Source organism: Lycorma delicatula, chromosome 12 (assembly GCF_047948215.1).
Source record: "Lycorma delicatula isolate Av1 chromosome 12, ASM4794821v1, whole genome shotgun sequence".
Lineage (NCBI taxonomy): Eukaryota > Metazoa > Arthropoda > Insecta > Hemiptera > Fulgoridae > Lycorma > Lycorma delicatula.
In genome coordinates this window covers 37,201-270,985 of record NC_134466.1, presented here as the reverse complement: position 1 = coordinate 270,985, position 233,785 = coordinate 37,201, and the positions used below count along the sequence as shown (strand labels likewise).

The 233,785-nt window shown below is 33.8% G+C and overlaps 1 protein-coding gene across 3 annotated transcripts; it reads left to right on the top strand.

Annotated features, from left to right (window-relative positions):
* Positions 1–18,073: 18,073 nt before the first annotated feature.
* Positions 18,074–220,871, top strand: LOC142332858 (ras-like GTP-binding protein RhoL). 3 transcript variants are annotated; one of them, XM_075379532.1, is made up of 6 exons: positions 18,074–18,154; positions 131,660–131,747; positions 200,242–200,426; positions 208,383–208,497; positions 213,085–213,202; positions 215,599–220,871. In XM_075379532.1, exons 3-6 carry the CDS (start codon positions 200,248–200,250, stop codon positions 215,802–215,804), a joined length of 618 nt encoding a protein of 205 aa, XP_075235647.1. In that variant the 5' UTR covers positions 18,074–18,154; positions 131,660–131,747; positions 200,242–200,247; the 3' UTR covers positions 215,805–220,871. The 3 variants fall into 3 exon arrangements, with proteins under 3 accessions (XP_075235647.1, XP_075235646.1, XP_075235648.1); XM_075379531.1 differs by having other exon boundaries at positions 18,110–18,442; XM_075379533.1 differs by lacking the exon at positions 131,660–131,747 and having other exon boundaries at positions 18,110–18,442.
* The last annotated feature ends 12,914 nt before the right edge of the window (positions 220,872–233,785 follow it).

The window sequence follows — 233,785 nt, the reverse complement described above, 5'->3', positions numbered from 1 at the left end:
CCGTAAGATGACATAACACACCACACGGTCGCTTTCTGGCTGTGCGACGGACGCTGGTGTAGCTACATAGGATTTTATTGTGCCCGGTATCTGAAATTTGCTTGTTAACAAATCCGCCGAGGTGGAAATGCGCTTCGTCTGACATCCACAGTTCGTGAACAAACTCTTCGTTATCGTTTATCTTCTGAAGCGTTACGTTACAGAATTGTGCTCGCACAACTGCATCGTTCGGTTTCAGTTCCTGGACGATCTGCAACTTGTACGGATGGTATTGCAAGTCCTTCACTAACATTCTTCGAACGCTTGAACTATGCGATCGTAAAGATGCTGAGAGACGACGGATCGACCGATGTGACTTCGTGTGACAGCATCTTGTAAAGCTTAAACGTTCTGTGGTGTACGGACGGTTCGCTCACGGCTTGGAGGTTTCTTTTTCATCGCCGAACCGGTTTCCTCAAAATTAGATATCCGTGTTTTAATTGCACGTGCTGATGGAACACGGTCTTGTCGTCCCGGATTAAAATGACGGCGAAATTCTCTATGCGCTCCCTCCACACTGTCATTGTTTTTATAAAACGCTTTGATAGCAAATGCACGTTGCGCACCACTCCCAGGATCCATGACAACTAAATGGCAGGTTAGGTTAGAGAGGCTGGCGCCACTTATGAAGTGGTACCAATCGCCCACGGCTACACAACTTTCAAAATTTCCCGTTTCTTTGAATCATCCTGTTTTTTTTTTTTGTCTTCAGTCATTTGACTGGTTTGATGCAGCTCTCCAAGATTCCCTATCTAGTGCTAGTCGTTTCATTTCAGTATACCCTCTACATCCTACATCCCCAACAATTTGTTTTACATACTCCAAACGTGGCCTGCCTACACAATTTTTCCCTTCTACCTGTCCTTCCAATATTAAAGCGATTATTCCAGGATGCCTTAGTATGTGGCCTATAAATCTGTCTCTTCTTTTAACTATATTTTTCCAAATGCTTCTTTCTTCATCTATTTACCGCAATACCTCTTCATTTGTCACTTTATCCACCCATCTGATTTTTAACATTCTCCTATAGCACCACATTTCAAAAGCTTCTTATCTTTTCTTCTCAGATACTCCGATCGTCGAAGTTTCACTTCCATATAAAGCGACACTCCAAACATACACTTTCAAAAATCTTTTCCTGACATTTAAATTAATTTTTGATGTAAACAAATTATATTTCTTACTGAAGGCTCGTTTAGCTTGTGCTATTCGGCATTTTATATCGCTCCTGCTTCGTCCATCTTTAGTAATTTTACTTCCCAAATAACAAAATTCTTCTACCTCCATAATCTTTTCTCCTCCTATTTTCACATTCAGCGGTCCATCTTTGTTATTTCTACTACATTTCATTACTTTTGTTTTCTTCTTGTTTATTTTCATGCGATAGTTCTTGCGTAGGACTTCATCTATGCCGTTCATTGTTTCTTCTAAATCCTTTTTACTCTCGGCTAGAATTACTATATCATCGGCAAATCGTAGCATCTTTATCTTTTCACCTTGTACTGTTACTCCGAATCTAAATTGTTCTTTAACATCATTAACCGCTAGTTCCATGTAAAGATTAAAAAGTAACGGCGATAGGGAACATCCTTGTCGGACTCCCTTTCTTATTAGGGCTTCTTTCTTATGTTCTTCAATTGTTATTGTTGCTGTTTGGTTTCTGTACATGTTGGCAATTGTTCTTCTATCTCTGTATTTGAACCCTATTTTTTTTAAAATGCTGAACATTTTATTCCAGTCTACGTTATCGAATGCCTTTTCTAGGTCTATAAACGCCAAGTATGTCGGTTTGTTTTTCTTTAATCTTCCTTCTACTATTAATCTGAGGCCTAAAATTGCTTCCCTTGTCCCTATACTTTTCCTGAAACCAAATCGGTCTTCTCCTAACACTTCTTCCACTCTCCTCTCAATTCTTCTGTATAAAATTCTAGTTACGATTTTTGATGCATGACTAGTTAAACTAATTGTTCTATATTCTTCACATTTATCTGCCCCTGCTTTCTTTGGAATCATAACTATAACACTTTTTTTGAAGTCTGACGGAAATTCCCCTTTTTCATAAATATTACACACCAGTTTGTATAATCTATCAATCGCTTCCTCACCTGCACTGCGCAGTAATTCTACAGGTATTCCGTCTATTCCAGGAGCCTTTCTGCCATTTAAATCTTTTAATGCTCTCTTAAATTCAGATCTCAGTATTGTTTCTCCCATTTCATCCTCTTCAACTTCCTCTTCTTCCTCTATAACACCATTTTCTAATTCATTTTCTCCGTATAACTCTTCAATATATTCCACCCATCTATCGACTTTACCTTTCGTATTATATATTGGTGTACCATCTTTGTTTAACACATTATTAGATTTTAATTTATGTACCCCAAAATTTTCCTTAACTTTCCTGTAGAATCATCCTGAATCATCCTGTAGAAAAGCTATATTAAAGAGAATAGTGTGGTGACCGTGTTAAAAATTAGTGATATCCGGATCTTTTACTAATGAAAATCAGTGACGTTCTGCAATTCTTTATAAGTGTGATACCGTCTATAGACAGTTCGATTCGCTTCTGAAAATTTGCTTGGTAAATCCAATTTTTATCTTACTGTTTTAACTTCCGCGATTGAATTTAAATCGGTTTTACATTTACAAGAAATAAACATTTTAGCGTACTGTTCTTACACGATACACGTTTCAAGCGGAGCTGACATTTTTAAATAAATAAAACAGGTTATGATGGACGGCAAACTTAAATTATTCAGCGCATTTTAGACGTAAATAAAAAATGAACAAAGCAGTGTAGAGTGCATAGATTTATTTTAAACGTAAATCTAGGTATTAGTTACCGATGACCTTGAATGAAAACTCCGACGCGATGTAACATGGAAGGGCGGAACGTCAGTTTAGTAATGGCTAACGTGCAGAAAAAAAAATTTGTCTGCTATGGCTTCGTGAAAACGGATCGGTTATTGCTGTTTTTAGTACGGCTGTGATTCTCTAAATAAATACGCCTATTAAACTTATACTTTATTTTAATACGTAAAAAGGTGCCGGCAGATCTCCAAGGAAGTTGTGGATCGTATAAGACATTGATTCTCAAACATTTTCGCCCACCGCCCACATTGAGAATCAAACATTTTCTAGCGCCCCCAAAATTTTTTAAAACTTACCATCTGTTAAAAATAATTTTAACTGCTGTTTTTAAGATGCGCTCTTAAAGACAGCAATTGCAATTATTGTTTTTAAACGTGGCATATCCTATTTCTTAGTTGAATCTTACATCTTACTTTAGATTTTAGTTTAAAATATCAGGAAAACATAATTTTTACCTTTTTTTTTCTTTTTTAATCAGCCATCGCCTTCCTAGTCCTCCTGAACGCCCCCAATTTTCTGTGGGCCTTCTACCGCCCCCCCTGAAGCCCTCCAGCGCCCGCAAGGAAGCGTTATCGTCGACTTTGAGAACTAACGGTATAAGAGAGACTTTTCAGAGAAACCCTCCTTTTCCTTTTTCCTGTTTAGCCTCCGGTAACTACCGTTTAGATAATTCTTCAGAGGATGATATGTATGAGTGTAAATGAAGTGTAGTCTTGTACATTCTCAGTTCGACCATACCTGAGATGTGTGGTTAATTGAAACCCAACCGCCAAAGAACACCGGTATCCACGATCTAGTATTCAAATCCGTGTAAAAATAAGTGGCTTTACTAGGACTTGAACGCTGGAATTCTCGACTTCCAAATCGGCTGATTTTGGAAGACACGTTCACCACTAGACCAACCCGGTGGGTCAGAGAAACCCTGGTAAATCGAAACCTCGTACAACTTTAGAACTGAGCGTATCACATTCGAGAATCGTGAAAGTTCTACGTAAAGTCATAAAACTTTACGCGTACAAAGTGTAGTCATCTACACTTTGTACGCGTAATCTACACGCGTCATCTACACAGTACAAAGTGAAGATGACTACACTTTGACGTTTATCGTGAAGATGACGATAAACGATGCCGTTAAAATTTTTCCATGGATATTCTTACATAAAAAATACGACACGGGTTTACATGTTTAAAACAACCTACATGAACAACTTCTTAGATGCTCCAGTAATGGACTGATTTCCTAACCACCTCGATCCTGTGACGTTACAGTATCTGATTTCTTTCTTTGAAGTTTTGTTAAATACAGGATAAACGCAACGAAAGTTAGCAACATCGATGAACAAAAATGAAAAATCTAAGGTGTTTTATTAATAGAATAACTTCGCATATTCTTCGTAATGTTTGACGTGAAATTGAATATTGTACAGACATTTTATGCGCCATAAAAGGTGGCCTTGTGCAACTTATTTGAAGTTAATAAACAGAGTTGTAAACAAAACTATTTGAAACGTCTTGTTGAACAATAAAATATATATTTAAGTACATCGTTTTGTTATTTTTTTATTAACGCCTAGAATGCGCTGAATAATTTTGATCACATAAAAGCTTCAGTATATTTTATTAAATATTTTTTCTTCTATTCACATTTATCTCTCTAATTATTGACCATCAAATGCAAAAACATAGAAAAAATTTTGTACTTCTTTATACGAAGTAAAGGAAGTATTTTGATCGCAAAAAATTGCGGTTTTCAGATTTTAACGGAAATATCCATTTTCACCATCCCTGAATCCATTTTGACTAGTTCGGCGTGTCCTCAGTACGTATGTATCTCGTATAAAAAACTGGATTTTTGACTTTTTCTTAACTGAAATAATAAGCCCTCATCGAGAGCTTTTAAACGATACATCATAAGTGGTACGTATTTTCATCGGTTCCAGAGTTATTTCCAAATAAAATTTTAATTATTGAAATATTTGGATTTTACAAGACGACGGTTCGAATCAGGCTTTATCTCTTTTTTTTAACTTTTGTTTTAATTTAAATACGATGATCGATCCAGAAATAAGGTTCCCAAAGAGCTCCAACCGTACGGAAAGGTGCGAGGCGAAATCCGGCAACACCGCTGTGCACGGCTGTTTCACCACTTTCGATTCTGCTCGGTTGCGCTTCGCTGCGCCGCTCAGTCTTGGCTCAGCAGCCCTCCGAGATGGAGGTTTCACTTGTTGATCCTGTCATGCGCGAGATTCGTTCCGTAATTCGCTTTTTGCACGCCAAAGGGATTCCACCCGTAGATATTCATCGTCAGTTGACAGAGGTGTATGGTGACAAGTGGACATCCGTTCAACAAGTCCGAAAGAGGTGCAGGGAGTACACTTTAGTGCCGATCGGAAGGAAGTCCACGATGAAGAACGGAGTGGAAGACCGTCAGTTTCGGAGGCGGTTATCGAAATGGTCCAACGCGAAGCGCTTCAAAACAGGAGGATCACCGTCCGTGAAGGATTCCAAGGAGTTCTAACGGTACAGTGGAAAGAGCTTTCACTGAAAAACTGGGGTATCACAAATGTTGTGCTCTATGGGTACGGCGGCTATTGACATCAGAACACAAGGGAAAACGCCTTGACTGTGCTCGCCAGTTTCTTCAAAACTGTCAAGAAGATAAGGAAGGATGTTGGACTCCATTGTTACGGGAGACGAAACGTGTGTGTTTCATTTCACTCCCGAAACGAAACAAAAATCCAAACAGTGGCGTCACTCAGGGTCATCAGTCGCGATCGTGGCCAGTGTTTTTTGGGATCGTAAGGGGATACTGCTGATCGATTTCACGGAACCTGGGACAACAATCGACTCAAAACAGTTATTGTGCAACACTAAGAAAACTCAGGCGAGCTATCCAGAACTGCCGGTGTAACGCTGCTTCGCGACAACGCCCGACCTCACGTCTCCCGTCAAACCCAGGAACTTTTGACACACTTTGGGTGGACTGTCATGCCCCATCCTTACAGTCCGGACCTCGCACCTAGTGACTATCATTTGTTCTCCAAGTTAAAGGAACACTTGAGTGACCAACGCTTCCGGAGCGACGATGAAGTCAAAGAAAAGGTGAAACGCTTCCTCAACGGGTTGGCGGCGGAGTTCTACGACATTGGGATACAAAAATTGGAGCACCGTTTATAAAAATGCGTAGAAAAAGATGGGGATTACGTAGAAAAATAAAGCAAAGTTTCTTCTTTCCAACGATGTAAATTTCTATGAGATAAACAATGTTGTTTATTTGTAAAATTGATGGGAATCTTATTTCTGGATCTACCCTCGTATATTGATTTATTAACAATTATTAACCTCTGATTGTAAAAAAAAAAATTACGATAAATTATAATTCAATAATAACAAAAAAAAAAAGTTATTAATGAAATAAAAATTTATGTACTTTTCATTAAAAAAAAAAAATGTGTATATGTAATTTAATAGACGTACAAAGTCATATGTCTATATCAGATTTTTTTAATATTGATAACGAGGCAGGTGATTTAATTTTGTAAATAAAGAACACAAAACATTGAATATAGAATATCATACAGAGTGATTTTTTAGTCCTGTTACGCAATTGTTAATGTCTGGTAATTTTTTTCTAAGAAAGGGAAATTTTGTTTTGTGACACGAAGTTGGTAGCTCTACTTAACCGGTATAGATACGACAGTGTCAGTTGATTCTCCTTGAGCTGTGTAAACTTTTGTGTCGTTTCCGGCCGTGTTAAGAACAGAATGTCTTTCACTATAGATCAACGAGTTTTCATTCTTGAACAATATTTTGCTACGAAATCGTACGCGAGTGTAAAAGAATCATTTCAAATTAAATTTGTCGGTGTTCCTCCGCCAGAAAAAATGTCAATTTCTAGGCTAGCAAATCGATTTCGAGAGACAGATAGTATTTACGACAGAAAACGTAGCGGTCGACTCGCTTAACAGATTACGTTTTAGAGAATGTGAAAACAAGATTGCTCGATTCCCCACGGAAATTTTTACGAAAACTTTCCACGCAAAACGGTTTGTCATATTGAAGTGTTCAGAAAGCGGGTAAAAAATTTAAATCGTATCCGTATCGCGTACGATTAGTCCAAGAGCTTCAGCCTCCAGATTTAAACAAGCGATTGCAATATTGCCGTCGGTTTAGGTCTAACGTAAACGATAACGGAATCGAATTTTTAAACACGGTGTTCTTTAGCGATGAAGCTGGGATTCATCTCGACGGTTATGCGAACAGTCAAAACTGTCGAATTTGGGCGGTTGAAAAGTCTAACCTTTTACAAGACAAATCTTTGCATCCTGAAAAAATCGGTGTGTGGTATGCGATATCTCGTCATCGTATAGTCGGACCCGTATTCTTCGAACAGACAGTAAACGGTGAAGTTTACAGGAATATTGTGCGCCGATTTGTGTCCCTCCTGAAACCTCAACCTGGTTTTAGCAAGACGGCGCTACATGCCACACGTCTCGAGAAACCGTGGATTTTCTCCACAAGAGTTGTTTGATGATCGAATAATAAGCAACGGCTTATGGCCTCCAAGGACCCCAGACCTCACATCTCCTGACTAGTTTTTGTGGGGCTATATTACGTCCGAGGCCTTCAAAAACAATCCTTACACTATTGATGAACTTAATATTACGCACTTAATCGCGAATATTTCCATATTAGTAGGTTTCTACTAATATGCTGAAAACAGTCCGTGCGTGTATAACCGCAAGAAGTGGGCATTTTGAGCATATTCTTTAACAATTATGTACGTAATAGCTTTTTATTAAATCTCTTCTGTAAGTAACAAATACATTTTTTATTCCACCTAAATTTCCCTTTCTTAAATTACATTTAAAATCGGGTAACAGGATAAAAAATCACTCTGTAGTATTAATAAGATTTCTTCTCGTGATCAATAACAGAAATTTTTTAATTACAGTGGAATAATGTTAAACATTAATTTCAATTTACTTCTGTTTAGTGAATTAAAATAATTATTTTTTTATTTGTCACACAATTAGAAGATTATTAAATATAAATTTATTAATACTTCCTTGAAGAATCTAAAACGTTTTTAATCTGTTATATTTTGGTGTTGTTTCTATTTTTTTTTTTCTTAAATGTAAATGGACAAAGGCCGGAAGAGGGTATATAAAGGGTACAATTGAGTCTGTAAAGGAAGTAGTAGTGTAGAAAGAGAGGAAACGAGAGAGCGGGAATATGAAGGAAAGAGGAACTGACAGCGCCACGTCTACAGACTATTATAAATTATTAAGCTGATTTGCTGTACTGATAGACAATAATGCGTGCCTACTGTAAACATATACACGCGTCCATTGTTAACTCCTAGAGATTTTTACTATGTTGTTTATTATTATTACTATACAAAAAAGGCAGTTTTTTTTTAAACAGACTTCAGTAAAAAAAAAAAGGGAAGGTTGTCGGTTAAACCCTTTCGGCTTATTTTATGATATGTTTAAACCTTTTTTTTTATCTGATGGAAATTCTGATTTCGATGTTTTTTTTATGTTGTAGAAAAAATTCTCTCTTGTTATAAGTAACTATTTTAAACAACGTAAATAATTGTTTTTCTGTTCTTTTAATATTAAGTACGTTTTACTCGGTTAGTGACAGAAGTGGAAAAATAAGCACAAAATTTTCAGACTGCGAAAACCCGGAAAAAATTGATTATCAATTCATTCCCGGAAAATATCATTCAAAAATCTAGACTGATTTTATTTCAATAATTTCTCCCGTATTTCAACTTTTTATAAATCGATTTGAACAAATGAGGTATCATTTTGTTCAAAATAAAAGGCTTAATTTTTTATTTAACAAAATATAATTTGATAAAACTAATACAGAATGTTCAAAAAGTGACGCTTATGGAAGAATTTTTCCTTCTTTTGTTACATGTATAATTAAGGAAAAACGGGTTATATAATGCAACACAACGGGATGGTCTAGCGGTGAACGCGTCTTCACAAATCATCTGATTTCGAAGTCGAGAGTTCCAACGTTCAAATCCTAGTAAAGGCCGTTACTTTTATACGGATTTGAATACTACATCGTGGATACGTTTCTTTCTTTTTCCTGTTTAGCCTCCGGTAACTACCGTTTAGATAATTCTTCAGAGGATGATATGTATGAGTGTAAATGAAGTGTTAGTTTTGTACATTCTCAGTTCGACCGTTCCTGAGATGTGTGGTTAATTGAAACCCGACCACCAAAGAACACCGGTATCCACGATCTAGTATTCAAATCCGTGTAAAAATATCTGGCTTTACTTGGACTTGAACGCTGTAACTCTCGACTTCCAAATCAGCTGATTTGGGAAGACGCGTTCACGAATAGACCAACCCGGTGTGTAGATCGTGGATACCGGTGTTCTTTGGTGGTCGGGTTTCAATTAACCACACATCTCAGATATACAAGACTACATTTTACTTACACTCATACATATCATCCTCTGAAGTAATACCTGACGGTGCTTCCCCCTCGGTTGACTGATTTATTATCTCCTTCTGACCTTTTCTAGTGGAGATACCTTAAGAATGCCGCTTTCAATACATCCTCACACCATTCCCAAATTGTAGAGCAAAATTGAACGATGTGTCGTCCTAATTTCTCAACAAAAATTTGTTTAAGAGCATGCAATGTCGTATTTAATTACGTGAATCGCATAACGAAGGCTACTTTCAATAACTATTGTAACTTACTCATTTTCCTATAAAGTTGGGCATTTTTTTTAACACTGTATTTCCGGAGTTATCAACGATAAAAATATTTAATCGGTTATCAAAGAAGGGAATATTTTCAAAGTTATATATTTTTTAGAAGATATGTCAATCCTCGTAATACATTTTTTTTTGCAGGGTATATTTACACCAAATTTCATTAAAATATCAAAATCTTAGGATGTAGAATTTTATTTAAAAAATAAAAACACAAAATGGTGGTCAGAGGAAAAATGAAACGAGGTAAGGGATTTACCCATGTTTTCTTCATTTTGTTTTACCGGATTAATATTTTAAATTTGGCTCACACCTTCCGGGATATTTTGTAATATTAAGGTAGGTGTGTGAATTGTTCCAAATTAATGAGCTATAACTGACCAAAATAAATAACAAAATTAAATTTCAATAAAATATCTCAAACAATGTTTAAGATATACATTTCTCTTTTTAAAATATAAAATGGCAGACAGATAGAAAATGAAGTGAAATAGGATATTTTGTTTATATGAAATTTTTTGTTTATTTTTATGTCATTAATCGATCCCCTAAGGCTGGCATTCTGTATGTTTATTTTTCTTCTCTTAGCGTTGTATTATTACAATTCGATTACTAGAGACCGGATTATATGCATTTCCATATTTAAGCCCATTCTCACCGGTTATTGCATATTTTCCGTAAAATCTAGTGATGATGCATATATTCGCTATATTTACAATTAAATTGCCGAATAGCACAAGCTAAACGAGCCTTCAGTAAGAAATATAATTTGTTTACATCGAAAATTAATTTAAACGTCAGGAAAAGATTTTTGAAAGTGTATGTTTGGAGTGTCGCTTTATATGGAAGTGAAACTTGGACGATCGGAGTATCTGAGAAGAAAAGATTAGAAGCTTTTGAAATGCGATGCTATAGGAGAATGTTAAAAATCAGACGGTTGGATAAAGTGACAAATGAAGAGGTATTGCGGCAAATAGATGAAGAAAGAAACATTTGGAAAAATATAGTTAAAAGAAGAGACAGACTTATAGGCCACATACTAAGGCATTCTGGAATAGTCGCTTTAATATTGGAAGGACAGTAGCACTAGATAGGGAATCTTGGAGAGCTGCATCAAACCAGTCAAATGACTGAAGACAAAAAAAAATTAAAAAAAAAAAATTTACAATATTTTTCGGTAGGGTACCTTGTTAATAAATGAAATCTTACGTTGTAGTCGGCCAAACCTATTAGCTGCACGGTTCTTAGAGCGCACTTAGCAGCCGGAACGGATCGCAAAAATGGCGGGAGTTTCAATATTTCTCCCTACAGATCGTAGAGCCTGGACAATGTCCCTTGCTGCTGTATCTTTCTATTATCGGGCGGATTTCATCGGTTATAAATTTTAAGTTTTATTTAAGGACGGATTTGGTAATTTGCGTTCCTATCCGTATGGACCACGGTGTAATTTATTTACCGGTTCTGACCGTGATAGACTAAGCTTTTGAGCCTAGTAATCCCGGCGTGATTCCCCTTCAGTCCATCCGCTGAAGTCCTTTCGGTATCACCACCTGTGGGCTAGAAGGAGTGCGCCTACCGCAGCCCTAGTTATTTGAAGGGAGAAATGCGCCCCGTTCTCCGAAGGGAGTCGTATATGCTGACTAAATGAAATTGCGGTCTCTTTGTGGGACGGTGTGGGGTATGTCTAGCTTTTTATAGTTTTAACAAAATTTAATTGCGAAAACGGTCACTTTCGCGGCCGGAATTTTTGTGCGGTTTCCATTTATAGGTTACTCATACGCAATATAGAGGCTCCTAAGCCTGGTTTGTGATTTTTTGACTCTCGTACCGCCTCTTCACCGTCGTTCGTTTAATACGGCATGAGGCCGGTTTCTTATACCCGTGGAGTACGGTCCTCTCCGCAGATGTCCCGGAGATGGCCGTGTTCGGACACGGCCGCAGTCTGCGTGCCTGCCCTACCCCCACCTCGGATACGGTGTGTACTTCCTCATCGTAGCGAATAGTGACGTTTCTGACGAACCACGGTGCTCCAAATATCGTCCGCAACGCTATGTTTTGGACGGCTTCTAATTTTTTTTTGAAGCGTGGAGTTCAACAAAGCTTCCCGTGCCGGGTAAGCATATGTTAGAATCGGCAGGACGTGTAGCCAAAAAATGAGCAATTTGGTCGCCAGTGGATACGGGACGGCACTGTTCAGTACCGGGTATAGTGAGGCCCTGACGGCCTTTGCTCTTTTGGTCACATATTTAACATGTTCTCCTAAGGTAAGCCGTTTATCTAGGACTACTCCCAGGTACTTGACTGTTTTCCCAAAGGGGATTTTCTCTCCTGAGATTTCCAGCCGCCTGGCTGGAGAACGTGTCTTGTATGTGAACATCACTGCCACCGATTTTTCACCGTTGACCTTGGTTCTCTACGTATCGAGCCACGGCTCTGCTAGATCCAATTGCCGTTGGAGTCTCTCGATCGCGTAATTTACACTTCCGGATTCATAATAATATGCCGTATCGTCTGCTTATAGAGCTGTTTTGACTCCTTCCGACAGCGGCATATCGTTGATGTAGGCCGTGTACAAGAACGGCGAAAGCACTGTTCCTTGGGAGACTCCAGCGGCTACGTCTCTGTTGGAGGAGATTGTTCGCCCTCCTTAGCAGCCGTGGAACAGTACCTCTCATTATTTATGTTTCAAAAATAATAAAATGTTAAATAATTGTTAATTATCAAATTTATCGATATGATATTCAACTACTTACTAATTGTATGCTGATTTTGAAATAAAACTAAAATTTACTATTTAAAGTTGCATATTTTTACACTTTTCATGCATATTTTAAGCATTTTTCATACGTATTTCAAGATTTTATTTGTTGCATATAATCCGGTCTCTATTGAATATCTATCTAAGATAAACAGTAATTAGGTCTTCAGAACAGACTTCGAAAAGAAATTCTGATACTTCCCGCTGTTTAATGGAGTAAAAATAATTGCAGAGCTGTTAGATCTAATCAACAATAAAGGTATTTAAAAAAGAAGATAGAAATTTGGTAACAGGAGTACGGTAAATATAAAAAAGAGAAGAAAATATCATACCATATTAGAGAAAATACTTTGATCAGGAGAATAAAAATAAGAACGGGCAGGGTATTAGGCTAGACCCACCTGGTTGGTCTAGCGGTGAACGCGCCTTCGTAAATCAGCCGATTAGGAAGTCGAGAGTTCTAGCGTTCAAGTCCTAGTAAAGTCAGTTATTTTTACACGGATTTGAATACTAGATCGTGGATACCGGTGTTCTTTGGCGGTCGGGTTTCAATTAACCACACATCTTAGGAACGGTCGAACTGCCAAGACTACACCTTATTTACACTCATACATATCATCGTCTGAAGTATTATTTGAACGGCAATTACCGGAGGCTAAACAGGAAAAAGAAGAGAGGTTATATTAGGCTAGAATGAAAAAGCCGGAAATTAATTGATTGATTGATTGTTACACGTGTGTGACACATGCGATTCCAATTCTTTCATATCAAATTTTAAATTTTATATGAATTTTTCAAAAACTTTTCAAGAAAACACCGAAACTTACATGTACCAGAACAAAATTTTGTAACGTAACAAAAAGGTCAATACCGTCCTGCTTTAATAACTCTCTAACTATTAGTCTCATGCGGTGTCATTTTGTAACTTACTTGGTCAACTCGCCTTTGAGTTAGTGTCACTGGCGAGCGGATTGGCGGGGAGGAGACAGCGCAGATCGGCCAAAACTGGCGTAACACTAACGGAGTCCGTGTTCAATCACCGGCAGCGGGAAACCTAAGCGGCCCAGGTCCGCTTAGGACCTGGGCCTAGTCCAAGTTGGACAGGGCTGTCCCAACCCAGGTTTTCCCCAAAACACAGGAAAAGCACCTCATTATTTGGTCTTCGTCTTACAACCCCCGAAAATTACAAAGGGTACATATGGCCTCCGTTAGGAAATATTTACGTAGATGCCGGATACGCTTCGGTTTGAAAGTAATTAATATCACTTTTTTTATAATTCGTCTAGGCGGTATACGTTTTGGGTTGGACGTTTTTTTTATATATGATCCCTAATTTTTGCTTTACTGCCCCGAAATATCATCAGATATGTTTTTATCGTTATGCGCCGGTTGATAAAATGAGCTTCAATTGTTTTTTAAACAAATGTAAAAAAAATGGTAAAACTATCCATTTTTTTCTCCTGTTTCCCAAGATAACTGTTCGTTTTACCGAAAAGATCGACTGATGAAAAATGTTCGTTATTAAATTTTACACACAATATGATCGGTTTCAAATTGAAAAATATGTTATTATTGATGCAAAAATAACAATAACTGTAAAAATAACAAAACAAAGAAAGATGATTTTTTGGGGAATTTTTTTGAGAACTTATATTATTCGCAGGACCTTCAGATTTTGTTTCAAAGAACTTTTTGATACGATAAAGCAACGCATCAAATTTCAACAAAATTCAAAAACTGCTTTTAAAAAAATTGAATATGTTCACGAATTTTTATTTAAATTAATTTCAAAAAATAACAGCTTAAAATTATTTGGAAAGACTCGTCTAAAAAAAAAGTTTTGATTCTTTAATCATCCCTGGAGAAATTACCGATCAAAATTGACCCCCACGTGCAACTTTTGGAATAAATTATTATCGATTAGTTAACAGATCGATATTTAGTAATAATTCGCGTATGCCAGTATGATATTTAAACTTTTTAGCTTACAAGATATCGATTTAAAAAGAAAAAAAACAATAATTTTGTTTTATAAAATTGCAAGTAAGTTTGGAAAAAATTCCCTAGGCTCTTCTAATTTTTTTTTTGTCTCAGACATTTGACTGGTTTGATGCAGCTCTCCAAGATTCCCTATCTAGTGCTAGTCGTTTCATTTCAGTATACCCTCTACATCCTACATCCCTAACAATTTGTTTTACATATTCCAAACGTGGCCTGCCTACACAATTTATCCCTTCTACCTGTCCTTCCAATATTAAAGCGACTATTCCGGGATGCCTTAGTATGTGGCCTATAAGTCTTTCTCTTCTTTTAACTATATTTTTCCAAATGCTTCTTTCTTCATCTATTTGCCGCAATACCTCTTCATTTGCCACTTTATCCACCCATCTGATTTTTAACATTCTCCTATAGCACCGCATTTCAAAAGCTTCTAATCTTTTCTTCTCAGATACTCCGATCGTCCAAGTTTCACTTCCATATAAAGCGACACTCCAAACGTACATTTTCAAAAATCTTTTCCTGACATTTAATTTGTTTACATTTTTGATGTAAACAAATTATATTTCTTACTGAAGGCTCGTTTCGCTTGTGCTATTCGGCATTTTATATCGCTCCTGCTTCGTCCATCTTTAGTAATTGTACTTCCCAAATAACAAAATTCTTCTACCTCCATAATCTTTTCTCCTCCTATTTTCACATTCAGTGGTCCATCTTTGTTATTTCTACTACATTTCATTACTTTTGTTTTATTCTTGTTTATTTTCACGGGATAGTTCTTGCGTAGGACTTCATGTATGCCGTTGATTGTTTTTTCTAAATCCTTTTTACTCTCGACTAGAATTACTAGGACTTGAACGCTGGAACTCTCGACTTCCAAATCAGCTGATTTGGGAAGACGCGTTCACCACTGTACCAACCCCGTGGGTTTCATATATAAAACTATCGAGAAATATCTACAATTCTTTTATATTATAGACTCCGGACCATTTGTTTTTTCTATTTAATCTCCGGAATAAGGTATTACTTCAGCGGATGATATGTATGTAAACGGACACTTGAACAATCTCAGGTTGACCATACCTTAGATATGTGGTTAATTGAAACGCAACCACCACCTTTGGTGGTGGTTGCGTTTCAATTAACGTGGATACCGGTGTCCTTACACCGGTATCCACGATCTAGTATTCAAATCGGTGTAAAAATAACTGGCTTTACTAGGACTTGAACGCTGGAACTCTCGACTTCCAAATCAGCTGATTTGGGAAGACGAGTTCCCTAGAATAATCCGGTAGGTTGGACCTGCAATGCAGAAAAGTATATTTTGAAAGATTTATTTATTTATTTTTTTGTCTTCAGTCATTTGACTGGTTTGATGCAGCTCTCCAAGATTCCTTTTTACTCTCGGCTAGAATTACTATATCATCCGGGGCATTAAAGAAAAAAATTAGCGATAATATAGTAGAAGTCAGAATATTTCCATTTTAAAACGGATACCGGCTAGACTACAAGATTTATTATGAAACTAACTGACCTGGAAATGCTTCACCATTGCTAGATTTCAGTTTATATATAATCTATATATATAGATACATCTATCTATCTATATAGATATATATATATACTTTATCTATCTATCGATCTATCTATATATAGAGATTAAATGAACATATGAAAATGAAAATTCGATAAAACTTACCAACATTACGGAATTAAATTCAATCTTTCACTTTATCCCATCTTCCCTTTTCCCTTTTTCCCCTTCTTGTCTTTTTTCCTTTTCCCCTTCTTTCCTTCCTTTTTTCCCTTTAACCCCTTTTACCTATTTCTCTTTTTCGCAAATATAATTTTTTTTCACGTAACTAATATATATTCTGAATATGAGTCAAATCGGATCATAAATACATTTTTCGAAATACAGGGTGTCCCATATAAAACGCAACCCATCAATCACTCATCCATGAAATTTCAAAAGTCAAGCTTACTCCCCTACTCGTTACTGAAATGGACTCGTCCAACATCTGAACATCGCGGCGAGGCAGTAGAACACTACCGATTGAATGCAATCATAACGTTCAGTGTATTGCTAGAGACAAGATGGTGTTACCGTTAGATGAACGTGTTTTCATTGTCCAGTAGTACTTCAGTACGAAATCGGCGGTTGCACTGCAAGATTTGTTTCGCTATAAGTACCCAAATAAACCGGCTCGAGGCTTGTGGCCACCAAGATCTCCAGATTTGACTGCGGCGGATTTTTTTCTACGGGGTTACCTCAAAGAAAAAGTCTACGGCGACAAACCGCGAACACTTGAACGATTGAAAGTCGATATTGAACAAGCTGTACTAAATATCCGGCCACAAATTTTGAAAAAAGTTGCAAGAAACGCTGTAAAAAGAATTGAAGCTTGTATTCAAGAAGATGGCGGCCACTTCCAACATTTACTCTAAATGTAAGGTAATGGATGGTAATAATAAAAATTACATTTACATTTACACATGCCTTTTTATTATTTAATACCTACCAATATAAGGTTGGGTTGTGTTTTACATGGGTATTTCACCCCAGCGCCACCTAGCGTGTTCATTTTCTGCAAAAAATATTTCTTTTCACGTAACTAATATACTGAATGATTCAGGAGGATAAGGCAATACTTTAACAACTCATTCTAGAGGACAAACATAGGTCCGAAAACGTTTCGTTAGCGAGTTATACACATATATCATCCTCTGAAGAATTATCTAAACGGTAGTTACCGGAGGCTAAACAGGAAAAAGAAAGAAAAGCGAGTTGTACAGGGTGAAAGATTTCGCCCGAGTTTCAGTTCCTCCGGGTAAATTAAGGCTTTCTGAAATTCTGGGAAGGTCAATTAAGGGGAAAATTCAATTGTTTCTCGTGGTCTTTAAGGTGGGGGAAAAAATAGGTTCCAGAAATGTATCTCTGTTAGTTTCTAAGATATCCCGTGTAAAACGCCAAAAATAGCGTAAAAAAACACATTTTTTTTTTTTACGTTTGACGTACAATAACGTTGTTAAATTGGCGATAAATGATACATTTTTTAAACGTAAATCGTAGAGAATTTAATTATAAGAATATTGATGTAAATAATGTCAACAAAAAAGAAATAAAATTTTAAACATGTCGACTCTTATTAACAACAAAATCGACGAAAACTTAGAAGAAAATGTTGTTTATTTTAAATATGAACAAAATCGGACCCTAAATACAATTTTTCGAAATTTTCGATCCCGGCGCCACATGGCGGATGAAAACTAATTCAGAAATCTTCGCGGGCGTGCGCACAATTCATCAAAGTTTAATCGCATTCTGTTGAGTACTAAAGGTACGCATACGGGACAAAAAAAACAAACCAAAAAACATAAAATTATTGCGTTCTGAATTCAGGTGAATAATTTCGTTTGAGAAATAGTAATTATTAATTTTTATTTAGAATTTATAACCAATCAAAATTATAATTGGCTACTATTAAACTACATCGTTTTATAAATGTATTCCATAATTTTTTTTTATTGTAGTGTTGTCGGGAAGTTAACACGTTTCTGAATAGATATACGTGTTCCCCAATTGCTGTAAACAACAACGATGACATCATATATTCCCCCCACTATTACTAACTAACACTGTTACTTGCTGTCTCCGCAACGAACGGCTGCAAGCAGTAGTATTAATCACAAATTTACACGATACGGTTGTTGTACTTCTTTCTTTAATTCTTTTCAAGTAAGTGTAATACTAAATTTGTGTTGTTTTTTTTTGTTATTAAACTGTGTTTTATTGTAAAAATAATTGATGTTTGACTTCGTAACTATTCGGTTATTTAATTATTTGTGAATTATTATAACTTTTAATTAATTTATACAGATTTTGAAGTGCGCCCGCCTATTTTATTGTTACATGTGATTACAACCTGACGGATTTTGTTTGAAATTGGATTTTAATAATTATTAGAACTGTGTTGTAAAACGTGTAATGTGTTAATTTTATTTTGAAGACAAGCCTAATATAGCGGTAATGAATATTTATGTATTACTTAATCTTAATTATAGATTTTTATTTAATATGTTCGTTAACTGATAATATTATATGAGAACTGTTTTCAAGTTGTGTTAAATACTTGTTTTAGCATTACTTACAATATATATATATATACACGCATGCGCAAAATACAACTTAACATTCTGTTATATAAAATATATTTATTGCGGTTCGTGTTTATCAGGGTTTTTTTAAAACTATTTTTACTTATCGTTTTATTTTTATGATTATTATAATAATTATTATTACATAAAGTGTCATACCGGATAAATCCTAGTATTACTCCAATAATATATCTATATAATTATCTATTTAAAAGAAAAAAAATTATTTATTCTAGAAACAAGAAGCCTCCTCTTAATAAAAATTTCTTGATGTTACATTGGATTTTTAGCATATGATAATATGCTAAATCTAAACAGGAATTCCAACTCTGAATCTTTTACGTGAATGATCAATATCGCTACCACTCTACCATGTTAAAGAAATAATTTTTTTTTTAATATAAATAATTATTAACTGATATCATTGGTTAATCATTTCTACTTGTTTTGGAAGTTCTTTTTCTTTGGTCTTCCACCATCTCTACTGCTCGCTTATAACTTTTTTTTATCAGCAGGGGCAATCGATTTCCAGAAATATTTTGATGCTAGTCATTCCGTTTCAACTGTATGATTTTATTTGGTCATTAAGGGGAGAACAATTAGAAATTAAGTTGGAATATTTTCATTTAGTAATTTTTCCCGATTTCATGTAATTTTTCATAAATGATATTTTTATCTTCCTTTTTGCTCATCCGTGCTTCAATTCTGTACATTAAGACTGGTTAATTGTTTTTATAAGGTTTTTATGTATTTTTTTTAATTGCCATTTTTGACCGCGTTATGATTTTTATTACATATTGTGTTGTTTTTACTTCGTAAATTTATTTGTACGAGTTTTATTCTTTTTTTTTTTTTGCTTGAAAATCTGTTATTGTATTTTTCCCCCTTAAAAATTTCTCTATACTGAATTTCCTTACCAAAAATTTATATTTTTTCCTAACTCTTTCCTGAGAAACAAGTTAATCCAGTTTTTAAAGAAATCGAATATTTTCTTTATCAACTTTTTTGTCCATTTTTGAAATACTTCTGGAAAATATATTTTCTTTCCTATCAAATTAATTTTTTCTTTGATTATTTTCTGTTCATGAGATTTCGTTATTTAAAGTCTTAAAATTCTTTGGAAAATTTTATCTAATTTTCTCTTAAAATTATTTATGTTTTAATATTCCAATACGTAAAGCCTTTCGGGTTTAATTGCCGTATTATAAAATGTCTTATTTTGGCGTTTATGGAACGGTTTTTTTTTTGTTGTAAATTCCTTAGGGTATTCCGTACGCTTTTTACATATTCCTGATTTACGCATCACCATTTTATCGGATTGTTTTATCTGTATATTAAAATTTTTCTTTTACTTCCAAATTTGAGTTGTAACGAATTCTTTGCTTTTTAAAAATATTTATTTTGAATTTAGGGTATTTGTTTTATGGAAATTTATAATTCGGGTTTTTTTTTTTAGAAAATTGTTTCTGCTGATTTGACGTTTTTTATTAGAAAAGTGTCTGATCATCCGAGAAAGCTAAACGGTTGATTTTGATTTATATTGTTTTTGTTCTTAGAATTATGGGATGGCTTTCTAATTGGAGATTCTAAAATTTAATTTTTTCTAAAACCGTGTGGAAAAGATCTGGTTATAATTTGTTTCCGGTTTTGATCAGAAAGATTTCGAAAATATTTTGACAGTGAACTTTTTTAAGGATTTTTTGTGGGTCCTAAAAAATGTTTCTAATTCTTCTATTTAGGTTCAAACATTCTGATGCGTAAAGAATTAATTTCAATTTAGTTACTTTATAACTTATCATTTTTACGTTTTTTGGAACTAATTTTTTGTTTTTTTTTTCTTTTTTTTTTGTCTTCAGTCATTTGACTGGTTTGATGCAACTCTCCAACATTCCCTATCTAGTGCTACTCGTTTCATTTCAGTATACCCTCTACATCCTACATCCCTAACAATTTGTTTTACATATTCCAAACGTGGCCTGCCTACACAATTTTTCCCTTCTACCTGTCCTTCCAATATTAAAGCGACTATTCCAGGATGCCTTAGTAAGTGGCCTATAAGTCTGTCTCTTCTTTTAACTATATTTTTCCAAACGCTGCTTTCTTCATCTATTTGCCGCAATACCTCTTCATTTTTCGCTTTATCCATCCATCTGATTTTTAACATTCTGCTATAGCACCGCAAGCTTCTAATCTTTTCTTCTCAGATACTCCGATCGTCCAAGTTTCACTTCCATATAAAGCGACACTCCAAACATACACTTTCAAAAATCTTTTCCTGACATTTAAATTAATTTTTGATGTGAACAAAATATATTTCTTACTGAAGGCTCGTTTAGCTTGTGCTATTCGGCATTTTATATCGCTCCTGCTTCGTCCATCTTTAGTAATTCTACTTCCCAAATAACAAAATTCTTCTACCTCCATAATCTTTTCTCCTCCTATTTTCACATTCAGTGGTCCATCTTTGTTATTTCTAATCTTTCTTTGTTTTTTGTTTTATATATATTTTTTTATTATTCATTTATAGAAAATTACTTTTATTTATTTTATAACTTCAGGCTAACTTCAATCGTAGATAATTATGAAAACTGAATTTTGTACCGCACGAAAAATATCAAGCTTGATGAATTATATTTGAACCTAGAACCTTTAAGATGAAAGGTAGAGGCACTATTATTTCGCCATGAAAATCAACAATTTACATGCCGTAAATAAAAGGAATAATTTGGAAAATAATAAAGAGGTATCTTCTTTTTTAAGAAGTCTTAAAAGACTCCTGTTTGTTTTTAAATTACATCTTTACTATCCAATTCTCGTGTGATTTCAGCCCCTCGAGTATGGACTCGGTTGAATTTATAAAATGTTTTTAGTGTAATTGACCGTTAAACAGGATCCAGCTAGATTCGTGTACACTTGACGCTCGTCTGCCATTATTGTTTTACCGGAAACCGCCGATCGATCTTTAATATTTCCACATAAAAAGGTTTTTTTTTATTTCCTAGGATTATACCCTAAACGCATATGCTGTGAGAAAACATATCCCTTATGATTATTTATTTATCGCTAACTTATGCGGAAATTTCATGATTATCGACAGGGTTTGTAGTTAAAAATCCATTCTCCGGTTGGATTTAACTATTTCATTTTAAATATGGATATAACTTGTGCTTCTCAGATACATCTGGGTAAAATTCCCATTAATAATAACTTGTGAAATTTCTGGTTGTCTTATTAGATAACAGATTTCTCTTTAGATGATCGAACAGGAAAAGAATAGAATTCTTGTTTAATCAATAACACAATACTTCAGCTGATGAGAAAGGTCTTTTATAACTTCAATTATTTAAAAAAAAAAAAAAAAATGGAGTTATTTTGCATTCCGTTAAACATGTACTTAAATATATACTAAAAATAATGTTTTTCATTAACGCTTTGTGAATTGTGATTTTTTGTAGTAATTATATACTGGTCCGATTTTTATATGAAATTTGGAGTACACCTTATTTAGTATGTCCCCTACGTATGCTACTCAATATCCTCAGCAAAAATTTCGTAATTCAGCACTGAATAAGTGTAATCTATAGAATATTTCAAAATGAATATCGGGGTTGTAAAGTTATCCTAATATTTATTAGGATAATATAATAAAACCCACCGGGTTGGTCTAGTGGTGAACGCGTCTTCCCAAATCAGCTGATTTGGAAGTCGAGAGTTGCAGCGTTCAAGTCCTAGTAAAGTCAGTTATTTTTATACGGATTTGAATACTAGATTGTGGGTACTGGTATTCTTTGGTGGTCGGGTTTCAATTAACCACACATCTCAGGAACGGTCGAACAGAGAATTTATAAGACTACACTTCATTTACACTCATACATATCATCCTTTGAAGTATTATCTGAAAGGTAATTACAGGTGGCTAAACGGGGAAAAAAGAAAGGATTATAATTAGGATAATATAATATTTATTAAGTCTTACTTACATTGATAAATTATATATGAAATGAAAGAGCAACGCAAACATTCTTTCCTATAAGTCTTCAATATAAGCACCGTTCGTCACACGACGCACATCCAGTCGATGAAGAATTCATTCCATATTTTAATCAACAAGTCTGGAGTAATGGATGCAACAGCTGTTTCAATCTGCCTCAAGTCGGGTCGGTCAGCTGGTAACTGTGGCTAATACACTTGATGGTTTATAAACTCGCACGGAATCAGATCGAACGTGGAGGCCACGGCAAACGAGACCTGTCATTAGGTCCCCGGCGACAAATCTAGCGTTTCGGGGAGAATTTCATTCGACCGATCACGTACAGCCAATGAGGAGGCGCACCATTTTGTTGTCAAATATAGTTCGTGTTGAGGTTGAGGAAAGAGCTCTATAGTTGTAGCATATCAAGATAGCATTCCAGACACGCTTTTTTTTCTCTTTTTCATCTCCACTCCCCTGAGCAGGGCATACAATCAAATAAAGCTCAGTCGAGGAGAGTGTCCTTTAACTCAAATGAACCCCCCTCGCTTTACCGGCAGTTCGGCTCACCGGTTGGATCGCCTGCCTCAAATCCCCAGGGAGAGTTAACCAGACCCGACTATGTCGTTCCTAGGCCCACCTCAGGGACCGGGACTCGATCGGTCCTGCCTCTAACCGCCAGGAGGGGGAATTGGGTCCGACTATGTAGTTCCCGGGCTCCCACCCAACGACCGGGACTCGGTCTTTAAATTTAACTCCGACCTGATTCCAACTTCTTCCTCGAAAAAGAACGGCTCACTCGATTGTCCTGTACTCTTCCCCCTTTAGTAATGCAGCCGGTAGTTTCATATTGTTTATAGCGTCTACAAATGTTATTGTACTCGGGGGATTACAAGGGAACGCACGTTCAACAATAATTACACTTTGCAAACTGCAAAACACAGAACGCTTTCTGTCGGGGAGATCGCCATCTTTGCTATTAGCGTTTTCAAGCGGATGATACAGAAAACAGTTATGAGTTTACATACAGCTAAAACTGTTTGAATTGCTTTTTCATTTATCGTACAGTTAATCAATGTAACTTGAGAAATATTACGTAGCTTTATAACTCCGATATTCATTTTGAAACATACGGTACATATTCTCGGATTAAATTTGGTTTCGGTGAAATTTAAGTTAATGTTGAGATTAGATTCACCGACGACTAAATTAAGTTAAGTTAAACTTAAGATGTGGGTTTTAGTAAATGTGCATTATACATTATTTACGTCATAAATAACTTTGTGAAATTTAATTAATTAGGTTTAGATCAAGGTTAGGTTAGGTTGGATTGTAAGTAATCTACTTGACTTACCTTAAGCAAATTTGACCTTATTTTTAACTTAATTTAACTGAACTCAAATTATTTACTCAAATAATGTATGTATATTACACTTTTATAGTACAAAATAATAAAATTTTGGTTGTGAGTATTTTGTAACTTACTTGGGTGAAAGGCGTTTCCGACGAATAATTTCGATTGTAATGAATGAGTTAACATCATAAATAAGTTGTATTCCAAATCTCATAAAAATCAGAGGTGAGTTCGTAACTTCTGTGTAATTATTTTAATTTTATTATTAATTATATTCTCACATAGCGTTTATATTTTTAATAATTAATTTGAATTTCAATCTAATCTTCTTTTTGTTAATTTTATAATTTAAAAAAAAGTATATTTTGTAATACCGATTAAGGTTTTACCTCAGTTTCCCTTGATCCATCCAGTCAAATGCTGAGACAGCTCTTTATTTTTATGGATTGAATAGATTTACCCCACTCCTGACGTTATCAGATTAATGTATTATTATGTACTGATCAGAATAAAAGATTTATTTTCTGATAAGTTGTTTGAATATTTAAAATTAAATCGACTATTATTTCAATTAGCCTATAAATAAATACAATCATACGTGGAACTGCACCCAGCTTTCTTTTCCTATTAAGATCTATGCGAACCGGTTCATTGAACGTGGCTTTGGTTGTTGGCATTTGACCTTCATCAGTGTTGTATAATATAGTTTCATAGGTTAATAATTGAATTGTTTTCTAATCTTTACCTTATGTTATTGATCGATAGACATCGTCCAGAAAATCTCTTTACCTGTACCGAGGATCTTTGTTTAAATTACATTTCTTGGATTCAAATGGTTCCTCACTTTATCACGAATTGCTGTTTCTTCTACCATTTTTTTTTCTTTTTTCATATCCTATAGAAATATACTAAAATAAAACGAACAAAATAGTTTTATTTTCCTCAAGGAAAACTTCATATGTTTTTCAGGGGAATTTTTTTGTTAGCTGTTTGAAAATCAAATTTTTCCCCGCATGTTATTTGAGTTAATCAATTGATCTGTCATTAATTGTTTAAAAATGTCCAATCTCTTGATGAATTTTAGACGGGGGATGTCCATTATCCTAAATTTATCCATTTTGTTACTTGTTTTATGGTTTCACTGACTTATTTCATTTTGCGAGTTGCACGGCAGCGCATTTTTACCTTTGAGGTGGACGGTTTGGAATCGAATTCCGGTAATATTTTTCATAATTCGCAAAATACTTTATTATAATAAAAATCTGATGTAAACACCACATATTTTACTTGTACGCCTATTAAATTACTTATACACATTTTTTTTTTTTTTAAATAAAAGTTACATAAAATTTTATTTCATTAATAAGTTCTGATATTTTTTCATATTTTTTTTTTAATATTATTATTGTGTTATTATTTATCGTAATTTTTTTTACAATCAGAGATTAGGTTAATAATTATTAATAAATCATTTTATTTAAATTAAAAATAAAAAAAATAAAAAAAAAAGGAGATGAAGCCTGATTCGAACCGATGCAGGAAAACAATTCTTATAAGATCCAAATATTTCATTAATTAAAATATGATTTGGCTATAACTCTGGAACCTGTGAAAATAAGTACTACTACTTATGATATATCGTTGAAAATCTCTCAACGGGCTTATTTCTGCACTTAAGAAAAAGTTAAAAATCCAAATTTTTTTTGGAATTTGGGTTTTTTTTTGGACACTTGTCCAGTCGATTGCAATCAAACTGGGAGGTGCACAACTAGATGTTACAATAGTCTTAAATCCAAAATTTCATTATCCTACGGCTAATCGTTTTTGAATTATGCGAGATGCGTACGTACAGACTTCACACCGAAACTGGTGAAAATGGATTCAGGGATGGTCAAAATGGGTATTTCCGATGAAATCTGAAAACCGAAATTTTTCGCGATCACAATACTTCCTTTACTTCGTACAAGGAAGTAAAAAGTCACTATTACAAAAGACAATTTTACTTTCTCGGGTAATATAATTAAATTAATTAAAGGGAAAGTATGGTAATCATGTTAAAAATGGGGTATCGGATTTTTTTTAACTATATAGTTGAAAAGCTCTCAATGAGGGCTTATTACTGCAGTTAAGAAAAACTAAACATTTTTTTTGGACACTTTTGGTTCAGTCGATTGCAATCAAAAGGGAAGGTGCACAAATAGATGTTAGAACAGTCCTAAATCCAAAATTTCATTATCATACGGCCAATCGTTTTTGAGTTATGTGAGTTACATACAAACGTCACGCCAAAACTAGTCAGAATGGATATTTCCGTTGAACCGAAATTTTTTGCTATCACAATATTTCTTTTACTTTGTACAAGAAGGTAAAACAAGAGTAGGTATCTGTAATTGAATGTCAGTTTTTTGTTCACATAATAATTGTTAATCTTCAAATGCATCCAAATACAAAAAAAAATAAATAATGTAAATTTTTACTCTAATAACACGTAAGAAATTAAAAAAAAATCGTCTAGAATAAAACTAGAGAAATTTGAACCTAAAAAAAATTTTTTTAAAGTATTTGGAGAACAATTAGTTTAACTAGTCATGCATCAAAAGTCTTAACTAGAATTCTATACAGAAGAATCGAGAGGAGAGTGGAAGAAGTGTTAGGAGAAGACCGATTTGGTTTCAGGAAAAGTATAGGGACAAGGGAAGCAATTTTAGGCCTCAGATTAATAGTAGAAGGAAGATTAAAGAAAAACAAACCGACATACTTGGCGTTTATAGATCTAGAAAAGGCATTCGATAACGTAGACTGGAATAAAATGTTCAGCATTTTAAAAAATTAGGGTTCAATTACATAGATAGAAGAACAATTGCTAACATAGTAACGGCGATAGGGAACATCCTTGTCGGACTCCCTTTCTTATTAGGGCTTGTTTCTTATGTTCTTCAATTGTTATTGTTGCTGTTTGGTTCCTGTACATGTTAGCAATTGTTCTTCTATCTCTGTATTTGAACCCTAATTTTTTTAAAATGCTGAACATTTTATTCCAGTCTACGTTATCGAAAGCCTTTTCTAGGTCTATAAACGCCAAGCATGTCGGTTTGTTTTTCTTTAATCTTCCTTCTACTTTTAATCTGAGGCCTAAAATTGCTTCCCTTGTCCCTATACTTTTCCTGAAACCAAATCGGTCTTCTCCTAACACTTCTTCCACTCGCCTCTCAATTCTTCTGTATAAAATTCTAGTTAAGATTTTTGATGCACGACTAGTTAAACTAATTGTTCTGTATTCTTCACATTTATCTGCCCCTGCTTTCTTTGGTATCATAACTATAACACTTTTTTTGAAGTCTGATGGAAATTTCCCATTTTCATAAATATTACACACCAGTTTGTATAATCTATCAATCGCTTCCTCACCTGCACTGCGCAGTAATTCTACAGGTATTCCGTCTATTCCAGGAGCCTTTCTGCCATTTAAATCTTTTAATGCTCTCTTAAATTCAGATCTCAGTATTGTTTCTCCCATTTCATCCTCTTCAACTTCCTCTTCTTCCTCTATAACACCATTTTCTAATTTATTTCCTCCGTATAACTCTTCAATATATTCCACCCATCTATCGACTTTACCTTTCGTATTATATATTTGGTATATATTTCGTATTATATACCTTTCGTGTACCATCTTTGTTTAACACTATTAGATTTTAATTTATGTACCCCAAAATTTTCCTTAACTTTCCTGTATGCTCCGTCTATTTTACTAATGTTCATTTCTCTTTCCACTTTTGAACACTTTTCTTTAATCCACTCTTCTTTCGCCAGTTTGCACTTCCTGTTTATAGCATTTCTTAATTGCCGATAGTTCCTTTTACTTTCTTCATCACTAGCATTCTTATATTTTCTACGTTCATCCATCAGCTGCAATATATCGTCTGAATATTCTCGATATAAATCTTATATATAGAAGTATTTTAATCACATTTGAAGAAAATCAGTACAGTCAGTCCTGATATATAAGGTCAGAAGCAGTGCGATATACGTAATCGCCTAAATTTCTTTTTTTCTTTAATTTAGATGAACTAATTTGACTCTAAAACGTAAAGATTTGAAAAAAAATCCTTGCTCCATTTTGAACATCATCATCATACATCCCCTTTAATTTATTCTAACTATATTAGCCGAGAAAGTAAAATTGTCTACACCGATTTTACTTCCTTGTAAAGTGAAGGAAGTATTATGATCGCGAAAAACTTCGGTTTCCATATTTCAACGGAAATATCCATTTGGACCATCCGTGAATCCATTTTGACTAGTGCCGGCCTGATGTCTGTACGTACGTATGTATGTATCTAGTATAATTCAAAAACGATTAGCCGTAGGATGTTTAAATTTTGGATTTAGGACTGTTGTAACACCTAGTTGTGCACCTCCCTTTTTTATTGCAATCGAGTGAACCAAAAGTGTAAAAAAAACCTAAAATTAAAAAAATGCCTGCATTTTTTACTTTTATTAACGGCAGTAATAAGCTCTCATTGAGAGCTTTTCAACGATATATCATAAGTGGTTCTTATTTTCATCGGTTCCAGAGTTATAGCCAAGTAAAGTTTTATTTAATTAAATATTTGAATCTTACAAGAGGAAGGCTCATCGGTTCGAATCAGACTTCATCTCATTTTTTTTAAATGTATGTAGTATAATTCAAAAACGATTAGCCGTAGGATGTTTAAATTTTGGATTTAGGACTGTTGTAACACCTAGTTGTGCACCTCCCTTTTTTATTGCAATCGAGTGAACCAAAAGTGTAAAAAAAAAACCTAAAATTAAAAAAAAAGCCTGCATTTTTTACTTTTGTTAACGGCAGTAATAAGCCCTCATTGTGAGCTTTTCAACGATATATCATAAGTGGTTCTTATTTTCATCGGTTCCAGAGTTATAGCCAAAAAAAATGTCAATTAATGAAATATTTGGATCTTACAAAGGCACATCGATTAGAATTAAGACTTCATCTCCTATTTTAACTTTTTTTTAATTTAATATATTGATTTATTAATATTTATTAACCTGTGATTGTAAAAACATTTTTACGATAAAGAATTATTCAATAATAACAATAAAATAAAATATTCGAAGTTATTAATGAAATAAAGTTTTACGTACTTTTCATTTAAAAAAATTGTGTATATGTAATTTAATAGGCGTTCAAGGAAGTCATATGTTGTCCACATCAGCTTTTTTTTGTAAGAAATACTTTTCTGGATCTGTTTTATTAAATCTTTCGTATGCAACTATCAAATTTATCACTATGGATTAATTTTATGTAGAAATCAGGGCGAATTTTTTTGCAAACCATTAATTATAAAAATGAAGGGTTTCTGTACCCATTTTTATATAAAAGATTTTATTTATTTTCACTTGTGTAATACGTCCTGAAAATCCTTAATTTGATATCCTTTTCATATATAAATTTATTATTATTTTTTTAATACTAGGCATATAATGGAAATAATAGAGTGAAGTGGTTTCCCGTTATCATTTTCTCTGAACTAAACGTTACGTGTGCTAAATGCTTGGGTGGTTCTGACGTACATTCGAATAAGTTAAATGCATCGTGGCTTAGATGTACGTGTCATATCCTGTACCGATAACAGAATTAAACTTTATATTACTAATACGGTAGGTTATATCGAATGTTGCCTTGCCATATTGATAGATAAATAACTATGAAATTTTATTATATACTTTCCCGGTTGTTTTTTCCCCGTAGATTGCAATTTTGGATAGGCGTAAACGTTTTCATTAAAAGCTTAATTAAAAATTATGATTCTTTTTGTTATTTAACTTGAAAAATAATATTCTTGTAATTTTTATTTTTTATGCAAATATCTGGTGGTAATATAATGAAAAATAACATTTTAAAAAATCGAGGAAGAGTCCATAACTTTGACAGTTTTTCTTGATGTTTATTTTGCGTTCCTTTTACGGAACAGAATCTTTGTATATGAATGAAGGATAATGGAAGACAAGGGATTTAAACTTTAAATCGTTGTCTAGTTTATTAATTGTACAGTCTTGTCTCTTAGTAACAATAAAATTTGTGACTTAAAATTAGTTTATTCTCTCCCCCACAATAAAAATTAAATGGTAAGATAAGGCCGGGGTTGTAACCAATTATCAAAATATCAAATTTTTTTAAAAATCCGGTTAATCCTAAAGCAAAACGATAACTGAAAAAAAAACAGGAAAAATAAAAATCTGATATGGAGACCACATGAGTTCCTTGAACGCCTATTAAGTTAAATATACACATTTAAAAAAAAATGAAAAGTACGTAAAATTTTATTTCATTTATAACTTCTAATTTAGATTCGGAGTAACAGTACAAGGTGAAAATATAAAGATGCTACGATTTGCTGATGATATAGTAATTCTAGGCGAGAGTAAAAAGGATTTAGAAGAAACAATGAACGGCATAGATGAAGTCCTACGCAAAAACTATCGCGTGAAAATAAACAAGAACAAAACAAAAGTAATGAAATTTAGTAGAAATAACAAAGATGGACCGCTGAATGTGAAAATAGGAGGAGAAAACATTATGGAGGTAGAAGAATTTTGTTATTTGGGAAGTAAAATTACTAAAGATGGACGAAGCAGGAGCGATATAAAATGCCGAATAGCACAAGCTAAACGAGCCTTCAGTAAGAAATATAATTTGTTCACATCAAAAATTAATTTAAATGTCAGGAAAAGATTTTTGAAAGTGTATGTTTGGAGTGTCGCTTTATATGGAAGTGAAACTTGGACGATCGGAGTATCTGAGAAGAAAAGATTAGAAGCTTTTGAAATGTGGTGCTATAGGAGAATGTTAAAAATCAGATGGGTGGATAAAGTGACAAATGAAGAGGTATTGCGGCAAATAGATGAAGAAAGAAGCGTTTGGAAAAATATAGTTAAAAGAAGAGACAGACTTATAGGCCACATACTAAGGCATCCTGGAATAGTCGCTTTAATATTGGAAGGACAGGTAGAACGGAAAAATTGTGTAGGCAGGCCACGTTTGGAGTATGTAAAACAAATTGTTGGGGATGTAGGATGTAGAGGGTATACTGAAATGAAACGACTAGCAGTAGATAGGGAATCTTGGAGAGCTGCATCAAACCAGTCAAATGACTGAAGACAAAAAAAATAAAAATAACTTCTGATATTTTTTAATTTTGTTATTATCGATTTATTATTTATCGTAATTTTTTTTTACACTCGGAGGTTAATAATTATTAATAAATCAATATAATTAAAAAAACGTTAAAAAAGGAGATGAAGTCTTAATTCTAATAGATGTGCCTTTGTAAGATCCAAATATTTCATTAATTGACATTTCTTTTGTCTATAACTCTGGAACCAATGAAAATAAGTACGATTTATGACAATTGTTGAAATGCTCTCAATGAGGGCTTATTACTAAAATTAAGAAAAAGTCTAAAATCCATATTTTTGGGGGATTTTGGGCTTTTTTTTGGACACTTTTGGTTCAGTCGATTGCAATCAAAAAGGTAGGATCACAACTATATGTTACAACAGTCCTAAATTCAAAATTTCAACATCCTAATCGTTTTTGAGTTATGCGAGATACATACGTACAGATGTAACGCCAAAAATAGTCAAAATAAATTCAAGGATGGTCAAAATGAATATTTCCGTTGAAATATGAAAACCGAAATTTTTCTCGATCACAATACTTCCTTTATTTCGTGTAAGGAAATACAAATAGGTGTATCCCTGAATGAAATTGCTCAAACACGTAACCAAAGCGATATATCAGTGTAATACAAGATATTCTTGTTCAAGAATGTGACTTTGAATGCAGAAAGTACAAAAAAAAAAAGAAAAAACAATTTTTTGCCCCTACTATTTTATGAGGTTTTAAATAAAACAAAATGCTATCAGAACAACTCTTTACTGTCTAAGGGGGTTATTAAATTATGTGAATATTTATACCTATACTTAAAAATACGATTTTGTGATCGGATCCATAAGATCTATATTTCCATTATAGATCTTTTCAATTATGATTTCATCAGTGCACTATATACAAAGAAATCATCTTGACAAATTTCATCGGAATCGGTTCATCCAGTCCGAAAATACTAAGCAAAAAACAGGGTGAGATACGTACGGACCTATATTTATATCCTACCTAAAATTTTCATCGCTGGTTTTCCCACCAATTTTTCGAAGAAAAATATGGTATTAATTTGGGTCGTCTGGTGGAAGTGGGACGAGATGAAAATGAATTTATATTTTTAGGTATGAGCAGAACAAAAAAATACCAGTCACTTAATTGGGGGTTTCCTTTTATATTTATTTACAGGACTATGTATAAAATTTTGTGGCTCGAAAATCTTCAAAACTATTCAATCGATTTCATTGAAATTTAGTTATGTTGTAGCAGTATATCAGAAGTTAAGCGTGTAATAATTTTATGAAGATTGGTTCTTTAGTTGCTATCAATTTAAGACTCAAATTTTGTGGCTTAAAAATCTCCAAAAGTACTGGATCAATTTGATTGAAATTTAGAATACGCTGTAGTAGTGTGCCTCAAGTTGTGCGTGTGAAAATTTTATGAAGATTGGTCCAGTAGTTATTGAGTTACGCTCAATTTAAGGTCTAAAAAATTTGAGCGGGGTAAGTTAGAAGCGTGGTTCGTTATAGATGATGCAAGTTGGACGGTTCTGGCACGCATGACGGTGGGATATGTGTGGGACATATCCGGACCCTGAGTAGGATAGGACTGGGAAGAGGTAGCCGTCCTGGGAAGGGGTATCTCGGGTTTCCAGAAGGGACGGTCGGGATACTCTTATGATCCAGTAGGGACCCCGATGTGAGGGCCCGTTAGGGCTCTAAGCTAGGGGGCGCTTCAACGTCAAGACGCACGGGAACGTTCGGGGCAACGTCTTTTTAGGTGATTACCGGTCGTTGCCGTAGTGTTAAAAACGATTAAAATAAAGTTGGGTCGTTGACGTTTTTTTATGTGGAGTACCTTTTTTTTAGAAATATTGTTCGGCATTTACAGTTAGCGTTACGTTTGAGGGTCATGATGATTGAATAGGTGTTTTTTGTTTTTTTTTATTTAAGGGTTATTTTGACTGTGGTGGTGTATTTTTAATACGCGCTTATGCAGTAAGTCACAGGCGGTGAAGGAGTTGATGCTTGTTGCTGGCGTGTAAGGTGTACTAGTTAATTGAACACTGAAATCGGTGCGTTTCCGACTGAAATAGTGAGGCCGTTTGAATTATTAACCTACTACTAATTTTTTTGTTACATTATATTACAATTACTTTTTTTATTATTAATGTTTGATTCTTTACTCAATTCCGTTTCTTATTTATTTTTTAATTCCTTTTCTTTGTAAAATTTTAGATTAGAATGAGTTATAATGTTTCAAAAGGAAACAAAATAACGTAAAGTCGGTCTTGCACAGAACCGGGCAACCTTTTTTTTTCTCAAAAAATTCTCTACATGAATTTGGTCCGAATATCGTACATTCATTTCCTTATTTAGTTATCTATATGTTTTTAATTGTCCCATAATGTGTGTTCTCCTTCTGTAATAATTAACTTTTGCATTTCGACTATGCGTCGAAGAACAGTTATTTGGACTCATAGTTGACTTAAAACATCGTGTTTGTGCCGAAGAGGGTCAAATGAATTATCTTTAAATACAAGTCCAGCAATGTACTTTTTTATTCCGCATTCTTAAAGTATATGGCTGAATGCCATGCATACACACACACACACACACACACACACACACATATATATACTTTACAGAATACATTTATTATTATATTTGTTGAGTTAAATACCATATACAGGGTATCTCATGAAGAAAGATAATTGTACGAATTTCAGCATAATTGTACGAATGAAAATAAAGAAAAAAGTTCATATAAAAATAACGTTCGAAAATGCTTAGTTTTTTATTTCCTTTCGAAAAATTTCCCCTTCAAAGATAAAATGAAGTCATCGAAACTTATATTAAGGTATTTCCAATAAAATCAAAAACGAATCTGTTATGTTTTTAGAAATAATAAAATTTATAAAACAGCACATCGATGTCGCAAAATAATTTTTTTAAATTTATTTTTTATTTCCTTGCACGAAGTAGTATTGCGATTATGAAAAATTTCGGTTTTCCGATTTCAAAGGAAATATCCATTTTGACTAGTTACGGCGTGATGTCTGTACGCATGTATCTCGCGTAACTCAAAAACGATTAGGATGTTGAAATTTTGGATTTAGGACTAATGTAACAACATTTGTGAACCGTCCCTTCGACTAAATTGCAATCGACTAAACCAAAAGTGTTCAAAAAAGCCCAAAATAAAAAAAAAAAATTTTTCATTTTTTCAAAATTTTTCCAAATTAATGCCATTAATTTCCAAAATTAATGAAATATTTGGATCTTACAAGGGCATATCGATTAGAATTCATCTCCTTGACGGAGACGGACGGAGGGGGTGGCGTGAACCGGAATCGTGACAAGGCGGGGGTAAGATCGTGTTAGTAGGATATATTTTTACTCGGGCTATTCCTTGGAAGATAACCAATATATCCGACGCGGTTTCCCTTCGTTCCATTCACAGAAGGCCTTTCGGTCTAGGAGAAACGCACCTGATTGGCACCCTAGTTTTGCGGAGGGTCCGATCCATTTGGTGTAGGGTAGGCGGTCGCCTGACTAATTATTGTAAGATGGCCAACACTTCCTGAGACACTCTGTATCTTTAAATGTAGCGTTTTTAATTGTAATTAAAATACAAGGAAGCAGTTCTTAATGAATAAGTGTTGTTAATGTTTAAGTAGCAAACGGTAAGTTATTAACGAATGGAATTTATTATAATTATTACGAACCTCTACCTCACCCTCCTGACAACCACATTATTCCTAACAATTTTATATATATATATATATATATATACACACACACACGTCATATTTAATTCAGTTGTTCAAGTTATTTTTGTTATTATATTATCGTATATGGTTGACTAATTTCTGCAGTACTTGTCATTCGGTAGATACCTAATTTAATGACTCATCCGCATGATTCATGTATATATATATATATATATATATATATATATATATACAATGTACAGGTGTAGTAGAAATAAACACATATTTCTATGAAATTCCTTCAATAGATCAAACTAGTTCTCTTATTTATTCATTTTTTTGATTTAATTATTTTTATTAAATTTAACAAAACGAGTGAAATTAAATTAAAATAAAGTTAATATTAAAACGAAATAAAATGGATCATCGTTTGTTTATTTTATGATAATTATATAAAGTTAAAAATAACCTCAAGTAAAAGGTAGTTGGTGGTACACCGGAAATCAGCGACTAATGATTTTTATCGACGAGGGTCTTGCACTACATAAAAGTTTTTATTTATTTGTGAATAAGAAAATAATAAAAAAAATAAGCATATTTAAACAAACGTAACATTATGTATTTAATATTTATAGTGTACTGATACGATGGTACACACACACACACACTTAAAATATTCCTTTATTAATTTCTTGGGTTAACCAGTCAACTATACAAACTTATAAATTAAATACACAACGTTTAACTTAGAATTCTGTATGCATCCTCAGGTGACATTCATGCACACATACAAAATTCTCTTACATACTAAGAAATAACCGGTCTACTCATCCTAGATAACAGTATTTACTATTTATATAGCCGGATTAAGCAATATATGTGTTAATTTAATTTAATTTAAAAAATCATATTTATATTGTAAATTAAGTTTTAAGGAAAATAATATTTAACGTTTATAATTTTTGAGAAAAATAGTTTCGTTGTAAAGATTTCAATAAACAGGAAACGGCAATCAGGCTATAAAATTAAGAGATAATTATCTAAAGATAAGATGAGCCGGGTATTAGTAGGGGAATATATTATTATAACAAGGGTGGAGATAAAATATTGTTATCTAGGACGGATATACCGGTTAATTTCTTATACGTAAGAGAATTTTGTACGTTATTTTTTATGAATGTGTATTGTCATCGGGGATATACCGAAATGAAACGACTGGCACTAGATAGGGAATCTTGGACATCTGTATCAAACTAGTCAAATGAATGAAGACAAAAGAATTATTTTTTTAAAGCTTTTAAAACAATTAAAGCTTCATATTTCTGTTCGATTGACTTAAAATCTTAGTATTATAAATGAACTCAAATATATATATATACATACACAATAACAAGACATATTTTACTTAAAAATATTATCTTTATTAATCTCGGGGTTAACCAGTCAACTATACATACTTATAAATTAAATTCACTACGTTTCACGTACAATTTTGTAATAGGTGATGTTTTCAACATTTTCTCATTTTGTAAAATAAGACGCTAGTCTTAAATTTGCCAAATTTAATTCAAAGTAGATTTACCCGTTCCTGAGAAACTATTTTTTTTGTTGAAAATCACAAATTGCGTCCAAAAGGAAAACAAAAGCAAAAAAGGACTTATGTTGATATGAACTTTTTTTTTATTGTTCATTTTGGGTTTCCTGAAGTTCGGCGAATACGTCTCGAAACACTGAGTATATAGTAGTGACACACACACACACACAGAGAGAGAGAGAATTAGAGAGTGTGAGTGAGTATGAGGGAGGGATGAATGGTGGGCGGGAGTGTGTGTGAGAGAGCGAGACAGGGAGTGTTCCATAATGATGGGATCGATTTTAAATACAAATATCTGGAGTTGCAATAATGCAACTCCAGATATGACATACAGGAGTTTTGTACACTACATTAAGTTGAAAATCACGTCCTTAAGGTGAACGAGAACTTTCTTGGGCTCTTTAACCTGCAGAATGGTAGTGCGGTGAAGCGTGTCAACTGTACGTCTCTAATTTACATTTGATTTCTTCTTTTAGGGTATCAGTTGTTCGTGGTGTGTTGGTTTATACTCTCTCCCTCAGGTAACCCAAGAGGAAGTAGTCTGCCGGTGATCTATTTAGCTGGCCGATTGATATCACCAAATCGTGAAACGAAGCGCCGTGGGAAGTGTTGGCGGAGAGTTGCCATAGGCTGTCGTGCTGTGTGACAGGTAGCGCCGTCCTGTTGCATCCGCATTTCTGACAGACCACAATGTTCTAATTTATGAATAAGAAACGTATTGAGCATGTGGTTATAGCTTTCACTATTAACGTTAGAACCATGTCTGTCCTCAAAAAAGTACGGACCGATGACACGTGCATGAGTCACGGCATACCAAACGGTTACTTTGACTCGTTTTTTTTTTGTCTTCAGTCATTTGACTGGTTTGATGCAGCTCTCCAAGATTCCCTATACAGTGCTAGTCGTTTCATTTCAGTATACCCTCTACATCCTACATCCCTAACAATTTGTTTTACATATTGCAAACGTGGCCTGCCTACACAATTTTTCCCTTCTACCTGTCCTTCCAATATTAAAGCGAATATTCCAGGATGCCTTAGTATGGCCTAAATAACAAAATTCTTCTACCTCCATAATATTTTCTCCTCCTATTTTCACATTCAGCGGTCCATCTTTGTTATTTCTACTACATTTCATTACTTTTGTTTTGTTCTTGTTTATTTTCACGCGATAGTTCTTGCGTAGGACTTCATCTATGCCGTTCATTGTTTCTTCTAAATCCTTTTTACTCTCGGCTAGAATTACTATATCATCGGCAAATCGTAGCATCTTTATCTTTTCACCTTGTACTGTTACTCCGAATCTAAATTGTTCTTTAACATCATTAACCGCTAGTTCCATGTAAAGATTAAAAAGTAACGGAGATAGGGAACATCCTTGTCGGACTCCCTTTCTTATTACGGCTTCTTTCTTACCGGGAGCTCTCTTACCGGGATGGTGTCTTTAACTTGCAATTCCTCATATAATGTGTTTGATGCGTGTTAAAACGACTCTTTTATTTCAAAATTGTAGAACAAACACACCGATAGATGTCACAATGTTTACGACTGAGGTTAGCATAAGTCTGAAAACTAGTACTGTAATATGGCAGGCAGTATTGAAAATCTAGGGTTTTAAATAGTTTTTTTTTTGTCTTCAGTCATTTGACTGGTTTGATGCAGCTCTCCAAGACTCCCTATCTAGTGCTAGTCGTTTCATTTCAGTATACCCTCTACATCCTACATCCCTAACAATTTGTTTTAAATACTCCAAACGTGGCCTGCCTACACAATTTTTCCCTTCTACCTGTCCTTCCAATATTAAAGCGACTATTCCATGATGCCTTAGTATGTGGCCTATAAGTCTGTCTCTTCTTTTAACTATATTTTTCCAAATGCTTCTTTCTTCTTCTATTTGGCGCAATACCTCTTCGTTTGTCACTTTATCCACCCGTCTGATTTTTATCATTCTCCTATAGCACCGCATTTCAAAAGCTTCTAATCTTTTCTTCTCAGATACTCCGATCGTCCAAGTTTCACTTCCATATAAAGCGACGCTCCAAACATACACTTTCAAAAATCTTTTCCTGACGTTTAAATTAATTTTTGATGTAAACAAATTATATTTCTTACTGAAGGCTCGTTTAGCTTGTGCTATTCGGCATTTTATATCGCTCCTGCTTCGTCCATCTTTAGTAATTCTACTTCCCAAATAACAAAATTCTTCTACCTCCATAATCTTTTCTCCTCCTATTTTCACATTCAGCGGTCCATCTTTGTTATTTCTACTACATTTCATTACTTTTGTTTTGTTCTTGTTTATTTTCACGCGATAGTTCTTGCGTAGGACTTCATCTATGCCGTTCATTGTTTCTTCTAAATCCTTTTTACTCTCGGCTAGAATTACTATATCATCAGCAAATCGTAGCATCTTTATCTTTTCACCTTGTACTGTTACTCCGAATCTAAATTGTTCTTTAATATCATTAACCGCTAGCTCCATGTAAAGATTAAAAAGTAACGGAGACAGGGAGCATCCTTGTCGGACTCCCTTTCATTACGGCTTCTTTCTTATGTTCTTCAATTGTTACTGCTGCCGTTTGGTTCCTGTACATGTTAGCAATTGTTCTTCTATATCTGTATTTGAACCCTATTTTTTAAAATGCTGAACATTTTATTCCAGTCTACGTTATCGAATGCCTTTTCTAGGTCTATAAACCCCAAGTATGTCGGTTTGTTTTTCTTTAATCTTCCTTCTATATATGAAGTATAAACTTCATTCAAAAAATAGTTGAAAATGTTTTAATCGAAAGGAGATAGAGGGAATGAAAAAAGTATATATTAAGCATATAACCCGTCCTCAATGTTAAGAGGCAAAAATGTGGCCCACTAACTTTTCTCTAAAATTCCTCCGAAGAAAATGGGGATCTTTTCTGTTTTTCCCCCACCATGGTTTTTTTGTACGTTACGTATTAATAATTGATCGTGTTTATAATCAGAAAAAAGCTAAAATTTGGTTTTTAGATATAAATATGAAGAATATACACACCAAAAATCAAATTGCTATCTTTATTTGTTACTGAGAAATTAAAAAAAAAAAAATATCCGGGTTCAAACAACACTCAAAAATTCATTTTAACCTTTAAATTCGTAATTTCAAAAAATTCTATCCAATTTCTAGAAGAAATTTGATTTTAGACATACACATTAGGATTATACGTAACAAAAATCAAATTATCCCCATTTGTTACAGAGGAAAAAAGAAGATTATTTTTTTGACCTCAGAACGCTATATAAAATAAGTATATTTTTATATAAAATAAGTACATTCTTATATATGAATAAGTGCATAAACGATCCAGTTGCCTAGCAACAAAATAAACATCTGTTACATTATCTTACCAGATTAAGAAAGGAAGATAATGTGTTTGACCTTGAAACGGCATTGTAACCCAAAAACAGATTTACCGGTTTTAATAATATACAATAAACATTATAAAAACTACCAAATTATTATTTTAAATTAGTTTTTAAAAAAAATCCTATATTTATTACCATTCTATAGAATTTCGCCGCATTATTTTCATCTTTCTTTTTTTATCTAATAATTATTTTTTGCGATTAATATATTTATTTATATAAACATTAGTAATAAATAAAATATTTTTTAGAAAACAATAGTAATTAATAAAGATAAATATGTAAATACATTGAAAGCCAGAACAGAATTACATATGTGAATTTAAAAAAAAAAACATTCGATTCCGAAGACAGAGTAACACTGACACAAACTATGAAAGAATACGGGGTAGATAACAAAACAACCAAATACATAACTAACCTCACAAATACAATACCAAAAGTTAAATTCAGAGAACATCTATGCGCTCCTTTCGAAATTTAAACAGGACTAAGGGAAGGAGTAGGATTATTTCCCCGGCTTTTCAACCTCATCCTGGACAAAATACTAAAAACCTTTTGGAAAAACAACGAAAAAGGAATAAGGATACGGCCAACAAAAAAACAGGAATTCAGATTTGACCTTTACAGATGACCTGCATTTGTAGCAGAAACAGATAGCTCTAAAACAGCTGACTGAGAAAGCAGGCCTACAGATATCCTTTGAAAAATCAGAAATGTCCTATCAAAAATTACCAAAAAAAGAATATTAACGTGTAATATAAAAACCTTAAAGTAATGTCTAGTTTCAAATATCTAAGGGGAAACAATAAAACACAAGTACGGATAAAGCTAGAAAAGAGAAGAAACAAATCGGATAAATTACGTTTACCGGTCTAAGATATCTACAATATAAAGACTTCTCAAAAAGGGCCAAACTTGGACATTATGCCAAAGCAATGAGACTGTGGTACTATACCAAAGTGTATCGTTAAAGAATATTGAGAACGATCCTAAACAACAAGAAAACAACAGAAGGATACAGTATTAAATCTAACCGAGAATTGTGTGAAGAAATAGAAGGTAATCGAAAAAGCTATAAGAAGACTGAGATTCCTTTGTTACGCATACAGAATTGACGAATAGAGAATAAATAAAAATATTCATTAAACTCTGAGAGCGATCGTGGATATACACAAGTGAAGAAAGAATTATAGAACCAAGGCATCCTTTTTTTTTTGTCTTCAGTCATTTGACTGAAGCTCTCCAAGATTCCCTATCTAGTGCTAGTCGTTTCATTTCAGTATACCCTCTACATCCTACATCCCTAACAATTTAGGCATCCAAGAACAGGAAATGACAGATAGAAAGCTATTCAGATAAAAAATAAACGAAGTTGAGTTTTAAACGGTGAAGAAGGAAAAAGAATCAGACCAAAGTGAAACAGTCGGACGATAGAAAGACTAAACCCCTGAAAAAATATTGGGAGAAAAGAGAAAGAAACCAGATAAAATTAAATTTCCCTGGTCCACAGTTGGCCTAACCGCAAAAAAAGACTACCTTAGAAGAAAACTATATATAAATATATATATATATATATATATATATATATATGTGTATAGTTTCTTAAATTTGTAATTTGGAAGGACATAAGTAATCTTACATAATTGTACGTTAATGTTCTTGAAAGGTAATACATCTGAGTTTTTTTGTCATTATTTGTGGTAGGTGTCTAATTCTTAATGATATCGTGGACCCCAAAAGAAATTGCGTACGTTTTAAGGCGTACTTTGCTTTTTAAGACTCGATCATCGCAGCAGAAAGGAAATTCAGACAACACTACAATGAACACGATGGACCATCCCGAGCAGTGATTCTCGTTGCAATAAGGAACTTTCGAGAAACAGGAATGCCAACAAAAAAAAAATTCCCCTACGCAGCCTTGACAGTCTCTAATGACACAATTCAACGTGTTGCAAAAGCCATGCGACAAACTCCAAATAAGTCTACCCGTCGATCGTCTCAGCAAATGAATTTTTTCCGTAGCAGCAACCACAGGATTATGAAATAAGACCTGCATCTGTATCTACATAGAATACAGGTAGCCGGATAGGCTTAGTCGAAAAATGTTGTGCGATACGCTCTTAGATAAGCGCAACCAGGACGAAACATTTCTTAAGCACTTAATCTCGTCAGAAGAGGTCCATTTCTACTTATCTGGTTACGTTAATAAGCAAAACTGTAAGTTTTAAGGATCGAGAAAACTCTTGCAATATGCGCGAAACACATTTACATAGAGTCAAACTGCTCCTGGAATAGACGGACTGTAGAATTACTGCGCAGTGCAGGTGAGGAGGCGATTGATAGATTATACAAACCGGTGTGTAATATTTATGAAAAAGGGGAATTTCCGTCAGACTTAAAAAAAAAGTGTTATAGTCATGATACCAAAGAAAGCAGGGGTAGATAAATGTGAAGAATACAGAAGAATTCCCAGTCCTTGTAGTAACGCTGGAAGGCTTCAACCGGTAGGGCTTTTAACTGGTCGGTCACAGTCTTTTGAATATTCTTCAGAGTTCCAAAATGACGTCCTTTTAAGACACGTTTCAATTTCGGGAAAAGGAAAAAGTCATAAGGACTCAAATCAAAGATGAAGATTTAATTTTGATTTAATTTCTCCCTTCACCAACTGGGACGCTTGGATATCATACAGAAAAATAAATCAACCCACCGGGTTGGTCTAGTGGTGAACGGGTCTTCCCAAATCAGCTGATTTAGAAGTTGAGAGTTCCAGCGTTCCAAGTCGTAGTAAAGTCAGTTACTTTTGTACGGATTTGAATACTAGATCGTGGATACCGGTGTTCTTTGGTGGTCGGGAGTCAATTAACAACACATCTCAGGAATGGTCGAACTGAGACTGTACAAGACTACACATCATTTACACTCATACATATCCTCTGAAGTAATACTTGAACGGTAATTCCCGAGGGTAAACAGGAAAAAGGGAAAAATATAAATCACAAAAATAAAAACGCGTTGTTCTTGCGTAAAAGACATTGTTTCTCGGACTTAACTGCTTGGTACCACGCCCATTGTTGCCCAAAAGCGTTTGATCTAACAGTTCTGTCGCACAAAAAATTACCCTAATATATGTTTTACAAATTTAACCGTCATTCCTACAAAGCAAAAAAAGTTGGGTTTCGAGATTTTACGATAATCTATCTGTACATTAGTCAGAAATAGGTGATACGTTTTTTTAATGTAGTTCATTATCATCTGATTTGTGTGTGTGTGTGCGCGCGCGCGCGCGTGTAAGTGTAAATAGGCCAACATTAGAGAACGCTTAATGGCTTGTACAAAGGAAATTAATTTACCCCAACAAATTCCTTCTATAAAATCTAATCTCATTTCTAGTTTCTTCTTCTTTCGTCATCAAAATAGGCTGTATTTGAAAATCCTTATCTACCGACTGATCTTTTGTCCATGGTTAGGGGTGATGAGGGAAGCTTAACTTCAGATTTTTAACATCCCCCTCCCATAGATTTTTGAAAAACTCGAATAACTAAAAAAGTTTTTGAAATGCGTTTTTCTTTTTAATGCATTTTAGAGAAAAGTTTTACAAACAAAAAATGTAGAGGACATTCACCTCTACAATTAATTTCTTTGAAGTTAAGCCGTATAATTTGAAATTGAAATACTAGGTGGCGCGGAAGTTGTAAAAAACGTTGTAAACGAGTAGACCGGTTTCGAACACGTGCCTAATTCACAACATTTTCACACTTTCACAAGCTACAGCTCCAAAACGGTAAGTCGTACAAGAAAATTGTTTAAATAAAAGTCATCTGTTTTTTTTGAGATTAACAACTTTTCCAAATGCAATACAGAAGAAAAACAATTTTTCCGGTGAAAGAACCGAAAAACACGTTTTTTACAACTTCAGCGCCACCTAGTATTTCAATTTCAAATTATACGGCTTAATTTCAAAGAAATTAATCGTAAAGGAGAATGTCAACTACATTTTTTTTTTTGAAAAACTTTTCTCTACAATGCATAGATTCAGAGAAAAATGTATATCAAAACCTTTTTGAGATTTTCAAAAATCTATGGGAGGGGATGTTAAAAATCTGGAGTTATGCTTCCCTCATCACCCCTAACATATGGTAAAAACATCAATCAGTAGGTAAGGATTTTCAAATAAAAATACAAATTGACTGTACTGTAAGTTTATTTTCGTACCATATTAATTTCATTTTATTATATCTTACTCCTAGTTTAGTATAATTAATTAGAAAATAATTCATTTACTATTTGTCATATTATAATTTATAATAGAAAGGATGTCAATAATAGAGAAAACATTCATTTACGAATTATAAATTAAATACATACAATAACTAATAAATATAATTAAAATTATTATCGATGATTTGTGACGTAATGACGTAATGTCCGAATTATGAACATTTCCACGCTACCCAGCAGAGACATATGTTACAGGAAATACGTAACAATAGTTAATGTTAAGAATCGTGCCTAATTAGAATGACATTCATTGCTATTTAAGGTAGTTATTACTAAGCCAGGATTTATTTATTTAAAGTCATTCTATAACTGAGTAGTGGAAAATTTTGAATGAATTCATAATAATTTTTTTTAAATATATTTATTTATTAGTTAAAAAGAACCTACTTTTTCAAAATACTCTTTTTTCAGAATAGTAGATAATCTATACAAAAAAATGTTTTAAAACATATAAGTTAAATTATGAATTAAAAAAAAAGAAGTATAAATACTTATGAATTTGTAAGTACTCATAATTGTATAAAAAAATATCCTGGAAAGAATTTCTTCGTATTTTAATGCAAAATTAAAGTAAAGTTGCTTTATTTTTTCGGCATAGCTGTAAAGCAGCGTTTTTCATCCCGGGGGATGCAGTAATATGAAGGGGGGTTCATAAACAATGAAATAACACTTGAAACAGAAAATAACTTTTTATTACTACTAAATTGTAACATCTAACATAAAAAATCTGGTGTAGACACCACATGATTTTCTTGTACCGCTATTAAATTATATATATACAGATTTTTTGCTGCACTTCATTTAAAATTATTTCATATGAAAGTGAGATACGATCCAACAATTTTTTAATAAAGAGTACAGTTACACAATTGCTGAAACTAGAGAACTTGTACGTAAATTAAGATTGAAAGAATTATATCGAATCAAAGATCGATTAAATAAATGATCGGCAACAAAAAACAAATAAACGAAATGATAATCAACTTCGGTTTACGGAGAATATTGGCCGAAAATTTCAGAGGGTTAGTGAACTAAAAAATACGAATTTTTTGGAATTTATTAAAGATCGGGCTTGTATGCCTCAGTATATATGTTGTGAGGGTATATTTTTCAGTCGCTCCGTAGTTAATTTTAATTCAGATAAAATTAAACAGAAATTCAAGAATAATTAAATAAAATTAAACGGAAATTTTAACTAGTAAATCCAAAAATGATATGGTTCTAAAATATACTTTTTAATTAATATTAAATAATCAGGTGTTTCACCAAATTTATTAGATGTACACATATGTATGTAATAATGCCTGTTAAATTACACATACGCATATTTAAAAGTACATAAAATTTTATTTCACTAATAACTTTTGATATTTTTATATTTTTTTTTGTTATTGAATTATTAGTTATTGTAAAATTGTTTTTACAAAGATGGGAGTAAAATTGAGATCTGAATTTAAGAGAGCATTAAAAGATTTAAATGGCAGAAAGGCTCCTGGAATAGACGGAATACCTGTAGAATTACTGCGCAGTGCAGGGGAGGAGGCGATTGATAGATTATACAAACTGGTGTGTAATATTTATGAAAAAGGGGAATTTCCGTCAGACTTCAAAAAAAGTGTTATAGTAATGATACCAAAGAAATCAGGGGCAGATAAATGTGAAGAATACAGAACAATTAGTTTAACTAGTCATGCATCAAAAATCTTAACTAGAATTCTATACAGAAGAATTGAGAGGAGAGTGGAGGAAGTGTTAGGAGAAGACCAATTTGGTTTCAGGAAAAGTATAGGGACAAGGGAAGCAATTTTAGGCCTCAGATTAATAGTAGAAGGAAGATTAAAGAAAAACAAACCAACATACTTGGCGTTTATAGACCTAGAAAAGGCATTCGATAACGTAGACTGGAATAAAATGTTCAGCATTTAAAAAAAATTAGGGTTCAAATACAGAGATAGAAGAACAATTGCTAAAATGTACAGGAACCAAACAGCAACAGTAGCAATTGAAGAACATAAGAAAGAAGCCATAATAAGAAAGGGAGTCCGACAAAGATGTTCCCTATCTCCGTTACTTTTTAATCTTTACATGGAAGTAGCAGTTAATGATGTTAAAGAACAATTTAGATTCGGAGTAACAGTACAAGGTGAAAAGATAAAGACGCTACGATTTGCTGATGATATAGTAATTCTAGCCGAGAATAAAAAGGATTTAGAAGAAACAATGAACGGCATAGATGAAGTCCTACGCAAGCACTATCGCATGAAAATAAACAAGAACAAAACAAAAGTAATGAAATGTAGTAGAAATAACAAAGATGGACCACAGAATGTGAAAATAGGAGGAGAAAAGATTATGGAGGTAGAAGAATTATGTTATTTGGGAAGTAGAATTACTAAAGATGGACGAAGCAGGAGCGATATAAAATGCCGAATAGCACAAGCTAAACGAGCCTTCAGTAAGAAATATAAGTTGTTTACATCAAAAATTAATTTAAATGTCAGGAAAAGATTTTTGAAAGTGTATGTTTGGAGTGTCGCTTTATATGGAAGTGAAACTTGGACAATCGGAGTATCTGAGAAGAAAAGGTTAGAAGCTTTTGAAATGCGGTGCTATAGGAGAATGTTAAAAATCAGATGGGTGGATAAAGTGCCAAATGAGGAGGTATTGCGGCAAATAGATGAAGAAAGAAGCATTTGGAAAAATATAGTTAAAAGAAGAGACAGACTTATAGGCCACATACTAAGGCACCCTGGAATAGTCGCTTTAATATTGGAAGGACAGGTAGAAGGGAAAAATTGTGTAGGCAGGCCACGTTTGGAATATGTAAAATAAATTGTTAGGGATGTAGGATGTAGAGGGTATACTGAAATGAAACGACTAGCACTAGATAGGGAATCTTGGAGAGCTGCATCAAACCAGTCAAATGACTGACGACAAAAAAAAAAGGGAGTAAAATTATTAATAAATCGATGCATTTAAATTTAAAAAAAACAAAGTTAAAAAAAAAGATATAAAGTCTGATTCGAACCCAAAAGCCTTCCCTTGTAAAATTCAAATACGAGGGTTATTTTATTTTCAAGGTCCGATCGGTCTCGAAATAAAAACCCGCGCAAAAATCTGATGAATCTTTGCGCATATGTGTTGCGTAGCGTCTTTAGTACGGTCTTCAATCACGCTGTGTCGCTTCGTTTAGTTCTGAATACGCAGCTAGCATGTAACATGTCTACAACAATAGCATCTCCCGCCAAGTGTGAAGTGCGTGCGTGGTAATTAGATTTCTTCAGGCTGAGGGGTGTAATGCGGCTGAAATTCATCGACGAATAAGTAATGTGTACGGTGAAACTTCAACGAGTGGCAGCAAAGTGCGACAATGGTGCAGGAACTTTAAAGCAGGACGTGCAGATGTTCATGATGCAGGCGGTCAGGGAAGGAAGCGAGTGTCAACCGATGATCTCGTTGAGCGAGTGGATGAGTCGATTCGAGAAAATTGTCGGATAAACAATTTCTGTATCCAGCGATTCGTTTCCTGAAATTTCAATGTCAGCTCTCTACACCGTTGCGAGTAAGAGACTTCAGTACCACAAACTGTGTGCGAGATGGGTTCCCAAGATGCTGTCCGACCGTCACAAAACAATGAGAACGGACGCCTCCCTAAAGTTTCTCCAGCGATACCACAATGAAGAAGATTTTTTGAACAAAATTGTCACAGAGGACGAGACACGGGTCCATTTCGAAAGTGAAGAAACAAAAGAACAATCCAAACAGCGGATGCATTCTCATTCTCCCAGTAAACCGAAGAAGTTCAAGCGAACCTTGTCCAACACAAAGCGTACGGCTATTGTGTTCTGGGACCGGAATGGAATTCTCTTGGTGGAATTCATGGAACGTGGCACGACCATCACTGTAGCCTCATACTGCGTGACTCTTCAACGTCTACGAAGGGCGATTCAGAATAAGCGGAGAGGAATGTTGGCTTCAGGCATTGTCTTTCTCCACGACACTGCTCGGCCGCACACTGCAGCTGTAACAAAGAAGCTCCTGCAGCGTTTTCATCGGGATGTGTTTGATCATCCACCATACAGCCCGGACTTGGCTACATCCAATTTTCACCTATTTTCTCACGCTGGCTTGGAGGACAACATTTTGGCACGGACATCGAGCTCCAGACCGGCGTAGAAACATGGCTGAAAACACAGGCGGCTCCGTTCTATGACGAGGGTATTGGAAAGTTGGTACCACGCTACGACAAATGTCTAAATCGGAGTGGCGGCTATGTAGAGAAATAGCGTAACTACGTAAGTACTTAATACAAATAAAAAATTTTTTATTTTCACTATGGTTTTAATTTCGTGACTTATGATATATCGTTGAGAAGCTCTCAATAAGGGCTTATTATTGAAGATAAGAAAATGTCCAAAATCCATTTTTTTTTGGATTTTGGGCTTTTTTGGTTCAGTTGATTGCAATCAAAAGGAGATAGGGTGACGCCGTAATATCTCGGCAATTGCTCGTTCATTATTCACAATTCACACGGCGTATGTATCAGCGGGTCGAGCACTAACTATTTAACGCATCGGGTACGCTCTTGATCGACCGGATCGTGGTTATCCGGAAATTAAAGTTTAGTCATATGTTTCGATTGCACTCATCCCCTGTAAAACGTATCGATATTATGTTTCGCTAAGTACGCTCAAACCTGCTATAAATTATAAACTTCAAAACGTAGAAAATAAAAAATAAAATAAATTTTAAATAACACTTATATTAAATGCACTAAAATAATAGAAAATAAAAAAAATATGTAAAAATAATTATTAAACACCACTTAAATTAAACGCACGAGAAGGTAACAATTTGATGGTTATATGTAACATTATGTGAAAGTCATAGCTTCAAATTAAAAATTTGATGTTTTTGCCAATTTTTTTCATATGCGTGTTGAATGGATGAATGAGTGGTGTAGGATGGGGGTAGAAAGAACATCTAATTTGAAGCTATGACTTTCATGTAATCTTACATATCCCCGTCAAAGCTTGTTTTTTTTTTTTGTCTTCAGTCATTTGACTGGTTTGATGCAGCTCTCCAAGATTCCCTATCTAGTGCTAGTCGTTTCATTTCAGTATACCCTCTACATCCTACATCCCTAACAATTTGTTTTACATATTCCAAACGTGGCCTGCCTACACAATTTTTCCCTTCTACCTGTCCTTCCAATATTAAAGCGACTATTCCAGAATGCCTTAGTATGTGGCCTATAACTCTGTCTCTTCTTTTAACTATATTTTTCCAAATGCTACTTTCTTCATCTATTTGCCGCAATAACTCTTCATTTGTCACTTTATCCACCCGTCTGATTTTTAACATTCTCCTATAGCACCGGATTTCAAAAGCTTCTAATCTTTTCTTCTCAGATACTCCGATCGTCCAAGTTTCACTTCCATATAAAGCGACACTCCAAACATACACTTTCAAAAATCTTTTCCTGACATTTAAATTCATTTTTGATGTAAAAAAATTATATTTCTTACTGCAGGCTCGTTTAGCTTTTGCTATTCGGCATTTTATATCGCTCCTGCTTCGTCCATCTTTAGTAATTTTACTTCCCAAATAACAAAGTTCTTCTACCTCCATAATCTTTTCTCCTCCTATTTTCACATTCTGTGGTCCATCTTTGTTATTTCTACTACATTTCATTATTTTTGTTCTGTTCTTGTTTATTTTCATGCGATATTTTTTGCGTAGGACTTCATCTATGCCGTTCATTGTTTCTTCTAAATCCTTTTTACTCTCGGCTAGAATTACTATATCATCAGCAAATCGTAGCATCTTTATCTTTTCACCTTGTACTGTTACTCCGAATCTAAATTGTTCTTTAACATCATTAACTGCTAGTTCCATGTAAAGATTAAAAAGTAACGGCGATAGGGAACATCCTTGTCGGACTCCCTTTCTTATTAGGGCTTCTTTCTTATGTTCTTCAATTGTTATTGTTGCTGTTTGGTTCCTGTACATGTTAGCAATTGTTCTTCTATCTCTGAATTTGAACCCTAATTTTTTTAAAATTCTGAACATTTTATTCCAGTCTACGTTATCGAAAGCCTTTTCTAGGTCTATAAACGCCAAGTATGTGGGTTTGTTTTTCTTTAATCTTCTTTTTCTTTTTCTTTAAAGCTTGTTTAAATATGTAAAAAAATTTTTTACATATTTGTTTTATTTTATGTTGTAATGTTTTTATTTTTATTATTTGTATAGAAATTAGGTGAAATTTTTCGTAAGTTATACCTACCTTTATTCCACCTTTTTTCTTTATATTCGCTTGTAGAACATATTCTGAAATTTTTTCCTTCATGAGGTACCCTATTAATAGTAACTTGGTATTGTTATACAGGTTTATTTATACAACAGTACCTCGTGTGTAATGAATTCTTGGAATCTTACGTAAGATTTGATCGAATTCAGCGTATAGTAGTCAGAAGTAATTTAAAGGTCAGCTACCCGGTATGTGTCTTCATAGTAGGCTAATGTAAAACTCTTTTATAACATAATATTACTGTTATTTTTCAGCTATAGTTTTAACGCTGGAAAAACAATTTCAGCTTTAATGATTTTTAAGCTTATATATTTATAGTTATAAAAGCTAAGGCTATAACGGGAAATTACACAGATCGATCGATAAAGAAATAATTTTTTTTAAAGTTTTGTGCCTAAAAGCAGCGTTTCACAATTTTTCAGTATTTAGGACCCAATTTTCAATCGTAATTTTCATCATGCCCCCGCCTTTCATGCGATAATAATGTATTTTGATGCTAAAGCTACACTACGATCTTAATTACAAACCTTACAAATTATCAAGAATAAATAAATATCTTGATATTTGACAAAATCGATCCGCTGCATTGACAAAACTAGAATCGATGTCACTCTAATGCTGTCGATTTTACGTCTACCATATCGGACATTCTCGCGGCTTCGCGATTTCTCTCGAACAATCTGGAACGTCTGCCAACGTGTATAAATTACACGACGTTCGATTGTACAGTCTCAGGTCGACCATTTCTGACCCATCGGGTTGGTCTAGTGGTTAACACGTCTTCCCAAATCAGCTGATTTGGAAAGTCGAGAGTTACAGCGTTCAAGTCCTAGTAAAGCCAGTTATTTTTACACGGATTTGAATACTGGATCGTGGATACCGGTGTTTTTTGGTGGTTGGGTTTCAATTAACCACACATCTAAGGAACGGTCGAACTGAGAATGTACATGACTACACTTCATTTACACTCAAACATATCATCCTCATTCATCCTCTGAAGAATTATCTAAACGGTAGTTACCGGAGGCTAAACAGGAAAAAGAGAGAGAGGTCGACCATTTCTAAGATGTGTGGTTAATTGAAACCCGACTACCGAAGAACACTGGTATCCACGATCTAGTATTCAAATTCGTATAAAAGTAACTGGCTTTACTAGGATTTGAATGTGCGAACTCTCGACTTCAAAATCAGCTGATTTGCGAAAACGTATTCACGACTAGACCAACCCGGTGGGATCAAATTATAATTCTTTCTTTTTCCTGTTTAGCCTCCGGTAACTACTGTTTAGATAATATTTCAGAGGATGATATGTCTAAGTGTAAATGAAATGTAGTCTTGTACATTCTGAGTTCGACCGTACCTGAGATGTGTGGTTAATTGAAACCCAACCACCAAAGAACACCGGTATCCACGATCTAGTATTCAAATTCGTATAAAAGTAACTGGCTTTACTAGGATTTGAATGTGCGAACTCTCGACTTCAAAATCAGCTGATTTGCGAAAACGTATTCACGACTAGACCAACCCGGTGGGATCAAATTATAATTCTTTCTTTTTCCTGTTTAGCCTCCGGTAACTACTGTTTAGATAATATTTCAGAGGATGAATGAGGATGATATGTATGAGTGTGAATGAAGTGTAGTCTTGTACATTCTCAGTTCGACCGTATCTGAGATGTGTGGTTAATTGAAACCCAACCACCAAAGAACACCGGTATCCATGATCTAGTATTCAAATCTGTATACAAATAACTGACTTTACTAGGACTTGAACGCTGGAACTCTCGACTTCGAAATCAACTGATTTGAGAAGACGCATTCACCACTAGACCAACCTGGTGGGATCAAATTATTATTAAATTTATCTTAATGTACGGGTCCGAAACATTGACTGTGGCAAGAGACATGCAAGGTTGATGCTCAGGAATATATTTGGCCCGTTTAGGAAAGGAGATGACTAGAAAATTTGGAAGAATCGAGAGTTGGATTTGATGTTTGGTAGGTCAGACGTAGTGCAGATTAAAATTCGACGTTTGGGATGGTTTGGACATATGAGAAGGATAATGAAGACAGTGATTTCGGGTGGAATTGATGTAACCAGACTGTTGGGAAGAGCTGATTTGCAAATCGAAAGTTCTAGCGTTCAAGTCCTATTAAAGGCAGTTTTATATGAATTTGAATACTAGATTGTGGATACCGGTGTTCTTTGGTGGTCGGGTTTCAATTAACCACACATCTTCAGGAATGGTCGAACTGCCAAGACTACACTTCATTTACACTCATACATATCATCCTCTAAAGTAATACCTGAACGGTAATTTCCGGAGGCTGAACAGAATAAAAAAAGAAAAGACCGTTGGGAAGACCCAAGAAAAGATGGTCTTCCAATCTAAAGAGAACTTGGACCGCTTGGGGTATGGGAAGGAGGTGGCGGTACAGTTGACAAGATGAAGGCAGTTGACGCGTAAGTTTATGAATCAACTACATTAAGTAAAAGAGAAAACGGTGATAAAATAAAAACAGAGGAAATACATTTGGTGAAAATTGCCGTTTAGTGTTTAATATCAAAGTTTAATGGAATATGTACAACTAATTTAAAATAATTCTAGTATTAACTGATAAATTTCTTATCTAAAGAAGCTTTATTACATTTCACTTGCTCGATAAACTTATTACGAATGATTCATTAAACTAAAAATTGTCGTTTATCGTTGTTTAAGAAAATTATTACTCATTTTCATATGTTATAAATTGTTTTAAATTTGTATTTGCATCAGTTGAATTTAATTAAAATAGATAAAATTAACGGTTTAAGACCGCTATAATAATGGCCAATGATGTTTTTCTTTTATATATTTAGTTTTTACTCATTTTTGTAAAAATATTTATTTATAATTTTATGATAAAAATTTATCGATTTTTTTTAAATTAAATTTTGGAGCTCCACCTTCAGAAAAATTTGAAATTACGATAAAAAACTTTTTTATTTATTTTGAGAGGGTCCCATACTCAATGGGAAGCATTAGGGTAAATTTAATCTAAGGAAATTCTAAGTGGTGATAAGAAATTTAAAAAAAAAATGTTTAAAAAATAAATATACATCCGTAATTCCAAATAAATAAAATTGTAATTTTCTAGAAAGCGGTTTAAACTTTTTGGTTAATTTTTTTTCTCCAAGAAATACTAAAGTAAGGGCTATCAAATATTCAGATTTTTACATTATAAATGTAACGGGTAACTTGCGATATGGATTTAAATAATTTTTTTTTTAGATTAATATTTTATGTTACTTCAGACCTCCTCTATGAATCATAATACCTTCCTCTTGGTGAGGGGGCTTGAGTGCTCAGGGATACAAAGTAGCTGGACCGAAGGTGCAACTATATCGGAGAGGTATCTGTTGAGAACCAGACTAAGGAATGATTCCTGAAAGAGGGCAGCAGCTCTTTCAGTAGTTGTTAGGGTCGTGAGTCACAATGACTTAAACGGCCATATCAACATCACTCAGTCCTCTGAGTACTGCGCAGCTTAAAGCAATGGAAAACTACAGCTGTTTTTTTTTCCAAGAAAATGTGGCTCTCTGCATTTTTACTTAACAATAATGGAGGCGCCTTCCTTGGTAAAATATTCCGGAGGTAAAATAGTCCCCCGTTCGGATCTCCGGGTGGGGACTACTAAGGAAGGGGTCACCAGAAAAGTAAAAAATAACATTCTACGAGTCGGGAGCGTAGAATGTTAGAAGCTTAAAAAAGGTTGGTAGGATAGAAAATTTAAAAAGGGAAATGGATAGGGTAAAGGTGGATATAGTAGGAATTAGTGAGGTTCAGTTGGAAGAGGAAGGCGACTTTTGGGCAGGTGACTTTAGAGTAATTAACTCAGCGTCAAATAATGGGCAGGGAGGAGTAGGTTTCGTGATGAACAAGAAGATAGGGAGGAGAGTGGAGTATTTCAAGACGCATAGCGATAAATGAAGAGGTATTGCGGCAAATAAATGAAGAAAGAAGCATTTTGAAAAATATAGTTAAAAGAAGAGACACAGACTTATAGGCCACATACTAAGGCATCCTGGAATAGTCGCTTTAATATTGGAAGGACAGGTAGAAGGGAAAAATTGTGTAGGCAGGCCACGTTTGGAATATGTAAAACAAATTGTTGGGGATGTAAGATGTAGAGGGTATACTGAAATGAAACGACTAGCACTAGATAGGGAATCTTGGAGAGCTGCATCAAACCAGTCAAATGACTGAAGACAAAAAAAAAGAAAAAAAAGTTACTTCAGACCACTGAACTGGGATTGGCATAACAATTTTATAGTGGTTTGAAGTTTTACTGATGTAGAAAATATAGATGTAAAAACCTTTCATTAATTCCATTGTAACACAATTTATATATATACGAGGTGTGGCTATTAAATAACGAGATTAATACTGCAAAATATTTTATTTTAAATTTATACATTTAGTGATTATCCCGTTTAATATACACCTCTCCTCTATTCCATTGTTCGTAACAGTGCTGGAAGTCTTTTTCTATCAGCTCTTTCGTGACGCGTGCCGCTTTTTCTTTCACAACTTCAACGATCTGAAATCTTGTTCCTTTTAATGGAGATGTGACCTTGGAAAATAGATAAAAGTCTAACACTGGGATGTTATACGTGGCTAGAAACGTCTTGACCGGCAATGCAGTGTGAGCCGGTGCATTGTCCTGATGAAGAACCCGTGACTTGTTCTTCCACAATTCGGGTCGCTTATTTTTTCACGGAGTCGAGCAAGAACCTTGAATAAAGACAAGAATAATTAACCGACGGTCAGATTACCAATTTTTAAAAAATATTTTTATCCGTTTTTGATGTAGAAGGGCGACCCGGATGAACATCATCTTCAACGTCTTTTCGGTCATCTTGGAAACCCTTAAACCACTCAAAAACCCGCGCACGTGGTAAACATTCATTGCCACATATTTGTTTTTTTTTTTTTAATTAAAGATAAAGACGGGAGTGGCGACCGAAGCAAGCTCTGCTGATGTCCAAGGCTCCGATCCACTGGAAATGCCGGGATGCCGAAAAAAGCGAGTTCTGCAGCCTTGGTTCCGAGGGGCTCCTGGATTGGCTTTGGGGGTTGCCTGGGCCGGCCGGTTTTTTTTATACTTTGAAGTAAGAAGCCAAAATCAGAATTTATTTAATAACTTGTAAAGTAACAGCTAATTTAGTATTGTAAATTTATAATACATATTTTGAAATTAATTAAACTTTTTCAAAATTTATTGAGTTAATTAAGGATCGTAAACATTTAACTAGAGGGTGTCCCATATAAAACGCAACCCAACCTTATATTGATAGGTATTGAAATACTAAAAAGGCATGTGCAAATGTAAATGTAATTTTTATTATTACCATCCATTACCTTACATTTAGAGTAAATGTTGGAAGTGGCCGCCATCTTCTTGAATACAAGCTTCAATTCTTTTTACAGCGTTTCTTGCAACTTTTTTCAAAGTTTGTGGCCGGATATTTAATACAGCTTGTTCAATATCGACTTTCAATCGTTCAAGTGTTCGTGGTTTGTAGGCTTTTTCTTTGAGGTAATCCCGTAGAAAAAATTCCGCCGCAGTCAAATCAGGAGATCTTGGCGGCCACAAGCCTCGACCGATAACACGATTACCAAAGAATTCCTCGACGAAATCAGAAGTTGAACCTGCGTAATGCGATGTCGCACCGTCATGTTGTAGCCGGCAGCGTCTGTCTTCCTCTTCCAAGAGTGCGATGAACCGAAATAAAATATCCTGATATCGTTCTGCATTAATGGTATACTCGAAAAAAATAGGACCGATTATTTTCTTCCGCGATATCGCGCACCACACGCCCGACTTCTGCGGGTGTAATTGTTTTTCGTGATAAACGTGGGGATTTTCAGCGCTCCAAATTCTACTGTTTTGGCTGTTTACGTAGCCGTCCGAATGAAACCGTGCTTCATCTGTGAAAAATAATGAATCCATAACATTAATTCCCTCGCGCAGAAATCGACGGAACCGTCGACAATAGTAGCCGTTTTTCTTTGTCGGGCTCAAGATGTCGATGAATCGTTTGAACGCGATAAGGTCGTAATTGTAATCGTTTGGTCGCCCGATGAGCAGTCGATTTAGACAAATTAATTTCAGCAGACAAACGTCTGATCGATTTATTTGTCGAGGCGAGTAATCGGTCTTTGATTTCAGCGACTGTATCTGTATTCAACACCGACGCAGATCTTTTGTGTGCCTTGTTATTAACAGAACCGGTCTCTCTAAATTTCACGACTGACCTTAATACTGATGTTTTGTTAGGAGCCGGTTTATTTGGGTACTTATGGCGAAACAAATCTTGTACTGCAACTAGTGATTTTGTACTGAAGTACGACTCGACAATGAAAACACGTTCGTCTAGCGAAAACACCATCTTGTCTCTAGCGATACACTGAACGTTATGATTGCATTGTTACTGTCGGTAGTGATCTACTGCGTCGCCGCGGTGTTCAGATGTTGGACGAGTCCGTTTCAGTAACGAGTAGGAGAGTAAGCTTGACTTTTGAAATTTTATGGATGAGTGATTGATGGGTTGAGTTTTATATGGGACACTCTGTACATTTCAAATTAAATATTGTGGTAATTAAATAAAATATCTGTTAACCTAGCCATTTAGTTTTGTGATAGTGTTGGACATTATTAATTGTTGTAAATTATTTATTTTTGTGAAGGCTGTTATTATCACGTATTAATGTTGGGCTATTATTTTCAATGTAAACTTTTTATAGTTTGTTTTTTGTTTTTGTCTTCAGTCATTTGACTGGTTTGATGCAGCTCTCCAACATTCCCTATCTAGTGCTAGTCGTTTCATTTCAGTATACCCTCTACATCCTACATCCCCAACAATTTGTTTTACATACTCCAAACGTGGCCTGCCTACACAATTTTTTCCTTCTACCTGTCCTTCCAATATTAAAGCGACTATTCCAGGATGCCTTAGTATGTGGCCTATAAGTCTGTCTCTTCTTTTAACTATATTTTTCCAAACGCTTCTTTCTTCATCAATTTGCCGCAATACCTCTTCATTTGTCACTTTAACCACCCGTCTGATTTTTAACATTCTCCTATAGCACCGCATTTCAAAAGCTTCTAATCTTTTCTTCTCAGATACTCCGATCGTCCAAGTTTCACTTCCATATAAAGCGACACTCCAAACATATAATTTCAAAAATCTTTTCCTGACATTTAAATTAATTTTTGATGTAAACAAATTATATTTCTTACTGAAGGCTCGTTTAGCTTGTGCTATTCGGCATTTTATATCGCTCCTGCTTCGTCCATCTTTAGTAATTCTACTTCCCAAATAACAAAATTCTTCTACCTCCATAATCTTTTCTCCTCCTATTTTCACATTCAGCGGTCCATCTTTGTTATTTCTACTACATTTCATTACTTTTGTTTTGTTCTTGTTTATTTTCACGCGATAGTTCTTGCGTAGGACTTCATCTATGCCGTTCATTGTTTCTTCTAAATCCTTTTTACTCTCGGCTAGAATTACTATATCATCAGCAAATCGTAGCAACTTTATCTTTTCACCTTGTACTGTTACTCCGAATCTAAATCGTTCTTTAACATCATTAACTGCTAGTTCGATGTAAAGATTAAAAAGTAACGGAGATAGGGAACATCCTTGTTGGACTCCCTTTCTTATTAGGGCTTCTTTCTTATGTTCTTCAATTGTTATTGTTGCTGTTTGGTTCCTGTACATGTTAGCAATTGTTCTTCTATCTGTGTATTTGAACCCTAATTTTTTTAAAATGCTGAACATTTTATTCCAGTCTACGTTATCAAAAGCCTTTTCTAGGTCAATAAACGCCAAGTATGTCAGTTTGTTTTTCTTTAATCTTCCTTGTACTACTATTAATCTGAGGCCTAAAATTGCTTCCCTTGTCCCTATACCTTTCCTGAAACCAAATTGGTCTTCTCCTAACACTTCTTCCACTCTCCTCTCAATTCTTCTGTATAAAATTCTAGTTAAGATTTTTGATGCGTGACTAGTTAAACTAATTGTTCTGTATTCTTCACATTTATCTGCCCCTGCTCTCTTTGGTATCATTACTATAACACTTTTTTTGAAGTCTGATGGAAATTCCCCTTTTTCATTAATATTACACACCGGTTTGTATAATCTATCAATCGCTTCCTCACCTGCACTGCGCAGTAATTCTACAGGTATTCCGTCTATTCCAGGAGCCTTTCTGCTATTTAAATCTTTTAATGCTCTCTTAAATTTCGATCTCAGTATTGTTTCTCCCATTTCATCCTCCTCAACTTCCTCTTCTTCCTCTATAACACCATTTTCTAATTCATTTCCTCCGTATAACTCTTCAATATATTCCACCCATCTATCGACTTTACCTTTCGTATTATATATTGGTATACCATCTATAGTTTGTTATTGGATTTAATTCTGCAGGTAATACGTAATATAAAAAAGAAAAAGTTATTATAGGGCGTTTTACCTCGTTTTATTATTACCGCGATATTTCGATTTCTGTAAATTTAATTGCTTATACATCGAAAATAAAGGTGTTGATCAAGAAAATTATTTTTCCACCGTTTTTCTCTTAAAAGAAATTTTCTCGTAATATAATGATTTTACATTAAAATCATGTATCACATGTCCAACTTGCTATTTATAAAAAAAAAATTGGTTTAATGTGACGGTCAGAAATTTTAAAACACATCATAAAGTAATAATTTTGTAACTATGTATATTCGCATTTGTTTCTTTTTCCTGTTTAGTCTCCGGTAATTACTTTCAGATAGTACTTGAAAGGTTGAATTAGGATGGTATGTATGAAGTGTAGTCTTGTACAGTCTCTTGTGTGGTTAATTAAAACCCAACTACTAAAGAACACCGGTATCCACGATCTAGTATTCAAATCCGTGTAAAAATAACTGAATTTACTTGGTATTTGTTTCTTCTACCTCGTACTAAGCATACCATTTTCCGAATTTTTATTTACGTTATATTTATTGCTGGAAAAATTTCGCCGTTGCTTTTCTTTTTGTTCTCCTTTTTATTTTAAATGTTATTTAAATATTTTATTTTTATAATGAACGGTAAAAAACTGTAGTTTTATTGTTGTATGATATTAGCATATTGTTACTAGCATAATAATCGCATTGTTATATATGAATAGCAAGAGCTGTTTATTGTAGATTATATACTATTAAACATAATTATTGGAATATATTACTCGTAGCGGTAATGAAATGTAATTGTTTATGTTTATTTATTCCAATTGAATGCGGTGTATTTGTATATAAATGGCAACATTTCTCTGCGTGTGTGTGTGAAAGTGTTTCCTTATCACAGTGGCAGTGAATGAGTCATATGTTTTGTACCACCACATATCTTGAGTTAATAATCATTGCGTTTCATATATTATCCTGTTCAGAAAGTTTGTGTGCGCGCGCGACCCCCCCCCCCCCACACACATAGAGAGAGAGAGAGAGAGAGTGAGAGAGTGATAGACATAGAGCGGGGGAGATTCTTGGAAAGTGTTGACCGAATTTAAGGGCCCTTGTTTCAGGTCATCAGTATTAATAAAAATGTTCTGAAGAAATTCCTTATCTCATAATAATTTAAACCTTAAGAATGGGAGGAGATATTTTAATGAAATTTGTTATACATATACCCGAGAACATCTACGACACTGATTCTCAAACTTTTTCGCCCACCGCCCACATTGAGAATCAAAAATATTATAGCGGCTCCAACATTTTTTAACTTACCAGCTGTTAAAAATAATAATTACCATTGTAGAGTATTCAAACGTCAACTTTTTTACGTCTCTCTAAACCTGTTGGTTGCAAAGTTAAAGTAGTTTTAATAAAATCATTTTTTACCGTAAAATATAGCAGACATATTTTGTACTAGTGTAGTAGGTATTTAATTTTCGTTTGAAATATCAGGAAAACATAATTTTTGCCTTCTTTTTTTAAACAGCCATCGCCTGAACGCCCCCAATTTTTTGTGGGCTTTCTACCGTCCCCCCTGACTGCTTCCAGCGCCCACAAAGGAGCGCTATCGCCCACTTTAAGAACGAATGTTCTACAAAATATATAAGTTTGAAAATTGTACCGATAACAAAAAGAAATATGGCGGTCATTTAAATATTTAGCCCAACGGGCTGGTCTTTCCTGATTGTGACTAGGTAATGCCGCGTGAGATTCCATAATGGGACCGCGTAGGGGTGCAGGATTTGTCCCCGGCTCATCCACGGACCGGAATGAGGCTACGTTCCTCTTGTTAGGTGACTTAAATTTGGTCGACTTATTTTGGTGTAGGTCTGAATTTTAACTTTCAACTCGTTCGTTTTATGAGGCATTCACAGTCACGAACGGTGCTGTCAAATTTGGACTAGGCGCGGTTGCGGTCAGTTAGTTTGAGGGAATCATGTTAGGTTGGATGTGAAAATGTCCGTTTGAGGCCTACGTGAAGGCAAAATTTAATTTGTATTTTACCGATGCAAATGTCTGCCGAGGCATTTACATCGGTGGCATCCCACCGAGGCCTGGCTGATGACTGAGAGATGTAATCAGTTAGGGTCTAAAGACGACCTTCGGTAAAGCACCTCAGGGCTTGGAACGGAGAGTAGGTGTGCCGACCGGTAACGTCACAAGAGTGGATAAAGTGACAAATGAAGAGGTATTGCGGCAAATAGATGAAGAAAGAAGCATTTTGAAAAATATAGTTAAAAGAAGAGAAAGACTTATAGGCCACATACTAAGGCATCCTGGAATAGTCGCTTTAATATTGGAAGGACAGGTAGAAGGGAAAAATTGTGTAGGCAGGCCACGTTTGGAATATGTAAAACAAATTGTTAGGGATGTAGGATGTAGAGGGTATACCGAAATGAAACGACTGGCACTAGATAGGGAATCTTGGAGAGCTGCATCAAACCAGTCAAATGACTAAAGACAAAAAAAAACAAAAAAAAAAAACGAGAAATTAATTATTTTTTTCTTTCGTTATTCACGAATGCAGGACTCTGTAATATCAAATTTATTTTTATCAAATTTTTATTTTTTTCAGTTTTGGAAAACTGAAAAAAATAAAATTATTGTTCCTTTTTATATTTTATTAATAATACTAAAGAAGATTGAATTATAAAAATATTTATTATTTGGGTAATATCAGTAAATCAGTCGATACTCTGAATGTTTGAAAGTACATTAATTATAGTAAATTTAGCTTAATTCCTGCCATCGGTACTCAAGTTTCCGTCATCTGTAGAATTGCTAATATCTTAGTAATCACTTTTTTCTCCCCCTATACCCTTGGACCGGATCTGCAGTCAAGCACGACTCGGTCCAGGGACGTGTCTTTGGGACAGCAACGGGCCTACCCGCCTGCCGGCAATAGGTCCGGCATGGCAGGTCGGCCCGCCGGTTCTGGATCTTCGTATTTTAATTTGCCTGTCTATAACGTCAGAGAGGGGGCACCAGGCCCGGCTATGCCGTCCCGGGACCTCGCCCCGTTCGACGGGACCCTCTTTTTTCTCCAATTTTTTTTTGACTCGCTGAGTTGGAAGTCCCCGTACCTCCTCACTGCCGCCCATCCGTGCAAGTACAGATGAACGGCAGCTCAGCAGGGGGCTGTCCTTCACGCGGGCTTCAGTCTGCCTCTCATTTTCTGAAATCCTTTTCCTTTCTCGTTAGGATGGCTCCGATCAACTTCTCCATATTTTAGCCATTTAAACCCTTTAACATATACGGAACAGCGGTTTCAGGTGTCTCACATTCGGGATTACAATTTAACTTCGCCACATCCGACCGAGGACATTCAAAGAAGATATGGTACGGGGGTATCCTGCTGCTCGCAACATATGAAATTCCGGAATATCCTTCTACCAAATCGGTAGAGATATTCCCCAAATTCGTCGTGACCGGAGAGGAACTGTGCGATATGATATCCAGCCTTTCCAAGTCCATTAAGGAATTACTTCAGCGGATGATATGTATGAATGTAAATGAAGAGAAGTCTTGTACGGTCTCAGGTCGACCGTACTTGAGATATGTGGTTAATTGAAACACAACCGCCAAAGAACACCGGTATTCACGATCTAGTATTCAAATCCGTATAAAAGTAACTGACTTTACTAGGATTTGAACGCTGGAACTCTCGACTTCCAAATCAGCTGATTTGAGAAGACGCATTCACCACTAGACCAACCCGGTGGGTACGGCTCAAACCTGGGTACGAGTCTGCGCGTCCAGGCGCTATTCCTCGCCATGTCCCATGCTTCCTGCCATTATTGAGGTAGTAGTGCCATCTCATCTTTGGTCATTCCCTCTTATTGCCTTTTTCTTTGCGAAGCTCTGAGACGAACCGTTGTTATTGATTACCGTACCGGGTCGATTACGAACCGTATTCATTTAACCACAAATAATCGCCCTCATTTCCATCGACAGCGTTCGAAATTCAAAGTTTTTTCTTTTAAACGATTTTTTAAAATCAAATCACACGGTATTTTTTGCCAAACTGCGATTATCCGCTCGCAATTCTATATCAAAGACGGTTTTTAATTTTAACAGTTGATCAAATTTTTGTGTGTCTCGTATTGGCCATCCGATTTGTATTATGTTTACGAAGTTTGGTTGTAAACGGTCGGTTTAGGCAGATATCTGAAGTTTGAAGAATAGATTTCATTCCACCGGAAATAATAACCCGATCACATCTTACCGCTTTTCATTATTGGTCGTGGTGCTCCTATAAACCTGTGGAAGGTCTTTTTATAAAGCGTCTAGTCGACACTCCAGACGCATATAATCCGGTCCAGTTTATTTATTATTCATTCATCCCTTCTTTTGTGCACGTACGACAATATCGGGTGAAGATTTTTCACCTTACGGTAGATGTCTTTTTTTTTTAAATCGTATACGGGGTTAAACCTTTTCGGTACGAAAGTATTATCAACATCACCGAAGAAGCAACATCGTTTTCTTTCATAATCAGCAGTTAGTATCTGAACACTCTTTGCGCACACACCATTCGGTTGTTATCGTATGACATTTCGAAAGTCACCGGTATCTGATCCGCATTTCGAATATGGCTGGGGAATAACTGTGCCTTTTTCGTAAATTTATGACATCTTTTAAACTCGGTCAGTTTATCTTCGGATCCTTCTAATTGTCATCCTTCCTATAGATAAATTATATCGGCCAAGAAATCAACGTAACCGGTTAAGTGTTTAATATCATTTTTACCAACTTATGTTTAATTCATTAGCTGTTTTCAGGGCGTTTAACCGACATATTCCTGCAGAAATCGCATATCCAAACCGACGTAAATTCCATATACGCGCTAAAAGTGTTTCTTCTATTTCGCGTTTTCCGCGGAAATGCCCTTTTGTTTTTATTGGATACACGAAGCAGGAGCGATATAAAATGCCGAATAGCACAAGCTAAACGAGCCCTCAGTTAGAAATATAATTTGTTTACATCAAAAATTAATTTAAATGTCAGGAAAAGATTTTTGAAAGTATATGTTTGGAGTGTCGCTTTATATAGAAGTGAAACTTGGACGATCGGAATATCTGAGAAGAAAAGATTAGAAGCTTTTGAAATGTGGTGCTATAGGAGAATGTTAAAAATCAGACGGGTGGATAAAGTGACAAATGAAGAGGTATTGCGGCAAATAGATGAAGAAAGAAGCGTTTTGAAAAATATAGTTAAAAGAAGAGAAAGACTTATAGGCCACATACTAAGGCATCCTGGAATAGTCGCTTTAATATTTGAAGGACAGGTAGAAGGGAAAAATTGTGTAGGCAGGCCACGTTTGGAATATGTAAAACAAATTGTTAGGGATGTAGGATGTAGAGGGTATACCGAAATGAAACGACTGGCACTAGATAGGGAATCTTGGAGAGCTGCATCAAACCAGTCAAATGACTGAAGACCAAAAAAACAAAAAAAACGAGAAATTAATTATTTTTTTCTTTCTTTATTCACGAATGCAGGACTGTAATATCAAATTTTTTACCTGTAGCATGAATTCTATGCTCCTTTGTGTAAACAAAAACGCTTTAACTTTTTTGTAACGATGAATGAACGCAATGTCTTTTCTGTCCTCACGTGTAGGGTGTTTTGGTCTACCCATACGCAAGAGTGGGTGGATCGGAGCTCTCCGATGATGATACGAGGGACCCTTAAGGTGTGAGGGGCGTCGCCATAGCAGCAAGCGAGTGGAACACTCGTCTGTTGCTGATAGGTTATGGAGGGGAGGGTAGCCTTTCAGCGGAGGGCGTGTCGGCCATCCGGAAGAGGAGGTCGATGCGTTCCCAGCAGCCCGTGGATACCCCAATATGTGGGGTAGACAGGAAGGGCGGAGACTGGTGACACGGCACCCTATGGTGATTGCGAATGCTTAAATGCTGAACCGGTTACCATGAGGGGGCTTATAATAATAATAATAAAACTTCTGCTGTACACGTTACTTATACACATTGAACGTTCGTCAACAATAGAAATCGATCATAAAATGGCTGCAAAATGATTGATAAATTATTTTCGCATGAAATAAGAGTATTATATCGGTAAGAGAAATGTGAAGGACAGTTTCCGATAAGACTGGCGCCACGTCGTAGATAATAGGCTAAGTTTTTAAGACCGGTATTACTCATAACAAAGTATTCTTGTTTTATCTAAATCATTTATTTCACTGGATGCTGGTTCGTTGTCAAAATAAAGCTTCTATTACAATTCTCTACAGATTGTTTAATGTAATTGTGTAAGTTTAATGATTACATCATCATTAATGTGAAACCGTAAAATCCATGTACGACTGCTAGGCTGTTTTTGCGACCGTCTTACCGAACAAAATGGATGTGTATACGATATTAGTTTTATCACATTATTTTTTGTTAAATAAATTATTTGAGATTTTATTGTGAACAAATGATGGTTAAAAGTGGATCGTAAAAATTATATTTATTCTTGAAAATTATTTGCCTGTTTTCATTTCCTTCACAAATTAATACCATATAATAATAAATTCTATTAGTATTATGTAACAGCCATAAAATTATAAGAATCCGTCAATTTGGCGATCCAATTCTAACAATATCAGTTATATCTCAGCTGTTTATCAACACACACACACGCGCGCGCGCGTAGAGAGAGAGAGAGCGAGAGAGAGATATTATATATATAAAGACGAAAAGGTTTTGTTTGTTCAGTATAAACAAAACAACTACTCGATCAATCGCAACCAAATTTTTACTCATGTTTCTTGACATAACTGAGAAGGTTTTAAGATATATTTCAACTCGAAACATCTCAAAGAACCAGCTGCTCGATCGATTTCAAATTGTTTGGATGATTTCGTATTATACCGTGGACGTTTTTAAGCCACATCCGAGGCCCTAGCTCCCTTGAAAGGTTAAAATATTACAAATATTCATTATATCTTCACCCCCAAGGACGGTGAAGATGTAATTTAAGGATATTCTTTAAGGAAAAAAATTATCCTTTTACTTCATTAATATATTTCTCCCTCTTTCGCAGAAAATAAGTTATGAATTTTTCGTCGACAAAGATATGTGTACTTTATTTATCGTAATTACTATTATTCTATCTATTGTAATTTAGTTTCTTTTTCAGGTTTCTAAAAAGCCTGAATACTTTAATTATTTATCAGTATTATTCTAACAATCATGAGGATAACGAACAGTACGGGTGTCCAGGGGGCGGAACCCTCTGGGTAGACGGGAATGGCGATCGATGCGAGCTCTGCGGGTGTGCAAGGCGCCGTCCCCCTGCAACGCGGGATTGGCGAGCTCTGCGGCCCTGGCGTAGGCCCCTTCGTTTTTCCTGTTTAGCCTCCGGGATTCATCGTCAGGCAACACTTCAAAGGATGTTATATATGAGTGTAAATGAAGTGTAGTCTTGTACAGTCTCAGGTCTACCATTTGTGAGATGTGTGGTTAATTGAAACCCAGCCAACAAAGAACATCGGTACCCATGATCTAGTATTAAAATCTGTATAAAGGTAAAGCGATTTCGAAACGCGACTTTGAAATCACCTGATTTGCGAAGAAGTATTCACCACTAGACCAACCCGGTGGGTTGGAGTAGGCCCTGAGTCCGCTCCAGGGTTCGGCTGGAGCCTAAGAGTCCAGGTTGTGGCTGGACTATTTCATACTATTTCATTTAAATAATAAATTTACATTAAAATTAAGAAAATATATTACGCATTTTTCACCACAAATATATCATCAACGAAACGAAAAATAATTCCGTAGCCTGTTTTTGTTGATTTTAAAATTACAAAATTGTGTAATGTTATCGAATAAAGGTAATTGATGTCAATTCTACTTCACTTATTAATGTATGCTTATAAAAATTCTAACGATTGTGAAAGCTCTTTTTTGAATATATATATATTTTTTTGTCTTCAGTCATTTGCCTGGTTTGATGCAACTCTCCAAGATTCCCTATCTACTGCTAGTCGTTTCATTTCGGTATACCCCTTACATCCTACATCCCTAACAATTTGTTTTACATGTTCCAAATGTGGCCTGCCTACACAATTTTTTCCTTCTACCTGTCCTTCCAATATTAAAGCGACTATTCCAGGATGCCTTAATATGTGGCCTATAAGTCTGTTTCTTCTTTTAACTATATTTTTCAAAATGCTTCTTTCTTCATCTATTTGCCGCAATATCTCTTCATTTGTCCCTTTATCCACCCGTCTGATTTTTAATATTCTCCTACAGCACCGCATTTCAAAAGCTTCTAATCTTTTCTTCTCAGATATTCCGATCGTCCAAGTTTCACTTCCATATAAAGCGACACTCCAAACATATACTTTCAAAAATCTTTTCCTGACGTTTAAATTAATTTTTGATGTAAACAAATTATATTTCTTACTGAAGGCTCGTTTCGCCTGTGCTATTCGGCATTTTATATCGCTTTTGCTTCGTCCATCTTTAGTAATTCTACTTCCCAAATAACAAAATTCTTCTACCTCCATAATCTTATCTCCTCCTATTTTCACATTTTCATCTTCGTTATTTCTACTACATTTCAGTACTTTTGGTTTGTTCTTGTTTATTTTCACGCGATAGTTCTTGCGTAGGACTTCATCTATGCCGTTCATTGTTTCTTCTAAATCCTTTTTACTCTCGGCTAGAATTACTATATCATCAGCAAATCGTAGCATCTTTATCTTTTCACCTTGTACTGTTACTCCGAATCTAAATTGTTCTTTAACATCATTAACCGCTAGCTCCATGTAAAGATTAAAAAGTAACGGAGACAGGGAACATCCTTGTCGGACTCCCTTTCTTATTACGGCTTCTTTCTTATGTTCTTCGATTGTTACTGTTGCTGTTTGGTTCCTGTACATGTTAGCAATTGTTCTTCTATCTCTGTATTTGAACCCTAATTTTTTAAAATGCTGAACATTTTATTCCAGTTTACGTTATCGAATGCCTTTTCTAGGTCTATAAACGCGAATGCTAGATCGTGGATACCGGTGTTCTTTGGTGGTTGGGTTTCAATTAACCACACATCTCAGGATTGGTCGAACTGAGAATGTACAAGACCACACTTCATTTACACTCATACATATCATCCTCACTCATCCTCTGAAGTATTATCTAAAAACGGTAGTTACCGGAGGCTAAACAGGAAAAAAAAAAAAAAAAAAAAAAAAGGTCTATAAACGCGAAGTATGTGGGTTTGTTTTTCTTTAATCTTCCTTCTACTATTAATCTGAGGCCTAAAATTGCTTCCCTTGTCCCTATACTTTTCCTGAAACCAAATCGGTCTTCTCCTAACACTTCTTCCACTGTCCTCTCAATTCTTCTGTATAGAATTCTAGTTAAGATTTTTGATGCACGACTAGTTAAGCTAATTGTTCTATATTCTTCACATTTATCTGCTACTGCTATCTTTGGTATCATTACCATAATCTTGGAGAGCTGCATCAAACCAGTCAAATGATTGAAGACAAAAAAAAAAATTAATTTTTTCCAATATGGATTAGAGGTATCCGATCCATCCGTGAAAACAACTATTTTTTTAAAAATTTATTCTGTTTTCTTTCCTAAAATTATGGTACGTATTTGTAATTCTAATTTTCAAGATTTCAAAATCGAATTATTATTTTTTTTTTCAAAAACCACGATGAAAAGATCCGTTACAGTTCATATTCGGTTTTGATTAGAAAGGGTTCGAATATTTAGTTTTTTATTTTTTTTGTTGTTGTTGTTTTTGATGATTCGGAGAAGTACCATTTTCGCACCCCTCCCCCCATAAATGAGGAAGTGTCACTCACATGGGTTTGGCAAGATGTTATTAAGAGCCTATTTGTACTCATACCCTACCTAGTAAAACTCTTATCTCACCGTATCTCCCCCTGCGGGGCCGGTCCTGCAGTAAAGCATTGCGCGACCCCAGGAGGTGCCCTTAGGGTAACGAATATTTAGCTTGGAAGAATTCAAAGTTTCTCGAATTTTAATTTGCTTGTTTTAAGATCGATTTCAAATATTTCTAAAATATTAAAATAAAGTTTGTCCTTTTTTATTTATCGAATCGTAATTTCATTAAAATTCATTAGGAATATTTTATTACATAATTACTTTTATTTCCTGCAGTAAAAATTAAATTAAAATTTTATTTTTGTTTAAAATTGTGTAATAGTTTAAATAAAGGTTTCTATATTGTTTTTTTTTTAAAAAAAAAAAACGTTCATAAGAACAAAAAAACAAATGAATATATGTTTTAATAAAAATAAAAAAATGCGAAGCGGAGAGTTAAGAATGAAAGAATGAACTAATTCCCTCTGGAATGCAATTATATGTAATTATTATTATTTAACCCAAAATTTTATAACTAATTATCAAGGTCAATCATTAATTACTCTATTATAGTCCAGGCGGTATCTGTTTGAAAATATTTTTTTTTTTACGTGATCGCTAATTGTTGCTTTAATGACTCCGGAATATCATGAGAAATGATTATTTCGTTATGCCACATTTAAAAAAAAGGTGTGCTTAAATTTTTATTAAGCCGGCCTCCGTGGTCCGAGTGGTAGCATCTCTCGGCCTTTCATCCGGACGTCCCAGGTTCGAATCGTGGTCAGGCATGATATTGTTACACGCTAATTCATCTCATCTTCTGAAGAAATACCTAAAGGTGGTCTCGGAGGTAAATAAAAAGGAAAAAAGAAAGTTATTATTAAACAAAACGTAAAAATAGCCATTTTTTTCTCATTTTTCCTAGATCATTCGATAACTGTTGATTTTAGAGAAAAACGGAAAAGAGAAAAAGTTTTTTTTTTGTCTTCAGTCATTTGACTGGTTTGATGCAGCTCTCCAAGATTCCCTATCTAGTACTAGTCGTTTCTTTTCAGTATACCCTCTACATCCTACATTACATCCCTAACAATTTGTTTTACATATTCCAAACGTCCTACACAATTTTTTCCTTCTACCTGTCCTTCCAATATTAAAGCGACTATTCCAGGATGCCTTAGTATGTGGCCTATAAGTCTGTCTCTCTTTTAACTATATTTTTCCAAATGCTTCTTTCTTCATCTATTTGCCGCAATACCTCTTCATTTGTCGCTTTATCCACCCGTCTGATTTTTAACATTCTCCTATAGCACCGCATTTCAAAAGCTTCTAATCTTTTCTTCTCAGATACTCCGATCGTCCAAGTTTCACTTCCATATAAAGCGACGCTCCAAACATATACTTTCAAAAATCTTTTCCTGACCTTTAAATTAATTTTTGATGTAAACAAATTATACTTCTTACTGAAGGCTCGTTTCGCTTGTGCTATTCGGCATTTTATATCGCTCCTGGTTCGTCCATCTTTAGTAATTCTACTTCCCAAATAACAAAATTCTTCTACCTCCATAATCTTTTCTCCTCCTATTTTCACATTCAGCGGTCCATCTTTGTTATTTCTACTACATTTCATTACTTTTGTTTTGTTCTTGTTTATTTTCACGCGATAGTTCTTGCGTAGGACTTCATCTATGTCGTTCATTGTTTCTTTTAAATCCTTTTTACTCTCGGCTAGAATTACTATATCATCGGCAAATCGTAGCATCTTTATCATTTCACCTTGTACTGTTACTCCGAATCTAAATTGTTCTTTAACATCATTAACTGCTAGATCCATGTAAATATTAAAAAGTAACGGAGATAGGGAGATTAATGTCAATAGATACTAGAAAATTTAATCGCATATAAAAGAGCACTCAAACTTTTAAATAAATTTAAAATAAATTAAACGGGTTAGTTAGGAGATTTAAGGGAATTTTTTAAACGTACTTGTAATTTTTTTGCTTTTAAACAAATTGAATATCTTCACGAATTTTTATTTGAATTAATTTTTAAAAACACAGCTTAAAAGTACTCGGAAAGACACTTTAAAAAAAAAAAAGTTTCGTTAATTATCTCCGGAGATATAACCGATCAAAGTTGAACGTCATTGTGTGCTACTTTTAACAATAAATTATTATCGATTAAATTAATAGACCGATATTTAGCAATAATTGGTGTTTGACAGTATGATAAGCTTAGAAAAAATCGATTTAAAAATAAAAAAATAATTTCGTTTGTTAAAATTTCACGTTTGAATAATTCCCTAGGCTGTCCTAATTAACCGAAGGTTACTATTATTCTATCTTTTATAATTTATTTTCTTTTTCTGTTTTTTTATAAAGCTTGAGTAGTATAATTATTATTTATCAGTATTATTCTTGCCATCATGAGGATAACGTACAGTGCAGGGGTCCAGGAGGTGGAGCCCTCTGTGTAGATGAGAATGGCGACCCAAAGTAAGCTCTGCGGGTATCCACGGAGCCGGTCTGTCTGGTAAAACGGGAAAGTCGAACGAAGTGAGCCCCGAGGGTTCAGGTTCTAGCTAGACGGATCGGATTATGTGTTACGGTAGATCAACTGTTCTCAACTTTTATTTTTTATTTTTTTATTTTTTATAAAATAAAATTGTTTTCCTTTTCCGTAACTGCAGGAAATTAGATGTGTACAGCAATCAGCATACCGTTTATTCGGCTAGTAAGAATAAACACGTAACGTTCTTACATGCGAAACCATACTTTTTATCCGTTTTTTTTTTGTCTTCAGTCATTTGACTGGTTTGATGCAACTCTCCAAGATTCCCTATCTAGTGCTAGCCGTTTCATTTCAGTATACCCTCTACATCCTACATCCCTAACAATTTGTTTTACATATTCCAAACGTGGTCTGCCTACACAATTTTTCCCTTCTACCTGTCCTTCCAATATTAAAACGACTATTCCAGGATGCCTTAGTATGTGGCCTATAAGTCTGTCTCTTCTTTTAACTATATTTTTCCAAATGCTTCTTTCTTCATCTATTTGCCGCAATACCTCTTCGTTTGTCGCTTTATCCACCCGTCTGATTTTTAACATTTTCCTATAGCACCGCATTTCAAAAGCTTCTAATCTTTTCTTCTCAGATACTCCGATCGTCCAAGTTTCACTTCCATATAAAGCGACACTCCAAACATACACTTTCAAAAATCTTTTCCTGACATTTAAATTAATTTTTGATGTAAACAAATTATATTTCTTACTGAAAGCTCGTTTAGCTTGTGCTATTCGGCATTTTATATCGCTCCTGCTTCGTCCATCTTTAGTAATTCTACTTCCCAAATAACAAAATTCTTCTACCTCCGTAATCTTTTCTCCTCCTATTTTCACATTCAGCGATCCATCTTTGTTATTTCTACTACATTTCATTACTTTTGTTTTCTTCTTGTTTATTTTAATGCGATAGTTCTTGCGTAGGACTTCATCTATGCCGTTCATTGTTTCTTCTAAATCCTTTTTACTCTCGCCTAGAATTACTATATCATCGGCAAATCGTAGCGTCTTTATCTTTTCACCTTGTACTGTTACTCCGAATCTAAATTGTTCTTTAACAGAACATTTTTTATCCTATCAATGAAGATTTTCTTCAATGTTTAACAAATTTCAAAAATTTTTGTTACTACACAAAATTGAAATTCATGATAATTTCATCAGTAATATAATGCCCCTCCGTTTAACGCTCTCTTAAACTTCACAAGAAGATTATTTTGAATTCCTACGGGTTCGAAATCCTTTCATACTTGATGTAATTCCTGGAACTTTAATTAACAACGAAACTTTAATTGAAGTGCCTTATGATGGAATTTTGAAAATGGAATTTATTAAATTTGGGAATTTTAGGGGAAAATTAATAAATAATAATGAATATCCAATGTTCAGAAAAGCGGTGTTATTTTTACTTCTATTTTCTACCGCGCTATATCTTTGCGCTATAATGACACTAAAAAATAAATTTCGTAATAAAGTTAACCTCGACATAGATTTCCGCTTAAAATTAAGTTCAATTGAACCAAATATCTATATTTTTTCAACCGTGTAGCATCATCTTTCTCGTTGAATATTTAATCAGTAATGTAACATTTCTTTTGTGAAATAAATAAACGATTTTTTTTTTTAATAAAAAATAAATCGATACTAGAAAAAAGATTGTAACTTTGTGTTTCATTACCATTCTGAGATGTAATGACATGTTATATATATAAACGGTTGAATAGTTTAAGGGGACATAAAAAAAGGTTGAGAACTGTTGCTGTACACGAGACGTTTCTAATTCTGTTCTGTGATTGTCGTTGTTACACGCACCGTACAGAGAAAGAGAGAGTGAGAGAGCGGTCGAAGGGGGGAGAGAAAGAAATAAAAACTTTTGTTCTTTAACCTTACTGGAATGATTAGGTCAATTGAGTTTTGTTGCCGCCCACATCGTTTAGTTTTCAGGCGGTAGTCGTGTAATTTCTAGGTCAATATCGGAAGGGGAAGCGATTTACTTAAGAAGCTATGTTGTACATTTTGTCATGTCTTCTACGATCAATTTTAAGCTTTATTAAATACGTAAAGTAGTTTTCGGTGAGTCATTTATTTTATATATATATATACAACTTTAAATACTTTTAGTGCCTTGATTCGTAACCTAATGTTAACAGTTAAAAAGCGTACAGTTTAAATTGTAATTAATTTGCCGATTTACGTGGCAGAGTGTTTCTAGGCTTGGGAGTCCCGGGTCGTGCACGGTATTTTTTATAAGCTAAAAAATTGCATTTCCGTATTTCTATAAACAAGCTTGAAAAAACTCTTGTGTAAATTAATTCATTACAATTATCTAGCTGTTATTCGAGGGTAAAATTTTTTTTTTATGTAAATGGATCCCTGAGTCTAAGAAAAATAAGAAAAATCAATGAAAATCTAGTAAGACTTTCTCGAACGTACATTCTCATTATTATTATTGTACTCTCAATCATTAATTCATTTCTAGCATTATCTATGACTTCTATTTAACTCAGATTATTACAAATTACATGTTTGTGTAATATATCTGACTGTTGTCGTTTGATTTAATACGGTTGCTATTTATAGATTTATATGGTATATCTGAGTGTGTATGTGTGTCTAACATGTTTAATTAAAACGTTTTTTTTTTTTTTGTCTTCAGTCACTTGACTGGTTTGATGCAGCTCTCCAAGATTCCCTATCTAGTGCTAGTCGTTTCATTTCAGTATACCCTCTACATCCTACATCCCTAACAATTTGTTTTACATATTCCAAACGTGGCCTGCCTACACAATTTTTCCCTTCTACCTGTCCTTCCAAAATTAAAGCGACTATTCCAGGATGCCTTAGTATGTGGCCTATAAGTCTGTCTCTTCTTTTAACTATATTTTTCCAAATGCTTCTTTCTTCATCTATTTGCCGCAATACCTCCTCATTTGTCACTTTATCCACCCACCTGATTTTTAACATTCTCCTATAGCACCACATTTCAAAAGCTTCTAATCTTTTCTTCTCAGATACTCCGATCGTCCAAGTTTCACTTCCATATAAAGCGACACTCCAAACATACACTTTCAAAAATCTTTTCCTGACATTTAAATTAATTTTTGATGTAAACAACTTATATTTCTTACTGAAGGCTCGTTTAGCTTGTGCTATTCGGCATTTTATATCGCTCCTGCTTCGTCCATCTTTAGTAATTTTACTTCCCAAATAACAAAATTCTTCTACCTCCATAATCTTTTCTCCTCCTATTTTCACATTCAGCGGTCCATCTTTGTTATTTCTACTACATTTCATTACAACGTTACGTATTAGTAATTACTCGTGCTATAATTATATGCTTATAAATTATAATTTAACCAAACTTAACACGCGCTCATTTCGCTCGCCGATCTTGAATAGCAAACAAATTTCTTTTTTATCCCCAAAATAAAAAAAAATATATAAAAATCACGTCGTCTATCACTAAGAGCAAAGTGGCAAGGTGACTGGACGGCAACTGTAAATAATAAACTCCGGCAGATTAAAAATTCTGTGTTGCCATGGGACTCCTCATGTAGAAAATCTCGGCGTGAGGAAGTAATCCTCTGTCGGTTGCGGATAGGACACACACGGGCACCTGATGACAAGAGAACAAGCACCCCTATGCACACGATGCAACTGCCGCATGACTCTGCACCACATACTCGTGGACTGCATATGTTATGTGGCGTTGCGTCGTAAGTTTAAATTACCCAGAAACATTCGTTGGTGTGTTATGCAACGACAATGAAGTTTTAAACCGGATGTTCCTTTTTCTGCGTAGTGTAGGGTTAACCCAACAAATTTAACGTTGTCGGGTGTATAACTTATTCTAGAAAAGTTTTTAATAGATTTGATTTTGTTAACCGAGGAGGGAGACTTTTACACTCCCTATCCGAATCTGTTAAATTTTATTTATTATTTTAGCTTTTATGTTTTAATGACTCGGTCTGTGATATTAGTTTTAAGTTTTATTTAATTACTTTATTTTAGTTTTAACCTAGTTCTAAGTTTTATGTTTGCGTCTTATTTTTGTATCATTTTTGTGCTCTTGTTATCCGAGAATGGGCCTTTTACACCCATCTCGGACTTTGTTTAATTGTTTTGCTTTTATTTTTTTATTATTATTATAAGTTTTAGATTTACGTACTAGATTTAATTACTTTTATTTATTTTTTTCATAAACAGAAAATTAACCGGGCAATGATAACGTACAGACGTTTGCGCCAATGGCAGCTAAAATAAAAATTTGACAACAACGCGCCATCCTTATTTACTTCCTTGTACGAAGTAAAGGAAGTATTGCGTTCACAAAAAATTTCGGTTTCCAAATTTCAACGGAAATATCTATTTTGATCATCCCTGAATCTATTTCGAATAGCTTCGGCGTGACGTATTGTACGTACGTATGAATATCGCATAACTCAAAATCGATTAGCAGTAGGGTTTTGAAATTTTGGATTTTGGAAATTTTCTTAACTACAGTAATAAGCCCTCATTGAGAGCTTTTCAACGATATATCTTAAGTGGTACTTATTTTCATCGGTTCAAGAATTATAGCCAAATAAAATTTTAATTAATAAAATATTTGGATCTCAGGGGAAAGTACATCGGTTCGAAACAGACTTCAACTCCTTTTTTTAACTTTTTTTTAAATTTATATATATTGATTTATTAATAATTAATTCGTGATTGTATAAAATCTCTTATGATAAAAAATTATTTAATAATAACAATAAACAAAAATCAGATGTTATTAATGACGATGACAGATGTTATTAATGAAACGTGAAGAATACAGAACAATTAGTTTAACTAGTCGTGCATCAAAAATCTTAACTAGAATTCTATACAGAAGAATTGAGAGGAGAGTGGAAGAAGTGTTAGGAGAAGACCAATTTGGTTTCAGGAAATGTATAGGGACAAGGGAAGCAATTTTAGGCCTCAGATTAATAGTAGAAGGAAGATTAAAGAAAAACAAACCGACATACTTGGCGTTTATAGACCTAGAAAAGGCATTCGATAACGTAGACTGGAATAAAATGTTCGGCATTTTAAAAAAATTAGGGTTCAAATACAGAGATAGAAGAACAATCGCTAACATGTACAGGAACCAAACAGCAACAGTAACAATTGAAGAACATAAGAAAGAAGCCGTAATAAGAAAGGGAGTCCGACAAGGATGTTCCCTATCTCCGTTACTTTTTAATCTTTACATGGATCTAGCGGTTAATGATGTTAAAGAACGATTTAGATTCGGAGTAACAGTACAACGTGAAAATATAAAGATTATACGATTTGCTGATGATATAGTAATTCTAGCCGAGAATAAAAAGGATTTAAAAGTAACAATGAACGGCATAGATGAAGTCCTACGCAAGAACTATCGCATGAAAATAAACAAGAAGAAAACAAAACTAATGAAATGCAGTAAAAATAACAAAGATGGACCGCTGAATGTGAAAATAGAGGAGAAAAGATTATGGAGGTAGAAGAATTTTGTTATTTTGGAAGTAGAATTACTAAAGATGGACGAAGCAGGAGCGATATAAAATGCCGAATAGCACAAGCGAAACGAGCCTTCAGTAAGAAATATAATTTTTTTACATCAAAAATTAATTTAAACGTCAGGAAAAGATTTTTGAAAGTATATGTTTGGAGCGTCGCTTTATATGGAAGTGAAACTTGGACGATCGGAATATCCGAGATGAAAAGATTAGAAGCTTTTGAAATGCGGTGCTATAGGAGAATGTTAAAAATCAGACGGGTGGATAAAGTGACAAATGAAGAGGTATTGCGACAAACAGATGAAGAAAGAAGTATTTGGAAAAATATAGTTAAAAGAAGAGATAGACTTATAGGCCACATACTAAGGCATCATGGAATAGTCGCTTTAATATTGGAAGGACAGGTAGAAGGGAAAAAATGTGTTGGCAGGCCACGTTTGGAATATGTAAAACAAATTGTTGGGGATGTAGGATGTAGAGGGTATACTGAAATGAAACGACTAGCACTAGATAGGGAATCTTGGAGAGCTGCATCAAACCAGTCAAATGACTGAAGACAAAAAAAAAGTTATTAATGAAATAAAATTTTATGTACTTTTAAAAATGTGTATATTTATTTTAATAGGCATTATAAGTGTATATGAAGTAGATTTGGTGAAACACTTTATTATTAATTATTTAATATTAATTAAAATTTATCATTTAGAATCGTATTATTTTTGGATTTTGTAATTTAATTTCTATTTTATTTTATTTAAAGGAATTTCTGTTTAATTATATATACATTGCCGATCATTTAATAGCTCTTTGGTTTGGTATAATTCTTCTAATTTTAATTTGTGTACACGTTCGTTACTTCATAAATTTTCTCTCTCTTTATATTCATCATCTTCTCTTAATTTCTTTTTATTCTTCCCTTGTTCTTAACATTTTCTTCCCCGTCATATTCATTTTCTTATGGTTTTTTTTAGTTATATTTCTTCATATTATCTTTATTTTTCCTTTATGATCGTTTGTATTTCATTTTTGATTATTCACCAAATAATGCAATAATAAAAATGAATATTTTACACCGAAGATCGAAATTAACATTTGTAACCGTTATCTAAACGGAATAGTTTATTAACTTTTATTTATACGACGCACCAGAAATCTAAAACTTTTGTTAATCAGCAACTCAGAAAGATACGAATAATACCTATCTAGTAATACGAGTAATAAAGAGACTTTTACTGTATCCTAATATTTAATGCAAGATTGTTGAATTAATAATCGTATAAATATTTAACGTTAATAAAAACTAATATTTCAGCAATCGCGTAACTTTCCACTTTATTATAGAATTGAAGGATCGTTTATCACTTTCAAATGAAATAACTTTCAACGAAGTGCGGCAAAAAATGTGTGTATGTAATTTAATAGGCGTACCAGGAAATCACGCGGTGTCCACATCAGATTTCTATCGGAGAGGATATGACGTTGATTCCTTTCCAGTATCTGTTACAATTAAAAAGTTACATATTTTTTTAATTAAAAGAAATAAAAAATTCTGCAGGTAGTGGTGCAAATGAGTTTTTTGTAGTTTTATAAATGGGTTCCTACCATAGGCTAAGTTATATAATTTATTTATCTCGTGTTTTTGCTTTATTATAGCATATATTTTTTGTTCAATTATTAAAAAGTTAGTTATTCCGCTATTTATATATTTTATGCATTTTAGTTAACCGTAAATTAGTGCGTTTGAAATCGATAGCTTAAGCCGTTATTGCTTAATGATTATTCCAAAATTTTAATTTTATTGGCCATTTTGAGGTGAATTCGCGGTCATTCGTGTATTTTTTTTAATTCTCGAACGATGGTTTATTAGAATTCGAAGTTAAAATCAAAATCGTAGGCATAAAGTCTGCACACACATACATATTAAATTCAGTAACGAATTTTCGTTGAAAATGTTTCATAAAAAACTCTTTTGCCACACAAATTCGACTAATAACAAATTGAAATTGAAATAAAGTAATGGAGACAGCTGATGGATGGAAAGATTGAAAATTATTACGTGAATTTAAATTGTGCTTGTGGAATGATAATTCTCACGATGAGGTACACACAATTTCAACTGAACATACATCTATTATTTTTTTTTTTTTAAATTTCAGATCCACCGTTTCAGAGGATGAGATGAATGATTTGTAGCTTGTGTAAAAATGCCATGTCTGACCGGGATTCGAACCCGGGATCTTCGGATGACAGGCCGAGACGCTACCACTCGAGCCACGGAGTTCGGCACATAAATTCAGTTGTAAATAGTAAAGCCCATCCGTTCGGTCTAGCGGTTAATTCGTCAAACCAAATCAACTGATTTAGAAGTGGAGAGTTCTAAGGTTCAAATCCTAGTAAAGGCAGTTACTTTTACTAGATCATGGATACCGGTGTTCTTTGGTGGTTGAGTTTCAATTAATCACACATCTCAGGAATAGTCGACCTGAGACTGTACAGGTCCACACTTCATTTAAATTCATACATACCATTCTGTTTCATCCTCTGAAGTAATACCTGATGGTGATTCCCGGAGGCTAAACAGGAAAAAAAAATTCGTGGTACTGCGTATTCCTGTAACATGTCTTGGTAACTAGCGTTGGGTAGTGGTGGGATAAACGATTCTTTCGATTCGATTCTCAGAAAGGATTCGTAAAAAAGAATCGTTCAATGATTCGTTTCCTTGCCCCACTACCAGTACTGTAAACTCTAATGCCCATGCTCTCTCTCTTCACCCATGTTTAGCGGTTTATTTCTCTTTATACTCCTGTTCGACTCAACTGTTACATACTTACCAAATGTCTTCGATTCTTCTCTTTTCAGCTCCAATTCGACTTCTTAAGAAAGATTACTCTCACTCTCTCTTTATATATATTCGAATGAATTATAAACATCGCAATTTCTACAATAATTTAACAATATTATGCCAGGAATATTATCAACGATATTATGTCTATCGCATCATTTTATCACAAACACAGGTCGCAGTGGGTCAGCCATTCCAATGCTTTGGGGGTAAGATCATGGATGTTCTGTAGGGAGCCTGTAAAAGATGTATTTGGACAAACTAAGGCAACTAAGCCGATTGTTTGCTCTTCAGCTTCACATCAGTCGCATCGTGGGCTCTTCGCAACACCCCATTGGGTCAGGCTCTTATCGCAGATATCATGATTTGTGCGGATCCTGTTAATGTTACACCACTGTCTTCTGGGAAGTGTAAATCCTACTCTGAGAGTTGGATCTGTCACAAGGTTGGAGTTAAGTGATATTCTGACCTTCCCGTATCGATGTCCATTGATCCTTTGTGTTGAGTCGTTGACCCGATTGGTGGCAGCTCCAGGTGGATGTCTGGGCCTCAGTTTCTGGTGCTGTTTGAGAAAATCTATACCGACATGAATAGATAGATTGATAGGTAGATATTGCATGAATAGAATAGATTTCTATGAATCGAATCGAATCGTAACTGAGAAAGATTTGATTTCCTATCGCCTATACAAAATCGTAAACAGAATCGCTTTCTCCCGCAAACCGATTCTCGATTCTTTCGTTCACTATAAAGAATCGAATCGAAGGACTCGTTCACAATTCTTCCCATTACTAACCAACTGTTGACTCTTTTTCTCTCTTTTTATGTGAAAAAGAGAAGAGCTGAAAAAGCCTACGGAACCACCGTAAGGTATTACTTGAGAAGATGAATGAGGGTGATATGTATGAATGAGAATGAAGTGTAGTCTTGTACAGTCTCAGGTCGACCACTGCTGACATGTGTGGTCGATTGAAACCCAACTTTTCTTTCCTGTTTAGCCTCCGGTAACTACCGTTTAGATAATACTTCAGAGGATGATATGTATGAGTGTAAATGAAGTATAGTCTAATACATTCTCAGTTCGACCGTTCCTGAGATGTGTGGTTAATTGAAACCCGACCACCAAAGAACACCGGTATTCACGATCTATTATTCAAATCCGTGTAAAAATAACTGGCTTTACTAGGACTTGAACGCTGTAACTCTCGACTTCCAAATCAGCTGATTTGGGAAGACGCGTTAACCACTAGACCAACCCGGTGGGTTGATTGAAACCCGACTACCAAAGAACATCGGTATCCACGATCTAGTATTCAAATCCGTATGAAAGTAACTACCTTTTTCTAGGATTTGAGCCGTAGAACTCTCGACTTCGAAATCAGCTGATTTGCGATGACGAGTTAACCATAGACCAGTCCGGTGAGGTACCAACTGTTTACTCGGCGAAAAAGAACGGTCCGATCACTTTATAATCGGTCAACACACACCAAACGTTAATTTTCTTTCTTATTACGTTGTGTTTGTCGAACGACATAAGGAGTTTCGCTACCTCAAATTGGACAATTATGAGGGTTAACATGATCATAACCATAAACATTGGAGACAGCTTCGTTAGAGAAGATTAATATTTATAAAAATTCATTTTTTTCATTCACTTTAGCAAAAATATCCGCGGAAAAGTTGTAAAGGCGTTGTTTATCGTCACGTTCAACTTGATGCATGGAGATTTAGGTGCTTTGTAAAATCTTCACAATCGTAGATTGTGGTATTTCCAGTTTTGAACTCGTCACGATGACTCGATTTATCAGGGCTTCTCTGAAAAGTTTCTCTTACTCGAACCACAATATCATCCTCGTTGACGGGAGAGGTCTGCTAGCACTTTTTTATTTGTATTACACTTCCTGCATCCTTCAGCTGCTGATACCAACGTTTAATAGAGATTTTATTAGGAGAATCAAGGTCGTACTCTAAACGAAAACTTCTACGAACTGTAATTACAGATCTGCTTTTATGAAACCATAGTACGCAAATTGTTTTTCCTATACGGTAGCCATTGTTCATTTTAGAATCCCCACTCCTGTGGTTACATCACCCCAGCGTGTTCATTCAAGGTCATCAGTAATTTTAGTACCTACATTAATGATTGAAAAATATCAACGCGCTCTACATTTCTTCGTTCATTTTTAATTAATCCCAAATCGTTAAGCAATTTATGTTCACTGTATTTTTTTCTTGCTTTGTAAGTTTTCTTTTTCCTATTTTGCCTCCGTACCGTTTAGATATTACTCCAGAGGATGAATGATGATGATGATATGTATGAGTGTATAGTTTCAGTTCGACCATTCCTGAGATGTGTGGTTAATTGAAACCCAACTAATAAAGAACACCGGTATCCAAGATTCAAATCCGTATAAAAATAACTGACTTTACTAGGACTTGAACGCTGCAACTCTCGACTTCCAAATCAGTTGATTTACGAAGACGCGTTCACCGCTAGACCAATCCGGTGGGTTGCTTTGTAAGCTTGTATTTGAGACTTTCTTATCGTACATTCTTTCCAGTACTTATTAAGTCTCGGTGGCATTTTTATAATTTTTTTAAAATTTGTTTTGGAGCTTCTTTATAGAAACCCTCTTTTTCCGAGATTTCTTTTAATTATTTTCTTTCCCGAATTTTTAAGACTGAAATTTCTATTTATGCTTCTTTTAAGCCTTCCTTAACTTAATTACAATTTTTTCTTTCTAGTAAAAAATGAACATTTCCTTGGCAATTCTGTTACCACTCAATGGTTTATGAAAGGCTGATCTCTCGTGAATAATTTCTTTTAATTTTTCGTATAAAATTTTGTCGGAGTGAAGTTGATATTTATGTTTTAGTACATGTTCTTTTACACGAGCAAATATTTTCTTTAAAAAAATTCCCTTTTCATTATTTTTTAACTTGTTCTAAAAGTGTAGTAATAATTTTTAAACTTTATGCGACGTACTACAAATTTTTGGACATGAAACGATTAAAATGTTCGATTATAGAGATTTAATACTTCAATTAATAATAATTTAAAATAAATTATTTTATAGTTATTAATTAAACTAATAATTAAATACTTTTATTTAATCAATGAATATAATAATTAAAAAAAAAAAAAACAAATTAGCATAAATCGTTACAGCTTATTCATAAATACGATTTACTCAAGGTTATAATATAACAATAAATAATAATAACAAATTGCAGCTACATAATGCATTACAACCATTGTATTTACGTCATCTTAGTACGCAGTATATAAATTTATAATTTAGAAAAATAAATGATAATAATATCCTTTTTATTTAATGAATGTAATTTTATCTCCAAAATGTTTTACAGTTGTAATTATTACATTTATTGCAAAACATCTACCGACAGAATTTATGAAACTTTTTACCGGAAATCTAGAAAAATTAAGTTCGATTTTATCTACCGATTGTTCCAGGAAGTATTGACCGAAATTTAAGGACTGGTTCAAGGCATCAGAGAAACAAAAAACAAGTTCATCTAAAGAAATGAACTTCTCGCTTAATTTTCTTTCTTTTCTTCTTTGGTTATTATTTTGTTTTTAGGTAGATTTCATACGTAAGCAAATTTTAAACCTTAATATTGGCAGATGAGATCGTAGAAATATTTTAGAAGCAATTTTAGGCCTCAGATTAATAGTAGAAGGATGATTAAAGAAAAACAAACCAACATACTTGGCGTTTATAGACCTAGAAAAGGCTTTCGATAACGTAGATTGGAATAAAATGTTCAGCATTTTAAAAAAAATTAGGGATCAAATACAGAGATATAAGAACAATTGCTAACATGTACAGGAACCAAACAGCAGCAGTAATAATTAAAGAACATAAGAAAGAAGCCGTAATAAGAAAGGGAGTCCGACAAGGATGTTCCCTATCTCCGTTACTTTTTAATCTTTACATGGAACTAGCAGTTAATGATGTTAAAGAACAATTTAGATTCGGAGTAACAGTACAAGGTGAAAAGATAAAGATGCTACGATTTGCTGATGATATAGTAATTCTAGCCGAGAGTAAAAAGGATTTAGAAGAAACAATGAACGGCATAGATGAAGTCCTACGCAAGAACTATCGCGTGAAAATAAACAAGAACAAAACAAAAGTAATGAAATGTAGTAGAAATAACAAAGATGGACCGCTGAATGTGAAAATAGGAGGAGAAAAGATTATGGAGGTAGAAGAATTTTGTTATTTGGGAAGTAAAATTACTAAAGATGGACGAAGCAGGAGCGATATAAAATGCCGAATAGCACAAGCTAAACGAGCCTTCAGTAAGAAATATAATTTGTTTACATCAAAAATTAGTTTGGATCTCAGGAAAAGATTTTTGAAAGTGTATGTTTGGAGTGTCGCTTTATGTGGAAGTGAAACTTGGACAATCGGAGTATCTGAGAAGAAAAGATTAGAAGCTTTTGAAATGTGGTGCTATAGGAGAATGTTAAAAATCAGACGGGTGGATAAAGTGACAAATGAGGAGGTATTGCGGCAAATAGATGAAGAAAGAAGCGTTTGGAAAAATATAGTTAAAAGAAGAGACAGACTTATAGGCCACATACTACGGCATCCTGGAATAGTCGCTTTAATATTGGAAGGACAGGTAGAAGGGAAAAATTGTGTAGGCAGGCCACGTTTGGAATATGTAAAACAAATTGTTAGGGATGTAGGATGTAGAGGGTATACTGAAATGAAACGACTAGCACTAGATAGGAATTCTTGGAGAGCTGCATCAAACCAGTCAAATGACTGAAGACAAAAAAAAAAAAAAAGAAATATTTTGAAGAAAAAAAACTACCTTGGCTCCAATAGGTTGTAAAGTAAAACGTTTTTTTTAAATTCGTTGAAAAATGGTAGCTATCGATTGGCAGTAATGCCATTTTAATGTAATTCCAACTTAAAAAAAAATTGAAGTTTTTCGAGCGGAAAAAAAATCGATATTTTGGTCAATTTTTCGCATATTTTCAATTGTTTTGCAATACGCGCATTATTTGCACCGGTTAGTACAATTCTTAAAGAAAATTTTAAATTCCGGATTGGTCACGTAAGTGCATTACAGTATCAGTTATTCGAATTTTAAGAAAACCTCTTTTTTTCGAAAAACTCGATTTTTGCAAAAATCTATTGAATATTTTGCAAAAATAAAAAAAAGGTTCTTATTCTACTCGCCAAGAACTGTGTATTCTGGAAGGTACGTCAAAAAATCTTTTTCCATTTTAAAGATATTAATCATTGAAAAAAAAGTTATTTTTAGCGGTTTTTTTTAAAAAAATAATTATTTTATTTGTCCATCAATTGACATCGGACAGAGCGTAAAACCTGTACTTCAAAAAGTTCTACAACTTTTAATTAAAACCTTTGTTTGTAAAACGTCTAGTTTTTCTTTAAAACGAAAAAAACTTTTTTTCTACAACTTCGGACGCCATTTTGAAAATTTTTCCTATTTTTTTTTATATGTATTGGTTTGCTTGGCATTTCTCCCACCATCACCACCCCATTCGGTCGCCCAAAAGCATAAGACCTAATGTCTGTGTCTCAAATAGCTACTGAGTTTCGAGCAGTTTTTTTTTTCCCTACTCTCCCCGACCGGATATCCAATTAAGTATACTCAGTCGGGGAGAGTGTCCTTTTAATCTCAAAGGAGGCGTCCCCCACCCGCCGGCTATACGTCCGGCACGGCAGGTTGGCCTCCCCGGTCTCGGATCTTTTGTTTTACATTGCCTGCCTCTAATTTCCCGCTTTAGAGCCAAGGTCCGGCTATGCCGTCCCCCAGCGCCTCAGCAGGGAACCGGGACTCGGTCTTTACGCCTTTGGCCTCTAATCGACAGCGCCGACCCCACAAAGAGCCTAGGCTCCCGCAGGGACGACCCCGCCGACCGGGACTTGGTCTTTTATTTTAACCCAAACTCAAACTTCCCTGGAGTTCACCCCCTTGTCAGGTACCCGCACACCAAGGGGTACAGGCCCTCCATGGAGTGACTGTCCGCCCTACCCTACTGTTTGTACTCCCATTCTTCTGTCTTCATCCTCTTTGGCCCGCAGGACCTCCCCGGCGAACCTGCGGAACCATTCCCAGTTCTCATTGTTGTACCCCAACCGGTTTATGAGATTTTCTGGTGTAAGACCATTAATTACTATTTGACCTCTGTTAACGGCCCATCTTGGACATATGAACAACGTATGTTCGGCATCGTCGTTCTCTGGACAATAGATGCACTGCGGGGTGGCTCTCTTCCCGATCCTATACAGATACTGACCGAAAGAGCCGTGCCCCGTCAGTAATTGTGTCATGTAAAAATTGACATCTCCGAGTCTATTGTTATTCCAGGTTTTAATATTAGGGATGTTTCGAGCAGTTTAGCGACCAGTATCCTAACATAGCTCCTAGAGCTTACTTAACAGCGTGAGCGGACTAAGCGTGGTGTCACACACCATCGACATAAGTGTCCCAACCACTCACTTGTCATATATTTGCTATAATGGGTAGGCACACCCTGTCAACTACTAAAAATATATATAAATTTTTTTTTGTCTTCAGTCATTTGACTGGTTTGATGCAACTCTCCAAGATTCCCTATCTAGTGCTAGTCGTTTCATTTCAGTATAGCCTCTACATCCTACATCCCTAACAATTTGTTTTACATATTCCAAACATGGCCTGCCTACACAATTTTTTCCTTCTACCTGTCCCTCCAATATTAAAGCGACTATTCCAGGATGCCTTAGTATGTGGCCTATAAGTCTGTCTCTTCTTTTAACTATATTTTTTCCAAACGCTCCTTTCTTCATCTATTTGCCGCAATACCTCCTCATTTGTCACTTTATCCACCCATCTGATTTTTAACATTCTCCTATAGCACCACATTTCAAAACTAATCTTTTCTTCTCATAAAAATATATATGACTTCCATAATAAAATTTATTTCGTCTAGGCAGCAATTCTCTGCCTAGGGTGCTGAATGCCAGCAAGTACCAGTCCACCATTTTATAGCGCTTGCACCCATAATAGGTGGTCACCCATTCTCGGGGTTAGCTTCCTACGGCAATGCAGTAAGAGTCTTTCCCTTAAGTAAACTACGGATGCCGGTTGAACAAAGCAACCGCATCTAGGAACTCCCACACGTCCCGACTCGCCGCTTGTGAGTGGCCAATTTTTCCCTTGACCTCCAAGTTCTATGGTGACCCGGTCTCTGTCCCCCCCCCCCACCAAAAGAGCAGGGCAGTCAAACACAGGTATTCATATGACTGGACTTCCACGCAGACGTACAGCTGCCAGGTCATGTATTTTTACATGTATTATCTAATGGAAGTTAATTTTGGCAAAAAAACGAGGTATGCTTTGGATACTAATTGTTCCACCCGTCCTATAAAGTCTATATCTCTCGCACGTAATGTGCACAGCTACACGCCGCCCGTTATAACAGTAGTTACACACAGCTTGTTTGTTCAGCGCTGACGGATAGAAATTGAATACACTGTAGCAGCAGTTTGTGTTGGGGGTAAACGACTTGTCAGTTGAGATCAGTGCTCCGAGCATAAAATATCGTGTGTTTACGCCGTTTCTGAAAACATTATACACATTCTTTATAATCATTAACTGGATTTAATACTTAAATAACCTACCTTTGTACGCAACTGTTATTTATTAATAAATTTATAATTAATGTTGGTATCCTTAAAGAAAAATTATTTTTTTTACTTAACTTTATTTAAATTGTTAACCAACATACTTGGCGTTTATAGACCTAGAAAAGGCATTCGATAACGTAGACTGGAATAAAATGTTCAGCATTTTAAAAAAATTAGGGTTCAAATACAGAGATAGAAGAACAATTGCTAACATGTACAGGAACCAAACAGCAACAGTAGCAATTGAAGAACATAAGAAAGAAGCCATAATAAGAAAGGGAGTCTGACAAGGATGTTCTCTATCTCCGTTACTTTTTAATCTTTACATGGAACTAGCAGTTAATGATGTTAAAGAACAATTTAGATTCGGAGTAACAGTACAAGGTGAAAAGATAAAGATGCTACGATTTGCTGATGATATAGTAATTCTAGCCGAGAATAAAAAGGATTTAGAAGAAACAATGAACGGCATAGATGAAGTCCTACGCAAGAAATATCGCGTGAAAATAAACAAGAACAAAACAAAAGTAATGAAATGTAGTAGAAATAACGAAGATGGACCGCTGAATGTGAAAATAGGAGGAGAAAAGATTATGGAGGTAGAAGAATTTTGTTATTTGGGAAGAAGAATTACTAAAGATGGACGAAGCAGGAGCGATATAAAATGCCGAATAGCACAAGCTAAACGAGCCTTCAGTAAGAAATATAAGTTGTTTACATCAAAAATTAATTTAAATGTCAGGAAAAGATTTTTGAAAGTGTATGTTTGGAGTGTCGCTTTATATGGAAGTGAAACTTGGACGATCGGAGTATCTGAGAAGAAAAGGTTAGAAGCTTTTGAAATGTGGTGCTATAGGAGAATGTTAAAAATCAGATGGGTGGATAAAGTGACAAATGAGGAGGTATTGCGGCAAATAGATGAAGAAAGAAGCATTTGGAAAAATATAGTTAAAAGAAGAGACAGACTTATAGGCCACATACTAAGGCATCCTGGAATAGTCGCTTTAATTTTGGAAGGACAGGTAGAAGGGAAAAATTGTGTAGGCAGGCCACGTTTGGAATATGTAAAACAAATTGTTAGGGATGTAGGATGTAGAGGGTATACTGAAATGAAACGACTAGCACTAGATAGGGAATCTTGGAGAGCTGCATCAAACCAGTCAAATGACTGAAGACAAAAAAAAATTTTAATTGTTAATAAATTTAATTTATATTAGAGTAAACATAAACCAATAATGTCGATAAAAACAGGTAAAGTCATCATCAAAATCTGGGGACTCGAGCCTGAACACGGACTTGCAAAAAATTTAAAAGAAATTCAAATTCGTGTTTGTGAAGCGACAGGTCTGTCCCTTAGATTCCTTCAGCGCATTTAAAGCAACAAGAACAGCACGGAGTGGAAGCGAATTCAGTATTCCTGGAAAAAAAAAAAAGACCAAGGAAGAAGTTGAAAATTTGACACGGATAATTTCAACAAAAGGTGTTATTCGGAGGACGGTGAATACGTTTCATTTACTGCATGGAAATCGTCCCGTCTCTGAGGAAATGTTTATCGTTAATGAAGAAGTAATGTTTGACGGAGTCATCCGGGCTCTTCATGTAGTCATAAAGAATTTAGGCTTCCGGTGGAAAAAATCTAAAAACGAGAAATATTTTGATCGAGAATGATGATATATGAGATACAAGGTAGCATTATTTGCGCCATTAATGCGGTGCAGAGAAAAAAATCATCCATTTATACGCGTAGATGAAACCTTTTTTTTTTAAATATATTTTAGCCTCTAGGAATCACCGTCAGGTATTACTTCAGAGAATGATATGTATAAGTGTAAATGAAGTGTAATCTTGTACAGTCTCAGGTTGACCGTTCCTGAGATTTGTGGTTAATTAAAACCCAATTTTATTTAAACAATTTTCTTGTACGACTTAACGTTTTGGAGGTGTAGCTTGTGAAAGTGTGAAAATTTTGTGAATCGGGCACGCGTTCGAAACCGGTCTAGTCGCTGAACAATGCCGATCTCCCCGGCTAAATAACTATAGGACCGCTGCGATGCCATTGTAACGCTATAACTCTGGAATGCTAAGTCGTACAAGAAAATTTTTTGAATAAAAGTTGTCTTTTTTTGTTGAGATTAACAACTTTTCCAAACGCAATACAAACGAAAAATAATTTTTTCCTCCGGTGAAAAAAAAACCCGAAAAACACGTTTTTTTACAACTTCAGCGCCACCTAGTATTTCAATTTCAAATTATACGGCATAACTTCAAAGACATTAATTGTAGAGGAGAATATCCTCTACATTTTTTGTTTGAAAAACTTTTCTCTAAAATGCATACATTCCGAGAAAAACGCAAAACATTTTGAGTTTTTCAAAACTCTATGGGAGGGAATGTTAAAAATCTGGAATGATTTTGGAATTACGTTAAGTCGTTGGTGTTTTAATAATTTTTTACATTATTATTAGTATCATGATCATAATATTTTGTAATGTTTTTTTTTTTTTTATATATAGACAAATTAGATTCTATTGACACCAAATGAGTTAAGATTTACGAGGTGATTTATAGAGAATGTTTTGTTTAATATATTTGATATGCGTATAGTACAGCATCATTAATTGTGTACGTTGAACGTGTGATAATGATTCCTTGAAATAGAAATAATCATGAACGTCACCATCCACGACCGTATATCTAAATATAGAATTGAAACTATGCACAGTAAAGACACGTTTTGTTTACTGAAGTAGATATATGTTTAGCTACTGAAGTGTAATTTATTAGGGAAATAAGGAAGTTTTGGCGAAGTCGAAATTATTGATCCTGGTGTTTTTAACTACGATTGTAACGGCGAAATTTTTTATAAATTATTTTAAAAAATTTCGCTCGATTTTTCACTTTAAAGATCAAATAATTCTTTATAGTAAAACTTAATAAATACAGGATCATTCGCGGGAACCGATGTTTTTAAAATAATCATAAAAAATTGTATATTTACTTTAAAAAAGTTTTATTGGTACTGAAACACTTGTTAAATCAAAGCATTTGTTACTTACTCATGTCCGGCAAGTGATGTCCATTTTGGGAAATACATTGTTGTAGCCTTTCACGGTAACTGACAGTATTTCTACATCGATCTGGGTGACGTGATGACGAATTGCGATCTTTAGGTCCTCCAATGTACGCGGTTTATTGCTATATACACGCGATTTCAGAAACACCCGCAGAACAAAATCACAACTACTCAAATCGGGGGACTGAGGGGGCCAAGGAATGTCGCCGAATCTGGAAACGATCCGTCCCGGAAACAAGTTACGGAGAACAGCCATCGTTGCCCTCGCTCTGTGCGCTGTAGCTCCATCCTGTTGGAATAACACATTTAGAAAATCGATTCCCCGGTTTCGTAACTCAGGGGTGAAAAACGTATTCAACTCGCAACGAAACGATCGGCTGTTACAGTTACGGCAGCGTCATTTTCTTCAAAAAAAAAATACGGTCCGATAACACCGACCTTTCCTATTGCACACCAGACAGTCACCTTTGGGCTACGAAGTGGTCTCTCGTGAAGCCGATGCGGGTTTCTTTCTGCCCGATACCGGCAATTCTGTTTGTTGACGAAGCCATTCGGATGAAAACGGGCTTCGTCACTCATTAACGATAACAAATTTTCTTTCATTTTCTTCAAAAACGGTAAGCGTTTGTCGACAAAATTGTAATCGCTGCGTGAAATATTACTCGTTTAATTGCTGCACGACGGCTATCGTGTAAGGATGGAAATGCAGGTCTGTATGCAGAATTCGTCTTACCGTACTTGTGCTCGTTTGAAGCGCTGCTGAATGCCTCTGAATAGAGCAGCGTGGGCTTCTGACAAGGGCTTCCCTTACTCGTTCGATGTTCTCCGGAGTGCTAGCGGTTCGTCGGGGACCCGGTGGTTTTTTCTTCAATATTGAACCGCTTGTTCGAAGGTTGTTTACCCGTCGCAATATTGTGTTACGAGAAGGGACGCTTGCATTACGATGGATATTAAACTGACGGCGGACTCTCCCTGAACAGCAGTTACGGATTCGTCATTTCGCACAAAACTGTCATACGCGTACAGGCTTGGTCTAGCGTCCACGGCTCCATCTCAACGACTAAAATGTAAATGCTATGAACAAAGGAAACGTCAGACACCAGCCACGTGCCCCTCTCACCACGAACGCCCGAGTACAACCCACTTCAAAAACATCCGGGTATAAATTACCGAATAAAATTAGTTAATCTTAGATGAGAAATTGAACTTCATCGGACTTTGAATGAAGGATCAAAGCTATCCGACGGACGGACAATATTACATGAGTAACTCAACTAACCTTGAAATAAATGTCGTAAACCTTATGAGCCTGAAGTAATTTTTAAGTGTTTTATTTATAAGTAAGGTAAAAAAATAAGTGTGATACAAACGATATTAAGAATAATTAATCGGCATAAAATATCGTAAAACGTAAAAAAAGAATTACCAAATATTTATTTAAAACGTTTTTCAATATACAACATTATTAAAGAAATTATTATAAAATTAGAATTTAAAAATTAAATAAAATGTTCTTCCCTTTAATTTTTTAAATACAGGATGTCCCATATAAAACGCAACCCAACCTTATATTGGTAGGTATTGAAATAATAAAAAGGTAAATGTAAATGTAATTTTTATTATTACCATCCATTACCTTACATTTAGAGTAAATGTTGGAAGTGGCCGCCATCTTTTTGAATACAAGCTTCAATTCTTTTTACAGCGTTTCTTGCAACTTTTTTCAAAGTTTGTGGCCGGATATTTAATTCAGCTTGTTCAATATCGACTTTCAATCGTTCAAGTGTTCGCGGTTTGTCGCTGTAGGCTTTTTCTTTAAGGTAACCCCGTAGAAAAAATCCGCCGTAGTCAAATCTGGAGATCTTGGTGGCCACAAGTCTCGACCGATAACACGATTACCAAAGAATTCCTCGACGAAATCAGAAGTTAAACCTGTCTAGTGCGATGTCGCACCGTCATGTTGTAGCCGGGCAGTGTCTGTCTTCCTCTTCTAACAGTGCGATGAACCGAAATAAAATATCCTGATACCGTTCTGCATTAATGGTGTACTCGAAAAAAAATAGGACCGATTATTTTCTTCCGCGATATCGCGCAGCACACGCTCGACTTCTGCGGGTGTAATTGTTTTTCGTGATAAACGTGGGGATTTTCAGCGCTCCAAATTCTACTGTTTTGGCTGTTTACGTAGCCATCCGAATGAAACCGTGCTTCATCTGTGAAAAATAATGAATCCATAACGTTAATTCCCTCACGCAGAAATCGACGGAACCGTCGACAATATTGTAGCCGTTTTTCTTTGTCGGGCTGAAGAAGTCGATGAACCGTTTGAACGCGATAAGGTCGTAATTGTAATCGTTTGGTCGCCCGATGAACGGTCGATTTAGACAAATTAATTTCAGCAGACAAACGTCTGATCGATTTATTTGGCGAGGCGAGTAATCGGTCTTTGATTTCAGCGGCCGTATCTGTATTCAACACCGACGCAGATCTTTTGTGTTCCTTGTTATTAACAGAACCGGTCTCTCTAAATTTCACGACTAACCTTAATACTGATGTTTTGTTAGGAGCCGGTTTATCTGGGTACTTATGGCGAAACAAATCTTGCACTGCAACCGCTGATTTCGTACTGAAGTACGACTCGACAATCAAAACACGTTCATCTAGCGAAAACACCATCTTTCTCTAGCAATAGACTGAACGTTATGATCGCATTGTTGTTACAATCGGTAGTGTTCTACTGCGTCGCCGCGATGTTCAGATGTTGGACGAGTCTATTTCAGTAACGAGTAGGGGAGTAAGCTTGACTTTTGAAATTTCATGGATGATTGATTGCGTTTTATATGGAACACTTTGTATTTTTTAACATTACCTCTATATATCTTTTTTCTCTTTAATTTTTAAATCCTCGATACCAGTTTACACCCAGTATATTTTAACAATAATTTTAATATTTAAATCACCGCTCTCTGAGCTTTGATTAAAACAATTTTTATGAATGATTAAAAGTTATTTAATTTTTTTTTTTTTTTAATCTTTCTATATTTTTCATAATTTATTAATTTTTATTAGTCTTATAATGATGACTGAATACATTAAAAATGTTTTAAGTAAATTATTTGAACTTTAATTTTTTAGTAATTCATTATTTATTTTGTGTGTGCGCGCGCGTGTAAGTGAAAATTGATTCAAGTTAATTATTAAAAAAAAAATTAAAAGATTTAAAAAAATAGACTAAAAGAGTGTAGATATTTCATAACTTTAAGAACTTACGAAATTTGATAATAAGAAATAATGTATATATTTTTAAAATTTATGGATTATTTTTTTCACAATTATTAATCTTAACGCGATAAAACAAGTGTTAATTGACTATTAACATGTATTCAGCTCATTATGATTAATTTCAAGCAATAATTTATACGAACAATAAACATTAAACAAAACCGGCAAAGATAGCAAACTTAATACTTTGTTCGACAAATTTTTTATTGTTGAAAAATTAAGTTTTTATATTGCGATCAGCGTGATACCTCTTGTTTGTAGCAGTGAGATTTTACTGCAGCATGTGCGATTGTGTTAGTGAAGTAATTTATTTATCGGGTTACTCAATTTGTTAGTCCCCACCAGAATTTATGTAATGCCCACCTAGTGCTACCCATCGGGTTGGTCTAGTGATTAACGCGTCTTCCCAAATCAGCTGATTTGGAAAGTCGAGAGTTACAGCGTTCAAGTCCTAGTAAAGCCGGTTATTTTTACACGGATTTGAATACTAGATCGTGGATACCGGTGTTTTTTGGTGGTTGGGTTTCAATTAACCACACATCTCAGGAACGGTCGAACCGAGAATGTATAAGACTATACTTCATTTACACTAGTAGTTACCGTATAGTTACCGGAGGCTAAACAGGAAAACATGGGTCGTTCAGGTCCTATTTATGTGCGAGACTAAGGGTAGATAACAACAACTGTCCTTACTGTGGGGCTTATGATTCCCCTGAACATGTAGTATTTGAATGTAACCGTTGGACTGAAAGCAGGCAATCCTGTGTAAGACGTATAGGGCCATTATCTACGGAGAATGTGGAGGATAAAATGCTACTTAACGAGGTTAACTTTAATATGATCTCGTCGTTTATAACCGCAGTTATAAAGAAGAAAGATGAGGAAGCTCGTCAAGAAGAAACCGCTCGCTGATGACGGCTTGTCGTAGGTGGAATTTCCACCTACGAAATAAAAGAGCTAACCGGTGAACTGACCTGCCACGTGCCGGACATACAGCCGGCGGGCGGGGAGGCGAGCTAGAGTAAAGGACACTCCTCTGGCGCGAGTCAAACTTGATTGTAGATCCGTTCCAGAGGAGTAGGTGGAATATAAAAAAAAAAAAAAACCAGGAAAAAGAGAGGGGGGGCTGGTCTATTGGTTTACTCGTAAACGCAGATCGGCTGATTTCGAAGTCGAGAGTTTTAAGTTTCGAATTCTAGTAAAGGCTAGTTAAGTTAATTTTATACGGATTTGAATGCTAGATCGTAGATGGTGTTCTTTAGTGGTTGAGATTCAATTGACCACACATTTCAGGAACGATCGATCTGAGACTGTACAAGACTACACTTCATTTACATTCGTATATATCCTCTGAAGTAATAATATTTTACGGTGTTCTGGAGGCTAAACAGGAAAAAGTATTTATATAATATTTATATAGTATTTTTGTCAACAATTATATGTATTTTTAAATATAGCTGCTTTGTAATACATTTGTCACGTAAATATCTCGATTTACTCGGCGCCAAATGAATACATCAAACATATATTAGATCATAAATCATACGTAAAACATCAAAACATATAATTTGTATACGTAACTTTTGAGACATTCTATTACATCGTCACGCGGTTTGCTTACAACAGGATATCTCTAAAGTGAATTGAGTATAAATTTCTATAATTAATTTTTAATACAATTGTAAGTATTTATATTGTTCAACTTTTACGGATTAGAAAAATAAATAGTTTTTAGTCCTATGAAGTTAATAATATTTATTAAGTAAAATTAAATAAAAAATGTTAATTGTGAATTTTATTGTTTATATAAATAGATATATTTATTATCTAAAATTGTAAAAGTTTCATAATTAACTGATCGAAGATATTTATAATTATTAATTTAATGTTAACAAAGTAAAAAAATAATGGAAATCCGGAGTTTACTCCTTTTATCTCGTACTTACGAGTAAATATACTTTTACTTAGGGTAGGGCGCCATACCCACCGGGTTGGTCTAGTGGTATACGCGTCTTCCCAAATCAGCTGATTTGGAAGTCGAGAGTTCCAGCGTTCAAGTCCTAGTAAAGCCAGATATTTTTACACGGATTTGAATACTAGATCGTGGATACCGGTGTTCTTTAGTGGTTGAGATTCAATTGACCACACATTTCAGGAACGATCGACCTGAGACTGTACAAGACTACACTTCATTTACATTCGTATATATCCTCTGAAGTAATAATATTTTACGGTGTTCTGGAGGCTAAACAGGAAAAAGTATTTATATAATATTTATATAGTATTTTTGTCAACAATTATATGTATTTTTAAATATAGCTGCTTTGTAATACATTTGTCACGTAAATACCTCGATTTACTCGGCGCCAAATGAAAACATCAAACATATATTAGATCATAAATCATACGTAAAACATCAAAACATATAATTTGTATACGTAACTTTTGAGACATTCTATTACATCGTCACGCGGTTTGCTTACAACAGGATATCTCTAAAGTGAATTGAGTATAAATTTCTATAATTAATTTTTAATACAATTGTAAGTATTTATATTGTTCAACTTTTACGGATTAGAAAAATAAATAGTTTTTAGTCCTATGAAGTTAATAATATTTATTAAGTAAAATTAAATAAAAAATGTTAATTGTGAATTTTATTGTTTATATAAATAGATATATTTATTATCTAAAATTGTAAAAGTTTCATAATTAACTGATCGAAGATATTTATAATTATTAATTTAATGTTAATAAAGTAAAAAAATAATGGAAATCCGGAGTTTACTCCTTTTATCTCGTACTTACGAGTAAATATACTTTTACTTAGGGTAGGGCGCCATACCCACCGGGTTGGTCTAGTGGTATACGCGTCTTCCCAAATCAGCTGATTTGGAAGTCGAGAGTTCCAGCGTTCAAGTCCTAGTAAAGCCAGATATTTTTACACGGATTTGAATACTAGATCGTGGATACCGGTGTTCTTTAGTGGTTGAGATTCAATTGACCACACATTTCAGGAACGATCGACCTGAGACTGTACAAGACTACACTTCATTTACATTCGTATATATCCTCTGAAGTAATAATATTTTACGGTGTTCTGGAGGCTAAACAGGAAAAAGTATTTATATAATATTTATATAGTATTTTTGTCAACAATTATATGTATTTTTAAATATAGCTGCTTTGTAATACATTTGTCACGTAAATACCTCGATTTACTCGGCGCCAAATGAAAACATCAAACATATATTAGATCATAAATCATACGTAAAACATCAAAACATATAATTTGTATACGTAACTTTTGAGACATTCTATTACATCGTCACGCGGTTTGCTTACAACAGGATATCTCTAAAGTGAATTGAGTATAAATTTCTATAATTAATTTTTAATACAATTGTAAGTATTTATATTGTTCAACTTTTACGGATTAGAAAAATAAATAGTTTTTAGTCCTATGAAGTTAATAATATTTATTAAGTAAAATTAAATAAAAAATGTTAATTGTGAATTTTATTGTTTATATAAATAGATATATTTATTATCTAAAATTGTAAAAGTTTCATAATTAACTGATCGAAGATATTTATAATTATTAATTTAATGTTAATAAAGTAAAAAAATAATGGAAATCCGGAGTTTACTCCTTTTATCTCGTACTTACGAGTAAATATACTTTTACTTAGGGTAGGGCGCCATACCCACCGGGTTGGTCTAGTGGTATACGCGTCTTCCCAAATCAGCTGATTTGGAAGTCGAGAGTTCCAGCGTTCAAGTCCTAGTAAAGCCAGATATTTTTACACGGATTTGAATACTAGATCGTGGATACCGGTGTTCTTTGGTGGTCGGGTTTCAATTAACCACACATCTCAGGAATAGTCGAACTGAGAATGTACAAGACTACACTTCATTTACACTCATACATATCATCCTCTGAAGAATTATCTAAACGGTAGTTACCGGAGGCTAAACAGGAAAAAGAAAGAAAAGGGTAGGGCGCCATGGAATAATTTTTATTGATAAATAGCGCCGCCACTCGGAAAGGTTTGGGAATCACTGATCAGGGCCATTGATTCTCAAAATTTTTTCCCCACCGCCCACACTTTGAGAATCAAAAATTTTGTAGCACCCCAAAAATTTTAAAACTATTATCTGTTAAAAACAATAATTGCAAATGCTGTTTTTAAGATGTGCTTTTAAAAATTATTGCAATTATTGTTTTTAAACGTGGCGTATCTTATTTCTGAGTTAAAACTTACATTTTAGTTTAAAATATCAGGAAAACATAATTTTTCCCGTTTTTTTAATAATTCATCGGTTTGCTAGACTGCTTTTTTCTTTTTTCTGTTTAAGCTTCGGAAAATTACCATTCAAGTATTACTTTAGAGGATATGTATGAATGTAAATGAAGTGTAGTCTTGTACAATCTCAGTTCGACCGTTCCTGAGATGTGTGGTTAATTGAAACCCGACCACCAAAGAACACCGGTATCCACGATCCTAGACCTTTTACCGTCCCCTCCTAAAGCCTACTAGCGCTCTTAAGCGGGCGTTATCGCCCACTTTGAGAACGAAAGAACGAATGGTCCAGATTAACTAGTTTGGCTTTAAAACGTAAAGATTAGCATAAAACTCGTTACCCCAGTTATGACATGTGTTTACATATATATATATATATATACACACACACACACACACACACACACACACACACACACACACACACACAATAAAAGATAATATTGTTTGAATAAAGACTCTGAGTTTACAAAAGATATTGTTAATTTTTCTGGTTTTATTCAATGATGATTTTATGTTTGTGATTCGATTAAACGTTTTAAAAATAACTAATTTTGTGTTCAATTTAATATCTTTTGACATAGATTTGATAAGCAAACACGGTTGTTATACTTTGTACTAAATAGGATACTGTATATTTTTAATTTTTGCTAGTCGACAAGAAAAAGTCATCAGTTGACGCTGGTTATGTCAATGACGTAAATGTATAATTTACATGCTGCGTTTCTTGTGTCTCATTGACGAAATTAGACAAACTTTTTTAACTTTTTTTTGTTTTTCTTGGTTTATATAAAATGTATCCTCGTGGGACTGCAATTAAGTACAACATCTTGTTAATACATTTATAGTTTTTTTTTATGTCTGCTTTTAAAAGATAAATTAAACTTCAGTATAACATATAAATCTTACGAAATTTTATACGGCGTGTTCCCTAAGTTTTTATCAATCTTCTATATATATAAAAATCAATGTCTGTTCCAACTTAATTCGAGATCTACAGGACAGATTTGTCTAAAATTTTGCACACCTACACTGCGAAGCCCTGCGGTGAACCTCGGCTAATTTTTTTGGATCTCCGATATAACGAAATTTAAAACACTTTATTTCTTCTTTAAAGCTTATTTAATTTTCAAGAAAAATTTAATTTTTAGCTAACATTTTTTTGAATCGATTAATATTGAAAAGGGCTGAGTTTTTAACGTACAGTTATTCCTAAGTTTCAATTGATTTAGCGCACATGCATATGTAATTTTTACGATTCATTCATTTACAATTTTTTACGGCTGTTTAAAAACATAAATAAATAGCCGCTTTTGTTTATAATGTGTGTGTTACTAATTTAAAGTGTGTAAAGTATTTAACTGCAATCTTTTAAATTCTGTGATCTTTTTTCAAAACATCATACCGTCCCTAAAACACATTCTTCGATCGGGAGAAATACAAAAAAAGCACGTATGATGAAAACTGTTCGTGCGGCAGAGACTGAAGACGAAAGACGGTCAAGATTGGAAAGCGACCAAATATACACAGCCCAATTCCGTTCGACTGAAACAACTGAGCGACGGGAAATACGTTTAGAAAGCGACCGAATACGCACAGATCAATCCCGCTCGATTGCAACAACTGACCAAGGGGAAATGCGATTAGAAGGCATCCGAATTTGCGCAGCTAAAGCCCGATTAACAGAAACAATGGCAGAACGAGAGGAGCGACTACGATTGACACCATCACGAACTGCTCAATCTAGGCGGGCATCAGGCATTGAATTGAAAGAATGCGCCTGTCATTACGATGCCGACTATGATTATTCCGCTCATTCAAGTGTCGCAATTGGAAAAATGGACAAAAGGTGCCCATATTGTTCTGCACTTACATTCAAAAACGAATCACAAGGAATCTGCCGCGCAAGCGGAAAAGTTAAATTGCCCGACATTGGTTTGCCGCCTGAGCCTCTATTGTCGCTTCTATTAGGAACCACAAGCGAGTCAAGGAACATTTTTAAGAAACATTTGCAAATACAATTCATGTTTTCAAATGACGTCATTCGGAGCAGAAGCTACTGTCCTCGAAAATTAGTAGCCCAAATTCAAAGTGCAGGGACAAATTTACTATAAAACCGTTTAAATTGAGTACCAAAGTTTTCAGTTACAAAATTTAGGTTGAAAATTTATTACAAAGGATAGCCGAGTAAAAATTAACCCTAACTAAGAAAAGTATTGTATTTATTTAAAAGTGATTCATGTAAAAAAGTTGAAGTTATTTTTCCAGACTGTATGCAAACATTAGAAGGTAGGGTGTTGAGGGGGATTTCCCCCTCAGTTAAAAAAAATTAAAAATCACGTTGTTTTTTTCCAAATTATTTACCGAAACTTTTTTCACAGTTGTTATATGGGAGTTACTTTTGGGGGGGGGGGGGTTGTTATGGGGGGGGGAGTGGTGAAAACGTCTTCCCAAATCAGCTGATTTGGAAGTCGAGAGTTCCAGCGTTCAAGTCCTAGTAAAGCCAGTTATTTTTACACGGATTTGAATACTAGATCGTGGATACCGGTGTTCTTTGGTGAATTAACCACACATCTCAGGAACGGTCGAACTGAGAATGTACAAGACTACACTTCATTTACACTCATACATATCATCCTCTGAAGAATTATCTAAACGGTAGTTACCGGAGGCTAAACATGAAAAAGAAAAGGGTGTCGGTAAATTAAAAAAATGGAGTAAGGTTGATAATGTAAAAAATTTTCCAGTTGAAAAAAGAACTTTGGAATCCTGAAAAACCAATCCGCCGAGCGACGCGAGGCCTGACTGGGGTCCGGCGAAGCCGGGCCGAGCGGCTAGTTCTAAATAAAATTTAATCGTAGTGGCTTTTTGAAATTGATGATCAACAGCACCATTCCGTTTTATTTTGGAGGCCGTACTGATCGGACGGGAAAGGTAATTCATATATTTAAAAAATGGGAGCGGTACCCGTGATTTATTTTATTCTAATTCGTCTTGATTAGATAAAAATACTGATTTTAAAAAAATCAACATTCTATTTATTTTAATCAAAATTTAGGTTTTTTAAAAAATTATATATTGATCAACGTGGCTTTAAATTTTATTACCATAAAAGAGGTTTAATTTAAAAATAATTAAATAATTTTATTTTTTATTTGTTTTCAGAATAAATTATAAACAAATTTACATTAAATTATTTAAAATTTCTTTGTACTTTCTCTTGTATAGCGATATACAGGGTGATTCAGGAGGATATGGCAATACTTTGACAACTCATTCTAGAGGAGAAAATAAAAAAAAAAAGTTCATATAAATATGGGTCGAAAAACGCTTCGTTAGTGAGTTATACCGGTGAAAGATTTCGCCCTAATTTCAGTTCCTCCGTGTAAATTAAGGCTTTCTGAAATTCTGGGAAGGTCAATTAAGGGACAAATTCAATTGTTTCTTACGGTTTTTGAGCTAGGAAATCGAAAAAAAAAATAGGTCCCAGAACTGTATCTCTTAGTTTCTAAGATATCCCTTGTAAAACGCCAAAAATACGGTCAAAAACACATTTTTTTTTTACGTTTGACGTAATATAACGTTCTTAAATTGGCAATAAATCATATATTTTTTAAACATAAATTGTAAAGAATTTATTTATATGAAGATTGACGTAAATAATGTCAACAAAAAAGAAATAAAATTTTAAACATGTCGACTTTTATTAACAACAAAACCGACGAAAACTTAGAAGAAAATATTACAAAAAAAAATAAGTGAAATGTGTAGGAGCTCAATCAAGTTGGTAATATATTTCAAATCGTTTTGCTAAGGGGATATTCCGCGATTTTTTTAAGTAGGATCTCATAAGACTTTACTTTTAAATTTTAAACTTTGTTTTAGTAATATTGAATATCTATTTTTTAAGTTGTGGCTCAAAATTTTTGTAATAATTTTCTTTTTTTCTACACTTTTCATCCAAATGTGGCATAATTAAGTCATTTAATATTTAAAATTCCTTTGACGTATTTCAAATAAGAATCTATTAAAAGCAAAACAAGCAAAATTATACAACTTTTTCCGGCATTTTTCCTTTGCTTTGTTCAAGAAGGAAGAAATCATAGGAATTGTATTATTTATAATTATAAGAATTTTCATAAATCATAATCATAAGAATTATATTATTTTCGTAAATGTGATAAATGTTTTATTCGTTGTTTAACAAATAAAAATCGGGCCGGTAAAAGTTATGTAACAAAGCTTTCTGTTTTTTGCTTAGTGTATGGAAAGCTTAAACATTGTTTACTATCCACTACCAGACCCGGCAATGCTTCGGTCGGTATTGATATATATATATATATATATATATATATAGAGAGAGAGAGAGAGAGTTTAAATGGACACAATTGAAAATTTGATAAAAAAAATTAAAAAGCTGAACTTCACAAATTTTACCTTTCACTTATTCTCCTTCCCCTTTTCCCATTCCAACTTCTCCCTTTCTCCCTTCTTCCTCAACCCTCTCCCAGTTTCCTTTTTACCCTTTCCCGTTTTCCCCTTTTTTTTCCACCTTTTCCGTTTTGCCCGCGCGTAAATCGGTCCATTAGTTTTTTGGTCTTTAGCGGACACACATACGAACATGCCTTTTATATATATATATATATAAAAGGCATGTTCTTATGTTCTTCATTAACAATTGAAGAACATAAGAAAGAAGCCGTAATAAGAAAGGGAGTCCGACAAGGATGTTCCCTATCTCCGTTACTTTTTAATCTTTACATGGATCTTGCAGTTAATGATGTTAAAGAACAATTTAAATTCGGAGTAACAGTACAAGGTGAAAAGATAAAGATGCTACGATTTGCCGATGATATAGTAATTCTAGCCGAAAGTAAAAAGGATTTAGAAGAAACAATGAACGGCATAGATGAAGTCCTACGCAAGAACTATCGCGTGAAAATAAACAAGAACAAAACAAAAGTAATGAAATGTAGTAGAAATAACAAAGATGGACCACTGAATGTGAAAATAGGAGAAAAGATTACGGACGTAGAAGAATTTTGTTATTTGGGAAGTAGAATTACTAAAGATGGACGAAGCAGGTGCGATATAAAATGCCGAATAGCACAAGCGAAACGAGTCTTCAGTAAGAAATATAATTTGTTTACATCAAAAATTAATTTAAATGTCACGAAAAGATTTTTGAAAGTGTATATTTGGAGCGTCGCTTTATATGGAAGTGAAACTTGGGCGATCGGAGTATCTGAGAAGAAAAGATTAGAAGCTTTTGAAATGTAGTGCTATAGGAGAATGTTAAAAATCAGATGGGTGGATAAAGCGACAAATGAAGAGGTTTTGCGGCAAATAGATGAAGAAAGAAGCATTTGGAAAAATATATATTTAAAAGAAGAGACAGACTTATAGGCCACATACTAAGGCATCCTGGAATAGTCGCTTTAATATTGGAAGGACAGGTAGAAGGGAAAAATTGTGTAGGCAGGCCACGTTTGGAATATGTAAAACAAATCGTTAGGGATGTAGAATGAAGAGGGTATACTGAAATGAAACGACTAGCACTAGATAGGGAATCTTGGAGAGCTGCATCAAACCAGTCAAATGAATGAAGACAAAAAAAATTATTTATATATATACATATATATATATATATATATATATAGAATAAAAAAGTCTGTTTGTATATTTGTTTGTTTGTTTCGTAAATATCTCGACACCGGCCTCACCTAGGGGGTATAGTTTTTGCAAAAATATTTCTTTTCGCGTCACTAATATTCATATTCTGAATATGAAACAAACCTATCCATAAATATAATTTTTCTAAATATCTCTTTTCTATTTTTTGCTTATATGGAAAGCTTTAAAATTGTTTATTATATATTGTTGTATATTACATATATTTAACATGTATTTTTTTTTTTAAGAAAATTCACAATTAATAATAGATTTTGAGAATAAAAATGTAGTCTCTTACCTTTTTTGATATCAGTATCGTTTTGTTAAAGACAGTTTTATTTATATTACAGAAATTTTTGTTTTTTGAGCGGAAGAAATTATATTTTTGAGACTTACCGTACGGTTTACAATTTCATTGTAATTTTTTTTTTATATCACTACATTTTGGTAGATTACCTTTTATTTTTTTTTTTTTTTTTTTTATGAATTACTGATTGTTATCTTATGGATTTATTATTAAAGTTTATTTCCTTAGAACAAAAAAAATTGAATTTCAAGGCCATTTTTTTTTGTTTGTTGATAGTCAACAAACAAAACCACTTCATACCTTATTTTTCCTTTTTTTAATAAAACTAGTATAATGACTTTACGAGTCGAAGATCCGTGATGTAGTATTGAACTTATTACTTTGTTGTGTAATCCTCGATTTTTATCGTTAAATTTGATTTTACCAATCAAATTTATTTCTGTTTTATTCATTCTTTTTTTTAATAAGACGTTTAATTTCTTGTAAACTAATACTTTTATTTTTAATTTTTAAAGAAGTGATGTAAATTAAAAAAATCGTTTCATTTTCAGTACTTTCATTTAATTATACCATTTACTGTTAAAACAAGCTGTAATATACTTTCTTTTAATTTTGTTATTACAAGTACATTATCAAATTTTTGTACCCTTCCTTGTACTATCAAGTACTGCTATCCTAGCGGCGCGATTCGTAAAGGTACATTAAAAAAATGAATAAAATGATATATTCGAGTTCCGCGGTTCATGTGGAACCGCAGAACGTCGGAACCAACGTCTTTCTTTCAAATGGAAAAAAAGACGTTGCCTAACAAAATTCGAGGTATTTTTTTAAAGTATTCTTTACTACAAATTTAATTGAAGTAAAATATTTTTAATTTCATTGTTTCTTCTAAATCCTTTTTACTCTCGGCTAGAATTACTATATCATCGGCAAATCGTAGCATCTTTATCTTTTCACCTTGTACTGTTACTCCGAATCTAAATTGTTCTTTAACATCATTAACCGCTAGTTCCATGTAAAGATTAAAAAGTAACGGGGATAGGGAACATCCTTGTCGGACTCCCTTTCTTATTACGGTTTCTTTCTTATGTTCTTCAATTGTTACTGTTACTGTTTGGTTCCTGTACATGTTAGCAATTGTTCTTCTATCTCTGTATTTGAACCCTAATTTTTTTTAAAATGCTGAACATTTTATTCCAGTCTACGTTATCGAATGCCTTTTCTAGTTCTATAAACGCCAAGTATGTCGGTTTGTTTTTCTTTAATCTTCCTTCTACTATTAATCTGAGGCCTAAAATTGCTTCCCTTGTCCCTATACTTTTCCTGAAACCAAATTGGTCTTCTCCTAACACTTCCTCCACTCTCCTCTCAATTCTTCTGTATAAAATTCTAGTTAAGATTTTTGATGCGTGACTAGTTAAACTAATTGTTCTGTATTCTTCGCATTTATCTGCCCCTGCTTTCTTTGGTATCATTACTATAACACTTTTTTTGAAGTCTGACGGAAATTCCCCTTTTTCATAAATATTACACACCAGTTTGTATAATCTATCAATCGCTTCCTCACCTGCACTGCGCAGTAATTCTACAGGTATTCAGTCTATTCCAGGAGCCTTTCTGCCATTTAAATCTTTTAATGCTCTCTTAAATTCAGATCTCAGTATTGTTTCTCCCATTTCATCGTCCTTTAATGGCGATGGATGATTTCATCATCCTTTAAATAATAATGGCGCATTTTCAAATTGTGCAAATGTCATTCACTGATCGCTCGTTGCTACACAAATATATGGTTTTGAAACCGGTACAAGATGTTCCTCTAAGCGACAAATAAAAAATACAGATTTCTGTGAAGTGCTCTTAGTTGATATGGAAGGCGATGGATTCTTACAGAGATTAGTCTTTAGTGATGAAACATTTCATTTAAGCGGTAAACTTTCATATCACAATATTTTTATAAGGAACCCATGAATCCACGCTAGATTATATAGTACGACCGATTCACCAAAATTTAATGTTTTTTTTGTGCGTTTTCGTTTACAAAAATGTATGACTTTTTTTTTAAGGAAACATAGTAACCAGAGTATTTTTATCTCAAGATACTGCAAGACTGGCTTTTTGCTCCGCTAAATGAAGACTCTTTACAAATTTATTGTTCAGCAAAATAGAGCCCTCCAAATTGGTAAATCGAGGTGGACGGTTTCTAAATGAAATATCCCTTTGACGCTGTATACGGCGTAAGGCAGCCTAAGACTTGGTACTAAAGACTTGATCCGAGATCTAAAGATATTACATCTTCTGAGACTATGTAAAAAAAAAATTATATTCTATTATTCCCTGGTGATTTGGGTGAGCTAAAAACCAGGATCACAACTGTAGTAACTTCTTCTATAACCAAGGATTATCTGGAAAACGTTGTGAAAGAATTCAGTTATATGTAAAGGACAGTTACATTTATTTTTTTTTACTCTTGTATATTTTTATCTTACTTTACGTAATGCTGCGATGATATATGTAAACATCAAAAATATATGTAGAACTGTACTTTATTTGCTTTCTCTTAAAGTAATGATGTTTACTATAAAGTTTACCTGCGGTTAAGTAGAACTGCACTTTATTTGCTTTCTCTTAAAGTAATGATGTTTACTATAAAGTTTACCTGCGGTTAACTTTTTAGGTATAATATAATTTTTTTTTCTTGAATAATAATTCAGTTTAGTGAGGTACGTTTGTCTCTTTTAGAAGACTAATAGAAACGATTTTATTCTAGATTATAAAAGATGGAGGGTATATACAACATTTAAATAACTTTTTAAAATTAAGTTTTAAATATTTTTGAATAGTAACGTAATTTATCTTGTAATAGTAACAAACTGTAGATAAGAAATACAACTGTTTGAAATCAGCTCGTTTCTTTTTTACCAGCTATATTTTAAACTAATTTTTAGATAAGACGTCTTAACCTAACGATTATACACGACCTTACATTAATAATAAATTACTCACAGAAACACACACACATTCAAAAGAGTAACAAACATCTGATACTAAGCAAACTAAGAAAAAGTAAAAGTATACATTGGTTTCTGGTATATTTTAGATCTTTTACATATATCATCAATTACATGTTAAAGAACAATTTAGATTCGGAGTAACAGTACAAGGTGAAAAGATAAAGATGCTAAAAATCAGACGGGTGGATAAAGTGACAAATGAATAGGTATTGCGGCAAATAGATGAAGAAAGAAGCATTTGGAAAAATATAGTTAAAAGAAGAGATAGACTTATAGGCCACATACTAAGGCATCCTGGAATAGTCGCTTTGATATTGGAAGGACAGGTAGAAGGGAAAAATTGTGTAGGCAGGCCACGTTTGGAATATGTAAAACAAATTGTTAGGGATGTAGGATGTAGAGGGTATACTGAAATGAAACGACTAGCACTGTATAGGGAATCTTGGAGAGCTGCATCAAACCAGTCAAATGACTGAAGACAAAAAAAAAATTATTTAAAACCCTAGATTTTCAATACTGCCTGCCATATTACAGTACTAGTTTTCAGACGTATGGTAACCTCAGTCGTAAACATTGTGACATCTATCGGTGTGTTTGTTCTACAATTTTGAAATAAAAGAGTCGTTTTAACACGCATCAAACACATTATATGAGGAATTGCAAGTTAAAGACACCATCCCGGTAAGAGAGCTCCCTTAACTAGAGGTCAATGCCTAGTCTCGGGTGTTCAGGTGGTGCGCTGGGAACTGCCTAACCGGGCCTGGCGTGGCCACTTGTCTTTTTTTACGGTGAAGGGGAGTACCAGTGACGTACACCCCATAAGGGGCAGCGTCGGACTCTCCAAGTTCGGAAAGATGTTAAATAAAATGCGTATGTGATCCTGCGCCCTACCGATTAAACCTGAACAATTCCCCCCGTCCGGGGACAGACCGACATTAAAGCATTACCACGGCCCTGGCGGGTGCCTTCGGATACAGGGGAGTTCAGAAATACCGTACGTCATCACCGTCGCCGATCTACGCAAGCGCGGACCAGCGGATAGCTCACCAGGGAGCTGTTTTTCACCCCTTCGTCTTCTGGTCGTGCTCTTCTACCTCTTTCACAGGACTTTTCCCAGAAATTATCATTCCGCTGGCGGCACTGTATAAATCCTATCGAGTACCCGGCTCGGTCAATCAGTATTTTAGTTCTCTCTTCTATTTCGTTCGTGCTGAGAATATTTGCTACCATACTTGATACTAGAATGAACATTTTCTAGTTTCTTTCAACGTAAATTCTACCACATTTTTCCGGTGTCTTTTTTTTTTTTTTTGTCTTCAGTCATTTGACTGGTTTGATGCAGCTCTCCAAGATTCCCTATCTAGTGCTAGTCGTTTCATTTCAGTATACCCTCTACATCCGACATCCCTAACAATTTGTTTTACATATTCCAAACGTGGCCTGCCTACACAATTTTTTCCTTCTACCTGTCCTTCCAATATTAAAGCGACTTTTCCAGGATGCCTTAGTATGTGGCCGATAAGTCTGTCTCTTCTTTTAACTATATTTTTCCAAAAGCTTCTTTCTTCATCTATTTGCCGCAATACCTCTTCATTTGTCACTTTATCCAGCCATCTGATTTTTAACATTCTCCTATAGCACCGCATTTCAAAAGCTTCTAATCTTTTCTTCTCAGATACTCCGATCGTCCAAGTTTCACTTCCATATAAAGCGACACTCCAAACATACACTTTCAAAAATCTTTTCCTGACATTTAAATTAATTTTTGCAGTAAACAAATTATATTTCTTACTGAAGGCTCGTTTAGCTTGTGCTATTCGTCATTTTATATCGCTCCTGCTTCGTCCATCTTTAGTAGTTTTACTTCCCAAATAACAAAATTCTTCTACCTCCATAATCTTTTCTCCTCCTATTTTCACATTCAGCGGTCCATCTTTGTTATTTCTACTACATTTCATTAGTTTTGTTTTGTTCTTGTTTATTTTCACGCGATAGTTCTTGCGTAGGACTTCATCTATGCCGTTCATTGTTTCTTCTAAATCCTTTTTACTCTCGGCTAGAATTACTATATCATCAGCAAATCGTAGCATCTTTATCTTTTCACCTTGTACTGTTACTCCGAATCTAAATTGTTATTTAACATCATTAACTGCTAGTTCCATGTAAAGATTAAAAAGTAACGTTGATAGGGAACATCCTTGTCGGACTCCCTTTCTTATTAGGGCTTCTTTTTAATGTTCTTCAATTGTTATTGTTGCTGTTTGGTTCCTGTACATGTTAGCAATTGTTCTTCTATCTCTGTATTTGAACCCTAATTTTTTTAAAATGCTGAACATTTTATTCCAGTCTACGTCTATAAACGCCAAGTATGTTGGTTTGTTTTTCTTTAATCTTCCTTCTACTATTAATCTGAGGCCTAAAATTGCTTCCCTTGTCCCTATACTTTTCCTGAAACCAAATTGGTCTTCTCCTAACAGTTCTTCCACTCTCCTCTCAATTCTTCTGTATAAAATTCTAGTTAAGATTTTTGATGCGTGACTAGTTAAACTAATTGTTCTGTATTCTTCACATTTTTCTGCCCCTGCTTTCTTTGGTATCATAACTATAACACTTTTTTTCAAGTCTGATGGAAATTCCCTTTTTTCATAAATATTACACACCAGTTTGTATAATCTATCAATCGCTTCCTCACCTGCACTGCGCAGTAATTCTACAGGTATTCCGTCTATTCCAGGAGCCTTTCTGCCATTTAAATCTTTTAATGCTCTCTTAAATTCAGATCTAAGTATTGTTTCTCCCATTTTATCCTCCTCAACTTCCTCTTCTTCTTCTATAACACCATTTTCTAATTCATTTCCTCCGTATAACTCTTCAATATATTCCACCCATCTATCGACTTTACCTTTTCCGGTGTCAAGCTGGCTAATTCAGACGAGACCCTAAAAGCATTCCATTTTTGTCTTAAACAAAGAACACATGTTCTGGAGTATCTTCTGTTCCGCAATGTATGCAGTCGGGTATGGATTTTCTTTTGAACTTTTTTTGGTATGCCCCAGATCCTTCGTAGCCCGTAAGGAACTGTGTGAGGAGGTACGACATCCTCGCACACTTAAGTCACATGCCTGGTTTGAGGAAAATGGCACCGGCCCCCCAAGGTTGAGTTATGCAGAAATATGGGTACGGCCTTTTTTTCTTTTTCCTGTTTAGCCTCCGGCAACTACCGTTTAGATAATTCTTCAGAGGATGAATGAGGATGATATGTATGAGTGTAAATGAACTGTTAGCCTTGTACATTCTCAGTCCGACCGTTCCTGAGATGTGTGCATAATTGAAACCCAACCACCAAGAACACCGGTATATACGATCTAGTATTCAAATCCATGTATAAATATCTGGCTTTACTAGGACTTCGCTGTAACTCTCGACATTCAAATCAGCTGATTTGGGAAGACGCGTTAACCACTAGACCAACAACCCGGTTGGTTGGGTCCGGCCTAGGGAGGAAAAAAGTTCAAGGCTAACGCGAAAAGTGAAGTTTTTCAGGTTTCGTTGAAAAGCCTCTTGAATTTCTTTGTACATTTCCCTTTGAAGTATGTGATCATATTTAATTCTTCATCACATAAACACCTCGATTCTTCAATTTATTTATATTAGCGACGAATTTTCTCAGCCGATGGTGGATCATTCCTGAAACACGCAGGATTCTTACTAAATAATAGAAAACAAAATGCCTTCTGTTGCATAGACGTTATGTTGTTTTACGAATGAGATTTGAGCGCTAATATTGTAATTTGGCGGCCGGTATTTGATACTCTAGGATGAAAATTTTCATTCAGTGACCATACGTTGCACAGGTGTATTTGATTTTGAAATCGGATCATTCTTTTTGAAACACTCTGTAAAATTAAAACATTTTTAAAGTGTTATTGTGTGAACTGATCTTATTTTTATTTTAATTAAAATACTTTTAATTTTTATTATATTATATCTATAGTATAGTCCCAGTATGTTCGGAAAGTTGCTGTGCACTAGAATTATAAAAGTGTAACGATGAAACTTTGTAATTTTTTTCATTATTTTATAGAAACGGATATTACAATAACTGTAATAGTTTATAAAAGTTTTTGAAAAGTACCTCCTCCGACACTGCACACGTTTCAATTTGTTTTCAAATACTTTACCCGGTTGATGTACTGGAATTCCTCGTACGTAGTTATTAAGGTTTTTAATTCGTCAATCGTGCATGGTTAGTTGCTTGTTTCGTTGCCCTCCCCCGCATTGAAAGTTGTCTATCAGATCAGGAGATCGTGTAAGCTACAAACCCCTCGAAATGAATCCTTCACTAAAGACACTTCGTAAAAAAAGTCATTGACCTGTTAGCTGTGACGCCATCTTGTTGGAACCAACCTTCATTGATTTCCACTTCAATTAACCGACTAATGAAGTTTGTTAAAACGGTATATTGATCAGTATTAACTGTATTTTCAAAAAAATATTACACCTACAATACGCTTTCTACTCGTACCGATCCAGACTCCAATTTTCGCTTTGTGTGTGTAATTCATGTAATTAGTTGTCGATCACAATCCTGTATTTTTTGATTTAATATACCCTCCCAGATGAAACCACTTTCATCTGTAAGAAAAAACGAGGAAACCTACGGATGTTTTGTCAATAAAAAGTTTAAACCGTTGATAATAATTTAATCTTTTGACATAATCTGTCGGTATCAGTTCTTTCCTTATACACAGTGATTTTTTAGTCCTGTTAAAGTCTGGTAATTTTTTTCTAAGAAAGGGAAATTTTGTTTTGTGACACAAAGTTGGTAGCGCTACTCAACCGGTATAGATACGGCAGTGCGAGTTGATTCTTCTTGAGCTGTGTAAACTTTTGTGACGTTTCCGATCGTGTTACGAACAGAATGTATATTACCGTAGAACACCGCGTTTTTATTCTCGAATAATATTTTGCTACGAAATCGTACGCGAGTGTAAAAGTATCATTTCAAATTAAATTTGTCGGTGTTCCACCGCCAGAAAAAATGTCAATTTCTAGGCTAGCTAACCCATTTCGAGAGACAGATAGTATTTACGACAGAAAACGTAGCGGTCGACTCGCTTAACAGATTACGTTTTAGAGAATGTGAAAACAAGATCGCTCGATTCTCCACGGAAAAGTTTACGAAAACTTTCCACGCAAAACGTTTTGTCATATTCAAGTGTTCAGAAAGCTGGTAAAACATTGAAATCGTATCCGTATCGTGTACGATTACTCCAAGAGCTTCAGCCTCCAGATTTAAACAAGCGATTGCAATATTGCCGTCGGTTTAGGTCTCTCGTAAACGATAACGGAATCGAATTTTTAACACGGTGTTCTTGAGTGATGAAGGGTGGATCCATCCCGACGGTTATGTGAACAGTCAAAACTGTCGAATTTGGGCGGTTGAAAATCCTAACGCTTTACAAGACAAATCTTTGCATTCTAAATAAATTAGTGTGTGGTGTGCGATATCTCGTCGTCGTGTAGTCGGACTCGTATTCTTCGAACAGACAGTAAATGGTGAAGTATACAGGAATATTGTGCGCCAATTTGTGTCCCTCCTGGAACCTCAAGAACGGTATTGCTGGTTTCAGCAAGAAGGCGCTACCTGTGGAACCGTGGATTTTCTGCAAGAGTTCTTTGATGATCGAATAATAAGCAAGGGCTTATGGCCTCCAAGGTCCCCAGACCTCACATCTCCTGACTACTTTTTGTGGGGCTATATTAAGTCTGAGGCCTTCAAAAAAAACCTCACATTATTGATGAACTTAAAGTCAATATTACCGACTTAATTGCGAATATTTCCAATGCGACTCTTATAAAGGTTTCTGCCAATATGCTGAAAAGAGTCCGTGCGTGTATAACCGCAAGGGGTGGGCATTTTTAGCATATTCTTTAACAATTATGTAAGTAATAGCTTTTTATTAAATCTCTTTTGTAAGTAGCAAATACATTTTTTTATTCTACCTAAATTTCCGTATCTTAAATTACATTTAAAATTGGGTATCAGGACTAAAAAATCACTCGGTAGCATCATCTGCGGTAGCAAGTTCGATATCTTGCTCTTATAACGAATCAACAGGGCAACTAACTTAACGTCGGAAAAACAGAATGTACCACGTAATTCTAAAGATACTGCACAGCGTCTTTCCGAACGCCTGTATTATGTTTAATTTTATTTTCCTCTAATCGTACTCCTAACTGATAAACATAACTATCAGTTGGGGCATAAATAGAGGTACATTAATCATTTAGTGATATACATTTTTGATATTTTCTGGTTAATAAATGTGTATTGCTGAACAAGTAACTTTCATATTTATATTCTTGATAATGAAAACTAGTTTTTTTAAGGAAAATTATTTATAATTCCTTAGCTTTTATTATCGATTTATTTTGTGTTTTACTTTCAACTAATTTTATTACGTATTTCTTGCTTATGGGAAAAATTTCATCGCTCGCTTATTATTTTTTGCCACTACATTCATTGTTAAGCGATCTTTTTAACTTCATATAAGTAAACCATAAATCTATGATTTTCCAGTATAAAATACTAAATTCCTGATCATTAAATCAATTTATGATTGATTTTTAAGTTGTATTCTTTGAATACCGATGCTATAGAAAAGTTAGATCGGTTTTGTTCGATTTGATATTGTTAACTTTATATAATAATTTCGATTTTAATATATGTAGTAGAATTAATGAAGATGGACGAAGCAGGAGCGATATAAAATGCCGAATAGCACAAGCTAAACGAGCCTTCAGTAAGAAATATAATTTGTTTACATCAAAAATTAATTTAAACGTCAGGAAAAGATTTTTGAAAGTGTATGTTTGGAGTGTCGCTTTATATGGAAGTGAAACTTGGACGATCGGAGTATCTGAGAATAAAAGATTAGAAGCTTTTGAAATGCGGTGCTATAGGAGAATGTTAAAACTCAGACGGGTGGATAAAGTGACAAATGAAGAGGTATTGCGGCAAATAGATGAAGAAAGAAGCATTTGGAAAAATATAGTTCAAAGAAGAGACAGATTTATAGGCCACATACTAAGGCATCCTGGAATAGTCGCTTTAATATTGGAAGGACAGGTAGAAGGAAAAAATTGTGTAGGCAGGCCACGTTTTTGAATATGTAAAACAAATTGTTAGGAATGTAGGATGTAGAGGGTATACTGAAATGAAACGACTAGCACTAGGTAGGGAATCTTGGAGAGCTGCATCAAACCAGTCAAATGACTGAAGATAAAAAAAAAAAATTTAGTGTCGCGTGTTCCGCGGCTCGATCAGGGTATTGAGAAGTTGTTGACGATTTATATAATTACAGTTAATCGGTTTAAAATGTTGAAATTACTAACAGACAAATTAGTAATAATAAAAATGGTGATAAATACAATGATAATAATAATAAGTGACAATAATAAAACAATTAATGAACAAAAATATTAATATACTAATTACAACCACATAATAGTAGTAAATATATATTTTAGTGATCATAAATTTTGATATAACTAATATTTATTGGAGATATAACCGATTGAAAATAGAACATGACCGCCATTTTATAATTTGCGAAGTTATTTAAGTCCTCATTTTTTTGCTAATTTTAAAACTTTATTATTAGGTTGTTTACGCTATACCCGGACCTAACCCACCGGATTAGTGTAATGGTGAACGCGTCTTCACAAAATCAGTTAATTTCGAAGTCGAGGATTCTGAGGTTGAATTCCTAGTAAAGGCAGTTACTTTTATTCAGATTTGATTACTAGATCGTGGATACCGGTGTTCATTAGCGGTTGGGTTTTAAAACTTGATTACAAAGACGCTTACCAAATATTAATGTGATTCGGCTGTCAGAACTTGAGATATAAATTATTATATAAAAATAACAAAATGGCGGACAGTGGGAGAACGAAGTAGAAATTGCCATTTTTCCTAAGGATATTATTTTGCATAGTTTTAGAGGTAGAATTTACACTGCCTTTAATAACTGGAAAATTGCTGGCGCTATAAGGAAAATCTTACTGGGAGAAATATAAATAAATATTTTATTTTATTTTAAGAAAGAAGCCGTAATAAGAAAGGGAGTCCGACAAGGATGTTCCCTATCTCCGTTACTTTTCAATCTTTACATGGAACTAGCAGTTAATGATGTTAAAGAACAATTTAGATTCGGAGTAACACTACAGGGTGAAAAGATAAAGATGCTACTATTTGCTGATGATATAGTAATTCTAGCCGAGAGTAAAAAGGATTTAGAAGAAACAATGAACGGCATAGATGAAGTCCTACGCAAGAACTATCGCATGAAAATAAACAAGAACAAAACAAAAGTTATGAAATGTAGTAGAAATAACAAAGATGGACCGCTGAATGTGAAAATAGGAGGAGAAAAGATTATGGAGGTAAAAGAATTTTGTTATTTGGGAAGTAGAATTACTAAAGATGGACGAAGCAGGAGCGATATAAAATGCCGAATAGCACAAGCTAAACGAGCCTTCAATAAGAAATATATTTTTTTTACATCAAAAATTAATTTAAATGTCAGGAAAAGATTTTTAAAAGTGTATGTTTGGAGTGTCGCTTTATATGGAAGTGAAACTTGGACGATCGGAGTATCTGAGAATAAAAGGTTAGAAGCTTTTGAAATGCGGTGCTATAGGAGAATGTTAAAAATCAGATGGGTGGATAAAGTAACAAATGAAGAGGTATTGCGACAAATAGATGAAGAAAGAAGCGTTTGGAAAAATATAGTTAAAAGAAGAGACAGACTTATAGGCCACATACTAGGCATCCTGGAATAGTCGCTTTAATATTGGAAGGACAGGTAGAACGAAAAAATTGTGTAGGCAGGCCACGTTTGGAATATGTAAAACAAATTGTTAGGGATGTAGGATGTAGAGGGTATACTGAAATGAAACTACTAGCACTGGATAGGGAATCATGGAGAGCTGCATCAAACCTGTCAAATGACTGAAGACAAAAAAAAAATTTTATTCCGATCGCTATAAAACATATAGATGACATCAGGAACGGGTTGATATCGTATTCCATGAATAAAAAGAGTAACTCCCTCAAAATTTGCTTTTTCCTTTCTTTTTCCTGTTTAGCCTCCGGTAACTACCGTTTAGATAATTCTTCAGGGGATGAATGAGGATGATATGTATGAGTGTAAATGAAGTGTAGTCTTGTACATTCTCAGTTCGACTGTTTCTAAGATCTGTGGTTAATTGAAACCCGGTTAAAAGAACACCGGTATCCACGATCTAGCATTCAAATCCATGTAAAAATAACTGGCTTTACTAGGACTTGAACGCTGGAACTCTCGACTTCCTAATCAGCTGATTCGGGAAGACGCGTTCACCGCTGTACCAACCCCGTGGGTTTCATATATAAAACTATCGAGAAATATCTACAATTCTTTTATATTATAGATTCCGGACCTTTTGTTTTTTCTATTTAATCTCCGGAATAAGATATTACTTCAGCGGATGATATGTATAAATGTAAACGGATTCTTGAACAATCTCAGGTTGACCATACCTCAGATATGTGGTTAATTGTAACCCACCCACCAAAGAACATAGGTTTCCGCGATCTACTATTCAAATCCGTATAAAAGTAACTGCCTTTACTAGGATTTGAACCTGAGAACTCTCGACTTCCAAATCAGCTGATCTGGGAAGACGAGTTCCCTAGAATAACCCGGTAGGTTGGACCTGCAATGCAGAAAAGTGTATTTTGAAAGTTTTATTTTTTTTTTTTTGTCTTCAGTCATTTGACTGGTTTGATGCAGCTCTCCAAGATTCCCTATCTAGTGCTAGTCGTTTCATTTCAGTATATCCTCTACATCCTACATCCCTAACAATTTGTTTTACATATTCCAAACGTGATCAGTAATGCTCATCACTAGCATTCTTATATTTTCTACGTTCATCCATCAGCTGCAATATATCGTCTGAAACAAAAAGAAGTTTTATTATTTTTATTTTAGTCTATTGAAGGGAGGTGTTAGATTTAGAGAAAAATTTATTTAAGCTGATTTGTTAAGTTTAACCTATGTATGAATATTTTTAGAAAACTTTTTCTTAAAATTTATTCCCCACCTCTAAAAAAAATATTTTTTTGGCTCTTAACACTAATTTTTATTATTAAAAAAAATATTTTTCTTTCTATTTAAAAATTTAGATATCTTTGGTACTTATTTTATATTCCGGACCCAAAATGAGAAGAATTATTTACATTAATTTCCTAAAAGTTTTTTTTTCAATATTTTAAAATAATTTTCTTTTAAATTATTATTTTTTTTGTTAGGGATCACTTCTTTTTAAATAGATTTTTCTTAAATTTTACCCTACAGAGAAAGGATGACCGTAAAATCAAAAAAAAAAAAAAACTTTTTATTTGAAATTTGAAAATTTTGATGGTTACGTCTTATTTTGGTAATCATGACTTCTTCGGCGTATCCTGAAAAGCCATGAATACATTTTCAGCGTTTTTTTTTTGAAGTAGAAAAATACACGATATTTTGGGTCATTTTAGTTTTTCCTGTCTTTTTTACGTTATGTATTAGTAATTTTTCATGTTACAGTTACAATTATATGGTATTCGTAGGTATTTTTGGAGAAATTATAATCTAACCAAACTTGACCTATGCTCGGTAATCAAGGAAGCGAACATAAGGTTGTTTAGATATTTATACGCCTATAATTATGCCAACTTCACTGGCATTTCATCCTGAGGTCCCAGGTTCGAATCCCAGTCAGGTATATATGGCATTTTCACGCGCTACAAAAATTGTCATTCATCTCATCCTCTGAAGTAACACCTAACGGTGGACCCGATGGTAAAAGAAAATTCCCTTTCAGCACGCCGGTCACACCGCTCACCTGTGACGTCACAACGTAGCAGACGTCTAGCAGTTGTTTCCTATACTAACGTTCCTTGTGGTGAACGGGGGGTACGATTGATGTATTATTCCCAGTTAGCCGCTAGTTTATTTAGAGAATTTTTTGGGATGGGGGTGCGATTTTCCAAAAAATTTTTCCTTGAAAATATTATTTTTTAGTCATTAACAAATGCGGCTAAAAAAAATCCCTTTCGGCACGCCAAAAGGCGGAAGTAGATTTCACTGGTACTAAGCAGGGGATAAAAAAGATTTCCACCTTAAAGTTAAGAAAACCTTCAATTTACTCAATATGACAATGATTGCACTTGAAAAACGTTTCACATGTTTAGCATACGACAAGCCCCCATCTTCTTATAATTCCAGCAATATTTCGGTCATTCTTAACCGTAAGGGTTGGTCATATCAAAAATTGTTTCAGATAATAATGTTTAGAGGACTAACGAACGACCACTTTAAATCGATTCTATATTGTGTCTAGTAAGGGAGGTATGATTTTTTTGTCTTCCAAACCCAGTTTTTTTCCAGCCCCTTGGCCGATGGTTGGTGATATTAAAAAAAACTTTACTTGAATAAGTTCTAGGCCCTTATCTAAAGAACAGTAAGAACTTTAAACGAATCAATATTTTACTTAATAAGAAAGCGATATTTTGTTTTTTCGAAAAATTCTCCCTATTTCCACCTCCATGGTCCGATTTTTCCCATTAACGAAATCCATCGAGATTTTGGGTCGTTATATTTCATGTATCAATTTGAAAGTGATTGGTGCAGAATTACTGAAGTTATTGTGTTCACAAGAAAGTGAAATATATATATATATATATATATAAATATATAAATAAACTTTTGAACTGACGATGGTTTGGGGTCTGAGGGATGTGAAACGCTAAATATATCTAAATTTTCCGGAAGTCGAATCATGGTACCCGTTACAATAGGTAGCTTTTTTATGAATTCTACCTAATAAAAGTATATAATTATTATAACATGAGCAATTACTACCAATACGTAATAGGTTACGTAAAAAAAAACATTGTGGAGGGAAAAACAAAAGACCCCCAATATTTTAACAGCGAGCGTTTTTTTTTTTCATAATATAACTGCAACTTTTTCTTAATTTACTTTCTTTTTTTTTTTTTTGTCTTCAGTCATTTGACTGGTTTGATGCAGCTCTCCAAGATTCCCTATCTAGTGCTAGTCGTTTCATTTCAGTATACCCTCTACATCCTACATCCCTAACAATTTGTTTTACATATTCCAAACGTGGCCTGCCTACACAATTTTTCCCTTCTACCTGTCCTTCCAAAATTAAAGCGACTATTCCAGGATGCCTTAGTATGTGGCCTATAAGTCTGTCTCTTCTTTTAACTATATTTTTCCAAATGCTTATTTCTTCATCTATTTGCCATACCTCCCTTGTCCCTATACTTTTCCTGAAACCAAATTGGTCTTCTCCTAACACTTCCTCCACTCTCCTCTCAATTCTTCTGTATAGAATTCTAGTTAAGATTTTTGATGCACGACTAGTTAAACTAATTGTTCTGTATTCTTCACATTTATCTGCCCCTGATTTCTTTGGTATCATTACTATAACACTTTTTTTGAAGTCTGACGGAAATTCCCCTTTTTCATAAATATTACACACCAGTTTGTATAATCTATCAATCGCCTCCTCCCCTGCACTGCGTAGTAATTCTACAGGTATTCCGTCTATTCCAGGAGCCTTTCTGCCATTTAAATCTTTTAATGCTCTCTTAAATTCAGATCTCAGTATTGTTTCTCCCATTTCATCCTCCTCAACTTCCTCTTCTTCCTCTATAAAACCATTTTCTAATTCATTTCCTCCGTATAACTCTTCAATATATTCCACCCATCTATCGACTTTACCTTTCGTATTATATATTGGTGTACCATCTTTGTTTAACACATTATTAGATTTTAATTTATGTACCCCAAAAGTTTCCTTAACTTTCCTGTATGCTCCGTCTATTTTACCAATGTTCATTTCTCTTTCCACTTCTGAACACTTTTCTTTAATCCACTCTTCTTTCGCCAGTTTGCACTTCCTGTTTATAGCATTTCTTAATTGCCGATAGTTCCTTTTACTTTCTTCATCACTAGCATTCTTATATTTTCTACGTTCATCCATCAGCTGCAATATATCATCTGAAACCCAAGGTTTTCTACCAGTTCTCTTTATTCCGCCTAAGTTCGCTTCTGCTGATTTAAGAATTTCCTTTTTTACATTCTCCCATTCTTCTTCTACATTTTCTATCTTATCTTTTTTACTCAGACCTCTAGCGATGTCCTCCTCAAAAATCTTCTTTACCTCCTCTTCCTCAAGCTTCTCTAAATTCCACCGATTCATCTGACACCTTTTCTTCAGGTTTTTAAACCCCAATCTACATTTCATTATTTCATTATTATCTTAATTTACAACAATGAAAAATTAATTTTTCATTTGTTCAATAAAAATATATTCCGTTTAGTAAATTGCAATTATGTGTATTTTTTTTTTACGTACAAAACTTTTATAACCGGAAATGTAAATTTTGTAATCCCACACGATAATTTTTGTTTTCTCGTCTTTTTAACTTTTTGTTGATTTAGATATTAAGTAAGTAGTTGGGCTTGTTTTTAATTTTTATGTTTCATATAACATATTACGTCCTACGCCCATAATACGTTCACGGGAAGCAGGATGTATGTGATACGAGACGATGGCATTCTTACGTCATCAAATAACGCAAGTGGTCGTTGTATACACATTTTTATATTTATAACTGCTGTCTGGATAAATTTAATGAGAGTTGAATTGTCTCTTTTACACGTATTATTAATACTGTGCATTTTTCCCACCCTCTTTCTCACTACCTGTATGTGTGTGTGTTTCACACTCGAGCACGCGCGCGCGCGCTCGAGTGTGAAACACAGATTTTTTGAAGTGACCGAGAAAAGAGCGAAATTGAAAATGTTTACTTTTATTTTAATGTGAGTGTACATAAATCGGATGGTTGTTATTTATATTAATTTTTTTTTCATTTGCTGATAAATTGAAACCGTAATCAGTTTTATAATAATGTTAACAAAAAATTAGGATTTTTCTTTTACAGGTCTCACAGGGGGTTGTATATATTTTTGAATGAACATTACACAATTAATTTAATATCAAACTTTATTATTTTTGTTGTAAAATGTGTGTGAATTACGTAATCCCATTTGTCAGTAGGTAGTTTTTGCTGTACGAGTGGAAGTTCTTTAAGATTGAACCCGATTAGATGATGACTAACGAGATGCATTTTTACCTAAATAAATTCGTCAACCAGCAAAACTTAAGGTATTGGACACCTCAATGCAAATCAGCTGATTTCGAAAATTACGTTCCGTATTAGTAATTGTTCATATTATAATTATATGATATTTGGAGGAATTTGCAGAGAAATTATAAATATAATTTAACCAAACTTACGCTCATTAGTCAAGGTTAGCGAACGAAGCGAGTTTATTCAAGATCTAGATTGTATAATAGATCTATAGTTCTGGTAAAAAAAAAGGTATTTATCATGTGCGTGTAACTATTGGAATTCACTGTCATCGCTACACCCTTCTCTTCAAAAAGAAAATACGGGCGCTGATAACAACACCTCGTTGTGCGCCGAAAAAAAACTCAAAAAAAAGGAAGGAAAAAAAAATAGGGATCGATAACGTTATGCTAGGATATCGCACTCACACGGGATGAATCCAGAGATCGTTCATGCAGTTGTCCTGAATTTTTCGATGTCCAATACCTCTCTTTTTCTGTTTAGCTTCTGGAACCATCCTAAGGTATTAATTCAGAGATGAATGAGGATGATATGTATAAATGTAAGTAAAGGTGTAGCCTTGTATAATCTCAGGTCGACCATTCCTAAACCCACCGGGTTGGTCTAAGTGGTGAACGCGTCTTCCCAAATCAGCCGATTTGGAAGTCGAGAGTTCCAGCGTTCAAGTCCTAGTAAAGCCAGTTAGTTTTAGACGGATTTGAATACTAGATCGTGTATATCGGTGTTCTTTGGTGGTCGGGTTTCAAATAACTACACATCTCAGGAATAGTCGAACTGAGATTGTACAAGACTATACACTTCATTTACACTCATACATATCATCCTCTGAAGTTATATCTGAACGCTAGTTACCGGAGGCTGGACTGGACTGGAAAAAGAAAGGGCTATGAATTGAAGTAGAGTTCACTAAGGGAACTAGGACTAGATTTCGTTGTTGGGAATAACATTTTTGGTGGTATGTTGTTGTTAATTTGCTTCGTATTTCAAACAGTTACTAGAAATTGGAACAATATAAGTAGAACTAGGCGCAGAATTCGTTCTTCCGCGAGGTCGGTTAGCTAGCTGAAAGAGCAACGATGTAGGACATTCAAAATGTCCAGACTAGACCTACAGCGAAGGCAAAAGCTGAGTTTATAAATCACCGATGTAAATGTCTACCGAGACATTTACATCGGTGGCATCCCAACGAGGCCAGGCTTATTACTATGAAGTGTAAAAAATTCGAGGGCGAATGATGACTCTCGTCAAAACCCATCAGTTCTAGGAACGTTGGAGGGGGATGGCGACCGGAAGCATCACAAGGCGGGTGTTTTCCTCTACGGTGTTGGGATAGTTTATTGAAATAATTACTTAGGAAACAAATTTTAAGTTCCCCCCCCCCAAAAAAAAAAAACTTGAGGATTAATAGGACCCGTAGTTTAAAATATCAGCTTTTTTATATTTTAATTTTCAAAAATGAAAATCCAGTTGTATCTAGTATTAACGTAGAGACACGCATCTTTTTTTTTAAAAAAAAAGGTTCCCATCTGATCCGACTTAAAAATTAAAATTTTTTTTAAATTTCTGATATTTATCTAATTTATCGTTATAGCTGTGATTAAAAATATAACGCGGGGGTAGTTATCAAGCTAAAGGTCAATAAATATCAAAATTCTTTTCATAAAAAAAAATTATTTTAATCATTTGGGGGGTTAAGCGGAAGTATCGCACCAAATGCAAATGTTTTTCTTAATATTTTTTTTCGGAATTGTATTCTAAAGATTGAATAATTAAATCATTCAAGGGCAAAGCCGGGAAAGGTAAACAACCCTTCGTCGGCCTTATTTTTATTGTTAACAGCTCCCTAATTACTGAACCGGATCACATTTTTGTGATCCCAGATCCTCCAAGCCTCCATGATCCCCCAAATCGTTTGGGGGTATATAAAAAGTGTAGTTTTTAAAAAGAATCCTTATATATTTAACGAATTTAAGGCTAACATTGAAAGCGGGATTTTAAACATTACGAAAAACGGTTGTAAAGTTATGAAACTTGTTCGAAGCTACATCGGGATCACAGGAAATCATTTTGAACATCTATTGTAAAGTTATTTAAGGTAATTTGAATATTGTTGTAATAGTATATTAACATAAATATTTTTGTTATGAATTCTCGTCGACAAATAATGGGGTGCGTCCTTTCTGAAAGACCGTTAGATACTGGATACCATCTTTATATTTTATAAGGCTGCTACAGCAGAAACTAATGTAGAAGGACAAGGAGAGGTCGGCGATGGGCGCCTGCCTTCGGGGGCGGGTGGTGGGGATGCCTCGGCATTGTCGTAACCGATGGCTCGCGCGGGAACCATTGTCTGGTCTGAGTCCGGCATAGCTACAGTGTAAATTCTGAGCTGTATATATTGTTAATTGTAAATAGTGTCTGAATTTGTTATGTAAATTTGTTGTGAATGAGAACTGTGTCTGAGACGCGGATGGTGCTGATGTAATGCCTTTACGTCAATTCTAGCACCACTCTGCGTGAGGGAGTGAGTTTTTAGTGAGTCCTATCGCATAGGCGGTGAATCCCACACACACAGTACTTGTGGGCTGTGAGGCGTTTGGTTCAGGTAAATTTTTCCACTTCCTAAGGAAAAAAAAAAAGAAAAAGTTATTGGATACCAGTGTACTTTGATGGTGGGGTTCAATTAACCACGCGTCTTCTTAGTCTTTACAAGGCTATATCTCATTTTCAAGTTAAACATATCTCATCACGCTGTTGGGGGAGGGGGGGGATTATTGTTCATTAGTTAAATAGATTGCAACGAACACATTAGAAAATTAAAAAAATCTTTTAAACAACATTTCTTAACGTTTATTTTTAGTTTATGTTTACTGTATGAACAGCTGATTATTCTGTTTGATAACTTTAGTTAAATAGACCAGTATAAAACATTGATTGTAATAAATACTAGGTAAAACAAAAAAATAATAAATATTTAGTTAAGATAATGAAAATACACCATAAAGGGAATGTTACGGTTTAAGGCATGAATTAAATAAAAGAATAATACTTAAAATTATATTGTTTTATTTCTTAAATTTTCCGTTTTTTACAGTTTTCTTACATAATCAATAAATTCCGCTGTTTTTTTTTTTTTGCTTGTGGGTGGGATATGGAAATGTAGCGTATAAAAAATGTTGTTCCTAACCGGGATTCGAACCCAGGACCTTCGGATGAAAGGCTGGCCTTCGTGGCATTTTTTCGCTCGGCAAATGCCCGATTGATATTCAGTTTCTACCCGCACCGTTTCTTAATTCATTCCTTTGTAATTCAAATAGTAATTTCTGAAAATAAACATTGTTTTTAATGCTTCCCCCCAGTGGCGTAACGTAGCGGGGGCGGTAGGATCGGCCCGCCCCGGGCGACATTTTTGGGGGCGGAAAAATTTCAAAATAAATAATAATATCTTGTAATTTAAACCATTTGTTTTCATATTTTTGTCGCACCTACAATTCGGACCGATTAAAATGAGCGCGGAATTTTTTATTATTTTATCTGTGAAGGTACCGGGGAATTCCATTTCTTTAAGTGAGTTTAGTCGTCTCGCTCGCTCTAGCGATTGGCAACAAGGTCTGTACTAACAAGTTGCCTTGCGGTAATTCCCCCTGTTCGGTTTTTCACGACGAATATTCAACGAGAATTAATCCTCTCGTATAAAGAATAGAGTTCAGTATCGTCTAATAACATCTGCAACAATTCATATAGACTCAGTTCATGAGTCTAACATGTACAGGAACCAAACAGCAACAGTAGCAATCGAAGAACATAAGAAAGAAGCCATAATAAGAAAGGGAGTCCGACAAGGATGTTCTCTATCTCCGTTACTTTTTAATCTTTACATGGAACTAGCAGTTAATGATGTTAAAGAACAATTTAGATTCGGAGTAACAGTACAAGGTGAAAAGATAAAGATGCTACGATTTGCTGATGATATAGTAATTCTAGCCGAGAATAAAAAGGATTTAGAAGAAACAATGAACGGCATAGATGAAGTCCTACGCAAGAACTATCGCGTGAAAATAAACAAGAACGAAACAAAAGTAATGAAATGTAGTAGAAATAACAAAGATGGACCACTGAATGTGAAAATAGGAGGAGAAAAGATTATGGAGGTAGAAGAATTTTGTTATTTGGGAAGTAGAATTACTAAAGATGGACGAAGCAGGAGCGATATAAAATGCCGAATAGCACAAGCTAAACGAGCCTTCAGTAAGAAATATAAGTTGTTTACATCAAAAATTAATTTAAATGTCAGGAAAAGATTTTTGAAAGTGTATGTTTGGAGTGTCGCTTCATATGGAAGTGAAACTTGGACAATCGGAGTATCTGAGAAGAAAAGGTTAGAAGCTTTTGAAATGTGGTGCTATAGGAGAATGTTAAAAATCAGATGGGTGGATAAAGTGACAAATGAGGAGGTATTGCGGCAAATAGATGAAGAAAGAAGCATTTGGAAAAATATAGTTAAAAGAAGAGACAGACTTATAGGCCACATACTAAGGCATCCTGGAATAGTCGCTTTAATTTTGGAAGGACAGGTAGAAGGGAAAAATTGTGTAGGCAGGCCACGTTTGGAATATGTAAAACAAATTGTTAGGGATGTAGGATGTAGAGGGTATACTGAAATGAAACGACTAGCACTAGATAGGGAATCTTGGAGAGCTGCATCAAACCAGTCAAATGACTGAAGACAAAAAAAAAAACAGTTCATGAGAGTTTCTTTAAGTGCGTGTTGTGATTTGTGTTTGTTAAATTATCGAATTTTGTCGAAAAATTTTGGTTTATTAATTTTATGTAATAACAATCTTGAAGTTTATCATAAATGATGTGTACATATTAATAAGCGACATACGTGTAAGAACTTTTCTAACAAATGTGTTTTTTATATTATAAAATATACATAAAAATATTCACGTAGGATACAAAAGAGATAAATTAAATTAAAATCGCTTAGGATTTGCCGACGACTTAGTTTTATCAGCTAATAGTATCGCAGAAGCCAGAATACAAATAACAAGTATAGAAGAACTTGCGAATAAAATCGGACTTGAAATTTCTTACGAAAAGACTAAAATGATGGCTATAGATCCTTTAGTTATTAATTCTGTGAATATTAACGGAAACAAAGTAGAACTCGTAGAAAAATTTTAATATCTTGGAGAGATCATTACTTGTAATTGTAACGAAAAACAAAATCGGACCGAAAGACTTAATAAATTATTTAAAGCGCTACAAGTAACCAAAAATACTTACGACAAAAAATCGCTCTCGATTAACACTGAAATTAGACGTTACAAAACTGCGGTTAAACCGGTAATTACTTTATTTAGATTGAATCAGAAAAATAGGACTGAACCTTTGCTTAAAGTCGAACGCAGGATTCTTAGAACCCGCATAAACGAAAAATATAAACACGAAAATCGGTACAGATTATCGCCTAATAAATTTCTGAACGAATACTTGGAATCCTTAATCGATACTATGAAAAAGAAGCGAATTTCTTTCTGCGCACACTCGTTAAGATTACCACAGGATAGAATTACTAAAAGAATTATCGATCGATTTTGGTCTTTAAAAAATCCGCCATTATGGATCAAAGAAATTAAAGAAGACATGCAAGAATTAAATATGACTTACGTAGATTTACTTAATAAATCGGAAAAATTAAAATTTGTTATTAAATATCCGAATACCGACTTTAAAGCAAGAACTTTTAATTATAAAAAAAGGGTTTATTCAGAAGAGGATCGTAAAGCAAGATCATTAAGAATGACTAAATATTGGGAGAAAGTAAAAGCTAAGAACTTAAAGGCCAAAAGATCGGCAAAAAAACTTGAATTATTCTGACTAAAGTGGTCCTTTGCGGCATTAAAAGTAAAAAAAAAAAAAACCATACATACAGGACATCTTTATTTACCCTGTACAATATACAATAACAAATTTATTCTTGCCGAAAAGTTCTTTATGGAATGGAATGGAATGCAAAGTTGGCAGGAGTCTATTACTCCCTACTTTATCGCAGAACCTGGACAGAGTCCCTTGCTGCTGGATCATTCTAATCGGGCTTGTTTTTTTTTAAAAGGTTATTTTTTAATCTCGGATCTAATTTTTCAAGTTTTGTCTATTATTATTTTAGTGAATTTAAGACGGATTTAATTGCATTCCAATCCGTTGTTAAACCAGCGTTATCGAACCCATTTCATGGGCCGACCGCGGAAGGCTAGGCTTATAAAGCCTGTCCTCCCGACGTAATTCCCCTTCAGACCGTCCACTGAAGTCCTTTCGGTGCTAATTCTTTAATAGGCTAGCAGGAATACGCCACAACGGGGCACTAGCTATAAGGAGGGAGCAATGCGTCCCCTTTTCCGGAGGAGTCGCAATTGCTGGGATATTTTGTCTTACTGTAAGTTTTTTTAAATTTAGACCGCGTTTTTGTTTTATGCGCGACTTACCGTGTTTGACGTCTTCAAACTATATAACTCGCGAAAACTTTTCACTCGCGACCCCGGAAACGCGTCTGACGCACTATTCCGTTTATGGCTCATGCGATATGGAGGCCCCTAAGCCTGGTTTGTCGATTTTCGGCTACCGCACCGCACCATCACGGTGGTTCGTCCAGTACGGCGTGAGGCCGCTTCCTTACAACTGTCGGAGTTGGGTCCTCTCGGCAGATGTCCCGAAGATGACTGTGTTCGGACACAGCCGCTCTCCCGAACAGTCTGCGCGCCTGCGCCACCCCCACCTCGGACACGGATTGAAATCTCGCATCGGATCGGAGAGTGGCGTTCCTGACGAACCACGGAGCTCCAAAGATCGTCCGCAACGCGATGTTTTGGACGGCCTCGATCTTCTTTTGAAGCGAGGAGCTCAACACTGCCCCCCATGCCGGGTAAGCATATGTTAGAATCGGCAGTACGTACAGCCGAAAAATGAGGAGCTTAGTTGCCGTAGTTGCCCGTAGTGGGTACGGGCTGACACTGTTCAGTGCTGGATATAGCGAGGCTCTGGCGGCCTTAGCCCTCCGGGTCGCATAATTTACATGTTCGCCGAAGGTAAGCCGCCTGTCCAACACCACCCCCAGGTACTTAACTGTTTTCTCAAAAGGGATTTTCTCCCCTGAGATTTCCAGCTCTCTGGTCGGTTTTCGTGTCTTGCATGTGAACATCACGGCCACCGATTTTTCACCGTTGACCCTGATTCTCCACATGTCGAGCCACGGTTCCACTAAGTCCAGCTGCCTTTGGAGCCTCCGGACCGCGTAATCCACATTTGCGGATTCGTAGAAATATGCCGTGTCGTATGCGTAAAGGGCCGTTTTGACCCCTTCCGACAGCGGCATATCGTTCACGTACAAAGTGTACAAGAACGGGGAAAGTACTGCTGCTTGGGGAACCCCAGCGGCTATTTCTCTGGTAGAGGAAATCGTTTCCCCTACGCGCACGACAAAATGTCGGTCTAGCAGATATGACCGCATCAGTCTGACATAGCGGTACGGGATCGCCGATCGCGCTAGCTTATAAAGCTGCCCGCTATGCCAAACTTTGTCAAAGGCCTTGGCCACATCCAGAAAAACGGCTGCAGTCACCCGTTTCCTGTTCAGGCCTCAAAAGTTCTTTAGAATTTCTGTAAATTTTGAAGTCTTTTGGATTTTAATACCTTAATAAGGGGGCGACGAATTTGGTACACGTCCCGGTTGGCTGAAACCTACGCTACGCCATTAGAAAAAATCACAAAGGGTTATATCTGGATTTGTTGGACGTCAGGGTTAGCTTACCCTGTAATATTTTAAAAATTCATCTACTAAGCTTGTCTAACGAATGTAACTATGGAAATTATCTCGTCGGAAATAAATTCTATGTACATCTAGTACGGTTGAGGAAAGAGGTAGTTTTTTAACACAAAAAAAAAAATATTTCCATTAATAATTTGTTCAGTAAAGAAAAAAACCGCTCGATTCGAAGATTTATCATTAAACCACACCGAACATTATTATTAGGTATTTTGCCTGTTTTCACAAAAAATGACATGTCGGTTATCAGATCCTCATGTTTGTGAATCGTGTCGTTTTTAAGATGACGAATTGATTTAATCGTAAAAATTACATCGTTTAATTAAATAAGTTTGTTTAAAATTTTAACAGCGTACTGTAAAGTTATTTTTTTTTCAGATGATTATATCTATGTCAGCAGTTTAATTTTTACCGTATACAGAGGCTACATTTTAGATTAAACTTCATGAAGTTTTTACGCGATGAATTTATTACAGTTTCTGATTGTAGGTCGTCTGATTCGTTCAACTTTTTCTTGTTATATTTGTAGCCTTCCAAGCGTTTCTGATTGAGAATAGATGATACTGTTTGACAGAAAATGTACTTAATAGGGATAAATACTTTATTAATAATACAGTGACTGATGCAATAGTTAACACAAACTTTTCTGTATTTTTAGAAAGGGGTTTATGCAATTTAATAAGCATTATTACATATGTGTATATGTAATTTTTTTTTGTCTTCAGTCATTTGACTGTTTTTATGTAGCTCTCCCAAGATTCCCTATCTAGTGCTAGTCGTTTCATTTCAGTATACCCTCTGCATCCTACATCCCTAACAATTTGTTTTACATATTCCAAACGTGGCCTGCCTACACAATTTCTTCCTTCTACCTGTCCTTCCAATATTAAAACGACTATTCCAGGATGCCTTAGTATGTGGCCTATAAGTCTGTCTCTTCTTTTAACTATATTTTTCCAAACGCTTCTTTCTTCATCTATTTGCCGCAATTCCTCTTCACTTTTCACTATCCACCCGTCTGATGTTTAACATTCTCATATAGCACCGCATTTCAAAAGCTTCTAATCTTTTCTTCTCAGATACTCCGATCGTCCAAGTTTCACTTCCATATAAAGCGACACTCAAAACATACACTTTCAAAAATCTTTTCCTGACATTTAAATTAATTTTTGATGTGAACAAATTATATTTCTTACTGAAGGCTCGTTTCCCTTGTGCTATTCGGCATTTTATATCGCAAACGCTTCGTCCATCTTTAGTAATTCTACTTCCCAAATAACAAAATTCTTCTACCTCCATAATCTTTTCTCCTCCTATTTTCACATTCAGCGGTCCATCTTTGTTATTTCTACTACATTTCATTATTTTTGTTTTCTTCTTGTTTATTTTCACGCGAAAGTTCTTGCGTAGGACTTCATCTATGCCGTTCATTGTTTCTTCTACACCCTTTTTACTCTCGGCTAGAATTACTATATCGTCAACAAATCGTAGCATCTTTATCTTTTCACCTTGTACTGTTCTCCGAATCTAAATTGTTCTTTAACATCATTAACTGCTAGTTGTATGTAAAGATTAAAAAGTAACGGTGACAGGGAACATCCTTGTCGCACTCCCTTTCTTATTACAGCTTCTTTCTTATGTTCTTCAATTGTTACTGTTGCTGTAACAATTGAAGAATTGTTATAAGGGAGGTATGACTTTTTTTTTGTCTTCGAAACCCCATTTTTTCCACCCCTTGGACAAGTGGTTGGTGATATCCAAAAACTTTACTTAAAAAGTTTTTAGGCCCTCATCCAAAAAAAAAAATAGTAGGAACTCTAAACAAATTCGATGTTTTACTTAATAAAAAAGTTATAGCAATATTTTTTTTCGAAACGACCCCCATTTCCAGAATTTCAGAAATCCTTAATTTACCCAGAGGAACTGAAACTCGGGCGAAATCTTTCACCTTGTATAACTCGCTAACGAAGCGTTTTCGGACCTATGTTTATATAAACTCTTTTCTTATTTTTAGCCTCTAGAATGCAAAGTATTGCCTTATCCTCCTGAATCACTCTGTATATACTAGTAGACAGTTTCATTGTGTCCTGACTATATGGTGGAGTTTATAATAACGCTACTGACATTACAGATTCTGAGTAAGAATAATGAAATTATTTCACTCTTCCGACTTTTGAAATTTGTAAAAAATATTTCAATTTGAAAAAGATTAACGTTGAGTACGTTCAGGCTCACAATTACAATTATTACTGCAGTTAACGTTATTTGTTTATATTTTTGTTAGATTTAAATTGCGAAATTTTCACATCCGCTTGTAATTTATGTTTGTGTACAATTTTATTTTATTTTAATTGGCTTCTTGATAGTTTAGTTATTCCTGTTAGTTATTTATTTTTTAATCCGTTTTCTTTGTAAAATTTTGTAACGGGTTGATAGTTTTTAATTATTATTTTTTTTATTAAAATGTTATATGAAAGACTAACTTTTTTCTTTACTGACAACTAAATTTGTAGATTATATATTATTTATTTATTGTTTTTGTAATAAAGTATAATTAATTTTTTTCTGTTTATAGTGGAGCGAATGCGTAACGATATTATGTAATGGAATTATAAGAAGAAAATTGCCTTTTTTCAACTGAAAACAACTTGTAATCGACCAAAGTAAATTAAAACAATTTTTTTTTTGTAACTAACATTTTAATTTGTTAGAATATACTAATTTAATTTAACCTTAGTATTGTAATTTAATTTTTTTATTATAATTAATTTTACAATATTTTCAATTAAGAACTGATGTTTCGATATATGTGATATTTTTCATAATTTTAGAATTTTTCAATCGTTAAATCACGGACAAAAAACAGAGATAAACGTCAAAAAATTATGAAAAAACAAATTATACTGTCGTTATCATTAGATTCTGAGGAAATCATATTTATTATCTATAAAGAATTTAATTCAAAAAAACCAGTAATGAATTTCATAACTTCCCTGGCTACTCCAGTCAAGTTATGCAATTAATTTCTGATAAAACCTTATAGCTAAAGATAGAATTTTATTTTCATTTTTGTGCTGCGTTTTCAATTTTATTAAAATTTAGGTACTCACGCATCAGGGAACTTTTTTAATGATTAAAATCTTCAGTAAAATTGATTTAAAAAATTAAAATCGAAATTACAAAAAAAATGTTCGAATCTTTTTTTTTAATTTGTGAGCTTCTTCATCGTAACAGTTATATGAAATCTAATTGGAGAAATGAATTCTTGGTAAAATTTCAATCTGTTTTTGATAAGTCACACGACCCCGTTAGATTTAAATAAATGGACGGACGGCGATTCAAAATGGCGGCCATTGTTGTGTTATGCCCCAAAGGTGAGTACCTAATTTACAGTGGCGTATCGAAATATTTAATTTTCTTTACATCTGAAATAATAAGCTGTACTGCGACTTTTGGACCACCTGTTGATTTAATGAACAAAATTGAAAGTTTGATAAAACATTAAAAAACTGAACATTAAGGAATTCACAAAATTTAACCTTTCACTTTCCCCCCCCTTTTCCAAATTTCCCTATTCCATTTTCCCTTATTTCACCCTTTCCCTATTTCATTGCCCCTTTCCCCATTTTCCCCCATTTCAAATTTTCCCTTTTACTCTATTTTTTCTTTCTCCCCTTTTCTCCCTTTTTCCATTTTTCCTATTTCCCTATTTTCTTTTTTCCCTTTTACCCTTCTATTCGCACGTAAATCGGTCCAGTAGTTTTTTACTCTGTACCGGACACATATACAAACATTGTCATTTATATATATATATATATATAGATTAAGAAAATAGATTAAGAAAATCTATTTGTATATTTGTTTGGTAAATATTTCAACCCGATAGGTAGCGCTGGCGCTACCTATCGGGTCTACTTTTTGCAAAAATATTCCTTTTTACTTAACTAATATATATTCTGAATAATAGCCAAATCGGACTGTTAATACAATTTTTCGAAATATCTTGACCCTTGCGCCACCTGGCGGATCCATACTAATTTAGAAACCTTCGCGGGCATGCGTACAACTCACCAAAGTTTCATCGCAGTCGGATGATATGTATAGGAACGCATACGGGACAAAAAAATATTATTTATATATATATATAAGATTATTAAGTCCTGAATTTGCCTTTCTTTCTTTATCCAGCGTGTTAGGTTCCTTTCTATTTCCTTATTTACAAAAAAGGAGTTAAGTTATTACATAGGATATATATATATATATATATATATATATATATATATATATATATATATACATACATACATACATACATACATACATACATACATATATATATACAGGTGTCCCATATAAAACGCAACCCATCAATCACTCATCCATGAAATTTCAAAAGTCAAGCTTACTCCCCTACTCGTTACTGAAATGGACTCGTCCAACAACTGAACATCGCGGCGACGCAGTAGAACACTACCGATAGTAACAACAATGCAATCATAACGTTCAGTGTATTGCTAGAGACAAGAAGGTGTTTTCGCTTGATGAACGTGTTTTCATTGTCGAGTCGTACTTCTACCAATATAAGGTTGGGTTGTGTTTTATATAGAACACTCTGTGTGTATATATATATATACACACACACACACACACACATACATGTACATTTATATTTATACATAAAAAGCAATTTGTCCTGACTGACTGACTAAATGAATCATCAACGTCCAGATAAAACTAAGGAAGATAAATTGATAAAAATTTGTATCCACGTTCTTCTTACGGTGTAAGAGCAACACTATCAAAAGTTTTTTTTTTAATTTCGAGATTAAAGAATTAAAATGTAGTAACATTGAATTTTACTATTTTTTTTTTTATTTTTTTCTTTAATATCTTAGTAACAAATGAAGTTATCGATTTGATTTTTTTTGTGTGTAATTTTCTTTTAAATATCTAAAAAAAATTTCTAGATTTTTCGAAATTCGATTTTGAAAGGGGTGCAGAGAGATAAAAACAATCATTGCACATTTTTCCCCAATTTCGAATTTATTAAATGAGATATTCACTAGACTGGGGCTTACAAATATTCTTCAGATATATATATATATATATATGTTTTATATATATATATATATATATATATATATATATATATATATATAAATCGAGTTTTTGAATTTTGATTTTGTAAGGGAAGTGCGACGGTGTACGGCGCTGTTCCTCAACCACCATAGTCATTCCACCGTTACTGTTTGTGTGAGTGGTTATACCTTTTTTCTTTTCCTGTTTAGCCTCCGGTAACTACCGTTTAGATAATTCTTCAGAGGATGAATGAGGATGATATGTATGAGTGTAAATGAAGTGTAGTCTTGTACATTCTCAGTTCGACCATACCTGAGATGTGTGGTTAATTGAAACCCAACCACCAAAGAACACCGGTATCCACGATCTAGTATTCAAGTCCGTGTAAAAATAGTTGGCTTTACTAGGACTTGAACGCTGTAACTCTCGACATCCAAATCAGCTGATTTGGGAAGACGCGTTAACCACTAGACCAACCCGGTGGGTTGACTGGTTATACCTGTTTTCGGTTACTTGACTAAAACATAAAAAAAAAAGAAAAAAAAAAGAGAAACAAAGTAGGGTCGCCTCCTAGCAGTATTTGTCGGGTAACGCTAAGAACCGGATAAAATACATTTTTACAAGTACGAAGTACGGTTAACCAGTTACAACTAATAATACTTTAAGATGGGGGCCGAGTGTTTTGAAACCAAATTCTTCAGATCGCTAAAAATGACCAAACTGTGGCTCTAAAGAAATTACGTAACAGTGATATTTTTTTATTTTAAATTGAAACAGTTTTGATTTTTATTTATCATTATTCTCATCAACATGAATTTAATAAATTCAGTGGAGTCCAAGGGGCAGTACCCTCTAGCTAGACGTATAGGGCGAAGCGAGTTATGATCGGCCAAATATTCCCTAACCGCGACGGGAAACGCAAATAACCTTATACTGGAGGCGAAACTGCGTCGAGGATGCTATCAGTATGTGAATATTTAAAAACCAGTTTTTAGATTTTTTGAAATTACGAGTTTAACGGGTCAAAATAAATTATTGAATTGTTTTTAGAAACATGACAATTTTTTTAAATTTCTGGCTACAAATGAAGCTATCAACTTGATTTATGTTATGTATAAACTTCACGTGAATATCTTTTTTTTTTTGTTTAACCCCGGGAATCACCGTAAGGTATTACTTCAGAGAATGAATGAGGATGATATGTATGAATCTAAATGAAGTGTATTATTGTACAGTCTCAGATCGACATTTCTGAGATGTGTGGTTAATTGAAATCTAACCACCAAAGAACACCGGTATTCACGATCTAGTATCCAAATCCATATAAATATAACTAACCGCCTTTACTAGGATTTAAACTTGGAACTCGATTACGAAATCAGATGATTTGCCAAGAGGCGTTCATCACTCAACCAACCCGGGCTCATGTGAATATCTAAAAACTAATTTATACACTTTTTCTAAATTCGACTTTGAAAGGGGTGAAGAAAAGTAAAAATAGTTTGAACAATGATTTTCCACATTTCCGACTCATTAAAATGGGTTCATTAAAATCTCGGTCGTGTTCGTTAATGGGTAAAATCGGACCATGGGGGGGGGGGGAGTCTTTTTCGAAAAAAACAAAATATCGATATAACTTTCTTATTAAGGATGATGTGGAATTCGTTTAAAGTTCATACTATACTTTAGATTTTTTTTTTGTCTTCAGTCATTTGACTGGTTTGATGCAGCTCTCCAAGATTCCCTATCTATACCTAGTCGTTTCATTTCAGTATACCCTCTACATCCTACATCCCTAACAATTGGTTTTACATATTCCAAACGTGGCCTGCCTACACAATTTTTCCCTTCTACCTGTCCTTCCAATATTAAAGCGACTATTCCAGGATGCCTTAGTATGTGGCCTATAAGTCTGTCTCTTCTTTTAACTATATTTTTCCAAATGCTTCTTTCTTCATCTATTTGCCGCAATACCTCTTCATTTGTCGCTTTATCCACCCGTCTGATTTTTAACATTCTCCTATAGCACCGCATTTCAAAAGCTTCTAATCTTTTCTTCTCAGATATTCCAATCGTCCAAGTTTCACTTCCATATAAAGCGACGCTCCAAACATACACTTTCAAAAATCTTTTTCTGATATTTAAATTAATTTTTGATGTAAACAACTTATATTTCTTACTGAAGGCTCGTTTAGCTTGTGCTATTCGGCATTTTATATCGCTCCTGCTTCGTCCATCTTTAGTAATTCTACTTCCCAAATAACAAAATTCTTCTACCTCCATAATCTTTTCTCCTCCTATTTTCACATTCAGCGGTCCATCTTTGTTATTTCTACTACATTTCATTACTTTTGTTTTGTTCTTGTTTATTTTCACGCGATAGTTCTTGCGTAGCAGTTCATCTATGCCGTTCGTTGTTTCTTCTAAATCCTTTTTACTCTCGGCTAGAATTACTATATCATCGGCAAATCGTAGCATCTTTATCTTTTCACCTTGTACTGTTACTCCGAATCTAAACTGTTCTTTAACATCATTGACTGCTAGTTCCATGTAAATATTAAAAAGTAACGGAGATAGGGAACATCCTTGTCAGACTCCCTTTCTTATTACGGCTTCTTTCTTATGTTCTTCAATTTTTACTGTTGCTGTTTGGTTCCTGTACATGCAATTGTTCTTCTATCTCTGTATTTGAACCCTAATTTTTTTAAAATGCTGAAAATTTTATTCCAGTCTACGTTAATGCCTTTTCTAGGTCTATAAACGCCAAGTATGTCGGTTTGTTTTTCTTTAATCTTCCTTCTACTATTAATCTGAGGCCTAAAATTGCTTCCCTTGTCCCTATACTTTTCCTGAAACCAAATCGGTCTTCTCCTAACACTTCCTCCACTCTCCTCTCAATTCTTCTGTATAGAATTCTAGTTAAGATTTTCGATGCATTCTTTGGATAAGGGCCTAAAATTTATCTAAGTAAAGTTTTTTTTGTTATCACCAACCATCGGCCCAGAGGGTGGAAAAATGGGGTTTCGAAGACATATACTCTTCAGATAAATATCTAAAAATGTTTTTTTTTTTGGGGGGATTTTGATTTTTAATATGTGCTACGGTGTACGGGGCGGCTGCTCAACCAACAAAGCCAGTGTCTTTATTATTGCAATTGCTATGTGATTGGCTGTATCTGCTTCAACTTTTTTGACTAAAAAACATAAAAAAAAGTTAAAAATTAAAAAAAAAAGATCAAAGTACGGTCACCTTTTACTGTGAGATTTATCGGGTAACGCTAAGAACCGGGCAAAATACATTTTTACCTGTACGAAGGACGGGTAACCAGCTACAAGTAATATCCTTAAGATTAGGCAGACTATTTTGAAACCCGCATTCTTAAAATCATTTTAAATAATTACCTACAGTACTCTATTTTTTTATAAATTGAACAGAATTTAATTTTTATTAATCATTATTATTTTCATAGCATGAGTATAATGAACGTAGGAGTTTCAGAGGGCAGAACCCTTTACCTAGACGGGAACGAGTAGTTTACCTGAACGAGTAGTATATATATATATATATATATATATATATATATATATGAAGTTAGATATTATAGATTGTGTGAACAGATCTTGTTTATACTATGCCATGTGTTCAATTTATTCATAACGAACACCAGTTGGCTGTTTTTTTTTATAATTCCTACGAAGACTGCTTCGTTATATACTTGTATGCAAGCTGGTTAGTTTTTTTTTTAATTGTAGACGTTATTTTCAATGTTAAATCCGGGTTATTCTTTTTTTGTTTCAAATTCTTTTTGTTAAAAAACAGTTTTTGATCCTGAATAGCTGTTAAATTATTGTGCGCGCTCTAGGTATAATTAAATGAAGTTTTTTTTTTTTTTTTACAAAAAAGTAAAATTATGGAATTGAAATTAGATATGAGCATTCAAAAAAATTTTGTGGCTACCTCAAAAAATTCAGAAAAGGTTTTCAAAATATAACCAGCTATCATTGAAAAGTCTATTTCGACTTTCCCTAACGAACATTTTTTTTTATTATTACTGTTCAATTATTAATTCATTTCTAAAAAAGTTATTATCTCCAATATCTAATTAACTCGGATTTAACGTGTTCGATTTCATAAAAAAGCTACCGATTGTAATGATACGACTTCCGGAAAATTTCGACATATTTTCGCGTTTCATACCCACCAGACCCCAAAACCACCGTCAGTTCAAAAATTATATATTTCACTTTCTTGTGGACACGATAACTGCCGTAATTTTCTGCTAATCACTTTCAAATTGAAACATAAAATATAACGACCCGAAACCTAGGTCGAATTCGTTAATGGGTAAAATCAGACCATGGGGGTATTTTTCGAAAAAAACAAAATATCGCTATAACTTTCTTTTTAAGTAAGATATGAAATTCGTTTAAAGTTCATACTATTCTTTGGGTAAGGGCCTAAAACTTATTTAAGTAAAGTTTTTTGTTATCACCAACCATCGGCCCAAGGGGTGGAAAAAATGAGGTTTGGAAAACAAAAAATCATACTTCCGTTAATAGCACAGAATCAAATCGATCGATTTAAAGTGGTCGTTATTTCTCTAAACAGTATCTAAAACTTTTGTCTGTGACAATTTTTGATATGACCAACCCTTACGGCAAGGGGTGCTCAAAAAGTTGCTGGAATTGTAAGAAGATGGGGCATGTCGTATGCTGAACATGTGAAACTTTTTTCACATGCAACCATTGTCGTATTGTGTAAATTTGAAGTTTTTCTTAATTTTAAGGTGGAAATATTTTTATCCTCTACTTAACACCGGTGAAATCTACCTCCGCGTCTTCCGGCGTACCGAAAGGGATTTATTCGTATTATATGTTTGAGTATTATTGCTTGATTTAATGCAGTTGCATTATATAAACATATTATTAAGACATATTATACAAAAAATCCCTTTTGGTACGCTGGAAGGCGGAGGTAAATTTCACCGCTGCTAAGTAAGGGATAAAAAAGATTTCCGTGGTGTGTGTGTGTGTGTCTGTGTATATATATATATATATATATACACATTATTGTGTAAAGAGGAAGAGGGGATAAACAAAAAACTACCCGATCTATCGTTACTGAATTTTTATCTATGCTTCTGGGCATAACTAGAAGGTTTTTCGATATATTTTATCTCGAAAACAAATATATATATATATATATATGTATAGTAGTACAAGTTTGCCGGTTGAAGCAAAAACTTTAATGAATTGTGACCTGTGAGTGTCTATCACTGTCTTAGTTGGGTGATTATGAACATCTAAATATAAATTACTAGATTTTTGGATTTCATTCCGAGTTTCAAGTGTTAAAATTATTTAAAAATATTTTTTGAAACCATGTTTTTTTTAATTTCTCAGTAATAAATGAAGAAACCAGTTTGATTTTTGGTGAGTGTAATCTTCATGTCAATAAAAAGATTCCTAAATTTTTGAAATTCGACCTTGAAAGGTGATTAAGAAAGGTAAAAAAATATTTGAAAAATTATAGTAAGTTTCCCCGATTGCGATTATCGTAAACGAAATATTCAGTAGATTTGTGCTTGCAAATACTCTTCAGATAAATATTTGAAACCTATTTTCGGGTTTTTTTTAATTCCGATTTTTTTAAGGGGTACGAAAGGCGCTGTGGTTCAATCAACACAGCCATCGTTACTGTATGTGTGATTGACTGCTCCTTTCTCTGGTTACTTGACTAATAAATATAAAATAAAAAGATTGACTTCTACGAAACGTAAGTTATCATATAGCGCGGGCAAAGCAGCCATGGGGATATAGTATTTTTATATATGTATACTAGTTCTACCCACCACGCTTCGCTGTGGCACATTGTGGTTGCATGGATGAGAAATGAGAAACAAAACAAAGCATACGTTTCATAGAAGTTTCATTTTGCAATACTTGTGGATATACAATATTTTTTGTTTTTCCACTGTCTGCGTAGATATAAAGGCTATCTGGTTTACCGACTCGGGAACACGCAACATACAGTTGCCCGTGTGAGAAGCAATCCGCATCTAAATCTAAACCGTACAATTCTAAAGATTGACCTTGAGCTTTATCGATTGCGATTGCAAATGCCGATCGAATTGGGAATTGCAATCTTTTAAATTAAAATGGTGTATCGGTCGGGATCATGGGTATTCGAGGAATGAGGACATCTTCACCTTTGAAAGGCCCCGTTAAAATCGTCGCTTCCACTACGTTATTCATCAATTTCTTAACAGCAAGTCGTGTGCCGTTGCAGAGTTTTGTCTGATTAATATTCCGTAACAGGATAATTGTCATTTTTTGATCGAACCGTTGGTAGAATCGATCTAATGAGGAATGTTTTCCCAGTTCCTCCTGGCGCATCCAAGAAGAACGTCCCCCCGACTCCGTCATTTATCATTTGCATTATGCGATCGTAAATGCCTTTCTGTTCACGCGTTAATTTGGGAATTTTTTATCGGACATATGACTGAAGATCACCGATGTTGTAACTCTGTTCACGGCGTAAATCCACATCAATTAAAGCGATCGCAACTCGGGTGGGTGCTGGCATTCCCGATCGACTAAGAACTTTATTTGCAATAGCTAAGCGCTTGCCTTCAATATTTATCGATGCTTCGTTGTAAATGCCGTCTGTAAATTCCACGGTCATATCGGTATTTTCTAGGCGTACTCTATGCAAAATATCCTCAGCCATATGCGATCGATATCTTTCCCGTAACTCTGTGGGAGATGAAGGGAAGCAAGCGGTCAATATAATTGCGAATAATGCGCGAATTTGGTTTGGATGTGCAGCGTTGCACGCGTCATTAATACATATATCCCACTGTTGGTCGTTTTCTAATAAATTCAGAGCTTGGTTAAAGGCGCAGCTGGATCACACAAAAGTACCTCGATTAAAGTGAATATTTAATTCAGATTGTATAATAATCTGAATCAGATGCAAGTGGATAGGTTTTTTTTTTCTTTTGTTAATAAACAATGTAATTGGGAACAGGTATTGTTTCACATGTGACTGCGATGTTCGTTAGCTAGTATGGCGAGTGTTTTTCTCGCTTCGGGCAGATGGCGCGGTCACTGGTACACAGCTGACCGTTAAAAAAACTGTTTTCTCGCTATCGCCGGTATGTGACTGATGCGAAAAATAGATAAACAAAATCTTTGATGCGGGTTATATATCGTGCTAAAATTTGAGCTCAATCGGTGCAGAACATTTTGAGTTTTTGAAGCCGTACACAAACGAACCTAACATTTTTATGTATATAGATATAATTATAATAGTCAATTATGTCATTAGAATATAAGTAGTAGAATAATGTCGTTATTGTATGTTAAGATTACAGAAATCTTTAAGGGTTTATTTTTTAAGTTCCTTTAAGTCACGTGACTGTTTTTCTGTGGTCCATGAAATCGGTACTCGCATATTATATTAACCATTATTTATATCTGTGTTCAGTATCTGTTAACGATTAGAAAGTTACACATTTTTCTAATTTTATATTAAACTTTTTATTATATAATTCATCTCCGGGTGACGAAAACGATTTGTTTAGACTTAATAATGCCTATTAACAAATCCTTGACTCCTGTGGAAGAACAAAAGGCGGTGGCCGTTGGCCACTGTAGTTAAACGCTACCCTGAGCCAGAATAGATTCGAATATACACAGATGGATCATCTACTGGGTCAAATACCGATGCAAGCGTGTATATCAGCCTGTTCCAAATTTCAGCAGCTGTTGGGAAAAATGCCACAAATTTTTACGGAGAGGTTGCTGCTGTTATACTGGCCTTGGAAAAAATGACGGATGCTGCTGGAAAAAAGATAGCACTGCTTTGGATTGCTTCTAGTCAGTTCTCGTCTATTTATGAAATCCTTGCGTGCCGAAAAAACACGGTCACCCTCGGTAAAACCGTAAAAGAGCTAATGATGCCATGGGTAACGGTCCGTTGAGGTATCTATGAACAAGCGGATCGACTTCCGCGGGTGGGTGCATCCCAACCACACCCTATCCTGCCGATTTCATTACAGTGCTATCATGGAGAGAGCAAGAGCAGTAGTTTTTAGAGATTGTGTCACCACAATCTCTAAAAATTTAACCATTAACTGCTAGTTCTATGTAAAGATTAAAAAGTAACGAGGATAGGGAACATCCTTGTCGGACTCCCTTTTTTATTACGGCTTCTTTGTTATGTTCTTCAATTATTACTGTTGCTGTTAATTGTTAATACTATCTCTGTATTTGAACCCTAGTTTCTTTAAAATGCTGAACATTTTATTCCAGTCTACATTATCGAACACCTATTCCAGGCCTATAAATGCCAAGTACGTCGGTTAGTTTTTCTCTAATCTTCCTTCTACTATTAATCCGCGTGCTAAAATTGCATCCCTTGTCCCTTGAATGGGCGTCAATTCTCAACCCTTAAAACGACTTCCACTGCCTTTAACTAAAGCGATAGCAGTTGTATGTTTTAGGCTAGCCACTTAACACGATTATTTGTGACACATCTAAACAGAATAGAGAGTAGCTGAGGCTTCACAACAAAGAAGAAATGACAGCCGATCATATAATCTGTACTTCCGGCAACTTTACCTCGTCCTTTATCATAGCCGTGATGTTAATATTTGGGCTGTGAGGAATTAAATGACAAAAATACTTCTCTGAGGTTGGAAAAAGTAAATGTGTTTGTGATGGTTTAAATAAATCTCTGTTAGGGTCCTACATATTCTAAGTTAATATAATTTATTTATCTCGTATATCGGCTGTTAATGGCATATTTGTTTTCTCAATTATTAAAATGTTAGTTTTTCTGCCGTTTTGGAGTATACAACTTAATTTTATTTACAAGGTTATATATATTTTTATGCATTTTATTAGATCTTACATTAGTGCGTTTGAACCGACTTGATAGCTTACACTGTTATTACATAATACTTATTACAAAATTTTTATTTTGTCGTTCTTTTTGAGGTGAACTCGACGGTCGTTCGCGGTCATTCGTGTATTTTGTAATCCTTTAACGATGTTTAGTTCGAATCCGAAATTAAAATCCGGGATAAAAAAGTGTTCCCACGTATACATATCAATAAGAAACTGTTTCTTCGTTCGTCGATAAAAATTGTAAATTGTTTAGTCCCTCATAAATATGAATTATTTAGAGTGATATTAAATAAATTCAAAACTAATTAAAGTTTATATTTATTAATTGCAGTCTTTAATAAAAAAATAAAATTTACATTCTTTCTTAAAAAAAAAAATTGCCAATAGTTATTTCTAATGCGCGTCTGATAAATAACATTTTTATAATTTTATTTAAATACAATATTTTTTCGTTTATTTAATTCAATGATTCTAACTAAAGCGCGCGCGCCTACCGTATTTCATTCGCACGTATGTGGCGGCACTAACTAATGTAATTTTACAACTTACATAGAACAAATTTCGCCGGTACGGTCGTAAGACCGGTGTAGCCGCGACGCTTAACGCATCAAGTAGCGATTCGACCGGACGATCGAGCCAGCTCGAGTTACTTTTTTATACTTTAAATATTATTCATATATTTAATTCTACCGCTCACCTGTGATGTTACAACATAGTAGTAGACTACAACAGCATGTTTTTGAAGTGGGGATATAGTGTATACTATAATTGTTAGTTTTTAATTGCTAATAAGTGTGCCTAAGAAAAATATGACCTTAATTAGGCGAAATCTCGAGATACAGAAAATGACCTTGCTCTACAGCCTCACCCCCTTGACTTTATAAGTCGAAGCATCATTGTCCCATATATAGAAGTAATTTGAACACACACACACACACACACACACAGAGTGAGAGAGAGCGAGAGAGACAGACGCGCGAACATTAATATCCGAAGAAATTTCTAACCAGTTTTTTGGTTTTTTTTTGTTGAATTCCTTAGGTTTGAAAACTTCAAGATCCAGTGAAAACCGCATATACCACATATAATATGTAAATATTAAATATATAATATTTTCCCTTCTAGAGTTAGTACTCTTCTACAAGTTATCTAGACGAGAAAGTAAAAACATACCCCTATCTGTAAAATCTGAAAACCAAAACATGTAATGTAACAATTTATTACTTCGGATTATGACCTTATTATATGCTTTGATAAATTACCAAACCCTGTAAAAAAGCCAATAAATTTTTAAATAATACTTCCTTCGTTAATCTTCTCCGTTTATAATTTACAAAAATATGTGCTCAAACAATTTCATTAACGCCTTTTGAATTAAATTGAAATTAAAGATTAATTTCTTGTGTAGTTATTTAAAATAATTTGTTGTTCTTATCAAGATCTAACTATGGTTTCCCTGAATTCATCCAGGTAAATCTTTTGAAACCACCGGGTCGGTCTAGTGGTTAGCGCGTCTTCCCAAATCAGCTGATTTGGAAGCCGAGAGTTACAGCGTTCAAATCCTAGTTATTTTTACACGTATTTGAATACTAGATCGTGGATACCGGTGTTCTTTGGTGGTTGGGTTTCAATTAACCACACATCTCAGGAACGGTCGAAGTGAGAATCTACAAGACTTACACTTCATTTACACTCATACATGTCATCCTCATTCATCCTCTGAAGAATTAATTAAACGGTAGTTACCGGAGGCTAAACAGGAAAAAGAAAAAGGTAAATCTTTTGGCTGTTCCCTATTTTAACCGTGATTTACTTTAGTTCCAGTATAAGATTTTCTTTTATTTTGTAATAGTTTAGTCGGTCGACGAATCTTTAAATAATACTTTTAAATGAGACTCCGTGACGCGATTGGTAGCGTCTCTGTGTTTCATCTGGAGGTCCCGGGTTCGAATCCCGGTCAGGCATGGCATTTTCACACGCTACAAAAAATTGTCTTTCATCTCATCCTCTGTACCTATACCTAACGGTGGTCCCATAGGTAAAAAAAATGGTTTAAAAATTTATTTTACTAACCTTGAAACATTTTGCATTACGTGCATATGACCGCAGATAATTTTAATTATCGTATTTTGAGTTTTTATTTATTTTTCATATTTAATAACTTCATACAGTGTTTTTATTTTAAATAATAATTATAACGAACTTCAGTCAAATATATATATACAGGGTGTCCCAAATAAAACGCAACCCGTTAATCACTCATCCATGAAATTTCAAAAGTCAAGCTTACTCCCCTACTCGTTACTGAAATGGACTCGTCCAACATCTGAACATCGCGGCGACGCTATAGAACACTACCGATAGTAACAACAATGCAATCATAACGTTCAGTGTATTGATAGAGACAAGATGGTGTTTTCGCTGGATGAACGTGTCGAGTCGTACTTCAGTACGAAATCAGCGGTCGCAGTGCAAGATTTGTTTCGCCATAAGTACCCGGATAAACTGGCTCCTAACAAAACATCAGTATTAAGGTCAGTCGCAAAATTTAGAGAGACCGGTTCTGTTAATAACAAGGTACACAAAAGATCTGCGTCGCTGTTGAATACAGATACAGCCGCTGAAATCAAAGACCGATTACTCGCCTCGCCAAATAAATCGATCAGACGTTTGTCTGCTGAAATTAATTTGTCTAAATCGACCGTTCATCGGGCGACCAAACGATTACAATTACGACCTTATCGCGTTCAAACGGTTCATCGACTTCTTGAGCCGACAAAGAAAAATTCTTTTCTTAAGATTAATCCTTTTATTTCATTATATTTCTTTCTCCATGGCAAAGAAATAAGTTATGAATTTTTCGTCGACAAAGATATTGTACTTTAGTTATCGTAGTTACTATTATTCTATCTTTTGTAATTTAGTTTCTTTTTCAGGTTTCTATAAAGCCTGAAAACTATAATTATTTTTTATCAGTATAGTTCTCGTAGTTATATGGATAACGTACAGTGCAGAAGGGGTTCAGGGGGTGGAAACCTTTGAGTAAACGGAAATGGTGACCGAAGCAAGCTCTGCGACTATCCAGTAAGCCAGTCACCCTGACAAATTGGGATCGGTGATCGAAGCGAGCTCTGTGTCCATCGGGTAGGCCCCGGGAGGTTCTCGAGGAGCCCCTGAGTTAGCCTGGGCTCACCTGAGCCCCAACGATTTAGGATGTTGCTAGACGGGCCGGCTGGTTTTAATATAAATCTAATAATCAAAAATATCAACCTGCCTTAATAAATTAATATATTTAAATTAAAAAGAAAGATGTTAAATAAACGGAAATGAAGTCGAATTCGAACTGATATACCTTCGCCTTGTAAGATCCAAATATTTCATAAATTAATTAATTTCATTTGATTATATAACTCTGGAATCAATGAAAATATGTACCATCTATGATATATCGTTGAAAAGTTCTCGATGAAGGTTTATTACTGCGGTTAAGAAAAGGTCCAAAAGTTAGATTTTCGAAACTTTTCGGCTTTTTTTGGTTCAATCGATTGCGACCAAAAAGGGAAGTGCACAACTAGATTGTTCAACAGTCCTAAATCCAAAATTTCAACATCCTACGACTAATCGTTTTTGAGTTATACGAGATACATACGTCACGCCGAAACTAGTCAAAATGGATTCAAGGATGGACAAAATAGATATTTCGTTGAAATCTGAAAACCGAAATATTTCGCGATCACAATACTTCCTTTACTTAGTACGAGGAAGTAAAAAGGATAAAAAATACATTGATAATTATTATAGCAATATTTTTCTTTTTTTTCCCCGTTCCGTATAAAATATAGTCTTTCTATTAAATAGAATACAAAAAAATATAAAATGAACTGAAGAGTATCAAAGCGGATTTCAACAAGGAAGGAGTTAGAAGTATGAAATTTGTAACTTGAAGCAAATATTAAATTACACTAAAACAAAAGGAAATTGTGAATTTTCAATAATTAATTTTTGTTAACTTTAAAAATAAACGTACGATACATTGCGTCGTGAATCCTTCTTTAAAGTAGTTCAAAAATTAAAAACGTTTAATAAAACAATAAATATAATTAAAGGGACATTTTAAAACGTAAAAAAAATCAAAGTAAATTATTAGATACATTTCAAAAGGCGATGGACTTTCTTCAATACTTTTCAGCTGTATATTCTTGAAAAGATAATAGGATAATAGACAAAAGGAATTAAAAATTCAAACTTTTCAAAAACAGTAAAACATAATGGTTACGATGTTTTGGTTTTTGCAGATGATTTAATAATTTTAGCAAAAAAACCACCTTACAAATCATCCAAAAACTTGGAAATGAAATAGGTTTACAAATTTCAGATGAAAAAACTGGGAAAGTATTGCCTGATTTTATCTGGTTTTACATCTCATGGTGTAATGACACCTTATGGTGACCTTGGACTTATTAAAAAGATTATTACAAGGTTAACACAATGTTTTCAAATGGAATTATCTATTTTTGATCCCCATCTATGAAAAGAGTTAAATGTTTTTCATTGGAATATGTGATCACACGTGTGAACTTTGACATTTTTCTGGTATCATACGGTTAACTATCAGTAACAGTTTTATATTGGTGACATCTTCTTTATACAGAGTGTTTTTTAGTCCTGTTACCCAATTTTAAATGTAATTTAAGAAAGGGAAATTTACGTGGAATAATAAAATATATTTGTTACTTACAAAAGAGATTTAATAAAATGCTAGTACTTACATAATTGTTAAAGAATATGCTCAAAATGCCCACCCCTTGCGATTATACACGCACGGACTCTTTTCAGCAGATTAGCAGAAACCTTTTTAAGATTTGCATTGGAAATATTCGCGATTAAGTCTGTAATATTGACTTAAGTTCATCAATAGTGTAAGGATTGTTTTTGAAGGCCTCGGATTTAATATAGCCCCACAAAAAGCAGGGAGATGTGAGGTCTGGGGACCTTGGAGGCCATAAGCCATTGCTTATTATTCGATCGTCAAAGAACTCTTGCACAAAATCCACGGTTTCTCGAGACGTGTGGCATGTAGCGCCGTCTTGCTGAAATCAGCAATACCGTTCTTGAGGTTCCAGGAGGGACACAAATTGGCGCACAATATTCCTGTATACTTCACCATTTACATTCTGTTCGAAGAATACGGGTCCGACTATACGATGACGAGTTATCGCACACCACACCAATTTTTTCAAAGATTTGTCTTGTAAAGCATTAGGATTTTCAACCGCCCAAATTCGACAGTTTTGACTATTCACATAACCGTCGAGATGGATCCGAGCTTCATCGCTAAAGAACACTGTGTTTAAAAATTCGATTCCGTTATCGTTTACGAGAGACCTAAACGGCTATATTTCAATCGCTTGTTTAAATCTGGAGGCTGAAGCTCTTGGACTAATCGTACGCGATACGGATACAATTTCCATTTTTTAGCGGCTTTCTGAACACTCGAATATGACAAACCGAATTGCGTGGAAAGTTTTTGTAAACTTTTCCGTGGAGAATTGTATTTCCACATTCTCTAAAACGTCATCTGTCAAGCGAGTCGGTCGACCGTTACGTTTTCTGTCGCAAACACTACCTGTCTCTCGAAATCGGTTTGGTAGCTTAGAAATTGACTTTTTCTGGCGGAGGAACACCGACAAATTTAATTTGAAATGATTCTTTTACACTCGCGTACGATTTCGTATCAAAATATTGATCAAGAACGGAAACTCGTTGTTCTACGGTAAAATACATTCTGTTCGTAATACGACCGGAAACGGCACAAAAGTTTAAACAGCTCAAGGACAATCAACTCACACTGTCGTATTTATACCGGTTGAGTAGTGCTACCAACTTCGTGTCACAAAACAAAAATTCCCTTTCTTAGAAAAAAATTACCAGACATTAACAATTGGGTAACAGGACTAAAACAATCTCTCTGTACAATAACATACGAATAGATATGTCATGATATTAGTAATTGGATTATGTCATCCGGTTTAGTACAACAATTCCCTCTTGCCCGTTACGCCTAATCCAGCTGACATTTCAGTTGACAAAGACGAGCAAATCTTCAGCTCATTTAGTATGTAAGTAAATGGACACGCTTGTTTATGTTTTGGTACATCTTTTATTGATTCTGCTACAGTTAACGTTTAAAAACGTTTGGGGTTTAAAAACCTGAAGAAAAGGTGTCAGATGAATCGGTGGAATTTAGAGAAGCTTGAGGAAGAGGAGGTAAAGAAGATTTTTGAGGAGGACATCGCAAGAGGTCTGAGTAAAAAAGATAAGATAGAAAATGTAGAAGAAGAATGGGAGAATGTTAAAAAGGAAATTCTTAAAACAGCAGAAGCAAACTTAGGCGGAATAAAGAGAACTGGTAGAAAACCTTGGGTTTCAGACGATATATTGCAGCTGATGGATGAACGTAGAAAATATAAGAATGCTAATGATGAAGAAAGTAAAAGGAACTATCGGCAATTAAGAAATGCTATAAACAGGAAGTGCAAACTGGCGAAAGAAGAGTGGATTAAAGAAAAGTGTTCAGAAGTGGAAAGAGAAATGAATATTGGTAAAATAGACGGAGCATACAGGAAAGTTAAGGAAAATTTTGGGGTACATAAATTAAAATCTAATAATGTGTTAAACAAAGATGGTACACCTATATATAATACGAAAGGTAAAGTCGATAGATGGGTGGAATATATTGAAGAGTTATACGGAGGAAATGAATTAGAAAATGGTTTTATAGAGGAAGAAGAGGAAGTTGAGGAGGATGAAATGGGAGAAACAATACTGAGATCTGAATTTAAGAGAGCATTAAAAGATTTAAATGGCAGAAAGGCTCCTGGAATAGACGGAATACCTGTAGAATTACTGCGCAGTGCAGGGGAGGAGGCGATTGATAGATTATACAAACTGGTGTGTAATATTTATGAAAAAGGGGACTTTCCGTCAGACTTCAAAAAAAGTGTTATAGTAATGATACCAAAGAAATCAGGGGCAGATAAATGTGAAGAATACAGAACAGTTAGTTTAACTAGTCATGCATCAAAAATCTTAACTAGAATTCTATACAGAAGAATTGAGAGGAGAGTGGAGGAAGTGTTAGGTGAAGACCAATTTGGTTTCAGGAAAAGTATAGAGACAAGGGAAGCAATTTTAGGCCTCAGATTAATAGTAGAAGGAAGATTAAAGAAAAACAAACCAACATACTTGGCGTTTATAGACCTAGAAAAGGCATTCGATAACGTAGACTGGAATAAAATGTTCAGCATTTTAAAAAAATTAGGGTTCAAATACAGAGATAGAAGAACAATTGCTAACATGTACAGGAACCAAACAGCAACAGTAGCAATTGAAGAACATAAGAAAGAAGCCATAATAAGAAAGGGAGTCCGACAAGGATGTTCTCTATCTCCGTTACTTTTTAATCTTTACATGGAACTAGCAGTTAATGATGTTAAAGAACAATTTAGATTCGGAGTAACAGTACAAGGTGAAAAGATAAAGATGCTACGATTTGCCGATGATATAGTAATTCTCGCCGAGAATAAAAAGGATTTAGAAGAAACAATGAACGGCATAGATGAAGTCCTACGCAAGAACTATCGCATGAAAATAAACAAGAACAAAACAAAAGTAATGAAATGTAGTAGAAATAACAAAGATGGACCGCTGAATGTGAAAATAGGAGGAGAAATGATTACGGAGGTAGAAGAATTTTGTTATTTGGGAAGTAGAATTACTAAAGATGGACGAAGTGCGAGCGATATAAAATGCCGAATAGCACAAGGGAAACGAGCCTTCAGTAAGAAATATAATTTGTTCACATCAAAAATTAATTTAAATGTCAGGAAAAGATTTTTGAAAGTGTATGTTTGGAGTGTCGCTTTATATGGAAGTGAAACTTGGACAATCGGAGTATCTGAGAAGAAAAGGTTAGAAGCTTTTGAAATGCGGTGCTATAGGAGAATGTTAAAAATCAGATGGGTGGATAAAGTGACAAATGAGGAGGTATTGCGGCAAATAGATGAAGAAAGAAGCATTTGGAAAAATATAGTTAAAAGAAGAGACAGACTTATAGGCCACATACTAAGGCATCCTGGAATAGTCGCTTTAATTTTGGAAGGACAGGTAGAAGGGAAAAATTGTGTAGGCAGGCCACGTTTGGAATATGTAAAACAAATTGTTAGGGATGTAGGATGTAGAGGGTATACTGAAATGAAACGACTACCACTAGATAGGGAATCTTGGAGAGCTGCATCAAACCAGTCAAATGACTGAAGACAAAAAAAAAAAAACAGTTAACGTTTAAATGAAAACTAAATATTTTATTCTGATCAATTTATAATAATATGTTATTTACATTACTTGAGAAATGGTTATACAGTGCGTTCGTTTTATCGCGCACTACGTGTATTAATTGATCAGTCTCTAAGGAAACGGTTTTTTCTGTTTAGCCTCCGGGAATCACCGTCAGCTATTACTTCTGAGGATGAATTAGAATGACATGTATGAGTAATTGAAGTGTAGTCTTGTACAGTCTCAGGTCGACCATTCCTTAGATGTATGGTTAATTGAAACCCAACCATCTCAAAGAACACCGATGTCCTCGATCTAGTATTCAAATCCGTATAAAAGTAACTGTCTTTACTAGGATTTAAACGTTGGAACTCTCGACTTCGAAATCAGCTGATTTGCGAAGACACGTTCACCGCTAGATCCACCCGCTGGGTTGCTATTCGTTATTTGCAACAAGACAGCGCAACGTGCTATACTTCCAAAAACACCGTTGAAATTTTGGAATAAGTGTTTGATCATCGCGTGATCTCAAAAGTTCCCTTGACTTATCGTCCCCAGATTTCTTTCTCTGGAATTTTTTTTTTGAAAGGACGTGTATATCGAGCAAACCCGCGTACTCTACAAGACCTGGAGCGAGTCAGTGGAGAGATGAATTTCATTAGCCCTGATATCCTACGAAGGCTATCAATAAATACAGTGCGAAAGGTTCGGACATACCTTCAGGAAAACGGTGGACGTTTCCAAAACTTGCTGAACATTTGCAAGACATTAACAGCTGCGCATAACTGTATGCCATGATTTAAATCAAATGCGATTACCTCTGTATTATATTAAATGGAATACCCCACTAAGAATTGGGGTATTCCATTTTAATTCAACAGATGATCAATGCATCACTATTTTTGATTTTATTGATATTTGGTATCACTCATCTTGTATTGGACAAAAAATATTTTTTCTATATTTAAAAAAAAAAAACTATTTTCTAACTCGCCCACAAGTAAATACAAACATCTTTGTCACTTTTTCCATGATTTGTAGCGTTCTTATTTTGCATCGAAGAGAGGGTCAATAAAGGGGTATTTTTTTTTTTTTTGTCTTCAGTCATTTGACTGGTTTGATGCAGCTCTCCAAGATTCCCTATCTAGTGCTAGTCGTTTCATTTCAGTTACCCTCTACATCCTACATCCCTAACAATTTGTTTTACATATTCCAAACGTGGCCTGCCTACACAATTTTTCCCTTCCACCTGTCCTTCCAAAATTAAAGCGACTATTCCAGAATGCCTTAGTATGTGGCCTATAAGTCTGTCTCTTCTTTTAACTATATTTTTCCAAATGCTTCTTTCTTCATCTATTTGCCGCAATACCTCCTCATTTGTCACTTTATCCACCCATCTGATTTTTAACATTCTCCTATAGCACCACATTTCAAAAGCTTCTAATCTTTTCTTCTCAGATACTCCGATCGTCCAAGTTTCACTTCCATATAAAGCGACACTCCAAACATACACTTTCAAAAATCTTTTCCTGACATTTAAATTAATTTTTGATGTAAACAACTTATATTTCTTACTGAAGGCTCGTTTAGCTTGTGCTATTCGGCATTTTATATCGCTCCTGCTTCGTCCATCTTTAGTAATTCTACTTCCCAAATAACAAAGTTCTTCTACCTCCATAATCTTTTCTCCTCCTATTTTCACATTCAGCGGTCCATCTTTGTTATTTCTACTACATTTCATTACTTTTGTTTTGTTCTTGTTTATTTTCATGCGATAGTTCTTGCGTAGGACTTCATCTATGCCGTTCATTGTTTCTTCTAAATCCTTTTTATTCTCGGCTAGAATTACTATATCATCAGCAAATCGTAGCATCTTTATCTTTTCACCTTGTACTGTTACTCCGAATCTAAATTGTTCTTTAACATCATTAACTGCTAGTTCCATGTAAAGATTAAAAAGTAACGGAGATAGAGAACATCCTTGTCGGACTCCCTTTCTTATTATGGCTTCTTTCTTATGTTCTTCAATTGCTACTGTTGCTGTTTGGTTCCTGTACATGTTAGCAATTGTTCTTCTATCTCTGTATTTGAACCCTATTTTTTTAAAATGCTGAACATTTTATTCCAGTCTACGTTATCGAATGCCTTTTCTAGGTCTATAAACGCCAAGTATGTCGGGTTTGTTTTTCTTTAATCTTCCTTCTACTATTAATCTGAGGCCTAAAATTGCTTCCCTTGTCCCTATACTTTTCCTGAAACCAAATTGGTCTTCTCCTAACACTTCCTCCACTCTCCTCTCAATTCTTCTGTATAGAATTCTAGTTAAGATTTTTGATGCATCAAAAATCTTAAACGGGTATAGTAAAGAATAAAGATAGAACTTCATTTTAGTGTACTCAAAATTTATTTTGTTACATAACCAGATCTTGTAATGTTTATTGAAGTTACGTTTACAAATTGTTATTCTCTTTCAAATTTTGGGCCCAAAATAAATAATAAAGGGCTTAGGGTAACTGTCCTGTTTTTTACCTGTTAACTCTTAGGTACTAGTTAGTAGTACTTATAAAATAAAAAGGACTGTTACCGAATGTCCTTTATAAAAAAAATGTCCGCCAAATCATAAGATAATGAAAATGGCCCATTTTTGGGGCAAACAAACCACATGTGGGACAGGTGGTAAAAATCTGAAATTTTTTTACTGCAGTAATTACTTTTTATGTATTTTAAAACTATATAATACTTATTTTGTTTCTCGAAGTGGTTTACGAGTAATGAAGCCATCAAAACCGCTAAAAACACTGTTCCTTCTAATCGTGAACAATTTTTCCAAAAAATTCACGGCATGTATTTTTACAGATAATAATGTAGGCCTACTTTATAAAATATTTTGATATGACCATTATGATATAGCGTATATTCTAGATAGTTTGTTACTTAAAGAATGACAAGTACACACAAACTCGTGTTTAAACACGAAAGTGAATAGACATGCATGGACATGAATATTTGCGTAATCCTAAATGTAAACATTGTAGAAGGCTTAGTTACCGTTTTGATTTCGATCCGGTATGTTGTGTAACTGGAATTACAGTGTATAGTATCATGATATGCAGTATAAAATGATCGCACTGTTCTTTTTGTTGTACCTTATTTTTATGTTATTGTCTTGTGCAATCTCCTTTGGATTCCTTCACGTCATTATTACTCTACAATTTACTCATAGCTTCTTGAAAATAATATCTATGATCTGTCCTTGGATTCATCTTCGTTTATTAGGTGTAAGCCACGTATCGTTTTAAACAAGGATGGATCTATATACCATCAAAATTTTTTTTTTATAGTTAAAAGAAGAGACAGACTTATAGGCCACATACTAAGGCATCCTGGAATAGCCGCTTTAATATTGGAAGGACAGGTAGAAGGAAAAAATTGTGTAGGCAGGCCACGTTTGGAATATGTAAAACAAATTGTTAGGGATGTACGATGTAGAGGGTATACTGAAATGAAACGACTAGCACTAGATAGGGAATCTTAGAGAGCCGTATAAAAGACACAACATTTATCAGCTCTTTCGTATTGCAGCCCTGATTGCAAGTCATTACATCATAATTAATGCTTCACCAATTAATGTATTTCCATCAATATTTTAGAAAGTTAATTTTATAATTAGTTAAACATAGATCTAAATTTACGTAAGTTTTGTGTTATACGAACTGAAAAAATCAATTAATAAATCCCTTTCTTCACGGCGGAAGGCGGAGGTTGATTTCACCGGTACTAAGTAGGGGATAAAAAAGATTTCCACCTTAAAGTTAAGAAAAATTTCAAATTTACTCAATACGGCAGTAGTTTCATGTGAACAAAAGTTTCACATGTTTAGCATACGACATGCCCCATCTTCTTACAATTCCAGCAACATTTTGGTCATCCCTTGATGTAAGGGTTGGTTCTTTCAAAAATTATTTCAGACAAAATCATTAGGTAATAGTTGCAGAACTAACGACCACTTTAAACCGATTCGATACTGTGCCTATTAAGGGAGGTATGAATTTTGTCTTCGAAACCTCATTTTTTCCACCCCCTGGGTCGATAGTTGGGGATATCAACAAATTTTACTTAAGCTTTTAATTAGTTAAATAAAAGCTGTGCAGGTGAGGAAGCGATTGATAGATTATACAAACTGGTGTGTAATATTTATGAAAAAGGGGAATTTCAGTCAGACTTCAAAAAAAGTGTTATAGTAATGATACCAAAGAAAGCAGGGACAGATAAATGTGAAGAATACAGAACAATTAGTTTAACTAGTCACGCATCAAAAATCTTAACTAGAATTCTATACAGAAGAATTGAGAGGAGAGTGGAAGAAGTGTTAGGAGAAGACCAATTTGGTTTCAGGAAAAGTATAGGGACAAGGGAAGCAATTTTAGGCCTCAGATTAATAGTAGAAGGAAGATTAAAGAAAAACAAACCGACATACTTGGCGTTTATAGACCTAGAAAAGGCATTCGATAACGTAGACTGGAATAAAATGTTCAGCATTTTAAAAAAATTAGGGTTGAAATAGAGAGATAGAATAACAATTGCTAACATGTACAGGAACCAAACAGCAACAGTAACAATTGAAGAACATAAGAAAGAAGCCCTAATAAGAAAGGGAGTCCGACAAGGATGTTCCCTATCTCCGTTACTTTTTAATCTTTACATGGAACTAGCTGTCAATGATGTTAAAGAACAGTTTAGATTCGGAGTAACAGTACAAGGTGAAAAGATAAAGATGCTACGATTTGCCGATGATATAGTAATTCTAGCCGAGAGTAAAAAGGATTTAGAAGAAACAATGAACGGCATAGATGAAGTCCTACGCAAGAACTATCGCGTGAAAATAAACAAGAACAAAACAAAAGTAATGAAATGTAGTAGAAATAAAAAAGATGGACCGCTGAATGTGAAAATAGGAGGAGAAATGATTACGGAGGTAGAAGAATTTCGTTATTTGGGAAGTAGAATTACTAAAGATGGACGAAGCGCGAGCGATATAAAATGCCGAATAGCACAAGCTAAACGAGCCTTCAGTAAGAAAGAAGCATTTGGAAAGATATGGTTAAAAGAAGAGACAGACTTATAGGCCACATATTAAGGCATCCTGGAATAGTCGCTTTAATATTGGAAGGACAGGTAGAAGGAAAAAATTGTGTAGGCAGGCCGCGTTTGGAATATGTAAAACAAATTGTTAGGGATGTAGGATGTAGAGGGTATACTGAAATGAAACGAGTAGCACTAGATAGGGAATCTTGGAGAGCTGCATCAAACCAGTCAAATGACTGAAGACAAAAAAAATAAAAAATAAAAATAAAAGCTTTTTTAAAAAATAATTTATTATATGTAATCAAATATATTTTTGTAATTTTTTTTTATAAATTACTTAGTACGAGGTCCTCGGATAGTCGGAAAAATCGGAGCTTGAATAATCGAATCCTTCTCTTATTTATAAATTAGAGTTATTTTCTTTCCCACGTTAAATCGAGCCGAAATATATTTTATCTGTAATATATTGCGATAACAAACCCTTGAATTAATTGCCACGTCATGTTTTTGATAAACTACTCGATTTATCATATAATGAACAAATGTGTACGGAATTAATCATGGATTTCTTTAAATTAAATTTCTTTTATTTCCTTTTCCGCATATGACTGACACGTGACATTTAAAAATTAAATGTCTTACGTAATTAAAATAAAAAAAAATCTGATTTGACTTCTTTGTACCCCTATTAAATTATACATTTTTGTTATTGAATTATTATTTATTGTAATTTTTTTGTACAATCAGGTTAATAATTAATTATTAATGAATCAATATATTTAAATTAAAAAAAAAAAAAGGAGATGAAGTCGGTCTCGAATTGATGCCCCCTTTTCTTGTTCCAAATATTTCATTAATTAAAATTTTATTTGGCTATAACTCTGGAACCAATGAAAATAGGTACCAGGTGTGATATATATCGTTGAAAAGCTCTCAATGAGGGCTTATTAATGCAGTTAAGAAAAATAAAAAACTAAATTTTATTTGGATTTTGGGCTTTTTTGGACACTTTTGGTCCAGTCGATTGCAATAAAAAGGGGAGGTGCACAACTAGATGGTACAACAGTTCTAAATCTAAGATATCAACATCCTACGGGTAATCGTTTTTGAGTTATGCGAGGTACATAAGTACGTTTGTACAGATGTCACGTCGAAATTACTCAAAATGGATATTTCCGTTGAAATCAGAAAACCGAAATTTTTCGCGATTACAATACTTCCTTTACTTCGAACAAGGACGTAAAAAGGAAATTTTTTAAATAATTTTAAACCTAAAACATTATTTTTTAGAAAGAAACTTTGGTGTATAAATTGAAAAAACCTACGAAATTCAAAATATGGATAAAACCATAATTTAATTTTAATTAACCATTTTTAATTTACTTCATTTTTAATTAAGTATTTGGATCTTACAAGGGGACGGTCACATCGGTTCGAATCCGAATTCATACAAGTGTATTTAATTTTTTTATTTTTTTTATTTAAATATATTGATTTATTTATTATTATTTAACCTCTGATTGAAAAAAAAAAGATATGTAGAAATTATTAGTGAAAAACATTTTTTGTACTTTTCATTTTAATTCAAAAATTTTTACAGAGGTTAATAATTATTAATAAATCAATATATTTAAATTAAAAAAATAAATAAATTAAAAACACGTGTATTAGTCGGATTCGAACCGATGTGAACATGGTTACTGTTCCAACACGTTTTCACGTACACTACACACTACTTGAGCCTATGACATAAAAATAATTTTTTTTAATTTTTTTTGTCTTCAGTCATTTGACTGGTTTGATGCAGCTCTCCAAGATTCCCTATCTAGTGCTATTCGTTTCATTTCAGTATACTCTCTACATCCTACATCCCTAACAATTTGTTTTACTGACATTTAAATTAATTTTTGATGTAAACAAATTATATTTCTTACTGAGGGCTCGTTTAGCTTGTGCTATTCGGCATTTTATATCGCTCCTGCTTCGTCCATCTTTAGTAATTCTACTTCCCAAATAACAAAATTCTTCTACTTCCATAATCTTTTCTCCTCCTATTTTCACATTCAGCGGTCCATCTTTGTTACTTCTACTACATTTCATTACTTTTGTTTTGTTCTTGTTTATTTTAATGCGATAGGTCCCTAATTTTTTTAAAATGCTGAACATTTTATTCCAGTCTACGTTATGGAATGCCTTTGCTAGGTCTATAAACGCCAAGTATGTCGGTTTGTTTTTCTTTAATCTTCCTTCTACTATTAATCTGAGGCCTAAAATTGCTTCCCTTGTCCCTATACTTTTCCTGAAACCAAATCGGTCTTCTCCTAACACTTCTTCCACTCTCCTCTCAATTCTTCTGTATAGAATTCTAGTTAAGATTTTTGATGCGTGACTAGTTAAACTAATTGTTCTGTATTCTTCACATTTATCTGTCCCTGCTTTCTTTGGTATCATTACTATAACACTTTTTTTGAAGTCTGACTGAAATTCCCCTTTTTCATAAATATTACACACCAGTTTGTATAATCTATCAATCGCTTCCTCACCTGCACAGATTTTATTTAACTAATTAAAAGCTTAAGTAAAATTTTTTGATATCCCCAACTATCGACCCAGGGGGTGGAAAAAATGAGGTTTCGAAGACAAAATTCATACCTCCCTTAATAGGCACAGTATCGAATCGGTTTAAAGTGGTCGTTAGTTCTGTAACTATTACCTAATGATTTTGTCTGAAATAATTATTGAAAGAACCAACCCTTACATCAAGGGATGACCAAAATATTGCTGGAATTGTAAGAAGATGGGGCATGTCGTATGCTAAACATGTGAAACTTTTGTTGACATGCAACTACTGCCGTATTGAGTAAATTTGAAGTTTTTCTTAACTTTAAGGTGGAAATCTTTTTTATCCCCTACTTAGTACCGGTGAAATCAACCTCCGCCTTCCGCCGTGAAGAAAGGGATTTATTAATTGATTTTTTCAGTTCGTATAACACAAAACTTACGTAAATTTAGGCCTATGTTTAACTAATTATAAAATTAACTTTCTAAAATATTGATGGAAATACATTAATTGGTGAAGCATTAATTATGATGTAATGACTTGCAATCAGGGCTGCAATACGAAAGAGCTGATAAATGTTGTGTCTTTTATACGGCCTGGTTGGACGACCAAAAAAAATTTTTTTTTTTTTGTCTTCAGTCATTTGACTGGTTTGATGCAGCTTTCCAAGATTCCCTATCTAGTGCTAGCCGTTTCATTTCAGTATACCCTCTACATCCTACATCCCACATCCCTAACAATTTGTTTTACATATTCCAAACGTGGCCTGCCTACACAATTTTTTCCTTCTACCTGTCCTTCGAATATTAAAGCGACTATTCCAGGATGCCTCAGTATGTGGCCTATAAGTCTGTCTCTTCTTTCAACTATATTTTTCCAAATGCTTCTTTCTTCATCTATTTGCCGCAATACCTCTTCATTTGTCGCTTTATCCACCCGTCTGATTTTTAACATTCTCCTATAGCACCGCATTTCAAAAGCTTCTAACCTTTTCTTCTCAGATACTCCGATCGTCCAAGTTTCACTTCCATATAAGGCGGCACTCCAAACGTATACTTTCAAAAATCTTTTCTTGACATTTAAATTAATTTTTGATGTAAACAAATTATATTTCTGACTGAAGGCTCGTTTCGCTTGTGCTATTCGGCATTTTATATCGCTCCTGCTTCGTCCATCTTTAGTAATTCTACTTCCCAAATAACAAAATTCTTCTACCTCCGTAATCTTTTCTCCTGCTATTTTCACATTCAGCGGTCCATCTTTGTTATTTCTCCTACATTTCATTACTTTTGTTTTGTTCTTGTTTATTTTCAAGCGATAGTTCTTGCGTAGGACTTCATCTATGCCGTTCATTGTTTCTTCTAAATCCCTTTTACTCTCGGCTAGAATTACTATATCATCAGCAAATCGTAAAATTAATATATAAACTAATATAAAATGCTGAAACGGACACCACAAAAAATGTGATGCAATGTGGTGTCCACCACAATGCAATTGTTGCAACTGTCCACTTTATTAAAGAATTTAATAATCATATCTCAATTTCAAAGGAAATAAGTTTAAATGAAGTGCATCAAAAAATGTGTATATCTAATTTAATAGCCGTACAACGGAAGTCCTCTCTATTACTTACCGGGCTGGTCTAATGGTGAACGCGTCTTCGGAAAACAACTTATTTCGAAGTCTAGAGCAACGCTGAAATCTTAATAAAGGTAGTTACTTTTATAAGGATTTGAATATTATATCGTGGATACCGGTGTTCTATGGTGGCTGGGCTTTAATTAACAACCACACATCTAAGAAATAGTCGACCTGAGACTGTACAAAGACTAGACTTCACTTACACTCATACATATCATCTTTTGAAGTAATACCTGACGGTGATTTCCGCAGGCTAAACAGGATAAAAAAAAGGAAGTCATCCAATTTTTTCATTGATATTTTAACTTTTTCGGGTTCGATTCCCGGTTAGGGTTGCCATTTATTTTTTCATCTATCGTTTCATATTCGTTTCATTTTTATTTTTTTAAATAGAAGTATGTCGAACGTTCTTATATATATATATATATATATATATATATTTTTCGGGTTCGATTCCCGGTTAGGGTTGCCATTTATTTTTTCATCTATCGTTTCATATTCGTTTCATTTTTATTTTTTTAAATAGAAGTATGTCGAACGTTCTTATATATATATATATATATATACACAGGGTTTCTTTGTTTTAAGTATCTGTCGATGAAAAATGCTAATCATCACGTTCAAAAATATTTATTTTTAAAATAATAACATAATGTGTGTTTATACTTGTTATTTATTTATTGTAAGATTTTAAAATTCCTTTATTTCATCGGGCGTTTTTATTATTTTAAAATGTGTTTTTAGTATAATATAAATAAAATATATACTAGTCGGAACATATTCCATCCGGAAAGGCGTTATCAGTTATATATACGCCACTGTTTCCTGCATCGGTAAAGATTATTTTCACCAACAAGCGTATTATTGAATAATCAACTACATAAACACTGTAATTTATGTATACATTACGTTTTTTCTTTAATAAAAAATATACTTTTTTAAAATTTATTTTTAACTGTTTGAAATATCTTAGTTACCTATTTTTACACTTAAATCTTTAAAATCAATCAAATTTTTTTTATTAAAATACCTTTTGTTATATATATATATATATATATATATATATATATATATATATATATATTGTCTTCAGTCATTTGACTGGTTTGATGCAGCTCTCCAAGATTCCCTATCTAGTGCTAGTCGTTTCATTTCAGTATACCCTCTACATCCTACATCCCTAACAATTTGTTTTACGTATTCCAAACGTGGCCTGCCTACACAATTTTTTTCCTTCTACCTGTTCTTCCATTATTAAAGCGACTATTCCAGGATGCCTATATATATATATATATATATATATATATATAGGCATATATATATTGTTCATATATATATATATATGAACAAAAACTATATATATTTTGCGCCAATAACTTTCAAATTGTTCCTTAAAAGTAACTCGACCCAAAATCTCGTTCGAGTTCGTTAACGGCCAAAATCGGACCATGGGGTGTATTGAGTAAATTTAAAGTTTTTCTTAACATTAAGGTGGAAATATTTTTTATCCCCTACTTAGCACCGGTGAAATCTACCTCCGCCTTTTGGCGTGCCGAAAGGGATATTTTTTTTAGGCACACTTGTTAATTAAAAAATAATATTCGCAAGGAAACATTTTTGCAAAATTGCACCCCCAACCCAAAAAATTCTCTAAATTAGCGGCTAACTGGGTATACAATTGTACCCCCGTTCACCACAAGGAGCGCTAGTATAGGACACAGCTGCTAGACGTCTGCTACGTTGTGACGTCACAGGTGAGCGGTAATTAAATAATTGAATAATATTTAAAGTGTAAAAAAGTATTTAAAGTGGCCGCTAGTACCGCCACATCCGTGCGAATGAAATACGGTATGCGCGCACGCGCTTAGTTTAAATCGTTGAATTAAATAAACTAAGAATATTATATTTAAATAAAATGATAGATATTTTAAATTAAGTAGTCCATTGAAAAGTTTTTCAATGATGATGACTTGTTGATTTTGAAGTATATATATATGAATTATAGCACTTAAAAAATTAACTTGAATTCATCATAAATGTTTTAGAATTACGGGTTTAAAGTACTCAAAAGTTAAAAAAAAATTTAAAACATGTATAATAAGCAGTTGTATTAGGTTTGTATCCCTTTTTGATTATTTTAAAAGTGTTACTACTTCCGGTTGAGATATTCTAAAAAAAATTGCCAATTTTCATGCGGTTTCATGGTAAAAATTGTACAAATTTCTTAAAGGATAGTTTATATACAACTCATGAATTACATTTTTTTTCGGTTAAGAAAGATGTTTTCTAAATCACCTTAGTAAAAAATAATTAAATTGTATCTTTTCTGTATCCACAGGAAACGTTTTATAAAATTAATTATATTTCCCATCTTTTTTCTTTTTAGGATTTTGAGGTTACAGTGGCACTTTAGTCAACTCTGATTCGTCCATTCTTTTTATTTTTTTCCCTGATTGCTTCCCATTAGATCTTCATTCGGTCAGATCTTGCTTTTTTAAAGTTGTCCTGAATTTTCTTTTCTTGTTTTTCGTTGTTGTTTTCTTTTCTTTAATTTTAAATCTGGAGTTTGTTTCTTTTAGTATTTTTATATTGTAAGTTTTGTTTCGTAAATATTCTACTGTGATTTCTAGTTCTTGCATATCTTGTTTAATTTCGATTATCCAGGTCGGTATTTTGAACATTTTCCAGTATTTTTCGACCGGTTTCGTGCCGAGCCTGTTCGGTGTCCAAAGAAGGAGATTCTTTTCTTTCTAAAGTAGTCTAGAGCCGGTTCTTCTATGTCTTTATGTACCTCTTGGTTTGGTATGAGTCTCCATTCTCCCCCATCAGTAAGTCGTCTTTTATTTATGCAAGTTCTTAGAATTCTTCTTTCTATTCTTTGCATCTCAGCCGAGTAGGAAATGTTGGATCTTAGTTTGAAGATTGTTTCGCTTCCACATGATATTATATGTCCGATTACAGTTATGTAATGCTTGAGTTTGGTATGTATTGAGATTCATCTTTTGTTATATGTTTTTTTGGTGGTATTCTGTGCATAATTGAACTTTTGTGATCTTTCTTTCCAGTTTATTTTTTCTTTGAGGTCACGTGTAATATTTTCTCCTAAATATTTAAACCGTTCGACTAGCTCGACTTTATGTCCGTTTACGATTACGTGGTTTAATACCAGAGGATTTATGGACATTATTCTAGTCTTTTCATATGATATTGTTAGGCCTATTTTTTCTACTAGTTTCTCCGATGAACTTACTTGGCTTCTAACTTCTTTGATGTTATTGGCTAGAAACGCTAGGTCATTTGCAAATCCTAGACGGTTAGCATGTTTCCTTGCTTCAGTTGTTACGTGTCGTGGGGCTTTTTTGTACCACTCTCTCATTACATATTCTAGGGAGCAGTTCAAGAGCAGTTAGGATAGTCCATCTCCTTGTCTTAATTTTATTTTGATTAGTAATAGTTCTGATATTTCTCCTTTGAATTTTATTTTGGAATACGTGTCAGTTAACGTTCTATCATTTTTACTAGTTTCGGATGTAATCCTAGGTTTCTTAGTACAGGGTGTCCCATATAAAACGCACCCCATCAATCGCTCATCCATGAAATTTCAAAAGTCAAGCTTACTCCCTTAATCGATACTGAAATGGACTCGTCCAACATCTGAACATCGCGGCGACGCAGTAGAACACTACCGATAGTAACAACAATGCGATCATAACGTTCAGTGTATCGCCAGAAACAAGATGGTGTTTTCGCGAGTGTAATCAGCGGTTGCAGTGCAAGATTTGTTTCGCCGTAAGAATCCAGATAAACCGGCTCCTAACAAAACATCAGTATTCAGTTTAGTCGCAAAATTTAGAGAGACCGGTTCTGTTAATAACAAGGAACACAAAAGATCTGCGTCGGTGTTGAATACAGATACAGTCACTGAAATCAAAGACCAATTATTCGCCACGCCAAATAAATCGATCAGACATTTGTCTAAATCAACTGTTCATCGGGCGACCAAACGATTACAATTACGACCTTATCGCATTCAAACGGTTCATCGACTTCTTGATCCCGACAAAGAAAAACAGTTGCAATATTGCCAACGGTTCCGTCGATTTCTGCGCGAGGGAATTAATGGTTTGGATTCGTTATTTTTCACAGATGAAGCACAATTTCATTCGGATGGCTACGTAAACAGCCAAAACAGTAGAATTTGGAGCGCTGAAAATCCCCGCGTTTATCACGAAAAACAATTACACCCGCAGAAGTCGGCCGTGTGGTGCGCGATATCGCGGAAGAAAATAATCGGTCCTATTTTTTTCGAGTACACCATTAATGCAGAACGATATCAGGATATTTTATTTCGGTTCATCGCACTCTTGGAAGAGGAAGACAGACACTGATGGCTACAACATGACGGTGCGACATCGCACTACGCAGGTTCAACTTCTGATTTCGTCGAGGAATTCTTTGGTAATCGTGTTATCGGTCGAGGCTTGTGTCCACCAAGATCTCCAGATTTGACTGCGGCGGATTTTTTTCTGCGGGGTTACCTCAAAGAAAAAGCCTACAGCGACAAACCGCGAACGCTTGAACGATTGAAAGTCGATATTGAACAAGCTGTATTAAATATCCGGCCACAAACTTTGAAAAAGGTTGCAAGAAACGCTGTAAAAAGAATTGAAGCTTGTATTCAAGAAGATGTCGGCCACTTCCAACATTTACTCAAAATGTAAGATAATGGATGGTAATAATAAAATTTACATTTACACATGCTTTTTTATTATTTCAATACCTACAAATATAAGGTTGGGTTGCGTTTTATATGGGACACCCCTGTATTTTCGGCGTTGATGGTTTAATATTTCCCATTTTTAATAAATACCTAGTGACTGATTTTGAATGCAAATGATTTATCCAGTCTGAAGATATTAAGCGATAGTCAGTTCGACATATATTCACAGCTAGTGCATGATAATTCTGATTAACGGAAAATTTTGTAAATTAAATAAATATTCTGTCGGAAAAAATTATATTAAATAAATTTATTAATACCATTTAAATAGAAAAAAATTTTGATGTAAACAGATTATATTTCTTACTGAAGGCTCGTTTAGCTTGTGCTATTCGGCATTTTATTTCGCTCCTTCTTCGTCCATCTTTAGTAATTCTACTTCCCAAATAACAAAATTCTTCTACCTCCATAATCTTTTCTCCTCCTATTTTCACATTCAGCGGTCCATCTTTGTTATTTCTACTAAATTTCATTACTTTTGTTTTGTTCTTGTTTATTTTCACGCGATAGTTCTTGCGTAGGACTTCATCTATGCCGTTCATTGTTTCTTCTAAATCCTTTTTACTCTCGGCTAGAATTACTATATCATCAGCAAATCGTAGCGTCTTTATCTTTTCACCTTGTACTGTTACTCCGAATCTAAATTGTTCTTTAACATCATTAACCGCTAGTTCCATGTAAAGATTAAAAAGTAACTGGGATAGGGAACATCCTTGTCGGACTCCCTTTCTTATTACGGGTTCTTTCTTATGTTCTTCAATTGTTACTTTCCGGCCTATCCATCGACATCCAAATTTTACGTTGAAAGCCTGGCCGACGAACGCATTAATGTACGGGGATGCGCCATCTTGCTGGAAATGAATTCGTTGTACGTTTTTGAGTTCATCCGGTCGAAGAAAACTGTAATTTTTTAACGAATCGATATAAAAATTTCATTTAGTAGTCTTTATAGCGAAAAAAGGCACGATTACATGATTTTTTATTACACTACACCAAACATTAACTTTAGGCATGTCGCGACGTTTTTCAAAAATTACATTTGGGTTTCAGATCTCGTATTCGTGAATCGTAGCGGGTAACACATCCGTTAATATGGAATGTAGCTTAAATTATATCTCTTAAAAATAATTCGTTATTAATTTTTCGGAAAATTTCAATTGAAACGTTTTCTCAATCATCAAGTTTCAATTCCTGCACTAACTGGATTTTGTGTGTGTAATTCCAATCTTTTGTGATTTGTTGTTTTCGGAATATCTAAGTCGACGTTTTTGTACCATTTGATGAACAGAGCGGGACGCGTATGTCATTTTTTTACGTGATTACGAATGTCGCCGTTAGATAGCAATACTTGATAGTACTAGGTAGAGTACAAAACCCTGATAATGTACTTCAAATGATAAAATTAAAAATATACTACGGCTAGTTTTAATACTAAATGTTCTTATGTAAATTAAAATATTCAAGATAAAACAATTTTTTTAATTCCCCTAACATTAAAAAAAAATAAAAGTATTAGTTTACAATAGATTATATAGTTTTATTAAATAAGGAATAAACAAATTGGTAAAATCGAATTTCACGATAAAAATTGAGGGTTTTACAAAGTAGAAGTGCAATATTACATCATGGATCTTCGATTCGTGAAGGTCATTATACTAGTTTTATTAAAAAAGAAAAACATGTTCGAAATGAATGATATAACTATCAAGAAAAAAATTGCCCGAGAAATTAAAAAAAGGTTTGTTCTAGAGAGGCAATAAATTTTAATATTAAATTCATAAGATAACAATCAGTAGTTCATAAAAAAAATAAAAAAATATATTTAAAAAACCCAGTGATGTAAAAAAAAAATTACAATGAAATTATAAACCGTAAGGTAAGATATCATTTCTTTCAACCCACTGGGTTGGTCTAGTGCTTGTCATCGCATATCAGTTGATTTCGAAGTCGAGAGTTACAGCGTTCAAGTCCTAGTAAAGCCAGATATTTTTACACGGATTTGAATACTAGATCGTGAATACCGGTGTTCTTTGGTGGTTGGGTTTCAATTAACCACACATCTCAGGAATGGTCGAACTGAGAATGTACAAGACTACACTTCACTTACATTTATAAATATCCTCTTCACAGAATGATATGTATGAACGTGTTCAGAGGATGAATATTTAGCCTTTTCTGTTTATAGTTTTTATAGTTTAGCCTTTTTTGTTTAGGCTCCGTGTCTGATATCTTTTGAAAAGGAATGATATCTTTTCAAAAAAGATATAAGATTGCAATATTGCCGTCGGTTTAGGTCTCTCGTAAAGGATAACGGAATCGAATTTTTGAACACAGTGTTCTTTAGCGATGAAGATCCATCTCGACGATTATGCGAACAGTCAAAACTGTCGAATTTGGGCGGTCGAATATCCTAACGCTTTACAAGACAAATCTATGAAAAAATTGGTGTGGGTGTGCGATATCTCGTCATCGTATAGTCGGACCCGTATACTTCGAACAGACAGTAAACGGTGAAGTATACAGGAATATTGTGCGCTAATTTGTGTCCCTCCTGGAACCTCAAGAACGGTATTGCCGGTTTCAGCAAGACGGCGCTACATACCGCACGTCTCGAGAAACCGTGGATTTTCTGCAAGAGTTCTTTGACGATCGAATAATAAGCAAGGGCTTACGACCTCCAAGGTCCTCAGACCTCACATCTCCTGACTACTTTTTGTGGGGCTAACTTAAGTCTGAGGCCTTCAAAAACAATCCTCACACTATTGATGAACTAAAGTCGATATTACAGACTTAATCGCGAATATTTCCAATGTTACTCTTAAAAATGGTTTCTGCTAATATACTGAAACGAGTCCGTGCGTGTATAACCGCAAGGGGTGGGCATTTTTAGCATATTCTTTAACAATTATGTAAGTAATAGCTTTTTATTAAATCTCTTTTGTGAGTAACAATTACATTTTTTATTCCACCTAAATTTCCCTTTCTTAAATTACATTTAAAATTGGGTAACAGGACTAAAAAATCACTCTGTAGATAATAAGCGTTCCATAGTATAAGCAAAAAATAGAAAAAATTGTTACAAAACTCTTATCTGCCCGATTTCATTAATTAAAAAACGAATAGTCGTAAGAATTGTATTTCTTCTATAAATGAAATCGGGCCGGTAACAGTTTTGTAATATTTTTTTTTCTATTTTTTGCTTATATGGATCTAATAATGTGTTAAACAAAGATGGTACACCAATATATAATACGAAAGGTAAAGTCGATAGATGGGTGGAATATATTGAAGAGCTATACGGAGGAAATGAATTAGAAAATGGTGTTATAGAGGAAGAAGAGGAAGTTGAGGAGGATGAAATGGGAGAAACAATACTGAGATCTGAATTTAAGAGAGCATTAAAAGATTTAAATGGCAGAAAGGCTCCTGGAATAGACGGAATACCTGTAGAATTACTGCGCAGTGCAGGTGAGGAAGCGATTGATAGATTATACAAACTGGTATGTAATATTTATGAAAATGGGGAATTCCCATCAGACTTCAAAAAAAGTGTTATAGTTATGATACCAAAGAAAGCAGGGGCAGATAAATGTGAAGAATACAGAACAATTAGTTTAACTAGTCATGCATCAAAAATCTTAACTAGAATTTTATACAGAAGAATTGAGAGGAGAGTGGAAGAAGTGTTAGGAGAAGACCGATTTGGTTTCAGGAAAAGTATAGGGACAACGGAAGCAATTTTAGGCCTCAGATTAATAGTAGAAGGAAGATTAAAGAAAAACAAACCGACATACTTGGCGTTTATAGACCTAGAAAAGGCTTTCGATAACGTAGACTGGAATAAAATGTTCAGCATTTTAAAAAAATTAGGGTTCAAATACAGAGATAGAAGAACAATTGCTAACATGTACAGGAACCAAACGGCAACAATAACAATTGAAGAACATAAGAAAGAAGCCCTAATAAGAAACGGAGTCTGACAAGGATGTTCCCTATCTCCGTTACTTTTTAATCTTTACATGGCACTAGCAGTTAATGATGTTAAAGAACAATTTAGATTCGGAGTAACAGTACAAGGTGAAAAGATAAAGATGCTACGATTTGCCGATGATATAGTAATTCTAGCCTAGAGTAAAAAGGATTTAGAAGAAACAATGAACGGCATAGATGAAGTCCTACGCAAAAACTATCGCGTGAAAATAAACAAGAACAAAACAAAAGTAATGAAATGTAGTAGAAATAACAGAGATGGACGACTGAATGTGAAAATAGGCGGAGAAAAGATTATGGAGGTAGAAGAATTTTGTTATTTGGGAAGTATAATTACTAAAGATGGACGAAGCAGGAGCGATATAAAATGCCGAATAGCACAAGCTAAACGAGCCTTCAGTAAGAAATATAATTTGTTTACATCAAAAATTAATTTAAATGTCAGGAAAAGATTTTTGAAAGTATATGTTTGGAGTGTCGCTTTATATGGAAGTGAAACTTGGACGATCGGAGTATATGAGAAGAAAAGATTAGGAGCTTTTGAAATGCGGTGCTATAGGAGAATGTTAAAAATCAGATGGGTGGATAAAGTGACAAACGTAGAGGTATTGCGGCAAATAGATGAAGAAAGAAGCATTTGGAAGAATATAGTTAAAAGAAGAGACAGACTTATAGGCCACATATTAAGGCATCCTGGAATAGTCGCTTTAATATTGGAAGGACAGGTAGAAGGGGAAAATTGTGTAGGCAGGCCACGTTTGGAATATGTAAAACAAATTGTTAGGGATGTAGGATGTAGAGAGTATACTGAAATGAAACGACTAGCACTAGATGGGGAATCTTGGAGAGCTGCATCAAACCAGTCAAATGACTGAAGACAAAAAAAAAAAAAAGCTTATATGGAAAGCTTAAAAATTGTTTATTATATATTGTTGTATATTACATATATTTAACATGTATTTTTTTTTTTAAAGAAAATTCACAATTAATAATAGATTTTGAGAATAAAAATGTAGTCTCTTACCTTTTTTGATATCGGTATCGTTTTGTTAAAGACAGTTTTATTTATATTAAAGAAAGTTTTGTTTTTTGAGCGGAAGAAATGATATCTGTGAGACTCTTACGTTCAGTTTACAATTTCATTGTAATTTTTTTTTTATGTTTAATTCCCCTTCTCTGTGTGTTTGGGAAATATTTATTCTCATACCGAAAAAACATTTCTGTGTTGTACGGATGTTAAGTTATTACACGTTGCCATAATTTATGAACATTCTCTTTCTCACTCCCCCCCTCCATCTTTCTCTCTCTCTTTCACTCTATGTGTGTGTGTGTGTGGGCGCGCGCGCGTAATTTTCTCTTTCGTAATAATTTACTTTGATAGTTTCCTCCTGCAGTAATCTTACCAATATCAGTATCTATTTATTTTGTGAGTAAAACCGCAGCTCTAACAAATCAGTGTGGTGTAATGATACGGTTAGTATAACTGCTGAACGTGGGAAATATGTACACTGTTCTATTTCATTATTATTTATATTAACATTTGTCGTTATTAAATATTTTAATAATTGATAAATACATTATAAAAAATATGTTTTCCTAGAAAAATATTAACCATTTAATTACTCATTTTTTTAATTTTTTTAACGATTTAATAAATTTATACAGAATGAGCGAATTAATACCGACCACTAAAGTCCAAACTCATTTCGAGTTTTATGTATAAAATGAAAACGTAAATTAAATTAAATCCAGTATTTACGAGGTTCACCCAGAGAGTAAGAACACTTTTAGTTTTATTATATTTTTGTTGTCTTCAGTCATTTGACTGGTTTGATGCAGCTCTCCAAGATTCCCTAACTAGTGCTAGTCGTTTCATTTCAGTATACCCTCTACATTCTACATTCCTAACAATTTGTTTTACTGACATTTAAATTATTTTTGATGTAAACAAATTATATTTCTTACTGAAGGCTCGTTTAGCTTGTGCTATTCGGCATTTTATATCGCTCCTGCTTCGTCCATCTTTAGTAATTCTACTTCCCAAATAACAAAATTCTTCTACCTCCATAATCTTTTCTCCTCCTATTTTGACATTCAGTGGTCCATCTTTGTTACTTCTACTACATTTCATTACTTTTGTTTTGTTCTTGGAATAAAATTGTTTTGACTGGAATAAAATGCTGGACATTTTATTCCAGTCTACGTTATCGAAAGCCTTTTCTAGGTCTATAAACGCCAAGTATGTCGGTTTGTTTTTCTTTAATCTTCCTTCTACTATTAATCTGAGGCCTAAAATTGCTTCCCTTGTCCCTATACTTTTCCTGAAACCAAATTGGTCTTCTCCTAACACTTCTTCCACTCTCCACTCAATTCTTCTGTATAGAATTCTAGTTAAGATTTTTGATGCATGACTAGTTAAACTAATTGTTCTGTATTCTTCACATTTATCTGCCCCTGCTTTCTTTGGTATCATAACTATAACACTTTTTTTGAAGTTTCACGGAAATTCCCCTTTTTCATAAATATTACACACCAGTTTGTATAATCTATTAATCGCTTCCTCACCTGCACTGCACAGTAATTCTACAGGTATTCCGTCTATTACAGGAGCCTTTCTGCCATTTAAATCTTTTAATGCTCTCTTAAATTCAGATCTCAGTATTGTTTCTCCCATTTCATCCTCTTTGACTTTCTCTTCTTCCTCTATAACACCATTTTCTAATTCATTTCCTCCGTATAACTCTTCAATATATTCCACCCATCTATCGACTTTACCTTTCGTATTATATATTGGTCTTTGTTTAACATATTATTAGATTTTAATTTATGTACCCCAAAATTTTCCTTAACTTTCCTTAATTTTCCTTTTTAGTTTTATATCATTTTTTTTTAATTTATGTTAACTTTTAATATATGCACCATAATCTACATTTTTAAAGCTATTTGTCCTAATAATCACCTTCATTTTACAACCGTTTGCCAAATCGTTAGGCACTACCTGTTCTATGCCGCCGTCAAAGAAATCTGTCGCCAGACCATTAATTCACTCATAAACGGCTGTGTTGACGTCTTCATCACTTCTATAGCTGTTCCTTTTTTTCCTGTTTACCCTCCGGGAATCACCGTTAGGTATTTCTTTAGAGGTTAAATGGGTACGATATGTATGAGTGTAAGTGAATTTTAATATTGTACAGTATCAGGTCGACCACTCTTGTAATGTATGGTTAATTGAAACCCAACCGCTAAAGAACACCGGTATCTACGACCTATTATTCAAATCCGTATAAAAGTAACTGCCTTTACTAGAATTTGAACGTTGGAACTCTCGACTCCGAAACCAGCTGATTTGCGTAGACGCGTTCACCAGTAGACCAACGCGGTGGGTTTGGGAAGTAAAATTACTAAAAATGGACGAAACAGCAGTTATATAAAATGCCGAATACCACAGGCGAAACGAGCTTTCAGTCAGAAATATAATTTTCTAGCATCAAAATTTAAAGAAAAACAAATAAAAGATTAAAGAAAAACAAACCCACATACTTGGCGTTTATAGACCTAGAAAAGGCTTTCGATAACGTAGACTGGAATAAAATGTTCAGCATTTTAAAAAAATTAGGGTTCAAATACAGAGATAGAGGAACAATTGCTAACATGTACAGGAACCAAACAGCAACAATAACAATTGAAGAACATAAGAAAGAAGCCCTAATAAGAAAGGGAGTCCGACAAGGATGTTCCCTATCTCCGTTACTTTTTTATCTTTACATGGAACTAGCAGTTAATGATGTTAAAGAACAATTTAGATTCGGAGTAACAGTACAAGGTGAAAAGATAAAGATGCTACGATTTGCTGATGATATAGTAATTCTAGCCGAGAGTAAAAAGGATTTAGAAGAAACAATGAACGGCATAGATGAAGTCCTACATAAGAACTATCGCGTGAAAATAAACAAGAGCAAAACAAAAGTAATGAAATGTAGTAGAAATAACAAAGATGGACCACTGAATGTGAAAATAGGAGGAGAAAAGATTATGGAGGTAGAAGAATTTTGTTATTTGGGAAGTAAAATTACTAAAGATGGACGAAGCAGGAGCGATATAAAATGCCGAATAGCACAAGCTAAACGAGCCTTCAGTAAGAAATATAATTTGTTTACATCAAAAATTAATTTAAATGTCAGAAAAAGATTTTTGCAAGTGTATGTTTGGAGTGTCGCTTTATATGGAAGTGAAACTTGGACAATCGGAGTATCTGAGAAGAAAAGATTAGAAGCTTTTGAAATGTGGTGCTATAGGAGAATGTTAAAAATCAGATGGGTGGATAAAGTGACAAATGAAGAGGTATTGCGGCAAATAGATGAAGAAAGTAGCATTTGCAAAAATATAGTTAAAAGAAGAGACAGACTTATAGGCCGCATACTAAGGCATCCTGGAATAGTCGCTTTAATATTGGAAGGACAGGTAGAAGGGAAAAATTGTGTAGGCAGGCCACTTTTGGAGTATGTAAAACAAATTGTTGGGGATGTAGGATGTAGAGGGTATACTGAAATGAAACGACTAGCACTAGATAGGGAATCTTGGAGAGCTGCATCAAACCAGTCAAATGACTGAAGACAAAAAAAAAAGCATCAAAAATTAATTTACAGTCAAAAAAAACATTTTTGAAGAATATGTTCGGACCGTAGCTTTATATGGAAGTGAAAGTTGGACGATCGGAGTACCTGAGAAGAAAAGATTAGAAGTTTTTGAAATGCGGTGCTATAGGAGGATGTTAAAAATCAGACGGGTAGATAAAGTGACAAATGAAGAGGTGATGCGGAAAATCGATAAAGAAATAAGCATTTGGAAAAATATAGCTAAAAAAAGAGACAGACTTACAGGCCACATATTAAGGCATCCTAGATTAGTCGCTTTGATATTGCAGGGACAGATAGATGGGAAAAATTGTGCAGGCAGGCCTCGTTTGGAATATGTAAAATAAATTTTTAGGAATGTAGGATGTAAGGATATACTGAAATGAAACGACCAGCACTAGATAAATAATCTTGGAGAGTTGCATCAAACCAGTCAAATGATTGAAGATAAAAAAAATATGTTATTAGTGTTTTTTGTTTGTTTTTATGTTTGCTTGGCATTTCTTTCGCCGCCACAACCCCATTCGGTCGCCCTAAAGCATAAGACCGAATGTCTGTGCCACAAACGGCTACTGAGTCTCAAAACAGTTTACCGACCAATGTCTTAAATAGCTTCTGGAGCTTACCTAACAGCGTGAGCGGACTAAGCGCGGTGCCATCCACCACCGGCTTACGTGTCCCAACCGCTCACATGTCATATATTTACTAAAATGGGTAGGCGCACCCCATCAAATACTAAAAATATATATGACATCCATAAATTAAAATTAACTTTGTCAAGATAGCAATTCGCTGCCACGCTTTGGTCGCTGAATGCCACCAAGTACCTGTCCACCATTTTATGGCTTGGAGCCATAATAATTGGCTAGTGGTCAGCCACACTTAGGATTTGTTTCCCACGGCAATGCAATAAGAGTCTTTCACTTAAGCAAACTACGGATGCCGATTGAACAAAGCAACCGTAACTAGGAACTCCCACACGGTCCGACAATGCGGCTATCGCATTTTGTGAGTGTCCAATTTTCCCCTTGACCTCTTAGTTCTATGGTGGCCTGGTCTCTCCTCTTCCCCCCCCCTCCCCACAAGAGCAGGGCATCAAACATCAGGTGTTCATTTGACTGGATCTTCCCGCAGACGCACAGTTGCCAGATGGAACCGGTAACGTGGTTTGTGAGCACCCAGGCAACAGTTGCCCTTAAAACCGAACGCGAGGCATACCATCCCCCAAATCCTGTATAAAACTATACTTAGGATATTCCCGTAGTATGTTATTAGTTTCTAAAATTTAATTTTTCTTACAGAATCTTTGGTTTTCGTTTTTTTTTACCGAACTTTTAAAGAAAATTACGGAATTTCTGTTGTATTATGGGATTGGCGTGGAGTGAAAATGAATTTTCTTTACGTTTTTAGATATGAGATTACGAAAAATATCATTCACGTATAAAAATTCTGTAGTTCGAAAATCGCTAAAACTATTAGATCAATTTTATTGAAGTTTAATTATTCTGAAGTTGTGCGTGTGAAAATTTGACGAAGATTGGTTGATTCGTTGTTAAAAGTAGCGTTACCGACGTTGAGGGTCAAGATTACCGGATACGTGTTTGAACGAGGAAACAAAATAAAATAACGAAAAGTAAATCTGTGCGTTCTGTGTAAGCAAAATTTTTTTTTGAAATTGGAAATTATTTCTTTACTCCGTCATTGTGATTGTTTGATTTAAAAAAGGCTTCAAAGAACAAATAAATATATTATTTACTTACCGCTAATAATAACTGATAAAGCTGAGTAAACATTACGCGTATTTATTCGCACGGAGAAAATGTGTGAATATCGATCGATCGACTTTGCTAATCGATTAGATAAAGGTCAACGACCTCTCTTTTTTTCTGTTTAGCTCCGGAACCACCGTAAATTATTACTTTAGAGGATACATGATAATGAATATGTAAATGTAATAAAAAAAAAAAATTACAATAAAATTGTAAACCGTACAGTAAGAGTTTCGGAGGTATCATTTCTTCCCGTTAAAAAACAAAAACTTCTGTAATATAAATAAAACTGTTTTTAACAAAACGATACTGATATCAAAAAAAGAAACACACTGCATTTATATTATCAAAATGTATTATTAATTTTGAAATTTATTTTAAAAAAAATACATTTAAAAAAATATGTATTTTTTAAATACATCTATTAATTATATATATATATACTCAAATCTAGCAATAGCGAAGCATTGCCGGGTCTGCTAATATATATATATATATATTCAGAGAGAGAGAGAGAGAGAGAGAAAGAGAGTTTAAATGAACACAATGGAAAATTTGATAAAAAAAATTTAAAAACTGAACTTCACAAATTTTACCTTTCACTTATTCTCCTTCCCCTTTTCCCATTTCAACTTCTCCCTTTCACCTTTCTTCCTCTACCCTCTCCCAGTTTCCTTTTTTACTTTTTCTCGTTTTCCCCGTTTTCCATTTTCCCCTTTTTCCGTTTTGCCCGCGCGTGAATCGGTCCATTAGTTTTTGGTCTTTAGCGGACACACATACGAACATGCCTTTTATATATATATATATATATATATATATATGTGTGTGTGTGTGTATATAGAATAAAAAAGACTGTTTGTATATTTGTTTGTTTGTTTCGTAAATATCTCGAAACCGGCGGTTATAGTTTTTTCAAAAATATTTCTTTTCACGTAACTAATATTCTTAATATTCTGAATACGAACCAAATCGGTCCATAAATATAATTTTTCTAAATATCTCAACCTCAGCGCCATCTAGCGGGTCCATTTTTTGCAGACATCATTCTTTCCATATAAGTAACATGTATTCTGAATACGAGACAAATCGGACCGTATTTTTTGAAAATATCTCGACGCCAGCGCCACCTAGCGGGTCCAAACTAATTCAGAAACCTTCCCTGGCATGCGTCCAACCGTTCCCCAAAGTTTCATCGCTATCGGATGAACGGTTTAGGAAGGCATAAGAGATATACAGACAGACAAACATTCATTTTTATATATATATAGATATATATACACAGTAATAGATAGTAAACAATGTGTAAGCAAACAAAAGAAACGTCTTTCCGACCCGATTTCATTTACAGAAATAATACAATTCTTTTGATTATTTGTTGTTTAAAAATGAGAAATCGGTCGGTAAGAGTTTTGTAACAAATTTTTCTATTATTTGCTTATATGGAACGCTTAAACGTTGTTTATTATGTGTTATTGTCTATTAAATTTTTTTTTTCTTCAGTCATTTGACTGGTTTGATGCAGCTGGAGAGCTCCATCAAACCAGTTCTTTCCTATTAATAACCTTTCTTATTAAGTAAGATGTGGAATTCGTTTAAAGTTCATACTATTTTTTGGATTTTTTTTGTCTTCAGTCATTTGACTGGTTTGATGCAGCTCTCCAAGATTCCCTATCTAGTGCCATTCGTTTCATTTCAGTATACCCCCTACATCCTACATCCCTAACAATTTGTTTTACATATTCCAAACGTGTCCTGCCTACACAATGTTTTCCTTCTACCTGTCCTTCCAATATTAAAGCGACTATTCCAGGATGCCTTAGTATGTGGCCTATAAGTCTGTCTCTTCTTTTAACTATATTTTTCCAAACGCTTCTTTCTTCATCTATTTGCCGCAATTCCTCTTCAGTTTTCACTATCCACCCGTCTGATTTTTAACATTCTCCTATAGCACCGCATTTCAAAAGCTTCTAATCTTTTCTTCTCAGATACTCCGATAGTCCAAGTTTCACTTCTATATAAAGCGACACTCCAAACACACTTTCAAAAATCTTTTCCTGACATTTAGATTAATTTTTGACGTAAACAAATTATATTTCTTACTGAAGGCTCGTTTCGCTTGTGCTATTCGGCATTTTATATCGCTCCTGCTTCGTCTATCTTTAGTAATTCTACTTCCTAAATAACAAAATTCTTCTACCTCCATAATCTTTTCTCCTCCTATTTTCACATTCAGCGGTCCATCTTTGTTATTTCTACTACGTTTCATTACTTTTGTATTCTTCTTGTTTATTTTCACGCGATAGTTCTTGCGTAGGACTTCATCTATGCCGTTCATTGTTTCTTCTAAATCCTTTTTACTCTCGGCTAGAATTACTATATCATCGGCAAATCGTAGCATCTTTATCTTTTCACCTTGTACTGTTACTCCGAATCTAAATTGTTCTTTAACATCATTAACTGCTAGTTCCATGTAAAGATTAAAAAGTAACGGAGATAGGGAACATCCTTGTCGGATTCCCTTTCTTATTAGGGCTTCTTTCTTATGTTCTTCAATTGTTACTGTTGCCGTTTGGTTCCTGTACATGTTAGCAATTGTTCTTCTATCTCTGTATTTGAACCCTAATTTTTTTAAAATGCTGAACATTTTATTCCAGTCTAACTATTTAACATATATATTTTTTAAACAAAATTCTAAATTAATAACAGATTTTGATAATGCAAATGTAGTGTCTTACCTTTTTTTGAAATCGGTATAGTTTTGTGAAAAACAGTTTTATTTAAATTACATAATTTTTTTTGACTGGAAAAAATATCTGTGACTTACAATTTTTTTTTCTTTCAATTTCATTATAGTTTGTTTTTTTGGATATCACTGCGTTTTGTTAGATTATTCTTTTATTTTTTGTTATGAATTACTGATTGTTATGTTATGGATTTATTATTAAAATTTATTGCCTTTCTAGAACAAAGAAATATACGTTTTTTGAATTTCACGGATGATTTTTTTTTTGTTGGTAGTCTTATCATTCATTTCGTACCATATTTTTTCCTTTTTTTAACTAAAGGCAGTTACTTTTGTACGGATTTGAATACTAGATCGTGGATACCGTTGTTCTTTGGTGGTTGGGCTTCAATTAACCATATATATCATCCTATGAAGTAATACCTGAACGGTAATTCCCTGAGGCTAAACAGAAAAAGAAAGAAAGACCTATGATATTAGTGAAATAAATCTGTGAATTCACAAATTAATGTTACCTCTTTCCTTTCAAAAAATAATGTTTATTTTCAACGTCTTCAAGTTGTTAATTTACAAATTAATTTCGTTTTAATACTTTTCGCTCTTAATCATAGGCAAGCTTATCGATATTATTAAATATATATATACATATATTCTTGATTAGTATTTATTTGGGCCACTTGAAAATTTAGATACGAGTTTTCAGGATACAAAAGCTTATTAGTTTTTACTTTCTCCGGCGATTTGTGTTGCTATAGCAGCTTTGGAAAAGTGTAGAAGTCAGTCGAAAAAATATTTAAAAAATTTTAATTTTATAATTTAAGCGAACATTTTTAAAACATGATTTAACCAAAAGAAAATTAAATAAATTGTAAATTTTTCAAACAAAAATTGTTTTATTCCAGTGCTTTCAAGTAAGAATACAAAAAAAATCTATTTCCATCACTACCAGCAATACAATTTTTCGAAATATCACGACTCCAGCGCCACCAAATAGTTGTAATTGTAGAATAAAAATTTTATCAATTAATAAAACTAGAGTATTCTCTTGTAAACTAATATTTTTATTTTTTTAAAAAGAAGTGATAGGAATTAAAAAAATTGTTTCATCTTCAGTACTTTCAATTACTATTAAAACAAGTTGTATATTTTCTTTTAAATTTTATTATTTCAAGTATACGTTATCGAGTTTTTGTACGCTACCTAGTACTATCAAGTACTGCTATCTAGCGGTGAGATTCGTATACTAGTTAGTAGTAAAAAATCTGGGTTAGAACAAAAATTTCACATTTTCAATTTAAAATCGTGATATTACGAAGATTCACATATTTATCGAAAAAACCTCGATTTATTATGAACATCTATTTTTGCGATGATGTGTAGCTTTATTTCATCAAAATGATTTTTTTTTTTTTAATATTTAAAACAATTTAAACAAATTTTAAATGTCGATTTGGGAGTTGGTCAGAGTAAATAAATATTCTTTCGGTGTTGAGAATCTCTTGTCGGCGTCTTCTACGGATTGTTAATTATTTACCATGATAGTGTTTTTCAAAAAAATTTGAAGTTTAATTTTTTCTGTACACGATAGTCGCGCTGCGTTCTGTTGAAACAGCGCTCGCGTTCCTTCTCTCCCGTTCACACTCATCCACTTTTTTTTTTAACCTCCGGGATCCGCAGTCAAACAATTCTTTCCGCAGAAGATGAGATGAGTGTTTTGTAGCGTGTGTGTAAAATGCCATTGCCTGACCGGGATTCGAATCCAGGACCTCCAGGTGAAAGGCCGAGACGCTTCCACTCGCGCCATGGACGCCAGAACACTCAACCAGACTGAAAGTAATTAGTTCAAATAACGGCAACCGCAACTTCCGGTTATTTATTTACAGGCAACCATCTGTTATCGTGTATAGAAAAAATTAAACTTCGATTTAGTACATAATTTTTTTGAAAAACACGATGAGCATAAATAACTAACAATAACATCTGTTTACAAACGGCAGCTTGGACGTTGCGGCTGACTGAGAGTTGGCAATTTTTTTTTGTTTTTTTTTTACATTTTTCAAATTACGTTTAATTCACTTTAAAAAAATATAGTTGCAATTCGTTAAAATAAATTTAATTAAAGGTAATTGCGTCTAATTTTTGCTGGGCAACCTGGCAGTAATGTATTAAATTATAATTAATGTTTCATTTAAATCGAGTTTTATTAAAAAAAAAAAAAAAAAAAAACGGATATTGCAGAAATGATCTGTTGGATTTTGTTCTACTATTGCTGTATTTTTGCTTATTACTATAAAAGTTATTTTTGTAAATTTATTATCTCCACATAGGGATTATTTTCTCAAAAATTAATTTTACCCTGAATGCTTTCCTCTTGAGTACGGGTGCCCCAAAATGGAAAAAAAAATTTTCCGCAGTTTCCAACTTTTAATACTTAAAATTTATTTTGAAAAAAAAATAGCATAACTGAAACGGTGTAACCGGCAAAGTTATGCAATTCATTGCCGATTTTTTTTAATGTATAATATACTAGCTGGGTTCGATTTACTCTCCCATCCCGTCTAGATAGGGAGCTCTGCCCCCTGGATCCCCCTGAATTTATTAAATTCATGCGTGTGAGAAATGCTGTTCAATTTATAAAAACTATTTTAATTTCTTCAGAGCAACAGTTTGGTCAGTACAGGACCCGAAACTTTGAAGATTTTTGCAGATTTCAAAATAATCGGCCTCCATTTTAAAAACACTAATTATAGTTGGTCACCTGTTTTTCACACAAATAATTTATTCTGCCCGGTTCTTCGCGTAGGTGGAAGACCTACCGTTCTTATGATGTTACCGGTCGTAACGTCCCCCCCCCCCCGTTCTGAGCCCTGAGGGGCTTTACCGGAAGTCGTCTTTAGACCCTGTAACTGATTACTTCTTACAGTCATCAGCCAGGCTTCAGTCGGGATGCCACCGATGTAAATGCCTCGGCAGATATTTGCATCGGTAAAATACAAATCAAATTTTACCGTAACGTAGGCCTCAAACGGACATTTTCACATCCAACCTAACTAATCGAGATCGCGGAAGCGCGGACCCCGCGCCTAACCGTTTGACAACACTGCGAATGTCTCAACGAACAAGTTATAAATTAAATCAGTGCTGCCCTCATACCGATCAAAATTATGTTTTACGCAACATACAAATTCATACCTACACTCAAATAAGTCGACCAAATTAGGTCACCTAACAAGGGTAACGTAAACTCATTCCGGTCCGCGCAAGAGCCGGGGACAAACCCCTGCGCTCCCACCCGGTTTCATGCAGCATTACCAAGTCACAATCGGGGAACGCCACCGGCTGAACGAAGCTACGCACGGGCTGTCATACTCCAGCAGCGCGGCCACTCCCGCCAGTGGGAGCCCCAAATCGAAACATAAACAATACCGATATAAACGTGGCACGATGCCAGTCCGCCTACCTTCAACCGATTCAATGCCTAGGCAGGAACCACAGCCGACCGGGATCATACCGTGATCAAATACTTCGATTAAACTCCCTCTACAGACCTACACACCGCAAGGGCGCGAAGAAAACCGGCCACTATAGACCACTCCTCGTGGATTATCCAGTTAATTCGGAGATCCAGAAAGGAATCTATTCTCTCAACAACTCGAAGTGTACCGGTCTTCGTTTCTCATTTAAAAAAAAAAATATTTTATATATTTTTTAATCAATTGCGCACTCATTTGCGTTCATATACAGTAACAGTGGTAGTGACCGTGTTGAGCTGCCGCGCCGTACACCGTTGCAGTCCTTAAAAAATCGAAATTCCCAAAAAAGATAAATAGTTTAGATTATTTTTTTTTTTTTGTCTTCAGTCATTTGACTGGTTTGATGCAGCTCTCCAAGATTCCCTATCTAGTGCTAGTCGTTTCATTTCAGTATACCCTCTACATCCTACATCCCTAACAATTTGTGTTACATATTCCAAACGTGGCCTGCCTACACAATTTTTCCCTTCTACCTGTCCTTCCAAAATTAAAGCGACTATTCCAGGATGCCTTAGTATGTGGCCTATAAGTCTGTCTCTTCTTTTAACTATATTTTTCCAAATGCTTCTTTCTTCATCTATTTGCCACAATACCTCCTCATTTGTCACTTTATCCACCCATCTGATTTTTAACATTCTCCTATAACACCACATTTCAAAAGCTTCTAACCTTTTCTTCTCAGATACTCCGATTGTCCAAGTTTCACTTCCATATAAAGCGACACTCCAAACATACACTTTCAAAAATCTTTTCCTTACATTTAAATTAATTTTTGATGTAAACAACTTATATTTCTTACTGAAGGCTCGTTTAGCTTGTGCTATGCGGCATTTTATATCGCTCCTGCTTCGTCCATCTTTAGTAATTCTACTTCCCAAATAACAAAATTCTTCTACCTCCATAATTTTTTTCTCCTCCTATTTTCACATTCAGCGGTCCATCTTTGTTATTTCTACTACATTTCATTACTTTTGTTTTGTTCTTGTTTATTTTCACGCGATAGTTCTTGCGTAGGACTTCATCTATGCCGTTCATTGTTTCTTCTAAATCCTTTTTACTCTCGGCTAGAATTACTATATCATCAGCAAATCGTAGCATCTTTATCTTTTCACCTTGTACTGTTACTCCGAATCTAAATTGTTTTTTAACATCATTAACTGCTAGTTCCATGTAAAGATTAAAAAGTAACGGAGATAGAGAACATCCTTGTCGGACTCCCTTTCTTATTATGGCTTCTTTCTTATGTTCTTCAATTGCTACTGTTGCTGTTTGGTTCCTGTACATGTTAGCAATTGTTCTTCTATCTCTGTATTTGAACCCTAATTTTTTTAAAATGCTGAACATTTTATTCCAGTCTACGTTATCGAATGCCTTTTCTAGGTCTATAAACGCCAAGTATGTTGGTTTGTTTTTCTTTAATCTTCCTTCTACTATTAATCTGAGGCCTAAAATTGCTTCCCTTGTCCCTTAGATTATTTATCTGAAGAATATTTTCTACTGCCGAAATCTACTGAATATCTTTTATAGTATAATGAAAAGTGCGGAAAATTTACAATCATTTTTCAAATATTTTTTTTAACTTCACTTTTTTCAAGGTCGAATCTCAAAAATAATCAAGGCCGAAAAATCTTTAAATTTTTTTTTTAGATATTCACATTACACACACCAAAATCATATTAATCTGTTACCGAGAAATTAAAAAAAAAGTAGTAAATGCCAATTTTATTCGATTTTAACCCTTTATACTCGGAATTTTGGAAAAAAATCCTTTGTTAGTGTGCATTTACACCGTTAGAAGAACATATAAACAAATTTTCATCAGTTTATCTTGAATAGTTTTTTCTGGGCGTTGATTATGAATGACTCGCGATATATTAACATACAGTCAAATCTAAAATGAATTCGAAAGAACCCAAAATTTTCTCTTCTCCGACGTTAAGTCTTACTCTTAGGGACTTTTGGGTTTGGCGTTCGTTACCTCTGGAGCTGCAGTGTTAATTCGAAGTCTTAACTCTGTAAGATCAGCAGACAAAGGCGTTGCATAAACTCGACCTTTAATAAAATCCCACAAAAAAAGGCCAGCGGGGTCAAATCTGGGGAGCGAAAGGTCATGCGATCGGAACTTCGCGGCCGATTCATATGGGGTAGGGTTTTCGCTACCCCATATTCGGCAGTTACGGTTGTTCACCTTGCCGCCGTTGTGAAACGTTGACTCATAACTAAAAATTACATCGTCTAAAAGTGTGTCGTTTGCAGTTCTATCCATTATTTCTACACAAAACTATAGCCGTACAACTTTGTCGTCATCCTTAACGAGTCGAAGCGTGATTGCTTTAAGTGCAATCGTTTACGTAATACGCGCCAAACAGTGGTTTGTGGAACGTCATACTTGTACGTCGAGTTGATTTTTTCGGATTACGTGCAAAGCTTTCTCTGAGTTGTTCCACAGCAGCTTTTCAGAGTCGTGCGATTTTGTATCTTTAATAGAACAACCTGTTTCGACGAAGGTTTGGTGTCAAGAGTAAATTATTTGCCTACCAGGAGGCTCCTCTACGAAAATTACCGTATTCTCTACGAAAATTACGTTGAACTGCAGTTGCCGACTGCAAATTGTGAAACTAAAACATAGCGAGAACGTTTCGCGCCAGTAAAAGTATATACGAGGTGCAACAATAAAGTAATGAGACTGATTTTTCTTTGCAAGATGTGGCAACCCTGCAGCTTGCGTAGGCACACCGTCTTTGACCTCGGTCTATAAGCTACTTCTAGTCCAAGCGGCACATTGATGCAACTGTTCGGTCGTGAGTTGTGCTGTAATAAGTGAACACGTGTTTGTGTCTCTCGTCACAGAAATGAAACCTCAAAATATTGCGTAACGGTATGCCATTTATTTTGCGTTAAATCGGGTGAAAACGGGACGACAAGTTACGATAACCTTCAGAAGGCTTTCGGAGAGGAGGTTATGTCAAGAGGTCAAGTTTTTCGGCGGCATAAAATTTTTAGCGAAGGCAGAACGAATGTTGAAGATGAAGACCGCAGTGGACGACAATCAACCTCACGGACAGATGTCAACTTGACCCAGGGTGCGTGAAATCGTACGATCTGATCGAAGATTATCCGTGAAAATGATCGCAGAAGAACTCGACATCGATCGAGAAACGGTTCGTCCAATATTAACTGAAGATCTTGGTACGAGAAAGATTTGTGCAAAAATGGTCCCCAAAAATCTCACACAACAACAGCGAGAAACACGGAAAAATGTGGCAGCCGCTCTGTTAGAGCAAACGGAAATCAATCCGGATTTGTTGAGCCGTGTTATCACCCGTGATGAAGGTTGGTTTTTTCGATAGGATCCAAAGACAAAACACCAAAGTTCACAATGATGCTCAAAGGGATCACCCAGACCAGAGTCAAAGTCAAAAAAGTGAAATTCACGCTTGTATGCTTCTTCGATTCCAAGGGAATTGTTCATAAAGAGCGGGTGCCTTCTGGACAAACAGTTAACCGATATTTCTACAAAGAAATTTTAGAAATACTTCGTAAACGAGTTCTTCGTGTCCGTGCCAATGTTGCTGATAATTAGATTCTGCATCACGATAATGCGCCATCCCATACTGCTCTATCAGTACAGCAATTTTTAACCTCAAAACAAATTTCAGTACTACCACAGCCGCCTTATTCACCAGATATCGCTCCGTGCGACTTTTTTCCATTTCCAGAGTCAAAATGGCGGTCAAGGGACACCATTTTCAAACAACACAAGATGTCCAAAAAGCTGTGACGTGGGTTTTGGAGGATATTACAGAAGATGAGTTCCAGAAATGTTACCGTCAATGGCAAAAGCGCTGGAATATAAGTGTGTGCAATCGGAGGGAACTACTTTGAAGGAGACAACACTAAACATGACTAAAACGGTAAACAACATTTTTTTTCACATCAGTCTCATTACTTCATTGTCGCACGTCGTATTTTTAACAACATGTTGACCAAATTAGGTACTAATATGAACTACGTAAATCAAAACATGATTGTTTTTCTACAAAATTACACCTCAACCGAATCTGTTACCTAATTTAATTTTTATGTTTTTTTTATGAAGTCCTTTTGAATCATCCGGTATAATAAGTGTAGTGTGTAAGTGTATTTACACTTACACACTACAATAATATCGAAAAAGTAAAAAATTAAAAACATACATGTACGATTTTGAAATGTAAAAACATTTCAAATCCACAAAAATGTTTAGTCACTTAGCATTTTTCTATTTAAAAATTTCATTTGTATCAGTTTTAATTATTATTTATTGCAATTTAAATAACTGGTAATTTGTTTACGTTTCTATCGTAAGAGCATGTCTTCTATTTTTTTCGGTTTTCATTATCTGCAGTTGTGAATTTTCGTCAACGTCGTGGCAGTTGAAATACGTAAAAGTAAGACGAATACCATAAAAATTTTTGTTTTTTTTAATGGAAAACGCTTTTTCATTTTATTGTCATTTTTTTGAGCGATTTTATTATTTATTATCGTATCGTTTTCCAAAGACTTCGAGATGATCCAATCATAATCGATACAAACATTCAAATCTTTTTTTGAAAGTGTTTTTGGAATTTTAAATTGTTTTATTTTCTTGTTTAGTAGAATATCGACTGCTGGGATTATTATTTTCTGCGTGTACAACAAAAATCCGACAAGACACGAAAGTTTTTTTTACATTTTTAGATGATTTTTTATAGCAGATTTACTGAACGACACATATTGAATTTTTCTTGTAGGGTTACGCAAGCTTCAATAAGCTTGCGTAACATTTCCTTTTTTTTTACTTTTAAGGCCGCAAAGGACCACTTTAGCCAGACTAATTCAAGTCTTTTTTGCCGATCTTTTGGCCTTTAAATTCTTAGCTTTTAATATTTAGTCATTCTTAATGATCTTGCTTTACGATCCTCTTCTGAATAAACCCTTTTTGTATAATTAAAAGTTCTTACTTTAAAGTCGGTATTCTGATATTTAATAACAAATTTTAATTTTTCCGATTTATTAAGTAAATCTACGTAAGTCATATTTAATTCTTGCATGTCTTCTTTAATTTCTTTGATCCATAATGGCGGATTTTTTAAAGACCAAAATCGATCGATAATTCTCTTAGTAATCCTATCCTGCGGTAATCTTAACGAGTGTGCGCAGAAAGAAATTCGCTTCTTTTTCATAGTATCGATTAAGGATTCCAAGTTTACGTACAGAAATTTATTAGTCGATAATCTGTACCGATTTTCGTGTTTATATTTATCGTTTATGCGGGTTCTAAGAATCCTGCGTTCGACTTTAAGCAAAGGTTCGTTCCTATTTTTCTGATTCAATCTAAATAAAGTCTCGCTCGGTTAAGTTATTACCGGTTTAACCGCAGTTTTGTAATGTCTAATTTTAGTGTTAATCGAGAGCGATTTTTTGTTGTAATTATTTTTGGTTACTTGTAGCGCTTTAAATAATTTATTAAGTCTTTCGGTCCGATTTTGTTTTTCGTTACGATTACAAGTAATGATCTCTCAAAGATATTTAAATTTTTCTACAATTTCTACTTTGTTTCCGTTAATATTTACAGAATTAATAACTTTTTTTTTTCTCTTCAGTCATTTGACTGGTTTGATGCAGCTCTCCAAGATTCCCTATCTAGTGCTAGTCGTTTCATTTCAGTATACCCTCTACATCCTACATCCCCAACAATTTGTTTTACGTATTCCAAACGTGGCCTGCCTACACAATTTTTCCCTTTCTACCTGTCCTTCCAATATTAAAGCGACTATTCCAGGATGCCTTAGTATGTGGCCTATAAGTCTGTCTCTTCTTTTAACTATATTTTTCCAAACGCTTCTTTCTTCATCTATTTGCCGCAATACTTCTTCATTTGTCACTTTCTCCACCCACCTGATTTTTAACATTCTCCTATAGCACTGCATTTCAATAGCTTCTAATCTTTTCTTCTCAGATACTCCGATTGTCCAAGTTTCACTTCCATATAAAGCGACACTCCAAATATACACTTTCAAAAATCTTTTCCTGACATTTAAATTCATTTTTGATGTAAACAAATTATATTTCTTACTGAAGGCTCGTTTAGCTTGTGCTATTCGGCATTTTATATGGCTCCTGCTTCGTCCATCTTTAGTAATTCTACTTCCCAAATAACAAAATTCTTCTACCTCCATAATCTTTTCTCCTCCTATTATCACATTCAGCGGTCCATCTTTGTTATTTTTACTACATTTCATTACTTTTGTTTTGTTCTTGTTTATTTTCATGAGATAGTTTTTGCGTAGGACTTCATCTATGCCGTTCATTGTTTCTTCTAAATCCTTTTTACTCTCGGCTAGAATTACTATATCATCAGCAAATCGTAGCATCTTTATCTTTTCACCTTGTACTGTTACTCCGAATCTAAATTGTTCTTTAACATCATTAACTGCTAGTTCCATGTAAAGATTAAAAAGTAACGGGGATAGGGAACATCCTTGTCGGACTCCCTTTCTTATTAGGGCTTCTTTCTTATGTTCTTCAATTGTTATTGTTGCTGTTTGGTTCCTGTACATGTTAGCAATTGTTCTTCTATCTCTGTATTTGAACCCTAATTTTTTTAAAATGCTAATTAATAACTAAAGGATCTATAGCCATCGTTTTAGTCTTTTCGTAAGAAATTTTAAGTCCGATTTTATTCGTAAGTTCTTCCATACTTGTTATTTGTATTCTGGCTTCTGCCATACTATTAGCCGATATAGCTAAGTCGTCGGCAAATCCTAAGCGATTTAAATTTTTAGTTATCTCTTTTGTATCCTATGTGAATATTTTTTGGATTAACATTTCCTTTATATGGTAACCTTTGAGATATTTAACTCACTCGCCCAACGGTTAATTGACGTTTACAGTTGCCGGTAAAAATTGAATTACGTGTTTAATCCTGTAATTCGATACAAGCAGTCCAGTTGTCTACATGTTTAAAGCGTTTATTGGAAAATTTAAACTTAATTTTTATTGAAAACAGTTTGAAACAGCTCGATCGATTTGCTCAAAGTCCGGTTGTCAAATCTTTTTAAAATTACTCCCTTCACTGTAATCTAACTGAATTTTATCATTGTTTTTTCGTATTGTGACTGCTGATCAGTCAAACATCCGACAAGAAACCCCTTTAGAACACTTAATTAGCGAGTAAAAATGTATCGCTTTTAACCGGTTTTTCATGATTTTTGAGAGATTATACCCTTTTTTATTAGTACAAGAAAACAAGAACAAAACAAAAGTAATGAAATGTAGTAGAAATAACAAAGATGGACCGCTGAATGTGAAAATAGGAGGAGATAAGATTATGGAGGTAGAAGAATTTTGTTATTTGGGAAGTAAAATTACTAAAGATGGACGAAGCAGAAGCGATATAAAATGCCGAATAACACAAGCTAAACGAGCCTTCGGTCAGAAATATAATTTGGTAACATCAAAAATTAATTTAAATGTCAGGAAAAGATTTTTGAAAGGGTATGTTTGGAGTGTCGCTTTATATGGAAGTGAAACTTGGACGATCGGAGTATCTGAGAAGAAAAGATTAGAAGCTTTTGAAATGCGGTGCTATCGGAGAATGTTAAAAATCAGGTGGGTGGATAAAGCGACAAATGAAGAGGTATTGCGGCAAATAGATGAAGAAAGAAGCATTTGGAAAAATATAGTTAAAAGAAGAGACAGACTTATAGGCCACATACTAAGGCATCCTGGAATAGTCGCTTTAATATTGGAAGGACAGGTAGAAGGGAAAAATTGTGTAGGCAGGCCACGTTTGGAGTATGTAAAACAAATTGTTGGGGATGTAGGATGTAGAGGGTATACTGAAATGAAACGACTAGCACTAGATAGGGAATCTTAGAGAGCTGCATCAAACCAGTCAAATGACTGAAGACAAAAAAAAACAAAAAAAAACAGAGTGATTCAGGAGGCTAGGGCAATACTTTGACAACTCATTCTAGAGGCTAAAAATAAGAAAAAAGTTCATATAACCATAGGTCCGAAAACGCTTCATTAGCGAGTTATAGAGAGTGAAAGATTTCGCCCCGGTTTCAGTTCCTCTGGGTAAATTAAGGCTTTCTGAAATTCTGGGAAGGTCAATTAAGGAGCAAATTCAATTGTTTTTGAGCTGGGAATTCGAAGAAAATAGGGCCCAGAACTGTATTTCTCTGAGTTTTTAAGATATTCCATGTAAAACGCCAAAAATAGGGTCAAAAAACACATTTTTTTTACGTTTGACGTACAATAACGTTGTTAAATTGGTAATAAATCATACATTTTTTAAAAATAAAATGTAGAGAATTTAATTATAAGAAGATTGATGTAAATAATGTCAACAGAAAAGAAATAAAATTTTAAACACGTCGACTTTTATTAACAACAAAACCGATGAAAACTTAGAAGAAATGTTACAAAAAAAAAGAAAACAGATGTGTCTGGTAGATACAATAATTTTATACCTACAGAAAACAAGTTGGCAACACTGATTTTTCTCATCACAATTTGTTTAAATACTAATCATTGTTGTCAATTAATTGTGGTAATGTGTTAAAATAACCTTTCGCTGAACAAACGTGTTTGCAATATTACGTCGAATTCTTATCGTAAAAATTTCAAAAAACTGTTAAGAAGTGTAATTTTGTATTCGTTTTACGGTGCATAAAAATCAAGTCTGTTAAAAAAGGCGAAATTCTGTTTAGTTTTGTTTTGAAAAATGCCGCGTATCTCTTCACTAATGCCGAATATGCCTACGTGATTTTTATCTACGGATTTTGCAATGGAAGTGCTGCGGCAGCGGTTACGGAATAACGTCATAGGTATCCTGGTCGTGTTGTACGAAATCGTAAAGTATTTATTAGAATTTTTAATAATCTTCGTGAGAACGGTACACTTCCCGGCGCTCATATTTCATCTGAACGACAAGCAAATCGTGCTGATGAAGGTGAAAACATTCAGCAGATGGTTCGACGTAGTCCGGCAACAAGCACACGATTAATTGCAACACGGCTCGATATTTCACAAAGTAGAGTATGGAGGACATTAAATAATAATGGATTGCATCCTTTTCGTATTCAGAAAATGCAACATCTCCAGCCTGGTGACTACGCCAGCCGGCTGCAGTTTTGTCAACGGGTTAATATGAATCAACATTTAATTCCATTTATACTATTTTCGGATGAAGCTCCATTCACTCGTAACGGAATAAACAACACACGGAATGCGCATCGGTGATCTGAAGAAAACCCACATTCTACAGTGGAAAAAAATTTCCAGCAACGATTTTCAGTGAATGTTTGGTGTAATATCATAGATGACCAATTAATTGGTCCTTTCATACTACAACATCGTGTCACAGGGAGAAATTATCTGGAATTTTTACGTGATGAATTTTTATATTGCTGGAAAATATCCCCTTAGCAAAACGAATTGAAATGTATTACCAACTAGATAGAGCTCCTACACATTTCACATTTCTTAAGGGTTTAACGAGCCTTATGTGTTTTCCCATTTTCTTAATAAGTTAAGTTATTAATTTAACTTATTATATTACAGACTTAATCGCGAATATTTCCAATGCGACTCTTAAAAAGGTTTCTGCTAATATACTGAATAGAGTCCGTGCGTGTATAATCGCAAGGGGTGAGCATTTTGAACATATTCTTTAACAATTACGTAAGTAATAGCTTTTTATAAAATCTCTTTTGTAAGTAACAAATACATTTTTTTATTCCACCTAAATTTCCCTTTCTTAAATTACATTTAAAATTGGGTAACAGGAATAAAAAATCACTCTGTATAAGGAAGCCACCGGGTTCCTCTAGTGACGAACTCGTCATCCCAAATCACCTGATTTCCAAGTCGGGAATTCTAAAGTTCAAATCCTAGTAAAAGCAGTTACTTTTATACGGATTTGAATACTAGATCGTGGATACCGGTGTTCTTTGGTGGGTTTTTTTTTTTTTTTTTTGACTCTGCTCCCCTGGGCCGGTCCGACTGGTTGGTATTACGCCACCCAGGGGAGTGCCTGTTATACTCTAATGGGCCTCCCCACCTACCGGTTGTATGTCCGGCAAGGCAGGTCGGCCCACCGGTCAGGTCTTTTGAGTCTCATTTGCCCTTCTGTATCGCTACGCCATACCTTTGAAAGTCGTGACGCATCGATGGGTCTTTTACACTTGTATAGACCTATTCTCCCTCGGAGTCCCCACTGGATCCTTGGAACTGACACACCTAAGCATGCCGGCCCTCACCACTGGGGCTATCCACCCTACCCTAATCTATTTACTCAGAAGCCCGGTTTCCTCTCGTCTTCGTTTTTTACTGTTAAGATATTCCTCATAGTTCCTTCAATTCTTTTCCAATTGCCCTCACTGTGTAGCATGTTACTCGTAATCTCCTCAGGTCTCATCGTTGATAAATTTGTGTCCCGTCTATTTTGTATCCATTTGATGCATTCCTTGAAGGTATGGTCTGCATCGTCCTCAATGCCGCAGTACATACAGGCCGGCGTTTGTCTTCTCCCAACTCTGTGAAGGTAATAATTAAAATTACCGTGGCCCGTAAAGTACTGCGACAAAAAGAAGTCCACCTCCCCGTGTTTCCTATCGATAAAAACTCTCAAGGTCAGGGATTAGCTGTTTTGTCCTGCTAGCAGGTCCTACCGCTCTCCACCTTTCTTTCCACCTAGTTATCAGCCTACGCTTAGCCTCCTGAGTTTCCAGTCCTTGCGATATCTCTACCCTGTAATGGGCCATTAAGTCGATTGGAGGTACTGCTGCCAAAACGCAAAGTGCCTCATAGGAGACTGTTCTGTAAGCGGAAACCACTCCCATCAACAGCCTCCTATGCGTTCTCACAAGTCTATTTTTGTTTTTCTTGATACGTAATGAAGTCCACCATACAGGCACTGCATACAATAAAGATGATACAACTGCCGACGCTGTCACCTTTCTTTTGGACGCTCTAGGAGCCTTCTTTGTTGACATGATCATATTTAACCCTTTTATCATGTTGTCCGCTTTATTGCATATACTATTAATATGTTCAGAAAAGGCACAATTTCTCTGAAAGAGAATTCTCAGATATTTCAGGCAACTTGTCTCCATTATTTCCTGTCCATTCACAACAATGTTCAGACGTTCTATTAACTCTTCTACCAGTAAACGTGATGAACTTACATTTATTAATTTATAAGTCCCTTTTCTTGCAACCATTCATGTATCTTTGCAAGCGCCATATTGGCCTTCTCCTGCACCTCCAATCCCTGCTTGCCCTTTGCTGCTGGATCATTCTAATGGACTAACGAGATAAATAGAAAATGGGATTGATTTGTTTGGTAAATTGTGAGCTGCGTTCCGATCCAATGGAGTTTTCAACGGTAGGGACCCGGATGAACGATTTGCTATTAAGCTTATCCGCGACGCGCTCCCTTTCTGTGCAGAGTGGGCATTGTTTAAGAGGTCATTCACCTGTAAGGGGAGTGTGCCGTGCGATTTTGGGACCTGTCCTTTCATTACACTTTTCTATTTATTTATAAGGAAGTATGTTTTGTTTGAGCTGTTATACGGTGTTGTACCCTAGAGCTAGCCCATTCTGTGGGAAAGGGGATTATGATGGCGGGTAAGGAATTTTTTTTGAGGTGGTGTTGTAGTGTTTATTTTTTTGATAACCATATAAAAAGTTGTGAAAAGAACTAGGCGGGCGAAGTATCACATTGTCGTTCTTGATATCTTCTTTCCTTTCTCTATTCTTCGTTCTTCTTATGGAAGGAATCTAAGATTGCGGAATTTGGGTTCCTGAAAAGTTAATTTCTAAAACCTTTTTACCTTATAAGCTCGAAACTTATGCTTAGGTATACGCAATGAAAATTTTATAACCGATGAAAAATGCTATACCTGTTTCGGATTTTAACGCGGGAATTTCAGAATAAAAAGAGGACATGTTATCTTTACTGTTTTTTTTTTTTTTTTAATCTGTATATTAACGACGCACTTTATCGAAATATTTTTAAGAAATATAGGGTGATTCAAAGAAACGGGAAATTTTGAAAGTTGTGTCGGTAGGCGTGGGCGATTGGTACCACTTGATAAATGGCGACAGCCTCTCTAACCCAACCTGCCATTTAGTTTTCACGGATCCTTTGAGTGGTGCGTGACGTGCATTTGCTATCAAAGCGTTTTACAAAAACAATGACAGTGTGGAGAGAGCGCGTAGAGAATTTCGCCGTCATTTTAATCCGGGACGGCACGACCGTTTTCCATCAGCGCGTGCAATTAAAACACGGATATCTAATTTCGAGGAAACCGGTTCGGCGATGAAAAAGAAACCTCCAGGCCGTGAGCGAACCGTCCGTACACCACAGAACGTTCAAGCTTTACAAGATGCTGTCACACGAAGTCCACATCGGTCAATCCGTCGTTTCTCAGCATCTTTACAATCGCGTAGTTCAAGCGTTCCAAGAACGTTAGCGAAGGACTTTCAATTCCATCCGAACAAGTTGCAGATCGTCCAGGAACTGAAACCGAACGATGCAGTTGTGCGAGCACAATTCTGTAATGTAATCCTTCATAAAAACGATAACGAAGAATTTGTTCACGAACTGTGGATGTCACACGAAGCGCATTTCCACCTCAGCGGATTTATTAACGAGCAAAATTTCAGATACCGGGCGCAAGAAAATCCTACGCAAATTCACCAGCGTCCGTCGCACAGCCAGAAAACGACCGTGTGGTGTGCTATGTCAGCTTACGGTGTTATAGGACCTTATTTTTTGAGGATGACAACGGTCTTGCGATTACAGTGACGTCGGCTCGTTACGTAGCCGTGCTTGAAACCTTTGTTGCGGAACAACAAAAGAGATTTCCACCGATTCTTAACACAGCCTGGTTTCAACAAGACGGAGCAACGTCACATACTGCACGAATATCAATTGCAGCTGTACGCCGATTGTTTGGACAACGTGTCATTTCACGAAACGGTGACATTAGATGGCCTCCCAGATCGCCTGATCTCTCAGCTTGCGATTACTTTTTGCGGGGTCACCTTAAAAGCAAAGTGTTCCACAGTAGACCTGCTACGACGGAAGAACTGAAGGCAAAGATCCGAGAAGCAATTGCGGAAATTCCAGTCGAGATGTTACGTCAAACCGTGAACAATTTAACGAAGAGACTTCGTGAGTGTTTACGTAGAAGAGGAGGTCACCTGGAAGATGTCATCTTTAAAAAATAAACTAAAATGTATGTATCCTAAAATGGCAACATTTGTACAATTACATGAAATAAAATTCATTTTCTAAAAAAAATTTTTCATTAACGTTATTTAATTTTTTAAATTTCCGGTTTCTCTCAATCGCCCTGTATTATTAACAAATTAGCTGTTGCATGCGGCTTTGCTCGTGTGGATTTCAGAATTTTAGTAAGAATAACTTTTCGAAAGAAACAATAGACTTTTGTTAAAATTCTACCATAAAATAAAAGGTGATATAACAAAAGGAAACAAATTTATTTTTGTTGTTAATTTTATTCGCGCAGCCGTAATTTTTTATCTTTCATAATATTATTAATGAAAAATGACGCTGTAAAATGCAATATTGTTAATTCATTAATTAGTAGAATCGAACATTTAAATTTAATTCGAAAATTTAAATAAACATCAATAATTCAAAATTCACATCGGTTCAGCGGTTTTTCAATTTTAAGCTAAATCGAGAAGTATTTACATAGTTAGAAATATTCTTATAATCAGAATATATGTTTACGTTCTAGTAATGATTTCAATTTTTTTTCTTTCTAGATTAGACGAAATACCTTGTTTTAGTCAAGGTTGGTTGGCAACCTTGTTTCTTATCTACTAGGTTACATGGTATGCTTTCAGTATAACCTACATTTTAGTTAGTGTTGCCTATATACTCGTTATCTGTGTGATTCATTACGTATAACAAATATATTAAAATAAATTTCTTCCTTTTTTCTCTCTTTGTTTATAATAAAATATTATAAAAATAGGTATCCGATTTATTGTGTACTCTCTATTTACACTTATTTACCACAAATAAAATAATTTAAAAAAAAAAGTATAAAAAATAAATACTATTAATTTTTCTGAAAACAAAATATTAATAAAGTTTATTTTTTTATGTATTTATTTATTTATTTATTTTTTTTTTTTTGTCTTCAGTCATTTGACTGGTTTGATGCAGCTCTCCAAGATTCCCTATCTAGTGCTAGTCGTTTCATTTCAGTATACCCTCTACATCCTACATCCCTAACAGTTTGTTTTACATATTCCAAACGTGGCCTGCCTACACAATTTTTCCCTTCTACCTGTCCTTCCAATATTAAAGCGACTATTCCAGGATGCCTTAGTATGTGGCCTATAAGTCTGTCTCTTCTTTTAACTATATTTTTCCAAATGCTTCTTTCTTCATCTATTTGCCGCAATACCTCCTCATTTGTCACTTTATCCACCCATCTGATTTTTAACATTCTCCTATAGCACCACATTTCAAAAGCTTCTAACCTTTTCTTCTCAGATACTCCGATCGTCCAAGTTTCACTTCCATATAAAGCGACACTCCAAACATACACTTTCAAAAATCTTTTCCTGACATTTAAATTAATTTTTGATGTAAACAAATTATATTTCTTACTGAAGGCTCGTTTAGCTTGTGCTATTCGGCATTTTATATCGCTCCTGCTTCGTCCATCTTTAGTAATTCTACTTCCCAAATAACAAAATTCTTCTACCTCCATAATCTTCTCTCCTCCTATTTTCACATTCAGTGGTCCATCTTTGTTATTTCTACTACATTTCATTACTTTTGTTTTGTTCTTGTTTATTTTCACGCGATAGTTTTTGCGTAGGACTTCATCTATGCCGTTCGTTGTTTCTTCTAAATCCTTTTTATTCTCGGCTAGAATTACTATATCATCAGCAAATCGTAGCATCTTTAACTTTTCACCTTGTACTGTTACTCCGAATCTAAATTGTTCTTTAACATCATTAACTGCTAGATGGAAGCAATTGATGGAATACTCAGACTGAGATTACCTGAAGGCTCGGAAATAGTTGCTTATGCCGATGATTTGGCTATATTAATTGAAGCCAAAACTGAACGTGACCTTGAAGTTGCCGGTAATGAAGTGCTAACATTGGTTAATAACTGGCTCTTGGACCGAGAACTATCTTTGTCTTTATATAAATGTCACTATATTTTTCTGGCTGGAAGAAGGCGACTCAGAGACCTAAATCTCCGCGTGGGCGATCGTAGACTAGACCGTGTGGCAGTACCAAAATAAATTGGTGTCATTATAGATCCGGCTCAAAATTTTAGTTCTCATCTCGCACAGAAATGTAAAGAGGTCGAGAATACCGCAAAGGCTTTAACAAGATTGTTGGCTGGACATGAAGCTCCACGTGCATCTAGGCGGCGGGTCATTGCCTCAACTTTAACCTCTGTTAAAAAAAAAAACTTCCATCTATTGATGGAATCAATAGTGGATCTAATTGATCCATCAATTACAACCCCAGCGCCATCTAGCGGGTTAATTTTTTGCAGAGATAATTCTTTCCATGTAAGTAACACGTATTCCGAATATGAGGCAAATCGGACCAAGATACTTTCAGGATACAATGAAGCTGTCTACTGGCATATATATATATATATATAGCGAACGTAGGTTATGTTTGGTTAGGCTATATTGATACAGTGCGCGATACTTCATTACACGGAATCGATATAATCTAATCGAACATAACCTACGCTCGCTAACCTCGTCTGATTAACGTTAAAAATAAAAATTATATATAAGTTATACGTATAGGTGATTTTATTTTTATATACACAAACAATTGGATTTCAGTAGGGGACCCGTATAATCGATATTCTTTTTTTTGTATACTCTGTAAATCCAAATTACTGTTTCACATCTTTTTTCCGAAATCAATTTTAACAAATATAATTCCTTGTAGAGTTAGCTACACCGGCTATCACACACGTCACCTTGTTGCCTATCGTACAAAAGTGTACAATTATTGTACTCTTCCCGGTACAATAATTGTTTGCAACACGAAGGCTATCAACATTTAGCGATGAATCACAAATATAATTTCATGCATCCGGACACGGAAACTCATACACAGAAAATCGAGCGTGCGTGGCGAGAACTGCGTTCAAACGTTACTCGGTAGGAAATTGTAAGCATCAGTTGCACGGGCATCTCGCAGAGTTGTTTTTCAAAAGAAAATACAGGGACTACAAGATCCCCCTAGTACATCATTTATGGTCCAGTCTTGTTTCACTGTATCGTGACTATATCATGGAGTTGATAACAACGCTACTGCCTTTACAGATTCTGAGGAAGAATAGTAAGGTAATTTCATTCTTCCGACTTTTGAAACTTGTATTTTTATTTCAATTTGAAAAAGATTAGGGTTGAGTACGTTCAGGCTCGCAATTAGTAAAAAAAATAATTTTAAAGAGAATCGTTTAAAAATATTGAAAAAATAGAGTATAACGTTTATCACAGTAATTAATTACAAATTGTTTCTCATTTCGGGGTCGGAATATAATGTAGGTGCCAAAGCTACTTTAATTTTAATAGCCCCTTAACATTTTATTAATAAAAATTAAAAGAGTTCGAACCAAAAACTTTTCTTTTTTTTGTCTTCAGTCATTTGACTGGTTTGATGCAGCTCTCCAAGATTCCCTATCTAGTGCTAGTCGTTTCATTTCAGTATACCCTCTACATCCTACATCCCTAACAATTTGTTTTACATATTCCAAACGTGGCCTGCCTACACAATTTTTCCCTTCTACCTGTCCTTCCAATATTAAAGCGACTATTCCAGGATGCCTTAGTATGTGGCCTATAAGTCTGTCTCTTTTTTTAACTATATTTTTCCAAACGCTTCTTTCTTCATCTATTTGCCGCAATACCATTCTCCTATAGCACCGCATTTCAAAAGCTTCTAATCTTTTCTTCTCAGATACTCCGATCGTCCAAGTTTCACTTCCATATAAAGCGACACTCCAAACATACACTTTCAAAAATCTTTTCATGACATTTAAATTAATTTTTGATGTAAACAAATTATATTTCTTACTGAAGGCTCGTTTAGCTTGTGCTATTCGGCATTTTATATCGCTCCTGCTTCGTCCATCTTTAGTAATTCTACTTCCCAAATAACAAAATTCTTCTACCTCCATAATCTTTTCTCCTCCTATTTTCATATTCAGCGTTCCATCTTTGTTATTTCTACTACATTTCATTACTTTTGTTTTGTTCTTGTTTATTTTCACGCGATAGTTCTTATGTAGGACTTCATCTATGCCGTTCATTGTTTCTTCTAAATCCTTCTTACTCTCCTCTAGAATTACTATATCATCAGCAAATCGTAGCGTCTTTATCTTTTCACCTTGTACTGTTACCCCGAATCTAAATTGTTTTTTAACATCATTAACTGCTAGTTCCATGTAAAGATTGAAAAGTAACGGAGATAGGGAACATCCTTGTCGGACTCCCTTTCTTATTACGGCTTCTTTCTTATGTTCTTCAATTGTTACTGTTGCTGTTTGGTACCTGTACATGTTAGCAATTGTTTTTCTATCTCTGTATTTGAACCATAACTTTTTTAAAATGCTGAACATTTTATTCCAGTCTACGTTATCGAATGCCTTTTCTAGGTCTATAAACGCCAAGTATGTTGGTTTGTTTTTCTTTAATCTTCCTTCTACTATTAATCTGAGGCCTAAAATTGCTTCCCTTGTCCCTATAATTTTCCTGAAACCAAATTGGTCTTCTCCTATACACTTCTTCCACTCTCCTCTCAATTCTTCTGTATAAAATTCTAGTTAAGATTTTTGATGCGTGACTAGTTAAACTAATTGTTCTGTATTCTTCACATTTATCTGCCCCTGCTTTCTTTGGTATCATTACTATAACACTTTGCCAACTGTCATGAACAAAAATTTGATATACGTGCTGTTTCAATAATTGATTATTTCATAATCAGTACATATATATTAATTAAGCCGCTGATGTTTTGTTGTTTTTTTCAGATAAACATGTCATACTACAAAGAAAATGAAGGAGGCAATGGTGTTGTTAAAAAACTAACAAATTCACCGGATAAGACTAAAAAAGCACTTAAAGTAACTACTGTTGGAGACGGAATGGTCGGCAAAACGTGTTTATTAATTACATATACTTCAAAACATTTTCCTCAAGAATATGTTCCTACAGTGTAAGTAGATTTTTTAATTTATAAAATAACAATTTTTATTAACACTTGTACCACAAAATTATTTGATCGCGTTAAGTAACTCTGTTGGTATATGAGGTCTGTTCACAAAGTAACTGAACATTATTTTTTTAAAGAGGTGGCGTGTTAGAAAATACTTTATTAAAGGAATTTGTTACAGACAAATGCGCATATAAATAATCCAAAAGAAATTTTTTTGAAAAATCAATCCCCCCACTTCTTCAAATTAAATAATATGATTTTTATTCTTTTGCTTTATCTTTCTTGAGTTAAATATCTTTCAAATTTTGTTGGAAAATTTAAACTTCATATATAGAGCTATCAAGAATGTTTACAATTTTTTTTTAAATTATTGACCCCAGACATAAAATGCAGATAAGGTTTTTGAGAATTTTATTTTTCTTATTTTGGTCTCTATTGAAGAAAACTTTACTTATGCAAATTTATTATGCTTAACCTATATGAATATTTTTTTGAAAAACATCATAAAATTTATACCCCACCTCTAATAAATATATATTTCCTTTTTTGGCTTAACTCTTTAATTTTTATTATTAAAAACACTTTTTATTGTATTTTTATTCATTACTTAATTAGTTTTATTTAATATTTTTAAACTTGGACAATCGGAGTATCTGAGAAGAAAAGATTAGAAGCTTTTGAAATGCGGTGCTATAGGAGAATGTTAAAAATCAGACGGGTGGATAAAGTAACAATTGAAGAGGTGTTGCGACAAATAGATGAACCAAGAAGCGTTTGGAAAAATATAGTTAAAAGAAGAGACAGACTTATAGGCCACATATTAAGGCATCCTGGAATAGTCACTTTAATATTGGAAGGACAGGTAGAAAGAAAAAATTGTGTAGGCAGGCCACGTTTGGAATATGTAAAACAAATTGTTAGGGATGTAGGATGTAGAGGGTATACTGAAATGAAACGACTGGCACTAGATAGGGAATCTTGGAGAGCTGCATCAAACCAGTCCAATGACTGAAGACAAAAAAAAAATATTTTTAAACAACCTTTTAGATTCGAAGTAACAGTACAAGGTGAAAAGATAAAGATGCTACGATTTTCTGATGATATAGTAATTCTGACCGAGAATAAAAGGGATTTAGAAGAAACAATGAATGGCATAGATGAAGTCCTACGCAAGAACTATCGCGTGAAAATAAACAAGAACAAAACAAAAGTAATGAAATGTTGTAGAAATAACAAAGATGGACCATTATGTGAAAATAGGAGGAGAAAAGATTATGGAGGTAGAGGAATTTCGTTATTTCAGAAGTAGAATTACTAAAAATGGACGAAGCAGGAGCGATATAAAATGCAGAATAGCACAAGCGAAACGAGCCTTCAGTCATTAATATAACTTATTTACATCAAAAATTAATTTAAACGTCAGGAAATGATTTTTGAAAGTATACGTTTGGAGTGTCGCTTTATATGGAAGTGAAACTTGGACGATCGGAATATCTGAGAAGAAAAGATTAGAAGCTTTTGAAATGCGGTACTATAGGAGAACGTTAAAAATCAGATTGGTGGATAAAGTGACAAATGAAGGGGTATTGCGACAAATTGATGAAGAAAGAAGCGTTTGGAAAAATATAGCTAAAAGAAGGGACAGACTTATAGGCCACATACTAAGGCATTCTGGAATAGTCGCTTCAATATTGGAGGGACAGGTAGATGGGAAAAATAGTGTAGGCAGGCAACGTTTGAAATATGTAAAACAAATTGTAAGTGATGTAGGATGTAGGGTGTATACCGAAATGAAACGACTGGCACTAGATAGGGAATCTTGGAGAGCTGCATCAAATCAGTCAAATGACTGAAGACAAAAAAAATTACTAAAAAGAAAAAATCTTCTGTTTCAATAACTTTTAATATTAAAATCGTTTTCATCGCCGTTTAAAATGTATAAATTGATACCTCACGAGCCATGTTTGTTAATTTTTGCGAGAATTCCAAAGAGGGAGTTAAAAGTCACTTTTATAAAATTCTTTTTTTAAAGCAATCTTGATTACAATAAAAAAGGAGAAAGAAAAAATCTTTTACAATGAATGTCTTTAGGTGGGCTTGGGCCGCTCGGTAGGGTTTGGGGCTCCCAATTTAGTAAATATTAATTTATTTGCGTAATTAGACGACAATAGAAGAAACCACTATGAAAAAACCATTGTAGTTGTGAATCAAACCAGTCAAATGATTGAAGACAAAAAAAAAAACAACCTTTAAATTTTTTTATTAAATTTTTTTAAATAAAAGTCAGACCTTTATTTTTTGAATTGGAAAGAGTTTTTGGCAAAGCCTGACAGATTTTACACTGAGAAAGTTGTACAAGTTATTGTATGACTTGATCGGTGTAGCTGGGAAAATCAAAGTTTTGTTAGTTCAAAAATCAATTTTTAAAACTCTATACGTATGCTTATACCCAGGTAAATTGTATACCAGTGTTCCAGGAAGTATTTGCCAAAATTTAAGGAGTTGATTCAGGATATGAAAATAAACTGATAAATTTGTGCGGATAAATGCCCTATTTTATTTAATTTTTCCTCTGACATAACATTCCTGATCATATGGATATAATTTTCATTAATGATGCGAGTATTTCTGTTAACCACAAGGTGAATTTTCTGGGGGTTTTTTATTATATCTTAACCCTGAAGGGAGCTCCCTGGAACTTAGAAGTCAAGGGGAAAATTGGCCACTCATAAGCAAAGAATACGATTGGTTGGAATTCTGTGTCTGATAATGATAAGAATTACTCTCACCTTATGATTGGTTAACAAACAATGAATACGATTGGTTGGAATTTTGTGTCTGATAATGATAAGAATTGACCTCTCACCATATGATTGGTTAACAAACAAAGAATACGATTGGTTGGAATTTTGTGTCTGATAATGATAAGAATTACTCTCACCTTATGATTGGTTAACAAACAATGAATACGATTGGTTGGAATTTTGTGTCTGATAATGATAAGAATTACTCTCACCTTGTTAACTCTCACCCAGTTTAAGCAAAAATAACCTGATATATTCACTCTGATTAGTTATAAATATTACAATTATTTGTGCAAAACAACATTAAGATCAAATTTTTTTATAACAAATGTTGAAAGTGTCCACCATTTTCATCAATGTAAGCCATTATACTATTTTACATATTCCGTACAGCAAGTTTACCTTTTCTAATTTTCATAATTCTTGATTTGTGTTGGCTTTCAGTTCTTCAATGTGTGTGGATTGTTTTAAATACACAACCTTTTAGAAATCCCCAGAGAAAAAATCTGCAGGAGAAAGATCAGGTGACCTAGCTGGCTATAAATCAGTCGATATTGTTCTTTCAAGAAATTTCTCAAAAGGTCCATTGTTGCTCTTATTGTTTGACATGTGGCCCTATCTTGTTAAAACATGAATCTCTCATTTAATTCTAGATTTGCAATAAATTGTGTTAGAATTTCTTGGTAGAAGTCTGCATTAAGAGTGTAAGAATATGAGCCCAATTATTGTTTGCCTGGAAATCACACATTACACACCAATTTTCTATGGGTGTAAAGGTTGCAAACAGATGATATGAGAATTGTTGGAGCTCCAATAGTGATCATTCTATCTATTAACGTAACACTTTAATGGTCTTCTGAACAGACTGATTAAGCCATTGACAGTAGTGTTGCCTATCAGCATAATCAGCTGGGTATAATACATATGATACATAAATTCAGTATCGCTTTAAGTTAAGTAGCTGGGTAGCTTTAAGGCGCTATACAAAGATATTCCATTTTGTTGGGAATGCTTTTGAAAAAATTTGTTAGGTGAGTTTAAAAAGCTTACCCTAACATCTTCCAATGTTTTGTCATTAAGTACCGAACATAACAGCTATATCTTTGAATGCAAACAGAACCAGTCCCTTTATTTTCTTTTTCAAACGATGAATTGAAGATTTATTTTGTATATTCTTCGGAACTGCAAAAGCTTCTTACAAAACAGAAGATTTAGTAATTAAACAATTTTTCACCATAAAAATCCCTTCTTCCATGTTCAAAATCATTTCTTCTGAATAAAAAACACATAACCTAAAAAGAAATAGCAGATTATATCAGTTAATTATAAAACAAAATTAGGTAGTGCTGCCAACATCTTCATCCAAAATTATTGTATTAATTTTTCTAAAAAGTATTTTGCTTGGTTTGCATTTTAATGCAAACATCCAGTATAATTAAAAATTCTTTTTCACAGGAACTCTTACATTGAATTTTTAAATTTTTTTTTTTTGTCTTCAGTCATTTGACTGGTTTGATGCAGCTCTCCAAGATTCCCTATCTAGTGCTAGTCGTTTCATTTCAGTATACCCTCTACATCCTACATCCCCAACAATTTGTTTTACATACTCCAAACGTGGCCTGCCTACACAATTTTTCCCTTCTACCTGTCCTTCCAATATTAAAGCGACTATTCCAGGATGCCTTAGTATGTGGCCTATAAGTCTGTTTCTTCTTTTAACTATATTTTTCCAAATGCTTCTTTCTTCATCTATTTGCCGCAATACCTCTTCATTTGTCACTTTATCCACCCATCTGATTTTTAACATTCTCCTATAGCACCACATTTCAAAAGCTTCTAATCTTTTCTTCTCAGATACTCCGATTGTCCAAGTTTCACTTCCATATAAGGCGACACTCCAAACATACACTTTCAAAAATCTTTTCCTGACATTTAAATTCATTTTTGATGTAAACAAATTATATTTCTTACTGAAGGCTCGTTTAGCTTGTGCTATTCGGCATTTTATATCGCTCCTGCTTCGTCCATCTTTAGTAATTTTACTTCCCAAATAACAAAATTCTTCTACCTCCATAATCTTTTCTCCTCCTATTTTCACATTCAGAGGTCCATCTTTGTTATTTCTACTACATTTCATTACTTTTGTTTTGTTCTTGTTTATTTTCATGCGATAGTTTTTGCGTAGGACTTCATCTATGCCGTTCATTGTTTCTTCTAAATCCTTTTTACTCTCGGCTAGAATTACTATATCATCAGCAAATCGTAGCATCTTTATCTTTTCACCTTGTACTGTTACTCCGAATCTAAATTGTTCTTTAACATCATTAACTGCTAGTTCCATGTAAAGATTAAAAAGTAACGGCGATAGGGAACATCCTTGTCGGACTCCCTTTCTTATTAGGGCTTCTTTCTTATGTTCTTCAATTGTTATTGTTGCTGTTTGGTTCCTGTACATGTTAGCAATTGTTCTTCTATCTCTGTATTTGAACCCTAATTTTTTTAAAATGCTGAACATTTTATTCCAGTCTACGTTATCGAAAGCCTTTTCTAGGTCTATAAACGCCAAGTATGTTGGTTTGTTTTTCTTTAATCTTCCTTCTACTATTAATCTGAGGCCTAAAATTGCTTCCCTTGTCCCTATACTTTTCCTGAAACCAAATTGGTCTTCTCCTAACACTTCTTCCACTCTCCTCTCAATTCTTCTGTATAAAATTCTAGTTAAGATTTTTGATGCATGACTAGTTAAACTAATTGTTCTGTATTCTTCACATTTATCTGCCCCTGCTTTCTTTGGTATCATAACTATAACACTTTTTTTGAAGTCTGATGGAAATTCCCCATTTTCATAAATATTACACACCAGTTTGTATAATCTATCAATCGCTTCCTCACCTGCACTGCGCAGTAATTCTACAGGTATTCCGTCTATTCCAGGAGCCTTTCTGCCATTTAAATCTTTTAATGCTCTCTTAAATTCAGATCTCAGTATTGTTTCTCCCATTTCATCCTCCTCAACTTCCTCTTCTTCCTCTATAACACCATTTTCTAATTCATTTCCTCCGTATAACTCTTCAATATATTCCACCCATCTATCGACTTTACCTTTCGTATTATATATTGGTGTACCATCTTTGTTTAACACATTATTACATTTTAATTTATGTACCCCAAAATTTTCCTTAACTTTCCTGTATGCTCCGTCTATTTTACCAATGTTCATTTCTCTTTCCACTTCTGAACACTTTTCTTTAATCCACTCTTCTTTCACCAGTTTGCACTTCCTGTTTATAGCATTTCTTAATTGCCGATAGTTCCTTTTACTTTCTTCATCACTAGCATTCTTATATTTTCTACGTTCATCCATCAGCTGCAATACATCGTCTGAAACCCAAGGTTTTCTACCAGTTCTCTTTATTCCGCCTAAGTTTGCTTCTGCTGATTTAAGAATTTCCTTTTTAACATTCTCCCATTCTTCTTCTACATTTTCTACCTTATCTTTTTTACTCAGACCTCTTGCGATGTCCTCCTCAAAAATCTTCTTTACCTCCTCTTCCTCAAGCTTCTCTAAATTCCACCGATTCATCTGACACCTTTTCTTCAGGTTTTTAAACCCCAATCTACATTTCATTATCACCAAATTATGGTCGCTATCAATGTCTGCTCCAGGGTAAGTTTTGCAGTCAACGAGTTGATTTCTAAATCTTTGCTTAACCATGATATAATCTATCTGATACCTTGCAGTATCGCCTGGCTTTTTCCAAGTGTATATTCTTCTATTATGATTTTTAAATTGGGTGTTGGCAATTACTAAATTATACTTCGTGCAAAACTCTATAAGTCGGTCCCCTCTTTCATTCCTTTTGCCCAGCCCGTATTCACCCACTATATTTCCTTCCTTGCCTTTTCCAATGCTTGCATTCCAATCTCCAACTATTATTAAATTTTCATCTCCTTTTACGTGTTTAATTGCTTCATCAATCTCTTCGTATACACACTCTACCTCATCATCATCATGGGCGCTTGTAGGCATATAAACGTTAACAATCGTTGTCGGTTTAGGTTTTGATTTTATCCTTATTACAATGATTCTATCGCTATGCGTTTTGAAATACTCCACTCTCCTCCCTATCTTCTTGTTCATCACGAAACCTACTCCTGCCTGCCCATTATTTGACGCTGAGTTAATTACTCTAAAATCACCTGACCAAAAGTCGCCTTCCTCTTCCCATTATTATTTATTATAATAATTTAATAATAAATTATTATTTTAAATAATATGAATTAAAAAAAAGCAATTTATTTGCATTCTGTTCAATCTGTACACAAATATGTGTACTCAAAATAATTTTCAATAGCAGTTTCTGAATTGTGAATTATTTTGTAATTTTTTTTATATTTCATGTAGTTGCCTTAACATTACTTCATGTGTTTGTATTTTATTAATGTGAACTTTAAACGCATTTATTTTTTATCTTATAATTTGTTTTTATATTCATAATTTATCTTATAATTTGTTTTTATATTTATAATTTATCTTATATTGTCATGATCTGTATTGGTGCCGTATTGATCTGTATTGGTATTTAATTTGATGTTCAGATCAGAATAAAGATTTATTTATTTCTATCAAGCATTCAGTTTTTTATTTCAATAAAATTTTATATCTTCAAATAATGAATTGGGATATTTTATAATGATATTTCTCAAAATTAATCTTGCTTACCAAATAAATAAGTTTGGAAATTCTAAAATCTTTTAATTATTAATAGAAAACAGGAAAATATCTTAAAACAGATAAAATTTCTTTGTCTTGTCAAAAAAATGGCCCTTAATTGTTATTTTTTACGATCAGTTTTCTAAATATCAGTCTACATTCTTCATACTTCAGATGCTTAAAGATAATCTGTAAGCTTATTTTTTTATGTTGAAAATCCTTCTGACTTTTTGAGGAAGTCCACAACAGATGATATACTTCAGAAGGGAATATAATATGCACAATATAAATATAATTCAAATTATCATTTTACAAGTTCATTTAAACAATTTTTTTTTCATTCTAAATTTCTTTAATTTATTTATTAACTTATAAATTTTTTTTAGAATGTACAATTAAATATATTATTTACTAATTTAAATTTTATCTTTGTTTTAGGTTTGATAATTATCCTGGTATCATAACTGTAGATGATATCGAATACAATATAACTATCTGGGATACAGCTGGACAAGAAGATTATGAAAGACTTCGGCCTCTATCTTACCCTAATGTAAGTAAATAATTTTGTAAGTGAACTGCCAAATATATACAGAATGATTCACGAAGCATGTACAGACTTTCAGAACACGATCTGCTGGTGAAAATAAAGAAGATAATTCATATAAATGTAGGTTCAGACACTTGTAGTTAACAAGTGTCGACTCAATTAAGCCAGACTGGGATTCTTGTGTACTAACTAAGGAATAAATTTAGTGGTTTTATAAGAAATCTAACCTGAAAAATTGAAAAAAAATAGGTCCCAGAACTGCATTTTTAGTATTGTTGAGAAATCTGTGGTAAAAGACAAAAGATTGGATCGCAAAATGCACTATTGTATTTGGCGTAAAATAACTTTTTTAAATGAGTAATAAATGCACAAAAGTTTAAATAAAATTTGTAGGGAATTAATTCTGAGTAAAATGGTATTTAATTAAGTCCATGGAAATTAAATACAAATGTTAAGAATTTCAAAGTTTATAAAAACAAAATATAAAGATGTAGCATTTTTTAACTATGTATTAAACGAAACAAAATTTTCAATATTACAATACAAAAGAATGAAATATTTTAGTAAAATAACAAATGCAAAAAGTTAAACCAACATACAAACAATTAAATAAACTGTTGAAAATAACCTTCATCTTAGTGGATACTTGTTGCCTTACGAATAATGGTTTTGGTGGCTTTCCGTATTTCAACAACAGTGTTTACATTAATTTTTTTGAACTTAAAATTGTAATAAGTAACTCTTCTATTGTATTACACTTTTTCTCATATACTAATGATTTCAAATGGCTCTCTACCGGTAATAATCCAGAGATTTTAAGTCAGACGACCTTGAAAGCCAGTCAGGTTCCACCCACATCCACTTGTTTAAAAAAGTTATGTTTTAAGTGTTGTCTAACTGCCATAGAGCAGTATGGATTTACCCAATTGTGCTGGAAAATCATCTTATCTTCCTTCTTGTTATCAGAAGAACATCTATCTACCAATAGCTTTGGCTAATTATTCTACAAAAAGTTTAAGCACCCAAAATATTCTCATTAAAATATATGGTCTCAATATTTTTGTTGTCTTGAATTGTGTTGGTATCCTGTATCGACAGTGCTGTGTGAATTTTCATGACTATATATGACTGTTTTTTTTTGTTTTTTTTTAATTAAAATCATCCAGTCCATAATCCAAGATGTAACATACAAGAAAATCCCTAGGAAATTTTCTGGAGTTTATCTTGTTTACCTTTTTATGAGGGAAATTTTAATATTAATTGGATATTGAAAATAAACTGATTGCGTTAGCAACAAGACATATGCAATAAACTACTAGAAATCTGTATTAAGGTATACTGTATATCAATTTAAATTCTATTTTCATCAAATATTTGTACTTACTTTACCTTTTCATGTCCGAGTGATGAGACATTAAAACCTTTGTGACCAGTATTGTGCCATCGAAACACCAGAAGCATTTCCTTGCCACAGATCTTCTAGTGTGCATTTGGGTGGGCAGAGGGTGCATGTTAGGAGATGTTCAGAGTCCTGAATCTCGCCGCACTCGCAGTTCCGGTCGTTAGGCTCTATTTGACGCCATCTAGCGCAGTTAACTCTGGTTGGTGCAACCCCAGTTCGAAGCCGGTTTAAAGTCACCCACATTATTTTTACAAATATTTGTAAAAAGAGGTTGTATTTTTAAAAGACAAACTTCATCTGGATTCAAACCCAGAACTTTCAAAATGAAAGACAGATACTACTCAGGGATTGTAATAGTAATGAATTATCTAAATCATAATATTTTTTTAGCTACCTGCCGAAATAATTTGTTGTAAATAAATCAAACTCTCATTAATATTGTAATTTTTGTTTAAATTTTAGATTTCTTCCATAATTTTCAAAATGCTATTGTATGACATTCGCTGAGATAGTCAGGCAGTCACCAGTTTTTAATGCAGGTTTTATGGAAATGCTTTACATCACTTGTTTTCTACACTTGTTTTATCCATTTTTGTTTTATCATATGATTTTTTTTTAACAAAAATGTCTTGATAGGAATTTTTGAAAAAATTAAACCACAAAACACAAATTTTATTTTTATTTTGCAAATTTTATGGTTAAATAAATAAATAAGTCTTTTATCTGATCAGTATATAATAATACATTGTTTAAATCACATCAAAAACGTGTACAACTAATTATATATTTTTTAAATAAAAATGTTTAAATTCTTACACCAGTGCCTGTAAATTCTTTTTTTTAAGTCTTGTACTTTTTTACAATTAATAAGAGTTTGATTTACAATCTTCAAAATGCAGATTTAAAAAAAAATTAATATTTTAAGTTAAGGTCTCTTGTTTTGACCTTAAAGGTTTATATATCAAAGTAATTAATTACTTTGATCAGCTTGATTTAGTGCATGTTATTCAGCAAGGCAAAAAAAAAGTAAAAAGGTAGTTTACTAAGGAAAGTAATAATGGATACCTGGAAGAAGTTGTTCAGAGCACATCTTTAATGTAAAACAAATTATACTATACCAAAAAATTAAAAAACCCAGAATTATTAGAATTTTTATTGATTTTAAGAAACTTCATCTGATTACTGATTTTAAGTAACTTCATCCACAGGGAATTTCTTTTGTAAAATCCTTGAAGATTTTAAAATAGCTTTCAAGAAAGTAAACATTATAAAAGTAATATTAACAAAGACAAAATCAAAAGTGATATTCTTACGGGAAATTTCAGAACCATTAGAAATTAAAACTGGAGTAAGGCAAGGAGATGGACTGTCTGTGATCCTCTTTAATTGTGCCCTTGAAAACCTTATAGGAGAAATGGAAGAAAGAACTTAAAAAGCTAATCAAAAAATGGACACTAAAACTAAATTCTTAAATACAAACATTCTGGCCTTCGCAGACGATATTGTAATTTTTGCAAAAGTTATAGGCGAGGCTAAAATCAAAATTCAAAAACTAAGCAAATGTGCAAGCAAAATTGGTCTTCATATTTCTTAAGAATAACTGGTCTTTCTGTGACAAAGAGAACAAAACTCAAACCCTTAAAATTTCTGACAACAAAGAAATAAGTAGAGTTCAAAAATTTAAATATTTGGGAGAAATCGCAACACCTAATTTAATTGAAAAAAATGAGATGAATAGAGTATAAAAAATGGAAACAGCCCGTCATCTCATGAAGAATATATACAATAGAAAATCCCTTTCCAAATTATAAATCTGTAGTCCTACGAGAAGCACTGTGTGGGGCAGAATATCTGCAATTTTTTTCAGAACAACAAAAGGCAAAAGTAGAAAAAAGAATTTAAAGAAAAATTTGGGGACCAAAATATGAAGATGGAATTTACAAATTGAAAAGTGAAAACGTTTTATGGACATTTATGCAGAATGAACAACCAAAGATTAACAAAATAAATATTTCATTTCTACATAAACAGAGCCACAAAGACCAAGTGGTTTAAAGAAATAGAAATGTTTAAAGTTTTTCAATTCATTTCTAAGGATCTGTGTAAAGGCAGAAATAAATTTAGAAAAGTGATTTGAGAATTGAAGTTTCCACAGAGAAAGAAGAAGAAGGGTATAAATCCGAATAGATGGATGGAAAAAAGGTGACAGTAACAGAGCAAAAGAAGGAAAACTTTTTGGGAAAAGAAAAAGAAATCAAAACTATGTTAATGTGATCTGTAGTGGTTGAAACGAAAAGAGTAATGGGTACCATGATTACCTCTGTGAATTGGGTCAAAAATAAGGCTGAAACTGGGGATGTATTTAATCAAATTCAACTTTTTTTTATCAACAGGTTTTTGAAATAAGTGGCAAAGTATGTTTAGAAATAATTTTGATTATCCTGCACTCCCAAAACTTGATCGACTTTAAATTTTGAATATTAAATAACTTCTATCATACTTTTTCTTTCCTGTTTTTGGTAGTGCCAAAGTGTTGCCTTTAGTGTTCAGATAATACTTCAGAGGATGAGTATGAGTGTAAATGAAGTATGGTCTAGTATAGTCTCAGTTTGACCTTTGCTGAGATGTGTGGTTAATTGAAACCCAACCGCCAAAGAACACCGATGTATCCACGATTGAGTATTCAAATCCGTGAAAAATAACTACTACCTTTACTAGGACTTGAATGCTGGAACTCATGACTTCCAAATCAGCTGATTTGGGAAGACGCGTTCACCGTTTGACCTACCCGGTGGGTTAAATTTTCTGTCACCATTATACAAGATGTAAAAAATTAAAAGTAGTGACAACTACCCCTCTCATATTTTTAATTTTTTCCAAAATTTAATACCATCAATTCCCCATTTATAGAATTTGTTACATTCAGAGGTAATAACCAAAGTACAAGCCAAAACACTTACAAGGGGTTTATGAAACATTGACGTATGCAAAAAACCTGATCAAAAATAGATTTTCAATGGACAAAAGAATTAAAGCAAATAAAATTTTAAACAATTTTTGTGTGAAATATGTTTTATTTTTTTAATTTAAAATTTTGTCTAAAGGTCGCTCATCATATATTAATTAATTAAAATTTGAAATTTAGAAGAACTTGTGAATTAGATTTATATATTTATTTTTTGTTTCAGACAAATTGTTTCTTACTGTGCTTCTCTGTTGATAATCGAAGTTCGTATGAAAATGTTACTACAAAATGGTATCCAGAACTAAAGCATCATTGTCCACATACCCCTATTATACTAGTAGGTGAGTACCATATTCAATCCACACCTATATCAAGTATAATGTGTTCCAAAAACTTGTCGACCTCTCGTTTCTTTAAATTACCTAACTGAATGTAAATTGCTATCACTCTTGATTATTTCATAAGCTTATTACTTATTTTAAAATCTCTCCATTGAAATCACATGTTAAAATAAAATTACCCCTTGATCACTTACAGTATTCCATAAAATTCTGGAGCACCAATAAATATTCTTCCCAAATCTTACTATTACTGAGGAGATCGGAAACCGGTAAATTATTTTTTATTTGTGTATTTTATTGACAGGATCTTTCTTCTTGACTTGAACAAAATCACAATGTGTTTTGACATTCAAATTAATTTTGTAGCCTGTTATAAACTCCTTGATATCTCGGATCCCTGACTCCTAGTTGCCAGTACAAAAACAATTTTACATTTGGGGAAATACTTTCAATTCATCTGTAATTCACTCTCTTAACAAAACATCACGCTCTTAGAAAATATCATTGTTTTCATAAAAATCTAGAAAATTAAAAGTATACTGAAGCAAATCCATACAACTATTAAAGACTATTAATAATAATTTTCCTCCTAAATAGTAGTCTGTTGACGGCAAAGTCTTCTGATACCCAGAGTTACATAACTTTACTGATTTAACCAGAAATTTATGTAATTCTTTGCAGTGTTTTTTCTTTTTCAGTGTAATTTTAAATGATATGTAAATGAAAGATCTAGTATAAACATGATTGACCGTTATGAAAGTTTTTGCGGAAAATAATATATAATTAAGAAAGTTGAAAATTCCTTTTATAGATGTTAGAATTAATTTAAAGAAATTTTAAATATTTTTTTTAATTTGAAAAATGATTCGAAAATTTTATTACAGTTGCTAATTTTATATGATTGTAAAAATAGTAGTTGCAATGCAGCAATTTTTAAATTAAAACTTTTTTGACATTTAAAAAAAATTAAAATGCTTTTGTTTTTATGTTTTTAATAATTTTAGATGGTTTACAATCAAATAATGGTTAGATTACAGAAATATTGAACTTTTCTATAGGCTTACTATGAGGTGGGATTCCTTCAGGCAGTGTTTAAAAAAATGGTGAATTTTTACTTTCCCTGCGATTATAGCTAGAATAGTTATATTAAAGAAGAAAGTATGGTGGTGGTGTGAGAAATAGGATATTGGCTTTTTTTGAAAATCTTTGTGTTAGTTTCCAACTTGTTGATCTAGACCAAAAAAAAAAAAAAACATGTATGCTCATATCTGTGTGTCGCTCTGCTTTGGTCTTTTATATCAGGTTACAAGACGGATTTACAACAAGATCGATTATCTTCAAATTTGGCTCAAATATTTCTTTGTATGGGACATTGATCATATTAAATCTTTTTCAAAATTCGTTCAGCGGGAAGGGGATATCGGAAAAACCAAGTTCAATTTTCTCCTGAAACTTTTTAGAAAAAAACTTTGGCAGATTTGTTCCCTACATTGCATTTATAAATCAAAGTTTTTCAAAAGAATCAACCCCCACCTCTTAAAATTGAAGTATATATTTTTAGGTGGTTCCTTTACCTTCATTCTGTTTTAATATTTAAACGATTTTTCTTTTGATGTTTTATTTATTTAGTCTGATGACGCTCAAGTTTTTTGATCCCATTCGTATAGTACGATTTATCTAAGTCTTCAAAATCAATTGTGAACAAACGTAGCATTAATTTTGTGGTCAGTTTTGCTTATGTACGTCTGTCATCTTAGTATTCTCATGCATGTTCAATCTTCTATCCTTCATCACCATTATGTATATTTTTTCAGTATCCTCTGTAGTTGTAATCTTGAAAAGCTGTGCAGAACATTCAGCATCCTTTATGTCCGTATGACCACTCTGAAGTAACCGAACGGCTTGTAAATTGTATACCAGTTGTTGGAGCTGACTCACCGTAACATTTATCAGGCTTGGTTTTAGTTCCCTGTGCAATTTTACCTTTTAAAAAGTAATTTTTTATCAGCATAAAATTCTTTTTCACCAATCACAATATTTGATGGACTCAGATCACTGGTAACAATAGAATTATGAATATATCTGACATATCTGTTGTAAACTCTCAACAGAGATGCAGTAAACTAAGACTGATCTCAGCAATAAACTACGCTACTTTGGGTTGATTGTAGAACTACTATTTCTTGAATTTTCATGTATTATCAAACATCCTTTTTTATTAGTCTCTATTAAATCTCAACTTATTAACAATTAAAAATTTTGCATTTTGTATGAGTCTTTACTCATCATAAATGTTATAAATTTGGCATTTCTACATCCCCCAATTAATATTTTATTTTACTTTTATTTATTATTGTCAGATGTTCTACTGATCATTTATTTTTTTATTTTTTCAGCTACCAAAACAGACTTACGTTGTGCATCAGACTCTCCAATGGTAACATACTCTGAAGGCAAAAAACTTCAACGTAAAATAAAAGCTGTGAAATATATGGAATGCTCTGCTTTAGAAAATAATGGTTTGACTGAAATATTTACAGAGTCTGTAAGGGCATCGATTAAAAAACATCCATCTAAAACAAGAAATTGCAACGTATTTTAATTTATAATTAATTGTGTTATTTTTTAAATAAATTTATTTTATTTTCTTATTTAAATAAAATTGATTTCTTGTAACCAAATTTGCCAACAATTATATTTTAGGTAGGAAAAAATTAAGCGTTGTATTTATTTATTAAATAACAAAAGTATTTACTACTATTTAACAAGAGTAGTGAAATGTACAAAATAAATTCATTTTTTTCAGTTGGTATATAAAAAATTAAGAATTGATTTTAAAGTTAACTTAAAAAGTTTAAAGAACGTCTGTTAATTTATAAGTTAAAAGAATATTAAACTAAAATTTCTAATTAATTATTATCTTTAATATCTTCTTTTATTAATTAAAAAAAAAGTTTAAAAGTTGGTAGAACTGTTGAAATAATAGAAAAAAGTTTCCATAAAGTGTGATTTTAAAAATAATGTAACAATTAGTAAAAAATAAGTTGATAGATTTAAGCTTATATTCTTATTGTGGTTAAATTTTTTTCTTATGTTTAATATAAAAATGTAAATATTAATTAATTTAAGATAAAGTATTTTAAGAATTCTCATAAATAAATGGACTGATTTTAAATTGTCAATTAATGGATTAATTGTAAAATGGAATGCTCACATTTATACAGAAGTGCGAGAAATGTTGGTCAAACTTGAAGGGATTGATTGATTCAGGACTTTAAAATAAACAAAATGATTTATTTCGATGAATGTATGTCCTTTCTGTTCTTTGTTTGCCGATTTTCATTATTTAAATAAAAATCTATTAGTTACACATGTACCTGGTAGTTGGGGTTCAATTAACCACATTCTCAGGAATGGTTAGCCTGAGTCTGTACAAGACTACACCTCATACATCTCATATGTATCGTTAACTTTTGAATGTGTTCCTTATTTTTCACTAGTTACTTATTGCAATGTACATAATAGGAAAATATATATATATATCTGTTAACATCTTCACAATAAATAAGTTTACCAATTTTTTTGAGAATCCCAAATTGGCAGCTATTAAATATTTTTTTCATTAATAGTTCTGTATATAATATGTTACTGAATTATTTTTATTAGACAAAATGTTAGTCTTATTATATATAGAATGACACTTCATTTGTTAAATTATTTGATAAACAGATGAAATAGTTTAAATTGATAATTGTTAAACTAATAATAATCTCTATTATTAGTATGTGTAAACATGAACAAAATTACTTGTATAATTTTTCCAACAAATTTAAATAATTTCTGCTGTTTATTAACAAATTAAAAAAAAATAATGCATCATTTTGTTCAAAATAAAATGCTTAACAAATATAATCCAATAAAAATAATATTTACAGAGTTATTAATGATTAAACAATTTAAACAGCTGGTATTTTGGTTTTTTGATGATAAATTTTTTTTATAGAGAATGCTGTTAGGGTTAAAATACACAAAATTTAATTAAGATATCTGCATCTGTTCTTAAGATTAAAATATTTTATTTAATTAAACCTATAATGGCAGATTGAGGGGAAAATAAAGCGAAATAAAACATTTGTTGTAAATGTGAATTTTTTGTTTATTTTGAAGTCGTTAATCAGTTCCTTTAGTTTGGTCAACACTTCCCAGGACTCCTGCTTTTACGGCCTTATTTTTATACAATTTTTAACACCTTAATTTTTATTAATCTTTTTTGTATTCTAGATTATTTAATCTAATATTTAAAGAGGTGTTCCCAAAAGTCAAATATTCAAATTTATTTTGTATTTAACCTTAGAACCAACAATCTAGTAATTTTATTTCATTATTTTAATTTTAAAAAAAATTATTAGGATTAAATTTATTATATTTGCATTGTATGGTAATTCTTGTTATAAAAATTTTATTACTTTAATGAAAATGTATAAAATACATTTTATGCTTTTCTCTACTTTTTCTGCTTCAACACATTCTATGAAAAAATATATACCAATGGAATTTTTTTTTGAGATGCATGATATTGCCATAAGTTTGAAGCTTGTACATCGTATAAGATAAGGAAATGAAATTATATAGCGTATGAAAAATGGCGTACCTAACCAGGATTTGAACCTGGGAACTACTTTGTTTAATTACCTTGGTCGTTAATTTATAGAAAAAAATAACATTGTTGATACGTTGTGAGAGGATTATTAAGAAAAAAGTTAAAGTTTTTTTTCAGTAAAGTTCAGAAAACCTTTTCTAGTGTGGAAAAAATTTTGATTGAATGTTAATTAAGTATTGCCTTATTTTTATTTTATTGATAATTTTTTTACGAGGAAGTGCAGGCTTTTTTATTTTACTAGCTTAATATACTCTGTGTTGCTTGGGGACCATAATTTCTTCATAGGCTCATGTATTCCTTTTTTTTTTTTAAATTGTCACTGACTGTTCACAAGAAAATAAATTTCCTTTGCATTTCTTGTTCAATTTACATTTTAAAATTTACCCTGTTTATTACCCTACGTTAGTATGATTTAAATGAAAACACAAGGAGTTTGAATTAAGAACATGTATTTTAAACTTTCAAACTATATAGAATACAATAACTTATGTAACTGAACAAATATGTAATTTTTAATTTGATTTAATTAAAATTTTTTAAACTAATTAATCCTACAATGATCCTTGAAAAGGATTTCATTAAAAGCCATAAGTTATATATTTTAAACACACATAAATATACAATTACAAATACCTATTGTACTACTTAGAAATATGTACAATACACATTCAAATAAAGCTTTCATACTATAATACAACAGAGTTCAAGGCTGTAATGATTTAATACTAATCCAATGCTTACTGTAAACAATTTTTACTCTTGTTTTAAAATACACTAATATTTAAACATATTCTAGAATTATCGACAATGGTCCAAAATATTTTAGAAACTTCTTAAAAAAGTTATTCTATTTCCCAAAATCTATTCAAAAATTGATTAATTATTCATTAATCAATTATAGTTTTTAATAGGGACTTTCTTTTTGGGGGTGATACTTAATGAAAGTAACATTGAACATTAAGCCAGTAGCTGAAAAAATAAATAAATAAAAATTAAGCCAGTAAGTAAGTTAACTTGCATAATAAAGATTATTCACTAAGTACATAATAAACAACTCTTTCTTTAATTTTGTAAACTTAATAATATTTTACCATTTAAGCATTTTTTATTTATTTATAAAATTTAAAAAACATTGTTTTTTATTATAAGTGTGTATATATATATATATTATTTTCTCAGCGAACATAGGTAGATTAGTTAGTTATATTATAGGAGAATGTATGGTAATCGTATCAAATATGGAGTTTTGGGTTTATTGCATATCTTTACATTGTAAAGTTCAACTAGTTCATTTAGACCAAAAAACATGTATGTATGTACGTACGTTTATATTATTGCACATTTTTTGGCCTTGTATCAGAATTGAACAAATAGATTTTCTTTAAATATTTATATTTATATATATATATATATATATATAGGGCATTGATCATATTATTTTTTCTAAATTTGTTAAGAGGGTGGGGAATATCGTGAAATAAGTGATTTTATTTTTTTTTTAGAGGCATTTTAGAGAAAACTAAGGCAAATTTGAAATCTACAACTCATATATAGAATGTTCCATGATGCTTTTCATTTAGTATCGCTTGCCCGTTCCCTCACAGATTCTATTGAAACTACAGACCTTTTAATGAAAGTTCTATAAATGTTCTGTGAAAATTGTAACCTTTAGGATTTATAGAAACAAAATGGAGGCTTTCAGATAAAAATATCAATTAGTCATGGTTATGACTAATTATTAATTAATTATGTTCAATTTGAACAGTTGTTTAACAATACATAGTCTGTTGCTAATCACTTTTACCGGCTATTTTGTAATAAATAAAGATGTCGTTTATCTAAAATTGAAGTTTTTATTTGAAAGCCGCTATTTCATTTGTATAAATCCTAAAAGGTTGAAATCTTTACAGAAAATTTTTAGATCCTTCCTTAAAAAGTCTGTAAAGCTTCAATAGAATTGGTGGGAGAATGGGCGAGCGATACTAAATCAAAAGCATATTCCTCATCACGGGATATTCTGTATATAAACCAAAAAAATCATATATATATATATATATATATATATATATAGTGCGCATAGATATCTATCTGTCCATTTTCAAAATAATACTCTTTAAAAAACCCATTGACTGAAGATTCTTCTTAGGACAATTCCTTACCTTAAAAAAAAAAATAAATAAATAAAATTAAAATTACATATGTGAAAATTTATTAATCCATTTTCTATTCATTAATTTCCTCATAAAAAATAAATCTTTGAACCACTTGAAAGTAATCCACTACATAAAAACCCCTAAAGCAGTCTAAAAAAAACCCTAAAGTAAATAATTTTTGAATAGATTTTATATGTAAAAATTATATTTATTTTTTATCTAAAGTATGTAACTATTTAAAAAAAAAAAAAAACTAAATCAAAGTATAATCTAATAATTTGTGATTAGTATTAAAACCTAATATTCACTGGCTATATTTTTAAGCTATGGAGCATTTTTTACAGTTTATTTTTTATAAAACTATAAAACCTTAGCTTTGATATATCTTATTTTGTATTTTAACAGAGAAGTATTGTTGATTGTCTAATGAAACATAAGCCACATTGTTAGCAACATTACAATAATAATTCCTATTAGTTATAATTATCTCAAATTTTTAGTTGCACTCCTTTTTGGAACATCTATTTTTGTTTAAAATTTTATCCTGTTTATTTGAAAATTCATTTTGATTTTTATAAATAGTATAAAAAAAAATACTGTAAAATGTTGTCAGTCTGTTTGTTTATAATTAATTTTATGTTATCTATTTTTTTTTGCCATTGTTATTGTGCCAAATAATTATATTATGTAATATTTATAGCTTATTTATTTTTATTATATATTAGTTTTATTTTTAAGTTTTTTTTTTTTTATTTTATTTGATAGTATATCTGTTATAAAAACAAATGCAGTATTGAATTTTGTTATAATTAATTTTGAAAATTTGTTTATATATAAAGATCTCTTAGTCCTTTTTCCTGTGTTAATTTTTTTTTTACTTTATTTAACATTTGTATTTATCCATTTATTTTTTTAAACATCATTGCAATGATCGTTTTCTCATTCTAATGAGGGTCAAAAACTTTTCTTTTTTTTTATTTAAGTATTTTATAATATATGGTTTAGCGGTCATAATTTAATATATGCTGTTACAATTTTATAGTATTATACATTTTACAATCAATTAATTTTCATTAAGTAAAATTTAAAACTGTTTTTAAACCATATGCCTTAAAAGGTAAACATAACCTATTAAAAAAATTAAATTTACCTATGAAAAAATATGTTTTTTTTTTATAGGTTAACAGATTTTGTTTAATAATTTCAATTATTATTAATAAAAAATTTACTTTTAAACAAAATGTTTAGGTCTTTTTTAAACATTGAATTATAAAAATTTTAATACGGTAATAAATAACTGTTGTATTGAGGTAATAACTACTTGACAATCAAGTGAAAGAATATATATAAAATAACTTCCCCCCAAATTTTTTTCTATCATTAATTTACAGAATCCTGGACCAATGCCATATTTTTGTTCGATATATCATTTCAGTTTAAAATCTAATGCTCTTCGTCAAGATACTACCCTTTAAAAGACCTGTTGATTAAGGATTCTTCTTACAACAGTTCCTAAAAAAAAAAAAAAAAACATTCGCAGATATATGAAATATATATTCCCAGCCAGGCCGGGCTGGGATTTGAACCCAGGACCTCCAGATAAAAGGCTGAGACACTACCACTCTAACACGGAGACATTCATTAATTTTATGTTAAAAATTAATCCTTTGAACCACTTCAATGTTTTTTTTAAACAGTCATAATTGAACAGTAGATAATTGAAGAAATGGGGAATAGGAAAATTGATGCATCTCAATCCTTTACACCTGCAAATGGAAGGAGAACATTTCAATACAGATTATAACTGTTGTATAGAGGTTAGAGGATTTCATTTTCAGCACCTACAGTTCCACTAATAACATAAGTAGAATTAATTTCTTTTCTTTAACATTAGCTGTAAAATAGTTTCAATTTAAAAAAAATTGAATTAAATATTATTTTAAATGATTTGTTTATTTTATTGTTAATAAAACTTTTGGTACTGAAAGTTCAGTCAGTAGGCTTTTTAATGGCTATAGCTTGAAAGTTTATAGAGATATTTATGCGTGGTTTTTGCCATCAATTTTTTTGTTAAATTTTACTTGGAAATGTGACATACGAACTGCCAGACATTTAAAAAATGTAAGTCCAATATGACAACGAAAGTTTTAGATTAAGTTAAAAATAGTTTAGTATTTCTGTAAAAAGTAGATATGCTATTCGTCAGGGTTCTATAAATAATAATTAGAGAATAAAATAGGGGGAACTTATTTTTTATACGTTTTGTTTTTATAAACAGAGTGGGCCATATTGATGGGACATATTTATATTTTAAATAGTGCGAGCAATAACAGTCGTGCATGTTTTTCATATAGCTTAACAGTAAGTGTAAGGATGGGAGTTACTGATACACGTTTCTTTCATTGTGGTAGGGAGTCATCATAATGTGTACCGCTGTTGAAATTTTGTACATCGTGCAGGTGTTCTTCAGTAGTGCTCCATTATCACAGCAGAACAGCGTTTCAAACAACGTTTTAAGAAATGTGTAGCACTATCCCGAAAGATCAAACTGCATCATACAGTGCACAACTTTTGTGAGACCATAGACATGAACAAAAACTTTGGTTCTTTGGAATTTGGTCCAAAGAACCAAAGCAATTAAACCTCAGCAATTGTGTCGTCAAGTGCGTTACTTACCACTTACCAATGTGCGGAAAATCCTTAAAAAGGACTTACAACTGTATCCATACAAGGTACAGGTGGTGCATAAATTGTTTGATCAAGATAAGGCTCAATGAACCACATTTGATTGGCTATCAGCAAAGGTGATGACTTCATGCAACACCTTATCATGTCCGACAAAGCTCATTTCCACCTCGGTGGTTATGTCAATAAATAACAAAATTATAGGGATAGACAAAATTCGCAACTGTTGCATGAAATGTCATTGAACAGTGCCAGGGATGAAATATGTTCGCAAATGTATCGCTCAACAGTGGTACAACAGACATGACTCATTACACACCACATTCCCGAAATGAGACGGCTTGGCCTAAGAGACATGTGGATGCAGCAGGATAGGCACCATCCTGCTGCATCACACTACTGCAATACGACTGGTGGCACACTAGTCATACTGCAGTAGTCTCAATGAAAACCCTTTGATGGCACTTCCCCGGACGCCTCATCTCCAGATTTATTGATATCCATTGGCCATCCAGATTCCCCACTCTAACTCCACCAGACTATTTCCTGTAGGGGTTATCAAAAGGAGTAGGTATACACCAGAGAGCCCACTACCAAAGCAGCAATCCCTGCCAAAACCCTGCACCTATGTTGAACATGATTGTTAGGGCCAAAGGATGTTCTCGTCAAGGTGGCGCCCATCTAAGGGATGTAAACTTCAAACTCCCGTCCTTTGACAATGTGTTCCACATAGATGGTGATAAATGTGTCTTATCAATATCACCCACCCTATATTTATTTAATGTGGAACTTTTGCAGAATGATTTTTATAAAATTCAACCAACAATGTACAGTATAACTAGGTGTATGGCTACAACGTCAAGATGAAGGCTCAGTCGTACTGATGGAAGTCTTCTGAGGAGACTAAGACAAAAAAAAGCATGTCAAGTCTGGTCAAATGTGAAGGTCTTTTTAACAGTTTTCTTCAACTACAGTGGAATTGTTTGTCACGAATTTCTACAGCAAGATCGTACAAGTCCACAAGTACTACCTAGAAGTTAAGAGACAGGCCTCTCATGCCATTGCTATCCATCTTATTAACTTCATCCTTCTTCTTCACTTCCTTTATCCTTCTAGTGATCCTTCTGATGCAGCTGCCAAGATTTCACTACCTTAACCACATGTCCTAATAGGTTTTATTTTTTCTCTATTTCCTGCTGCTTTCTTCTTTACTTTCTCATTCCTCAGTTTATACATCCTTCATATTTGACATCTCAAAACCCTCAATCAAAAATTATGTCTTTCCATATAAGAATTTAGAAATTAATGATAAAAATTTTTTGTTTGACATATAATGAGAATTATTTTCATCATGCAGAGAATGTCCTTAAAAAATAAGCATGATGTATTATTATTTTACATATGTTACAAATACTTAACATTTTAAATATTATAAACAAATTCAACAATGAATTCGATTTTTTTTTTGTTTCTCTGAATCAAGGTGTGAATTTTAAGACGTGAATGAATTATTATATCATTTATTTGTTGAAGACAATAAGCCACATATTTTATGTGAAAAACAGGAAAACCTTGACATCAAGACAAAGATGTATTTAATGGTGCTGGAGATTACAGTGTAAAGTGAAAAAATATATTGATTAAGTAAACTGTTTTAGCTCCAGAGAGATTTGTATTTTAATTTTTAAATAACCCGTATATTTATTTATAAAATATCCCATTATACATGTACATATACAGAGAATTAAGTCAGAGAGCTGGTGACCTGATTTGTATCCCACTAAAACTTTCCCGGCATAGCTCATGGTATTTTGCCATTTGAATCGATGTGCCTAACGTTTCTCCAGATGCCTCTTTGGTTTGGTTCAGTCATCTTTTTGGTAGTCTTCCACGTGATCTACTGCCCTCGATTTTTCTCTGTACTAGCGTCAAGATTTTCACAGGATTAATGGATTATATGGCTGAAAGAGCAGAGGATGCTCTGGAAGCATACTGCAGACTACCTCCTCCGTATACCCAGTTTGTTTATAATGTAGATGTTTCTCCTCTTTTCTCTCCATGCGATGCAAAGCATCCTTTTGTAGTCCACATTTTGAGTGTACTTAGATTATATTTAAAAACAGACAAATACATTTTTCAAAAATCATTCTTTAAAAAATAAATTTACCTATTTGTCGATTAGTTACTGGATCTCTCATTTGGTTATGACATCTTTTGTAACTTAATACATGAGTATGTTTTATCATTAAACTTGATAGTAATTTTGCTGTTGTAAATTCATTAAATATAACTGAATAATCAGTAAACCATTGAAACAAATGCAAAAATCTTAAAATTAGAACAAGAACTATTTCATCATTATGTTTTGACATATATTTCTGGAAATTTTTAGGGTTGATTTATAACTTCTCTATTTTCTTTATTAATTTTTACTATTGATTATTTTATATCTGGTAATGGATATAAAATAAAACATAGTCCCAAGTAAGCTAGTCCAAAATTTCTCATCTGTATTACAAGTATGATGTAACACTCTAAGGCAGTTAGGTATGTCAAGTTTCTGAAACTATCATAAATTCTATTTTTAAATAGGAATTCTGTTTCTATTTAAAGGAACATATTTTTAATTGTGTTGTCTTTTTTCCCAGAAAAAAATAATTCACTATTTTCAGAATGTAAAATTATTGTCAAAAGACTGAAAACAATTACTGGACTGTTATACCATTGCTAAAAACTTTTATTTTTTAAAGAATAGTAGATTTTTATATTAAACCAATAATTAAGGAGAGAATAATATTCTGCCGGTAAGCCTGGAATGAACTTGTTATACATGAGAAGGATTGTGCTATTTTTGAAGTAACCCTCTTATTAGATCACTATGAACCATTTGGTTGAAAATTCTATCAAATAGCAAAAAAACATTACTCTTTAATTGCCACCCACAAAAGCATCTAAAAAATTAAATTTGGAAGCAAGTTTTAGACAGAAATGTTTGTAAATAGTTCATTAGGCTTCCTTAAAAGGTTTTTCTATGGTGCTATCAACATGCAATATGTAGATGAAGTGTAATTACATCTTTAGTTGATGCAATGCAAGAAGTTCTGTATCCATTATTAAGGTTTCCTGATTTTAGTGCCATATAAACTTTGTTCAATAGTAATCAAATCGTTAAAGATAATTTAAAAAAAAAACAGATTAATGTATTTACAACTCCTAAAAATGAGATAAAAAGCCTAAACTAAATGCACTCAACTTTACTAAAATAGAATTAAATATTTATTTCTGAAGTACTAAAATTTCAAAAGAGGGCTGAAGTAAGGAAGTTATTAAAAGCAGATTTTTGTTAAGTAAGCAGTTTTTTTTTTTGCAAAATAGAAAAGAAATTCTTGAATTATTATCTTGATCAGAATTTGAATATTTATTTATTTCAGATATATTTCTCATTTTTTAACTATAGTTTGGGGGGGGGGGGGGGCATTGTCGTTACTTGTGAAAATAAATAAAACCACCTGTTTGATTGTATGGTAAATAATATTACTTATCAAAGTTTAGAAAGCTCAGTTGAGCAGGGTTGTAGATAGATCATGACTGGCTTCTTGCTACCTATGGTGTTCTGTAATGGTACTCTGTCCTCACCAACGCTCTATTAAATACCCCTTGTAGAACTACTGCACATTACATGTTAACTTTTTCTAAACTATACTAAAATAAGTTTGATCAACCGAAGGAATGTGGTGGTGAAAAAGATGACATGATGATGATATGACATTTGAAAAAGAATAAGTTTAAGACCTTAATTTAATTCATTTTGATTTTGGTTAAGTCGGCGCAAATACGAGTAGTGAGAGTAAGTTAAATCTTTCTTATTTTTAAGATTTCTGTAAGGGAAGATAACAGTCCTGGAGAAAAAATAAATATCCAGACCTCCTAAAGAAATGCCTTTGGTAATCTCTTTCTTCATACTCAGCCTTTCTTAATCTTAAATTTCTGGATAACAGTACAACAGCAGTAAGGTTAGCACCATTTACAGAAAGAAACTTGTAGATTTAGGCCGAAATAGTGTACCCAATTTGAGCTAAAAATTTTACCCAATCTGAGCTTTTTTTTTTATAATTTTGCTCTCCAACAGTTGAGCTGTTAAGCTGCAATTGTACAAGTGTGACTTAAAATAATGGTTTATACCACCATTCCGTGGAGGAAGTCTACCAATTACAATAAAGTTGAGAGTACAACCATTCCATTTGAAAAATTAAAATATATCCACAGATATTTTCAAAATAAACTTTTAATATATAAAGAAATATATCGATGGTGTATTTATTTTTTTGTAAATAAGGTTTGGATTCACACTAAGTTATGTAATCGCATCTAACGCAGATTAGTGATTTCTTTCTGATCAAGTGACAGATTCTGATGGATAGGAGTTGACATAAAATGCACAATCATGAAACTTTTTATGTAATATAAAATAAAAATATTTAGGAAGTACTAGTAGTAATACCTTCATTAGATTGACTTAAAGTATATCACTTTTTGAATTGTTTGATTTAGAAATGATACTGAATGTGGTAACAGTAGTAGCATTTTGTATTCAATTACCTTTATATTTAAATTAGTTTCATTTAAAAATAGATTCTTCCACATGACTAAAAGACAGATCTTAAGACACTGACATAAATTTGCACTATCTGGCAAAATCAGTTGTAATGAGAGAATATTAACAGTAAGCAATCCATTCATGAAAATTCTCCACAACTTTCTGTTGTATATGCATGACAGTAGGTGCTAAGATTTCTTGTTTAACGGTGTGGTTTAGTTTCTGTAATTGTCAAGATTTGTTGATAACCATCCCAAGAATTAAAAATTGTTCACAAAAGAAATGAGTTGCAATAAAGTGTACGTTAGTGATCACATCATTTTATCATTGCATCAAATTAGTAAACTGAAAAGAAAATTTTCTAAAACATTATAATTTCCCTGTGCGAGAGCCATCTAGAAATGCTGTTGTAAAAAGTTATTAAGAACTGAAAATTGGAATTTTATCCCTACTCGTACGCATTGATCGTAAATTGGAAATTATAAGCATAATGACAGTCATAAACTGATAAGTGAAAACATCATCTGATGTATTCAAAATTTTAGGATTTTCATACAATAACATTTGTAGTAGAATGAAAAATTTGTGTTTTGAAGGTAAATCATTTGGTGAAAGTTTTGTACTACCTGTATTTTTACAGGGGATGTACTAATGAACGATGAATCCAAGTGTAAAGTTCATTTAGTTCCCTCTTATAAAAAGTGAATTTGTATGATGCCTTCCTGAGCATTTTGGATTTAGAATAATTTGCTAGACTACTTAATGGTTTCTGGAGGTGTTGTAGGTTTTCTTCTTTTTACTTACAACTAAAACAATACTAGTTGGCCGGATTTGTTCAAACCAAATGAAAATTATCATCTTGCAGCACTTTTGATATAGCTCATCATAATACATTTGTGGTCCATATACTGTTTGTTCATGGCTGATGGTAATTTAAATGATAACAGAACAAACTGGTTTTCTCCCCCTCAATTCTTTATGTATTAGCAATAATTTCAAAACTTATTGCTTTATCTGTAAATACATGATATAAAAGAAAATATTAAATAAATTAAAAAAAATCACTCTGACTCCAGCTTATGAACTCTTAATCAGTAATTCCTGTAACAATAGGAACATGATTAAATTGTTTACTTTTAATTATATCTTCAGGCTCAACAGTGAGAAATCTCCTTCAGGTTCAATAACCAGGCTGAATACAACCATAGGAATTCCCCCAGAATCTATCAGCAACTCATAATTAATTCATTGTTACATAATTTTACATAAAAAAAAAGGATAATATTTTCTATTATTAATTTATCTATTTATTTATTTCTCTGCTATTAATTTCCATAATCAAACGGTTGATGTTAAAGAAAAATTTAGATTCAGAGTAACAGTACAACGTGAAAAGATAAAGATGCTACGATTTGCTAATGATATAGTAATTCTAGCCGAGAGTAAAAAGGATTTAGAAGAAACAATGAATGGCATAGATGAAGTCCTATGCAAGAACTATCGCATGAAAATAAACAAGAACAAAATGAAAGTAATGAAATGTAGTAGAAATAACAAAGATGGACCACTGAATGTGAAAATAGGAGGAGAAAAGATTACGGAGGTAGAAGAATTTTGTTATTTGGGAAGTAGAATTACTAAAGATGGACGAAGCAGGAGCGATATAAAATGCCGAATAGCACAGGCGAAACGAGCCTTCAATCAGAAATATAATTTGTTTACATCAAAAATTAATTTAAATGTCAAGAAAGGATTTTTGAAAGTATACGTTTGGAGTGTTGCTTTATATGGAAGTGAAACTTGGACGATCGGAGTATCTGAGAAGAAAAGATTAGAAGCTTTTGAAATGCGGTGCTACAGGAGAATATTAAAAACCAGATGGCTGGATAAAGTGACAAATGAAGAGGTGTTGCGGCAAATAGAAGAAGAAAGAAGCATTTGGAAAAATATAGGTAAGAGAAGAGACAAACTTATAGGCCACACATTAAGGCATCCTGGAATAGTCGCTTTAATATTGGAGGGACAGGTAGAAGGAAAAAATTGTGTAGCCACATTTGGAATATGAAAAGCAAATTGTTAGGGATGTAGTATGTAGGGGGTATACCGAAATGAAACGACTAGCACTAGATAGGGAATCTTGAAGAGCTGCATCAAACCAGTTAAATGACTGAAGACAAGAAAAAAAAAATCAGACGGTTGAACATATTCTAATTTAAGATTCAGAAACTGGCATAACCATTCTCAAAAACAAACTAAGCCAAGCAATAGAGTAAGTTTTCCAATTGACTTTTCCACTAAGTTGAATTTATATGGCTCATCACGTTAATTATTAGTGTAGAGGTAAACATGATATCAGTTTTCAAATTATAAATAAAATTAATATTTAAAAAATTTTGTAAGGTATTAAATTTATGTAAAACATCACTAAGGATTACTATTTTTGTTTTATTGAAAACATCTTGCTGGAAATTTGATTTTTCATGCAAATTATATTCTTTCTTTTTCCTGTTTAGCCTCCGGTAACTACCGTTCAGAGGATGAATGAGGATATGTATGAGTATAAATGAAGTGTAGTCTTGTACATTCTCAGTTCGACCATTCCTGAGAAGTATGGTTAATTGAAACCCAACCACCAGAAAACACCGGTATCCACAATCTAGTATTCAAATCCGTGTAAAAATAACTGGCTTTACTAGGACTTGAACGCTGGAATTCTCGACTTCCAAATCAGCTGATTTGGGAAGACGCGTTCACCACTAGACCAACCTGGCAGGTTGCAAATTATATACTAATCAATGATAATGTTTTTTCTTAATGTGTAAGACATCTAAAAATATCTGTTTAGAAGACCTTGAAGTGTGTAATCTTGATACAGTGCATCTATGTACATAACCATATAATTCAATAAATGTATTTTATTTTAATGCTATTACACCAATTTTATCATAGCTATTTAAAAATGCCAACAGCATCCAATGAATTTACCCCAATATTTTTAAGTTCAGTAATTTGTAGAGATTGTTAACGATCGTCAACTGTTGTTAACAAATAACACTTTTATTATCTTCTGTTATCGATCTGCTTCAGTATTGTATTTATTACACTGTCCCCTAGCGATAGCCTGCTGGCTTAATTAATAAGAAATTACTATGGACTTTGTTTAAACTTCAATAAGCTTCATCAAAAGAATTTGAGAAAGATGCACCCTCTTATTTCATGAGTTTGGGCATCTAGTAGGTGTGCAACTAGTATATCATGAAATGAAAACTTCGTATAATTATTTAGGTAGTTAATTTTACTTGTAATTTCGTATAAATTGCTAAGATTAGCCTTTCCATATAGAACATTAGGTAAGTGATTATATTATTAGATTTTTTCTCTTCAGTCATTCGACTGGGGTTTGATGCAGCTCTCCAAAATTCCGTATCTAGTGCTAGTCGTTTCATTTCGGTATACCCCTTACATCCTACATCCCTAACAATTTGTTTTACATATTAATTATTCTAAAATCACCTGACCAAAAGTCGCCTTCCTCTTCCCACCGAACCTCACTAATTCATCCTATCCATTTCCCTTTTTAAATTTTCTAACCTACCAACCTTTTTTAAATTTCTAACATTCCATTCTCTGACTCATAGAATGTTATTTTTTAATTTTCTGGTGACCCCCTACCCCCTCCCTAGTAGTCCCCACCCGGAGATCCGAATGGAGGATTAGTTTACCTCCAGAATATTTTACCAAGGAAGGCACCTCCATCATTGCTATATGAAAATGCAGAGAGCTACATTTTCTTGGAAAAAAAGCAGCTGTAGTTTTCCATTGCTTTCAACTGCGCAGTACTCAGAGGACTGAGTGATGTTGATATGGCCGTTTAAGTCGTCCTGACTTACGCTCTTAATAACTACTGAAAGAGCTGCTGCCCTCTTTCAGGAATCATTCCTTAGTCTGGCTCTCAACAGATACCTCTCCGATATGGTTGCACCTTCGGTCCAGCTACTCTGTATCACTGAGCACTCAAGCCCCCTCACCAACGGCAAGGTCTCATGATTCATAGGGGAGACATTATTAGATAAGGATTACATTATTTGGGAAGCAAAAATTAATTAGAAGAGCAGAAAAAGAATAAGTAAAATCAATTAAAAAATCCCTTGAAATAAAATGAAGAAATGGATAGAAATACTTTGTGTTGGAAACAGTTGTAAAATTTATCTAAAAAAGTAATAATAAATAAATAACAATATTAAACTTATGCCATATCAATGAACATAATATCGCTAGGGTTCCTAGGAGACAATAAAAATATCTTCAGGTTTTTACATCCTGTGGTATCACGCTTAGGATCTATCATGTAATTTGAAACAATGTAAACTGCAAATATTAGTTTGACATTACATGAAAAGTATAGTGTCAAATATGATAAATAATAAAATATTAGTGTGATATTTTTTAATAAAGAAAAGTTACCATCATCTCATTAAATTTTAAATCTTTAGCTGGAACATCTATTATTATTTTTTTTATATATATCAGCACTGATTCATCATCATCATTTAATTAAAAGCCCTGCTATAGGTTCTTTCCACTATAATTACCTCCATTTTTTCATTCCCCATTAGAGTTTTGAGTGTCTGATTTTTCATTCTGTTTCTAAACTGATAACCCTGTCAATGAAGTAATTAATGCACTGGCATTTCATACAAGCAATGTACATAGAACAAGAGTTAACTTGTCAAAACAATCTCATGGGAACCAGACTTGTATATTAGCCATAAAAAAACCCACATATTATTTGATATCATAGTGAAGGGGTACTCTTAAATATAAGCGCACCACTGGTAAAAAAATGAACTGTTTTTTTTTCTCTTGCATGGGACATGGAAACACATATTTCTAAGATAGATTTCAGTCCTTTCTAAGAACCCTGAGATCAGCTCATCTAGAACAGTTTTGAAAAGATTGTTTTTTAACCAGATCTCATCAGGATAATGAATGAAAATTATTATTAAATCAAATTTTTCTAATTTGATTTTGGTACAAAATCAAAAATAAAATTCCAGGAATAAATTATGAAAGGGTAAATTTTAATATTTGTATTATGAATTAAGATATTTTGTGATAATTTATGGCGTATATTTTTATATGAGTTGGGTACTGGATGATGTAATCCAACTCATGATGAAAGTAACAAGGTGTTGCACACCCAGCGTTGCGCAGTGGCTCGTCCCAAAATCCTTTTCCCACCATGATGTTTAAATTCGTTTATGTGGTTGGGGCACAAACAGAAGCTAGATATCAATGTGATTAAAGGCAGAATTATCAAAAATAAACAAACTTTTGAAACAAAAAAATATAAAATTTATTGACGTATATGAAAATTGGCGTCGAAATGTGGATTTTTACTCTAATATTTATAAATAGGAAGTGACGTACTCACGTGTGCGTGTACACACACTTCCAAATAAATATGGAGTGTAGGTTTTTTTGTTTATTTTATATAAAATTTAATTGACTGTATGTGGAGTCGAGAATTATGATCTGAATGATTAATTTCGTTTATTTCTTAACAATATAATAATTTCTAATAATTTTTCTTAATAAACAATTTACCTTGAATTAATTATTAATGTACTATTAGGTACAGAGCGGTTCAGAAAATAAACTTTAATTATTTTAATTCAAAATGAAAATGTAATGGAAACATTTTATATGAAATAGAAAATAAAATAGTTTTCATTAACATAAAAACCAAAACCGACCCTTTTGCAATTGTTCTCTTTATTGCACACGGTTTAAAATGGTTTACCTAGAAAATCCCTTGCATTTCATTTGACTCGTTAGAAAAATATGTTTATCGAATATAAAATTATTTTGCACTAAACAACAACTTTTTATTTTATTTTTATTTCAGTATTATAAAGTAATATTCATTTTGGTATCCGTAAAAAAAAAAAGTAATATCTCATTTTCCCGTGTAAATTAGATTATTAAAAGCAATTTCTTTCAAAAATTGTTTTGCGATAATATTTTTAATTAAACTAAAAAATCATCAATTCCGAAGATTGACCAAAATAAATAATATCAGATCTATAGTTATAAAATTTTGAAATAAGTTATCTCCCATTTAGTTGATTTTCCATTTTAACAACATTAAATAGTTTCACATAAAAAATGGAAAATAATATTATTAAAAAAATATTTTATGAGCATAAAAAAAATTATCGGTGATTCGATACCGAACCCCACGAATAGCAAAAGGAGTCGTTACCGTAGAGCCACACACGCTACACAAATACTTAACGTGTCAGTTGCACTTCATAAGATGTGTCCCCTGTTTGTTTAGATTTTCATTCATTATTTTGAATTTTATCTAAATTAACAATCGATTTCAATACTCTTAAGAATCAATAGACTTGTATAAAGTATTTATTTTTATTAAGGATTATTAAAAATTTTTTTTTATTATTTTTAATAAATATTACGACTTTATC

Bases quoted from the DNA above. Each gene is read 5' to 3' on its own strand.
- LOC142332858 (XM_075379532.1), top strand. From the start codon at position 200,248: ATGTCATACTACAAAGAAAATGAAGGAGGCAATGGTGTTGTTAAAAAA. The intron at 200,427-208,382 runs GTAAGTAGATTT...TCTTTGTTTTAG, and splicing joins CAAGAATATGTTCCTACAGT to GTTTGATAATTATCCTGGTA. The intron at 208,498-213,084 runs GTAAGTAAATAA...TTTTTGTTTCAG, and splicing joins GGCCTCTATCTTACCCTAAT to ACAAATTGTTTCTTACTGTG.